Source organism: Pleurodeles waltl, unplaced genomic scaffold, assembly GCF_031143425.1.
Source record: "Pleurodeles waltl isolate 20211129_DDA unplaced genomic scaffold, aPleWal1.hap1.20221129 scaffold_37, whole genome shotgun sequence".
NCBI classification, from domain to species: domain Eukaryota; kingdom Metazoa; phylum Chordata; class Amphibia; order Caudata; family Salamandridae; genus Pleurodeles; species Pleurodeles waltl.
This window is the reverse complement of record NW_027150076.1, coordinates 10,065,261-10,353,618: the sequence shown is the minus strand read 5'-3', so window position 1 is coordinate 10,353,618 and position 288,358 is coordinate 10,065,261. Positions and strand designations below refer to the sequence as shown.

Below are 288,358 nucleotides of genomic sequence, written 5' to 3'. Positions count from 1 at the left end.
ACCTGGAACATCAGTAGTAAAAGGCCTCAACCACCACAGTTGAGCCACGGTTGAGACAGTAACTCATGCTTGCCCCATGGCCCTCTGAAAGGGGTTCTGACACCAACCATCCATTACACAACCGACCTCAAATAGCAAATACAAGCCACCAAGAGCACATAAAACCCAGAAAAGACGCAGAAGGAGCTGATGAACAGAGCTGCTGAATAAAACAAAAATGCTACATCAAAGTATAGAAGAGCTAAATAGAGAGACACATTTAGATCACTATTGGCAGGCAGCATTGTTAGATCTGTCAGCCTTATGGTGGTCTTTCTCCAAACTTTTTACCTTAAACCTCCATATTTTTGCTGATCTCTTTGTTGTTGGCTTTAGAACTCTGTGCACTTTACTGCTGCTCACCGGTGCTAAAGTGCTTGTGCTCACTCCCCAGAACATGGTAACATTGGCTTAAACCCAATTGGTGCATTTAATTTACATGTAAGTACCCAGTAACTTTGCACTGCCTGTACCCAGGGCCTGTAAATTAAATGCTACTAGTGGGCCTGCAGCACAGATTGTGCCACCCACTAAAGTAGCCTTTTAAAACATGTCTCAGGCCTGCCATTGCAGCCTGTGTATGCAGTTCTAAACTGCCATTTTGACCTGACATAACAAACCTTCTGCCAGGCCTAAATGTTTATTTTTAATACATATGTAACCCTTAGGGTAGGCCCTAAACAGCCCCTACGGCATGGTACCTGTATTATAATAGTTGAACATATACTTTCTACTTTTTCAATATCCAGGTAGTGAAAAACTCTTAAATTCATTTTCCACTACTGCAAGTCCTGTCTCTCCCAGAGGATGACATTGGGTTGCCTTATTACATTTAATAAATGATGACTTTCAATTAGGAGTAAGAATGAATATCAAGTTTGGTCTCCAAAGAATTGTAATTTAAAGCTCTTTTTAATTTAAAGTTAGACTTCAAATCACAAATCTGAAAATGCCAACTTTTGGTGCCTGGAGTTGGTATCCTGGGTCACATGACTAGTTGCAGCTGGAAGTTGGTCTTTGTGTATTGCTTCCAGATAGCGAGACAAAGGGGGGATAGCTGTTGGCAAGATGGGCCATCTCTGAATTGAAAAGGGAGAGGAGATGTCACCTACCACACTTACACGCCTCATCACAGTCACATAATATTTCACACTAGTCTTTTGTGCCCCCACAACCAGGGGCCAGGGCAGGGGGCCAAGAAATTCCAAACATGTCTGGGGTACAAAACTCAAGAACCTTCTCCTACTTCAAAGCTGGAACCAGGTATAAATATTGGACCCTCAGTCCCAACTCTTCAGTACACTTCTGGACCTGCAAAAGACTCAGAAGGCCTGCTGTGCAACTCTGCTGCAAGACTGACCGCTACTCTCTTGCTCTGCTTCTCTACTATACTGCTGTCTGCTGCCCTGCTGTCTGAGTGAAAAGGACTGGACCTGCATCTTGAACCCAGCACCCCCATAGTGACTCCAAGGGCTTGTTGGCTGGCCGTCTGATCAGAGTCTCAGGAACAGAAAAGGCTACAACCACATTGCACCCAGCACCTGGAGTCTGCCTGCTGTGAGCCTTGTCCCCAAGTGGTGCCACCCTAGTCCTGGACCTTTGGAAATGGACCTGAATGTGCTCTACCTGCCAAGCTGTGGTCTCATGGGCAGAATCGATGCAGTGCAACACATAACTTTGCAGCTCTGCAGCAGAACTGCCGCTGTGTGACGCATATCCGATGCAGCAACTTGCACTGCAGCACACAGCTCCACAGAACTGCTGCTGCATGATGCATTCCCGATGCAGGACTTTGCATTGCAAGCTTCGATCGACACCATCCTCAATGACGATGGCAGACCTCACAACACTGCCTGCATCTCATCAGATCTGCCATTGCGAGATGTATCCTTGATGCGGGATCTCACAATGCTCTGCAACCAGGAATTAAAGTACTTTAGGCCAGATGTAGGTATATTCCAATTTGCGAATTGCAAATTGCGAGTCAGAGCGACTCGCAATTTGCGAGTTCCAAATTGAAATGTAGGATGGTGTCCCTGACAGCATCTGCGACTCGCAGGGTGGTCCAAAGGCCCACCTCATTAATATTAATGAGGTGGGTCGCAATTTGTGACCCCCTTGAGACTCGGGGCACTCACAGGGATGGTGGCCTGCTGGAGACAGCAGACCACCATGTCTGTGACTGCTTTTAAATAAAGCAGTTTTTTTTTTTTTGTAATGCAGCCCGTTTTCCTCAAAGGAAAACGAGATGCATTACAAAACTAAAAAATGAAACATTCCAGAGGACCACTGCCTGCTCTGAGAAAATGTTTGCAGTTCCATTCACAAAGGGGAAGGGGTCCCATGGGGACCCCTTCCCTTTTGCCAATGGGTTACCACCCATTTCAAATGGGTGCAAACAGCGTTCGCGGTCACACAGCAATCTGGCATTGCACTGCGACTCCCAATTAGGAAGGGGACTCCCCTTCCTAATTGCGACTCGCAAACCTGCGATTCAGTAACCAGGTTACCGAATCGCAAAAGGGGTTTTGTGCATTGCAAACTGCAGTTTGCATGTCGCAAACAGCAAAATTCACAGTTTGCAACGTGCAAACTGTTTGCTACATCTGGCCCTTTGTTCAGCTGGCATAACTATGTCCCTCATTACAACCATCGCAGTCGGCGTTAAAGCGGCGGTAATACCACCAATAGGCCGGCGGTAAAACAAATGGGATTTGGACCCTAGAGGTTACCGCCACTTCAACACACCGACCACCAGGGTGGTAACGGCCACTGGGCTGGAGACTTCGGTCTCCAGCCCGGTGGCCATCACAATCCCATCCTTGGGATTACGACCCGGCCTACCGCCATGGTTTTCGTGCCAAACTTACCGCCATGAAAACCATGACGTTAGGCACTATCAGTACCAGGAAATCCCCCGCCCCCTCCCCAGAGTCCTCCCCCACCCTCCGCCTCCCTCTCCTGCCCCCGCACATATACACAACCACACGCGCTCCCATATCCACACATGCACACACGCATACCCACCACCACCCACGCATGCACGTACATACTCACACACCGCAACACGCTCCAACATAGTTTGTCACACACATGCATTCACAACACACAATACTCACAATCCCTCATTCATGCATGCATCCAACGTTACTCACACCCGCATGCACGCATACCAAAACATACACCCCCCCACATACACAGAACACCCCCAACCCCCTCTCCGGTCGGAGGACCCGACTTACCTGCTTGCAGGAGGTCCTCCAGCATCCGCCACCAAAACACTGCCAGGCAGTATCATTGCTCATGATACGGTCTGTGGTGTTTTGCTGGCGTGACGGTGCTGCTGTCAACAGCGCTGCCTTACCGCCATCCGCCGCCATGACCGTCGGCGGTGTTCCACCAGCATTCTGGCGGAATACCGATGGCTGTCATGATACGCGTAGACGGCTGGTAGCCACGGCGGCAGTATGTTGGCGGTCATCGCCGTGTCGGTAGGTGGTCAATACCGCCAATGTTGTAATGAGGCCCTATGTCTCTGTATATGGCCCATGCTCCTTCTCGGTTGGGCTGAGCTTGTGAATTTGTCCCGGTCTAGGCACTGTTTTCGCTTAAATCTTTAAAATTGCTTATCTCTGGTTCTATTGTTTGAATTCTTGTCATTTTGCTCTCAAATAATGTATTGCTTTAACTCCTTTTTTCTAAATTCTTCTGGGATTTTTCTTTTGGTGTGTTTTCACTTTATTACTGTTTGAAGTGCTCCATAAATACTTCACACATTGCCTCTAAGTTAAGCCTGACTGCTTTAGTGCAAAGCTACAAAAGTGTTAAGTACATGTTGATTTTGGGCTTGCTTGTGTTTCAGCCTGACAGTAATTGTAGTTGATGCTTGAGTAGGATTTCACCCCCTTGACCAGTAACCCAGTTTCCTACAAGCATGCAAACTAAGATCTCCTTGAAAGCCCTGCAACCATTTCATCATAGAAAGACACTAATAGAGAACTCTAATTGGTCTTGTCCCAAACACCGATCCACAGTCTGCTGTTATATGTCTGAAACCTCCATTGTTTACTACCTATCCATGAAACTGCAACTGGTGTAGCATAACAGCGTAAAGATATAGGCCCTCATTACAACCCTGGTGGTCAGTGATAAAGTGGCGGTAATACCGCCAACAGGCTGCGGTAATGACCGCCAAAATATGACCATGGCAGTGATATCTCCAATAGACAGCCAATGTAACACACCGACCGCCATGCCGGAAACAACATCCACCACAGCGGTATCCACCTACAGGCAGGGGTAAGTGAAAGTAACGCCCACCATATAATGACCAAGCAATCCGCCACCTTTTCCGGGGTGGTACCAACACCAACAAAAGCCTGGCAGTAATACTGCAAAGAAGTGACAGGACTCACCATTGGAGAACAGGTAAGAACCACGCCGCCATGGAACCAGAATTGCAAGTCTTCCCGATGATATTCTACGTTCTGCTCCACCACGAACACCAATGCCGGCGAAGACTACAACGGTGGGTACAGCTGCCTAGCACACAAGGGAGGGGGGAAACGAGAGTGACACACACACGCACAATACACACCCGACATACACACACCATACACACAACCCGCTGCATTACATAAACAATTTGACCCCGAAAATCTGCAGAATAATGCAAGGACTACAGGAATGGACTAAAATGATTGTAATGAGATCAACATCAATATCATTAATTCGATTCGGCAATGAAACAGTTATGTACATGTATACAAAAAAGGGACACTGTCCAGTCCTCAGTTCTCGTGGTCCACAGGGCAAAGTCCAAGGCCCCACTTGTCACCTGCATCAATACGGAGAGAACACTGCAGGGGCATCAGTTGGCAAATAGGCAGGCACCTGGAAGGAGGGGGGGCACCTCTGCCGGAAGCGGAAACAAGACCACAGGTTCTGGAGAGGGCAGCATGCCCTGTGCTTAGTCCTGGGGAGTGATAGGCCACAGTCTCACAAGTGGGTGTCTTCCCCACTGGTTCTGGAGGGGGCAACATGCCCCGTTCTTGGTCCTGGGGAGTGATAGGCCACAGTCTCACAAGTGGGTATCTTCCCCACTGGTTCTGGAGGGGGCAGCATGACCTGTGCTTGGTCCTGGGGAGTGCAAGGCCACAGTCTCTCGAGCGGGTGTGTCGTAGTTTGGACTCTTGCTCTGGGCAAGACTGCTGGTTAGAAAATGACAGTACTTTTTGTTTGTAGGCGACTATGCCTATCCTACAACAAGTCGCAACTGTGGTCCCAACCTTACCGGCTCACTAGCAGCACCTTACCAGAAACACAATAATAAAAAGAGGTTTCTGGTAGCCTTTACGCATGGACTCGAGAATAAGACATCTCTGGGAGTGTCGTGGTTAAACGGAGATGACCCCTTTCTCACAGATATATCATGCCTCATACAAACACAGAAAAATGACAAAGATGCAGTAAAGTTTCAATAGTTTTTATTCAACACAACCGCAATTTTGCGATATGTTGCATGGTCTGCAATGATCAGGATAATGAATAATGCAAGAAACAGAATTGTGAAGACGGGAGTCATTATTACAAAGACCCCCACCATTTTGCATTGCATGAAAAAGACATACAAGGTGTAATATGCCCTAATACCCTAATGTGACAGGCCTAACCTCCTACCTAAAGGAGAGCTGGGTTTTCTGAACCAAATCTGCCAATGCCATGGCCATGAGAGGAGCCCCCAACCCTTGTTACCTTGGAATGAGGTCTCTATCTCAGACTCCGCAGGGACACGAAGACTGGGTCAGCGTCAAGATGACGTGCAGCATCGATATCAGCGATGGTGGCAATGCCCTCTGGTCGCAATCCCTCTGATTATCTGTCTAAAGTGTGATGTATTTATACAGATCTACCAGGACCCCTGACGTAGGTGTGTTCCCAAACAATAGATAACAGACATGCTTGGGACGGCAATTAATATAAACAATCCCTCGAAAGTATAGAGAGGGAAAATCCCTAAGTGTGAATACCTACTGTTTGTTTGTCTTTGTTGCTTGATGTTGACGCCTTAGCGCAGTGGCACTGATAATGCAAAGCATAACAAGTGGCGTAACTATAAACAAGGCAGCCATCTTAGATGAATTAAATAATTAAATGGGCTAAGACAGAGCAAGCTAAGTAGGTTCAAAGTCACTAGGTGACGGGGGCACGAGTCTGCAAGCCAAAGGCTAAGCTGACTCCTGTTATCCCATTAAAACAAACTAGGATTAACTACACCCTTCCCATTGCCGTAACAGGTATGACAAAGGTACAGGAACCCAAATGCTAAAATTGCTCTGAACTAAAAAAGCTAAAAGTATAACAATTAGCTAAAAAAAAAATTAAAATGTGTTTAAAAAGTAATAAAAACAATTTAGCTAAAACACATACAGAGATGTTAATGTCAACCACAACAAGCACAGCGTGCCAAAGCAAGTTAATTTAAATGCATAATTTTAGTCGGGAATGGCAAGCCAATTCGTCAAATTATTTGCTGTACGCGTGATCTCGAAGAGTGTCATCGAAGTCATCAACCAAGTACCCCAAAAATGAGTCCACATCATCTGATGTTAAGTCGAGTGCTGGCGGACAAACGGATCCACAGAGCAGTAGTGAGCAGCACTTTCTGGTGTAAAGTCATCCGTTGCAGTGCCGTCGTCCATGGTAGATCTCAAAACGGAAGGCTCATAGGTGGTCTCGCGGAGCAATCTCAGTCTCAAGGGGCATGACCGTGTATGAACCCTCATCGGGGACATCAGCAGTTCGTGGTCCACAGGAGATGTTGGTGCAACAGCAAGACAGACCGTAGGCAGATGTTCAAAGAGTCACCATATGCAGCGGAAAACTGGTTGTATGCACCAGAGAAGGGGCCGAAATGACAACGACCAGTCATGCTCCAGTTCCACCAGCAAGGGTGCACGGAAGATCCGAACCATGCGTTCACGGCGGAGTTGGTGGGAGCGGCTCCATTGCTCTGTGTAGCTGGAAAGAAACAACTACTGAGAATCAGAAGAAATAGCAGTAGTAGTCCGCCAATCAAAGCCAAAATAATTGGAAAGCCACCAAACACACTTGAAAAGAGCGGATGGATGGCTGACGGGATGACACCAAAGACAGTCTGGAAGATGGATACGAAACCAGACCCGACAGCCTTAAAGACATGGACAATCCCAGTAGTGTTCGAAGCATTGAATATTCTGGATACCAGTTCTCCAAAGTGCTTGGGGAAGTTGGTATTTAATAGGGATTGTATCTTGGCTGATGATCTCGCAATCTGGTGAACATACGTCTCTTTTGCGGATGTCAAGGCGACCTGTTTTTGAAACAATAGCACCTTTAGCCTGATCAGCTTGTCATAGTTCACATTAATAGTGTCTATGTGAGGCCATGTAGGAAAGTACCATCTTGTCTGGCATGTTACCCCCAAATTTCACTGTATATATGTTGTTTTAGTGTATGTGTCACTGGGACCCTGCCAGCCAGGAACCCAGTGCTCATAAGTGTGCCCTGTATATGTTCCCTGTGTGATGACTAACTGTCTCACTGAGGCTCTGCTAACCAGAACCTCAGTGGTTATGCTCTCTCTGCTTTCTAAATTGTCACTAGCAGGCTAGTGACCAATTTCACCAATTCACATTGGCATACTGGAACACCCTTATAATTCCCTAGTATATGGTACTGAGGTACCCAGGGTATTGGGGTTCCAGGAGATCCCTATGGGCTGCACCATTTCTTTTGCCATCCATAGGGAGCTCTGACAATTCTTACACAGGCCTGCAACCGCAGTCTGAGTGAAATAACGTCCACGTTATTTCACAGCCATTTACCACTGCCCTTAAGTAACTTATAAGTCACCTATATGTCTAAGCTTCACCTGGTGATGGTTGGGTGCAAAGTTACTTAGTGTGTGGGCACCCTGGCACTAGCCAAGGTGCCCCCACATCGTTCAGGACAAATTCCCCGGACTTTGTGAGTGCGGGGACACCATTTCACGCGTGCACTATACATAGGTCACTACTTATGTATAGCGTCACAATGGTAACTCCGAACATGGCCATGTAACATGTCTAAAATCATGGAATTGTCACCCCAATGCCATTCTGGCATTGGGGAGACAATTCCATGATCCCCCGAGTCTTTAGCACAGACCCGGGTACTGCCAAACTGCCTTTCCCGGGGTTTCACTGCAGCTGCTGCCAACCCCTCAGACAGGTTTTTGCCCTCCTGGAGTCCAGCCAGGCCTGGCCCAGGAAGGCAGAACTAAGGACTTCCTCAGAGAGAGGGTTTTACACCCTCTCCCTTTGGAAAAAGGTGTCAGGGCTGGGGAGGAGTAGCCTCCCCCAGCCTCTGGAAATGCTTTGATGGGCACAGATGGTGCCCATCTCTCCATAAGCCAGTCTACACCGGTTCAGGGATCCCCCAGCCCTGCTCTGTCGCGAAACTGGACAATGGAAAGGGGAGTGACCACTCCCCTGACCTGCACCTCCCAGGGGAGGTGCCAAGAGCTCCTCCAGCGTGCCCCAGGCCTCTGCCATCTTGGATTCAGAGGTGTGCTGGCACACTGGACTGCTCTGAGTGGCCAGGGCCAGCAGGTGACGTCAGAGACTCCTTCTGATAGGCTCTTACCTGTGTTACTAGCCTATCCTCCTTCCTAGGTAGCCAAACCTCCTTTTCTGGCTATTTAGGGTCTCTGCTTTGGGGAACTCTTCAGATACCGAATGCAAGAGCTCGACCGCAAGGATCGACCGCTGACTGCTCAGGACGCCTGCAAAAACGCAACAAAGTAGCAAAGACGACTACTGCAACCTTGTATCGCTCATCCTGCCACCTTCTCGACTGTTTCCTGGTGGTGCATGCTCTGGGGGTAGCCTGCCTCCTTCTTGCACCAGGAGCTCTGAAGAAATCTCCTGTGGGTCGACGGAATCTTCCCCCTGCAACCCAGGCAACAAAAGACTGCATCACCGGTCCTCTGGGTCCCCTCTCAGCACGACGAGCGTGGTCCCTGGAACTCAGCAACTCTGTTCAAGTGACTCCCACAGTCCAGTGACTCTTCAGTCCAAGTTTGGTGGAGGGAAGTCCTTGCCTCCCCACGCTAGACTGCATTGCTGGTTACCGCGTGATTTGCAGCTGCTCCGGCTCCTGTGCACTCTTCCAGGATTTCCTTTGTGCACAGCCAAGCCTGGATCCCCGACACTCTAACCTGCAGTGCACAACCTTCTGAGTTGTCCTCCAGCATTGTGGGACTCCCTTTTGTGACTTCGCATGGACTCTGGTTCACTCCTCTTCTAAGGGCCTGTTCCGGTACTTCTGCGGGTGCTGCCTGCTTCTGTGAGAGTTCTCTGACTTGCTGGGCACCCCCTCTGTCTCCTCCTCCAAGTGGCGACATCCTGGTCCCTCTTGGGCCACAACAGCATCCAAAAACCCTAACCGCGACCCGTGCAGCTAGCAAGGCTTGTTTGCGGTCTTTCTGCGTGGGAACACCTCTGCAAGCTTCTTCACGACGTGGGACATCCATCCTCCAAAGGGGAAGTTCCTAGTTCTCTTCGTTCTTGCAGAAACCAAAGCTTCTTCCATCCAGTGGCAGCTTGTTTGCACCCTCAGCTGGCATTTCCAGGGCATCTGCCCACTCTCGACTTTGTCGCGACTTTTGGACTTGGTCCCCTTGTTTCACAGGTACTCAGGTCCGGAAATGCACTGTCTTTGCTTTGCTGGTGTTGGTCTTCCTTGCAGAAACCCCGTATCACGACTTCTGTGCTCTCTGGGGGTTATAGGTGCACTTTACACCTACTTTTCAGGGTCTTGGGGTGGGCTATTTTTCTAACCCTCACTGTTTTCTTACAGTCCCAGCGACCCTCTACAAGCTCACATAGGTTTGGGGTCCACTCGTGGCTCACATTCCTCTTTTGGAGTATATGGTTGGTGTTGCCCCTATACCTATGTGCTCCTATTGCAATCTACTGTAACTTTACATTGCTTGCATTACTTCCTTTTGCTATTGCTGCATATTTTTGGTATTGTGTACATATATCTTGTGTATATTTGCAGCCTCATACTGAGGGTACTCACTGAGATCCTTTTGTCATATTGTCATAAAAATAAAGTACCTTTATTTTTAGTATATCTGTGTATTGTGTTTTCTTATGATATTGTGCATATGACACCAGTGGTATAGTAGGAGCTTTGCATGTCTCCTAGTTCAGCCTAAGCTGCTCTGCTATAGCCACCTTCTATCAGCCTAAGCTGCTAGAAACACCTCTTCTACACTAATAAGGGATAACTGGACCTGGTTCAGAGTGTAAGTACCCCTTGGTACCCACTACAAGCCAGGCCAGCCTACTACATTGGTTGTGCAGCGGTGGGATAAGTACTTGCAACTACTTACCACTTTGTCATTGTGTACTTTTATAAGGGAATAATATACAAAACGAGTTCAGTGTATGTACACCTAACCAAAAAGTTTTGCTTTTCTTCTCTTACACTATCTGCTAAGTGCTGAAAAGTACTCCTAAACTTTCTAAAAGTTTCAAAAAGTTGAAAAAGTTTTTTTCCTGTTCTTTAAAAAGTCCTGACACTTTTTCTATCTTTGATCTGTCTCTAAACCTTTTTCTATCATGTCTGGTGTAGGAACTCCTCTTAATTTGGTCAGTACAACTTATGACAATCTTAACTTTAAGAGCCTAAGGAGTCTCTGCATTGATAGAGGTTTAGTGGTAGGAAAGAACCCTTCTAGAGAGTTACTGTCTAACATGCTCATTGAGAATGATAAGGCCTTAGCTGGCAGTTCAATTGAGAAGTTAGGAGATAGCTCACACTCTGACTCAGGGGAGCCCCTTGAGGGAGTGTTACAGGGTTCCCTTCCTAATCTGCCCCTTAGCAGAACACCTAGCATAACTGGTAGTAATAGAAGCTCCCATCATAGTAGGGATGGTTTTATTCCTGTAGGCCAGGTTGATAGGGTGCCAACTGTTAGGGACAGGTCTCCCTCTGCTCATTCAAATCTTTCTTCTGTGTCAAAACATTCCCAACCCACCCACCCTGATGACAAAATGTTAGAAAGGGAACTCAATAAGTTGAGAGTGGAAGAGACCAGGATGAAGCTTAAACAGCAACAGCTGGCTCTAGACAGGGAATCCCTAGACTTAGAAAAAGAGAGACAGAGGTTGGGGTTTGGACCCCATGGTGGCAGCAGCAGTATTCCTGATAGCAATCCTGTAAAAGTGCATTATTCTAGGAATCTGCACACGATAGTTCCCCCTTACAAGGAGGGGGATGACATTAACAAGTGGTTTGCTGCACTTGAGAGGGCCTGTATGGTACAGGGGGTCCCTCAAAGGCAGTGGGCTGCTATCCTATGGCTATCTTTCAGTGGAAAGGGTAGGGATAGGCTCCTTACTGTGAAAGAAAGTGATGCCAATAATTTTACAGTTTTGAAGAATGCACTCTTGGATGGATTTGGCTTAACCACTGAACAATACAGGACTAAGTTCAGAGAAACCAGAAAAGAGTCCTCACAAGACTGGGTAGACTTGGTTGACTATTCAGTGAAGGCCTTGGAGGGGTGGTTACATGGCAGTAAAGTTTCTGACTATGAAAGCCTGTACAATCTAATCATGAGAGAGCATATTCTGAATAACTGTGTGTCTGATTTGTTACACCAATATCTAGTCGACTCAGATCTGACCTCCCCCCAAGAATTGTGAAAGAAGGCAGACAAATGGGTCAAAACAAGAGTGAACAGAAAAGTTCATACAGGGGGTGACAAGGATGGCAAGAAGAAGGATGGTAAGTCTTCAGACAAGGGTGGGGACAAATCTAAAAATGAGTCTTCATCAGGCCCACAAAAACACTCTGGTGGGGGTGGTGGGTTCAAATCCTCTTCTAATCAAGTAAAGAAACCATGGTGCTATTTATGTAAAGTAAAAGGCCATTGGACAACTGATGCCAGTTGTCCAAAGAAAAGCACCAAGCCCCCCACTACCACAACCCCTGCTGCAACCTCTAGTGCTCCTAGTAATAGCAGTGGTGGTGGGAGCAAACCTATTAATAGCCAATCCAAGGGAGTAGCTGGGCTCACTTTTGGTAATTTAGTTGGGATTGGTCTTGTTAGGGAGACCACAGAGGCTGTGCTAGTCTCTGAAGGTGCCATTGATTTGGCCACCTTGGTTGCTTGTCCCCTTAATATGGATAAGTACAAGCAACTTCCCCTAATCAATGGCGTTGAGGTTCAGGCCTACAGGGACACAGGTGCCAGTGTTACCATGGTAATAGAGAAACTGGTACACCCTCAACAACACCTACTTGGTCACCAGTACCAAGTGACAGACGCTCATAACAACCCTCTTAGCCACCCCATGGTTGTTGTGAATCTCAACTGGGGGGGTTACTGGTCCAAAGAAAGTTGTGGTTGCTTCAGATTTACCTGTAGACTGTCTACTAGGAAATGATTTAGAAACATCAGCTTGGGCAGAAGTGAAGTTGGAGGCTCATGCAGCAATGCTGGGCATTCCTGGGCATATTCTTGCTTTGACAAGGGCTCAGGCCAAAAAGCAAAAAGGACAGGGTGACTTGAATCCTGGAACAATGGACCAAGAGGACCCTAAAGCTAGGGTTAGTAAGGGTAAATCCCTACCCACTATCCCTCCCTCTACAGATGATTCAACGTCTGAGGAAGAAGAATTTCCCCCCCTGTGCAGAACCTTCACCAGAGGAGCTGGCAGCAGACACTGCTGAGCTTTTGGGTGGAGGGGGGCCTGCCAGGGAGGAGCTGAGTGTAGCACAGCAAACCTGTCCCACATTAGAGGGTCTCAAACAGCAAGCTGTCAAACAGTAAAATGGGGATGTCAGTGACTCACATAGAGTTTACTGGGAGGACAACCTCTTGTACACAGAGGCAAGGGACCCAAAACCTGGAGCAGCCAGGAGATTGGTCATTCCCCTGCAGTACAGAGGGTTCCTCCTAACTCTGGCACACGACATTCCATTGGCTGGACATTTGGGTCAGATTAAAACATGGGAAAGGCTTGTCCCCCTGTTTTACTGGCCTAGGATGTCAGAGGACACAAAGGAATTTTGGAAGTCCTGTGAAACCTGTCAAGCCAGTGGCAAGACAGGTGGCACTCCAAAGGCTCCCCTTATTCCACTGCCTGTGGTTGGGGTTCCCTTTGAAAGGGTAGGGGTTGACATAGTTGGCCCCCTTGACCCTCCTACTGCTTCAGGCAATAGGTTTATCTTGGTGGTAGAGTACCATGCCACAAGATATCCTGAAGCTATTCCTCTAAGGACCACTACAGCTCCTGCAGTGGCAAAAGCACTCCTGGGAATCTTTTCCAGGGTGGGTTTCCCAAAGGAGGTGGTATCAGACAGGGGTAGCAACTTTATGTCTAAATACTTGAAGGCCATGTGGAAGGAATGTGGTGTAACATACAAATTCACCACACCTTATCATCCACAAACAAATGGACTGGTAGAGAGGTTTAACAAAACTCTCAAAGGAATGATAATGGGACTCCCTGAAAAACTCAGGAGGAGATGGGATGTCTTGTTACCTTGCCTCCTTTTTGCTTACAGGGAGGTACCCCAGAAAGGAGTGGGCTTCAGCCCCTTTGAACTCCTCTTTGGGCACCCTGTAAGAGGTCCCCTAACACTTGTGAAGGAGGGTTGGGAACAACCTTTAAAAGCTCCCAAGCAACACATAGTGGACTACGTACTCGGTCTAAGATCCAGAATGGCTGAGTACATGAAAAAGGCCAGTAAAAACCTTCAGGCCAGCCAAGAGCTCCAAAAGCAATGGCATGACCAGAAGGCTGTTCTGATTCAGTACCAACCAGGACAGAATGTGTGGGTATTGGAGCCTGTGGTCCCAAGAGCACTCCAAGACAAATGGAGTGGACCCCATCTCATTGTTGAAAAGAAGGGAGAGGTCACCTATTTGGTTGACCTGGACACTGTCAGGAGTCCCCTTAGGGTGCTCCATGTCAATCGCCTAAAACCCTACTATGACAGGGCTGATCTCACCCTGCTCATGGCAACAGATGAAGGACAGGAAGAAGAGAGTGACCCTCTCCCTGATCTCTTCTCTTCCACAGAACAAGATGCTCTAGTGGAAGGTGTAGTGTTGGCAGACTGTCTTACTGCTGAGCAGAAAGACAACTGCATAAATCTCCTAGATCAGTTTTCTGAACTCTTTTCTACTGTGCCAGGCACCACATCTTGGTGTGAGCACACTATAGATACTGGAGACAGCAAAAGTAAGATCTATAGGCAGCCTGACCATGTCAGGGACTGCATAAAATAAGAAGTTCAGAAAATGCTTGAACTAGGAATGGTTGAACATTCTGAAAGCCCATGGGCCTCTCCTGTGGTGCTTGTACCAAAGCTTCACTCAAAAGATGGGAAAAGAGAGATGAGGTTTTGTGTACATTACAGAGGTCTCAACCAGGTAACAAAAACTGATGCTCACCCTATACCCAGGGCAGATGAGCTCATAGATACACTGGCATCTGCCAAGTATCTAAGCACCTTTGATTTGACTGCAGGGTATTGGCAGATCAAGTTATCAGAGGATGCTAAAGCAAAAACTGCATTTTCGACTATTGGAGGGCACTACCAATTCACAGTAATGCCCTTTGGTTTGAAAAATGCACCTGACACTTTTCAGAGGTTGGTGAATACAGTCCTGGAAGGGTTGGAGGCTTTTAGTGCAGCATATGTGGACGACATAGCTGTCTTTAGCTCCACCTGGGATAATCACCTGGTCCACCTGTGGAAGGTTTTGGAGGCCCTGCAGAAGGCAGGCCTCACTATCAAGGCTTCAAAGTGCCAGATAGGGCAGGGGAAAGTGGTTTATCTGGGACACCTGGTAGGTGGAGAACAGATTGCACCACTTCAGGGGAAAATCCAAACTATCATAGATTGGGTCCCCCCTACAACACAGGCCCAGGTGAGAGCCTTCCTAGGCATCACTGGGTATTACAGGAGATTCATTAAAAACTATGGCTCCATTGCAGCCCCACTTAACGATCTCACTTACAAGAAAATGCCTAAAAAGGTATTGTGGACAGCTAGCTGTCAGAAAGCTTTTGAGGAGCTGAAACAGGCCATGTGCACAGCACCTGTCCTAAAATGCATCTAGATGCATCTGAATTAGGGTTAGGGGCAGTCTTATCACAACTCAATTCTGAGGGCCAGGATCAACCTGCTGCTTTTATCAGCAGGAGGTTGACCCCTAGAGAAAAGCGTTGGTCTGCCATAGAGAGGGAGGCCTTTGCTGTGGTCTGGGCACTGAAGAAGTTGAGGCCATACCTGTTTGGCACTCACTTCATTGTTCAGACAGACCACAAACCTCTACTTTGGCTAAAACAAATGAAAGGTGAAAACCCTAAATTGTTGAGGTGGTCCATATCTATACAGGGAATGGACTATACAGTGCAACATAGACCTGGGAGTACCCACTCCAATGCAGATGGACTCTCCAGATATTTCCACTTAGACAATGAAGACTCATCAGGTCATGGCTAGTCTTATTGTCCTTCGTTTGGGGGGGGGCGGGTGTTGTGTAGGAAAGTACTATCTTGCCTGTCATGTTACCCCCATATTTCACTGTATATATGTTGTTTTAGTGTATGTGTCACTGGGACCCTGCCATCCAGGGCCCCAGTGCTCATAAGTGTGCCCTGTATGTGTTCCCTGTGTGATGACTAACTGTCTCACTTAGGCTCTGCTAACCAGAACCTCAGTGGTTATGCTCTCTCTGCTTTCTAAATTGTCACTAACAGGCTAGTGACCAATTTCACCAATTCACATTGGTATACTGGAACACCATTATAATTCCCTAGTATATGGTACTGAGGTACCCAGGGTATTGGGTTTCCAGGATAACCCTATGGGCTGCACCATTTCTTTTGCCACCCATAGGGAGCTCTGACAATTCTTACACAGGCCTGCCAACGCAGCCTGAGTGAAATAACGTCCACGTTATTTCATAGCTACTTACCACTTCACTTAAGTAACTTATAAGTCACCTATATGTCTAACCTTCACCTGGTGAATGTTGAGTGCAAAGTTACTTAGTGTGTGGGCACCCTGGCACTAGCCAAGGTGCCCCCACATCGTTCAGGGCAAATTCCCCGGACTTTGTGAGTGCGGGGACACCATTTCACGCGTGCACTATACATAGGTCACTACCTATGTATAGCGTCACAATGGTAACTCCGAACATGGCCATGTAACATGTCTAAAATCATGGAATTGTCACCCTAATGCCATTCTGTCTTTGGGGAGAGAATTCCATGATCCCCTGAGTCTCTAGCACAGACCTGGGTACTGTCAAACTGCCTTTCCCGGGGTTTCACTGCAGCTGCGGCTGCTGCCAACCCCTCAGACAGGTTTCTGCCCTCCTGGGGTCCAGCCAGGCCTGGCCCAGGAAGGTAGAACAAAGGACTTCCTCAGAGAGAGGGTATTACACCCTCTCCCTTTGGAAAAAGGTGTCAGGGCTGGGGAGGACTAGCCTCCCCCAGCCTCTGGAAATGCTTTGATGGGCACAGATGGTGCCCATCTCTGCATAAGCCAGTCTACACCGGTTCAGGGATCCCTCAGCCCTGCTCTGGCGCGAAACTCGACAAAGGAAAGGGGAGTGACCACTCCCCTGACCTGCACCTCCCAGGGGAGGTGCCCAGAGTTCCTCCAGCGTGCCCCAGACCTCTGCCATCTTGGATTCAGAGGTGTGCTGGCCCCCTGGTCTGCTCTAAGTGGCCAGGGCCAGCAGGTGACGTCAGAGACTCCTTCTGATAGGCTCTTATCTGTGTTACTAGCCTATCCTCCTTCCTAGGTAGCCAAACCTCCTTTTCTGGCTATTTAGGGTCTCTGCTTTGGGGAACTCTTCAGATACCGAATGCAAGAGCTCACCAGAGTTCCTCTGCACTTCTCTCTTCACCTTCTGCCAAAGGATCGACTGCTGACTGCTCAGGACGCCTGCAAAACCGCAACAAAGTAGAAAAGACGACTACTGCAACCTTGTATCGCTCATCCTGCCGCCTTCTCGACTGTTTCCTGGTGGTGCATGTTCTGGGGGTAGCCTGCCTCCTTCTTGCACCAGGAGCTCTGAAGAAATCTCCTGTGGGTCGACAGAATCTTCTCCCTGCAACCGCAGGCAACAAAAGACAGCATCACCTGTCCTCTGGGTCCCCTCTCAGCATGACGAGCGAGGTCCCTGGAACTCAGCAACTCTGTCCAAGTGACTCCCACAGTCCAGTTACTCTTCAGTCCAAGTTTGGTGGAGGTAAGTCGTTGCCTCCCCACGCTAGACTGCATTGCTGGGTACCGCATGATTTGCAGCTGCTCCGGCTCCTGTGCACTCTTCCAGGATTTCCTTTGTGCACAGCCAAGCCTGGATCCCCAACACTCTAACCTGCAGTGCACAACCTTCTGAGTTGTCCTCCAGCGTCGTGGGACTCCCTTTTGTGACTTCGCATGGACTCACTTCACTCCTCTTCTAAGGGCCTGTTCCAGTACTTCTGCGGGTGCTGCCTGCTTCTGTGAGAGTTCTCTGACTTGCTGGGCACCCCCTCTGTCTCCTCCTCCAAGTGGCGACATCCTGGTCCCTCTTGGGCCACAACAGCATCCAAAAACCCTAAGCGCGACCCTTGCAGCTAGCAAGGCTTGTTTGCGGTCTTTCTGCGTGGGAACACCTCTGCAAGCTTCTTCACGACGTGGGACATCCATCCTCCAAAGGGGAAGTTCCTAGTTCTCTTCGTTCTTGCAGAAACCAAAGCTTCTTCCTTCCAGTGGCAGCTTCTTTGCACCCTCAGCTGGCATTTCCTGGGCATCTGCCCACTCTCGACTTTGTCGCGACTTTTGGACTTGGTCCCCTTGTTTCACAGGTACTTAGGTCCGGAAATGCACTGTCTTTGCTTTGCTGGTGTTGGTCTTCCTTGCAGAAACCCCGTATCACGACTTCTGTGCTCTCTGGGGGTTATAGGTGCACTTTACACCTACTTTTCAGGGTCTTGGGGTGGGCTATTTTTCTAACCCTCACTGTTTTCTTACAGTCCCAGCGACCGTCTACAAGCTCACATAGGTTTGGGGTCCATTTGTGGTTCGCATTCCACTTTTGGAGTATATGGTTTGTGTTGCCCCTATTCCTATGTGCTCCTATTGCAATCTATTGTAACTTTACACTGCTTGCATTACTTTCTTTTGCTATTACTGCATATTTTTGGTATTGTGTACATATATCTTGTGTATATTTGGCATCCTCATACTGAGGGTACTCACTGAGATACTTTTGGCATATTGTCATAAAAATAAAGTACCTTTATTTTTAGTATATCTGTGCATTGTGTTTTCTTATGATATTGTGCATATGACACCAGTGGTATAGTAGGATCTTTGCATGTCTCCAAGTTCAGCCTAAGCTGCTCTGCTATAGCTACCTTCTACCAGCCTAAGCTGCTAGAAACACCTCTTCTATACTAATAAGGGATAACTGGACCTGGTACAGAGTGTAAGTACCCCTTGGTAACCACTACAAGCCAGGCCAGCCTCCTACAGGCCACATGTCAGATACTTTTATCTCTCGTGTGGGGGGGAATAAAACATGTCCACAACACGTAATGACCTTCGAGACCGAGATTGCGGAAGCAATTCCAGGTTGCATGCTGCAACAACTTTGATCGTTCAGGCCCACATAACTTCCATTGGAAAGCACATGAAATACCTTGCGAACCAAAGGGACGGGAGTACCCTTCAGCAAACAGGCCAAGTTTGCGACCCCCGCATTGCAAAGACCGTGAAGGGACACCTGCTTACATACCATTGAATGACTAACAGCAGTCTCACATTTGCTTCTGCTAAGAAAGACCTCACCTTCGCCGTTCAGACATTTATATTCAAAGGGCAACTCCCACTCTCCCTTAATATAGCTATCTCCTAGTTGCTCGTACCTTCCCACTGCAAGATATTTCAGGCAGCTTGAGAAACGAAAGGTCGAAATGGGTAAATTAATTATGCCATGTAAGAGTCAAATAGTTGAAGGACTCTCTTCAACCGTGAAGGGCAACTTATCTAGTTTTCCTACGTGAAGCATGGTGAAACTAGCTTCCCTTTTTGCCATTGTCTGCTGTTCCCTGGAAAGATTAAAAGGAGTGAACAATTCACTACCGTGATATTAAGGAAATATTGCCAATCTTTAAACCTTGCAGGAGTGGGGATACTGGGCGTGTTCAAGTCTTTAATTTTTGCTAACCCCAGACAGGATGTCTGCTGAATAGTGTCATTTAAGAAAATCATTTGCACAGGAACCAGGCATGCTCGAAATAGAGCCTCCCTACCCTGTATCTGCCAATCTTGTGTTCCCCATACACTTTTCAAGTCAATAGTGCTCTTCCAGTATTCGTAACCTTCAACTGCGAGCCGGGAAACAAAAGGATCTGAATAAATCAGTTTTGTGTGAGTTAGCAAAATGTTCCTAATTTGTGCTGGAGGTATTTTCAAATAATAAAACTCTGCTTTTTTTGTATCATGCCCAGAGAAATATGTAAATTTTTCACTATAGTATTTTGGGCTCCCCACCAGTTGTGTAGAACAGTGTTCCCACTGTGTGTAGTTTAATACTGGTCTATATCTAATGGCACGGTGTAGGTAGTAATGTCCCCAATTGTTATAGCAGAACAGTTCCCCTTAATTCATTGTATGTTCATATACATCATCACTTTTAAAAGCGGAATAGTCCTTCATTTCAGTTAGCATGGAATCAACTGTGTGGACATCCCAATCATCAGAGACAACATCAAGTGTAATTACATCTGTCATAGAATTTATGAACACGTATGGTATTTGAATAATCTCTGTAGGTCCGTATATATCAAAGGGAGCTTTGTCCCACATAATCCCATCAGAAATCGGTATTGCTGTAACATTTACAGGGGACAAGTCTCTTCGGACCTTCTGTGAGGAATGATATGGAGTTAAAACTTCATCAACAGGCACTACAGAGGAGCGATCAGGAATATAGTGACCATTTATGAGAAAAAAGAAAACAGTCACAAAACCAATTCATGAAAATAATGCTGAAAATGTCAAACAGAACCATAAATAATTCCACGGGTATATCAAATAGTTCTTTTTAAACCATTGATACAGCTTACATCTTGTGGAAACATTGTCAATCACAGTAGTGGATGAGTCTGAAGAAAAGTCATCCATGTCAATGAAATAGCCAGAGGCAGTCTCTGCAAACACAGGAGCAGGTGCATTATATGTACTTTGGTCCACTTCACGTAGAGGCTCTTGGTAGATGGTGTCAACAGTCTGTGAGTTGTTTGTGTAAAAAACAGCCAAATCTTGGACAGGAGTGATCACTGAAGTGGTGACTGGAACTAGCAAGAGTTCATTTTCCCCCCTCCCCATGGTCGAGGAGGTATCTGGAACAGCATTGGACATTGTTGCATAGTCCGTAGTAGTGTTGTTCATTCTACAATGTGGATGTATATCCTGATGGGTAGTGAGAGGGGATCGGGAAACACCCAAGGGACCTCTTGGTCTACTGTAAAGGATCGGCCACATGGTGTAGTTTGATGTCATCAATGGAGATAAATCTGTTCGTTCGAGAGCCAGACAGTGGTGATAAGGTCCTGGTACCTTGATTTCCCATGACCGGTACAGGTGCCCTGTATGATGGGCCGAATTTCTTCTTCACAGTGATCTTCACAAACCAGATCCCCAACTTTAGGAATCCAGCCAGTCGAAGTTTTCGCTAAATCCCTTATTCCTAAAGTGGCAGCACTGGTGAATGATTAATCATCACAAAATTGTTGAAGCTCCTGTAAGACAGTGAGACATTCATTTATGTCAAATGGTGTTTCTGCTGCCACCCAACCAGAGGCATCAAGATCTGGGATATATATAGGTATCCCAAAGAGAACCTCATATGGAGTGCGTCCCCCCAAGGACCGCCTTGGCAGATTATTCAGTGGTCTCTGGACCCCATATAGGTGATATAATCAACTGCGGGCTGAACCTAATACTCAAGCTGTTAAGGACTGCTTTAGATTCCGATTCCGCCTCTCCATGACCGAATTTCCCTTGGGATGGTATGGTGAGGAGTAATGGAGTTCAACACCCATCGTCCCCATGGTGTCCCTGAATGCCTTAGAGTCAAATGCAGGGCCCTGATCCAAATGGAATGCTGCAACCGCATATGTACCGATAAAGATCAGCAAGTCTTTTATAACAGTCCGAGCGTCAGCCGACCGCTGTGGCCATACCCACAGGAATGTAGAACAAGAATCTACTGCGACTAGAAAATATTTGTATGCACCATCAGGCTGTAAGGGATCACAATGGTCAAGGTACACACACTGTAGTGGCCTGTTGGACACTAAGAGAGATGTCTGCTGTGGGCGTTTGATATTGGAGCCCTTTATCTGCTGGCAAATGTCACAGCAAAGGACATATTTCTTTGTTCTTCTGCATAGACCAGGCCACCAGAAGCATTTCTGTAAGAGTGTTATCGTGGCCGATATCCCAGCATGTACGGAAGCGACACCCTCATGCGCTGCTTTTACTAGATCTAATCTCTGGTCTTCGTTGGGGATCACTCGATCTCCAACCCCAGGAATTGTTGTGTAGGCAACATTCTGTGCACTGATATGGTAAGTATAGTTTGGAGGGTATCCCTATGGAAGGGGCTTGCCTGCAGCCGAAGCTTTCACGGCAGTCAATATTTCATTATCCAATCTTGTTTGTGAAAGAGTCACTGCAGCCACAGAAGCCGTAACTACTGCTGCTTTGGCTGCTTCATCAGCCAATGTATTGCCAGTAATGTGTACTCATACACATTGGTGACCCAATGTATGCACTACATGTACACACAGTAGCTTATCCTTAAGATCAGCCACCCTCCTCCACAACATTTTGGGGGTTATTACAACTTTGGAGGAGGTGTTAATCCGTCCCAAAAGTGACGGTAAAGTGACGGATATACCACCAGCCGTATTACGAGTCCATTATATCCTATGGAACTCGTAATACGGCTGGTGGTATATCCGTCACTTTACCGTCACTTTTGGGACAGATTAACACCTCCTCCAAAGTTGTAATAACCCCCTTTGTGTTTAATGGTGTTCCCTTTAGAATCTGTAACCCCGTTCAGCTTCCAATGATTAACATAATCGTTGTATGACTGAATGCAGTAGTCACAGACTCTTAAAGTCAGGCTTCCAGACTCAGTATGTTTGAGCGCTAGTATAAGAGCTTTAAGTTCAGCCAACTGGGCTGTGCAGTCCCCTAAGGTCTGCGTGCAGGTATTGTGAGGGTGGAAGACTCCATCTTCCATCACTCCGCTCACGACTGCGCAAGCTGCTGAGTATTGATGTTTAGTACCTACAGCCGATTGTGCTGAACTATCAGTGTATATGACAGTTTGGTACCTGTCTAGTGGTAAAATATTTAGAGGAGCGGGGTACTCTTGTTCGTACTGGAGAAACTCTTGTGTCTGAAGTTTTGGATCAAAAATGTAATCGACATCAGTGGCGTTCAGAGATTTTGCCCATTGAATCTAACGAGGATGTAATGCTTTAGCATTGGGAACGCTTGCTTTGGTAACAGCCTCTAAGGCCAGCACCGGTAAGACAACAATAATACGTTTCCCCTAGGCAAGTGGCCTCTCTTTTATGACAGCCATCTGGACTGCCATCAGAATCTTTTCTGTAGGTGCAAAATGCTGTTCTGCATTTGAGTATAAATGTGATTTATATGCTATGGGTACCGTGTCACCCTCGTTGAAGGTGACATAAGTAAATCCAATGGCACCAGCAATTATTCTGATAACCAAATTTGTTTTATTATCACGTGTGTGTAAGTGTTTAGCTTCTAGCATGTCCTGTTGCATTTCCCTAAGGATGCGTGTATGTTCAACTGTCCAGTGTCTAGTAGAAAAATTGGGCTGAACCAAGTCATAGAGTGGCTTGATACGTTGTGCATAATCTGGAATGTATGTTCTGCCAAAGTTGAAGAAACCTAGTAATGACTGTAGCTTCTTGAGAGTGTTAGGAAGGTGCAGTTGTGCCCATTTCTCCAGAAAGTCCGGGCCAGGCTCTTGCCCTTGTTCGATAGCTTGTATCCCAGGAACAATACATTGAGAAAGGCGATCTTACTTTTTTAAAAGTTGAATTTGTAACCGAGGTCTGCAAATCCCAAAATGATCCGGTCGACCCTTGCAAGATGAATGCCGAGGTCGTCGTCTGTGAGATATATGTCATCCACAAAGGATAACGGCTCGGAATCAATATCATGTAATATTGATGTTACACAGGTTGAGAACAGTCCTGGGCCATTCTTATAGCCTTGGGGCAAACGACAAAAGCGTTTCTGTGAGCCAAATGAGAATGCACTCAAGTTCCGACTTTCATGTGCTACGTTCTGGCAGAAAAAGCCATTAGATATGTTTAATGTTGTTTTATATTTTTTCCACACTATATGATTTATTAGTGCTGTGCTATGTGAGTTTTGTATAGCATATGTGCGTGTATGACTATTTAAAAGTCTATAATCAATGACTATTCTGTATTAATGGTCCGGCTTTGCAACAGGGAATAACAGGTTATTCATTGAAGATGTACAGGGCTCAATCACTCCCTGGTACTTAAGCCGGGTGAGGATCTCCCTCACTGGTGCTTTTGCTTCATGTTTAACAGGATATTGTGGCTGCGGTTGGGGTGTGGACCTAACGGGAATAATATGACAAGGAGACTCCTTGTCCCAACCTACATGATTGCGATACAACGGAGGTCCCTGCGCTAAAGCCCATTCAGTAGCATAGGCTTCTTTTTCTGCTTCCGTAACAAGATCAGAGAAAGAATGCAAAATGACATCTTCCCCATGCGGGAGCTTACGGACGTGTTCAGGATATCACTAGTAAGTTCATCTCAAAATATCACACTAATGATGCACTCCATGTCTCCCTCTATCTGAATCTTTTGATCATAAACCCTGTTGGGTGGGAGAACGCAGCCATCCGCAGATTCAACTGCGATAAAAATTGCTAGTTGCTATCGCATCCAGATGATCTTTCAGACTCTAGCGACATATCGTGACCTCTGCTGCGCTGTTAACAGAGTCACTGCCCACCTCTTGTTCCTCAACATTGTTCTCAAGTACACTAGCATTTTTAGCTGTCAGTGCTGCCACCTTTTTCTTTTTAAACTGTGGCTTTTGCTGAGGAGTCTTTTCATATTTTTTAATTGTAGACTGCGACAAGTCTTTCATTTGTTTCACTTATTCAAGACTCGCGCTACGTCTATCCGGTGCATCCTGAAAGGAACGAGAGGGACGTGAATCAGTATATCTGTCAGGAGTTTTTATACTTTCCCTATTTCTGAGATTGGATCTCCTTTCGGAGTTCTCCGGGTGTGGAGAATCAGCTCTCTTGTTTCTTCTATCTTTGAAATCTTTTTGTTTGTCCCAGCGCTCCTTAGGGCCCTCTTGTGCCTGCTTTGTACCCTCCTTATGGGTGGTACCTTGTAACTCCAATTCCTGTGGCTTGGCTCCCAAACTATCCCACTAGTATAGGTATCGGAAATAATTTTCAGTAGCTGTCTCTCTTGTTCCTGGTGTACTGTATTGCCAGTGCTACGGCTTCCCCTTTAACCCCTTCGCTGCCAGGCCTTTTCACCCTCCTGTGCCAAGCCTTTTTTTGGCTATTTGGGGCAGTTCGCGCTTAGGCCCTCATAACTTTTTGTTCACATAAGCTAACCACGCCAAATTTTCCAACATCCTAGGGATTCTAGAGGTACCCAGACTTTGTGGGTTCCCCAGAAGGAGGCCAAGAAATTAGCCAAAATACAGTGAAAATGACGTTTTTTAAAAAAAAAATGGGAGAAAGGGGCTGCAGAAGACAGCTTGTGGTTTTTTCCCTGAAAATGGCATCAACAAAGGGTTTGCGATGCTAAAATCACCAGCTTCCCAGCTTTCAGGAACAGGCAGACTTGAATCAGAAATCCCAATTTTTCAACACAATTTTGCCATTTTACTGGGACATACCCCATTTTTAAGGTTTTTTGTGCTTTCAGCCTCCTTCCAGTCAGTGACAGAAATGGGCACGAAACCAATGCTGGATCCCAGAAACCGAAACATTTCTGAAATGTAGACAACATTCTGAATTCAGCAAGGGGTAATTTGTGTAGACTACAGAAAATAACAACTGAAAAAGAAAAATATTGAAATTGAGTTGAAAAAATCTGAAATTTGTCTCTACGTTTTACTCTGTAACTTTTTTCTGCAATGTCAGATTTTTTAAAGAAATATACCGTTACGTCTGCTGGACTCTTCTGGTTGCGGGGATATGTAGGGCTTGTAGGTTCATCAAGTTATTTGCACATCTCTGAATTCCGGGGTGCCCATACTTGCATGTGAATTACAGGGCATTTCTCAAATAGACGTCTTTTTTACTCACTCTCTTATATTTGGAAGGAAAAAATGTATAGAAAGACAAGGGGCAGTAACACTTGTTTTGCTATTCTATGTTCCCCCAAGTCTCCTGATAAAAATGATACATCACTTGTGTGGGTAGGCCTAGCGCCCGCGACAGGAAGTGCCCCAAAACACAACGTGGACACATCCCATTTTTTGACAGAAAACAGAGGTGTTTTTTGCAAAGTGACTACCTGTAGATTTTGGCCTCTAGCTCACCTGGCACCTAGGGAAATCCACCAAACCTGTGAATTTTTTAAAACTAGGGACCTAGGGGAATCTAAGATGGGGTGACTTGTGGGGCTCTGACCAGGTTCTGTTACCCAGAATCCTTTGCAAACCTCAAAATTTGGCTAAAAAAACACGTTTTCCTCACATTTCGGTGACAGAAAGTTCTGGAATCTGAGAGGAGCCACAAATTTCCTTCCACCCAGCGTTCCCCCAAGTCTCCTGATAAAAATGGTACCTCACTTGTGTGGGTAGGCCTAGCGCCCACGAAAGGAAATGGCCCAAAACACAAAGTAGACACATCCCATTTTTTTACAAAAAACAGGTGTTTTTTGCAAAGTGCCTACCTGTAGATTTTGGCACCTAGCTCAGCCGGCACCTAGGGAAACCTACCAAACCAGCACATTTTTGAAAACTAGAGACATTGGGGAATCCAAGATGGGGTGACTTGTGGGGCTCTGACCAGGTTCTGTTACCCAGAATCCTTTGTAAACCTCACAATTTGGCTAACAAAACACATTTTCCTCACATTTCTGTGACAGAAAGTTCTGGAATCTGAGAGGAGCCACAAATGTCCTTCAACCCAGCGTTCCCCAAAGTCTCCCGATAAAAATGGTACCTCACTTGTGTGGGTAGGCCTAGCGCCCACGAAAGGAAATGGCCCAAAACACAATGTGGACACATCCCAATTGTTTTACAGAAAACAGAGGTGTTTTTTGCAAAGTGCCTACCTGTAGATTTTGGCCCCTAGCTCAGCCGGCACCTAAGGAAACCTACCAAACCTGTGCATTTTTTAAAACTAGAGACCATGGGGAATCCAAGATGGGGTGACTTGTGGGGCTCTGACCAGGTTCTGTTACCCAGAATCCTTTTCAAACCTCCCAATTTGGCTAAAAAACACATTTTCCTCATATTTCGGTGACAGAAAGTTCTGGAATCTGAGAGGAGCCACAAATTTCCTTCCACCCAGCGTTCCCCCAAGTCTCCCGATAAAAATTATACCTCACTTGTGTGGGTAGGCCTAGCGCCCACGACAGGAAATGCCCCAAAACACAACGTGGACACATCCCATTTTGTGAAAGAAAACAGAGGTGTTTTTTGCAAAGTGCCAACCTGTAGATTTTGGCCTCTAGCTCAGCCGGCATCTAGGGAAACCTACCAAACCTGTGCATTTTTGAAAACTAGAGACCTAGGGGAATCCAAGATGGGGTGACTTGTGGGGTTCTGACCAGGTTCTGTTACCCAGAATCCTTTGCAAACCTCAAAATTTGGCTAAAAAAACACATTTTCCTCACATTTCGGTGACAGAAAGTTCTGGAATCTGAGAGGAGCCACAAATTTCCTTCCACCCACCGTTCCCCCAAGTCTCCCGATAAAAATGGTACCTCACTTGTGTGGCTAGTCCTAGCGCACACGAAAGGAAATGGCCCAAAACACAACGTGGACACATCCCAGTTTTTTTACAGAAATCAGAGGTGTTTTTTGCAAAGTGCCTACCTGTAGATTTTGGCCCCTAGAGCAGCCGGCACCTAGAGAAACCTACCAAACCTGTGCATTTTTGAAAACTAGAGACCTAGGGGAATCCAAGATGGGGTGACTTGTGGGGCTCTGACCAGGTTCTGTTACCCAGAATCATTTGCAAACCTCAAAATTTGGCTAAAAAAACACATTTTCCTCACATTTCGGTGACAGAAAGTTCTGGAATCTGAGAGGAGCCACAAATTTCCTTCCACCCACCGTTCCCCCAAGTCTCCCGATAAAAATGGTACCTCACTTGTGTGGCTAGTCCTAGCGCACACGAAAGGAAATGGCCCAAAACACAACGTGGACACATCCCAGTTTTTTTACAGAAATCAGAGGTGTTTTTTGCAAAGTGCCTACCTGTAGATTTTGTCCCCTAGAGCAGCCGGCACCTAGAGAAACCTACCAAACCTGTGCATTTTTGAAAACTAGAGACCTAGGGGAATCCAAGATGGGGTGACTTGTGGGGCTCTGACCAGGTTCTGTTACCCAGAATCATTTGCAAACCTCAAACTTTGGCTAAAAAAACACATTTTCCTCACATTTCGGTGACAGAAAGTTCTGGAATCTGAGAGGAGCCACAAATTTTCTTCCACCCAGCGTTCCCCCAAGTCTCCTGATAAAAATGGTACCTCACTTGTGTGGGTAGGCCTAGCGCCCACGAAAGGAAATGGCCCAAAACACAACATGGACACATCACATTTTTTCACCGAAAACAGTGCCTACCTGTGGATTGTGGCCTCTAGCTCAGCTGGCACCTTGGGAAACCTAGCAAACCAGCACATTTCTGAAAACTGGACACCTAGGGGAATCCAAGATGGTGTGACTTGTGGGGGATCTGACTAGTTTCTGTTACCCAGAATCTTTTGCAAACCTCAATATGTGGCCAAAAAAACACCTTTTCCTCTCATTTCAGTGACAGAAAGTTCTGGAATCTGAGAGGAGCCACAAATGTCCTTCCACCCAGCGTTCCCCCAAGTCTCCCGATAAAAATTGTGCCTCACTTGTGTTGGTGGGACTAGCGCCCACGAAAGGAAATGGCCTAAAACACAACGTGGACACATCACATTTTTTCACAGAAAACAGAGGTGTTTTTTGCAAAGTGCCTCCATGTGGATTTTGGCCTCTAGCTCAGCCAGCCCCAGGGGGGGCAGAAATGGGCTAAAATAAATTTGCATACACATGTTACATGGCCATGTTCGGAGTTACCATTGTGACGCTACACATAGGTAGTTACCTATGTATAGTGCACGCGTGTAATGGTGTCCAGGCACTCACATAGTCCGGGGAATTTGCCCTGAACAATGTGGTGGCCCCTTGGCTAGTGCCAGGGTGCCCACACACTAAGTAACTTTGCACCCAACCTTCACCAGGTGAAGGTTAGACATATAGGTGACTTATAAGTTACTTATGTGCAGTGTAAAATGGCTGTGAAATAATGTGGGCATTATTTCACTCAGGCTGCAGTGGCAGGCCTGTGTAAGAATTGTCAGAGCTCCCTATGGGTGGCAAAAGAAATGCTGCAGCCCATAGAGATCTCCTGGAACCCCCATACCCTGGGTACCTCAGTACCATATACTGGGGAATTATAAGGGTGTTCCAGTATGCCAATGTGACTTGGTAAAATTGGTCACTAGCATGTTAGTGACAATTTGTAAAGAAGAGAGAGGATAACCACTGAGGTTCTGGTTAGCAGAGCCTCAGTGAGACAGTTAGTCATCACACAGGGAACACACACATATAGGCCACAAACTTATGAGCACTGGGGTCCTGGCTAACAGGGTCCCAGTGACACATAACAAACATACTGAAAACATAGGGTTTTCACTATGAGCACTGGGCCCTGGCCAGCAGGATCCCAGTGAGACAGTGAAAACACCCTGACATACACTCACAAACAGGCCAAAAGTGGGGGTAACAATCCTAGAAAGAGGCTACTTTCTCACACAACCCCCCCCCCAAACGAAGGACAATAAGGCTAACCTTGGCCAGTTGAGACTTTATTGTCTAAGTGGTGATAAGTAGAGAGTAGCTCCGCAATAGACTGGTTACTCCCTTTATCATCCACTATATGGTTACTTCCTTGTGGGGATGTAAACCACCCAGTTTGAACTTTTTTAGCTAAGCAACAATGTGAAGATATATTTTCAGAGTTTCTATCAGTAAGTTTGAGTTTAGAACAGTGGGGATTGTCCACTGGACCTATTTCTAGTGATGAGAATGCCAGACAAGGATGCTGTCTCAGTAAAGCCATAGCTGGGCAAAAACTTTGTCCATATGGCTGGAAGAGAGAACAGGGATGCTGTTTCTCTTGATTTGGAGCAGGGATGCTGTCCTATGAGCTCCACACTAGGGCAGGGTTGCTGTCCTAAGTGTTGTGAGGCAGTGCAGGGTTTCTGCACTAAAGTTTCTCTGGGAGGGTTGGAGGGATGCTCCATGTTAACTAAAATGGTGCTGTTTTTCTCACCAATATGAGTTATCCCACGGAGAGGTACTTCCACCTCAGGGAGTACAGCTATGCCAGCTGATGATTCCCTTGGAACAGGTGCCACCCTAGGAGAGGTTTCTCCCACCACAGGAATGGTATCCTGAATGGCAGGGTGGTTAGGGGATACTGTGATACCCTTTTTACCTGTTGTTGGAGAGGGATCCTGAGTTTTCAGGCCTTCTTCTCTCCTTTGCTTTTTCATTTCAGTAGAAATGAGAGGGAACAATTCCTCAGGGATACCCAGCATGGCTGCATGGGTATAAAACTCTACCTCAGCCCAACCTGAGGCCTCTAGGTCATTACCTAAGAGACAGTCTACAGGTAAGCTAGGTGACACTACCACCTGCTTAGGGACAGTAACTCCACCCCAACTAAGCTGAACTATAGGTAAGGGAATAAACGTAGTGGAGTTATGGACATCAATAATCTTGAACTGTTGTCCAATGATGTGTTGTTCAGGGGCCACCAGGTTTTCAGTCACCAAAGTGATACTGGCACCTGTGTTCCTGTAGGCCTGGGCCTCAACACCATTTATTGAAACTGACTGCCTGTACTTATCCATTGTAAGGGGACAAGCAGCCATTGTGGCAAGGCCAATGCCACTAGGTGTGACAGAAACTGTCTTGGGACTGACTACCCCAGTTTCTATGATGGACCCATAAGTGAACCCAACTACACCCTTAGCTTGACTGTTGCCAGCAGTCCCACCACTACTACCACTACTGCTAGGGGCACTAGAGCTTGATGTATTAGTGGTGGTAGGCTCAGGGGGTTTACCTGGACAGGACTTATCCCCTGGCCTATGGCCTTTATTTTTACACACAAAGCACCAAGGCTTTTTAATGTGTGGAGGTTGTGAAGAAGAGGAAGAATTTGTTTTATCCCCACCCCTTGAAGAGTGTTTAGGATTTGAAGAAGGATCTTTGGTTTTACCCTTATCCCCATGCTTATCCTGAGATTTCTCACCATCTTTCTTCTTGCCATCCTTGTCACCACCTGTATGAACTTTTCTTTTCACTCTTGTTCTGACCCATTTGTCTGCCCTCTTTCCCAATTCTTGGGGAGAGGTCAGATCTGAGTCCACTAGATATTGGTGTAACAAATCAGACACACAGGTATCAGAATATGCTCTCTCAGGATCAGATTATACAGGCTTTCATAGTCAGAAACTTTACTGCCATGTAACCACCCCTCCAGGGCCTTCACTGAATGGTCAACATAGTCTACCAGTCTTGTGAAGGCTCTTTTCTGGTTTCTCTGAACTTAATCCTGTATTGTTCAGTGGTTAAGCCAAATCCATCCAAGAGTGCATTCTTTAAAACTGTAAAATTATTGGCATCACTTTCCTTAACAGTAAGGAGCCTATCCCTACCCTTTCCACTGAAAGATAGCCATAGGATAGAGCCCACTGCCTTTGAGGGACCCCCGTACCATACAGGCCCTCTCAAGTGCAGCAAACCACTTGTTAATATGTAAGGGGGAACTATCTTATGCAGATTCCTAGAATCATGCTCTTTCACAGGATTACTATCAGGAATACTGCTGCTGCCACCATGGGGTCCAAACCCCAACCTCTGTCTCTCTTTTTCTAAGTCTAGAGATTCCCTGTCTAGAGCCAGCTGTTGCCGTTTACGCTTCAACCTGGACTCTTCCACTCTCAATCTATTGAGGTTCCTTTCTAACAGTCTGTCATCAGGGTGGGTGGGTTGGGAATGCTTTGACACAGAAGAATGATGTGAATGAACAGAGGGAGACCTGTCCCTAACAGTTGGCACTCTAGCAACCTGGCCTGCAGGAATAAAAATATCCCTACTGTGATGTGAACTTACATTACTACCAGCTATGCTAGGTGGTCTGCTAAGGGGCAGGTTAGGAAGGGCACCCTCTAACACTTTTACTGGGGGCTCCCCTGAGTCAGAGTGTGAGCTATCTCCTAACTTCTCAATGGAAGTGCCAGCTAAGGCCTTATCATTTTCAATAAGCATGTTAGATAATAATTCTCTAGAGGGATTCTTTCCCACCACTAAACCTCTATCAATGCAGAGACTCCTCAAACCCTTCCAGTTAAGGTGGTCATAAGCTGAGCTGACCAGATTAAGAGCAGTTCCTACATCAGACATGATAGAAAAGGTTTAGGGACAGATAAAAGAGAGAAAAAGTTTCAGGACTTTTTAAGGAAACAGAAAAAAAACCTTTTCAACTTTTTTGAAACTTTTAGAAAGTTTAGGAGTATTTTTTAGCACTTAGCAGATAGTGTAAGAGAAGAAAAGCAAAACTTTTTGGTTAGGTGTACATACACTGAACTTGTTTTGTATATTATTCTCTTATGAAAAGTACAAAATGAGTGGTAAGTAGTTACAAGTACTTATCCCACCGCTGCACAACCAAGCCTGGGTCCCCGACACTCTAACCTGCAGTGCACAACCTCCTGAGTTGTCCTCCGGCGTCGTGGGACTCCCTTTTGTGTCTTCGGGTGAGCTCCGGTTCACTCCTCTTCCAAGTGCCTGTTCCGGTACTTCTGCGGGTGCTGCCTGCTTCTGTGAGGGCTCCCTGACTTGCTGGGCGCCCCCTCTGTCTCCTCATCCAAGTGGCGACATCCTGGTCCCTCCTGGGCCGCAGTAGCATCCAAAAACCTTAACCGCGACCCTTGCAGATAGCAAGGCTTGTTTGCGGTCTTTCTGCATGGGAATACCTCTGCAAGCTTCTACACAACGTGGGAAATCCATCCTCCAAAGGGGAAGTTTCTAGCCCTCTTCGTTCTTGCAGAATCCACAGCTTCTACCATCCTGTGGCAGCTCCTTTGCAACCTCAGCTGGCATTTCCTGGGCATCTGCCCACTCTCGACTTTGTTGCGACTCTTGGACTTGGTCCCCTTGTTCCTTGCATTGCTGGTGTCGGTCTTCCTTGCAGAATTCCCCTATCACAACTTCTGTGCTCTCTGGGGAATATAGGTGCACTTTACACCTACTTTTCAGGGTCTTGGGCTGGGCTATTTTTCTAACCCTCACTGTTTTCTTACAGTCCTAGTGACCCTCTACAAGCTCACATAGGTTTGGGGTCCATTCGTGTTTCGCATTCCACTTTTGGAGTATATGGTTTGTGTTGCCCCTATACCTAAGTGCTCCTATTGCAATCTACTGTAACTTTACATTGCTTGCATTACTTCCTTTTGCTATTACTGCATATTTTTGGTATTGTGTACATATATCTTGTGTATATTTGGCATCCTCATACTGAGGGTACTCACTGAGATACTTTTGGCATATTGTCATAAAAATAAAGTACCTTTATTTTTAGTATATCTGTGTATTGTGTTTTCTTATGATATTGTGCATATGACACCAGTGGTATAGTAGGAGCTTTGCATGTCTCCTAGTTCAGCCTAAGCTGCTCTGCTATAGCTACCTTCTATCAGCCTAAGGTGCTAGAAACACCTCTTCTACACTAATAAGGGATAACTGGACCTGGCACATAGTGTAAGTACCCTTGGTACCCATTATAAGCCAGGCCAGCCTCCTACATGCGGTGGCCCCTGAGGTGCCATCCACTGAGCTTGAGGGGCACTCTTGTATATTGTTGTGGTCCCTATTGCATCTGCGGCGGCCTCACTATCTGTCTTTGCAAGGTAGGCCACCCCTGCATACATTCATCCATCCTCGTAATTCTGCATTCCGTTACAAAATGGCCCAACCTGCTGCAATAAAAACATGGCTGACCCCCTCGGAATCCGCCTTGCCTTCTCCCCTGCATTGCTTCTTTTTCTCCCACCGGACCTCCTTGTCTTCTCCCCATCTCACTTACTGCCTGGCCTCCTGGTGCTTGCCATTGCACTGGTGTTGCGACAGTCACTGATGGTGCTGTCACAAGTGCTCCTTCTGTGCTAGGTTTCTTACATTTTTTTTGCACTAACTTAGCAGTAGCTCTCTCTGTCTGTTCTGTTCTTTCTTTATCTTTCTCTTGCTTTCGTTTGAAATAATGTATTATGTTCCCCTTTGTTTCTGGCCATGATTTAGCCTCAATTCCCACCACTCCATCTAGCTTTACCTGTACCTCTGCAGGAAGGCCTCTCTTCAGCACAATATAAAATAAAAGTGCATTTCCTCCAGTGTTCTCCCAATTACATCCTACCTCCTGTATCCATCATTCTTTCATTCTCATAATAAACTCTGCAATGTCCTCAGATGGTTTAATACTTTCTGCCATAAGGGCTTCGATATCTGGCCTATCTGGATATGTCCGCCGCAGCACATCCCAAACATGCTGGCGGACATTATTAAAGGAAGATACATCAAACTGCGTATTTGTCACCGTAACTCGAGGAAGTCCTGCTCTCGTAAATATAGTATTTACCTCATCTCCTGCCAGAGAACTCAACAAACACTTGACATCACCCAGAGCGAGATTCACTCCAGCGGTGTGTTTTTCAAAACGCCCTATCCATTTTCCTGCACATTTAGACAGTGGGGGCAGTGCTCTTTATAAATTCTCTTTATCCATTTGTGGCCAAGGCACATATGTCGGTGCCTGCCCTCTCTTAAATATGAGAGGCAGTTGAGTGATAGGCAGGGAACCTGTTAACCTACGACCTAACCTTGGGTCTGGCCTGTTACTGAGTATCACTTCAGTCGGTTTATCTTCAGCATACATCTCCAAAACTGCAAGACACTCTTGCATGTATGGATAATCCGAACCCGGGGCACCCTGTCCCTGCCGTATACAGTCTTCTGCTATTGCTAAATCATAGGGCTGGAAAGAGCCCTGTTGGGGCCAAGGTTTTCTCCCTTTTTTTCAGTCCATTCTGCTAATTCATCTGAAAAGGCTTGGCAAAAATACCTGCCCTCTTCCCTTTTTATCGTCTCAATGGGTGACAACCTCAAGTTGGTTTTTTTAAAATTGACTTCCTCTTTATCTCTCCTGAGTCTTGCGCTATTAATTGTAACCTTCGTATAGGACGGGGTCGAAAGTTATACAGGCCTCTGCCTCTTCCTGCTGCGACCTAATTCGTATCAGAGTCGTCATCTCAGTCCTCAACTGCTGCCTCTGCTCCTGTTTCCCTCCTTGTTTCTTCTGAATATCTTATATATTGTGGCATTTCTACATCTTCTTCCTTTTCCCTTTCTTACAACATCCACTCTCCTGCTGCCTCCCTCAATGTACTCGCAGATGTATCTCCCAATTTGAGGACAACCTTCCCAGTATTCCATCGCCCTCGAAGAGAGTCAACATTCTCAACTCTTTCTGCCCGTTCTCCAGTACGTTGCACCCTAGATATTGCTCCTTCCTTTCTTCTCTGTTCATACTCTGCCCAAGGAGCTGTCGGGACTAGGCTATGCGTTCTCTCCGACTCCTTCACCTCTGTCTCACCTTCCTCAAATTCGACCAGTACTGGATCCTGATATCCGGCCGCTGGCCGAATAGGATAGAGACCATACGGTGAGGGTCCCTTGCGACCCCTTCTGTAGATATTTCTTATACTTGTGTTGCTGTCCTTTCTAACATTGTCGATTTTATTTTTGTCTTTGTATCACAGAAAACCCGCCATAACAACAAAATAGCTTCCCTCTTCTTTCTCTTTTTCTTTTGATATTTAGATCCAATGTAAGTCAATGTATGTTCAATTATGTCCTCATCAAATATCCCTTACTTAGGCGATGGCCAAAGTACCATCTTGCCTGGCATGTTACCCCCATTTTTCACTGTATATATGTTGTTTTAGTTGTATGTGTCACTGGGACCCTGTTCTCCAGGGCCCCAGTGCTCATAAGTGTGCCTGAATGTGTTACCTGTGTAGTGACTAACTGTCTCACTGGGGCTCTGCTAATCAGAACCTCAGTGGTTATGCTCTCTCATTTCTTTCCAAATTGTCACTAACAGGCTAGTGACCAATTTTACCAATTTACATTGGCTTACTGGAACACCCTTATAATTCCCTAGTATATGGTACTGAGGTACCCAGGGTATTGGGGTTCCAGGAGATCTCTATGGGCTGCAGCATTTCTTTTGCCACCCATAGGGAGCTCTAACAATTCTTACACAGGCCTGCCACTGCAGCCTGAGTGAAATAACGTCCACGTTATTTCACAGCCATTTTACACTGCAATTAAGTAACTTATAAGTCACCTATATGTCTAACCTTTACCTGGTAAAGGTTAGGTGCAAAGTTACTTAGTGTGAGGGCACCCTGGCACTAGCCAAGGTGCCCCCACATTGTTCAGGGCCAATTCCCCGGACTTTGTGAGTGCGGGGACACCATTACACGCGTGCACTACATATAGGTCACTACCTATATGTAGCTTCACAATGGTAACTCCGAATATGGCCATGTAACATGTCTATGATCATGGAATTGCCCCCTCTATGCCATCCTGGCATAGTTGGCACAATCCCATGATCCCCGTGGTCTGTAGCACAGACCCTGGTACTGCCAAACTGCCTTTCCTGGTGTTTCACTGCAGCTGCTGCTTCTGCCAACCCCTCAGACAGGTTTCTGCCCCCCTGGGGTCAAGCCAGGCTTGTCCCAGGATGGCAGAACAAAGGACTTCCTCTGAGAGAGGGTGCTACACCCTCTCCCTTTGGAAAATGGTGTGAAGGCAGGGGAGGGGTAGCCTCCCCCAGCCTCTGGAAATGCTTTCATGGGCACAGATGTGCCCAATTCTGCATAAGCCAGTCTACACCGGTTCAGGGGACCCCTTAGCCCTGCTGTGGTGCGAAACTGGACAAAGGAAAGGGGAGTGACCACTCCCCTGACCTGCACCTCCCCTGGGAGGTGTCCAGAGCTCCTCCAGTGTGCTCCAGACCTCTGCCATCTTGGAAACAGAGGTTCTGCTGGCACACTGGACTGCTCTGAGTGGCCAGTGCCACCAGGTGACATCAGAGACTCCTTCTGATAGGCTCCTTCAGGTGTTGCTAGCCTATCCTCTCTCCTAGGTAGCCAAACCCTCTTTTCTGGCTATTTAGGGTCTCTGTCTCTGGGGAAACTTTAGATAACGAATGCAAGAGCTCATCAGAGTTCCTCTGCATCTCTCTCTTCACCTTCTGCCAAGGAATCGACTGCTGACCGCGCTGGAAGCCTGCAAAACTGCAACATAGTAGCAAAGACGACTACTGCAACTCTGTAACGCTGATCCTGCCGCCTTCTCGACTGTTTTCCTGGTGGTGCATGCTGTGGGGGTAGTCTGCCTCCTCTCTGCACTAGAAGCTCCGAAGAAATCTCCCGTGGGTCGACGGAATCTTCCCCCTGCAACCGCAGGCACCAAAAAGCTGCATTACCGGTCCCTTGGGTCTCCTCTCAGCACGACGAGCGAGGTCCCTCGAATCCAGCAACTGTGTCCAAGTGACCCCCACAGTCCAGTGACTCTTCAGTCCAAGTTTGGTGGAGGTAAGTCCTTGCCTCCCCACGCCAGACTGCATTGCTGGGAACCGCGACTTTTGCAGCTACTCCGGCCACTGTGCACTTCCAGCAGAAATCCTTTGTGCACAGCCAAGCCTGGGTCCACGGCACTCTAACCTGCATTGCACGACTTTCTAAGTTGGTCTCCGGCGACGTGGGACTCCTGTGTGTAACTTCGGGTGAGCACTGTTTCATGCATCCTCGTAGTGCCTGTTTCTGGCACTTCTCCAGGTGCTACCAGCTGCTGAGAGGGCTCCTTGTCTTGCTCGACGTCCCCTCTCTCTCCTGACGCAATTTGCGACATCCTGGTCCCTCCTGGGCCATAGCAGCATCCAAAAACGCTTACCGCACAATTTGCAGCTAGCAAGGCTTGTTGGCAGTCTTTCGGCGGGAAAAGACGTCTGCGCGACTCTCCACGCCGAGAGGGATCCGTCCACCAAAGGAAAAGTCTCTAGCCCTTTTCGTTCCTGCAGAAACCTCAGCTTCTTCTGTCCAGTAGAAGCTTCTTTGCACCCACAGCTGGCATTTCCTGGGCATCTGCCCATCTCCGACTTGCTTGTGACTTTTGGACTTGGTCCCCTTGTTCCACAGGTACCCTAGATTGGAAATCCATCATTGTTGCATTGTTGGTTTGTGTCTTTCCTGCAGAATTCCCCTATCACAACTTCTATGTCCTTTGGGGAACTTTAGTGCACTTTGCACTCACTTTTCAGGGTCTTGGGGTGGGCTATTTTTCTAACCCTCACTATTTTCTAATAGTCCCAGCGACCCTCTACAAGGTCACATAGGTTTGGGGTCCATTCGTGGTTCGCATTCCACTTTTGGAGTATATGGTTTGTGTTGCCCCTATCCCTATGTGTCCCCATTTCATCCTATAGTAACTATACATTGTTTGCACTGTTTTCTAAGACTATACTGCATATTTTGGGGATTGTGTACATATATCTTGTGTATATTTCCTATCCTCTCACTGAGGGTACACTCTGAGATACTTTGGCATATTGTCATAAAATTAAAGTACCTTTATTTTTAGTATAACTGTGTATTGTGTTTTCTTATGATATTGTGCAAGTGACACTTGTGGTACTGTCGGAGCTTCACTCGTCTCCTAGTTCAGCCTAAGCTGCTCTGCTAAGCTACCATTATCTATCAGCCTATGCTGCTAGACACCCTATACACTAATAAGGGATAACTGGGCCTGGTGCAAGGTGCAAGTACCCCTTGGTACTCACTACAAGCCAGTCCAGCCTCCTACATTGGTTGTGCAGCGGTGGGATAAGTGTTTTGAGACTACTTACCACTCTTGTCATTGTACTTTTCATAAGAGAAAAATATACAAAACAAGTTCAGTGTGTGTACACATAGCCTCAAAAGTTTTGCATTTCCTCTTTTCACTCTTTTCTAAAGTGCTGAAAAGTACTTCTAAACTTTCAAAAAGTTCTTAAAAGTTTAAAAAGTTTTTTCTGTCTTTCTAAAAAGTTCTGAAAACTTTTTTTTCTCTTTTTCTATCACTTTAACTCTCTCTAAAAATGTCTGGCACAGGCCAAAATGTTGACCTGTCTAAGATTGCATATGATCACCTTAGCTGGAAAGGAGCAAGGAGTCTCTGCATAGAGAGAGGTTTGAGTGTAGGGAAGAATCCTTCCTTGGAATTGTTACTTAACATGCTTAGAGAACAAGATAAGGCTAAAAGTGCCCCATCTGTTGAAAAAGTAGCTAATGGTTCCCAATCTGATCCAGGGACTCCCCCAGGAAAAGATTCAGGAAAGAAACTTCTGAGCCTGCCCATTACTAGACAGTCTAGCATAGTTGTTACTGAGGTGGAGTCACATCATACAGATGATGTGCTCTCACATTACACTGTCAGCCAAGCTGTTAGGGTGCCCTCTGTAAGGGACAGGTCTCCATCTGTTCATTCCCATCATACCTCTGTATCTAGGAATGTCCCTCCCACCAACCCTGATGACAGATTGTTAGAAAGGGAACTCAATAAGTTGAGGGTGGAACAAACCAGACTGAAGCTTAAAAAGCAACAGCTGGATTTGGATAGACAGTCATTAGAACTAGAGAAGGAAAGACAGAAGTTGGGTTTAGAAACCCATGTTGGCAGCAGCAGTATTCCCCATAGTCATCCTGCAAAAGAGCATGATTCCAGGAATCTGCACAAGATAGTTCCCCCTTATAAGGAGGGGGATGAAATTAACAAGTGGTTTGCTGCACTTGAGAGGGCCTGTGTTGTACAGGATGTCCCTCAAAGGCAGTGGGTTGCTATCCTATGGCTATCATTCAGTGGAAAAGGTAGGGATAGGCTCCTTACTGTGAAAGAAAGTGATGCCAATAATTTTACAGTACTTAAGAATGCACTCCTGGATGGTTATGGCTTAACCACTGAACAATACAGGATAAAGTTCAGAGAAACCAAAAAGGAGTCTTCACAAGACTGGGTTGATTTCATTGACCATTCAGTGAAGGCCTTGGAGGGGTGGTTACATGGCAGTAAAGTTACTGATTATGACAGCCTGTATAACTTGATCCTGAGAGAGCATATTCTTAATAATTGTGTGTCTGATTTGTTGCACCAGTACCTTGTGGACTCTGATCTGACCTCTCCCCAAGAATTGGGAAAGAAGGCAGACAAATGGGTCAGAACAAGGGTGAACAGAAAAGTTCATACAGGGGGTGACAAAGATGGCAACAAAAAGATGGATGGTAAGTCTTCTGACAAGGGTGGGGACAAATCTAAAAATGAGTCTTCATCAGACCCACAAAAACACTCTGGTGGGGGTGGTGGGCCCAAATCCTCTTTTAATCAAAACAAAGAAAAGAAACCATGGTGCTATTTATGTAAAGTAAAAGGCCATTGGACAACAGATCCCAGTTGTCCAAAGAAAAGCGCCAAGCCTCCTACCACTACAACCCCTACTGCTACCCCTAGTGTCCCTACTAATAGCAGTGGTGGTGGGAGCAAACCTACTAATAGCCAATCCAAGGGAGTAGCTGGGCTCACTTTTGGTAACTTAGTTGGGGTTGGTCTTGTTACGGAGACCACAGAGGCTGTGTTAGTCTCTGAGGGGGCTATTGATTTAGCCACCTTAGTTGCTTGTCCCCTTAAAATGGATAAGTAAAAGCAGCTACCCCTAATAAATGGTGTTGAGGTTCAGGCCTACAGGGACACTGGTGCCAGTGTGACTATGGTCATAGAAAAACTGGTCCACCCTGAACAACACCTGCTTGGTCACCAGTACCAAGTAACCGATGCCTACAACAACACACTTAGCCACCCCATGGCTGTTGTAAATCTCAACTGCGGGGGCGTTACTGTTCCAAAGTAAGTTGTGGTAGCCTCAGATTTACCTGTAGACTGTCTACTAGGAAATGATTTGGAGACATCAGCTTGGTCAGATGTGGAGTTGGAGGCCCATGCAGCAATGCTGGGCATCCCAGGGCATATATTTGCTTTAACCAGGGCTCAGGCCATAAAGCAAAAAGGACAGGGAAGCTTGGATCCTGGAACAATGGACCAAGTGCTCCCTAAAGCTAGGGCTAGTAGAAGCAAACCACTTCCTACTATCCCTCCCTCTACAGTGGATTCAACTTCTGAGGAAGAAGAATTCCCTCCCTGTGCAGAACCTACACCAGAGGAGCTGGAAGCAGACACTGCTGAGCTTTTGGGTGAAGGGGGGCCTGCCAGGGAAGAGCTGAGTGTGGCACAGCAAACCTGTCCCACATTAGAGGGTCTAAGACAGCAAACTGTCAAACAGGCTAATGGGGATGTCAGTGACTCTCACAGAGTTTACTGGGAGGACAACCTCTTGTATACTGAGGCAAGGGATCCTAAACCTGGAGCTGCCAGGAGATTAGTGATTCCTCAGGAGTACAGAAAGTTCCTCCTAACTCTTGCCCACGACATTCCCCTAGCTGGACATCTGGGACAAATGAAAACTTGGGACAGACTTGTTCCCTTGTTTCATTGGCCTAGGATGTCTGAGGACACAAAAGAGTTTTGTAAGTCCTGTGAAACCTGTCAAGCCAGTGGCAAGACAGGTGGCACACCAAAGGCACCCCTTATTCCACTGCCTGTGGTTGGGGTTCCCTTTGAAAGGGTAGGGGTTGACATAGTTGGCCCCCTTGACCCTCCTACTGCTTCAGGCAATAGGTTTATCTTGGTGGTAGTGGACCATGCCACAAGATATCCTGAAGCTATTCCTTTAAGGACCACTACAGCTCCTGCAGTGGCAAAGGCCCTCATGGGAATATTTTTCATGGTGGGCTTCCCAAAGGAAGTAGTATCAGACAGGGGAAGCAATTTCATGTCTGCATACTTAAAGGCCATGTGGAAGGAGTGTGGTGTAACTTATAAATTCACTACACCCTATTATCCACAAACAAATGGACTGGTGGAGAGATTTAACAAAACTCTCAAAGGCATGATCATGGGTCTCCCTGAAAAACTCCGCAGGAAATGGGATATCCTTCTACCATGCCTCCTTTTTGCCTACAGGGAGGTACCCCAGAAAGGAGTGGGCTTCAGCCCCTTTGAACTTCTTTTTGGACACCCTGTTAGGGGTCCACTCACACTTGTCAAGGAGGGTTGGGAACAACCTTTAAAAGCTCCAAAACAAGATATTGTGGATTTTGTATTTGGCCTCAGATAAAGGATGGCTGAGTATATGAAAAAGGCCAGTAAAAACCTTCAGGCCAGCCAAGAGCTCCAGAAGCAATGGCATGACCAGAAGGCTGTTTTGGTTCAGTACCAACCAGGGCAGAAAGTGTGGGTCTTGGAGCCTGTGGCCCCAAGAGCACTCCAAGATAAATGGAGTGGTCCTCACACAATTGTTGAGAAAAAGGGAGAAGTCACCTATTTAGTTGACTTAGGCACTGCCAGGAGTCCCCTTAGGGTGCTCCATGTCAACCGCCTGAAACCCTACTATGACAGGGCTGATCTCACCCTGCTCATGGCAACTGATGAGGGACAGGAAGAAGACAGTGATCCTCTACCTGATCTCTTCTCTTCCACAGAACAAGATGCTCTTGTGGAAGGTGTAGTTTTGGCTGACTGTCTTACTGCTGAGCAGAAAGACCATTGCATAAATCTCCTAGATCAATTCTCTGAACTCTTCTCTACTGTGCCAGGTACCACTTCTTGGTGTGAGCACACTATAGATACTGGAGACAGCTTGCCTGTCAAAAGTAAGATCTATAGACAGCCTGACCATGTCAGGGACTGCATAAAAAAAGAGGTGCAGAAAATGTTAGAACTAGGAGTGGTTGAGCACTCTGAAAGTCCATGGGCTTCTCCTGTGGTACTTGTACCAAAACCCCATTCCATAGATGGAAAGAAGGAAATGCGGTTTTGTGTAGACTATAGAGGTCTCAACCTGGTAACCAAAACTGATGCTCACCCTATACCCAGGGCAGATGAGCTCATAGATACACTGGCATCTGCCAAGTATCTAAGCACTTTTGATTTGACTGCAGGGTATTGGCAGATCAAATTAACAGAAGATTCTAAACCTAAAACAGCATTTTCAACCATTGGAGGACATTACCAGTTCACTGTAATGCCTTTGGATTGAAGAATGCACCTGCCACTTTTCAGAGGTTGGTGAACACAGTCCTGCAAGGGCTGGAAGCTTTCAGTGCAGCATATTTGGACGATATAGCTGTCTTTAGCTCCAGCTGGGATGATCACCTGGTCCACCTATGGAAAGTTTTGGAGGCCCTGCAAAAGGCAGGCCTCACTATCAAGGCTTCAAAGTGCCAGATAGGGCAGGGTAAGGTGGTTTATCTGGGACACCTTGTTGGCGGGGAACAGATTGCACCACTACAGGGGAAAATCCAAACAATTATTGATTGGGTTCCCCCTACTACACAGACCCAGGTGAGAGCCTTCCTAGGCCTCACTGGGTATTACAGGATGTTCATTAAGAACTATGGCTCCATGACAGCCCCTCTTAATGACCTCACATCCAAGAAGATGCCTAAAAAGGTATTATGGACAACAAACTGTCAGAAAGCTTTTGAGGAGCTGAAGCAGGCCATGTGCTCTGCACCTGTCCTGAAAAGCCCTTGTTACTCTTAAAAATTCTATGTCCAAACTGATGCATCTGAATTAGGAGTAGGGGCAGTCCTATCACAACTTAATTCTGAGGGCCAGGATCAACCTGTTGCTTTTATTAGTAGGAGGTTGACCCCTAGAGAAAAGCGTTGGTCTGCCATTGAGAGGGAGGCCTTTGCTGTGGTCTGGGCACTGAAGAAGTTGAGGCCATACCTATTTGGCACTCACTTCATTGTTCAGACAGACCACAAACCTCTACTTTGGCTAAAACAAATGAAAGGTGAAAATCCTAAATTGTTGAGGTGGTCCATATCCCTACAGGGAATGGACTATACAGTGGAACATAGACCTGGGAGTAGCCACTCCAATGCAGATGGACTCTCCAGATATTTCCACTTAGACAATGAAGACCCATCAGGGAATGACTAGTCTTATTGTCCTTCGTTTGGGGGGGGGGGGGGGTGTAGGAAAGTACCATCTTGCCTGGCATGTTACCCCCATTTTTCACTGTATATATGTTGTTTTAGTTGTATGTGTCACTGAGACCCTGTTCTCCAGGGCCCCAGTGCTCATAAGTGTGCCTGAATGTATTACCTGTGTAGTGACTAACTGTCTCACTGAGGCTCTGCTAATCAGAACCTCAGTGGTTATGCTCTCTCATTTCTTTCAAATTGTCACTAACAGGCTAGTGACCAATTTTACCAATTTACATTGGCTTACTGGAACACCCTTATAATTCCCTAGTATATGGTACTGAGGTACCCAGGGTATTGGGGTTCCAGGAGATCCCTATGGGCTGCAGCATTTCTTTTGCCACCCATAGGGAGCTCTGACAATTCTTACACAGGCCTGCCACTGCAGCCTGAGTGACATAACGTCCACGTTATTTCACAGCCATTTTACACTGCACTTAAGTAACTTATAAGTGACCTATATGTCTAACCTTTACCTGGTAAAGGTTAGGTGCAAAGTTACTTAGTGTGAGGGCACCCTGGCACTAGCCAAGGTGCCCCCACATTGTTCAGGGCCAATTCCCCGGACTTTGTGAGTGCGGGGACACCATTTCACGCGTGCACTACATATAGGTCACTACCTATATGTAGCTTCACAATGGTAACTACGAATATGGCCATGTAACATGTCTATGATCATGGAATTGCCCCCTCTATGCCATCCTGGTATAGTTGGCACAATCCCATGATCCCCGTGGTCTGTAGCACAGACCCTGGTTCTGCCAAACTGCCTTTCCTGGTGTTTCACTGCAGCTGCTGCTTCTGCCAACCCCTCAGACAGGTTTCTGCCCACCTGGGGTCAAGCCAGGCTTGTCCCAGGATGGCAGAACAAAGGACTTCCTCTGAGAGAGGGTGTTACACCCTCTCCCTTTGGAAAATGGTGTGAAGGCAGGGGAGGGGTAGCCTCCCCCAGCCTCTGGAAGTGCTTTCATGGGCACAGATGTGCCCAATTCTGCATAAGCCAGTCTACACCGGTTCAGGGGACCCCTTAGCCCTGCTCTGGCGTGAAACTGGACAAAGGAAAGGGGAGTGACCACTCCCTTGACCTGCACCTCCCCTGGGAGGTGTCCAGAGCTCCTCCAATGTGCTCCAGACCTCTGCCATCTTGGAAACAGAGGTGTTGCTGGCACACTGGACTGCTTTGAGTGGCCAGTGCCACCAGGTGACGTCATAGACTCATTCTGATAGGCTCCTTCAGGTGTTGCTAGCCTATCCTCTCTCCTAGGTAGCCAAACCCTCTTTTCTGGCTATTTAGGGTCTCTGTCTCTGGGGAAACTTTAGATAACGAATGCAAGAGCTCATCAGAGTTCCTCTGCATCTCTCTCTTCACCTTCTGCCAAGGAATCGACTGCTGACCGCGCTGGAAGCCTGCAAAACTGCAACATAGTAGCAAAGACGACTACTGCAACTCTGTAACGCTGATCCTGCCGCCTTCTCGACTGTTTTCCTGGTGGTGCATGCTGTGGGGGTAGTCTGCCTCCTCTCTGCACTAGAAGCTCCGAAGAAATCTCCCGTGGGTCGACGGAATCTTCCCCCTGCAACCGCAGGGACCAAAAAGCTGCATTACCGGTCCCTTGGGTCTCCTCTCAGCACGACGAGCGAGGTCCCTCGAATCCAGCAACTGTGTCCAAGTGACCCCCACAGTCCAGTGACTCTTCAGTCCAAGTTTGGTGGAGGTAAGTCCTTGCCTCCCCACGCCAGACTGCATTACTGGGAACCGCAACTTTTGCAGCTACTCCGGCCCCTGTGCACTTCCGGCGGAAATCCTTTGTGCACAGCCAAGCCTGGGTCCACTGCACTCTAACCTGCATTGCACGACTTTCTAAGTTGGTCTCCGGCGACGTGGGACTCCTGTGTGTAACTTCGGGTGAGCACCGTTTCATGCATCCTTGTAGTGCCAATTTCTGGCACTTCTCTGGGGGCTACCTGCTGCTGAGAGAGCTCCTTGTCTTGCTCGACGTCCCCTCTCTCTCCTGACGCAATTTGCGATATCCTGGTCCCTCCTGGGCCATAGCAGCATCCAAAAACGCTTACCGCACGATTTGCAGCTAGCAAGGCTTGTTGGCGGTCTGTCGGCAGGAAAACAATTCTGCACAACTCTCCACGGAGAGAGGGAGCCGTCCACCAAAGGGGAAGTCTCTAGCCCTTTTCGTTCCTGCAGAAACCTCAGCTTCTTCTGTCCAGTAGAAGCTTCTTTGCACCCACAGCTGGCATTTCCTGGGCATCTGCCCATCTCCGACTTGCTTGTGACTTTTGGACTTGGTCCCCTTGTTCCACAGGTACCCTAGATTGGAAATCCATCATTGTTGCATTGTTGGTTTGTGTCTTTCCTGAATTATTCCTCTATCACGAATTCTATGTCCTTGGGGGAACTTTAGTGCACTTTGCAACCACTTTTCAGGGTCTTGGGGAGGGTTATGTTTCTAACTCTCACTATTTTCTAATAGTCCCAGCGACCCCCTACAAGGTCACATAGGTTTGGGGTCCATTCGTGGTTCGCATTCCACTTTTGGAGTATATGGTTTGTGTTGCCCCTATCCCTATGTGTCCCCATTGCATCCTATTGTAACTATACATTGTTTGCACTGTTTTCTAAGACTATACTGCATATTTTGGGTATTGTGTACATATATCTTGTGTATATTTCCTATCCTCTCACTGAGGGTACACTCTGAGATACTTTGGCATATTGTCATAAAAATAAAGTACCTTTATTTTTAGTATAACTGTGTATTGTGTTTTCTTATGATATTGTGCAAGTGACACTTGTGGTACTGTAGGAGCTTCACTCGTCTCCTAGTTCAGCCTAAGCTGCTCTGCTAAGCTACCATTATCTATCAGCCTATGCTGCTAGACACCCTATACACTAATAAGGGATAACTGGGCCTGGTGCAAGGTGCAAGTACCCCTTGGTACTCACTACAAGCCAGTCCAGCCTCCTACACAGGGATGCTGTCCTATGAGCTCCACACTAGGGCAGGGATGCTGTCCTAAGTGTTGTGAGGCAGTGCAGGGTTTCTGCACTAATGTTTCTCTGGGAGGGTTGGAGGGATTGTAGGAGGCTGGACTGCCTTGTAGTGAGTACCAAGGGGTACTTGCACCTTGCACCAGGCCCAGTTATCCCTTATTAGTGTATAGGGTGTCTAGCAGCTTAGGCTGATAGATAATGGTAGCTTAGCAGAGCAGCTCAGGCTGAACTAGGAGACGTGTGAAGCTACTACAGTACCACTTAGTGTCATATGCACAATATCATAAGAAAACACAATACGCAGTTATACTATAAATAAAGGTACTTTATTTTTATGACAATATGCCAAAGTATCTTAGAGTGTACCCTCAGTGAGAGGATAGGAAATATACACAAGATATATATACACAATAGCAAAAATATGCAGTATAGTCTTAGAAAACAGTGCAAACAATGTATAGTTACAATAGGATGCAATGGGGAAACATAGGGATAGGGGCAACACAAACCATATACTCCAGAAGTGGAATGAGAACCACGAATGGACCCCAAACCTATGTGACCTTGTAGAGGGTCGCTGGGACTATTAGAAAATAGTGAGAGTTAGCAAACTAACCCTCCCCAAGACCCTGAAAAGTGAGTGCAAAGTGCACTAAAGTTCCCCTAAGGACAAAAGAGTCGTGTTAGAGGAATAATGCAGGAAAGACACAAACCAGCAATGCAACAACTGTGGATTTCCAATCTAGGGTACCTGTGGAACAAGGGGACCAAGTCCAAAAGTCACAAGCAAGTCGGAGATGGGCAGATGCCCAGGAAATGCCAGCTGCGGGTGCAAAGAAGCTTCGACTGGACAGAAGAAGCTGAGGTTTCTGCAAGAACGAAAAGGGCTAGAGACTTCCCCTTTGGTGGACGGATCCCTCTCGCCTTGGAGAGTCGTGCAGAAGTGTTTTCCCGCCGGAAGGACGCCAACAAGCCTTGCTACACGCAAATCGTGCGTTTGGCATTTTTGGACACTGCTGGGGCCCAGGAGGGACCAGGAGATCGCGAATTGGACCTGCAGAGAGAGGGGACGTCGAGCAAGACAAAGAGCCCTCACTGAAGCAGGTAGCACCCGGAGAAGTGCCAGAAACAGGCACTACGAGGATGCGTGAAACGGTGCTTGCCGAAGTTGCACAAAGGAGTCCCACGTCGCCGGAGACCAACTTAGAAAGTCGTGCAATGCAGGTTAGAGTGCCGTGGACCCAGGCTTGGCTGTGCATGAAGGATTTCCGCCGGAAGTGCACAGGGGCCGGAGTAGCTGCAAAGTCGCGGTTCCCAGCAATGCAGCCCAGCGAGGTGAGGCAAGGACTTACCTCCACCAAACTTGGGCTGAAGAGTCACTGGACTGTGGGGGTCACTTGGACAGCGTCACTGGATTCGAGGGACCTCGCTCGTCGTGCTGAGAGGAGACCCAAGGGACCGGTAATGCAGCTTTTTGGTGCCTGCGGTTGCAGGGGGAAGATTCCGTCGACCCACGGGAGATTTCTTCGGAGCTTCTGGTGCAGAAAGGAGGCAGGCTACCCCCACAGCATGCACAAGCAGGAAAACAGTCGAGAAGGCGGCAGGATCAGCGTTACAGAGTTGCAGTAGTCGTCTTTGCTACTATGTTGCAGGTTTGCAGGCTTCCAGCGCGGTCAGCGGTCGTTTCCTTATCAGAAGGTGAAGAGAGAGATGCAGAGGAACTCGGCTGAGCTCATGCATTCGTTATCTAAAGTTTCCCCAGAGACAGAGACCCTAAATAGCCAGAAAAGAGGGTTTGGCTACCTAGGAGAGAGGAAAGGCTACTAACACCTGAAGGAGCCTATCACAAGGAGTCTCTGACGTCACCTGGTGGCACTGGCCACTCAGAGCAGTCCAGTGTGCCAGCAGCACCTCTGTTTCCAAGATGGCAGAGGTCTGGAGCACACTTGAGGAGCTCTGGACACCTCCCAGGGGAGGTGCAGGTCAGGGGAGTGGTCACTCCCCTTTCCTTTGTCCAGTTTCGCGCAAGAGCAGGGGCTAAGGGGTCCCTGAACCGGTGTAGACTGGCTTATGCAGAATTGGGCACCTCTGTGCCCAACAAAGCATTTCCAGAGGCTGGAGGAGGCTACTCCTCCCCTGCCTTCACACCATTTTCCAAAGGGAGAGGGTGTCACACCCTCTCTCAGAGGAAGTTCTTTGTTCTGCCATCCTGGGCCAGGCCTGGCTGGACCCCAGGAGGGCAGCTGCCTGTCTGAGGGGTTGGCAGCAGCAGCAGCTGCAGTGAAACCCCAGGAAGGGCAGTTTGGCAGTACCAGGGTCTGTGCTACAGACCACTGGGATCATGGGATTGTGCCAACTATGCCAGGATGGTATAGAGGGGGCAATTCCATGATCATAGACATGTTACATGGCCATATTCGGAGTTACCATGGTGAAGCTACATATAGGTAGTGACCTATATGTAGTGCACGCGTGTAATGGTGTCCCCGCACTCACAAAGTTCAGGGAATTGGCTCTGAACAATGTGGGGGCACCTTGGCTAGTGCCAGGGTGCCCTCACACTAAGTAACTTTGCACCTAACCTTTACCAGGTAAAGGTTAGACATATAGGTCACTTATAAGTTACTTAAGTGCAGTGTAAAATGGCTGTGAAATAACGTGGACGTTATTTCACTCAGGCTGCAGTGGCAGGCCTGTGTAAGAATTGTCAGAGCTCCCTATGGGTGGCAAAAGAAATGCTGCAGCCCATAGGGATCTCCTGGAACCCCAATACCCTGGGTACCTCAGTACCATATACTAGGGAATTATAAGGGTGTTCCAGTAAGCCAATGTAAATTGGTAAAATTGGTCACTAGCCTGTTAGTGACAATTTGAAAGTAATGAGAGAGCATAACCACTGAGGTTCTGGTTAGCAGAGCCTCAGTGAGACAGTTAGGCACCACACAGGGAACATATACATGCACACCTATGAGCACTGGGGCCCTGTGTGACAGGGTCCCAGTGACACATACATATAGGCCACAAACCTATGAGCACTGGGGTCCTGACCAGCAGGATCCCAGTGACACATAACAAACATACTGAAAACATAGTGTTTTCACTATGAGCACTGAGGCCTGGCTATCAGGATCTCAGTGAGACAGTGAAAACAGTGACAAACACCCTGACATACACTCACAAACAGGCCAAAAGTGGGGGTAACAAGGCTAGAAAGAGGCTACCTTCTCACACAACCCCCCCCCCAAACGAAGGACAATAAGGCTAACCTTGGCCAGTTGAGACTTTATTGTCTAAGTGGTGATAAGTAGAGAGTAGCTCTGCAATAGACTGGTTACTCCCTTTATCATCCACTATATGGTTACTTCCCTGTGGGGATGTAAACCACCCTGTTTGAATTTTTTTAGCTAAGCAACAATGTGAAGATGTATTTTCAGAGTTTCTATCAGTAAGTTTTAGTTTAGAGCAGTGGGAATTGTCCACTGAACCTATTTGTAGTGATGGAAATGCCAGACAGGGATGCTGTCTCAGAAAAGCCATAGCTGGGCAAAAACTTTGTCCATATGGCTGGAAGAGAGAACAGGGATGCTGTTTCTCTTGGGTTGGAGCAGGGCAGGGATGCTGTCCTATCAGCTCCACACTAGGGCAGGGATGCTGTCCTAAGTGTTGTGAGGCAGTGCAGAGTTTCTGCACTAAAGTTTCTCTGGGAGGGTTGGAGGGATGCTCCATGTTAACTAAAATGGTGCTCTTTTTCTCACCAATGTTAGTTATCCCACAGAGAGGTACTTCCACCTCAGGGAGTACAGTTTTGCCAACTGATGATTCCCTTGGAACAGGTGCCACCCCAGGAGAGGTTTCTCCCACCACAGGAATGGTATCCTGAATGGTAGGGTGGTTAGGGGATACTGTGATACCCTTTTTACCTGTTGATGGAGAGGGTTCCTGAGTTTTCAGGCCTTCTCTCCTTTGCTTTTTCATTTCAGTAGAAATGAGAGGGAACAATTCCTCAGGGATGCCCAGCATGGCTGCATGGGCATAAAACTCTACATCAGCCCAACCTGAGGCCTCTAGGTCATTACCTAAGAGACAGTCTACAGGTAAGCTAGGTGATACCACCACCTGCTTAGGGCCAGTAACTCCACCCCAACTAAACTGAATTATAGCTAAGGGAAGAAACTTAGTGGAGTTATGGACATCAATAATCTTATACTGTTGTCCAATGATGTGTTGTTCCGGAGGCACTAGGTTTTCAGTCACCAAAGTGAAACTGGCACCTGTGTCCCTGTAGGCCAAGGCCTCAACACCATTTATTGAAACTGTCTGCCTGTACTTATCCATTGTAAGGGGACAAGCAGCCAGTGTGGCAAGGCCAATGCCACTAGGTGTGACAGAAACTGTCTTGGGACTGATGACATCAGTTTCCACTATGGACCCATAAGTGAACCCAACTACACCCTTTGCTTGACTGTTGCCAGCAGTCCCACCACTAGTACCACTACTGCTAGGGGCACTAGAGCTTGATGTATTAGTGGTGGTAGGCTCAGGGGGTTTACCTGGACAGGACTTATCCCCTGGCCTATGGCCTCTATTTTTACACACAAAGCACCAAGGCTTTTTAATGTGTGCAGGTTGGGAAGAAGAGGAATAATTTGTTTTATCCCCACCCTCTGAAGAGTGTTTAAGATTTGAAGTGGGATCTTTGGTTTTACCCTTATCCCCATGCTTATCTTGAGATTTTTCACCATCTTTCTTCTTATTGCCATCTTTGTCACCCCCTGTATGAACTTTTCTGTTCACCCTTGTTCTGACCCATTTGTCTGCCTTCTTTCCCAATTCTTGGGGAGAGGTCAGATCAGAGTCTACCAGGTACTGGTGCAACAAATCAGACACACAATTATTAAGTATATGCTCTCTCAGGATTGTGTTATACAGGCTTTCATAATCAGTAACTTTACTGCCATGTAACCACCTCTCCAAGGCCTTCACTGAATGGTCAATGAAATCAACCCAGTCTTGTGAAGACTCCTTTTTGGTCTCTCTGAACTTTATCCTGTACTGTTCAGTGGTTAAGCCATAACCATCCAGGAGTGCATTCTTAAGAACTGTAAAATTATTGGCATCATTTTCTTTCACAGTAAGGAGCCTATCCCTACCTTTTCCACTAAATGATAGCCATAGGATAGCAGCCCACTGCTTTTGAGGGACATCCTGTACAGCACAGGCCCTCTCAAGTGCAGCAAACCACTTGTTAATGTCATCCCCCTCCTTATAAGGGGGAACTATCTTGTGCAGATTCCTGGAATCATGCTCTTTTGCAGGATGACTATGGGGAATACTGCTGCTGCCACCATCGGTATCTAAACCCAACTTCTGTCTTTCCCTCTCTATTTCTAAAGACTGTCTATCCAAATCCAGCTGTTGCTTCTTGAGCTTCAGTCTGGTTTGTTCCACTCTCAATCTATTGAGCTCCCTTTCTAACAATCTGTCATCAGGGTGGGTGGGAGGGACATTTCTAGATACAGAGGTATGATGGGAATGAACAGAAGGAGACCTGTCCCTTACAGAGGGCACCCTAACAGCTTGGCTACCAGCATAATGTGAGAGCACACCATCAGTATGGTGTGATTTAACCTCTGTACCAACTATGCTAGACTGTCTAGTAATGGGCAGGCTGAGAAGTTTCTTTCCTGAACCTTTTCCTGGGGGAGTCCCTGGATCAGATTGAGAACCATTAGCTACTTTTTCTACAGATTGGGCACTTATGGCCTTATCCTGTACTCTAAGCATATTAATTAACAGTTCTAAGAAGGATTCTTCCCTATACTCAAACCTCTCTCTATGCAGAGACTCCTTGCTCCTTTCCAGCTAAGGTGATCATATGCAATTTTGGACAGTTCAACATTTTGGCCTGTACCAGACATTTTTTAGAGAGAGTTAAAGTGATAGAAAAAGAGAAAAAAGTTTTCAGAACTTTTTGGAAAGACAGAAAAAAACTTTTTAAACTTTTAAGAACTTTTTGAAAGTTTAGGAGTACTTTTCAGCACTGAGAAAAGAGTGAAAAGAGGAAATGCAAAACTTTTTGGCTATGTGTATATACACTGACCTTGTTTTGTATATTTTTCTCTTATGAAAAGTACAATGACAAGAGTGGTAAGTAGTCTCAAGCACTTATCCCACCACTGCACAACCAATGTAGGAGGCTGGACTGGCTTGTAGTGAGTACCAAGGGGTACTTGCACCTTGCACCAGGCCCAGTTATCCCTTATTAGTGTATAGGGTGTCTAGCAGCTTAGGCTGATAGATAATGGTAGCTTAGCAGAGCAGCTCAGGCTGAACTAGGAGACGTGTGAAGCTACTACAGTACCACTTAGTGTCATATGCAAAATATCATAAGAAAACACAATACACAGTTATACTAAAAATAAAGGTACTTTATTTTTATGACAATATGCCAAAGTATCTTAGAGTGTACCCTCAGTGAGAGGATAGGAAATATACACAAGATATATATACACAATAGCAAAAATATGCAGTATAGTCTTAGAAAACAGTGCAAACAATGTATAGTTACAATAGGATGCAATGGGGAAACATAGGGATAGGGGCAACACAAACCATATACTCCAGAAGTGGAATGCGAACCACGAATGGACCCCAAACCTATGTGACCTTGTAGAGGGTCGCTGGGACTATTAGAAAATAGTGAGAGTTAGAAAAATAACCCTCCCCAAGACCCTGAAAAGTGAGTGCAAAGTGCACCAAAGTTCCCCTAAGGACAAAATAGTCGTGTTAGAGGGAGAATGCAAGGAAAACACAAATCAGCAATGCAACAACGATGGATTCCTGTCTGAAGGTACCTGTGGAACAAGGGGACCAAGTCCAAAAGTCACAAGCAGCTCGGAGATGGGCAGATGCCCAAGAAATGCCAGCGGTTGGTGCAAAGAAGCTCTTACTAGGCTGAAGAACTGTGAATACTGCAGGAACGACAAGGGCTAGAGACTTCCCCTTTGGAGGATGGATCCCCCACGCCTTGGAGAGTCGTGCAGAAGTGTTTTCCCGCCGGATGGACGCCAACAAGCCTTGCTACACGCAAATCGTGCGTTTGGCGTTTTTGGACGCTGCTGGGGCCCAGGAGGGACCAGGAGGTCGCAAATTGGACCTGCAGAGAGAGGGGACGTCGAGCAAGACAAAGAGCCCTCACTGAAGCAGGTAGCACCCGGAGAAGTGCCAGAAACAGGCACTACGAGGATGCGTGAAACGGTGCTCGCCGAAGTTGCACAAAGGAGTCCCACGTCGCCGGAGACCAACTTAGAAAGTCGTGCAATGCAGGTTAGAGTGCCGGGGACCCAGGCTTGGCTGTGCACACAGGATTTCCGCCGGAAGTGCACAGGGGCCGGAGAAGCTTGCAAAGTCGCGGTTCCCAGCAATGCAGCCCAGCGAGGTGAGGCAAGGACTTACCTCCACCAAACTTGGGCTGAAGAGTCACTGGACTGTGGGGGTCACTTGGACGGTGTCGCTGGATTCGAGGGACCTCGCTCGTCGTGCTGAGAGGAGACCCAAGGGACCGGAAATGCAGCTTTTTGGTGCCTGCGGTTGCAGGGGGAAGATTCCGTCGACCCACGGGAGATTTCTTCGGAGCTTCTGGTGCAGAGAGGAGGCAGACTACCCCCTCAGCATGCACAAGCAGGAAAACAGTCGAGAAGGCGGCAGGATCAGCGTTACAGAGTTGCAGTAGTCGTCTTTGCTACTATGTTGCAGGTTTGCAGGCTTCCAGCGCGGTCAGCGGTCGATTCCTTATCAGAAGGTGAAGAGGGAGATGCAGAAGAACTCGGCTGAGCTCATGCATTCGTTATCTAAAGTTTCCCCAGAGACAGAGACCCTAAATAGCCAGAAAAGAGGGTTTGGCTACCTAGGAGAGAGGAAAGGCTACTAACACCTGAAGGAGCCTATCACCAGGAGTCTCTGACGTCACCTGGTGGCACTGGCCACTCAGAGCAGTCCAGTGTGCCAGCAGCACCTCTGTTTCCAAGATGGCAGAGGTCTGGAGCACACTGGAGGAGCTCTGGACACCTCCCAGGGGAGGTGCAGGTCAGGGGAGTGGTCACTCCCCTTTCCTTTGTCCAGTTTCGCGCCAGAGCAGGGGCTAAGGGGTCCCTGAACCGGTGTAGACTGGCTTATGCAGAATTGGGCACATCTGTGCCCAACAAAGCATTTCCAGAGGCTGGGGGAGGCTACTCCTCCCCTGCCTTCACACCATTTTCCAAAGGGAGAGGGTGTCACACCCTCTCTCAGAGGAAGTTCTTTGTTCTGCCATCCTGGGCCAGGCCTGGCTGGACCCCAGGAGGGCAGATGCCTGTCTGAGGGGTTGGCAGCAGCAGCAGCTGCAGAGAAACCCCAGGAAGGGCAGTCTGGCAGTACCAGGGTCTGTGCTAGAGACCCGTGGGATCATGGGATTGTACCAACAATGCCAGGATGGCATAGAGGGGGCAATTCCATGATCATAGACATGTTACATGGCCATATTCGGAGTTACCATGGTGAAGCTACATATAGGTAGTGACCTATATGTAGTGCACGCATGTAATGGTGTCCCCGCACTCACAAAGTTCAGTGAATTGGCTCTGAACAATGTGGGGGCATCTTGGCTAGTGCCAGGGTGCCCTCACACTAAGTAACTTTGCACCTAACCTTTACCAGGTAAAGGTTAGACATATAGGTGACTTATAAGTTACTTAAGTGCAGTGTAAAATGGCTGTGAAATAACGTGGACGTTATTTCCCTCAGGCTGCAGTGGCAGGCCTGTGTAAGAATTGTCAGAGCTCCCTATGGGTGGCAAAAGAAATGCTGCAGCCCATAGGGATCTCCTGGAACCCCAATACCCTGGGTACCTCAGTACCATATACTAGGGGATTATAAGGGTGTTCCAGTAAGCCAATGTAAATTGGTAAAAATGGTCACTAGCCTGTCAGTGACAATTTGGAAAGCAATGAGAGAGCATAACCACTGAGGTTCTGATTAGCAGAGCCTCAGTGAGACAGTTAGTCACTACACAGGTAACACATACAGGCACACTTATGAGCACTGGGGCCCTGGGTTACCAGGGTCCCAGTGACACATACAACTCAAACAACGTATATACAGTAAAAAATGGGGGTAGCATGCCAGGCAAGATGGTACTTTCCTACACAACCCCCCCCCAAATGAAGGACAATAAGACTAGTCATTCCCTGATGGGTCTTCATTGTCTAAGTAGAAATATCTGGAGAGTCCATCTGCATTGGAGTGGCTACTCCCAGGTCTATGTTCCACTGTATAGTCCATTCCCTGTAGGGATATGGACCACCTCAACAATTTAGGATTTTCACCTTTCATTTGTTTTAGCCAAAGTAGAGGTTTGTGGTCTGTCTGAACAATGAAGTGAGTGCCAAACAGGTATGGCCTCAACTTCTTCAGTGCCCAGACCACAGCAAAGGCCTCCCTCTCTATGGCAGACCAACGCTTTTCTCTAGGGGTCAACCTCCTACTAATAAAAGCAACAGGTTGATCCTGGCCCTCAGAATTGAGTTGTGATAGGACTGCCCCTACTCCTAATTCAGATGCATCAGTTTGGACATAGAATTTTTTAGAGTAACAAGGGCTTTTCAGGACAGGTGCAGAGCACATGGCCTGCTTCAGCTCCTCAAAAGCTTTCTGACAGTTTGCTGTCCATAATACCTTTTTAGGCATTTTCTTGGATGTGAGGTCATTAAGAGGGGCTGCAATGGAGCCATAGTTCTTAATGAACCTCCTGTAATACCCAGTGAGGCCTAGGAAGGCTCTCACCTGAGTCTGAGTGGTAGGGGGAATCCAATCAATAATAGTTTGGATTTTCCCCTGAAGTGGTGCAATCTGTTCCCCACCAACAAGGTGTCCCAGATAAACCACCTTACCCTGCCCTATCTGGCACTTTGAAGCCTTGATAGTGAGGCCTGCCTTTTGCAGGGCCTCCAAAACTTTCCAAAGGTGGACCAGGTGATCATCCCAGCTGGAGCTAAAGACAGCTATATCATCCAAATATGCTGCACTGAAAGCTTCCAGCCCTTGCAGGACTGTGTTCACCAACCTCTGAAAAGTGGCAGGTGCATTTTTCAAACCAAAAGGCATTACAGTAAACTGGTAATGTCCTCCAATGGTAGAAAATGCAGTCTTAGGTTTAGCATCTTCTGACATTTTGATCTGCCAATACCCTGCAGTCAAATCAAAAGTGCTTAGATACTTGGCAGATGCCAGTGTATCTATTAGCTCATCTGCCCTGGGTATAGGGTGAGCATCTGTTTTGGTTACCAAGTTGAGACCTCTATAGTCTACACAAAACCTCATTTCCTTCTTTCCATCTTTAGAATTGGGTTTTGGTACCAGTACCACAGGAGAAGCCCATGGACTGTCAGAGTGCTCAACCACTCCTAGTTCCAACATCTTCTGAACTTCTTGCTTTATGCAGTCCCTGACATGGTCAGGCTGCCTATAGATCTTACTTTTGACAGGTAAACTGTCTCCAGTATCTATAGTGTGCTCACACCAAGAAGTGGTGCCTGGCACAATGGAGAAGAGTTCTGAAAATTGTCCTAGGAGATTTATGCAATTATCTTTCTGCTCAGCAGTAAGACAATCAGCCAAAACTACACCTTCCACAAGAGCATCTTGTTCTGTGGAAGAGAAGAGATCAGGTAGAGGATCACTGTCTTCTTCCTGTCCCTCATCTGTTGCCATGAGCAGGGTGAGATCAGCCCTGTCATAGTAGGGTTTCAGGCGGTTGACATGGAGCACCCTAAGGGGACTCCTGGCAGTGCCTAAGTCAACCAAGTAGGTGACTTCACCCTTCTTTTCAACAATTGTGTGTGGACCACTCCATTTATCTTGGAGTGCTCTTGGGGCCACAGGCTCCAAGACCCACACTTTCTGCCCTGGTTGGTACTGAACCAAAACAGCCTTCTGATCATGCCATTGCTTCTGGAGCTCTTGGCTGGCCTGAAGGTTTTTACTGGCCTTTTTCATGTACTCAGCCATCCTTGATCTGAGGCCAAGTACATAATCCACAATATCCTGCTTAGGAGCTTTTAAAGGTTGTTCCCAACCCTCCTTTACAAGTGTGAGTGGACCCCTAACAGGGTGTCCAAAAAGAAGTTCAAAGGGGCTGAAGCCCACTCCTTTCTGGGGTACCTCCCTGTAGGCAAAAAGGAGGCATGGTAGAAGGATATCCCATCTCCTGCGGAGTTTTTCAGGGAGTCCCATAATCATGCCTTTGAGAGTTTTATTAAATCTCTCCACCAGTCCATTTGTTTGTGGATGATAGGGTGTTGTGAACTTGTAAGTTACACCACACTCCTTCCACATGGCCTTTAAGTATGCAGACATGAAATTGCTTCCTCTGTCTGATACTACTTCCTTTGGGAAGCCCACCCTGGAAAATATTCCCAGGAGGGCCTTTGCCACTGCAGGAGCTGTAGTGGTCCTTAAAGGAATAGCTTCAGGATATCTTGTGGCATGGTCCACTACCACCAAGATAAACCTATTGCCTGAAGCAGTAGGAGGGTCAAGGGGGCCAACTATGTCAACCCCTACCCTTTCAAAGGGAACCCCAACCACAGGCAGTGGGATAAGGGGTGCCTTTGGAGTGCCACCTGTCTTGCCACTGGCTTGACAGGTTTCACAGGACTTACAAAATTCTTTTGTGTCCTCAGACATCCTAGGCCAATGAAACAGTGGTACCAATCTGTCCCAAGTTTTCATTTGACCCAGGTGCCCAGCTAAGGGAATGTCATGTGCCAGTGTTAGGAGGAACTTTCTGTACTCCTGAGGAATCACTAATCTCCTGGCAGCTCCAGGTTTAGGATCCCTTTGCTCAGTGTACAAGAGGTTGTCCTCCCAGTAAACTCTGTGTGAGTCACTGACATCCCCATTAGCCTGTTTGACAGCTTGCTGTCTGAGACCCTCTAATGTGGGACAGGTTTGCTGTGCCACACCCAGCTCCTCTCTGGCAGGCCCCCCTTCACCCAAAAGCTCAGCAGTGTCTGCTTCCAGCTCCTCTGGTGTAGGTTCTGCACAGGGAGGGAATTCTTCTTCCTCAGAAGTAGAATCCACTGTAGAGGGAGGGATAGTAGGAAGTGGTTTGCTTCTACTAGCCCTAGCTTTAGGGAGCACTTGGTCCATTGTTCCAGGATCCAAGCTTCCCTGTCCTTTTTGCTTTTTGGCCTGAGCCCTTGTCAAAGCAAAAATATGCCCTGGGATGCCCAGCATTGCTGCATGGGCCTCCAACTCCACATCTGACCAAGCTGATGTCTCCAAATCGTTCCCTAATAGACAGTCTACAGGTAAATCTGAAGCTACCACAACTTTCTTTGGACCAGATACCCCCCCCCAGTTGAGATTTACAACAGCCATGGGGTGGCTTTGTGTTATGTTGTGAGCATCGGTTACTTGGTACTGGTGTCCAAGTATGTGTTGTTCAGGGTGCACCAGTTTCTCAATCACCATTGTGACACTGGCACCTGTGTCCCTGTACGCCTGGACCTCAACACCATTTATTAGGGTTAGTTGCTTGTACTTCTCCAAGTTATGGGGGCAAGCAACCAAAGTGGCTAAGTCAATAGCCCCTTCAGAGACTAAAGTAGCCTCTGTGGTCTCCCTAATCAGACCAACCCCAACTAAATTACCAAAAGTGAGCCCAGCTACTCCCTTGGATTGGCTATTAGTAGGTTTGCTCCCACCACCACTGCTATTAGTAGGGACACTAGGTGTAGCAGTAGGGGTTGTAGTGGTAGGAGCTGTGGTGCCTTTCTTTGGACAACTGGGATCTGTTGTCCAATGGCCTTTTATCTTACATAAATAGCACCATGGTTTCTTTTCCTTGTTCTGATTAAAGGAGGATTTGGGCCCACCACCCCCACCAGAGTGTTTTTGTGGGCCTGATGAAGACTCATTTTTAGATTTGTCCCCACCCTTGTCAGAAGACTTACCATCCTTCTTCTTGTTGCCATCTTTGTCACCCCCTGTATGAACTTTTCTGTTCACTCTTGTTCTGACCCATTTGTCTGCCTTCTTTCCCAATTCTTGGGGAGAGGTCAGATCAGAGTCCACCAAGTACTGGTGCAACAAATCAGACACACAATTATTAAGAATATGCTCTCTCAGGATCAAGTTATACAGGCTGTCATAATCAGTAACTTTACTGCCATGTAACCACCCCTCCAAGGCCTTCACTGCCTGGTCAATGAAATCAACCCAGTCTTGTGAAGACTCCTTTTTGGTATCTCTGAACTTTATCCTGTACTGTTCAGTGGTTAAGCCATAACCATCCAGGAGTGCATTCTTAAGAACTTGGAAATTGTTAGCATCATTTTCTTTTACAGTAAGGAGCCTATCCCTACCTTTTCCAGTAAATGATAGCCATAGGATAGCAGCCCACTGCCTTTGAGGGACATCCTGTACAACACAGGCCCTCTCAAGTGCAGCAAACCACTTGTTAATGTCATCCCCCTCCTTATAAGGGGGAACTATCTTGTGCAGATTCCTAGAATCATGCTCTTTTGCAGGATGACTATGGGGAATACTGCTGCTGCCACCATGGGTTTCTAAACCCAATTTCTGTCTTTCTCTTTCCACTTCTAAGGACTGCCTATCCAAATCCAGCTGTTGCTTCTTGAGCTTCAGCCTGGTTTGTTCCACTCTCAATCTATTGAGCTCCCTTTCTAACAATCTGTCATCAGGGTGGGTGGGTGGGACATTCCTTGAAACAGAAGTATGGTGAGAATGAACAGAAGGAGACCCATCCCTTACTGAAGGCATCCTAACAGCTTGGTTAGCAGAAACATCACTTCTACTATAGTGAGAAGGAATACTCTTGCTATGATGTGAGACAACACTATCAGTATGGTGTGACTCTACATCAGTACCAACTATGCTAGGCTGTCTAGTAATGGGCAGGCTAGGAAGTTTCTTTCCTGAATCTTTTTCTAGGGGAGTCCCTGGATCAGATTGTGAACCATTAGCTATTTTTTCAACAGATGGGGCACCTCTGGCCTTATCCTGTTCTATAAGCATGTTAACCAACAGTTCTGTGGGGGGATTCTTCCCTACACTTAAACCTCTTTCTATGCAGAGACTCCTTGCTCCTTTCCAGCTAAGGTGATCATAAGCAATTTTGGACAGATCAACAGTTTGGCCTGTGCCAGATATTTTAGGAAGTGTTTAAGTGACCGAAAAAGTGAGAAAACGTTTTTCAGAACTTTTTAAAGAACAGGAAAAAAAACTTTTTTAACTTTTAAGAACTTTTTAGAAAGTTAGAAGTACTTTTCAGCACTTTAGAAAAGAAGTGAGAAAAGAAATGCAAAACTTTTTGGTTAGGTGTACATACACTGAACTTGTTTTGTATATTTTTCTCTTATGAAAAGTACAATGACAAAAGAGGTAAGTAGTTACAGAGCACTTATCCCACCGCTGCACAACCAATGTAGGAGGCTGGACTGGCTTGTAGTGAGTACCAAGGGGTACGTGCACCTTGCACCAGGCCCAGTTATCCCTTATTAGTGTATAGGGTGTCTAGCAGCTTAGGCTGATAGATAATGGTAGCTTAGCAGAGCAGCTTAGGCTGAACTAGGAGACGAGTGAAGCTCCTACAGTACCACTAGTGTCATATGCACAATATCATAAGAAAACACAATACACAGATATACTAAAAATAAAGGTACTTTATTTTGATGACAATATGCCAAAAGTATCTCAGTGAGTACCCTCAGTATGAGGATAGCAAATATACACAAGATATATGTACACAATACCAAAAATATGAGTATATTATTAGAAAACAGTGCAAACAATGTATAGTTACAATAGGATGCAATGGGGACTCATAGGGATAGGGGCAACACAAACCATATACTCCAAAAGTGGAATGCGAACCACGAATGGACCCCAAACCTATGTGACCTTGTAGAGGGTCGCTGGGACTGTAAGAAAACAGAGAGGGTTAGAAAAATAGCCCACCCCAAGACCCTGAAAAGTGAGTGCAAAGTGCACTAAAGTTCCCCAAAGGACATAGAAGTCGTGATAAGGGAATTCTGCAGGAAAGACACAAACCAGCAATGCAACAACGATGGATTTCCAGTCGAGGGTACCTGTGGAACAAGGGGACCAAGTCCAAAAGTCACAAGCAAGTCGGAGATGGGCAGATGCCCAGGAAATGCCAGCTGTGGGTGCAAAGAAGCTGCTACTGGACAGTAGAAGCTGAGGATTCTGCAAGAACGACAAGGGCTAGAGACTTCCCCTTTGGAGGATGGATCCCCCACGCCGTGGAGAGTTGTACAGAAGTGTTTTCCTGAAGAAAGACCGCCAACAAGCCTTGCTAGCTGCAAGTCGTGCGGTTAGCGTTTTTGGATGCTGCTGTGGCCCAGGAGGGACCAGGATGTCACCAATTGCGTCAGGGGACAGAGGGGGCGCCCAGCAAGACAAGGAGCCCTCTCAGAAGCAGGCAGCACCCGCAGATGTGCCGGAACTGGCACTACGAAGAGGAGTGAAACGGTGCTCACCCGAAGTCGCACAAAGGAGTCCCACGTCGCCGGAGGACAACTTAGAAAGTCGTGCAATGCAGGTTAGAGTGCCGTGGACCCAGGCTTGGCTGTGCACAAAGGATTTCCACCGGAAGTGCACAGAGGCCGGAGTAGCTGCAAAAGTCACGGTTCCCAGCAATGCAGTATGGCGTGGGAAGGCAAGGACTTACCTCCACCAAACTTGGACTGAAGAGTCACTGGACTGTGGGAGTCACTTGGACAGAGTTGCTGGATTCAAGGGACCTCGCTCGTCATGCTGAGAGGAGACCCAGGGGACCGGTGATGCAGTTCTTTGGTGCCTGCGGTAGCAGGGGGAAGATTCCGTCGACCCACGGGAGATTTCTTCGGAGCTTCTAGTGCAGAGAGGAGGCAGACTACCCCCACAGCATGCACCACCAGGAAAACAGTCGAGAGGTCGGCAGGATCAGCGTTACAGAGTTGCAGTAGTCATCTTCGCTACTTTGTTGCAGTTTTGCAGGCTTCCAGCGCGGTCAGCAGTCGATTCCTTGGCAGAAGGTGAAGAGAGAGATGCAGAGGAACTCTGATGAGCTCTTGCATTCGTTATCTAAGGAAATCCCCAAAGCAGAGACCCTAAATAGCCAGAAAAGAGGGTTTGGCTACTTAGGAGAGAAGATAGGCTAGCAACACCTGAAGGAGCCTATCAGAAGGAGTCTCTGACGTCACCTGCTGGCCTTGGCCACTCAGAGCAGTCCAGTGTGCCAGCAGCACCTCTGTTTCCAAGATGGCAGAGGTCTGGAGCACACTGGAGGAGCTCTGGGCACCTTCCAGGGGAGGTGCAGGTCACTCCCCTTTCCTTTTTCCAGTTTCGCGCCAGAGCAGGGCTGAGGGGTCCCTGAACCGGTGTAGACTGGCTTATGCAGAAATGGGCACCATCTGTGCCCATGAAAGCATTTCCAGAGGCTGGGGGAGGCTACTCCTCCCCTGCCTTAACACCTTTTTCCAAAGGGAGAGGGTGTAACACCCTCTCTCTGAGGAAGTCCTTTGTTCTGCCTTCCTGGGCCAAGCCTGGCTGGACCCCAGGAGGGCAGAAACCTGTCTGAGGGGTTGGCAGCAGCAGCAGCTGCAGTGAAACCCCTGAAGAGGCAGTTTGGCAGTACCCAGGTCTGTGCTAGAGAACCGTGGGATCATGGGATTGTACCAAGAATGCCAAGAATGCCAGGATGGCATAGAGGGGGCAATTCCATGATCTTAGACATGTTACATGGCCATATTCGGAGTTACCATTGTGAAGCTACACATAGGTAGTGACCTATGTGTAGTGCACGCGTGTAATGGTGTCCCCGCACTCACAAAGTCCGGGGAATTTGCCCTGAACTTTGTGGGAGCACCTTGGCTAGTGCCAGGGTGCCCACACACTAAGTAACTTAGCACCCAACCTTTACCAGGTAAAGGTTAGACATATAGGTGACTTATAAGTTACTTAAGTGCAGAGGTAAATGGCCGGGAGGCAGAGCCAGAAAATGACGCAAAGCCCGATGTGCGTCAAAATTTAACACCTGGGTCAGGGCAGGCGTTAAAATGGAGCAAACACACCTGTATTTAATCAGAACACACAGAACAAACAGCAGAGCAGCAACAGGGAGCCATGGAGGTGATTCTAATCCAGCATGCACGCAGACGCAGAGCCCTGCAGCAACAACAGCAGCTACAACAACACCAGCAGGGACCCCAAAGGCAGCGCAGAAGGCAGGAGAGGATATTCCGCCCAAGAACAACCCTTCAGGGCCTCAGGGAACACAATATCATACAGAGGTACCGGTTGAACTGGCAGGCCATTCAGCAGCTGCTGCGAAACATTGAACAGCAGTTGGCCCCCACTTTGGTGACACCCTGCACCATCCCAACAGAAACAAAGCAGCTTGCCGTACTTCACCTGCTGGCAAGTGGCTCTTTTCAAACAACTGGTGCCCTGGTTGGCGGAATATCACAACCATCATTCTCCGCCTTTTTGCCCAAAGTACTGGACGCCATCATTCGACTGACACCCGCCACATCTGCTTCCCTAACATACTGCAGAAGCAGCAGGAAACTAAACAGGGGTTCTACGCAATCAGTGGCTTCCCACACGTCCTTGGTGCAATCGACTGCACACATGTACGCCTTGTGCCACCTGCTGCAACTAAACACCTCTACCGCAACAGGAAGCACACACATTCCATCAACGTGCAGGCCATAGTCGATCACCAAGGATTGATCACCAACATCGTGGCTAAATATCCTGGGAGTGTACATGACTCATACATCTTCGGTCACTGCACCATCAATGAACACTTCCAGGATGGACTGTATGGCAATGGACTACTTGTTGGTAAGTACAGAAACCTACTTATATACACACTGCACAGCAACCGTCTAGGACACACAACACATACACCACAACAGCAACATGTCAACAGGAACACACTGAGGTCGTGACATCGCTAGCCATGTTTCTTAAGTCACCATTGAACCTGTCACACATCGGAATTTACTGTACAGCCTAATGTGAAGACGTCAATGAGTGTGGTTGCCTAAATGTCACCTTGCAAATTGTAAGTGTCCCAATGACCTTTACATTAATACATTGCCTAAGTCTAAAGGTATGGGATGTCCAGGGTACTTTGATATGAACGTGTTAACAACACTTTCAATTTTAACTGTGCATGGAACTATCATCTCACCCCCAGTGAAGACACACGGACACCTGTATCACAAGTCACAATGCTAGGGAGGGCACACTGTACTGAAAATCCCAAAACATACTGGTGACAAACGGTTAGCAGACAAACACTTGTTCAGCCAAGGAAACAACACAATGCAGATGGTATAGCCTACAAGCATAGGATGTCACATTAGTACACAAAAGAGTCACAGACAACACAAGACAACTACTGCCATTAAAGGTCTTTTCAATAGTGCCATCTACATCAACATGATCCCATTCATTTTCTCTTGCAGCTGATCAGGGGTAGGGCATCCAGCCATGGATTATGACACCATTTGGCAACCCGAGTACAGCTGCAGAGCGTGCATACAACGAGGCCCATAGGAGGACACGCAGCATTGTCGAGCGGACCTTCGGCATCTTCAAGTCAAGGTTCCGCTGCCTCGACATCACTGGTGGTAGCCTCCTATATTCCCCCGAGATGGTCTGTAGGATCATCCTCACATGTGCAATATTGCACAACATTTGTATCAGAAGAAACATCCCCCTCCTGGAACCAGAGCCACACATGCCTGAAGAGGAGGAAGAGGAGGATGCTGGCCTGCAACAGGAGGGGGAACTACAGAACACAGCTTCTGGTATACGCAGGCGGCAACAGAATGTAAATAATTTCTTCTGAATATGATCACCTTCACCACTTTTGTTAACTAATGTAAATAAACACCTATTATAATCACCATATCATGGTCTGGCTATTCCTTTTTACACACCTTCATCTCTACTTATCAGAATAAGAGTGTTGCCTCATGGAGCATTGCTGAGATACTGAGTAGGACACGGAACATCCCAGAGCTTATGTGATGCCTAACATACATGGTCACATACACACACACTCTTAATGACATATATCATGTACATATCTCCTTTGAAGGCCAATAGCAGACAGTAGGCACATTTCAGTTATCTACTGCACAGTTGATGTGTCACATTACCCAGAGACAGGTTTGTTGTGTAAGTGCTATTTATTGAAAAGTGCTGTAGTGCTATATGTACATTGTCCATGATTGTGAGTCCATTATAGTGATATCTTCCATTGTGATCCAACACAAGGGTTTACCTAAATGCTTTTGTCATGCTGTGGTTGCTGTTTCAGACAGTGCGGAGGGACAGACTTAGCCAATGAGTAGGAGAGAGACAATCACTGGGCTGGGTGACAAGTTATACAGTGGTTAGCAGAACAGTGCTTGAGTACAGTTGTTGTAAGACTGTCATGTTTCAAAACGCAGGACTTTGGTAATAGTTGGCCATGTGCAGGGACTAGTGCTTCCGGGTCATTTTCCTTGTGAATGTGATCTGTTCCATGTCTTCTTCTTCTGATGTGTGTGTTGCCTGCTTTGTCCTTGTTGTTGTTGGTTGTGAAGGGGCAACACACACCTCAGTGTTGGAAGACGTGGAGTCAGACATCCTGGTCGCTGCTCCCTGTGAAGGTCCTAAGGGCAGTACTGCTGCAAGGAGGGCCTGCTGGTTCTTGAGAATAGCAGCCACATCACGATGGTAGGCAGCCAGGTCGGCCCTGAGGGGTTCAATGTTGCATTTGTGCACGCGTTGACAGGATTGCTGTTGTAGGTGTTGGGTCAACTGTATTACAGCTGTGCTGATTTCCTTCTGGGTTTTCTGCAGTTCCTGCAAGATAGATGTTAGGGCTTGCATAGCTGCTGCCTGATCTGCAGATGACATCATGCACGAACGCACCCCCTCAAGGCTGGCTGCCATAGTTTGCATCCCCACCCGCACCTCCTTGGCCAGCTCCTGCTGTACTCAAACTACAGTTCTCTCAAAGCTGGTGCCAGTGTCGTCTGAGTCCTCAGCTGTATTGGAGCTGGCAGGTCTTACAATTGGGGTGGTGGGTGGATCCTCTGCGATGGCTGCTTGTTCTGTGCTCCTCCTTGTGACTGAAGGTGTCTGGAGAGTTTCAAGGACCTTCTGGATTGTCTCCTGGGGAATGTTTATCGGCTCGTCATCCATGTCATCAGGGAAATCTGGGACAGACACATCGGCATGAGATCCATCTTCATCTGCAATGAAACAGGGTACAATTAGTGTGTCTGTGTTGTGACAATTTTGACGTGACGTGCCTGCCTTTTGATGAATTCACTTTGTGATCTTGTTTTGTATTAATATCTGCAGTCCTTCAGATGGGCATTGTTTCAGGCCTATGGCCCACCTGTGTGTCACATGTATGTTATTGAGTTATCAGACTTGTCAGCCTCATCGCCTCTAGGTGTTGGTTTATGCCAAATAGGGAATTGCCACCTTCTTGTCCTACTCGACCCTCCGTGTATATCTATTCTTATGGTGAGACCTTTCACTGGCTGTGGGTGTTCTGATGGCCCTGGCAGCACACTTAACAATCTGGACCTGCCCCAATCCCTGATCGTTCACATCGACTTAAATGTAATTGACATGTTGCATATCCTATGCATGGCAATGTTATGATCGTATATGGATGTTGACATTGTTAATGTGTCCTGCTGATGTTGGGTAATGTGTGTTACATTGGATTGCCCTGATAGTCGTATCAGTGTCCTATTTCATCCTCTGACTGTGCAGGTGTATTTCAGTGACCAGTTACATGTGTCCCCTCTTCAATGCTGTTGTCTGAGCAGTATGACATTTGTGATGTTGCCTTGTTACCCAGGTACAGGATGGACCCTGACATATGCAGCATGGGTGTGTCCTTAGTGCTGTGTCACTCCTATTGTTGTTTACTTTGGCTGATGTTTGTGACAACTATGGGCATTGACATTTGAGTGTACTGGGGCCTTTGTCTTGTTTCAGGAGATTGTTGCAGATGTCATCTTCACCCCCTAATTTAGGTGTATATGTTCCATGGGGAGGTTACTGCCATTGGCTACTTAAGCTGCACACAGATCAGAGGTGGTAGTGGCAACTGTTGTCGCAGTTACATTGCAGTTGTCGGTTTGGCTAGAGGATTGCTAATAGGGCCCTAGTTAATGTAGGAGGTATGTTGGCTGACGAGTGCCAGGATGTCAGTCTGACGTAGTGGCCTTCCCTCCTGTCGTGGCTTTCCCTTTGCTCCGTCGTTGGCATGACAGCATGCACCCATGGGACTGTTGTTGGTGTTGTGTTATGGTGTGCCCCAGGTCTTCTCAGAACGGGCCATGCCCCCCTGCCGTGCCCCTTTACCCATGCCACTCCATGTATATGATGACTTACATGCAATGTGTAGTAGGTATTCCCCCCCCCCCGGTTGCAGTTGACAGTGCATTTCAATTCCCCATGCGACTTACCCTGCAGGTGTGTTGTCTCGTGGTAGTCTGCGCTGTCCTGTCCTTGAATCCCTGTGATGATCTCCTCAGGGATGACGGCTGCGACCATCTCCTCCATGTGTTCCAGGGCCTCCTGGTGTGCTGGACTCCCCCCTCCAGTCTGCAGTGCTGCCTTCCTGTTCCTGGCCATCTTTTCCTTGGTCCTGCGTTTGCAGTCATGCCAGCGTTTCTTGCACTCGATGACTGTTTGCGTACTTCATCCACACTGTTAATCTTGTATTGCCTCTAATATATTTGTGGTACTGTGTCACCCAAATAAACTGCCTTTATTTTTGGTAACACTGAGTATTGTCTTTACTTGTGTATAAGTACTGTGTAACTATGCGTGGTTTTGCATGATCTTTGCATGCCTCCTAGTTCAGCCTAAGCTGCTCTGCTATAGCTACCTCTATCAGCCTAAGCTGCTAGAACACCACTACATTCACTAATAAGGGATAACTGGACCTGGTATAAGGTGTAAGTTCCCAAGGTACCCACTACAAACCAGGCCAGCCTCCTACAACTTACACTTGTATTTGGTGAATATCACAATTTAGTAAGGCTACTCCAAGGTGTAATTTACCTTTGTACCTGAGACCCAATGCTGGCGGGAGGATGTCCGCTACATAGTGAGTTGGTGATTCCTGAGCAGGGTGCTAGTAAGAGGCTATTGGTTTCACTTGTGCACAGTAACTTCCTGCTGTCGCTAGTCCACAACGCGCCCTTGGATGGACACTTGGGCATCAGAAAGGCCCAGGATATCTCTGTTCTACGGCCTGGGATACGTAGGGACAAGAGAGATTCTGCAAATCATGAAGGTAAAACCACAGCACCACTGGTGCCTCCAGCACGTCTAGGCGTTTGATTTGAGTGGATGGAGAAGAAAATTGTTGGTCCAAATGAACCTCCCACCCTCAGCATCAGTACATTTGGATTGTGGTGGCTCATGCTCTAGGCGTCCAGAGGTGGCACCTTTGACAACTCCAAGGGTGATATCTAACGCTCTCCCAGGCACTCTTCTAGGGTTGGATTTCCTAAGACTCTGATTTCAGACCAGGGAACCAACTTCATCTCCTCTTATATGAGAGAGAAGAGGGAACAGGCTGGTGTGACATATTACTGTTCCACTACACACCATCCACAGACTAATGAGTTCAGTTCAGTTAACTGTAAAGTGCATACTTAATTAAAACCGTTGCACCAACAGAGAAAAACATATACAGCTTTTTTTTTTTTTTAAATAAAGGAAGAGAATTAAAAGTGAAAGCCTGAACAAAATGTCAGGTACTAAATAGAGGCGGCTGTAAACTGCACTGAGTTTTAGAGTTTTGAAAAAATTAAGCAACCACCACAGGGCAAAGTTTTTTCTCATGTGCAGCGGACCATCGTTAAGTTGCTGAGCAAGAAAATCAAGATCAAGCACTAGACCGACCCTCTGTGAGATTTCTCAGCACGGGTGGTCACAGCAGGGCGCTGCTGCTCGCGAGGAGAAAGCTGCTGCTTGAGTAGAAAATCTACTCCAGCGGCAGAAAGAAGCAACGCCTTCTGGGGCGCCGCATGGTGCCGTTCGCGCAACACAAGCTCCAGCACTAAAAATCAACGCAAGCAGCGTGATTTACTAAAACTCCGCTGCTCGTGGAACTCTGTGGAATGTCGCAGAGTTTTTACGTAACTCAGTGAAACTCTGCATCTTCCGCCCAAGCCTAGTGCTAAACATTTTCTTGTGCCTTTAATTTAGAAAGCTTTCAAATACATAGAATATTATTTTATAAAATGCAATATTAATGTAATTCATAACAGCCACTATTCCTTAAAATACTGGAGTATTCTTGGTATGCTGCAGGTGCCCCTCTTTCTATAGGATATTGAGATGTCGCCTTGGTGTTGTGGCCGAGCATCAATGCTCGCGCCAGGGCAAGGGATGCTGTAGGTGCCCCTCTTTCTATAGGTTATTGAGATGCCGCCTTGGTGTTGCGGCTGAGCATCAATGCTCGCGCCAGGGCAACGGATGCTGTAGGTGTCCCTCTTTCTATAGGATATTGAGATGTCGCCTTGGTGTTGTGGCCGAGCATCAATGCCCCCGCCAGGGCAACGGATGCTGTAGGTGCCCCTCTTTCTATAGGTTATTGAGATGCCGCCTTGGTGTTGCGGCCGAGCATCAATGCTCCAGCCAGGGCAAGGGATGCTCAGCTGAGGTGATCCCGGGTTTGCAGCTTCAGTTCTAGGTTTGCTAATGCATAGGTTCCGTTGCTGATTCAATACAGATTGAGTAGCAGCAAATACTCCTAAGCGACGGGTGTCCTGGAAGCTCTGTTGTTAGAATATCTTTGACTGGGCAAAGTGTATAAAGTGACGGTCCTCGTCATTACTATACTTTATCTCATTTTAAATCTGCTTTATCTGTCAATTCGCACAGCTATGGCGCTTGCGACTGACAGCATTTGGTATGTTGGGGGGACCCCAAAATTATAATATTTTTTAAATATAGTAAATAAAGGCAACATTTTCATTTTTGCTGCAGACAGAGGAAGAAGGCAAATGTAAGTGCTTTAGTTGTATGCAGGGTCACTGGAATTATGTGGCAGAGAGGACCAAATTATGAGGCAGGGTTGACCAATTTATGTGGCAAGAAGAATCCAGTTATGCATTTACAACGCCAATAACCCTAACTCAAGCAGATGCGAGACCCATTGCATTGCAAAAGCTTGTTTGCATTACTGCCGGCACTCTTGCCCTGAAGTGATTGTGGCTGGTAATCTTGCAAAGGGCGGCTACGAATGCAATCTATCCTGGCGGGTACAACACAAGTACCAAGGGTAGCTCTGCGTGATATTCATTCAATACCTGCACTCACTGCCCCACCGGCACTCACTGCCCACTCCAGACCCACCTGCACTCACTGCCCACTGCAGACTCACTGCCCACCCCAGACCCACCGGCACTCACTGCCCACTCCAGACCCACCTGCACTCACTGCCCACTCCAGACCCACCTGCACTCACTGTCCACTCCAGACCCACCGGCACTCACTGTCCCACCTGCACTCACTGCCCACTCCAGACCCACCGGCACTCTCTGCCCTACCTGCACTCACTGCCCACCCCAGACCCACTGGCACTCACTGCCCACTGCAGACCCACCTGCACTCACTGCCCACTCCAGACCCACCTTCACTCACTGCCCACTGCAGACTCACTGCCCACCCCAGACCCACCTGCACTCACTGCCCACTCCAGACCCACCTGCACTCACTGCCCACTGCAGACTCACTGCCCACCCCAGACCCACCGGCACTCACTGCCCACTCCAGACCCACCTGCACTCACTGCCCGCTCCAGACCCATCTCCACTCACTGCCCCACCTGCACTCACTGCCCCCGCCAGACCCACCGGCACTCACTGCCTACTCCAGACCCACCTGCAGTCACTGCCCACTCCAGACCCACCTGCACTCACTGCCCACTCCAGACTCACCTGCACTCACTGCCCACTCCAGACCCACCTGCACTCACTGCCCACTCCAGACCCACCTGAACTCACTGCCCACTCCAGACCCACCGGCACTCACTGCCTGCTCCAGACTCACCTGCACTCACTGCCTACTCCAGACCCACCTGAACTCACTGCCCCACCTGCACTCACTGCCCACCCCAGACCCACCGGCACTCACTGCCCACCTGCACTCACTGCCCACTCCAGACCCACCGGCACTCACTGCCCACTCCAGACCCATCTCCACTCACTGCCCCACCGGCACTCACTGCCCACTCCAGACTCACTGCCCACTCCAGACCCACCGGCACTCACTGTCCCACCTGCACTCACTGCCCGCTCCAGACCCACCGGCACTCACTGCCCACTCCAGACCCACCAGCACTCACTGCCCACTCCAGACCCACCGGCACTCACTGCCCCACCTGCACTCACTGCCCACTCCAGAGTCACCGGCACTCACTGCCCACTCCAGACCCACCTGCACTCACTGCCCCCTCCAGACCCACCTGCACTCCCTGCCCACTTCAGGGCCACCTCCACTCACTGCCGACTCCAGACCCGCCTGACCTCACTGCCCACTCCAGACCCACCTGCACTCACTGCCCCACCTGCACTCACTGCCCACTCCAGACCCCCACCCATGTACTCCGGAAACGCCCAAAAACACCAGTGCGTTCTGGCAGCGCTATGAATGTGAGAGAGAAACGCGGCGCTGCGTGAAGCATCAGTTAAACGGAAACTCTTAGCGCTAAGACGCACACAGAGTTATCACCAATGTGGATACCCATGAGACATACAGCTCCCTGCAGCAGCACAGCTCGCACACCTAACCAATAAAGCATCAAAGCAACACCCACCTATGGTGTTTAAAAGACTAGGCCACTAATGCGAGGGCAACTTTGAAATATCTGCATTTATGTCTATATTAGGAGTGTTCTTGAATATATAACCATAGGTATTTATTTCAGTATTAAACAAAAGTCTGTTTCCCCCTCTGGTCTTGAAGCGGAAGTGTCGCTCGCGGTGGCTTCTGGGTATGCAGATATTTGCCGCGGCACGCGCCCACAGTCCACCAATTGCGGGACAAGAGCTCTGATGACGTCCTCCGGGGGCGCGCGCCGTAGACCCCTCAGAGTGCAGTACCGCGGGCCGTCACTAGGCGTCGCTGGTGCAGTCCGGGCTGGAGGCCTCTCGGCGCTAGACTGACAGGGTTATCACCAGGCGGGCTTTATACCGGCAGCGGCGGGATTTACTTTCCCTCTCGGTGCAAAACTGGAAAAAACACCCTCAGCCGGTATTTGTTCTCGTCACGCGCACTTTATTTAAGCAGGAAGATGAGGGCGGATTCTCAGGCATCAGAAACAAGTCACAAAGCGCTACAGCGTGCGGCCTCTCGGCGCTAGGAACACACACAGCCTACCCAAAAAAGTGTTCATTACCCGGGGCAGTCCCTGGCCGCAACAAGACACAGGGGTGCAGCCCCAGTGAGGGGGGGTTGGTACCAGGAGAAGCAGGAAGTCAAACACCGGGGGTGGGGGGCCGTGTATCTCTCTCTGCCCTGTGATTGACCCCCCCGGGGGGGCTCAGTTACACCAGGCGCAGGTCTGCCCCTTCATCGACCCGGAAGTAGGGGTGCAGCCCCCCGGTGAAGGAGTCATTGAAGGTGCAGAGATGCTCCCAGGTGTCTGCGTTGTACACGGACAGCCGCCCCCCCTCATAGTCCAGGTACACCCCCAGCTTCAGGGGGCGCTGGCGGGGGCGCAGGGGGGTGCGAGGGGAGGTGAGAGCCAAGTACCGACCATCATACCGCCGCCACACAGCCCAGACCCCCCCCTCAGGGTACAGGATACTCCCCTCCCTTCTCACGGACTCTCGTACGACCCCCACTGCCCACCAGCCCTCCTGCAGCAGCTGCACCTCCCAGTAATGCCCCCCGAGGTGAACCCCTCCAGCCCCAGCACAGAGGGAAACCCAGTGAATCTCTTGGGGTTGACCGGCCGGGGCTGCGCGCTGTCTGTCCATCCCACGCGTCTCCCGTCCTCAGAGAGGGTCAGGCTTCTATGAGCTGTGTCTGGATCCAGAGTCACCAGCGCTGTAGAGAGAGGAGAGAGAAGTAATGACGCACTGTGTGACCTCAGGCATATCACTACCCAGAGACCCCAGCACTTCTGAGAGGAGAGAGAGGTAATGATGTACTCTGTGACCTCAGGCATATCACTACCCAGAGGCCCCAGCACTTCTGAGAGGAGAGAGAAGTAATGACGCACTGTGTGACCTCAGGCATATCACTACCCAGAGACCCCAGCGCTGCAGAGAGAGGAGAGAGAAGTAATGACGCACTGTGTGACCTCAGGCATATCACTACCCAGAGACCCCAGCACTGCAGAGAGAGGAGAGAGGTAATGACACGCTGTGTGACCTCAGGGATATCACTACCCAGAGATCCCCAGCGCTGCAGAGAGAGTAGAGAGAGGTAATGATGTACTCTGTGACCTCAGGCATATCACTACCCAGAGACCCCCACAACTACAGAGAGAGGGGAGAGAGGTAATGATGTACTGTGTGACCTCAGGCGTATCACTACCCAGAGACCGCAGCACAGCAGAGAGGAGAGAGAGGTAATGACACACTGTGTGACCTCAGGCATATCACTACCCACAGTCCCCAGCACTTCTGAGAGTAGAGAGAGGTAATGACGCACTGTGTGACCTCAGGCATATCACTACCCAGAGATCCCCTGCGCTGCAGAGAGAGGAGAGAGAGGTAATGATGTACTGTGTGACCTCAGGCATATCACTGTCCAGAGTCCCCAGCACTTCTGAGAGGAGAGAGAGGTAATGACGCACTGTGTGACCTCAGGCATATCAGAGACCAGAGACCCCAGCACTTCTGAGAGGAGAGAGAGGTAATGACATACTGTGTGACCTCAAGTATATCACTACCCAGAGACCCCCACAACTACAGAGAGAGGGGAGAGAGGTAATGATGTACTGTGTGACCTCAGGCATATCACTACCCAGAGACCCCCAGCACTGCAGAGAGAGAAGAGAGAGGTAATGACACACTGTGTGACCTCAGGCATATCAGTACCCAGAGACCTAAGCACGTCTGAGAGGAGAGAGAGGTAATGACGCACTGTGTGACCTCAGGCATATTACTACCCAGAGACCCCAGCGCTGCAGAGAGAGGAGAGAGAGGTAATGACGCACTGTGTGACCTCAGGCATATCACTACCCAGAGACCCCCAGCACTACAGAGAGAGGGGAGAGGTAATGATGTAGTGTGACCTCAGGCGTATTACTACCCAGAGACCGCAGCACAGCAGAGAGGAGAGAGAGCTAATGACACGCTATGTGACCTCAGGCATATCACTACCCAGAGACCCCCAGCACTACAGAGAGAGGGGAGAGAGGTAATGATGTACTGTGTGACGTCAGGCGTATCACTACCCAGAGACCGCAGCACAGCAGAGAGGAGAGAGAGGTAATGACACACTGTGTGACCTCAGGCATATCACTACCCAGAGACCACAGCACTTCTGAGAGGAGGGAGAGGTAATGACGCACTGTGTGACCTCAGGCATAACACTACCCAGAGAACCCCAGCACTACAGAGAGAGGGGAGAGAGGTAATGATGTACTGTGTGACCTCAGGAATATTTCTACCCAGAGACCCCCAGTGCTGCAGAGAGAGGAGAGAGGTAATGTCACGCTGTGTGACCTCAGGCATATCACTACCCAGAGACCCCCAGCGCTGCAGAGAGAGGAGAGAGAGGTAATGATGTACTGTGTGACCTCAGGCATATCACTGTCCAGAGACCCCAGCACTTCTGAGAGGAGAGAGAGAGGTAATGACATACTGTGTGACCTCAAGCATATCACTACCCAGAGACCCCCAGCACTACAGAGAGAGGGGAGAGGTAATGATGTACTGTGTGACCTCAGGTGTATCACTACCCAGAGACCGCAGCACAGCAGAGAGGAGAGAGAGGTAATGACACACTGTGTGACCTCAGGCATATCACTACCCAGAGACCCCAGCACTTCTGAGAGGAGAGAGAGGTAATGACGTATTGTGTGACCTCAAGCATATCACTACCCAGAGACCCCATCACTTCTGAGAGAAGAGAGAGGTAGTGACGCACTGTGTGACCTCAGGCATATCACTACCCAGAGACCCCAGCACTGCAGAGAGAGGAGAGAGAGTTAATGACACACTGTGGGGGTTATTCCAACTTTGGAGGAGTGTTAATCCGTCCCAAAAGTGACGGTAAAGTGACGGATATACCACCATCCGTATTACGAGGTCCATAGGATATAATGGACTCGTAATACAGCTGGTGGTAAATCCGTCACTTTTCCGTCACTTTTGGGACGGATTAACACCTCCTCCAAAGTTGGAATAACCCCCTGTGTGTCCTCAGGCATATCACTACCCAGAGATCCCCAGCGCTGCAGAGAGAGGAGAGAGAGGTAATGATGTACTGTGTGACCTCAGGCATATCACTACCCAGAGACCCCCAGCACTACAGAGAGAGGGGAGAGAGGTAATGATGTACTGTATGACCTCAGGCATATCACTAGCCAGAGACCCCAGCACTTCTGTGAGGAGAGAGAGGTAATGACATACTGTGTGACCTAAAGCATATCACTACCCAGAGACCCCCAGCACTACAAAGAGAGGGGAGAGAGGTAATGATGTACTGTGTGACCTCAGGCATATCACTACCCAGAGACCCCCAGCACTGCAGAGAGGAGAGAGAGGTAATGACACATTGTGTGACCTCAGGCATATCACTACCCAGAGACCCCAGTACTTGTGAGAGGAGAGAGAGGTAGTGACGCGCTGTGTGACCTCAGGCATATCACTACCCAGAGACCCCAGCACTTCTGAGAGGAGGGAGAGGTAATGACGCACTGTGTGACCTCAGGCATATCACTACCCAGAGACCCCAGCACTGCAGAGAGAGGAGGGAGAGGTAATGACACACTGTGTGACCTCAGGCTTATCACTACCCAGAGACTCCCAGCGCTGCAGAGAGAGGAGAGAGAGGTAATGATGTACTGTGTGACCTCAGGCATATCACTGTCCAGAGACCCCAGCTCTTCTGAGAGGAGAGAGAGGTAATGACATACTGTGTGACCTGAAACATATCACTACCCAGAGACCCCCAGCACTACAGAGAGAGGGGAGAGAGGTAATGATGTACTGTGTGACCTCAGGCGTATCACTTCCCAGAGACCGCAGCACAGCAGAGAGGAGAGAGAGATAATGACACACTGTGTGACCTCAGACATATCACTACCCAGACACCCCAGCACTTCTGAGAGGAGACAGAGGTAATGACACACTGTGTGACCTCAGGCATATCACTACCCAGAGACCCCCAGCACTACAGAGAGAGGGAGAGGTAATGATGTACTGTGTGACCTCAGGCGTATCACTACCCAGAGACCGCAGCACAGCAGAGAGGAGAGAGAGGTGATGACACACTGTGTGACCTCAGGCATATCACTACCCAGAGACCCCAGCACTTCCGAGAGGAGAGAGAGGTAATGACGCACTGTGTGACCTCAGGCATATCACTACCCAGAGACCCCAGCACTTCTGAGAGGAGAGAGAGGTAATGACGCACTGTGTGACCTCAGGCATATCACTACCTAGAGACCCCAGCACTGCATAGAGAGGAGAGAGAGGTAATGACACACTGTGTTGTAGGAAAGTACCATCTTGCCTGGCATGTTACCCCCATTTTCACTGTATATATGTTGTTTTAGTTGTATGTGTCACTGGGACCCTGGTAACCCAGGGCCCCAGTGCTCATAAGTGTACCTGAATGTGTTACCTGTGTAGTGACTAACTGTCTCACTGAGGCTCTGCTAATCAGAGCCTCAGTGGTTATGCTCTCTCATTTCTTTCCAAATTGTCACTAACAGGCTAGTGACCATTTTTACCAATTTACATTGGCTTACTGGAACACCCTTATAATTCCCTAGTATATGGTACTGAGGTACCCAGGGTATTGGGGTTCCAGGAGATCCCTATGGGCTGCAGCATTTCTTTTGCCACCCATAGGGAGCTCTGACAATTCTTACACAGGCCTGCCACTGCAGCCTGAGTGAAATAACGTCCACGTTATTTCACAGCCATGTTACACTGCACTTAAGTAACTTATAAGTCACCTATATGTCTAACCTTTACCTGGTAAAGGTTAGGTGCAAAGTTACTTAGTGTGAGGGCACCCTGGCACTAGCCAAGGTGCCCCCACATTGTTCAGGGCCAATTCCCTGAACTTTGTGAGTGCGGGGACACCATTACACGCGTGCACTACATATAGGTCACTACCTATATGTAGCTTCACAATGGTAACTCCGAATATGGCCATGTAACATGTCTATGATCATGGAATTGCCCCCTCTATGCCATCCTGGCATAGTTGGCACAATCCCATGATCCCAGTTGTCTGTAGCACAGACCCTGGTACTGCCAAACTGCCCTTCCTGGGGTTTCACTGCAGCTGCTGCTGCTGCCAACCCCTCAGACAGGCATCTGCCCTCCTGGGGTCCAGCCAGGCCTGGCCCAGGATGGCAGAACAAAGGACTTCCTCTGAGAGAGGGTGTTACACCCTCTCCCTTTGGAAAATGGTGTGAAGGCAGGGGAGGAGTAGCCTCCCCCAGCCTCTGGAAATGCTTTCTTGGGCACAGATGTGCCCAATTCTGCATAAGCCAGTCTACACCGGTTCAGGGACCCCTTAGCCCTGCTCTGGCGCGAAACTGGACAAAGGAAAGGGGAGTGACCACTCCCCTGACCTGCACCTCCCTTGGGAGGTGTCCAGAGCTCCTCCAGTGTGCTCCAGACCTCTGCCATCTTGGAAACAGAGGTGCTGCTGGCACACTGGACTGCTCTGAGTGGCCAGTGCCACCGGGTGACGTCAGAGACTCCTTGTGATAGGCTCCTTCAGGTGTTGCTAGCCTATCCTCTCTCCTAGGTAGCCAAACCCTCTTTTCTGGCTATTTAGGGTCTCTGTCTCTGGGGAAACTTTAGATAACGAATGCAAGAGCTCATCCGAGTTCCTCTGCATCTCTCTCTTCACCTTCTGCCAAGGAATCGACTGCTGACCGCGCTGGAAGCCTGCAAACCTGCAACATAGTAGCAAAGACGACTACTGCAACTCTGTAACGCTGATCCTGCCGCCTTCTCGACTGTTTTCCTGCTTGTGCATGCTGTGGGGGTAGTCTGCCTCCTCTCTGCACCAGAAGCTCCGAAGAAATCTCCCGTGGGTCGACGGAATCTTCCCCCTGCAACCGCAGGCACCAAAAAGCTGCATTACCGGTCCCTTGGGTCTCCTCTCAGCACGACGAGCGAGGTCCCTCGAATCCAGCGACTCTGTCCAAGTGACCCCCACAGTCCAGTGACTCTTCAGTCCAAGTTTGGTGGAGGTAAGTCCTTGCCTCACCTCGCTGGGTTGCATCGCTGGGAACCGCGACTTTTGCAGCTACTCCGGCCCCTGTGCACTTCCGGCGGAAATCCTTTGTGCACAGCCAAGCCTGGGTCCACGGCACTCTAACCTGCATTGCACGACTTTCTAAGTTGGTCTCCGGCGACTCCTTTGTGCAACTTCGGGTGAGCACCGTTTCACGCATCCTCGTAGTGCCTGTTTCTGGCACTTCTCCGGGTGCTACCTGCTGCTGAGAGGGCTCCTTGTCTTGCTCGACGTCCCTTCTCTCTCCTGGTCCAATTTGCGACCTCCTGGTCCCTCCAGGGCCACAGCAGCGTCCAAAAACGCTAAGCGCACGATTTGCAGCTAGCAAGGCTTGTTGGCGTTCTTTCGGCGGGAAAACACTTCTGCACGACTGTCCACGGCGAGAGGGATCCGTCCACCAAAGGGTAAGTCTCTAGCCAAGCTTCTTTGCATCCACAGCTGGCATTTCCTGGGCATATGCCCATCTCCGACTTGCTTGTGACTTTTGGACTTGGTCCCCTTGTTCCACAGGTACCCTAGATTGGAAATCCACAGTTGTTGCATTGTTGGTTTGTGTCTTTCCTGCATTATTCCTCTAACACGACTTCTTTGTCCTTAGGGGAACTTTAGTGCACTTTGCACTCACTTTTCAGGGTCTTGGGGAGGGTTATTTTTCTAACTCTCACTATTTTCTAATAGTCCCAGCGACCCTCTACAAGGTCACATAGGTTTGGGGTCCATTCGTGGTTCGCATTCCACTTTTGGAGTATATGGTTTGTGTTGCCTCTATCCCTATGTTTCCCCATTGCATCCTATTGTAACTATACATTGTTTGCACTGTTTTCTAAGACTATACTGCATATTTTTGCTATTGTGTATATATATCTTGTGTATATTTGCTATCCTCTCACTGAGGGTACACTCTAAGATACTTTGGCATATTGTCATAAAAATAAAGTACCTTTATTTTTAGTATAACTGTGTATTGTGTTTTCTTATGATATTGTGCATATGACACTAAGTGGTACTGTAGTAGCTTCACACGTCTCCTAGTTCAGCCTAAGCTGCTCTGCTAAGCTACCATTATCTATCAGCCTAAGCTGCTAGACACCCTATACACTAATAAGGGATAACTGGGCCTGGTGCAAGGTGCAAGTACCCCTTGGTACTCACTACAAGCCAGTCCAGCCTCCTACATTGGTTGTGCAGTGGTGGGATAAGTGCTTTGAGACTACTTACCACTCTTGTCATTGTACTTTTCATAAGAGAAAAATATACAAAACAAGGTCAGTGTATATACACATAACCAAAAAGTTTTGCATTTCCTCTTTTCACTCTTTTCTAAGTGCTGAAAAGTACTTCTAACTTTCTAAAAAGTTCTAAAAAGTTTAAAAAGTTTTTTTCTCTGTCTTTCTAAAAGCTCTGACAAACTTTTTATCTTTTTCTATCACTTTAACTCTCTCTAAAAATGTCTGGCACAGGCCAAAATGTTGATCTGTCCAAACTTGCATATGATCACCTTAGCTGGAAAGGAGCAAGGAGTCTCTGCATAGAGAGAGGTTTGAGTGTAGGGAAGAATCCTTCCTTAGAACTGTTAATTAACATGCTTAGAGAACAGGATAAGGCTAAAAGTGCCCCATCTGTTGAAAAAGTAGCTAATGGTTCTCAATCTGATCCAGGGACTCCCCCAGGAAAAGATTCAGGAAAGAAACTTCCTAGCCTGCCCATTACTAGACAGTCTAGCATAGTTGGTAATGATGATGAGCCACACCATACAAATAGTGTTGTCTCACATCATAGCAAAAGCATTTATTCTCACCATACTGGTAGTGATGTTTCTGTTAGCCAAGCTGTTAGGGTGGCTTCTGTAAGGGACAGGTCTCCTTCTGTCCATTCTCACCATACTTCTGTTTCAAGGCATGTCCCTCCCACCCACCCTGATGACAGATTGTTAGAAAGGGAGCTCAATAGATTGAGAGTGGAACAAACCAGACTGAAGCTCAAGAAGCAACAGCTGGATTTGGATAGACAGACTTTAGAAGTAGAGAAGGAGAGATAGAAACTGGGTTTAGAAACCCATGGTGGCAGCAGCAGTATTTCCCATAGTCATCCTGCAAAAGAGCATGATTCCAGGAATCTGCACAAGATAGTTCCCCCTTATAAGGAGGGGGATGACATTAACAAGTGGTTTGCTGCACTTGAGAGGGCCTGTGTTGTACAGGATGTCCCTCAAAGGCAGTGGGCTGCTATCCTATGGCTATCATTTAGTGGAAAAGGTAGGGATAGGCTCCTTACTGTGAAAGAAAATGATGCTAATAATTTCCAAGTTCTTAAGAATGCACTCCTGGATGGTTATGGCTTAACCACTGAACAATACAGGATAAAGTTCAGAGAGACCAAAAAGGAGTCTTCACAAGACTGGGTTGATTTCATTGACCATTCAGTGAAGGCCTTGGAGGGGTGGTTACATGGCAGTAAAGTTACTGATTATGACAGCCTGTATAACTTGATCCTGAGAGAGCATATTCTTAATAATTGTGTGTCTGATTTGTTGCACCAGTACTTGGTGGACTCTGATCTGACCTCTCCCCAAGAATTGGGAAAGAAGGCAGACAAATGGGTCAGAACAAGGGTGAACAGAAAAGTTCATACAGGGGGTGACAAAGATGGCAACAAAAAGAAGGATGGTAAGTCTTCTGACAAGGGTGGGGACAAATCTAAAAATGAGTCTTCATCAGGCCCACAAAAACACTCTGGTGGGGGTGGTGGGCCCAAATCCTCTTTTAATCAGAACAAGGAAAAGAAACCATGGTGCTATTTATGTAAAGTAAAAGGCCATTGGACAACAGATCCCAGTTGTCCAAAGAAAGGCACCAAGCCTCCTACCACTACAACCCCTACTGCTACACCTATTGTCCCTACTAATAGCAGTGGTGGTGGGAGCAAACCTACTAATAGCCAATCCAAGGGAGTAGCTGGGCTCACTATTGGTAACTTAGTTGGGGTTGGCCTTGTTAGGGAGGCCACAGAGGCTGTGTTAGTCTCTGAGGGGGCTATTCATTTAGCCACCTTAGTTGCTTGTCCCCTTAATATGGATAAGTACAAGCAGTTACCCCTAATAAATGGTGTTGAGGTTCAGGCCTACAGAGACACTGGTGCCAGTGTGACTATGGTCATAGAGAAAATAGTCCACCCTGAACAACACCTACTTGGTCACCAGTACCAAGTAACCGATGCTCACAACAACACACTTAGCCACCCCATGGCTGTTGTAAATCTCAACTGGGGGGGGGGTTACTGGTCCAAAGAAAGTTGTGGTAGCTTCAGATTTACCTGTAGACTGTCTATTAGGGAATGATTTGGAGACATAAGCTTGGTCAGATGTGGAGTTGGAGGCCCATGCAGCAATGCTGGGCATCCCAGGGCATATTTTTGCTTTGACAAGGGCTCAGGCCAAAAAGCAAAAAGGACAGGGAAGCTTGGATCCTGGAACAATGGACCAAGTGCTCCCTAAAGCTAGGGCTAGTAGAAGCAAACCACTTCCTACTATCCCTCCCTCTACAGTGGATTCAACTTCTGAGGAAGAAGAATTCCCTCCCTGTGCAGAACCTACACCAGAGGAGCTGGAAGCAGACACTGCTTAGCTTTTGGGTGAAGGGGGGCCTGCCAGAGAGGAGCTGAGTGTGGCACAGCAAACCTGTCCCACATTAGAGGGTCTTAGACAGCAAGCTGTCAAACAGGCTAATGGGGATGTCAGTGACTCTCACAGAGTTTACTGGGAGGACAACCTCTTGTACACTGAGCATAGGGATCCTAAACCTGGAGCTGCCAGGAGATTAGTGATTCCTCAGGAGTACAGAAAGTTCCTCCTAACCCTGGCACATGACATTCCCCTAGCTGGGCACCTGGGTCAAATGAAAACTTGGGACAGACTGGTTCCATTGTTTCATTGGCCTAGGATGTTTGAGGACACAAAGGAATTTTGTAAGTCCTGTGAAACCTGTCAAGCCAGTGGCAAGACAGGTGGCACCCCAAAGGCACCCCTTATTCCACTGCCTGTGGTTGGGGTTCCCTTTGAAAGGGTAGGGGTTGACATAGTTGGCCCCCTTGACCCTCCTACTGCTTCAGGCAATAGATTTATCTTGGTGGTAGTGGACCATGCCACAAGATATTCTGAAGCTATTCCTTTAAGGACCACTACAGCACCTGCAGTGGCAAAGGCCCTCCTGGGAATATTTTCCAGGGTGGGCTTCCCAAAGGAAGTAGTATCAGACAGGGGAAGCAATTTCATGTCTGCATACTTAAAGGTTATGTGGAAGGAGTGTGGTGTAACGTACAAGTTCACAACACCCTATCATCCACAAACAAATGGACTGGTGGAGAGATTTAATAAAACTCTCAAAGGCATGATTATGGGTCTCCCTGAAAAACTCCGCAGGAGATGGGATATCCTTCTACCATGCCTCCTTTTTGCCTACAGGGAGGTACCCCAGAAAGGAGTGGGCTTCAGCCCCTTTGAACTTCTTTTTGGACACCCTGTTAGGGGTCCACTCACACTTGTAAAGGAGGGTTGGGAACAACCTTTAAAAGCTCCTAAGCAGGATATTGTGGATTATGTACTTGGCCTCAGATCAAGGATGGCTGAGTACATGAAAAAGGCCAGTACAAACCTTCAGGCCAGCCAAGAGCTCCAGAAGCAATGGCATGATCAGAAGGCTGTTTTGGTTCAGTACCAACCAGGGCAGAAAGTGTGGGTCTTGGAGCCTGTGGCCCCAAGAGCACTCCAAGATAAATGGAGTGGACCCCACACAATTGTTGAAAAGAAGGGAGAAGTCACCTATTTAGTTGACTTAGGCACTGCCAGGAGTCCCCTTAGGGTGCTCCATGTCAACCGCCTGAATCTCTACTATGACAGGGCTGATCTCACCCTGCTCATGGCAACAGATGAGGGACAGGAAGAAGACAGTGATCCTCTACCTGATCTCTTCTCTTCCACAGAACAAGATGCTCTGGTGGAAGGTGTAGTTTTGGCTGATTGCCTTACTGCTGAGCAGAAAGACAATTGCATAAATCTCCTAGATCAATTCTCTGAACTCTTCTCTACTGTGCCAGGTACCACTTCTTGGTGTGAGCACACTATAGATACTGGAGACAGCTTGCCTGTCAAAAGTAAGATCTATAGGCAGCCTGACCATGTCAGGGACTGCATAAAGCAAGAGGTCCAGAAAATGTTAGAACTAGGAGTGGTTGAGCACTCTGACAGTCCATGGGCTTCTCCTGTGGTACTGGTACCAAAACCCCATTCCAAAGATGGAAAGAAGGAAATGCGGTTTTGTGTAGACTATAGAGGTCTCAACTTGGTAACCAAAACTGATGCTCACCCTATACCCAGGGCAGATGAGCTCATAGATACACTGGCATCTGCCAAGTATCTAAGCACTTTTGATTTGACTGCAGGGTATTGGCAGATCAAATTGTCAGAAGATGCTAAACCTAAGACTGCATTTTCAACCATTGGAGGACATTACCAGTTTACTGTAATGCCTTTTGGTTTGGAAAATGCACCTGGCACTTTTCAGAGGTTGGTGAACACAGTCCTGCAAGGGCTGGAAGCTTTCAGTGCAGCATATTTGGACGATATAGCTGTCTTTAGCTCCAGCTGGGATGATCACCTGGTCCACCTATGGAAAGTTTTAGAGGCCCTGCAAAAGGCAGGCCTCACTATCAAGGCTTCAAAGTGCCAGATAGGGCAGGGTAAGGTGGTTTATCTGGGACACCTTGTTGGTGGGGAACAGATTGCACCACTACAGGGGAAAATCCAAACAATTATTGATTGGGTTCCCCCTACCACTCAGACTCAGGTGAGAGCCTTCCTAGGCCTCACTGGGTATTACAGGAGGTTCATTAAGAACTATGGCTCCATTGCAGCCCCTCTTAATGACCTCACATCCAAGAAAATGCCTAAAAAGGTATTATGGACAGCAAACTGTCAGAAAGCTTTTGAGGAGCTGAAGCAGGCCATGTGCTCTGCACCTGTCCTGAAAAGCCCTTGTTACTCTAAAAAATTCTATGTCCAAACTGATGCATTTGAATTAGGAGTAGGGGCAGTCCTATCACAACTTAATTCTGAGGGCCAGGATCAACCTGTTGCTTTTATTAGGAGGAGGTTGACCCCTAGAGAAAAGCGTTGGTCTGCCATTGAGAGGGAGGCCTTTGCTGTGGTCTGGGCACTGAAGAAGTTGAGGCCATACCTGTTTGGCACTCACTTCATTGTTTAGACAGACCACAAACCTCTACTTTGGCTAAAACAAATGAAAGGTGAAAATCCTAAATTGTTGAGGTGGTCCATATCCCTACAGGGAAAGGACTATACAGTGGAACATAGACCTGGGAGTAGCCACTCCAATGCAGATGGACTCTCCAGATATTTCCACTTAGACAATGAAGACTCATCAGGTCATGGCTAGTCTTATTGTCCTTCGTTTGGGGCGGGGTTGTGTAGGAAAGTACCATCTTGCCTGGCATGTTACCCCCATTTTTCACTGTATATATGTTGTTTTAGTTGTATGTGTCACTGGGACCCTGGTAACCCAGGGCCCCAGTGCTCATAAGTGTGCCTGAATGTGTTACCTGTGTAGTGACTAACTGTCTCACTGAGGCTCTGCTAATCAGAACCTCAGTGGTTATGCTCTCTCATTTCTTTCCAAATTGTCACTAACAGGCTAGTGACCATTTTTACCAATTTACATTGGCTTACTGGAACACCCTTATAATTCCCTAGTATATGGTACTGAGGTACCCAGGGTATTGGGGTTCCAGGAGATCCCTATGGGCTGCAGCATTTCTTTTGCCACCCATAGGGAGCTCTGACAATTCTTACACAGGCCTGCCACTGCAGCCTGAGTGAAATAACGTCCACGTTATTTCACAGCCATTTTACACTGCACTTAAGTAACTTATAAGTCACCTATATGTCTAACCTTTACCTGGTAAAGGTTAGGTGCAAAGTTACTTAGTGTGAGGGCACCCTGGCACTAGCCAAGGTGCCCCCACATTGTTCAGAGCCAATTCCCTGAACTTTGTGAGTGCGGGGACACCATTACACACGTGCACTACATATAGGTCACTACCTATATGTAGCTTCACAATGGTAACTCCGAATATGGCCATGTAACATGGCTATGATCATGGAATTGCCCCCTCTATGCCATCCTGGCATAGTTGGCACAATCCCATGATCCCAGTGGTCTGTAGCACAGACCCTGGTACTGCCAAACTGCCCTTCCTGGGGTTTCACTGCAGCTGCTGCTGCTGCCAACCCCTGAGACAGGCATCTGCCCTCCTGGGGTCCAGCCAGGCCTGGCCCAGGATGGCAGAACAAAGGACTTCCTCTGAGAGAGGGTGTTACACCCTCTCCCTTTGGAAAATGGTGTGAAGGCAGGGGAGGAGTAGCCTCCCCCAGCCTCTGGAAATGCTTTCTTGGGCACAGATGTGCCCAATTCTGCATAAGCCAGTCTACACCGGTTCAGGGACCCCTTAGCCCTGCTCTGGCGCGAAACTGGACAAAGGAAAGGGGAGTGACCACTCCCCTGACCTGCACCTCCCCTGGGAGGTGTCCAGAGCTCCTCCAGTGTGCTCCAGACCTCTGCCATCTTGGAAACAGAGGTGCTGCTGGCACACTGGACTGCTCTGAGTGGCCAGTGCCACCAGGTGACGTCAGAGACTCCTTCTGATAGGCTCCTTCAGGTGTTGCTAGCCTATCCTCTCTCCTAGGTAGCCAAACCCTCTTTTCTGGCTATTTAGGGTCTCTGTCTCTGGGGAAACTTTAGATAACGAATGCAAGAGCTCATCCGAGTTCCTCTGCATCTCTCTCTTCACCTTCTGCCAAGGAATCGACTGCTGACCACGCTGGAAGCCTGCAAACCTGCAACATAGTAGCAAAGACGACTACTGCAACTCTGTAACGCTGATCCTGCCGCCTTCTCGACTGTTTTCCTGCTTGTGCATGCTGTGGGGGTAGTCTGCCTCCTCTCTGCACCAGAAGCTCCGAAGAAATCTCCCGTGGGTCGACGGAATCTTCCCCCTGCAACCGCAGGCACCAAAAAGCTGCATTACCGGTCCCTTGGGTCTCCTCTCAGCACGACGAGCGAGGTCCCTCGAATCCAGCGACTCTGTCCGAGTGACCCCCACAGTCCAGTGACTCTTCAGTCCAAGTTTGGTGGAGGTAAGTCCTTGCCTCACCTCGCTGGGCTGCATTGCTGGGAACCGCGACTTTTGCAGCTACTCCGGTCCCTGTGCACTTCCGGCGGAAATCCTTTGTGCACAGCCAAGCCTGCGTCCACGGCACTCTAACCTGCATTGCACGACTTTCTAAGTTGGTCTCCGGCGACGTGGGACTCCTTTGTGCGACTTCGGGTGAGCACTGTTTCACGCATCCTTTTAGTGCCTGTTTCTGGCACTTCTCCGGGTGCTACCTGCTGCTGAGAGGGCTCCTTGTCTTGCTCGACGTCCCCTCTCTCTCCTGGTCCAATTTGCGACCTCCTGGTCCCTGCAGGGCCACAGCAGCGTCCAAAAACGCTAACTGCACGATTTGCAGCTAGCAAGGCTTGTTGGCATTCTTTTGGCGGGAAAACACTTCTGCACGACTCTCCATGGCGAGTGGGATCCGTCCACCAAAGGGGAAGTCTCTAGCCCTTTTCGTTCCTGCAGAAACCTCAGCTTCTTCTGTCCAGTAGAAGCTTCTTTGCATCCACAGCTGGCATTTCCTGGGCATATGCCCATCTCCGACTTGCTTGTGACTTTTGGACTTGGTCCCCTTGTTCCACAGGTACCCTAGATTGGAAATCCACAGTTGTTGCATTGTTGGTTTTTGTCTTTCCTGCATTATTCCTCTAACACGACTTCTTTGTCCTTAGGGGAACTTTAGTGCACTTTGCACTCACTTTTCAGGGTCTTGGGAAGGGTTATTTTTCTAACTCTCACTATTTTCTAATAGTCCCAGCGACCCTCTACAAGGTCACATAGGTTTGGGGTCCATTCGTGGTTCGCATTCCACTTTTGGAGTATATGGTTTGTGTTGCCCCTATCCCTATGTTTCCCCATTGCATCCTATTGTAACTATACATTGTTTGCACTGTTTTCTAAGACTATACTGCATATTTTTGCTATTGTGTATATATATCTTGTGTATATTTGCTATCCTCTCACTGAGGGTACACTCTAAGATACTTTGGCATATTGTCATAAAAATAAAGTACCTTTATTTTTAGTATAACTGTGTATTGTGTTTTCTTATGATATTGTGCATATGACACTAAGTGGTACTGTAGTAGCTTCACACGTCTCCTAGTTCAGCCTAAGCTGCTCTGCTAAGCTACCATTATCTATCAGCCTAAGCTGCTAGACACCCTATACACTAATAAGGGATAACTGGGCCTGGTGCAAGGTGCAAGTACCCCTTGGTACTCACTACAAGCCAGTCCAGCCTCCTACATTGGTTGTGCAGTGGTGGGATAAGTGCTTTGAGACTACTTACCACTCTTGTCATTGTACTTTTCATAAGAGAAAAATATACAAAACAAGGTCAGTGTATATACACATAGCCAAAAAGTTTTGCATTTCCTCTTTTCACTCTTTTCTAAGTGCTGAAAAGTACTTCTAACTTTCTAAAAAGTTCTAAAAAGTTTTAAAAGTTTTTTTTCTCTGTCTTTCTAAAAGCTCTGACAAACTTTTTATCTTTTTCTATCACTTTAACTCTCTCTAAAAATGTCTGGCACAGGCCAAAATGTTGATCTGTCCAAACTTGCATATGATCACCTTAGCTGGAAAGGAGCAAGGAGTCTCTGCATAGAGAGAGGTTTGAGTGTAGGGAAGAATCCTTCCTTAGAACTGTTAATTAACATGCTTAGAGAACAGGATAAGGCTAAAAGTGCCCCATCTGTTGAAAAAGTAGCTAATGGTTCTCAATCTGATCCAGGGACTCCCCCAGGAAAAGATTCAGGAAATAAACTTCCTAGCCTGCCCATTACTAGACAGTCTAGCATAGTTGGTAATGATGATGAGCCACACCATACAAATAGTGTTGTCTCACATCATAGCAAAAGCATTTATTCTCACCATACTGGTAGTGATGTTTGTGTTAGCCAAGCTGTTAGGGTGGCTTCTGTAAGGGACGGGTCTCCTTCTGTCCATTCTCACCATACTTCTGTTTCAAGGCATGTCCCTCCCACCCACCCTGATGACAGATTGTTAGAAAGGGAGCTCAATAGATTGAGAGTGGAACAAACCAGACTGAAGCTCAAGAAGCAACAGCTGGATTTGGATAGACAGACTTTAGAAGTAGAGAAGGAGAGACAGAAACTGGGTTTAGAAACCCATGGTGGCAGCAGCAGTATTTCCCATAGTCATCCTGCAAAAGAGCATGATTCCAGGAATCTGCACAAGATAGTTCCCCCTTATAAGGAGGGGGATGACATTAACAAGTGGTTTGCTGCACTTGAGAGGGCCTGTGTTGTACAGGATGTCCCTCAAAGGCAGTGGGCTGCTATCCTATGGCTATCATTTAGTGGAAAAGGTAGGGATAGGCTCCTTACTGTGAAAGAAAATGATGCTAATAATTTCCAAGTTCTTAAGAATGCACTCCTGGATGGTTATGGCTTAACCACTGAACAATACAGGATAAAGTTCAGAGAGACCAAAAAGGAGTCTTCACAAGACTGGGTTGATTTCATTGACCATTCAGTGAAGGCCTTGGAGGGGTGGTTACATGGCAGTAAAGTTACTGATTATGACAGCCTGTATAACTTGATCCTGAGAGAGCATATTCTTAATAATTGTGTGTCTGATTTGTTGCACCAGTACTTGGTGGACTCTGATCTGACCTCTCCCCAAGAATTGGGAAAGAAGGCAGACAAATGGGTCAGAACAAGGGTGAACAGAAAAGTTCATACAGGGGGTGACAAAGATGGCAACAAAAAGAAGGATGGTAAGTCTTCTGACAAGGGTGGGGACAAATCTAAAAATGAGTCTTCATCAGGCCCACAAAAACACTCTGGTGGGGGTGGTGGGCCCAAATCCTCTTTTAATCAGAACAAGGAAAAGAAACCATGGTGCTATTTATGTAAATTAAAAGGCCATTGGACAACAGATCCCAGTTGTCCAAAGAAAGGCACCAAGCCTCCTACCACTACAACCCCTACTGCTACACCTAGTGTCCCTACTAATAGCAGTGGTGGTGGGAGCAAACCTACTAATAGCCAATCCAAGGGAGTAGCTGGGCTCACTATTGGTAACTTAGTTGGGGTTGGCCTTGTTAGGGAGGCCACAGAGGCTGTGTTAGTCTCTGAGGGGGCTATTCATTTAGCCACCTTAGTTGCTTGTCCCCTTAATATGGATAAGTACAAGCAGCTACCCCTAATAAATGGTGTTGAGGTTCAGGCCTACAGAGACACTGGTGCCAGTGTGACTATGGTCATAGAGAAAATAGTCCACCCTGAACAACACCTACTTGGTCACCAGTACCAAGTAACCGATGCTCACAACAACACACTTAGCCACCCCATGGCTGTTGTAAATCTCAACTGGGGGGGGGGTTACTGGTCCAAAGAAAGTTGTGGTAGCTTCAGATTTACCTGTAGACTGTCTATTAGGGAATGATTTGGAGACATCAGCTTGGTCAGATGTGGAGTTGGAGGCCCATGCAGCAATGCTGGGCATCCCAGGGCATATTTTTGCTTTGACAAGGGCTCAGGCCAAAAAGCAAAAAGGACAGGGAAGCTTGGATCCTGGAACAATGGACCAAGTGCTCCCTAAAGCTAGGGCTAGTAGAAGCAAACCACTTCCTACTATCCCTCCCTCTACAGTGGATTCAACTTCTGAGGAAGAAGAATTCCCTCCCTGTGCAGAACCTACACCAGAGGAGCTGGAAGCAGACACTGCTGAGCTTTTGGGTGAAGGGGGGCCTGCCAGAGAGGAGCTGAGTGTGGCACAGCAAACCTGTCCCACATTAGAGGGTCTTAGACAGCAAGCTGTCAAACAGGCTAATGGGGATGTCAGTGACTCTCACAGAGTTTACTGGGAGGACAACCTCTTGTACACTGAGCATAGGGATCCTAAACCTGGAGCTGCCAGGAGATTAGTGATTCCTCAGGAGTACAGAAAGTTCCTCCTAACCCTGGCACATGACATTCCCCTAGCTGGGCACCTGGGTCAAATGAAAACTTGGGACAGACTGGTTCCATTGTTTCATTGGCCTAGGATGTCTGAGGACACAAAGGAATTTTGTAAGTCCTGTGAAACCTGTCAAGCCAGTGGCAAGACAGGTGGCACCCCAAAGGCACCCCTTATTCCACTGCCTGTGGTTGGGGTTCCCTTTGAAAGGGTAGGGGTTGGCATAGTTGGCCCCCTTGACCCTCCTACTGCTTCAGGCAATAGATTTATCTTGGTGGTAGTGGACCATGCCACAAGATATCCTGAAGCTATTCCTTTAAGGACCACTACAGCACCTGCAGTGGCAAAGGCCCTCCTGGGAATATTTTCCAGGGTGGGCTTCCCAAAGGAAGTAGTATCAGACAGGGGAAGCAATTTCATGTCTGCATACTTAAAGGTTATGTGGAAGGAGTGTGGTGTAACGTACAAGTTCACAACACCCTATCATCCACAAACAAATGGACTGGTGGAGAGATTTAATAAAACTCTCAAAGGCATGATTATGGGTCTCCCTGAAAAACTCCGCAGGAGATGGGATATCCTTCTACCATGCCTCCTTTTTGCCTACAGGGAGGTACCCCAGAAAGGAGTGGGCTTCAGCCCCTTTGAACTTCTTTTTGGACACCCTGTTAGGGGTCCACTCACACTTGTAAAGGAGGGTTGGGAACAACCTTTAAAAGCTCCTAAGCAGGATATTGTGGATTATGTACTTGGCCTCAGATCAAGGATGGCTGAGTACATGAAAAAGGCCAGTACAAACCTTCAGGCCAGCCAAGAGCTCCAGAAGCAATGGCATGATCAGAAGGCTGTTTTGGTTCAGTACCAACCAGGGCAGAAAGTGTGGGTCTTGGAGCCTGTGGCCCCAAGAGCACTCCAAGATAAATGGAGTGGACCCCACACAATTGTTGAAAAGAAGGGAGAAGTCACCTATTTAGTTGACTTAGGCACTGCCAGGAGTCCCCTTAGGGTGCTCCATGTCAACCGCCTGAAACTCTACTATGACAGGGCTGATCTCACCCTGCTCATGGCAACAGATGAGGGACAGGAAGAAGACAGTGATCCTCTACCTGATCTCTTCTCTTCCACAGAACAAGATGCTCTGGTGGAAGGTGTAGTTTTGGCTGATTGCCTTACTGCTGAGCAGAAAGACAATTGCATAAATCTCCTAGATCAATTCTCTGAACTCTTCTCTACTGTGCCAGGTACCACTTCTTGGTGTGAGCACACTATAGATACTGGAGACAGCTTGCCTGTCAAAAGTAAGATCTATAGGCAGCCTGACCATGTCAGGGACTGCATAAAGCAAGAGGTCCAGAAAATGTTAGAACTAGGAGTGGTTGAGCACTCTGACAGTCCATGGGCTTCTCCTGTGGTACTGGTACCAAAACCCCATTCCAAAGATGGAAAGAAGGAAATGCGGTTTTGTGTAGACTATAGAGGTCTCAACTTGGTAACCAAAACTGATGCTCACCCTATACCCAGGGCAGATGAACTCATAGATACACTGGCATCTGCCAAGTATCTAAGCACTTTTGATTTGACTGCAGGGTATTGGCAGATCAAATTGTCAGAAGATGCTAAACCTAAGACTGCATTTTCAACCATTGGAGGACATTACCAGTTTACTGTAATGCCTTTTGGTTTGGAAAATGCACCTGCCACTTTTCAGAGGTTGGTGAACACAGTCCTGCAAGGGCTGGAAGCTTTCAGTGCAGCATATTTGGACGATATAGCTGTCTTTAGCTCCAGCTGGGATGATCACCTGGTCCACCTATGGAAAGTTTTAGAGGCCCTGCAAAAGGCAGGCCTCACTATCAAGGCTTCAAAGTGCCAGATAGGGCAGGGTAAGGTGGTTTATCTGGGACACCTTGTTGGTGGGGAACAGATTGCACCACTACAGGGGAAAATCCAAACAATTATTGATTGGGTTCCCCCTACCACTCAGACTCAGGTGAGAGCCTTCCTAGGCCTCACTGGGTATTACAGGAGGTTCATTAAGAACTATGGCTCCATTGCAGCCCCTCTTAATGACCTCACATCCAAGAAAATGCCTAAAAAGGTATTATGGACAGCAAACTGTCAGAAAGCTTTTGAGGAGCTGAAGCAGGCCATGTGCTCTGCACCTGTCCTGAAAAGCCCTTGTTACTCTAAAAAATTCTATGTCCAAACTGATGCATTTGAATTAGGAGTAGGGGCAGTCCTATCACAACTTAATTCTGAGGGCCAGGATCAACCTGTTGCTTTTATTAGTAGGAGGTTGACCCCTAGAGAAAAGCGTTGGTCTGCCATTGAGAGGGAGGCCTTTGCTGTGGTCTGGGCACTGAAGAAGTTGAGGCCATACCTGTTTGGCACTCACTTCATTGTTTAGACAGACCACAAACCTCTACTTTGGCTAAAACAAATGAAAGGTGAAAATCCTAAATTGTTGAGGTGGTCCATATCCCTACAGGGAAAGGACTATACAGTGGAACATAGACCTGGGAGTAGCCACTCCAATGCAGATGGACTCTCCAGATATTTCCACTTAGACAATGAAGACTCATCAGGTCATGGCTAGTCTTATTGTCCTTCGTTTGGGGCGGGGTTGTGTAGGAAAGTACCATCTTGCCTGGCATGTTACCCCCATTTTTCACTGTATATATGTTGTTTTAGTTGTATGTGTCACTGGGACCCTGGTAACCCAGGGCCCCAGTGCTCATAAGTGTGCCTGAATGTGTTACCTGTGTAGTGACTAACTGTCTCACTGAGGCTCTGCTAATCAGAACCTCAGTGGTTATGCTCTCTCATTTCTTTCCAAATTGTCACTAACAGGCTAGTGACCATTTTTACCAATTTACATTGGCTTACTGGAACACCCTTATAATTCCCTAGTATATGGTACTGAGGTACCCAGGGTATTGGGGTTCCAGGAGATCCCTATGGGCTGCAGCATTTCTTTTGCCACCCATAGGGAGCTCTGACAATTCTTACACAGGCCTGCCACTGCAGCCTGAGTGAAATAACGTCCACGTTATTTCACAGCCATTTTACACTGCACTTAAGTAACTTATAAGTCACCTATATGTCTAACCTTTACCTGGTAAAGGTTAGGTGCAAAGTTACTTAGTGTGAGGGCACCCTGGCACTAGCCAAGGTGCCCCCACATTGTTCAGAGCCAATTCCCTGAACTTTGTGAGTGCGGGGACACCATTACACACGTGCACTACATATAGGTCACTACCTATATGTAGCTTCACAATGGTAACTCCGAATATGGCCATGTAACATGGCTATGATCATGGAATTGCCCCCTCTATGCCATCCTGGCATAGTTGGCACAATCCCATGATCCCAGTGGTCTGTAGCACAGACCCTGGTACTGCCAAACTGCCCTTCCTGGGGTTTCACTGCAGCTGCTGCTGCTGCCAACCCCTGAGACAGGCATCTGCCCTCCTGGGGTCCAGCCAGGCCTGGCCCAGGATGGCAGAACAAAGGACTTCCTCTGAGAGAGGGTGTTACACCCTCTCCCTTTGGAAAATGGTGTGAAGGCAGGGGAGGAGTAGCCTCCCCCAGCCTCTGGAAATGCTTTCTTGGGCACAGATGTGCCCAATTCTGCATAAGCCAGTCTACACCGGTTCAGGGACCCCTTAGCCCTGCTCTGGCGCGAAACTGGACAAAGGAAAGGGGAGTGACCACTCCCCTGACCTGCACCTCCCCTGGGAGGTGTCCAGAGCTCCTCCAGTGTGCTCCAGACCTCTGCCATCTTGGAAACAGAGGTGCTGCTGGCACACTGGACTGCTCTGAGTGGCCAGTGCCACCAGGTGACGTCAGAGACTCCTTCTGATAGGCTCCTTCAGGTGTTGCTAGCCTATCCTCTCTCCTAGGTAGCCAAACCCTCTTTTCTGGCTATTTAGGGTCTCTGTCTCTGGGGAAACTTTAGATAACGAATGCAAGAGCTCATCCGAGTTCCTCTGCATCTCTCTCTTCACCTTCTGCCAAGGAATCGACTGCTGACCACGCTGGAAGCCTGCAAACCTGCAACATAGTAGCAAAGACGACTACTGCAACTCTGTAACGCTGATCCTGCCGCCTTCTTGACTGTTTTCCTGCTTGTGCATGCTGTGGGGGTAGTCTGCCTCCTCTCTGCACCAGAAGCTCCGAAGAAATCTCCCGTGGGTCGACGGAATCTTCCCCCTGCAACCGCAGGCACCAAAAAGCTGCATTACCGGTCCCTTGGGTCTCCTCTCAGCACGACGAGCGAGGTCCCTCGAATCCAGCGACTCTGTCCGAGTGACCCCCACAGTCCAGTGACTCTTCAGTCCAAGTTTGGTGGAGGTAAGTCCTTGCCTCACCTCGCTGGGCTGCATTGCTGGGAACCGCGACTTTTGCAGCTACTCCGGTCCCTGTGCACTTCCGGCGGAAATCCTTTGTGCACAGCCAAGCCTGCGTCCACGGCACTCTAACCTGCATTGCACGACTTTCTAAGTTGGTCTCCGGCGACGTGGGACTCCTTTGTGCGACTTCGGGTGAGCACTGTTTCACGCATCCTTTTAGTGCCTGTTTCTGGCACTTCTCCGGGTGCTACCTGCTGCTGAGAGGGCTCCTTGTCTTGCTCGACGTCCCCTCTCTCTCCTGGTCCAATTTGCGACCTCCTGGTCCCTGCAGGGCCACAGCAGCGTCCAAAAACGCTAACTGCACGATTTGCAGCTAGCAAGGCTTGTTGGCATTCTTTTGGCGGGAAAACACTTCTGCACGACTCTCCATGGCGAGTGGGATCCGTCCACCAAAGGGGAAGTCTCTAGCCCTTTTCGTTCCTGCAGAAACCTCAGCTTCTTCTGTCCAGTAGAAGCTTCTTTGCATCCACAGCTGGCATTTCCTGGGCATATGCCCATCTCCGACTTGCTTGTGACTTTTGGACTTGGTCCCCTTGTTCCACAGGTACCCTAGATTGGAAATCCACAGTTGTTGCATTGTTGGTTTTTGTCTTTCCTGCATTATTCCTCTAACACGACTTCTTTGTCCTTAGGGGAACTTTAGTGCACTTTGCACTCACTTTTCAGGGTCTTGGGAAGGGTTATTTTTCTAACTCTCACTATTTTCTAATAGTCCCAGCGACCCTCTACAAGGTCACATAGGTTTGGGGTCCATTCGTGGTTCGCATTCCACTTTTGGAGTATATGGTTTGTGTTGCCCCTATCCCTATGTTTCCCCATTGCATCCTATTGTAACTATACATTGTTTGCACTGTTTTCTAAGACTATACTGCATATTTTTGCTATTGTGTATATATATCTTGTGTATATTTGCTATCCTCTCACTGAGGGTACACTCTAAGATACTTTGGCATATTGTCATAAAAATAAAGTACCTTTATTTTTAGTATAACTGTGTATTGTGTTTTCTTATGATATTGTGCATATGACACTAAGTGGTACTGTAGTAGCTTCACACGTCTCCTAGTTCAGCCTAAGCTGCTCTGCTAAGCTACCATTATCTATCAGCCTAAGCTGCTAGACACCCTATACACTAATAAGGGATAACTGGGCCTGGTGCAAGGTGCAAGTACCCCTTGGTACTCACTACAAGCCAGTCCAGCCTCCTACATTGGTTGTGCAGTGGTGGGATAAGTGCTTTGAGACTACTTACCACTCTTGTCATTGTACTTTTCATAAGAGAAAAATATACAAAACAAGGTCAGTGTATATACACATAGCCAAAAAGTTTTGCATTTCCTCTTTTCACTCTTTTCTAAGTGCTGAAAAGTACTTCTAACTTTCTAAAAAGTTCTAAAAAGTTTTAAAAGTTTTTTTTCTCTGTCTTTCTAAAAGCTCTGACAAACTTTTTATCTTTTTCTATCACTTTAACTCTCTCTAAAAATGTCTGGCACAGGCCAAAATGTTGATCTGTCCAAACTTGCATATGATCACCTTAGCTGGAAAGGAGCAAGGAGTCTCTGCATAGAGAGAGGTTTGAGTGTAGGGAAGAATCCTTCCTTAGAACTGTTAATTAACATGCTTAGAGAACAGGATAAGGCTAAAAGTGCCCCATCTGTTGAAAAAGTAGCTAATGGTTCTCAATCTGATCCAGGGACTCCCCCAGGAAAAGATTCAGGAAATAAACTTCCTAGCCTGCCCATTACTAGACAGTCTAGCATAGTTGGTAATGATGATGAGCCACACCATACAAATAGTGTTGTCTCACATCATAGCAAAAGCATTTATTCTCACCATACTGGTAGTGATGTTTGTGTTAGCCAAGCTGTTAGGGTGGCTTCTGTAAGGGACGGGTCTCCTTCTGTCCATTCTCACCATACTTCTGTTTCAAGGCATGTCCCTCCCACCCACCCTGATGACAGATTGTTAGAAAGGGAGCTCAATAGATTGAGAGTGGAACAAACCAGACTGAAGCTCAAGAAGCAACAGCTGGATTTGGATAGACAGACTTTAGAAGTAGAGAAGGAGAGACAGAAACTGGGTTTAGAAACCCATGGTGGCAGCAGCAGTATTTCCCATAGTCATCCTGCAAAAGAGCATGATTCCAGGAATCTGCACAAGATAGTTCCCCCTTATAAGGAGGGGGATGACATTAACAAGTGGTTTGCTGCACTTGAGAGGGCCTGTGTTGTACAGGATGTCCCTCAAAGGCAGTGGGCTGCTATCCTATGGCTATCATTTAGTGGAAAAGGTAGGGATAGGCTCCTTACTGTGAAAGAAAATGATGCTAATAATTTCCAAGTTCTTAAGAATGCACTCCTGGATGGTTATGGCTTAACCACTGAACAATACAGGATAAAGTTCAGAGAGACCAAAAAGGAGTCTTCACAAGACTGGGTTGATTTCATTGACCATTCAGTGAAGGCCTTGGAGGGGTGGTTACATGGCAGTAAAGTTACTGATTATGACAGCCTGTATAACTTGATCCTGAGAGAGCATATTCTTAATAATTGTGTGTCTGATTTGTTGCACCAGTACTTGGTGGACTCTGATCTGACCTCTCCCCAAGAATTGGGAAAGAAGGCAGACAAATGGGTCAGAACAAGGGTGAACAGAAAAGTTCATACAGGGGGTGACAAAGATGGCAACAAAAAGAAGGATGGTAAGTCTTCTGACAAGGGTGGGGACAAATCTAAAAATGAGTCTTCATCAGGCCCACAAAAACACTCTGGTGGGGGTGGTGGGCCCAAATCCTCTTTTAATCAGAACAAGGAAAAGAAACCATGGTGCTATTTATGTAAAGTAAAAGGCCATTGGACAACAGATCCCAGTTGTCCAAAGAAAGGCACCAAGCCTCCTACCACTACAACCCCTACTGCTACACCTAGTGTCCCTACTAATAGCAGTGGTGGTGGGAGCAAACCTACTAATAGCCAATCCAAGGGAGTAGCTGGGCTCACTATTGGTAACTTAGTTGGGGTTGGCCTTGTTAGGGAGGCCACAGAGGCTGTGTTAGTCTCTGAGGGGGCTATTCATTTAGCCACCTTAGTTGCTTGTCCCCTTAATATGGATAAGTACAAGCAGCTACCCCTAATAAATGGTGTTGAGGTTCAGGCCTACAGAGACACTGGTGCCAGTGTGACTATGGTCATAGAGAAAATAGTCCACCCTGAACAACACCTACTTGGTCACCAGTACCAAGTAACCGATGCTCACAACAACACACTTAGCCACCCCATGGCTGTTGTAAACCTCAACTGGGGGGGGGGTTACTGGTCCAAAGAAAGTTGTGGTAGCTTCAGATTTACCTGTAGACTGTCTATTAGGGAATGATTTGGAGACATCAGCTTGGTCAGATGTGGAGTTGGAGGCCCATGCAGCAATGCTGGGCATCCCAGGGCATATTTTTGCTTTGACAAGGGCTCAGGCCAAAAAGCAAAAAGGACAGGGAAGCTTGGATCCTGGAACAATGGACCAAGTGCTCCCTAAAGCTAGGGCTAGTAGAAGCAAACCACTTCCTACTATCCCTCCCTCTACAGTGGATTCAACTTCTGAGGAAGAAGAATTCCCTCCCTGTGCAGAACCTACACCAGAGGAGCTGGAAGCAGACACTGCTGAGCTTTTGGGTGAAGGGGGGCCTGCCAGAGAGGAGCTGAGTGTGGCACAGCAAACCTGTCCCACATTAGAGGGTCTTAGACAGCAAGCTGTCAAACAGGCTAATGGGGATGTCAGTGACTCTCACAGAGTTTACTGGGAGGACAACCTCTTGTACACTGAGCATAGGGATCCTAAACCTGGAGCTGCCAGGAGATTAGTGATTCCTCAGGAGTACAGAAAGTTCCTCCTAACCCTGGCACATGACATTCCCCTAGCTGGGCACCTGGGTCAAATGAAAACTTGGGACAGACTGGTTCCATTGTTTCATTGGCCTAGGATGTCTGAGGACACAAAGGAATTTTGTAAGTCCTGTGAAACCTGTCAAGCCAGTGGCAAGACAGGTGGCACCCCAAAGGCACCCCTTATTCCACTGCCTGTGGTTCCCTTTGAAAGGGTAGGGGTTGACATAGTTGGCCCCCTTGACCCTCCTACTGCTTCAGGCAATAGATTTATCTTGGTGGTAGTGGACCATGCCACAAGATATCCTGAAGCTATTCCTTTAAGGACCACTACAGCACCTGCAGTGGCAAAGGCCCTCCTGGGAATATTTTCCAGGGTGGGCTTCCCAAAGGAAGTAGTATCAGACAGGGGAAGCAATTTCATGTCTGCATACTTAAAGGCCATGTGGAAGGAGTGTGGTGTAACGTACAAGTTCACAACACCCTATCATCCACAAACAAATAGACTGGTGGAGAGATTTAATAAAACTCTCAAAGGCATGATTATGGGTCTCCCTGAAAAACTCCGCAGGAGATGGGATATCCTTCTACCATGCCTCCTTTTTGCCTACAGGGAGGTACCCCAGAAAGGAGTGGGCTTCAGCCCCTTTGAACTTCTTTTTGGACACCCTGTTAGGGGTCCACTCACACTTGTAAAGGAGGGTTGGGAACAACCTTTAAAAGCTCCTAAGCAGGATATTGTGGATTATGTACTTGGCCTCAGATCAAGGATGGCTGAGTACATGAAAAAGGCCAGTAAAAACCTTCAGGCCAGCCAAGAGCTCCAGAAGCAATGGCATGATCAGAAGGCTGTTTTGGTTCAGTACCAACCAGGGCAGAAAGTGTGGGTCTTGGAGCCTGTGGCCCCAAGAGCACTCCAAGATAAATGGAGTGGACCCCACACAATTGTTGAAAAGAAGGGAGAAGTCACCTATTTAGTTGACTTAGGCACTGCCAGGAGTCCCCTTAGGGTGCTCCATGTCAACCGCCTGAAACCCTACTATGACAGGGCTGATCTCACCCTGCTCATGGCAACAGATGAGGGACAGGAAGAAGACAGTGATCCTCTACCTGATCTCTTCTCTTCCACAGAACAAGATGCTCTGGTGGAAGGTGTAGTTTTGGCTGATTGCCTTACTGCTGAGCAGAAAGACAATTGCATAAATCTCCTAGATCAATTCTCTGAACTCTTCTCTACTGTGCCAGGTACCACTTCTTGGTGTGAGCACACTATAGATATTGGAGACAGCGTGCCTGTCAAAAGTAAGATCTATAGGCAGCCTGACCATGTCAGGGACTGCATAAAGCAAGAGGTCCAGAAAATGTTAGAACTAGGAGTGGTTGAGCACTCTGACAGTCCATGGGCTTCTCCTGTGGTACTGGTACCAAAACCCCATTCCAAAGATGGAAAGAAGGAAATGCGGTTTTGTGTAGACTATAGAGGTCTCAACTTGGTAACCAAAACTGATGCTCACCCTATACCCAGGGCAGATGAGCTCATAGATACACTGGCATCTGCCAAGTATCTAAGCACTTTTGATTTGACTGCAGGGTATTGGCAGATCAAATTGTCAGAAGATGCTAAACCTAAGACTGCATTTTCAACCATTGGAGGACATTACCAGTTTACTGTAATGCCTTTTGGTTTGAAAAATGCACCTGCCACTTTTCAGAGGTTGGTGAACACAGTCCTGCAAGGGCTGGAAGCTTTCAGTGCAGCATATTTGGACGATATAGCTGTCTTTAGCTCCAGCTGGGATGATCACCTGGTCCACCTATGGAAAGTTTTAGAGGCCCTGCAAAAGGCAGGCCTCACTATCAAGGCTTCAAAGTGCCAGATAGGGCAGGGTAAGGTGGTTTATCTAGGACACCTTGTTGGTGGGGAACAGATTGCACCACTACAGGGGAAAATCCAAACAATTATTGATTGGGTTCCCCCTACCACTCAGACTCAGGTGAGAGCCTTCCTAGGCCTCACTGGGTATTACAGGAGGTTCATTAAGAACTATGGCTCCATTGCAGCCCCTCTTAATGACCTCACATCCAAGAAAATGCCTAAAAAGGTATTATGGACAGCAAACTGTCAGAAAGCTTTTGAGGAGCTGAAGCAGGCCATGTGCTCTGCACCTGTCCTGAAAAGCCCTTGTTACTCTAAAAAATTCTATGTCCAAACTGATGCATCTGAATTAGGAGTAGGGGCAGTCCTATCACAACTTAATTCTGAGGGCCAGGATCAACCTGTTGCTTTTATCAGCAGGAGGTTGACCCCTAGAGAAAAGCGTTGGTCTGCCATAGAGAGGGAGGCCTTTGCTGTGGTCTGGGCACTGAAGAAGTTGAGGCCATACCTGTTTGGCACTCACTTCATTGTTCAGACAGACCACAAACCTCTACTTTGGCTAAAACAAATGAAAGGTGAAAATCCTAAATTGTTGAGGTGGTCCATATCCCTACAGGGAATGGACTATACAGTGGAACATAGACCTGGGAGTAGCCACTCCAATGCAGATGGACTCTCCAGATATTTCCACTTAGACAATGAAGACTCATCAGGTCATGGCTAGTCTTATTGTCCTTCGTTTGGGGCGGGGTTGTGTAGGAAAGTACCATCTTGCCTGGCATGTTACCCCCATTTTTCACTGTATATATGTTGTTTTAGTTGTATGTGTCACTGGGACCCTGGTAACCCAGGGCCCCAGTGCTCATAAGTGTGCCTGAATGTGTTACCTGTGTAGTGACTAACTGTCTCACTGAGGCTCTGCTAATCAGAACCTCAGTGGTTATGCTCTCTCATTTCTTTCCAAATTGTCACTAACAGGCTAGTGACCATTTTTACCAATTTACATTGGCTTACTGGAACACCCTTATAATTCCCTAGTATATGGTACTGAGGTACCCAGGGTATTGGGGTTCCAGGAGATCCCTATGGGCTGCAGCATTTCTTTTGCCACCCATAGGGAGCTCTGACAATTCTTACACAGGCCTGCCACTGCAGCCTGAGTGAAATAACGTCCACGTTATTTCACAGCCATGTTACACTGCACTTAAGTAACTTATAAGTCACCTATATGTCTAACCTTTACCTGGTAAAGGTTAGGTGCAAAGTTACTTAGTGTGAGGGCACCCTGGCACTAGCCAAGGTGCCCCCACATTGTTCAGAGCCAATTCCCTGAACTTTGTGAGTGTGGGGACACCATTACACACGTGCACTACATATAGGTCACTACCTATATGTAGCTTCACAATGGTAACTCCGAATATGGCCATGTAACATGGCTATGATCATGGAATTGCCCCCTCTATGCCATCCTGGCATAGTTGGCACAATCCCATGATCCCAGTGGTCTGTAGCACAGACCCTGGTACTGCCAAACTGCCCTTCCTGGGGTTTCACTGCAGCTGCTGCTGCTGCCAACCCCTGAGACAGGCATCTGCGCTCCTGGGGTCCAGCCAGGCCTGGCCCAGGATGGCAGAACAAAGGACTTCCTCTGAGAGAGGGTGTTACACCCTCTCCCTTTGGAAAATGGTGTGAAGGCAGGGGAGGAGTAGCCTCCCCCAGCCTCTGGAAATGCTTTCTTGGGCACAGATGTGCCCAATTCTGCATAAGCCAGTCTACACCGGTTCAGGGACCCCTTAGCCCTGTTCTGGCGCGAAACTGGACAAAGGAAAGGGGAGTGACCACTCCCCTGACCTGCACCTCCCCTGGGAGGTGTCCAGAGCTCCTCCAGTGTGCTCCAGACATCTGCCATCTTGGAAACAGAGGTGCTGCTGGCACACTGGACTGCTCTGAGTGGCCAGTGCCACCAGGTGACGTCAGAGACTCCTTCTGATAGGCTCCTTCAGGTGTTGCTAGCCTATCCTCTCTCCTAGGTAGCCAAACCCTCTTTTCTGGCTATTTAGGGTCTCTGTCTCTGGGGAAACTTTAGATAACGAATGCAAGAGCTCATCCGAGTTCCTCTGCATCTCTCTCTTCACCTTCTGCCAAGGAATCGACTGCTGACCGCGCTGGAAGCCTGCAAACCTGCAACATAGTAGCAAAGACGACTACTGCAACTCTGTAACGCTGATCCTGCCGCCTTCTCGACTGTTTTCCTGCTTGTGCATGCTGTGGGGGTAGTCTGCCTCCTCTCTGCACCAGAAGCTCCGAAGAAATCTCCCGTGGGTCGACGGAATCTTCCCCCTGCAACCGCAGGCACCAAAAAGCTGCATTACCGGTCCCTTGGGTCTCCTCTCAGCACGACGAGCGAGGTCCCTCGAATCCAGCGACTCTGTCCAAGTGACCCCCACAGTCCAGTGACTCTTCAGTCCAAGTTTGGTGGAGGTAAGTCCTTGCCTCACCTTGCTGGGCTGCATTGCTGGGAACCGCGACTTTTGCAGCTACTCCGGCCCCTGTGCACTTCCGGCGGAAATCCTTTGTGCACAGCCAAGCCTGGGTCCACGGCACTCTAACCTGCATTGCACGACTTTCTAAGTTGGTCTCCGGCGATGTGTGACTCCTTTGTGCGACTTCGGGTGAGCACCGTTTCACGCATCCTCGTAGTGCCTGTTTCTGGCACTTCTCCGGGTGCTACCTGCTGCTGAGAGGTCTCCTTGTCTTGCTCAACGTCCCCTCTCTCTCCTGGTCCAATTTGCGACCTCCTGGTCCCTCCAGGGCCACAGCAGCGTCCAAAAACGCTAACTGCACGATTTGCAGCTAGCAAGGCTTGTTGGCGTTCTTTTGGTGGGAAAACACTTCTGCACGACTCTCCATGGTGAGAGGGATCCGTCCACCAAAGGGGAAGTCTCTAGCCCTTTTCGTTCCTGCAGAAACCTCAGCTTCTTCTGTCCAGTAGAAGCTTCTTTGCATCCACATCTGGCATTTCCTGGGCATATGCCCATCTCCGACTTGCTTGTGACTTTTGGACTTGGTCCCCTTGTTCCACAGATACCCTAGATTGGAAATCCACAGTTGTTGCATTGTTGGTTTTTGTCTTTCCTGCATTATTCCTCTAACACGACTTCTTTGTCCTTAGGGGAACTTTAGTGCACTTTGCACTCACTTTTCAGGGTGTTGGGGAGGGTTATTTTTCTAACTCTCACTATTTTCTAATAGTCCCAGCTACCCTCTACAAGGTCACATAGGTTTGGGGTCCATTCGTGGTTCGCATTCCACTTTTGGAGTATATGGTTTGTGTTGCCCCTATCCCTATGTTTCCCCATTGCATCCTATTGTAACTATACATTGTTTGCACTGTTTTCTAAGACTATACTGCATATTTTTGCTATTGTGTATATATATCTTGTGTATATTTGCTATCCTCTCACTGAGGGTACACTCTAAGATACTTTGGCATATTGTCATAAAAATAAAGTACCTTTATTTTTAGTATAACTGTGTATTGTGTTTTCTTATGATATTGTGCATATGACACTAAGTGGTACTGTAGTAGCTTCACACGTCTCCTAGTTCAGCCTAAGCTGCTCTGCTAAGCTACCATTATCTATCAGCCTAAGCTGCTAGACACCCTATACACTAATAAGGGATAACTGGGCCTGGTGCAAGGTGCAAGTACCCCTTGGTACTCACTACAAGCCAGTCCAGCCTCCTACATTGGTTGTGCAGTGGTGGGATAAGTGCTTTGAGACTACTTACCACTCTTGTCATTGTACTTTTCATAAGAGAAAAATATACAAAACAAGGTCAGTGTATATACACATAGCCAAAAAGTTTTGCATTTCCTCTTTTCACTCTTTTCTAAGTGCTGAAAAGTACTTCTAACTTTCTAAAAAGTTCTAAAAAGTTTTAAAAGTTTTTTTTCTCTGTCTTTCTAAAAGCTCTGACAAACTTTTTATCTTTTTCTATCACTTTAACTCTCTCTAAAAATGTCTGGCACAGGCCAAAATGTTGATCTGTCCAAACTTGCATATGATCACCTTAGCTGGAAAGGAGCAAGGAGTCTCTGCATAGAGAGAGGTTTGAGTGTAGGGAAGAATCCTTCCTCAGAACTGTTAATTAACATGCTTAGAGAACAGGATAAGGCTAAAAGTGCCCCATCTGTTGAAAAAGTAGCTAATGGTTCTCAATCTGATCCAGGGACTCCCCCAGGAAAAGATTCAGGAAAGAAACTTCCTAGCCTGCCCATTACTAGACAGTCTAGCATAGTTGGTAATGATGATGAGCCACACCATACAAATAGTGTTGTCTCACATCATAGCAAAAGCATTTATTCTCACCATACTGGTAGTGATGTTTCTGTTAGCCAAGCTGTTAGGGTGGCTTCTGTAAGGGACAGGTCTCCTTCTGTCCATTCTCACCATACTTCTGTTTCAAGGCATGTCCCTCCCACCCACCCTGATGACAGATTGTTAGAAAGGGAGCTCAATAGATTGAGAGTGGAACAAACCAGACTGAAGCTCAAGAAGCAACAGCTGGATTTGGATAGACAGACTTTAGAAGTAGAGAAGGAGAGACAGAAACTGGGTTTAGAAACCCATGGTGGCAGCAGCAGTATTCCCCATAGTCATCCTGCAAAAGAGCATGATTCCAGGAATCTGCACAAGATAGTTCCCCCTTATAAGGAGGGGGATGACATTAACAAGTGGTTTGCTGCACTTGAGAGGGCCTGTGTTGTACAGGATGTCCCTCAAAGGCAGTGGGCTGCTATCCGATGGCTATCATTTAGTGGAAAAGGTAGGGATAGGCTCCTTACTGTGAAAGAAAATTATGCTAATAATTTCCAAGTTCTTAAGAATGCACTCCTGGATGGTTATGGTTTAACCACTGAACAATACAGGATAAAGTTCAGAGAGACCAAAAAGGAGTCTTCACAAGACTGGGTTGATTTCATTGACCATTCAGTGAAGGCCTTGGAGGGGTGGTTACATGGCAGTAAAGTTACTGATTATGACAGCCTGTATAACTTGATCCTGAGAGAGCATATTCTTAATAATTGTGTGTCTGATTTGTTGCACCAGTACTTGGTGGACTCTGATCTGACCTCTCCCCAAGAATTGGGAAAGAAGGCAGACAAATGGGTCAGAACAAGGGTGAACAGAAAAGTTCATACAGGGGGTGACAAAGATGGCAACAAAAAGAAGGATGGTAAGTCTTCTGACAAGGGTGGGGACAAATCTAAAAATGAGTCTTCATCAGGCCCACAAAAACACTCTGGTGGGGGTGGTGGGCCCAAATCCTCTTTTAATCAGAACAAAGAAAAGAAACCATGGTGCTATTTATGTAAAGTAAAAGGCCATTGGACAACAGATCCCAGTTGTCCAAAGAAAGGCACCAAGCCTCCTACCACTACAACCCCTACTGCTACACCTAGTGTCCCTACTAATAGCAGTGGTGGTGGGAGCAAACCTACTAATAGCCAATCCAAGGGAGTAGCTGGGCTCACTATTGGTAACTTAGTTGGGGCTGGCCTTGTTAGGGAGGCCACAGAGGCTGTGTTAGTCTCTGAGGGGGCTATTGATTTAGCCACCTTAGTTGCTTGTCCCCTTAATATGGATAAGTACAAGCAGCTACCCCTAATAAATGGTGTTGAGGTTCAGGCCTACAGGGACACTGGTGCCAGTGTGACTATGGTCATAGAGAAACTGGTCCACCCTGAACAACACCTACTTGGTCACCAGTACCAAGTAACCGATGCTCACAACAACTGTAGGAGGCTGGACTGGCTTGTAGTGAGTACCAAGGGGTACTTGCACCTTGCACCAGGCCCAGTTATCCCTTATTAGTGTATAGGGTGTCTAGCAGCTTAGGCTGATAGATAATGGTAGCTTAGCAGAGCAGCTTAGGCTGAACTAGGAGACGTGTGAAGCTACTACAGTACCACTTAGTGTCATATGCACAATATCATAAGAAAACACAATACACAGTTATACTAAAAATAAAGGTACTTTATTTTTATGACAATATGCCAAAGTATCTTAGAGTGTACCCTCAGTGAGAGGATAGCAAATATACACAAGATATATATACACAATAGCAAAAATATGCAGTATAGTCTTAGAAAACAGTGCAAACAATGTATAGTTACAATAGGATGCAATGGGGAAACATAGGGATAGGGGCAACACAAACCATATACTCCAAAAGTGGAATGCGAACCACGAATGGACCCCAAACCTATGTGACCTTGTAGAGGGTCGCTGGGACTATTAGAAAATAGTGAGAGTTAGGAAAATAACCCTCCCCAAGACCCTGAAAAGTGAGTGCAAAGTGCACCAAAGTTCCCCTAAGGACAAAATAGTCGTGTTAGAGGGAAAATGCAAGGAAAACACAAATCAGCAATGCAACAACGATGGATTCCTGACTGAGGGTACCTGTGGAACAAGGGGACCAAGTCCAAAAGTCACAAGCAGCTCGGAGATGGGCAGATGCCCAAGAAATGCCAGCGGTTGGTGCAAAGAAGCTCTTACTAGGCTGAAGAACTGTGAATACTGCAGGAACGACAAGGGCTAGAGACTTCCCCTTTGGAGGATGGATCCCCCATGCCTTGGAGAGTCGTGCAGAAGGGTTTTCCCGCCGGATGGACGCCAACAAGCCTTGCTACACGCAAATCGTGCGTTTGGCGTTTTTGGACGCTGCTGGGGCCCAGGAGGGACCAGGAGGTCGCAAATTAGACCTGCGGAGAGAGGGGGACGTCGAGCAAGACAAAGAGCCCTCACTGAAGCAGGTAGCACCCGGAGAAGTGCCAGAAACAGGCACTACGAGGATGCGTGAAACGGTGCTCGCCGAAGTTGCACAAAGGAGTCCCACGTCGCCGGAGACCAACTTAGAAAGTCGTGCAATGCAGGTTAGAGTGCCGTGGACCCAGGCTTGGCTGTGCACGAAGGATTTCTGCCGGAAGTGCACAGGGGCCGGAGTAGCTTGCAAAGTCGCGGTTCCCAGCAATGCAGCCCAGCGAGGTGAGGCAAGGACTTACCTCCACCAAACTTGGGCTGAAGAGTCACTGGACTGTGGGGGTCACTTGGATGGTGTCGCTGGATTCGAGGGACCTCGCTCGTCGTGCTGAGAGGAGACCCAAGGGACCGGTAATGCAGCTTTTTGGTGCCTGCGGTTGCAGGGGGAAGATTCCGTCGACCCACGGAAGATTTCTTCGGAGCTTCTGGTGCAGAGAGGAGGCAGACTACCCCCACAGCATGCACAAGCAGGAAAACAGTCGAGAAGGCGGCAGGATCAGCGTTACAGAGTTGCAGTAGTCGTCTTTGCTACTATGTTGCAGGTTTGCAGGCTTCCAGCGCGGTCAGCGGTCGATTCCTTATCAGAAGGTGAAGAGGGAGATGCAGAGGAACTCGGCTGAGCTCATGCATTCGTTATCTAAAGTTTCCCCAGAGACAGAGACCCTAAATAGCCAGAAAAGAGGGTTTGGCTACCTAGGAGAGAGGATAGGCTAGCAACACCTGAAGGAGCCTATCAAAAGGAGTCTCTGACGTCACCTGGTGGCACTGGCCACTCAGAGCAGTCTAGTGTGCCAGCAGCACCTCTGTTTCCAAGATGGCAGAGGTCTGGAGCACACTGGAGGAGCTCTGGACACCTCCCAGGGGAGGTGCAGGTCAGGGGAGTGGTCACTCCCCTTTCCTTTGTCCAGTTTCGCGCCAGAGCAGGGCTAAGGGGTCCCTGAACCGGTGTAGACTGGCTTATGCAGAATTGGGCACATCTGTGCCCAAGAAAGCATTTCCAGAGGCTGGGGGAGGCTACTCCTCCCCTGCCTTCACACCATTTTCCAAAGGGAGAGGGTGTCACACCCTCTCTCAGAGGAAGTTCTTTGTTCTGCCATCCTGGGCCAGGCCTGGCTGGACCCCAGGAGGGCAGATGCCTGTCTGAGGGGTTGGCAGCAGCAGCAGCTGCAGTGAAACCGCAGGAAGGGCAGTTTGGCAGTACCAGGGTCTGTGCTACAGACCACTGGGATCATGGGATTGTGCCAACTATGCCAGGATGGCATAGAGGGGGCAATTCCATGATCATAGACATGTTACATGGCCATATTCGGAGTTACCATTGTGAAGCTACATATAGGTAGTGACCTATATGTAGTGCACGCGTGTAATGGTGTCCCCACACTCACAAAGTTCAGGGAATTGGCTCTGAACAATGTGGGGGCACCTTGGCTAGTGTCAGGGTGCCCTCACACTAAGTAACTTTGCACCTAACCTTTACCAGGTAAAGGTTAGACATATAGGTGACTTATAAGTTACTTAAGTGCAGTGTAAAATGGCTGTGAAATAACGTGGACGTTATTTCACTCAGGCTGCAGTGGCAGGCCTGTGTAAGAATTGTCAGAGCTCCCTATGGGTGGCAAAAGAAATGCTGCAGCCCATAGGGATCTCCTGGAACCCCAATACCCTGGGTACCTCAGTACCATATACTAGGGAATTATAAGGGTGTTCCAGTAAGCCAATGTAAATTGGTAAAATTGGTCACTAGCCTGTTAGTGACAATTTGAATGAAATGAGAGAGCATAACCACTGAGGTTCTGGTTAGCAGAGCCTCAGTGAGACAGTTAGGCACCACACAGGGAACACATACATATAGGCCACAACCTTATGAGCACTGGGGTCCTGACTAGCAGGGTCCCAGTGACACATAACAAACATACTGAAAACATAGGGTTTTCACTATGAGCACTGGGCCCTGGCTAGCAGGATCCCAGTGAGACAGTGAAAACACCCTGACATACACTCACAAACAGGCCAAAAGTGGGGGTAACAAGGCTAGAAAGAGGCTACTTTCTCACACAACCCCCCCCCCCCAAACGAAGGACAATAAGGCTAACCTTGGCCAGTTGAGACTTTATTGTCTAAGTGGTGATAAGTAGAGAGTAGCTCTGCAATAGACTGGTTACTCCCTTTATCATCCACTATATGGTTACTTCCCTGTGGGGATGTAAACCACCCTGTTTGAAGTTTTTTAGCTAAGGAACAATGTGAAGATGTATTTTCAGAGTTTCTATCAGTAAGTTTTAGTTTAGAGCAGTGGGAATTGTCCACTGAACCTATTTGTAGTGATGGAAATGCCAGACAGGGATGCTGTCTCAGAAAAGCCATAGCTGGGCAAAAACTTTGTCCATATGGCTGGAAGAGAGAACAGGGATGCTGTTTCTCTTGGGTTGGAGCAGGGCAGGGATGCTGTCCTATGAGCTCCACACTAGGGCAGGGATGCTGTCCTAAGTGTTGTGAGGCAGTGCAGAGTTTCTGCACTAAAGTTTCTCTGGGAGGGTTGGCGGGATGCTCCATGTTAACTAAAATGGTGCTCTTTTTCTCACCAATGTTAGTTATCCCACAGAGAGGTACTTCTACCTCAGGGAGTACAGCTTTGCCAGCTGATGTTTCCCTTGGAACAGGTGCCACCCCGGGAGAGGTTTCTCCCACCACAGGAATGCTATCCTGAATGGTAGGGTGGTTAGGGGATACTGTGATACCCTTTTTATCTGTTGATAGAGAGGGATCCTGAGTTTTCAGGCCTTCTCTCCTTTGCTTTTTCATTTCAGTAGAAATGAGAGGGAACAATTCCTCAGGGATGCCCAGCATGGCTGCATGGGCATAAAACTCTACATCAGCCCAACCTGAGGCCTCTAGGTCATTACCTAAGGGACAGTCTACAGGTAAGCTAGGTGATACCACCACCTGCTTAGGGTCAGTAACTCCACCCCAACTAAACTGAATTATAGCTAAGGGAAGAAACTTAGTGGAGTTATGGACATCAATAATCTTATACTGTTGTCCAATGATGTGTTGATCAGGGTGCACTAGGTTTTCAGTCACCAAAGTGATACTGGCACCTGTGTCCCTGTAGGCCAAGGCCTCAACACCATTTATTGAAACTGTCTGCCTGTACTTATCCATTGTAAGGGGACAAGCAGCCAGTGTGGCAAGGCCAATGCCACTAGGTGTGACAGAAACTGTCTTGGGACTGACTACCCCAGTTTCTATGATGGACCCATAAGTGAACCCAACTACACCCTTTGCTTGACTGTTGCCAGCAGTCCCACCACTAGTACCACTACTGCTAGGCTAGGGGCACTAGAGCTTGATGTATTAGTGGTGTTAGGCTCAGGGGGTTTACCTGGACAGGACTTATCCCCTGGCCTATGGCCTCTATTTTTACACACAAAGCACCAAGGCTTTTTAAATTGTGTAGGTTGAGAAGAAGAGGAAGAATTTGTTTTATCCCCACCCTCTGAAGAGTGTTTAAGATTTGAAGTGGGATCTTTGGTTTTACCCTTATCCCCATGCTTATCTTGAGATTTTTCACCATCTTTCTTCTTATTGCCATCTTTGTCACCCCCTGTATGAACTTTTCTGTTCACCCTTGTTCTGACCCATTTGTCTGCCTTCTTTCCCAATTCTTGGGGAGAGGTCAGATCAGAGTCTACCAGGTACTGGTGCAACAAATCAGACACACAATTATTAAGAATATGCTCTCTCAGGATCAAGTTATACAGGCTGTCATAATCAGTAACTTTACTGCCATGTAACCACCCCTCCAAGGCCTTCACTGAATGGTCAATGTAATCAACCCAGTCTTGTGAAGACTCCTTTTTGGTCTCTCTGAACTTTATCCTGTATTGTTCAGTGGTTAAGCCATAACCATCCAGGAGTGCATTCTTAAGAACTGTAAAATTATTGCCATCACTTTCTTTCACAGTAAGGAGCCTATCCCTACCTTTTCCACTAAATGTTAGCCATAGGATAGCAGCCCACTGCCTTTGAGGGACATCCTGTACAACACAGGCCCTCTCAAGTGCAGCAAACCACTTGTTAATGTCATCCCCCTCCTTATAAGGGGGAACTATCTTGTGCAGATTCCTGGAATCATGCTCTTTTGCAGGATGACTATGGGGAATACTGCTGCTGCCACCATGGGTTTCTAAACCCAGTTTCTGTCTCTCCTTCTCTACTTCTAAAGTCTGTCTATCCAAATCCAGCTGTTGCTTCTTGAGCTTCAGTCTGGTTTGTTCCACTCTCAATCTATTGAGCTCCCTTTCTAACAATCTGTCATCAGGGTGGGTGGGAGGGACATGCCTTGAAACAGAAGTATGGTGAGAATGGACAGAAGGAGACCTGTCCCTTACAGAAGCCACCCTAACAGCTTGGCTAACAGAAACATCACTACCAGTATGGTGAGAATAAATGCTTTTGCTATGATGTGAGACAACACTATTTATATGGTGTGGCTCATCATCATTACCAACTATGCTAGACTGTCTAGTAATGGGCAGGCTAGGAACTTTCTTTCCTGAATCTTTTCCTGGGGGAGTCCCTGGATCAGATTGAGAACCATTAGCTACTTTTTCTACAGATGGGGCACTTATGGCCTTATCCTGTACTCTAAGCATGTTAATTAACAGTTCCAAAGAAGGATTCTTCCCTACACTCAAACCTCTCTCTATGCAGAGATTCCTTGCTCCTTTCCAGCTAAGGTGATCATATGCAAGTTTGGACAGATCAACATTTTGGCCTGTGCCAGACATTTTTAGAGAGAGTTAAAGTGATAGTAAAAGATAAAAAGTTTGTCAGAGCTTTTAGAAAGACAGAGAAAAAAAACTTTTTAAACTTTTTAGAACTTTTTAGAAAGTTAGAAGTACTTTTCAGCACTTAGAAAAGAGTGAAAAGAGGAAATGCAAAACTTTTTGGCTATGTGTATATACACTGACCTTGTTTTGTATATTTTTCTCTTATGAAAAGTACAATGACAAGAGTGGTAAGTAGTCTCAAAGCACTTATCCCACCGCTGCACAACCAATGTAGGAGGCTGGACTGGCTTGTAGTGAGTACCAAGGGGTACTTGCACCTTGCACCAGGCCCAGTTATCCCTTATTAGTGTATAGGGTGTCTAGCAGCTTAGGCTGATAGATAATGGTAGCTTAGCAGAGCAGCTTAGGCTGAACTAGGAGACGTGTGAAGCTACTACAGTACCACTTAGTGTCATATGCACAATATCATAAGAAAACACAATACACAGTTATACTAAAAATAAAGGTACTTTATTTTTATGACAATATGCCAAAGTATCTTAGAGTGTACCCTCAGTGAGAGGATAGGAAATATACACAAGATATATATACACAATAGCAAAAATATGCAGTATAGTCTTAGAAAACAGTGCAAACAATGTATAGTTACAATAGGATGCAATGGGGAAACATAGGGATAGGGGCAACACAAACCATATACTCCAAAAGTGGAATGCGAACCACGAATGGACCCCAAACCTATGTGACCTTGTAGAGGGTCGCTGGGACTATTAGAAAATAGTGAGAGTTAGGAAAATAACCCTCCCCAAGACCCTGAAAAGTGAGTGCAAAGTGCACCAAAGTTCCCCTAAGGACAAAATAGTCGTGTTAGAGGGAAAATGCAAGGAAAACACAAATCAGCAATGCAACAACGATGGATTCCTGACTGAGGGTACCTGTGGAACAAGGGGACCAAGTCCAAAAGTCACAAGCAGCTCGGAGATGGGCAGATGCCCAAGAAATGCCAGCGGTTGGTGCAAAGAAGCTCTTACTAGGCTGAAGAACTGTGAATACTGCAGGAACGACAAGGGCTAGAGACTTCCCCTTTGGAGGATGGATCCCCCACGCCTTGGAGAGTCGTGCAGAAGTGTTTTCCCGCCGGATGAACGCCAACAAGCCTTGCTACACGCAAATCGTGCGTTTGGCGTTTTTGGACGCTGCTGGGGCCCAGGAGGGACCAGGAGGTCGCAAATTGGACCTGCGGAGAGAGGGGACGTCGAGCAAGACAAAAAGCCCTCACTGAAGCAGGTAGCACCCGGAGAAGTGCCAGAAACAGGCACTACGAGGATGCGTGAAACGGTGCTCGCCGAAGTTGCACAAAGGAGTCCCACGTCGCCGGAGACCAACTTAGAAAGTCGTGCAATGCAGGTTAGAGTGCCGTGGACCCAGGCTTGGCTGTGCACGAAGGATTTCCGCCGGAAGTGCACAGGGGCCGGAGTAGCTTGCAAAGTCGCGGTTCCCAGCAATGCAGCCCAGCGAGGTGAGGCAAGGACTTACCTCCACCAAACTTGGGCTGAAGAGTCACTGGACTGTGGGGGTCACTTGGACGGTGTCGCTGGATTCGAGGGACCTCGCTCGTCGTGCTGAGAGGAGACCCAAGGGACCGGTAATGCAGCTTTTAGGTGCCTGCGGTTGCAGGGGGAAGATTCCGTCGACCCACGGGAGATTTCTTCGGAGCTTCTGGTGCAGAGAGGAGGCAGACTACCCCCACAGCATGCACAAGCAGGAAAACAGTCGAGAAGGCGGCAGGATCAGCGTTACAGAGTTGCAGTAGTCGTCTTTGCTACTATGTTGCAGGTTTGCAGGCTTCCAGCGCGGTCAGCGGGCGATTCCTTATCAGAAGGTGAAGAGGGAGATGCAGAGGAACTCGGCTGAGCTCATGCATTCGTTATCTAAAGTTTCCCCAGAGACAGAGACCCTAAATAGCCAGAAAAGAGGGTTTGGCTACCTAGGAGAGAGGATAGGCTAGCAACACCTGAAGGAGCCTATCAAAAGGAGTCTCTGACGTCACCTGGTGGCACTGGCCACTCAGAGCAGTCTAGTGTGCCAGCAGCACCTCTGTTTCCAAGATGGCAGAGGTCTGGAGCACACTGGAGGAGCTCTGGACACCTCCCAGGGGAGGTGCAGGTCAGGGGAGTGGTCACTCCCCTTTCCTTTGTCCAGTTTCGTGCCAGAGCAGGGCTAAGGGGTCCCCTGAACCGGTGTAGACTGGCTTATGCAGAATTGGGCACATCTGTGCCCAACAAAGCATTTCCAGAGGCTGGGGGAGGCTACTCCTCCCCTGCCTTCACACCATTTTCCAAAGGGAGAGGGTGTCACACCCTCTCTCAGAGGAAGTTCTTTGTTCTGCCATCCTGGGCCAGGCCTGGCTGGACCCCAGGAGGGCAGATGCCTGTCTGAGGGGTTGGCAGCAGCAGCAGCTGCAGTGAAACCCCAGGAAGGGCAGTTTGGCAGTACCAGGGTCTGTGCTACAGACCACTGGGATCATGGGATTGTGCCAACTATGCCAGGATGGCATAGAGGGGGCAATTCCATGATCATAGACATGTTACATGGCCATATTCGGAGTTACCATTGTGAAGCTACATATAGGTAGTGACCTATATGTAGTGCACGCGTGTAATGGTGTCCCCACACTCACAAAGTTCAGGGAATTGGCTCTGAACAATGTGGGGGCACCTTGGCTAGTGTCAGGGTGCCCTCACACTAAGTAACTTTGCACCTAACCTTTACCAGGTAAAGGTTAGACATATAGGTGACTTATAAGTTACTTAAGTGCAGTGTAAAATGGCTGTGAAATAACGTGGACGTTATTTCACTCAGGCTGCAGTGGCAGGCCTGTGTAAGAATTGTCAGAGCTCCCTATGGGTGGCAAAAGAAATGCTGCAGCCCATAGGGATCTCCTGGAACCCCAATACCCTGGGTACCTCAGTACCATATACTAGGGAATTATAAGGGTGTTCCAGTAAGCCAATGTAAATTGGTAAAATTGGTCACTAGCCTGTTAGTGACAATTTGAATGAAATGAGAGAGCATAACCACTGAGGTTCTGGTTAGCAGAGCCTCAGTGAGACAGTTAGGCACCACACAGGGAACACATACATATCGGCCACAACCTTATGAGCACTGGGGTCCTGACTAGCAGGGTCCCAGTGACACATAACAAACATACTGAAAACATAGGGTTTTCACTATGAGCACTGGGCCCTGGCTAGCAGGATCCCAGTGAGACAGTGAAAACACCCTGACATACACTCACAAACAGGCCAAAAGTGGGGGTAACAAGGCTAGAAAGAGGCTACTTTCTCACAACAACACACTTAGCCACCCCATGGCTGTTGTAAATCTCAACTGGGGGGGGTTACTGGTCCAAAGAAAGTTGTGGTAGCTTCAGATTTACCTGTAGACTGTCTATTAGGGAATGATTTGGAGACATCAGCTTGGTCAGATGTGGAGTTGGAGGCCCATGCAGCAATGCTGGGCATCCCAGGGCATATTTTTGCTTTGACAAGGGCTCAGGCCAAAAAGCAAAAAGGACAGGGAAGCTTGGATCCTGGAACAATGGACCAAGTGCTCCCTAAAGCTAGGGCTAGTAGAAGCAAACCACTTCCTACTATCCCTCCCTCTACAGTGGATTCAACTTCTGAGGAAGAAGAATTCCCTCCCTGTGCAGAACCTACACCAGAGGAGCTGGAAGCAGACACTGCTGAGCTTTTGGGTGAAGGGGGGCCTGCCAGAGAGGAGCTGAGTGTGGCACAGCAAACCTGTCCCACATTAGAGGGACTCAGACAGCAAGCTGTCATACAGGCTAATGGGGATGTCAGTGACTTTCACAGAGTTTACTGGGAGGACAACCTCTTGTACACTGAGCATAGGGATCCTAAACCTGGAGCTGCCAGGAGATTAGTGATTCCTCAGGAGTACAGAAAGTTCCTCCTAACCCTGGCACATGACATTCCCCTAGCTGGGCACCTGGGTCAAATGAAAACTTGGGACAGACTGGTTCCATTGTTTCATTGGCCTAGGATGTTTGAGGACACAAAGGAATTTTGTAAGTCCTGTGAAACCTGTCAAGCCAGTGGCAAGACAGGTGGCACCCCAAAGGCACCCCTTATTCCACTGCCTGTGGTTGGGGTTCCCTTTGAAAGGGTAGGGGTTGACATAGTTGGCCCCCTTGACCCTCCTACTGCTTCAGGCAATAGATTTATCTTGGTGGTAGTGGACCATGCCACAAGATATCCTGAAGCTATTCCTTTAAGGACCACTACAGCACCTGCAGTGGCAAAGGCCCTCCTGGGAATATTTTCCAGGGTGGGCTTCCCAAAGGAAGTAGTATCAGACAGGGGAAGCAATTTCATGTCTGCATACTTAAAGGCCATGTGGAAGGAGTGTGGTGTAACGTACAAGTTCACAACACCCTATCATCCACAAACAAATAGACTGGTGGAGAGATTTAATAAAACTCTCAAAGGCATGATTATGGGTCTCCCTGAAAAACTCCGCAGGAGATGGGATATCCTTCTACCATGCCTCCTTTTTGCCTACAGGGAGGTACCCCAGAAAGGAGTGGGCTTCAGCCCCTTTGAACTTCTTTTTGGACACCCTGTTAGGGGTCCACTCACACTTGTAAAGGAGGGTTGGGAACAACCTTTAAAAGCTCCTAAGCAGGATATTGTGGATTATGTACTTGGCCTCAGATCAAGGATGGCTGAGTACATGAAAAAGGCCAGTAAAAACCTTCAGGCCAGCCAAGAGCTCCAGAAGCAATGGCATGATCAGAAGGCTGTTTTGGTTCAGTACCAACCAGGGCAGAAAGTGTGGGTCTTGGAGCCTGTGGCCCCAAGAGCACTCCAAGATAAATGGAGTGGACCCCACACAATTGTTGAAAAGAAGGGAGAAGTCACCTATTTAGTTGACTTAGGCACTGCCAGGAGTCCCCTTAGGGTGCTCCATGTCAACCGCCTGAAACCCTACTATGACAGGGCTGATCTCACCCTGCTCATGGCAACAGATGAGGGACAGGAAGAAGACAGTGATCCTCTACCTGATCTCTTCTCTTCCACAGAACAAGATGCTCTGGTGGAAGGTGTAGTTTTGGCTGATTGCCTTACTGCTGAGCAGAAAGACAATTGCATAAATCTCCTAGATCAATTCTCTGAACTCTTCTCTACTGTGCCAGGTACCACTTCTTGGTGTGAGCACACTATAGATACTGGAGACAGCTTGCCTGTCAAAAGTAAGATCTATAGGCAGCCTGACCATGTCAGGGACTGCATAAAGCAAGAGGTCCAGAAAATGTTAGAACTAGGAGTGGTTGAGCACTCTGACAGTCCATGGGCTTCTCCTGTGGTACTGGTACCAAAACCCCATTCCAAAGATGGAAAGAAGGAAATGCGGTTTTGTGTAGACTATAGAGGTCTCAACTTGGTAACCAAAACTGATGCTCACCCTATACCCAGGGCAGATGAGCTCATAGATACACTGGCATCTGCCAAGTATCTAAGCACTTTTGATTTGACTGCAGGGTATTGGCAGATCAAATTGTCAGAAGATGCTAAACCTAAGACTGCATTTTCAACCATTGGAGGACATTACCAGTTTACTGTAATGCCTTTTGGTTTGAAAAATGCACCTGCCACTTTTCAGAGGTTGGTGAACACAGTCCTGCAAGGGCTGGAAGCTTTCAGTGCAGCATATTTGGACGATATAGCTGTCTTTAGCTCCAGCTGGGATGATCACCTGGTCCACCTATGGAAAGTTTTAGAGGCCCTGCAAAAGGCAGGCCTCACTATCAAGGCTTCAAAGTGCCAGATAGGGCAGGGTAAGGTGGTTTATCTGGGACACCTTGTTGGTGGGGAACAGATTGCACCACTACAGGGGAAAATCCAAACAATTATTGATTGGGTTCCCCCTACCACTCAGACTCAGGTGAGAGTCTTCCTAGGCCTCACTGGGTATTACAGGAGGTTCATTAAGAACTATGGCTCCATTGCAGCCCCTCTTAATGACCTCACATCCAAGAAAATGCCTAAAAAGGTATTATGGACAGCAAACTGTCAGAATGCTTTTGAGGAGCTGAAGCAGGCCATGTGCTCTGCACCTGTCCTGAAAAGCCCTTGTTACTCTAAAAAATTCTATGTCCAAACTGATGCATCTGAATTAGGAGTAGGGGCAGTCCTATCACAACTTAATTCTGAGGGCCAGGATCAACCTGTTGCTTTTATCAGCAGGAGGTTGACCCCTAGAGAAAAGCGTTGGTCTGCCATAGAGAGGGAGGCCTTTGCTGTGGTCTGGGCACTGAAGATGTTGAGGCCATACCTGTTTGGCACTCACTTCATTGTTCAGACAGACCACAAACCTCTACTTTGGCTAAAACAAATGAAAGGTGAAAATCCTAAATTGTTGAGGTGGTTCATATCCCTACAGGGAATGGACTATACAGTGGAACATAGCCCTGGGAGTAGCCACTCCAATGCAGATGGACTCTCCAGATATTTCCACTTAGACAATGAAGACTCATCAGGTCATGGCTAGTCTTATTGTCCTTCGTTTGGGGGGGGGGGGGTTGTGTAGGAAAGTACCATCTTGCCTGGCATGTTACCCCCATTTTTCACTGTATATATGTTGTTTTAGTTGTATGTGTCACTGGGACCCTGGTAACCCAGGGCCCCAGTGCTCATAAGTGTGCCTGAATGTGCTACCTGTGTAGTGACTAACTGTCTCACTGAGGCTCTGCTAATCAGAACCTCAGTGGTTATGCTCTCTCATTTCTTTCCAAATTGTCACTAACAGGCTAGTGACCATTTTTACCAATTTACATTGGCTTACTGGAACGCCCTTATAATTCCCTAGTATATGGTACTGAGGTACCCAGGGTATTGGGGTTCCAGGAGATCCCTATGGGCTGCAGCATTTCTTTTGCCACCCATAGGGAGCTCTGACAATTCTTACACAGGCCTGCCACTGCAGCCTGAGTGAAATAACGTCCACGTTATTTCACAGCCATGTTACACTGCACTTAAGTAACTTATAAGTCACCTATATGTCTAACCTTTACCTGGTAAAGGTTAGGTGCAAAGTTACTTAGTGTGAGGGCACCCTGGCACTAGCCAAGGTGCCACCATATTGTTCAGAGCCAATTCCCTGAACTTTGTGAGTGCGGGGACACCATTACACGCGTGCACTACATATAGGTCACTACCTATATGTAGCTTCACAATGGTAACTCCGAATATGGCCATGTAACATGTCTATGATCATGGAATTGCCCCCTCTATGCCATCCTGGCATAGTTGGCACAATCCCATGATCCCAGTGGTCTGTAGCACAGACCCTGGTACTGCCAAACTGCCCTTCCTGGGGTTTCACTGCAGCTGCTGCTGCTGCCAACCCCTGAGACAGGCATCTGCCCTCCTGGGGTCCAGCCAGGCCTGGCCCAGGATGGCAGAACAAAGGACTTCCTCTGAGAGAGGGTGTTACTCCCTCTCCCTTTGGAACATGGTGTGAAGGCAGGGGAGGAGTAGCCTCCCCCAGCCTCTGGAAATGCTTTCTTGGGCACAGATGTGCCCAATTCTGCATAAGCCAGTCTACACCGGTTCAGGGACCCCTTAGCCCTGCTCTGGCGCGAAACTGGACAAAGGAAAGGGGAGTGACCACTCCCCTGACCTGCACCTCCCCTGGGAGGTGTCCAGAGCTCCTCCAGTGTGCTCCAGACCTCTGCCATCTTGGAAACAGAGGTGCTGCTGGCACACTGGACTGCTCTGAGTGGCCAGTGCCACCAGGTGACGTCAGAGACTCCTTGTGATAGGCTCCTTCAGGTGTTGCTAGCCTATCCTCTCTCCTAGGTAGCCAAACCCTCTTTTCTGGCTATTTAGGGTCTCTGTCTCTGGGGAAACTTTAGATAACGAATGCAAGAGCTCATCCGAGTTCCTCTGCATCTCTCTCTTCACCTTCTGCCAAGGAATCGACTGCTGACCGCGCTGGAAGCCTGCAAACCTGCAACATAGTAGCAAAGACGACTACTGCAACTCTGTAACGCTGATCCTGCCGCCTTCTCGACTGTTTTCCTGCTTGTGCATGCTGTGGGGGTAGTCTGCCTCCTCTCTGCACCAGAAGCTCCGAAGAAATCTCCCGTGGGTCGACGGAATCTTCCCCCTGCAACCACAGGCACCAAAAAGCTGCATTACCGGTCCCTTGGGTCTCCTCTCAGCACAACGAGCGAGGTCCCTCGAATCCAGCGACTCTGTCCAAGTGACCCCCACAGTCCAGTGAGTCTTCAGTCCAAGTTTGGTGGAGGTAAGTCCTTGCCTCACCTCGCTGGGCTGCATTGCTGGGAACCGCGACTTTTGCAGCTACTCCGGCCCCTGTGCACTTCCGGTGGAGATCCTTTGTGCACAGCCAAGCCTGGGTCCACGGCACTCTAACCTGCATTGCACGACTTTCTAAGTTGGTCTCCGGCGACGTGGGACTCCTTTGTGTGACTTCGGGTGAGCACCGTTTCACGCATCCTCATAGTGCCTGTTTCTGGCACTTCTCTGGGTGCTACCTGCTGCTGAGAGGGCTCCTTGTCTTGCTCGACGTCCCCTCTCTCTCCTGGTCCAATTTGCGACCTCCTGGTCCCTCCAGGGCCACAGCAGCGTCCAAAAACGCTAACCGTACGATTTGCAGCTAGCAAGGCTTGTTGGCGTTCTTTCGGCGGGAAAACACTTCTGCACGACTCTCCACGGCGAGGGGGATCCGTCCACCAAAGGGGAAGTCTCTAGCCCTTTTCGTTCCTGCAGAAACCTCAGCTTCTTCTGTCCAGTAGAAGCTTCTTTGCATCCACAGCTGGCATTTCCTGGGCATATGCCCATTTCTGACTTGCTTGTGACTTTTGGACTTGGTCCCCTTGTTCCACAGGTACCCTAGATTGGAAATCCACAGTTGTTGCATTGTTGGTTTGTGTCTTTCCTGCATTATTCCTCTAACACGACTTCTTTGTTCTTAGGGGAACTTTAGTGCACTTTGCACTCACTTTTCAGGGTCTTGGGGAGGGTTATTTTTCTAACTCTCACTATTTTCTAATAGTCCCAGCGACCCTCTACAAGGTCACATAGGTTTGGGGTCCATTCGTGGTTCGCATTCCACTTTTGGAGTATATGGTTTGTGTTGCCCCTATCCCTATGTTTCCCCATTGCATCCTATTGTAACTATACATTGTTTGCACTGTTTTCTAAGACTATACTGCATATTTTTGCTATTGTGTATATATATCTTGTGTATATTTGCTATCCTCTCACTGAGGGTACACTCTAAGATACTTTGGCATATTGTCATAAAAATAAAGTACCTTTATTTTTAGTATAACTGTGTATTGTGTTTTCTTATGATATTGTGCATATGACACTAAGTGGTACTGTAGTAGCTTCACACGTCTCCTAGTTCAGCCTAAGCTGCTCTGCTAAGCTACCATTATCTATCAGCCTAAGCTGCTAGACACCCTATACACTAATAAGGGATAACTGGGCCTGGTGCAAGGTGCAAGTACCCTTTGGTACTCACTACAAGCCAGTCCAGCCTCCTACATGTGTGACCTCAGGCATATCACTACCCAGAGATCCCCAGCGTGCAGAGAGAGGAGAGAGAGGTAATGATGTACTGTGTGACCTCAGGCATATCACTGTCAAGGGACCCCAGCACTTCTGAGAGGAGAGAGAGGTAATGACATACTGTGTGACCTCAAGCATATCACTACCCAGAGACCCCAGCACTTCTGAGAGGAGAGAGAGGTAATGACATACTGTGTGACCTCAGGCATATCACTACCCAGAGACCCCTAGCACTACAGAGAGAGGGGAGAGAGGTAATGATGTACTGTGTGACCTCAGGCATATCACTACCCAGAGACCCCCAGCACTGCAGAGAGAGAAGAGAGAGGTAATGACACACTGTGTGACCTCAGGCATATCACTACCCAGAGACCCCCAGCGCTGCAGATAGAGGAGAGAGAGAGATAATGATGTACTGTGTGACCTCAGTCATATCACTGTCCACAGACGCCAGCACTTCTGAGAGGAGAGAGAGGTAATGACATACTGTGTGACCTCAAGCATATCACTACCCAGAGACCCCCAGCACTAGAGAGAGAGGGGAGAGAGGTAATGATGTACTGTGTGACCTCAGGCATATCACTACCCAGAGACCCCAGCAGTGCAGAGAGAGGAGAGAGAGGTAATGACACACTGTGTGACCTCAGGCATATCACTACCCAGAGACCCCCAGCGCTGCAGAGAGAGGAGAGAGATTTAATGATCTACTCTGTGACCTCAGGCATATCACTGTCCAGAGACCCCAGCACTTCTGAGAGGAGATTGAGGTAATGACGCACTGTGTGACCTCAGGCATATCACTACCCAGAGACCCCAGCACTTCTGAGAGGAGAGAGAGGTAATGACGCACGGTGTGACCTCAGGCATATCACCACCCAGAGACCCCAGCACTGCAGAGAGAGGAGAGAGAGGTAATGACACACTGTGTGACCTCAGGCATATCACTACCCAGAGATCCCCAGCGCTGCAGAGAGAGGAGAGAGAGGTAATGATGTACTGTGTGACCTCAGGCATATCACTGTCAAGGGACCCCAGCACTTCTGAGAGGAGAGAGAGGTAATGACATACTGTGTGACCTCAAGCATATCACTACCCAGAGACCCCCAGCACTACAGAGAGAGGGGAGAGAGGTAGTGATGTACTGTGTGACTTCAGGCATATCACTACCCAGAGACCCCAGCACTGCAGAGAGAGGAGAGAGAGGTAATGACACACTGTGTGACCTCAGGCATATCACTACCCAGAGACCCCCAGCACTGCAGAGAGAGGAGAGAGAGGTAATGATGTACTCTGTGACCTCAGGCATATCACTGTCCAGAGACCCCAGCACTTCTGAGAGGAGAGAGAGGTAATGACACGCTGTGTGACCTCAGGCATATCACTACCCAGAGACCCCCACCACTACAGAGAGAGGGGAGTGAGGTAATGATGTATTGTGTGACCTCAGGCATATCACTACCCAGAGACCCCCAGCACTGCAGAGAGAGAAGAGAGAGGTAATGACACACTGTGTGACCTTAGGCATATCACTACCCAGAGACCCCCAGCGCTGCAGAGAGAGGAGAGAGAGAGATAATGATGTACTGTGTGACCTCAGGCATCTCACTGTCCACAGACCCCAGCACTTCTGAGAGGAGAGAGAGGTAATGACGTACTGTGTGACCTCAAGCATATCACTACCCAGAGAGCCCCAGCACTACAGAGAAAGGGAGAGGTAATGATGTACTGTATGACCTCAGGCGTATCACTACCCAGGGACCGCAGCACAGCAGAGAGGAGAGAGAGGTAATGACACGCTGTGTGACCTCAGGCATATCACTACCCAGAGACCCCAGCACTTCTGAGAGGAGAGAGAGGTAATGACACACTGTGTGACCTCAGGCATATCACTACCCAGAGACTCCAGCACTTCTGAGAGGAGAGAGAGGTAATTACGCACTGTGTGACCTCAGGCATATCACTACCCAGAGACCCCAGCACTGCAGAGAGAGGAGAGAGAGGTAATGACACACTGTGTGACCTCAGGCATATCACTACCCAGAGATCCCCAGCGCTGCAGAGAGAGGAGAGAGAGGTAATGATGTACTGTGTGACCTCAGGCATATCACTGTCCAGGGACCCCAGCACTTCTGAGAGGAGAGAGAGGTAATGACATACTGTGTGACCTCAAGCATATCACTACCTAGAGACCCCCAGCACTACAGAGAGAGGAGAGAGAGGTAATGATGTACTGTGTGACCTCAGGCATATCACTACCCAGAGACCCCCAGCACTGCAGAGCAGAGAGAGAGGTAATGACACATTGTGTGACCTCAGGCATAGTACCCAGAGACCCAAGCACTTCTGAGAGGAGACAGAGGTAATGACGCACTGTGTGACCTCAGGCATATCACTACTCAGAGACCCCAGCACTTCTGAGAGGAGGGAGAGGTAATGACGCACTGTGTGACCTCAGGCATATCACTACCCAGAGACCCCAGCACTGCACAGAGAGGAGAGAGAGGTAATGACACACTGTGTATCCTCAGGCATATCACTACCCAGAGACCCCCAGCGCTGCAGAGAGAGGAGAGAGAGGTAATGGTGTACTCTGTGACCTCAGGCATATCACTGTCCAGAGACCCCAGCACTTCTGAGAGGAGAGAAAGGTAATGACATACTGTGTGACCTCAAGCATATCACTACCCAGAAACCCCGACCACTACAGAGAGAGGGGAGAGAGGTAATGATGTACTGTATGACCTCAGGCATATCACTTCCCAGAGACCCCCAGCACTACAGAGAGAGAAGAGAGAGACAATGACACACTGTGTGACCTCAGGAATATCACTACCCAGAGACTCCCAGCACTGTAGAGAGAGGAGAGAGAGAGATAATGATGTACTGTGTGACCTCAAACATATCACTACCCAGAGATCCCCTGCACTACAGAGAGAGGGGAGAGAGGTAATGATGTACTGTGTGACCTCAGGCGTATCACTACCCAAAGACCACAGCACAGCAGAGAGGAGAGAGAGGTAATGACACACTGTGTGACCTCAGGCATATCACTACCTAGAGACCCCAGCACTTCTGAGAGGAGAGAGAAGTAATGACGCACTGTGTGACCTCAGGCATATCACTACCCAGAGACCCCCAGCACTACAGAGAGAGGGGAGAGAGGTAATGATGTACTGTGTGACTTCAGGCATATCACTACCCAGAGACCCCAGCACTGCAGAGAGAGGAGAGAGAGGTAATGACACACTGTGTGACCTCAGGCATATCACTACCCAGAGACCCCCAGCACTGCAGAGAGAGGAGAGAGAGGTAATGATGTACTCTGTGACCTCAGGCATATCACTGTCCAGAGACCCCAGCACTTCTGAGAGGAGAGAGAGGTAATGACACGCTGTGTGACCTCAGGCATATCACTACCCAGAGACCCCCACCACTACAGAGAGAGGGGAGTGAGGTAATGATGTATTGTGTGACCTCAGGCATATCACTACCCAGAGACCCCCAGCACTGCAGAGAGAGAAGAGAGAGGTAATGACACACTGTGTGACCTTAGGCATATCACTACCCAGAGACCCCCAGCGCTGCAGAGAGAGGAGAGAGAGAGATAATGATGTACTGTTTGACCTCAGGCATCTCACTGTCCACAGACCCCAGCACTTCTGAGAGGAGAGAGAGGTAATGACGTACTGTGTGACCTCAAGCATATCACTACCCAGAGAGCCCCAGCACTACAGAGAAAGGGAGAGGTAATGATGTACTGTATGACCTCAGGCGTATCACTACCCAGAGACCGCAGCACAGCAGAGAGGAGAGAGAGGTAATGACACGCTGTGTGACCTCAGGCATATCACTACCCAGAGACCCCAGCACTTCTGAGAGGAGAGAGAGGTAATGACACACTGTGTGACCTCAGGCATATCACTACCCAGAGACTCCAGCACTTCTGAGAGGAGAGAGAGGTAATTACGCACTGTGTGACCTCAGGCATATCACTACCCAGAGACCCCAGCACTGCAGAGAGAGGAGAGAGAGGTAATGACACACTGTGTGACCTCAGGCATATCACTACCCAGAGATCCCCAGCGCTGCAGAGAGAGGAGAGAGAGGTAATGATGTACTGTGTGACCTCAGGCATATCACTGTCCAGGGACCCCAGCACTTCTGAGAGGAGAGAGAGGTAATGACATACTGTGTGACCTCAAGCATATCACTACCTAGAGACCCCCAGCACTACAGAGAGAGGAGAGAGAGGTAATGATGTACTGTGTGACCTCAGGCATATCACTACCCAGAGACCCCCAGCACTGCAGAGCAGAGAGAGAGGTAATGACACATTGTGTGACCTCAGGCATAGTACCCAGAGACCCAAGCACTTCTGAGAGGAGAGAGAGGTAATGACGCACTGTGTGACCTCAGGCATATCACTACTCAGAGACCCCAGCACTTCTGAGAGGAGGGAGAGGTAATGACGCACTGTGTGACCTCAGGCATATCACTACCCAGAGACCCCAGCACTGCACAGAGAGGAGAGAGAGGTAATGACACACTGTGTATCCTCAGGCATATCACTACCCAGAGACCCCCAGCGCTGCAGAGAGAGGAGAGAGAGGTAATGGTGTACTCTGTGACCTCAGGCATATCACTGTCCAGAGACCCCAGCACTTCTGAGAGGAGAGAAAGGTAATGACATACTGTGTGACCTCAAGCATATCACTACCCAGAAACCCCGACCACTACAGAGAGAGGGGAGAGAGGTAATGATGTACTGTATGACCTCAGGCATATCACTTCCCAGAGACCCCCAGCACTACAGAGAGAGAAGAGAGAGACAATGACACACTGTGTGACCTCAGGAATATCACTACCAAGAGACCCCCAGCACTGTAGAGAGAGGAGAGAGAGAGATAATGATGTACTGTGTGACCTCAAACATATCACTACCCAGAGATCCCCTGCACTACAGAGAGAGGGGAGAGAGGTAATGATGTACTGTGTGACCTCAGGCGTATCACTACCCAAAGACCACAGCACAGCAGAGAGGAGAGAGAGGTAATGACACACTGTGTGACCTCAGGCATATCACTACCTAGAGACCCCAGCACTTCTGAGAGGAGAGAGAAGTAATGACGCACTGTGTGACCTCAGGCATATCACTACCCAGAGACCCCCAGCACTACAGAGAGAGGGGAGAGAGGTAATGATGTACTGTGTGACCTCAGGCATATCACTACCCAGAGACCCCCAGCGCTACAGAGAGAGAAGAGAGAGGCAATGACACACTGTGTGACCTCAGGAATATCACTACCCAGAGACCCCCAGCGCTGTAGAGAGAGGAGAGAGAGAGATAATGATGTACTGTGTGACCTCAAGCATATCACTACCCAGAGACCCCCGGCACTACAGAGAGAGGGGAGAGAGGTAATGATGTACTGTGTGACGTCAGGCGTATCACTACCCAAAGACCACAGCACAGCAGAGAGGAGAGAGAGGTAATGACACACTGTGTGACCTCAGGCATATCACTACCTAGAGACCCCAGCACTTCTGAGAGGAGAGAGAGGTAATGACGCACTGTGTGACCTCAGGCATAACACTACCCAGAGAACCCCAGCACTACAGAGAGAGGGGAGAGAGGTAATGATGTACTGTGTGACCTCAGGCATATCACTACCCAGAGACCCCCAGTGCTGCAGAGAGAGGAGAGAGGTAATGACACGCTGTGTTACCTCAGGCATATCACTACCCAGAGACCCCCAGCGCTGCAGAGAGAGGAGAGAGAGGTAATGATGTACTGTGTGACCTCAGGCATATCACTGTCCAGAGACCCCAGCACTTCTGAGAGGAGAGAGAGAGGTAATGACATACTGTGTGACCTCAAGCATATCACTACCCAGAGACCCCCAGCACTACAGAGAGAGGGGAGAGGTAATGATGTACTGTGTGACCTCAGGCGTATCACTACCCGGAGACCGCAGCACAGCAGAGAGGAGAGAGAGGTAATGACACACTGTGTGACCTCAGGCATATCACTACCCAGAGACCCCAGCACTTCTGAGAGGAGAGAGAGGTAATGACATATTGTGTGACCTCAAGCATATCACTACCCAGAGACCCCATCACTTCTGAGAGAAGAGAGAAGAGAGAGGTAGTGACGCACTGTGTGACCTCAGGAATCTCACTACCCAGACACCCCAGCACTGCAGAGAGAGGAGAGAGAGTTAATGACACACTGTGGAGGTTATTCCAACTTTGGAGGAGTGTTAATCCGTCCCAAAAGTGACGGTAAAGTGACGGATATACCACCATCCGTATTACGAGTTCCATAGGATATAATGGACTCGTAATACAGCTGGTGGTAAATCCGTCACTTTTCCGTCACTTTTGGGACGGATTAACACCTCCTCCAAAGTTGGAATAACCCACTGTGTGTCCTCAGGCATATCACTACCCAGAGATCCCCAGCGCTGCAGAGAGAGGAGAGAGAGGTAATGATGTACTGTGTGACCTCAGGCATATCACTACCCAGAGACCCCCAGCACTACAAAGAGAGGGGAGAGAGGTAATGATGTACTGTGTGACCTCAGGCATATCACTACCCAGAGACCCCCAGCACTGCAGAGAGGAGAGAGAGGTAATGACACATTGTGTGACCTCAGGCATATCACTACCCAGAGACCCCAGCACTTCTGAGAGGAGAGAGAGGTAGTGACGCGCTGTGTGACCTCAGGCATATCACTACCCAGAGACCCCAGCACTTCTGAGAGGAGGGAGAGGTAATGACGCACTGTGTGACCTCAGGCATATCACTACCCAGAGACCCCAGCACTGCAGAGAGAGGAGAGAGAGGTAATGACACACTGTGTGACCTCAGGCTTATCACTACCCAGAGACTCCCAGCGCTGCAGAGAGAGGAGAGAGAGGTAATGATGTACTCTGTGACCTCAGGTATATCACTGTCCAGAGACCCTAGCACTTCTGAGAGGAGAGAAAGGTAATGGCATACTGTGTGACCTGAAGCATATCACTACCCAGAGACCCCCAGCACTACAGAGAGAGGGGGGAGAGGTAATGATATACTGTGTGACCTCAGGTGTATCACTACCCAGAGACCCCCAGCACTGCACAGAGAGAGTTAATGACACCCTGTGTGATGTCAGGCATATCACTACCCAGAGACCCCAGCACTGCAGAGAGAGGAGAGAGGGGTAATGACACACTGTGTGACCTTAGGCATATCACTGTCCAGAGACCCCAGCACTTCTGAGAGGAGAGAGAGGTAATGACATACTGTGTGCCCTCAAGCATATCACTACCCAGAGACCCCCAGCACTACAGAGAGAAGGGAGAGAGGTAATGATGTACTGTGTGACCTCAGGCATATCACTACCCAGAGACCCCCAGCACTGCAGAGAGAGAAAAGAGAGGTAATGACACACTGTGTGACCTCAGGTATATCACTACCCAGAGACCCCCAGCTCTGCAGAGAGAGGAGAGAGACGTAATGATGTACTGTGTGACCTCAGGCATATCACTGTCCAGAGCCCCAGCACTTCTGAGAGGAGACAGAGGTAATGACATACTGTGTGACCTCAAGCATATCACTACCCACAGACCCCCAGCACTACAGAGAGAGTGGAAAGAGGTAATGATGTACTGTGTGACCTCAAGCGTATCACTACCCAGAGACCGCAGCACAGCAGAGAGGAGAGAGAGGTAATGACACACTGTGTGACCTCTGGCATATCACTACCCAGAGACCCCAGCACTTCTGAGTGGAGAGAGAGGTAATGACGCACTGTGTGACCTCAGGCATATCAGTACCCAGAGACCCCCAGCACTACAGAGAGAGGGGAGAGAGGTAATGATGTACTGTGTGACCTCAGGCACATCACTACCCAGAGACCCCCAGCGCTGCAGAGACAGGAGAGAGGTAATGACACGCTTTGTGACCTCAGGCATCTCACTACCCAGAGACCCCCAGCGCTGCAGAGAGAGGAGAGAGAGGTAATGATGTACTGTGTGACCTCAGGCATATCACTGTCCAGAGACCCCAGCACTAATGAGAGGAGAGAGAGGTAATGACATACTGTGTGACCTAAAGCATATCACTACCCAGAGACCCCCAGCACTACAGAGAGAGGGGAGAGGTAATGATGTACTGTGTGACCTCAGGCGTATCAATACCCAGAGACCGCAGCACATCAGAGAGGAGAGAGAGGTAATGACACACTGTGTGACCTCAGGCATATCACTACCCAGAGACCCCAGCACTTCTGAGAGGAGAGAGAAGTAATGACGCACTGTGTGACCTCAGGCATATCACTACCCAGAGACCCCAGCACTGCAGAGAGAGGAGAGAGAGGTAATGACACACTGTGTGACCTCAGGCATATCACTACCCAGAGACCCCCAGCGCTGCAGAGAGAGGAGAGAGAGGTAATGATGTACTGTGTGACCTCAGGCATATCACTGTCCAGAGACCCCAGCACTTCTGAGAGGATAGAGAGGTAATGACACACTGTGTGACCTCAAGCATATCACTACCCAGAGACCCGAACACTACAGAGAGAGGGCAGAGAGGTAATGATGTACTGTGTGACCTCAGGCATATCACTACCCAGAGTCCCCAGCAATTCTGAGAGAATAGAGAGGTAATGACGCACTCTGTGACCTCAGGCATATCACTACCCAGAGACCCCAGCACTGCAGAGAGAGAAGAGAGAGGTAATGACACACTGTGTGACCTCAGGCATATCACTACCCAGAGACCCCCAGCGCTGCACAGAGAGGAGAGAGAGGTAATGATGTACTGTGTGACCTCAGGCATATCACTGTCCAGAGACCCCAGCACTTCTGAGAGGAGAGAGAGATAATGACATACTGTGTGGCCTCATGCATATCACTACTCAGAGACCCCCAGCTCTACAGAGAGAGGGGAGAGAGGTAATGATGTACTGTGTGACCTCAGGCATATCACTACCCAGAGACCCCCAGCGCTGCATAGAGAGGAGAGAGAGATAAAAAAGCTTCAGTCTGGTCTCTTCCAACCTCAGCTTTCTGAGTTCCCTTTCCATTAAGTTATGCTCAGGGTGGTGGGCTTGGGAATTGTGAGACACAGAAGAAATTTGGGAATTGGCAGAGTTGGACCTGTCCCTAACTGACTGGACTCTAGTAACCTGGCATTTAGGAGTGAAAGGTGCCCTACTAATGTGTGACCCCCCTCCCACTACCAGTGTCACTAGATGGCCTGCTAGCTCACAGGTCATTGGAAGAACCCTCCCCAGCAACCTCAGGAGACTCCTCTGAGTCTGCCTGGGTACCCCCCTCCTCTACCTCCTGATCCTGGGATGGGCCAGAGTGGTTCTGGTCACTTTCTAGGAGAAGGCTGAGGAGAAAATCTTTGATAGGATTCTTACCAATTGCTGCACCTCTTTCTATGCAGAGACCCCTCAAACTTTTAAAGTTTAGATTCCCATATGTTGCCTGGACAACTGTGGAAGTAAGCTCTACTGCAGACACGATAGAAAAGGTTTAGGACAGAGAGAGAAAAACGTTTTTGGAACTTTCAAAAGAACAGAGAAAAACGTTTTCAAACTTTTGAAAACTTTTTAAAATTTTCAGAAAAGTTTAGAAAGTTTTAGAGAACGAAAGTTAAACTGTTTAGGTTACTGTGTATATCTTGAAGTATTTGGTATATGTTTTTCTCATGAAAAGCACCAATGACAAAGTGGTAAAGCAGTTACAAGTACTTATCCCAACGCTGCCACCAATGTAGGAGCCTGGCCTGGCTTATAGTGGGTACCTAGTGGTACTTACACTTTGTGCCAGGTCCACTTATCCCTTATTAGTAGATTAGAGGTGTTCTAGCAGCTTAGGCTGATAGAGGTAGCTATAGCAGAGCAGCTTAGGCTGAACTAGGAGACATGCAAAGCTCCTACTATATCACTTATATCACTTAGCACTACATCATAAGAAACCACAATACTCAGAGTTACTAAAAATAAAGGTACTATATTTGAGTGACAATATGCCAAAAGTATCTCAGAGAATATACTCCCTTAGGAGGTAAGTAATATATACAAAATATACACACACAAACCAAAATCAGGTAAGTAAACAGATAGAAAATTAGTGCAAACACTGTAGAACACAATAGAATGCAATAAGGATAAATAGTCCCTAGGGGCAACACAAACCATATACTCCAAAAGTGGAATGCGAACCACGAGTGGACCCCAGGCCTAGTGTAGTGTGTAGAGGGTCGCTGGGAGTATAAGAAAACACTAAGGGTGTCCAAGATACCCCACCCCAAGACCCTGAAAAGTAGGAGTAAAGTTACCCTACTACCCCAGAAAGACAGTAAAGTCGAGATAGGGGACTCTGCAAGGACAACAACTGACTGCAAAACACTGAAGACGAATTCCTGGACCTGAGGATCTGTAAAAGAAGGGGACCAAGTCCAAGAGTCACGCAAGTGTCCAGGGGGGGCAGGAGCCCACTAAACCCCGGATGAAGGTGCAAAAGGGCTGCCTCCAGGTGGAAGAAGCCAAAGATTCTGCAACAACGGAAGGTGCCAGGAACTTCTCCTTTGGTCAGAAGATGTCCCACAGAGCGCTGGAGGATGCAGAGTTGTTTCCACGCAGAAAGACTGCAAACAAGCCTTGCTAGCTGCAAGAGTCGCAGTTGAAGGCTTTGGGTGCTGCCAGGGCCCAGGAAGGACCAGGAGGTCGCCCCTTGGAGGAGGAGACAGAGGGGGCACTCAGCAACACAAAGAGCCCATGCAGAAGCAGGCAGCACCCACAGAAGCACCTGTACAGACACTTAGAAGATCTGAGGACGACGGTCGACTCAGAACAACAAAAGAGGGTCCCACGACGTCGGAGTCCAACTCAGCAAGTTGGGCAATGCAGGACAGAGTGCTGGGGACCTGGGCTAGGCTGTGCACAAAGGAAGTCTTGCAAAAGTGCACAGAGGCCCCAGTAGCTGCAGTTCACACAGTACACAGGATTACTGTCTGGCGTGGGGAGGCAAGGACTTACCTCCACCAAATTTGGACAGAAGGGCCACTGGACTGTCGAAGACACTTGGACCCAGCTCCTGTGTTCCAGGGACCACGCTCGTCAGGATGAGAGGGGACCCAGAGGACCGGTGTAGGAAGGTAGCCTCTTTCTAGCCTTGTTATTCCCACTTTTGGCCTGTTTGTGAGTATATGTCAGGGTGTTTTCACTGTCTCACTGGGATCCTGCTTGCCAGGCCCAGTGCTCATAGTGAAAACCCTATTTTGTCAGTGTGTTTGTTATGTGTCACTGGGATCCTGCTAGCCAGGACCCCAGTGCTCATAAGTTTGTGGCCTATATGTGTTCCCTGTGTGGTGCCTAACTGTATCACTGAGGCTCTGCTAACCAGAACCTCAGTGTTTATGCTCTCTCTGCTTTCCAAATTTGTCACTGCAGGCTAGTGACTAAATTTACCAATTCTCATTGGCACATTGGTACACCCATATAATTTCCTTGTATATGGTACCTAGGGTTCCCGGAGATCCCTATGGGCTGCAGCATTTCTTTTGCCACCCATAGGGAGCTCAGGCAATTCTTACAAAGGCCTGCCACTGCAGCCTGAGTGAAATAACGTCCACGTTATTTCACAGCCCTTTTTCACTGCACATAAGTAACTTATAAGTCACCTATATGTCTAACCTTCACATAGTGAAGGTTGGGTGCCAAGTTACTTAGGCCCTCATTTCAACATTGGCAGTAAAAGCCGCTTACCGCCGTGCAGAAGACCGCCAACCGCCAACCGGAATCCCACCACAGCCATTATGACCCACAGCACTGAACCCGCCAAAATACAGACACCCACAGAAGTCCGCCACACCAAAGGTCAGTGATAAACTGGCGAAAACAAAACTGACACCATCACCCCAACACAAATACGCCCACACTATCACGACCCACGAATCCAGGGGGTGTCTTTCAACCGCGGTATTCCATTGGCGGTACACACTGCCGCGCTCATAATACACACACATATACAAAACATAGCCACATTGGACAATTCGAAATACACACACCACTCCCACACACCCAATACAATATAAAACACACACCCACATCACCCACAAACCCCTACGACCAAAACTGAGAACGAAGCACAGAGAGAGAGACACCACCATCAACAAACTAGCATCCACAAGCACACAATACCATCACCCACATTACTTCCACGCACCTTACACAACACACGACTAAATATCACCCCACACATCACCCACACCACCCCATGGCACCGCAAAGACACCCCAGGTTCTCGGAGGAGGAACTCAGGGTTATGGTGGAGGAAATCGTCCAGGCAGAGCCACAGCTGTTCGGATCACAGGTGCAGCAGACCTCCATTGCTAGGAAGATGGAGCTATGGTGAAGAATAGTCGACAGTGGGACAGCACCCAAGAACAAGGGATGACATCAGGAAGAGGTGGAATGACCTACGGGGGAAGGTGCGTTCCGTGGTCTCAAGACACCACGTAGCGGTACAGAGGACTGGCGGCAGACCCCCACCTCCTCCCCCACAACTTACAACATGGGAGGAGCGGGTCTTGGCGATTCTGCATCCAGAGGGCCTTGCAGGAGTAGATGGAGGAATGGACTCTGGTAAGTCAGATCTTAACTACTTTATCCCCCCTACCCCCCTCATGCCATCACATACCCCCACCCTCACCCTCACCTCCATCACTCCTACTCCTCACAAATGTCCCACTATCAGAACCCACCCATCCCAACACCAAGCCCTGCATGCAACTACAAAGCATGGACACCCATCACCAAAGCATGGCCACTGCACATACCCATACACCCCCCAAACCACCATCACTCAAGCTCCCACACAGGAATGTAAGCACTGGGGTACACGGTCACCCACCCATTGCACACCATGGCACACACAGATGCAATAATCATGCTTTCATACCCCTGCAAGACCCCTAACCAACGTCACCGCACAGGAGGGTCCAGACATGTCCACACCACCAACAGAAGAGGCCCACAGTGATGACAGCAGCTCTGTCCAACTGGATATAGATGACCAGCCCGGCCCATCGGGGACCTCGGGACAGTCGGTTCCCCTCACACTGCCACAGGCCACTGCAGACCTTCCCCCCTCTGGAAACACCAGCACAGCACCCACCCAGCGGGCCCATACCTCTGTCCCCAGGACACGTCAATCAGCAGTGTGTCCACCACTACAGGGAACCAAGGCTAACCCACCACCCCAACAACAACAGGGACCTGGGAGCAGTGGCAGTGGGCACACGGTCCAGGGGACAGAGGCCCAGGGAAACAGGGGAACTGGGAGGGCTGCTGTGCGACAGGGGGAGGACAGGCCCAGGGAACCCACTCTCCATGAGGCCCTCTCCAACATCATGGGAGCATACCACCACTCCCAGGAGACGATGGCAACAGTACTGGCCAAGTTTCAGGAGACCCAGTGCCTGCAGGAGGAACGGTATTTGGGCTTCAGGGAGGAACTCAGAGCCATCAATTCCACCCTGGGCACCATCGTAGGGGTGCTGAATAAAGTAGTCACCACCTTGAGGGACACTGTGGCACTACAAAGGGCCCCTGACACTAGCATGGACGATGAACTGCCCACCACCCCCGCCGGCACTAGTGGACAGGAGGCTCCGCCACAGGACCACCACACCAGCACCCCACCCCCTGCAGAGGTAGAACCTCCCCGCAAATGGTCTCTGAGATCCAGGACAAAGACAGAGAAAAATGCCAAGACCCCCGCCAAGAAATGAGACCACCCTGAATGTCATCCTACTGTCCCACTTTGTCACCCTGTCCATCCTCAAACTGCCCCAGCTCCACTTCCCAGACCCATTTGGACAATGCACCTGTGAGACTAATAGACTGGACTCTGCCATGGACATTCCTCCACCATCACCCCTCACCAATTTACAACCCCCTCCAATAATTAGCACTTAAATAAACACCATTAAAGCACAAAACAATCAGGAGTCTGTCTGTGATTTCGAAATACTGTATTAGTAATTACAGTGCCAAAATGCTTTTACAATTGTAATGTCAACATACCAATGTCACACAGCTGTAGTCCATGGGGAAACAAAGCAGATGTCACACTGTGGGACACACATCTGTGAAAACGTAAGGGAAAGTGAAAACTCAGTTTCTGTACACTGGGATGAAAAGGACAGACAGTAGAGAGTTAGTAGTGTTTAAGTACATGTAGTAGGCCGGTTTGTATTCTTACATGTGTCTCACTGGAAATATTGCTGGATCACCGTGTTCCTGTTGTCTATGTTCTCTTCTTGTGCTTCCTCGCCTTCACTCTCCACAGGCTCCACAGCTGCAACAACACCACCATCTGGACCATCCTCCGGCAGAAAAGGCCCCTGTCATCGCAAAGCCAGGTTGTGAAGCATACAGCAGGCCACGATGATCTGGCACACCTTCTTTGGTGAGTAGAAAAGGGATCCACCTGTCATATGGAGGCAGCGGAACGTGGCCATCAGGAGGCCGAAGGTCCGCTCAATTATCCGCCGAGTTTGCCCATGCGCCTCATTGTAGCGTTCCTCTGCCCTTGTCCTGGGATTCCTCAGTGGGGTCAGTAGCCATGACAGGTTGGGGTAACCAGAGTCACCAATTAGCCACACACAGTGCCTCTGGAGTTACCCCATCACATAAGGGATGCTGCTATTCCGCAGGATGTAGGCGTCATGCACTGAGCCAGGGAACTTGGCATTAACATGGGAGATGTACTGGTCTGCCAAACACACCATCTGTACATTCATCGAATGATAACTCTTCCGGTTTCTGTACACCTGTTCACTCCTGCGGGGGGTACCAAAGCCACATGGGTCCCATCAATGGCACCTATGATGCTGGGGATATGTTCCAGGGCATAGAAGTCTCCTTTCACTGTTGCCAAATCCTCCACCTGAGGGAAAACGATGTAGCTCCGCATGTGTTTCAGCAGGGCAGACAACACTCTGGACAGCACGTTGGAAAACATAGGCTGGGACATCCCTGATGATATGGACACTGTTGTTTGAAATGACCCACTTGCTAGGAAATGGAGCACTGACAGCACCTGCACTTGAGGGGGAATTCCTGTGGGATGGCGGATAGCTGACATCAGGTCAGGCTCCAGCTGGGCACACAGTTCCTGGATTGTGGCACGGTCAAGCCTGTATGTGAGGATCACATGTCTCTCCTCTATTGTCGACAGGTCCACCAGCGGTCTGTACACCGGAGGATGCCGCCATCTCCTCACATGTCCCAGCGGACGGTGCCTATGAAGGACAACAGCGAGCACAGAGCCAAACAACTCAGAGGTACGTACCCACAGCTTACACAGATCACAAATCATAATCCACATAATGGCTTGTATGAGTGTTGAGGCAAGGCCTAGGTATGTGTGACGCAGTTAGAAATTAAGCCATGTGGGCCCCTGAAATGGCGGCTGCCTGACCTGTAAAGTGTGTCAATGGGATGTGAGGTAACTGCGCTGGCGTTGTACACCGTTGCGGTAGACGGTCGAAGACCGCGGCGCAATGCTGCATTGGTTAACATTGGACTCTATGGGTCTCAGGAGCCAATGATGATGTACGCCGCCGGTGGCGGTACGCACCGTCGTGGATGTGACCACCATTTTCTATCTGTACAATCACTCGAAACCTGATCTTTGACACGAGAGGACCTACACTGCAAGTGCTGCTGTTGCCTCGGTTTGGAAGAGACAATGGCACGTGCGTCTGGGGAAAGGGCCCCTGCCTTCACATCGGAGGAATTGGAGAAACTTGTGGATGGGGTCCTCCCCCAGTACGCGCTACTCCACGGTCCTCCAGACAAACAGGTAAATACACTGGGAGCATGCTGTATGGGCTATGCCTGTGTGGAGAGGGGTGGATGAAAGATGGGGGGTGGGGAGGATTGAGGCGTGCATGAAACGATGGTGAGTGCATGTGCATCATGGCAAGGGTAGGGATGGGGGCCAATGACTGTGATGGTGCATTTGGTTATAACTTTTCTTTTCCCCCTGTACAATTCATGTAGGTCAGCGCCCACCAGAAAAAAGATATTTGGCGTGCCATCACCAAGGACGTCCGGACCCTGGGGGTCTACCACAGACGGAGCACCCACTGACGCAAGAGATGGGAGGACATTCGCCGCTGGAGCAAGAAGATGGCGGAGGCCCAGCTGGGGATGGCATCCCAACGTGGGAGGGGTGCCATCGCACCTTGACCCCCTTGATGTTCAGGATCCTGGCGGTGGGGTACCCGGAGTTGGATGGGCGCTTGAGGGCATCACAGCATCTTCAAGGGGGTGAGTACACTCTCATTCTGCTGATTTTGCACGCAGTGGAGGTGTCTGGGTGGGGGACGTGGGCTGTGGGTTTCCCTAGGCCAGGGCGAGTTAAGTAGGCAAGTTCCCCTTCTTATGGCAGACCCAGTGGCACCCCAACCCACCTGTGTACAGTGCCAAACACACCTAGTCAGGCCCCTGTGTCATCCATGTGTGCTGATGTCGTCCATAGCCTTGTATGCCATTTGCCAGGTAGTGAACAGTGGAGGCCAAGTGCACGGCGTAGTGCAGGGGGCTTGTGTGTCTGTCGTGTCCGCCATCGGTAGCGGTAATGCATGTACTCAACATGTCTTTCTTCTGTCGTCCCCCCCTTTTTGTGGTCTCCCTGTTCTTGTGTGCATTAGCATAATCAGGCGGAGGAACAGTGGCACCGGAGCAGGAGGGAGCTGCATCCCACATGGCCCTGGAGGGCGAGACAACCGACTCAGAGGTCACCAGTGGGACGGAGGGCGAGGGGAGCTCCACGGCGGGGACAGGAGCTGACTCCAGTGACACTGACTCGTCCTCTGATGGGAGCTCCCTTGTGGTGGCGGCAACATCTGTGCCCCCCCTCATCTACAGGTACAGCGACCACCCCCCCTACCAGCACCGCCCTCCCAGCAGCCCCTCAGCCTTTGCCCCGTGTCCGCTCACCCAGGAGGGTGGGCATCACCTTCGCCCCAGGCACCTCAGGCCCTGCCCCAGTCACCCCTGCTGCCCTCGGTGAGGAGGCCATTGACCTCCTCAGGTCCCTCACTGTTTTGAATGCCATCCAGGGTATAGAAAGGCAGTTGCAGCAATCAAATGCATTCCTGGAGGGCATTCATTCTGGCCAGGCGGCCCTTCAGCGGGCTTTTCAGACTCTGGCCTCAGCACTGATGGCAGCCATTGTCCCTGTGTCTAGCCTCCCCCCTCCAACTTCCTCCACCCAGACCCAATCCCCTGTACCTCAGCCTATCCCAAGCACACAGGCAGACCAGCATACACACACGTCAACACACAAGGGAAGCTCAGGCAAGCATAAGCACCACACATCCCACAGGCACTCATGCAAGCATTACACACATGCAGACACACCAACATCCACTGCCTCCACTGTGTCCCCCTCCTCCTTGTCTCCCTCCTCCCTCCCAGTCTCGTCTCCACTCACACCTGCATGCACTACATCTACAGCCACTATGTCCATCACCAGCACACACACCAACACAGCCCGCTCACGTGCAGTCACCACCCCCACTGCCATTCACACGTCCCCTGTGTCCTCTCCCAGTGTGTCTGTGACGCCACCTCCCAAGATACACAAACGCAGGCACACGCCCACCCAACAGCCATCCACCTCACAACAGCCTCCAGCGCATGCACCTTCACCCACAGTCACCAAACTAACACCTCCTACAACCACAACCTCTTCCTCCACTCCCAAACCCCCTCCAGCTACCCATCCCACTGCTCCCAAAAAACTTTTCCTAGCCAAACTTGACCTCTTTCCCACACCTCCCCCACCCCGTCTGTCTCCTAGGGCCCGACTCTCCAGGTCCCTACCTAGCACCTCAGCCACAACCTCTCCGGGACCAGTGGTGCCTGTTGTCACCGGTATCTGGAGTGCACCGGCCACCAGGGCAGCCAGTGTGGCATGGAGCCACAACACGGACAGTCCCCCACCTGTCAAGCATCAGAAGTTGGCCAGTGCCCGGCGGGAGAGGGGGAAGACTCCAGTCACCAAAGCCGCTCCCAGGGATACAGGTGGGAGTGTGGAGTCAGCTGCAACACCTTCCAAGGTGGGGAAGGGACACAGGAAGGTCAGCAGGTCTGGGAAGACCAGCACGGCGGAGAAGACCGCCATCATCCCCGCCGCCCAGGAGTCCACAGCCAGCACCTGCCCTGCTGCCCAGGAGGCCACTGCCACCAGCCCTGCTGGGCCAGAGAGGACCGCCAGCACCAGCCCCGCTGGGCCTGAGAGGACTGCCAGCACCAGCCCCACTCTGCCAGACAGGACTGCCAGCAGCTGAGTCACATGCAAAGGACCCCGCTGCCACAAGCACCGCTGTACAGGGCACCGCCACAAGAAGCACCGCTGAACAGTACACCGCCACAAGAGGCACCGCTGAACAGGGCACCGCCACAAGAAGCACCACTGAACAGGGCACCGCCACAGGAGGCACCGCTGAACAGGGCACCGCCACAAGAGGCACCGCTGGCCATGAGCTCCAAGGGCACTGACGCTACTGAGTCCGTCATGTGCAGGATGAAGCACTCTGGCCTGCAGTGACAGTTTTAAAAACAGAGAGAGCATAAACACTGAGGTTCTGGTTAGCAGAACCTCAGTCGTACAGTTAGGCACCACACAGGGAACACATGTAGGCCACAAACCTATGAGCACTGGGGTCCTGGCTAGCAGGATCCCAGTGTTACAGAAAAAACACCCTGACATATACTCACAAACATGCCAAAAGTGGTGGTAACAAGGATAGAAAGAGGCTACCTTCCTACACTGGGGCACTCAGTGGTTACTGGGCACTGTCCGGACTGAGTCATTGGGCAGTCAGTTGTTACTAGGCACTGTCCTGTCTGAGTCCTTGGGCACTCAGTGGTTATTAGGCAGTGTCCTTGGGCACTCATTGGTTACTGGGCAGTGCCCTGTATGGGTCCTAAGGCACTCGGTGTTTACTCCGCAGTTTCCTGTACGGATCCTGGGGCACTCATTGGTTACTGGGCAGTTTCCTGGGGCACTCAGTGGCTACTGGGCAGTGTCCTGTCTGAGTCCTCGGGCACTCATTGGTAACTGGGCCGTGTCCTGTCTGGGTCCTGCGGCACTCAGTGGTTACAGGGCAGTGTCTTGTCTGAGTCTTCGGGCACTCACTGGTTACTGGGCAGGTTCCTTGGGCACTCATTGGTTACTGGGCAGTGACCTGTATAGGTCCTAGGCCTACGGCACTCAATGGTTACTGGGCAGTGTCCTGTCTGAGTCTTCTGGCACTCAGTGGTTATTGGGCAGTGTCCTGTCTGGGTCCTGTGGCACTCAGTGGTTACTGGGCAGTTCCCAGGGGCACGCATTGGTTACAGGGCAGTGTTCTTGGGCACTTAGTGGTTAGTGGGCAGTGACCACTATAGGTCCTGAAGCAGTCAGTGGTTCTTGTGCAATGTCCTGTCTGGGTCTTGGGGCACTCAGTGGTTACTGTGCAGGACCCGGTCTGAGTTCTCGGGCGTTCAGTGGTTTCTGGGCAGTTCCCTGGGGCACTCAGTGATTATTGGGCTGTGCCCTTGGGCACTCCGCTACTGGGCAGTGATCTCTATGGGTCTTTGGGCAGTCAGTAGTTGCTGAGCAGGGGTCACTTTGGGTCCTGGGGCAGTCAGTGGTTACTGGGCAGTGACCACTATAGGTCTGAGGCACCCAGTGATTACTGAGAAGTGTCCTATCCAAGTCCTTGGGTCCTCAGTGGTTTCTGGGCAGTGTCCTGGGGCACTCAGTGGTTACTGGGCAGTATTCTGGGCACTCACTGGTTATGGGGGAGTGTCCTGTCAGAGTCCTCGGGCACTCAGTGGTTCATGGACAGTGCCCTGTCTGAGTCCTTGGGCAATCAGTGGTTACTGGGCAGTGTCCTGTCTGACTTCTCGGGCACTGCCCTGTCTAGGTCCTGGGCAGTGTCCTGTCTGGGTCCTGGGGCACTCAGTGGTTACTGGGCAGTGTCCTGGAGCACTAAGTGGTTACTGGGCAGTGTCATGTCTGAGTCTTCGGGCACTCAGTGGTTACTGGGCAGTCTCCTGTCTGAGGTATCGGTCACTGAGTGGATACTGGGCTGTGTCCTGTTCAGGTCCTTGGGCACTCAGTGGTTACTGGGAAGTGTCCTAGGGCATTCAGTGTTTACTGGGCAGTGCCCTGTCCAAGTCCTCAGGCACTCAGTGGTTACTGGGCCAAACCCTGGGGCACTCAGTATTTACTGGGAAGTGTCCTTGGGCACTCAGTGGTTACTGGGCCGTGTCCTGTCTGTGTCCTGGGGCACTCAGTAGCTACTGGGGTTCTGGGGCACTCAGTGGTTACTGGGCACTTCCGTGTGGCACTCAATGCTTACTGGGCGGTGTCTTCGGGCACTTAGTGGTTACTAGGCAGTGTCCTTGGGCGCTCATTGGTTACTGGGCAGTGACCTGTATGGGTCCTAGGGCACTCAGTGTTTACTCCGCAGTGTCCTGTGCGGATCCTGGGGCACTCATTGGTTACTGGGCAGTTTCCTGGGGCACTCAGTGGCTACTGGGCAGTGTCCTGTCTGAGTCCTCGGGCACTCAGTGGTAACTGGGCAGTGTCCTGTCGGTCCTGCTGCACTTAGTGGTTACAGGGCAGTGGCCTGTCTGAGTCTTCGGGCACTCGCTGGTTACTGGGCAGGTTCCTTGGGCACTCATTGGTTACTGGGCAGTGACCTGTATAGGTCCTAGGGCAGTGGTTCCCAACCTGTGGTCCGGGTGACCCCTGGGGGTCCGCAAAGCCTTCTCAGGGGGTCCACAAGAGCCTAGAAAATTAAAACATATTAACAAATATTAGGTCCCCAGCTTCCAGTAATGACTCAGGCGGGGGTACCCAGATTCTAAATATGATTCAGTGGGGGTCCCTGGGTTCCATTAATATTAAAGTGGGGGTCCACAGAAATCAAAAGGTTGGGAACAACTATTTTAATCCTTTCTGCAGGGTCTCTTGTCCAGGCCTTCCAAATTTGATGTCAATATTTTAATATATAACGTCTTTTCAAGCTTGTCCTCATTGGTGCTGTAGAGTTGGGGGCCCGAGGCCCTCATACTAGAGAATAACGTGACGCAGACACAGTGGCATGGTGCTAATAACTGGCCTCGGTCACGTGCTTCCGACCCTTTTTATTGGCAGGATCACCTGACCGGTGACGCCTGTGTTAGGTGGGTGTGGGGTGTAGATGTAAGGCCAGCCCTCACCCGAGTGGCTGGCAAAACACCACAACGTGTCCAGCAGGACACTACAGGTGCATTCCCTTTCTCTAAACTCCTATAAAAGGAAAAGCATTTCTCTGTCCTCTGGAACTGTCTAACTCCCATTTTTGGAGGCGAATCTATGACGGATTTTATATAGAACTTTACTTACTTATTAATTATGCACTTTAGCTGTTAACTTATTGATGGTCTATTCCATGTATTTTACATATAATCTCCTCATTTAAACTTTCAAATCATAACCGGTGTCTGTCATTCTCATCAAAATGCCTCAGAGCTGAATACTGAACTTGATCTCAAATATACCATTGACAGGTTTCATTGGGGGGCACCAAAGTCCGTACCACTCCCGGTCCCAGCCATTGGCATGCTTTGGTATGATCATTTGAGATACGTTGGCACTGACTGCACCAGGTCTGCAGCAAAACAGCATCAGTGGTCTCCAATCCACACACGCCGTACATAATGTTTCACATAAAGGTGACACTATGAAGATACATCATCCCCATCACACAATCCAGGCAGGGCACTAACTCACGTGACCGATCGCCCTCACACCCTTCTTTATGAATGACCGACATGCCGAGGCGGAGCACCAAGTGCGCAGCAAAACAGCATCAGTGGTCCCCAATCCACGCACGCCGTACACAATGTTTCACATAAAGATGACACTATGAAGATACATCATCCCCATCACACAAACCAGGCAGAGCACTAACTAACATGACCGACCGTCCTCACACCCTTCTCTATGAATGACCAACATGCCGAGGCGGAGCATCAAGTGCGCAGCAAAACAGCATCAGTGGTCCCCTATCCACGCACACCGTTCACAATGTTTCATAAAGGAGACACTATGAATATACATCATCCCCATCACACAAACCAGGCAGGGCACTAACTAACATGACCAATCGTCCTCACACCCTTCTCTATGAATGACCGACATGCCGAGGCGGAGCACCATGTGCACAGAAAAACAGCATCAGTGGCCCCCAATCCACGCAGGCCGTACACAATGTTTCACATAAAGGTGACACTATGAAGATACATCATCCCCATCACACAAACCAGGCAGGGCACTAGCTCATGTGACCGATCGTCCTCACACCCTTCTCTATGAATGACCGACATGCCAAGGCGGAGCACCAAGTGTGCAGCAAAAAGACTGGAGCACATCCGCGTCCATCATGCATGACAGCCAATGCTTACCACACATGTGGCGCTATAAACACTGTCATCCATCATAAATAGCTGTGGTGGTAACCTCATGCCCAGTCTGCACCACAGAGTACCTGGTGTCACATCACTGGATATATATGTGTATGGAGACCTTTAAATCCATAAGCCCTTGAATGCACCCACTGCTCCGCTCTAAACTAAACCTTGTCCAGAACGGACTATTTCCTGATAAAACCTTTGTATAAAATATGGAGGAAGATATGATAGAGTTTATAACTCTGAATCTGGATAGTGTTTCAGACTTCAGCTTGGTACAATAGGCCAAAAAGCAACCATTATGTGCCCTGCAATCTCATCTCACGCACAAACATGCATACACACACAATCTCACAAACGCACACACACACACACATACACACACAATCTCACACACACACACACACACACACACACTGACACACAATTCAATTTGGAAAAGAAATTAAAATACATGTAAGCATTAAATTAAAATTTTAACACACACCTCCTCCTGTCCAGGAACATGGGGCCAGATTTATCAAGTAGTTGTGTCACCCTTGCACCACACAACGGGGCACAAGAGCAATGCAACTCTTAAGCTAGAGTTATCAAGGCACACAAGGCCACCTGAGGGGCTTGATAAATCTAGAGTAATGCGACGCAGCGTACATTGCTGGATTGTGTTGCTCTGCTCCAGGAAGGTGTTCCATGGGTGGAGCGTTGGAGTTCCTACGCATCCACAAATTAATTTTGGCGCATTTCTTGATTTACCATTACTGGTAGACCTGGGAATGTGTCAAAATGCTGTGACTCCCTCGGAGGAAGGGGAGTAACGAGGAGAGATATATTTTTTCTCCTTGTTTTTCCTCTTTCTATGTGTGATGCATTTTGCAGCACGCATAGAAAGAGGAAAATGCCTCAGGAGATTGTTTTTGTGCAGGAAACAAACTTTCCTGCACAAAAATAACGCAGGCACACTTGCACCATTGAGCAGGGGTACCTATGTTGGCGCTGGGCAGCAGATTGTGCGCCAGCGCAGGGAAAGATAGGAATGCGCCATATATTGTTGAATACGGTACATTCCTACCCTTTCACTATCCCGCAGCGCAGTGCAGCAAGGTGACCCGCTGTGCCGCATGAGCTTTTGATAAATATGTTATTGGTGTAGAGATAGGCCTCCCTTGAGAATACAAAGAGCCGCAACCCAAATCTCTTTGTCTTTTGGGCTAAAGGGAAGCCCATGTGTCAGAAGCACAGAAACAGGACTGTGCGCAGAGGCCTCAGTAGGGATGAGTGATTAAGAGGGAGTGCAGCCGTGAGGGAGGGGCAGGAGCAGCAGGTAAGACTGCTGCACATTTATATACCCACCCGGGCCTCATACGTGGCCTCTCATTCGGTGTTATTTCTATACCCACCCGGGCCTCATACGCAGCCTCTCATTGCAAATTATATATATACCCACTGGGGCCTCATACGTGGCCTCTCATTAGGTGTTATTTTTATATCCTCCCAAGCCTCCTACCTGGCCTCTCATTGGGTGTTATATATATATACCCACCCAGGCCTCATACATGGCCTCTCATTGGGTGTTATATATATATATATATATATATATATATATATGTATACCCCCCGGGCCTCCCTCATACGTGGCCTGTCATTGAGTATTATTTATATACCCACCTGGGCCTACATGGCCTCTCATTGGGTGTTATACGTATACCCACCCAGGCCTCATATGTGGCCTCTCATTCTGTGCTATTTATATAACCACCCGGGCCTCATACGTGGCCTTTCATTGGGTGTTATTTATATATCCACCCGGACCTCATACGTTGCCTCTCATTAGGTGTTATTTATATACCCACCAGGGCCTCATACGTGCCCTTTTATTTGGTGTTATTTATATACCCACCCAGGCCTCATACGTGGCCTCTCATTGAGTATTATTTATATACCCACCCGGGCCTCATATATGGCATTTCATTGGGTGTTATTTATATACCCATCCGGGCCTCATACGTGGCCTCTCATTCAGTGTTATTTATATATCCACCCGGACCTCATATGTGGTCTCTCAACTGGTGTTATAAATGTACCCAACTGGGCATCATACGTGGCCTCTCATTGGGTGTTATATAAATACCCACCCAGGCCTGATACGTGGCCTCTCATTGGGTGTTATTTATATACCCACCCGGGCCTCATACGTGGCCTTTCATTGGGTGTTATTTATATATCCACCCGGGCCTCATACGTGGTCTCTCAACGGGTGTTATAAATGTACCCACCTGGGCCTCATACTTGGACTCTCATTGGGTGTTATATAAATACCCACCCAGGCCTGATACATTGCCTCTCATTGGGTGTTACTTATATACCCACCTGGCCCTCATACATTGCCTCTCATTGGGTGTTATATATGTACCCCGCCAGGCCTCATACGTGGCCCCTCACTGGATATTATTTAAATACCCACCTAGGCCTCATACATGGCCTCTCATTGGGTGGCATATATTGTAGGAAAGTACCGCCAGCCTCCTAGATATATATATATATATATATATATATATATATATAAAATTAAAAAAAATATTAAAAAAAAATATATATATACACCCACCCGAGCCTCATACGTGGTCTCTCATTGAGTATTATTCATATACCCACCTGGGCCTCATACATGGCCTCTCATTGGGTGTTATTTACATACCAACCCAGGCCTCATATGTTGCCTCTCATTGGATGTTATTTCTATACCCACCCAGCCTCATACACGGGCTCTCATTGGGTGTTACTTATATACCAACCCAGGCCTCATATTTGGCCTCTCATTGGGTGTTATATATATACCAACCCAAGCCTCATACGTGGCCTCTCATTGGGTGTTATTTATATACCCACCCTGGCTTTATTCGTAGCCTCTCATTGGGTGTCTTTGGAGTATGCCTGTTGTGTTTGTGTGTCTGTGTATCCCTGTGTTTGCATGGCTGTATGCATTTCTTTGTGTAAGTGTGTGTGTGTGTGTGTATGTATGTGTGTTTGTGTGTATATGTGTATGTACACACATGTACAAACATATGTTTCATGCTGGGGGCAGTGTTCCTCCATTTCTCTCTCCCTCCCTCTCTCTCTGTCTTTCTGACTAGTCCTTTCTTCTTCTCTAAACCCAAACACCAAACATGTATGATTTGCTGAATCTAACTGACCAACTGGAGTCAAAGCACCGGGTAAATCCACCCGCTCTCTCCACTGCCTCTCTCAGTCCCTCCCCTGACCCTTCCTCCATCTTTCATGGTCTTCTTGAACTCATAAGTGGCTGTTTTCACAAACAGACACTGGAACCAAGCTGTAACCGGCTGATGAGCTCATCACTAGGGTGAAATCGGTCCTGGGTTGCTTGTGTTCTGGTTCAGGGAGGAACTGGCCGGGCTAAACTGTTCCTATTGGAGCAGGGCCAAGACTGATTTGCATATGGCTGGTTCAAACTGAGGTGGCCTCGTGTGCAGGATTACAATGGATTGCCATGCGGCCCGAGTAATTACCAGTGGCTGACATTAATTCAAGCATCCATCCATCACTGTTGTGCATATTCACAAAAGGCGTAGGTGCTTTTCAACCTTATTTTCAGAATTCTTATTTTAGACTGTCCAAAAGGAAAGATGTTTTAAAAAATATATGAAAGGCACTAACCTTCAAAAAAGCACATTCAATTCAAATATTGTTCTGTGTAAGTTATGTATATTTCTGAAACAATATTTGTTTTATTTATAAATCAAATGTGGGTGTGGAAAGCTAAAAAGTAAAATATTCTCACCTTTGTGCAGACACAGAGTCTCTCTCAGATGAGGCTGTAAATCTCTCCATGAAGAGGAATCTTCTGTTCCAGGCTCATTTCTCACCCAGGGGCAGCTCTGTCCAGGGAGACTTCCTTGTCTGTCATGAAGGTTGCACTGGGAAACTGGTACAGAGGAGGGAGAGACTGGTACAGAGAGATGGAGGGAGAGACAGGTACAGAGAGATGGAGGGAGGAGGGAGAGACAGGTACAGAGAGATGGAAGGAGCAAGGAGAGACAGGTACAGAGAGATGGAGGGAGGAGGGAGAGACATGGACAGAGAGATGGAGGGAGCAAGGAGAGACAGGTACAGAGAGAGGGAGAGACAGGTACAGATAGATGGAGGGAGGGAGAGACAGGTACAGAGAGAGGGAGGGACAGGTACAGAGAGATGTAGGGAAGAGGGAGCGACAAGTACAGAGAGATGGAGGGAGGAGGGAGAGACAGGTACAGAGAGATGGAGGGAGGGAGAGACAGGTACAGAGAGATAGAGGGAGACAGAGACAGGTACAGAGAGATGGAGGGAGGAGGGAGAGACAGGTACAGGAAGATAGAGGGAGGGAGAGACAGGTATAGAGAGATGAAGGGAGGAGGGAGAGATAGGTACAGGGAGATAGAGAGAGGAGAGACAAGTAAGGAGAGATAGAGGGAGGGAGAGACAGGTACAGAGAGATGGAGGGAGGAGGGAGAGACAGGTACAGAGAGAGGGAGGGAGGAGGGAGAGACATGTACAGAGAGATGGAGGGAGGGAGAGACATGTACAGAGAGAGAGAGGTAGGAGGGAGAGACAGGTACAGAGAGACAGAGGGAGAGACAGGTACAGAGAGATGGAGGGAGGAGGGAGAGACAAGTAGAGAGAGAGAGATATGAGGGAGAGACATGTACAGAGAGAGAGAGGGAGGAGGGAGAGACATGTACAGAGAGATGGAGAGAGGGAGAGACATGTACAGAGAGATAGAGGGAGGAGGGAGAGACAGGTACAGAGAGACAGAGGGAGAGACAGGTACAAAGAGATGGAGGGAGGAGGGAGAGACAGGTACAAAGAGATAGAGGGAGAGACAGGTACAGAGAGATAGAAGGAGGCGGAAGAGACAGGTACAGAGAGATAGAGAGAGGTAGAGACAGGTACAAGGAGATGGAGGGAGGAGGAAGAGACAGGTACAGAGAGATAGAGAGAGGAGAGAGACAGGTACAGAGAGATGGAGGGAGGAGGGAGAGACAGGTACAGAGAGATAGAGAGAGGTAGAGACAGGTACAAGGAGATGGAGGGAGGAGGGAGAGACAGGTACAGAGAGATAGAGGGAGGAGGAAGAGACAGGTACAGAGAGGGAGGGAGGAGGGAGGGACAGGTACAGAGAGATAGAGAGAGGTAGAGACAGGTACAGAGAGATGGAGGGAGGAGGGAGAAACAGGTACAGAGAGATAGAGAGAGGAGAGAGACAGGTACAGAGAGATATAGAGAGGGAGGAGGGAGAGACAGGTACAGAGAGATAGAGGAAGGGAGGAGAGAGAGACGGGTACAGAGAGATGGAGGGAGGAGGGGAGGGACAGGTACAGAGAGATATAGAGAGGGAGGAGTGAGAGATAGGTACAGAGAGATATAGAGAGGGAGGAGTGAGAGATAGGTACAGGAAGATAGAGAGAGGAGAGACAAGTAAGGAGAGATAGAGGGAGGGAGAGACAGGTACAGAGAGATGGAGGGTGGAGGGAAAGACCGGTACAGAGAGAGGGAGGGAGGAGGGAGAGACAGGTACAGAGAGATGGAGGGAGGAGGGAGAGACAGGTACAGAGAGATGGAGGGAGAGGCAAGTACAGAGAGATGGAGGGAGGGAGAGACATGTACAGAGAGAGAGAGGGAGGAGGGAGAGACATGTACAGAGAGATGGAGGGAGGAGAGACATGTACAGAGAGATAGAGGTAGGAGGGAGAGACAGGTACAGAGAGACAGAGGGAGAGACAGGTACAGAGAGATGGAGGGAGGAGGGAGAGACAAGTAGAGAGAGAGAGAGATGAGGGAGAGACATGTACAGATCGATGGAGGGAGGGAGAGACATGTACAGAGAGAGAGAGGGAGGAGGGAGAGACAGGTACAGAGAGACAGAGGGAGAGACAGGTACAAAGAGATGGAGGGAGGAGGGAGAGACAGATACAAAGAGATAGAGGGAGAGACAGGTACAGAGAGATAGAAGGAGGCGGAAGAGACAGATACAGAGAGATAGAGAGAGGTAGAGACAGGTACAAGGAGATGGAGGGAGGAGGAAGAGACAGGTACAGAGAGATAGAGAGAGGAGAGAGACAGGTACAAAGAGATGGAGGGAGGAGGGAGAGACAGGTACAGAGAGATAGAGAGAGGTAGAGACAGGTACAAGGAGATGGAGGGAGGAGGGAGAGACAGGTACAGAGAGATAGAGGGAGGAGGAAGAGACAGGTACAGAGAGGGAGGGAGAAGGGAGGGACAGGTACAGAGAGATAGAGAGAGGTAGAGACAGGTACAGAGAGATGGAGGGAGGAGGGAGAAACAGGTACAGAGAGATAGAGAGAGGAGAGAGACAGGTACAGAGAGATATAGAGAGGGAGGAGAGAGAGACGGGACAGAGAGATGGAGGGAGGAGGGGAGGGACAGGTACAGAGAGATATAGAGAGGGAGGAGTGAGAGATAGGTACAGAGAGATATAGAGAGGGAGGAGTGAGAGATAGGTACAGAGAGATATAGAGAGGGAGGAGTGAGAGATAGGTACAGAGAGATGGAGGGAGGAGGAGAGACAGGTACAGAGAGATGGAGGGAGGAGGGAGAGACGGGTACAGAGAGATGGAGGGAGGAGGGAGAGACGGGTACAGAGAGATAGAGGAAGGGAAGAAAGAGAGACGGGTACAGAGAGATGGAGGGAGGAGGGGAGAGACAGGTACAGAGAGATGGAGGGAGGAGGGGAGAGACAGGTACAGAGAGATGGAGGGAGGAGGGAGAGACGGGTACAGAGAGATGGAGGGAGGAGGGAGAGACGGGTACAGAGAGTTACAGGAAGGGAGGAAGAGGAAGCGGAAGACAAAGAGGGAGAGAAACAGTTACAGGGAAAGAGAGAGGAGAAAAAGAGGAGTTCAGATCAATCTGATATATTGTCTGAGAAAATATTGGGCCAAATATATGAAGGGCCTAGCGCCACCTAGGGGCACATTAGCGCCATTTTTTTCCACTAATGTGGCGTTAGGTTGGCAAAAACACAGCGCCAAATTTACAAAGTGGTGCAATGCACTCATTGTGCCACTTTGTAAACCTTTGCGTCACAGCATTTTAAACGCCTGCTCAGTGCAGGCGTTAAAGTGAGGCACACCTTTGTTTATATTGGGCCTCTGTGTACTTTACAGGATTAGCAACAACATTTTTGGTGTTAGTCCTGCAAAGTATCACAATAGCGTCAGAAATTGTGACACTATTGATCCTAACGTGAGCCATAGGGCGCCGAATCATTGATAGGAAGCACACATGGTGGCGTTAGGGGGGGCGCAATGGGGTGCAAGAAAAGAGGCGCTTCATGTAATGAACAAATCATGTAATGAATGAATCATGTAATAACGAATCATGTAATGAATTAATCATTTAATGAACAAATAACGTAATGAGTAAATCATATAATGAATGAATCGTGTAATGAATCATGTAATGAAGCGCCACTTTTCTTAAATCTGGGCCATTGTGTCATAAATGTCCATCATCGTCCCTTTGGAGTTAATAGAAAATCAACCGCCAAAGAGAGAGCTGTTTTGTAAATGACATTTAAGTCACAATATTAAAGTCAGACATTAATTTTGTTGATGATTCTCTGACACTCAACCCTCTTTGTGTTTGTGTTTCTTTGCACAGCTGTAGACAGAAGTGCTGTGCACAGTCACACAAGAGCATCGGCAGTGTGGAGGTATCACAGACCAGGTCACGGAGGACTGTGAGGGGTGTGAGCTCAAACAGCCTAGTACAATACAACATGACATGTTAGGAACATACTTACATGTGAGAGTGTGAGGTGGGAGGGGTGTGAGGCAGGGGCGTACCCACCAAGCATGCAGCAGGCGTAGTGGCACTGGGGCCCACAGGGTTGTAAGGGGTGTGAGGCAGGGACATACTTACGAAGCGTGCAGCAGGTGTAGTGGCACTGGGGAACAGGGCTGTGAGGGGTGTGAGCTCAAACAGTCTAATACAATACAACATAACAAGTTAGGAACATACTTACATGTGAGAGTTTGAGGTGGGAGGGGTGTGAGGCAGGGGCGTACCCACCAAGTGTGCAGCAGGTGTAGTGGCACTGGGGTACAGGGCTGTGAGGGGTGTGAGCTCAAACAGCCTAGTACAATATAACGTGACATGTTAGGAACATACTTACATGTGAGAGTGTGAGGTGGAAGGGGAGTCAGGCCGGGCCGTACCTACTAAGCGTGCAGCAGGTGTAGTGGCACTGGGGCCCAGGGCTGCAAGGGGTGTGAGCTCAAACAGCCTAGTACAATATAACATGACATGTTAGGGACATACTTAAATGTGAGAGTGTGAGGTGAAAGGGGTGTCAGGTAGGGGCGTACCTACCAAGAGTGCAGCAGGTGTAGTGGCACTGGGGCCAGGGCTGTGAGGGGCCCAGGGCTGTGAGGGGCCCACTGCACTCCAGTTGTATCTCGTTTAGAGCTCTTGGCATCCCTGCTGCACCACTGGTACAAGACAGATATGTTGAACGAGCTGCACACGGTAAAAGTAAGAAGGGTACATTTACCAATACTACCCACGTCTACCTCACCCATGTGTCTACAACCACCGCCCTCACTTTCAGCATCTACTCTCCCACAGTGATGCTCACTAACATGGCTGAACCCAAACCTACATGAAGGCCAGGCCGTGCCATAGGGGCACTGTGCACATCTGACATGATGTCATGCACCACAACATGTTGGAACAGAGCAGGAAACAATCTTTACCTGGAGAGAGACACAGAGACATAGCATATTGACTCAAAGTAAGAGAAGCTTTTTACCTGGCCAGTGACAGAGACATAACATGTCGACTCAAAGTAAGAGAAGCTTTTCTCCTGGCCAGAGACACAGAGACATAACATGTCAACTCAAACTAAGAGAAGCTTTTTACCTGGCCAGTGACACAGAGACATAACATGTCGACTCAAAGTAAGAGAAGCTTTTCTCCTGGCCAGAGACACAGAGACATAACATGTCAACTCAAACTAAGAGAAGCTTTTTACCTGGCCAGAGACACAGAGACATAACATGTTGACCCAAAGTAAGGGTGTAGGAGGCTGGCCCTCTATGTAGTGTGCAAAGCTAGGCACACTGTGCAGGGGGTCCGGCAACCACATGCTGGTTTACAAATGTAAAAACTAGATCACCTGATGCTCTAATTTTTATGATAGCTTGGTCGAGCAGTTAGGCTAATCTTGGAGAACTGCAAAGCATTTTTTCACAGTATCAATCATGCAACTCAAGCATTCAAAGGAATAACTCGAGACCAATTTATAAAAATACTTCAGAGTTTTATATAATTTTTAAGACCACGTTTTTCAAAATTGGTTAAGTACTTTTTGATATATGGATTTTTGAAGATTAAAAAAAAATTGTAGTTTAGTGCGTAATTACGCACCATGGGAATCAATGGAAAGTCACCTTTAAAAATACATATAAAATCACAGTTGCTTTACCAAGTTCTTCTTTTGCAGGTTGGTCGAGGTTGTTGGTGGACACACTGTGCCAGCTGGAGAAGTTCAGGCGGCTCCTGGTTTTGGCGGGAGCAGCAGTTAAAAGTATCTGGAGCTGATGCAGGGCCACTGCGGGCCACTGCATGTGGAAAAGGTCTGTGCAGGTAAGTTTAGGTGGGGTGGCCTTGGAATCCAAGATGGCAAAATCCAGGGACACTCTGGGGTGGTGATGGACAGGGGAGTGATCACTCCCCTTTCTTTTGCCCAGTTTCGCGCCAGAGCAGGGACTGGGGGTCCCTGAACTGGTGTAGACTGGATTATGCAAGAAGGGCACCATCAGTGGCCTTCAAAGCATTTCCAGAGGCTCTGGGAGGATACTCCTCCCATGCCTGTAACACCTATTTCCAAAGGGAGAGGGTGTAACACCCTGCTCCTAAAGGAAATGCATTGTTCTGCCTTCCTGGGATTGAGCTGCTCAAGCCCCAGGAGGGCAGAAGCCTGTCTGTGAGGTGGCAGCAGCTGGGGCAACCACGGAAGGCTGGTATGGCAGTACTGTGGAGCACCCTGAGTGCATGGAATTGTGCAACCAATACTGCAATCAGTATTGGGGTACAATTCCCAGTTGGTAAACACCTTACTTGGCCATATTCCGAGTTACCACTGTGAAGCTGTACATAGGTATTGACCTATGTCCAGTGCACACTTAAAATGGCATCCCCGACCTCACAAAGTCTGGGAAAATGAGCCTGGACGATGTGGTGGCACCTCTGCTAGTGCAGGGGGTGCACTCACACACAGGTACTTTGCACCCAGCCTTCAGCGTCTGAAGGCCTGACATATATGTGACTTATGTGACTTATAAGTGACCTGGTACATTGAAAATGGCTGTGAAATAGTGCATGCACTATTTCACACAGGCTGCAATGGCAGTCCTGTAGGAGCCTTTGCATGGGCTCCCTATGGGTGGCAAAAGTAATGCTGCAGCCCATAGGGATCCCCTGGAACCCCAATGTCCTGGGTACCTGAGTACCATGTACTAGGGACATATAAGAGGGTCTAGCAAGATCCCAGTGACACAGTCAAGACACACTGACAAACAGGCCAAAAATGGGGGTAACCATGCTGAGGCTACTTTCCCATATTCTGGTTCTTGCAACATCTTTTATCACGTGTTCTTGTGTGTTCTAGGAAACTTACTGTAATTTACTCCTGCTTTCATGGGCTCTGGGGTAGGTTCTATAACTTACCATTGGTGTTTTCTTACACTCCCATCAAGTCTCCTTTGCACACTACACTTGCCTTGGTGGGAAAACGACTTTCGCATTCTACTATTTTAGTATATGGTTTGTGTTCCGCCTAGGCCCATTTCTAACTATTGTGTTTTTCACTATGTGTACTGTTTTCTAACAGTTTTTACAGCTAATTCTGCATTCTAGTGTATATAATTTGTGTACATTCCTTACCTCCTAAGGGAGTATAGCCTCTAAGGTATTTTTGGCATTTGTTTCACCAAAATAAAGTACCTTTATTTTTGTAACACTGAGGCCCATATTTATACTTTTTTAGGGCTGCATTTGCGCTGCTTTTTTACTCAAAAATGGTGCAAACTTACAAATTACAATTGTATAGTACTTTTGCGTCAAAATGCGGCGCTAAAAAAGTATAAATATGGGCCTGAGTATTTTCTTTCATGTGTGTAAATACGGTGTGTCTACAGTGGTATTGCATGAGTTTTGCATGACTCCTAGTTAGGCCTTGGCTGCTCGCCTATACTACCCCTAGAGAGCCTGGCTTCTAGACACTGACTACATTTCACTAACAAGGGATAACTGGACCTGGTATAAGGAGTAAGTACCTTTGGTACCCACTACGAACCAGGCAAGCTCCTACACTTACCCATAGTAAATGCAGTTGATGGAGGACAGGGCACACAGGCAGTGTGCCATGTTGAGTTTGTGTTTTAGGTTTGCACCAGGACTTTCAGCCTGTGATGGCAGTGCTGGGTACATCTGGATGCATGGCCCTAGAGGGTGGCACTATCAGTGCTGCTGCCCTCAGGGGCCTACCCATAGTACCTCATGCCCTGGGTACCTATGTACTCTCTTACTGGGGACTCATAGTGGTAGTTAAGAGTGTATCCCATTGTGCCAATGCATCACAACAGTTTTAGGGAAAGAGCTCAGGCCCAGGGAACCTGGTTAGCAGGGGCCCTGGGCACAATACTTTCTAGGCTACATTATACATCAGGCACAAAGTAGGGGATAACATTGTAAAAAATAGGCCTTTTCTCACAAAGAGAAGCTTTTTACCTGGGTAGAGACACAGAGACATAACATGTTGACCCAAAGTAGGAGAAGCTTTTTACCTGGGTGGAGACACAGAGAGATAACATGTTGACTCAAAGTAAGAGAAGTGTTTTACCTGTACGGAGGCACAGAGAGGTTTTCAGAAGAGAGAGCGGAGGATTCTGGGAAGACCCTTGACCATCTCCAGCCTGGCCTTGGAGACCAGCACAGCTCTGCACCCTGGGGCGGTAGAACACTTCTCTCTCCACTGCAGGGTGGTAGAACCCAAAGAGAGGAGAGGTGGAGATGAGAGAGAGAAAACAAATACAAGAGATTAAGTGAGGAAAGAAGGTGTGATTTTTTTCCACTCCAAACTGCAGGGCCCTAATTAACTTTCACTGACAATAACCAAGAAAGTCTTCAGCACTTTGCACCCTCTAGTAGCGCAGTAACAGGGTGTTAGACATGTTTAACTTCAATGCGCTATTATTCTTGTTCATCACAAGATACAAAATTGTGTGCTTGTGAATGAGCCTGATTCACAAAGGTAAACGTACACTTTTGTCTACGTTTACAATTGTTTGTTATTCCACGCTCATGGCACGTCAGTAACTCACATTGGTTTGTGGGCTTGCCTTTTAAAACCGCTTGCTTTCATTTGTGAAAGGCGTGCATACGTCATGCCTTTTCTGGTGTTTAGCCCACCTACACAGCACCAGTAAACTACTAAAAACATCTGAGGCTAGATGTTTTCAGCCTGGGGTTCGGACTACCTTATCTGTTTATTTTTCACACAGCGTGATCGCGCTGCATTTTACATAGTGCGATCGCGCTGCGTTTTCTTTTCTCTAATCGTCTCGCTTATGTCAACTGTTTTACTTTATATTTTCATTTTGTGTGGCAAAAAAAGTCCAGTTAGTAATTTTCAATGCAAATAGCTCTAACTCGCACAAACGCGAGAACTTTTGCATTGCAAATGCTTGTAAATATATTGTAACCCACATCACCGACTGTATCCCAGTATCCTCTGCCTTTGAAAAACAATGTATTTTGTTTCTACCCAAAACGCGCTCACCCAATAGGGGCTTTATTGTAAAATCGGATTTCTATTTACCTTTAGTTACTGTTCAGCATGCACGGGTGATTTCACCTATCCTCTGTTGGTTTTAGCACAAGGTTTTGGCAGGGTATGTAAACATAAATGACGCTCTTATGCTGCTGTCCCAAGTATGATTGTTTCCCGAAAACAAGCCTACCGTCCAACAGTTTAACATTACCATCTAACGTCTATTAACTATCTTTGCAGAGATGGTAACTTACAGCCTTTAACACTTGCTGAAGCGTCAGTTCTCTCATAAGTGTTTTCAACAGTCTCTGCCTTTTGTGCTCGACTGTAACAAAATTTGGTCAAGTGCCTTTGAAGTGAATAAAACTTACGAAGTCTGCCCTGCATTATCGGCTCATCTGAAGCTCTATTCTTTGTACAATGTGTTAGGTTTGCCCTTGTTTACCGGCACTTGTGAGACGTTGCATATATTACATATAAATTACCCTACCTCAGCATTACCAAATGCAAGAAAATGCCTGCTAGGCACGAAGTAGACAGGGTATTAGCAATTGCATTTGGTGTAAAGGGGGTGGAGTAGCAAGTCGCAGTCTACCTTTCTGTGGCAGCAGGAACCTTTTGTTTATTTTAAGCACACTTTACCATGAAGCATGTACATGCTCCCTTGGTGCTCTAGGATGGAGCCAGCCCTGCGGGGACACGGCTGAGTAATCAAAGGCGGTGTCTGGTTAGTAGTCTGGATTGCCATACAGGTCAGTAATTACGATTTTAGCAAGTAAAAAGTAGAGAGGGAAAAAAGCAACCAAGAAAGTCCCCACAATCTGGAGGTTCATGTGTTTACGATAAAAAAAAAACACAAAAAACATTTGTTTAACTTTAACAAGCATCCAAGCTATTCTATTTACTAGTAACATAATATTTTTGCAGCGCATGCCAACATTTTCCCAAAATGAATACATATGGCTATGTTATATGGAGTTGTGTTTAAATAATCTTTTTTTATTTGTTTGATTGGTATATACGGCATGCACATTTCACCTTTAATATCATTTAAAGGATCTTATGAAATAACCCATGAGACATCACTGCAGTTGCATTTCGTCTGATTTTTAGGTCGAGCGTTAGCGTTTGGCCTGCTGTATACTTTTAAGTATACTATGCAGTGAGTTCCAGCGTTTTCATTTGTTAGTTGCAGTGTCCTTCAAAAATCCTTGCTTGCTAGTGGTCAGTTCTGCCTCTTTGTCCTGCCTTTTTTCACTTTGGGAGCAGCACAAAGTACTGTGTAATTACGCTATGTCCTGTTTATCTCTTCTGAGTGGGACTTTTTTTTTCAGTATTGGCCTGTTTGTTTTACACTGTGGGTGTATAATCAGCCCCTCCTCCCCACCACCTCCCTCTGTAAACATAAACCAACAGCAGTGGGGGGCTTTTCCAGGGTCAGCTCGCTCTCTTCCTCTTGTTATTTTTAGTCTGTGTGGCAAGAAAAGTCCAGTCAGTAATTTACAACGCTAAGAGCTCTAACTCGAGCAAACACAAGACGATTGCATTCCAAATGCTTGTTTATTTTGCTTTGGAAATTTCCCCAGTCTTGTTATCGACAGGCCTTGCACTGGTTGAGGGCGGTTTGGTCTAGCAGACCTAATTGAAATGCAAACAAGGGCCTTCTTGGGTGGGGACATGAGCTGCTCAACACATTCTCGTCAGCGGTTAACACCATCATTGAGCACTGTTTAAGCCATTGTCAGAGTCGTTTTCAGTATAACTTGCCACCACATGACCCTTTTTCAAAGGGCAGCGGCACGCTGACTGATTTTTCCATAGGGCATTACTTAAAGAAGGATAGGGAACTCCAAAGGTGAATTTGTTTATTTGTTTCTATGTATTTTATTGTGAAAGATAACTGCTTGAAAGACGAGCATTACGTACAAGGGGCGGATCTAATTATACTTTTGATGCGGTGTGAAGCGACTTGCGCCTATATGATGTGTTTGTTTCCATCTTTTTTATTTGCTTTCAAATTGGAAGCATATTAAAGCAAATGTTTTTTTTTTAAAAACCCTCGACATCAGCATTACTTCTCATTAAAAGTCACCTCAAACGGTCAGCTGTATCCTTCTCAGTGAAGGGTTTTAAATGCTATGCAAGTATAACGCTTGATAGGCGTGAGTGATGGACTTGTTAAAGCTAAACACAGTTTGTCTTTTAGTTACCAAACCAGCCTCCTTTAGGCAACTCAATTTCAAACCTCTAGAGTTTAGCTAATTTTAACGATATTTGCTGCCCTGTCAAAATAACCCATGCCATGCCAGACATAACTTTATTTTGCCTGAAACCTTCCTCTTTGCAGCCTTGTGTGTCTCCAATCCTCTTTCTCGAACCCGATCTATCATGTTTCTCTGTCTCATTCCCCTTCCATGCCTCTCGAAGTGTTTGTGGGAAGTGATCTCATTAAACTTAACGGAGGCGAATAGGTGTTTTTTTTGTGGGATGTTGGGAGTGAAGAAAAATCAAGAGTTGATGAACCAGATAGCGCTCATGGGCAGGCGAGAATGATTTGTAGGCAGGTGACGTTCTACAAAGGCTGATAGGTGCATCAAGAGTTATGCTGTTTTAAGGCTCAGGCACCCCCACCTTCCTCCCCCACACAGTGATGGGACTGGTGCAGAGGCAGTTGGTACGGTTAGTTTGCAAAAAATAAAAACACAGCTTTTTTTTTTCTTTTCTTAAAGGTTCTTCTGAATTGGGACATGATTTTTGTCTGCTGAAATGGCTGCGTTAAGGTTATGCCAATGTTTGACAGCAAAGAAAGAAAACGCTCACCCATCCACAACCCGAACATCATAGACAGAACCAGATGGCAACACTACTTTAAACACAAACTACGTATAGTGGGTGTAGCATTTAAAATGCTTTTGGAAGAACACAGGGCCAGCACAGTGATAGACACTCAAGGCAACAAGTAGCCAGTGCACATGCCTGAAATAGAGAATGGGAATACAAGGCATTCCCGTTGCCTAGGTCAGAGGAGAAAATGGCCTGAACAACATTTCTCAGAAAAAGCTTGGGTGGAACAGAGATAATTTTCCTAAGAGTTTTGAGTTGGGGGGGGGGGCAAGAGGCTGCTAATTTGTTGACCTGGGGTGCAAGTGAAAGAGTGGATTCAAAGGTGACCTTAGGATTGCAAACCCTACTAACCGGGTTTGAGAAGGGCAGAGAATCAGGCCACTATTCCGCAGACCTAGTGGGTGGGCAACTCTCCACAAACAGAAATTTCATTTTGCCATATTTCAGTGTCAGAGAGTTGGACCTCGTCCAATGCCAATAGAATGACATACACTCTTGGAAGTGAGCCATATCCAAAGCCTCTTTTTCTACCAATCGAATGTTAATTTGAATTTAAATGCTATAGGAAAATAAGAAGTCAGAAGATTAACTAAGAGTGGCTAAAGGTTCAGTGTGGAAGTTTTAAAATGTAGAACCCAAGGAAGAACCTTGTGGCAGAAATCAAAAGATGGCGCAGAACAGTGGCTAAGAGATTCTCCATGGAGCAGTCAGGTTGGAAATTAAAAAAAAAGTTAGGCTCTAGAATCTGACCCAGGTTTGACAGAGGCAGTCAAGGAGTTGGTATGAAAGTGCAGCCACACTACCATCCTAAAGGATTAAATTGAGGTCATCAAGTATTGTACTGCATTGGTCTTTGGATCATCTTCTTACCACAGAACTTTCTGGTGTGTGTTATTTTGTATTATTCATATAGGGCTTAATACCCCTTGTGAAGACATGAACTGCTCCGCATTGCATTGGGTTGCAGTGCACCTTTTGGAATGCATGGTTGCAAGGATAGCCAACATGGGTGGTTTGACAACGTGGTTTAGATGCAACGCGTCAAACACTGCTGCACATAAACATAGAGTGTAGCACAAAGGATGGGGGCGTTCACAGTCACGCATGCAGGACCCTATCATTTGGTAGACAGCATCAAACGTTAATGGGCATCGCTATGGATCAGTTTATGGAGTCCACCAACACAACTGGAAAGACCAAAGCTGTTGGTACCACTGCTAAACCACCAAGGGAGTACTGTATGATGCCCACCCAGGGGCAATATGGAAACCAACTTTAGGGCAGGAACTGTTAAGCCTATATGGAGTATTACAAGAAGTCAAACCAGGCAAATCCATGTCCCAGTTCTTTAGAAGGACTGTTAACACACCAAGAGTGCACTACATGGAGTTCACCCTCGGACGATCGAGGAACCAACTGTACTGCAGGCACCATTGTTATAGTGTAGGTGACCCAGATCTGATACTGATACTAGTAGCCTCTACAAATAGCCCTAATAAGGAGGTTACTTTTACAGATGGCTTGGGTAAAGTATTTTTCTGTGGTCCGCACTAGCTCCCAAACAGGCTGACTCTTAGCCAGATATTACCTACGTAGCCAGAAGAGGTTCAAAGGATAAACAGAATACCCTCTCAAGTGACAGGAAGTTTGCTCAGAGTTTTGTAATGCTGTGAATTCGCTTATTGATATATATTGTGAATGATCTTTGCAAGAGACCAAAGGCAAATGGTAAATATCATAGGAAATCAGTTTTAAGGTTGTCGGATGAAATCCTCACCAAGTACAAATCGAGACTAAGTGCAAAAACACGTTATTTCTTTGGGGCCCCATACTGAGCCCTTCATTCAGGAGACAGTTCAATTAGGTGGACTAGTTCTCATGCAGAGCTATCAGCGCTTTGCAAAATTTAAGGTAAAGTTAGACCACTTGCCCAATGGCCAGAGAGCGAAAATCCTAATTTACCAACCAAACTGGTTCGCCTTTAGCTTCACCTTTGAGGACAAGGAACCCAATGGTTCTTTACCATTCCATCAACGTGGTCCAAGCAACAGCTGCGGCTGACAGTGATATCCCAAGTTTCCCCAGTCTAGCCTCGCTACTAAACCCTTGGTCCTTTTAGTGTTTAGCTTAACTTCTCTTTACAAGTGTGACCATCAACTACCTCCTTCCTGACTCCATGCACAAACCGCAGAGGACATTAGCAGGATGGAAAGAAACCTTCACACATGAAAATGGTATAACTGATTTCTGTCAGATTGGTCATGGTTCATGCTTGATGTTTCTTTGCAGTGGACAGGGAAACAACAATGTATCATTCTGGATTTCTTCCACTTACATTATTCCTTTCCTCTCAAGCAGTTAAAGATAGTCACGCTAGCTCAGATCTTTACTGCATATTTCTGTTTTTTTGTTTATTTGTATTTTATTTAATCAGCTAACCCATGTGATTTAGGATGGGGAACACTGAGAAATACTAACTATCACTGTTGCTTCTTAAATAAACATCTGCTCAATATTTAACAAGGTGATGGCAACAATTGTAGCTCATATGCGAGGTCTGAGACTCCAGATTTAAAAATTCACCTCAATGGCTGGTTCAATCGAACTCCTTTCCTTTAGTATTCTCGTAAACACCGCTTACATTATCCACATAACCTTTCTCTGCCCGGTCTGCTGAACAAGAGGATGAGACTGTTAAGTGCACTTTTTAACCAGCGCGGAATTAGCTCGTGCAGTCAATCTGTGATCACATGCTTAAGGCAATGAACACCCTTTTGAACTTTAATTTTACCAAATTTTTAAAGTTTGCTGCAAAAAACTGGAAGGCTATGTGATCATGCTGCTTTGAACCTCCTAATGTTTTTTGCTAAATCCTAATTTTAAATGTGGATTACTATTATCACAATGTCTTGACTTTTTAACATTGTTTTGGTACCTTTTTAGGGTCGAGCCTGCGTAGCATGCGCTTGTGCGTGCGTATCGCTTGTGAGACGCTGTACTAGTTAGAAAAGGGCTCAGAGCCCCGTCCATGTAACGTCAGTGTCTTTCATTGGTTCGTGGACTTGCCTTTTAAAATATGCTTGCTTTCATTAGTGGAAGCCATGCATACGTCATGCCTTTTCCGGTGGTTGGCCCTCCTCGAGCGCAGCGACCAAGTACTGAAAACACACGAGGCTCGCTGTTTTCCGTCTGGTTTGTGGACTACTTTTCCTCTTATTTCGCAGTGCGATCTCGCATGGTTAGCAGCGCGATCACACTTGTTTTTTTCCCATTTAATGAGGCAAGAAAAGTCCAGTTGGGACTTTACAAATCCTAATAGCTCTAACTCAGAGAAATGCGAGACCCGTTGCATTGCAAATGCTTTTTGCATTTTACGGTGGCCGAACGGAGACAGAAAATAGCTGCTTCTGAGTGAGAACCTAGTTGGTTTATTTTCCATTGTGTTGTTGCAATTTAAGATAAACAGTGCCAGTAAATTACTTTGTATATCCCACCTTGCTATCATTATAAGGAGAAGCTCACGAAATAAACAAAGTATTTGCATTAACGCTGCATTTCCTCTGTGTTTCACATTACCTGACAGGCGGAGACGTACAATAGCTGCTTAGAAGAGCGGACCCAAATCTTTGGTTTTGCTGTGTGTTTTGTGTACCAAAAGAATGTTCATGTTTTTTTTAATTATGCAGAGTGGTCAAATCTTTATGACATGGCACAGAACGATTTCAGAATTTGAAGACTGCATAAATGAAAACATGAACTGTATGGTGTCTATTTTGTGACGGTATTAAAAACTTGGAGCACACACACGTTTTATGCAATCTTTCTGTTATAATTACATTTGTTGCATGCATGCTTTCATATGCTGACCCTTTAATTCATAACACTAGTTCTCTTTGACTTTTCCTCTTCAATCTTTATGAAGTCATAACAAAATCTCACCATCATCTTCATTGTCTCTCCACACTGTCATCAATATTATCTATATCTATCCATCTTATCAACTCTCACGCACACTTTTCTTTTACACATATCTATGGATCTGTGGCCAACCTTCCCCTTCTTTTTCTCTTTCTCACATACTGTAGGAGGCTGGACTGGCTTGTAGTGAGTACCAGGGGGTACTTACACCTTGCACCAGGCCCAGGTATCCCTTATTAGTGTATAGGGTGTCTAGCAGCTTAGGCTGATAGATTATGGTAGCTTAGCAGAGCAGCTTAGGCTGAACTAGGAGACGAGTGAAGCTCCTACAGTACCACTAGTGTCACTTGCACAATATCATAAGAAAACACAATACACAGATATACTAAAAATAAAGGTACTTTATTTATATGACAATATGCCAAAGTATCTCAGTGAGTACCCTCAGTATGAGGATAGCAAATATACACAAGATATATGTACACAATACCAAAAATATGCAGTATAGTCTTAGAAAACAGTGCAAACAATGTATAGTTACAATAGGATGCAATGGGGACACATAGGGATAGGGGCAACACAAACCATATACTCCAAAAGTGGAATGCGAACCACGAATGGACCCCAAACCTATGTGACCTTGTAGAGGGTCCCTGGGACTGTAAGAAAACAGTGAGGGTTAGAAAAATAGCCCACCCCAAGACCCTGAAAAGTGAGTGCAAATTGCACTAAAGTTCCCCAAAGAGCACAGAAGTCGTGATAGGGGAATTCTGCAGGAAAGACACAAACCAGCAATGCAACAACGATGAATTTCCAGTCGAGGGTACCTGTGGAACAAGGGGACCAAGTCCAAAAGCCACAAGCAAGTCGGAGATGGGCAGATGCCCAGGAAATGCCAGCTGTGGGTGCAAAGAAGCTGCTACTGGACAGTAGAAGCTGAGGATTCTGCAGGAACGACAAGGGCTAGAGACTTCCCCTTAGGAGGATGGATCCCCCACGCCGTGAAGAGTTGTGCAGAAGTGTTTTCCTGAAGAAAGACCGCCAACAAGCCTTGCTAGCTGCAAATCGTGCGGTTAGGATTTTTGGATGCTGCTGTGGCCCAGGAGGGACCAGGATGTCGCCAATTGCGTCTGGGGACAGAGGGGGCATTGAGCAAGACAAGGAGCCCTCTCAGAAGCAGGCAGCACCTGCAGAAATGCCGGAACAGGCACTACGAAGAGGAGTGAAACAGTGCTCACCTGAAGTTGCACAAAGGAGTCCCACGCCGCCGGAGGACAACTTAGGAAGTCGTGCAATGCAGGTTAGAGTGCCGTGGACCCAGGCTTGGCTGTGCACAAAGGATTTCCACCGGAAGTGCACAGAGGCCGGAGTAGCTGCAAAAGACGCGGTTCCCAGCAATGCAGTCTGGCGTGGGGAGACAAGGACTTACCTCCACCAAACGTGGACTGAAGAGTCACTGGACTGTGGGGGTCACTTGGACACAGTTGCTGGATTCAAGAGACCTCGCTTGTCATGCTGAGAGGAGACCCAGGGGACTGGTGATGCAGTTCTTTGGTGCCTGCGGTAGCAGGGGGAAGATTCCGTCGACCCACGGGAGATTTCTTCGGAGCTTCTAGTGCAGAGAGGAGGCAGACTACCCCCACAGCATGCACCACCAGGAAAACAGTTGAGAAGGCGGCAGGATCAGCGTTACAGAGTTGCAGTAGTCATCTTCGCTACTTTGTTGCAGTTTTGCAGGCTTGAAGTGCAGTCGCCAAGCAGCTGTAGGTGCGTAGGTAGAAAGCTTGTGTCACTACACGATCTCGCGACTACTGTAAGCTCACCGCTACTCTTCTTCCTGGTTATGGTTACAGGCTTATCAGGGCCTCCTCTATCTGCATTATCACACAAGCTTTCTACCTACGCACCTACAGCTGCTTGGCGCAGCCGTACTAATTACAGCTTTACAACTATACTAAGCCCACTCAACTGATCACTGAGCAACTTCGCTACTTAGCATCACCACTTACCCACATTGGCCAGCTACCCCAGCCTTGATGAAGTCACCTGTGTGACGAAACACGTGTTGGCTGTATCTCCATGATGACTCAATGATTTCTAACACCTACAAATAAAGACACCATCTGCAAACAGGATTTGAGACTCGTTTCAACTTCATACTTCTCCCAACCTACAGAACGACATCAGGAATATCTATTCTTGCTTTACTGTTGGACATTACTTTCTGTGTGCTGTGGCCATCTTGTCCCATTTTGTTCTAGGGTACTCCTAGTACCCGTTTTGGTGCCTACCGGGTAGTAAGGCACTGGGCCGTTTTGCACCGGTCTTTGCTCGTACTTCTTCACTTTGTAAAAACTATTTGTTTACTGCCTAGAGGTGCGGCGCCTCTCACCCTTACTACCCTCATTACTTAGGAGAGAGGATAGGCTAGCAACACCTGAAGGAGCCTATCAGAAGGAGTCTCTGACATCACCTGCTGGCCCTGGCCACTCAGAGCAGTCCAGTGTGCCAGCAGCACCTCTGTTTCCAAGATGGCAGAGGTCTGGAGCACACTGGAGGAGCTCTGGGCACCTCCCAGGGGAGGTGCAGGTCAGGGGGGTCGGCACTCCCCTTCCCTTTGTCCAGTTTCGCGCCAGAGCAGGGCTGAGGGGGTCCCTGAACCGGTGTAGACTGGCTTATGCAGAAATGGGCACCATCTGTGCCCATGAAAGCATTTCCAGAGGCTGGGGGAGGCTACTCCTCCCCTGCCTTAACACCTTTTTCCAAAGGGAGAGGGTGTAACACCCTCTCTCTGAGGAAGTCCTTTGTTCTGCCATCCTGGGCCAAGCCTGGCTGGACCCCAGGAGGGCAGAAACCTGTCTGAGGGGTTGGCAGCAGCAGCAGCTGCAGTGAAACCCCTGAAAAGGCAGTTTGGCAGTACCCGGGTCTGAGCTACAGACCCGTGGGATCATGGGATTGTGCCAATAATGCCAGGATGGCATAGAGGTGGCAATTCCATGATCTTAGACATGTTACATGGCCATATTCGGAGTTACCATGGTGAAGCTACACATAGGTATTGACCTATGTGTAGTGCACGCGTGTAATGGTGTCCCCGCACTCACAAAGTCCGGGGAATTTGCCCTGAACTATGTGGGAGCACCTTGGCTAGTGCCAGGGTGCCCACACACTAAGTAACTTTGCACCTAACCTTTACCAGGTAAAGGTTAGACATATAGGTGACTTATAAGTTACTTAAGTGCAGTGGTAAATGGCTGTGAAATAACGTGGACGTTATTTCACTCAGGCTGCAGTGGCAGGCCTGTGTAAGAATTGTCAGAGCTCCCTATGGGTGGCAAAAGAAATGCTGCAGCCTATAGGGATCTCCTGGAACCCCAATACCCTGGGTACCTCAGTTCCATATACTAGGGAATTATAAGGGTGTTTTAGTATGCCAATGTGAATTGGTAAAATTGGTCACTAGCCTGTTAGTGACAATTTGGAAAGAAATGAGAGAGCATAACCACTGAGGTTCTGGATAGCAGAGCCTCAGTGAGACAGTTAGTCATAACACAGGTAACACATACAGGGCACACTTATGAGCACTGGGGCCCTGGGTTACCAGGGTCCCAGTGACACATACAACTAAAACAACATATATACAGTGAAAAATGGGGGTAACATGCCAGGCAAGATGGTACTTTCCTACACATACTCGCTCTGCTCCTCTATCTAGAGCTCAGTCACCACTGCGTACACAAACTACCTATCTCTCTCTATTTCCTTTATATTTATTCTGTGCAGTTGTTACCCCTATCTATTCACCACATCACATAATTCCACTACACAAGGATACTACATACCACACAATTCCACCCAACACAATTCCACAACTAACAATTCAATTCAACACATAACTCCTCAACAAACCACATACAGCCATTTCACTATAAACAAAAACACGTAGCTAAAAAAAAAAGTCAACAGCTCCCACTCTCGCAAATGCATTGTAAATGTTTGGTATTGGTGCATTTTGTGAAATGTCCCTTGTTTGTGTGCTGAGTTCCCTCCCCAGGTGATTTAACTAAGTGAATATTTCTGTTGCCATCACGCTTCCTCCTGTTACAGTTGTGATGGCCCCTCCTCCGGTTTCGGTTTGCCTTTCATCCCAGCCGGGATCCTATCTAGACATTCACACATGGAGCCAATAACTCTCGCACTCGTGGCAGCCATGGCACTTTGAACTGACTTGCTTATGTAGACTGTTTTACTTTTCATTTTCAATTTATGTGGCAAGAAAAGTCCAGTTAGGAATTTACAACGCTAATCGCTCTAACTTGAGCAAGCACGAGACCCATTGCATTGCAAATGCTTGTTATATGTGGAGGCTCCTCTGTCATAAAGAAACTACTCATAAAATACCGTTGTGAATAGCAAACAATTGTAAACTTACACAAACGTGTAAGCTTATCTTTGTGAATAAGTCCCGCTGTAGCTCCTTTCCCTGATTCTAAATAAGGTGTGAAACATTTGTTGACGATGACCACAAAAAGCTAAGTCAGGCTGCAACAGTACAGTTGCTCAAATATACACAGAGGGCCTGATTTAGAGTACCCTGTCTCCCAAACTCTTGGTCTGCTTGCCTCATTATTAGAAGGCGGGACTATAAGGTTTCTGTGGACATTGACTCTGTTGACATAAAGCTACCTATGATGGAGGAGGGGCTGCCAAATGAAGAGTAATACGCTGCCTGAACTATTAAGGGTGGACAGAGTAAGGACCCCACAACCTGGAAGAGAACTCCCAAGTTGTGGGAGTCATTGTTTTTTGTTTTTCAAAAACAGACTCTCACTTTGTTTAAAGTTTGGTGAACAGCCGTCAGAACCGCCTGTCTACTAAGCTTCTTGGCTGCACAGTAAGCGTCCTCCTGATATCTCCTTTGCCTCTGCAACCATGTCTATAATATGGCACAGAGATAAAGGGGGTCATTCTGACTCCGGCGGTCTAAGACCGCCGGGGCCAGGGTCGGCGGGAGCACCGCCGACAGGCCGGCGGTGCCCCGCAGGGCATTCTGACCGCGGCGGTTCGGCCGCGGTCAGAAGAGGCAAACCGGCGGTCTCCCGCCGGTTTCCTGCTGCCCTTAGAATCCCCCATGGCGGCGCAGCTTGCTGCGCCGCCATGGGGGATTCTGACACCCCCTACCGCCATCCTGTTCCTGGCGGTTCGCCCGCCAGGAACAGGATGGCGGTAGGGGGTGCCGCGGGGCCCCTGGGGGCCCCTGCCGTGCCCATGCCAATGGCATGGGCACGGCAGGGGCTCCCGTAAGAGGGCCCCGAAAAGTATTTCAGTGTCTGCTAAGCAGACACTGAAATACGCGACGGGTGCAACTGCACCCGTCGCACCCCTGCAACTACGCCAGCTCAATTCTGAGCCGGCGTCCTCGTTGCAGGGGCATTTCCTCTGGGCCGGCGGGCGCTCTTTTGGAGAGCGCCCGCCGGCCCAGAGGAAATGTCTGAATGGCCGCCGCGGTCTTTTGACCGCGGTGCGGTCATTCAGCGGCGGTACCCTGGCGGACGGCCTCCGCCGTCGGCCAGGGTCAGAATGAGGCCCAAAGTGTTCTTTCATGTGCGTTGGGCCCCATATACATGCAAAAGAGGGAAAGCCCCATTGTGCTCCTGCTGGTGGTAAAGAGGCACCAATGTGATCCGTATTATACAAGTTGCCGCACAAGCATCATTGGCCTCTTCTATAATACCAACGTGACGCAGGTATGCGCACAGGGAGCTCATATACAAATAGCGCCCATAGGACACTTCCTGTAATATGTCCCCTGGTAAACATCTAAGTGGTAGAAAAGAGGCATCAATGTGATCTGCATTGTACAAGTTGCCACACAAGCATCATTGGCCTCTTCTATAATACCAATGTGACGCAGGTATGCGCACAGGGAGCTCATATACAAAAAGCGCCCATAGGACACTTCCTGTAATATGTTCCCCGGGTAAACATCCAAGTGGTGGAAAAAAGGGCTCTCATGGACACAGTGAAAACAACTAATCACCAGCAGGACAGGTTCAGACTCCCAAGCCTTGAACCATCCACAATCCACTGATGTGCCACACAATGAAGGTGCCACATGTGGTTGTCCACGCAAATCTCCTTTCTTAAAACATCAATCTATAAGAGAAGAATGGTTTATGCCTTTTTAGCAGCTCGCAGGTTGAATAGGTGAGCCCATCTTTAAGACGCCGCACGAATTGCCATTGCACAGTCACATGTTTACTTTGCTGTTGTAGGATTTACAGCTTTTTAGTTCACAAAGTAAAAACGCATGCCCATGTAGACTTTCCTAAACATTCAATAAAAATAACCAATTAAACATACTAGCCCTGGGTCAAGGGTCTCAACTGTAGAAAATGTTGCTGTGCGTGCCTTGTACAGGGCAGCGGTCACCTTCTCACTCCCTCCATAACACTCTTCTTTGTGGACACAACTTCAGCTCCACACTGTGTAACTGTTTGACAAGACCTCATGCCACCACTACACGCTACAGGCTACACATCGTAGAAAAAACACAACACATACAAGACAACATATCATCTTCAGAAAGGTACTTTGGGTCAAGCTTCTTTAGCCATTGGCTTGTTTGCCATTTGTAATCTACCACACGTAACCAACCACACCTTACATAGCCATATAACGTACCTGACTAGTATTACTTCAATAGCTAACCTCCTTACCTATCAAACCTATTATACCTAAACTTTCTAGTACCAACCATACCTACCCCACACCTAATTTACCTGACCTATTCACCTACTATACCTACTGTACCTAACCTTCACTATCTATCTACCTTAACTACATATCTACCTCACATACCTAATCTACCTTACCTACTCTGATTCCCATGCCCAACCTAACATACATAATGTATAATACTTACCAAATATATCACGCCTACCGATCATACTTAACTTACCAGACGAGCTTAGGCTGATAGAAGGTAGCTATGGAAAAGCAGCTTAGCCTGAACTAGGAGACATGCAAAGCTCCTACTATACCACTTGTATCATATGCACAATATCATAAGAAAACACAATATACAGAGTTACTAAAAATAAAAGTACTTTATTTTTATGACAATATGCCACAAGTATCTCAGTGTGGTATCCACGAATGGTCCCCAGTCCTATATGAGCTTGTAGAGGGTCACTGGGACTGTAAGAAAACAGTGAGAGTTAGAAAAATACCCCACCCCAAGACCCTGAAAAGTAGGAGTAAAGTACACCTACTACCCCCAGAGAGCACAGAAGTCGTGATAGGGGGATTCTGCAGGAAGAACAAACACAAGCAATGCAACAACAATGGATTTCCGGACCTGAGTACCTGTAAGACAAGGGGAACAAGTCCAATAGTCGCGATCCTCCTAACTTGGTAGCCAAACCTCCTTTTCTGGCTATTTAGGGTCTTTGCTTAGGGGAATTCTTCAGATAGCGAATGCAAGAGCTCATCAGAGTTCCTCTGCATCTCCCTCTTCACCTTCTACCAAAGGATCGACCGCTGACTGCTCAGGACGCCTGCAAAACTGCAACAAAGTAGCAAAACGACTACCAGCAACATTGTAGCACTTCATCCTGCAGGCTTTCGCAACTGTTTCCAGGTGGTGCATGCTCTCGGGGTAGCCTGCCTTCACCCTGCACCAGAAGCTCCGAAGAAATCTCCAGTGGACCAAGTCCAAGAGTCGTGACAGTGTCGAGAGTGGGCAGATGCCCAGGAAATGCCAGCTGAGGGTGCAAGGAAGCTGCCACCGGATGGAAGAAGCTTTGTGTTCTGCAAGAACGAAGAGGACTAGGAACTTCCCCTTTGGAGGATGGATGTCCCACGTCGTGGAGAAGCTTGCAGAGGTGTTCCCATGCAGAAAGACCGCAAACAAGCCTTGCTAGCTGCAAGGGCCGCGGTTAGGGTTTTTGGATGCTGCTGTGGCCCAGGAGGGACCAGGATGTCGCCAATTGGAAGAGGAGACAGAGGGGGCACCCAGCAAGTCAGGGATCCCTCACAGAAGCAGGCAGCACCCGGAGAAGTACCAGATCAGGCACTTAGAAGAGGAGTGAACCGGAGTCCACCCGAAGTCAAAAAAGGGAGTCCCACGACGCCGGAGGACAACTCAGAAGGTTGTGCACTGCAGGTTAGAGTGTCGGGGACCCAGGCTTAGCTGTGCATGAAGGAAATCCTGGAAGAGTGCACAGGAGCCGGAGCAGCTGCAAATCACGCGGTACCCAGCAATGCAGTCTAGCATGGGGAGGCAAGGACTTATCTCCACCAAACTAGGACTGAAGAGTCACTGGACTGTGGGAGTCACTTGGACAGAGTTGCTGATTTCCAGGGACTACGCTCGTCGTGCTGAGAGGGGACCCAGAGGACCGGTAATGCAGTCTTTTGTTGCCTGCGGTTGCAGGGAGAAGATTCCCTCGACCCATGGGAGATTTCTTGAGAGCTCCTGGTGCAAGAAGGAGGCAGGCTACCCCCAGAGCATGCACCACCTGGAAACAGGCGAGAAAGCTGTCAGGATGAAGCGATACAAGGTTGCAGTAGTCGTCTTTGCTACTTTGTTGCGGTTTTGCACGCGTCCGGAGCAGTCAGCGGTCGATCCTTTGGCAGAAGGTGAAGAGGGAGATGCAGAGGAACTCTGGTGAGCTCTTGCATTCGGTATCTGAAAAATTCCCCAAAGCAGAGACCCTAAATAGCCAGAAAAGGAGGTTTGGCTACCTAGGAAGGAGGATAGGCTAGTAAGAAAGGCAAGAGCCTATCAGAAGGAGTCTCTGACGTCACCTGCTGGCCCTGGCCACTCAGAGCAGTCCAGTGTGCCAGCAAACCTCTGAATCCAAGATGGCAGAGGTCTGGGGCACGCTGGAGGAGCTCTGGGCACCTCCCCTGGGAGGTGCAGCTCAGGGGAGTGGTCACTCCCCTTTCCTTTATCCAGTTTCACGCCAGAGCAGGGCTGGGGGATCCCTGAACCGGTGTAGACTGGCTTATGCAGAGATGGGCACCATCTGTGCCCAGCAAAGCATTTCCAGAGGCTGGGGGAGGCTACTCCTCCCCATCCCTGACACCTATTTCCAAAGGGAGAGGGTGTAACACCCTCTTTCTGAGGAAGTCCTTTGTTCTGCCTTCCTGGGCCAGACCTGGCTTGACTCCAGGAGGGCAGAAACCTGTCTGAGGGGTTGGCAGCAGCAGCAGCTGCAGTGAAACCCCGGGAAAGGCAGTTTGGCAGTACCCGGGTTCTGTGCTAGAGACCCGGGGGATCATGGAATTGTCTCCCCAATGCCAGAATGGCATTGGGGTGACATTTCCATGATCTTAGACATGTTACATGGCCATGTTCGGAGTTACCATTGTGAGGCTATACATAGGTAGTGACCCATGTATAGTGCACGCTTGAAATGGTGTCCCCGCACTCACAAAGTCCGGGGAATTTTCCCTGAACGATGTGGGGGCACCTTGGCTAGTGCCAGGGTGCCCACACACTAAGTAACTTTGCACCCAACCTTCACCAGGTGAAGGTTAGACATATAGCCCCTCATTCCAACCTTGGCGGTCATTGACCGCCAGGGTGGCTGTCCACGGAAGCACCGCCAACAGGCTGGCGGTGCTTCATACAGCCGCGGTCGCCCAGCCGGGTCCGGCGGCTTCCCGCCGGATTTCCCCCGGCTGGGAGAATCCTTCATGGCGGCACTGCATGCAGTGCCGCCATGGGGATTCCGACCCCCTTCCTGCCAGCCTGTTTCTGGCGGTTTTCACCGCCAGCAACAGGATGGCAGGAACGGGTGTCGTGGGGCCCCTGGGGGCCCCTGCACTGCCTATGCCACTGGCATTGGCAGTGCAGGGGCCCCCTAACAGGGCCCCAGCATGATTTTCACTGTCTGCATAGCAGACAGTGAAAATCGCGACGGATGCAACTGCACCCGTCGCACCCCTGCAACACCGCCGGCTCCATTCGGAGCCGGCTCCTGTGTTGCAGGGCCTTTCCCGCTGGGCCGTCGGGCGCTCCCTTGGCGGGCGCCCGCCGGCCCAGCGGGAAAGTCGAAATGGCTCCCGCGGTCTTCTGACCGCGGAGCGGTCTTTTGACGGGGGAAGTTTGGCGGGCGGCTACTGCCGCCCGCCAAACTTGGAATGACCCCCATAGTTGACTTATAAGTTACTTAAGTGCAGTGGTAAATGGCTGTGAAGTAACGTGGACGTTATTTCACTCAGGCTGCACTGGCAGGCCTGTTTAAGAATTGTCAGATCTCCCTATGGGTGGCAAAAGAAATGCTGCAGCCCATAGGGATCTACTGGAACCCCAATACCCTGGGTACCTCAGTACCATATACTTGGGAATTATAAGGGTGTTCCAGTATGCCAATGTGAATTGGTAAAATTGGTCACTAGCCTGTTAGTGACAATTTGTAAAACAGAGAGAGCATAACCACTGAGGTGAGACAGTTACGCATCACACAGGGAACACATACATATAGGCCACAAACGTATGAGCACTGGGGTCCTGGCTAGCAGGGTCCCAGTGACACATAACAAACATACTGACAACATAGGGTTTTCACTATGAACACTGGTCCCTGGCTAGCAGGATCCCAGTGAGACAGTGAAAACACCCTGACATACTCACAAACAGGCCAAAAGTGGGGGCAAGGCTAGAAAGAGGCTACTTTCTCACACACCGTATTGTATCAATACCTGTGGCACTCAACAGGTGATGGGATCTTCTCTGACCTGGAGCTGTCCATGGGAACAAGCTGGTGTTGATGCATGTGGAACTCCTCATGGGATCTTTCGGGACCTGGAGGTGTTAATTGTGAACACGTTGGTGTCAATCTCCGTGGGACTTCGCAGGTGATAGGATCTTCTGGGACCTGAAGGTGTCGATGTGAACAAACTGGGGTTGATTGAAAAGGTAGGAGGAGCACCAGTGAAGGGCACTGACAGTGAAGCCTGGTTCAAGTCTCCATGGTATGGCTCAAGGTATAGATTAGTTGGTATGCATGTATGTTCCACACTCTTCTGTCCAATTGTTTTGTAATTACTGCTGCTCTTTAATAAGTATATGTTTCAGACTCCGCCTTAGGCAGAGTTCTGAAAAGTGGCACTGCAGCTAGTGCAGCGCCTCTTTTCTTGCGCCCCTTAATGCCCCCCTTAACGCCACCATGTGTGCGCCGTATTCAAAATACAACGCACCATGGCAGAAGTCAGGGGTACTAGCATCATAATTTCGGACGGTAGTCTGGCACTTTACAGGTTTAGCGCCAAAAATGTTGATGCTAATCCTGCAAAGCACCCAGAGGCCCATTGAAATCTCTTATCAGGTATTAAAAATGCTGATAAAAATGACGCAAAGAAATCTCTTAGATTTCTTTGCCCTACTTCTTCAGCCCCCCTAGCGCCGGGTCGCCCCCCTTGGATACATTATGCCTGGCACAGGCATAATGTGGCACAAGGGGTTTCAAAATGGTGCAATGCACGCACTTTGCACTTTATAAATATGGTGCAGTGTTTTTGGCCTTCCAATGCCACATTAGGGTTATTAAAATGATGCGGATGTGGCATTGGAATGGCGCTAGGCCCTCTTAAATTTGGGCCAGAGTGTTTTCTTCTGCACGTTTCAGCTAACTCTGAGCTCTGTTGCTTCCCCCTAAGTCCACATTTCATGAATGCCACCACATACACAGGTATGTGACAGCAGGTTTTTGCATTTTATTTATTTTAATAGCTCATGTGGCACCATCACTCCTCCTTAGGGTGCGCCAGATGCAAGTTCATGTTAATACATTTTTACTGAATCATAATAACTAAGAAGTCAGACTAAAGCTCCTCGAGTCGGACATAAACCGCTTGTTTCTATTCACTGTCTTAGAACTGTGATTTCATCTTAGTACAAAACGCAGCTGTTATCCCAGGAGGGGATGTGAAGGGTCTCCAGGGCAGGATCAGTGCAGCTTCCTGAGGGACTGAGGGATGGAGAGAGAGGGGCACAAACTGAGGGACATAAAAGATAAGGAAAAGGACTCAGGACCAAGGGAAGCAGCGAGGGAGAAAGTAGAGGGGAGGTGATATAGAGTGAGAGGATTGAAAGGAGGAGAAAGAAGGTGGGTGTAGGATGGAGAGCGTAAAAGGAGACCCCACGGGTGGAGCTGTCCCTGAGGGAGTGAAGGGAGCAAATAATATTTAATGTCCTGGCACTGTTCGGCGAGAGGGGTTGTAGGAAAGTACCATCTTGCCTGGCATGTTACCCCCATTTTTCACTGTATATATGTTGTTTTAGTTGTATGTGTCACTGGGACCCTGGTAACCCAGGGCCCCAGTGCTCATAAGTGTGCCTGTATGTGTTACCTGTGTAGTGACTAACTGTCTCACTGAGGCTCTGCTAATCAGAACCTCAGTGGTTATGCTCTCTCATTTCTTTCCAAATTGTCACTGACAGGCTAGTGACCATTTTTACCAATTTACATTGGCTTACTGGAACACCCTTATAATCCCCTAGTATATGGTACTGAGGTACCCAGGGTATTGGGGTTCCAGGAGATCCCTATGGGCTGCAGCATTTCTTTTGCCACCCATAGGGAGCTCTGACAATTCTTACACAGGCCTGCCACTGCAGCCTGAGTGAAATAACGTCCACGTTATTTCACAGCCATTTTACACTGCACTTAAGTAACTTATAAGTCACCTATATGTCTAACCTTTACCTGGTAAAGGTTAGGTGCAAAGTTACTTAGTGTGAGGGCACCCTGGCACTAGCCAAGGTGCCCCCACATTGTTCAGAGCCAATTCACTGAACTTTGTGAGTGCGGGGACACCATTACACGCGTGCACTACATATAGGTCACTACCTATATGTAGCTTCACCATGGTAACTCCGAATATGGCCATGTAACATGTCTATGATCATGGAATTGCCCCCTCTATGCCATCCTGGCATTGTTGGTACAATTCCATGATCCCAGTGGTCTGTAGCACAGACCCTGGTACTGCCAGACTGCCCTTCCTGGGGTTTCTCTGCAGCTGCTGCTGCTGCCAACCCCTCAGACAGGCATCTGCCCTCCTGGGGTCCAGCCAGGCCTGGCCCAGGATGGCAGAACAAAGAACTTCCTCTGAGAGAGGGTGTGACACCCTCTCCCTTTGGAAAATGGTGTGAAGGCAGGGGAGGAGTAGCCTCCCCCAGCCTCTGGAAATGCTTTGTTGGGCACAGAGGTGCCCAATTCTGCATAAGCCAGTCTACACCGGTTCAGGGACCCCTTAGCCCCTGCTCTGGCGCGAAACTGGACAAAGGAAAGGGGAGTGACCACTCCCCTGACCTGCACCTCCCCTGGGAGGTGTCCAGAGCTCCTCCAGTGTGCTCCAGACCTCTGCCATCTTGGAAACAGAGGTGCTGCTGGCACACTGGACTGCTCTGAGTGGCCAGTGCCACCAGGTGACGTCAGAGACTCCTTGTGATAGGCTCCTTCAGGTGTTAGTAGCCTTTCCTCTCTCCTAGGTAGCCAAACCCTCTTTTCTGGCTATTTAGGGTCTCTGTCTCTGGGGAAACTTTAGATAACGAATGCATGAGCTCAGCCGAGTTCCTCTGCATCTCCCTCTTCACCTTCTGATAAGGAATCGACCGCTGACCGCGCTGGAAGCCTGCAAACCTGCAACATAGTAGCAAAGACGACTACTGCAACTCTGTAACGCTGATCCTGCCGCCTTCTCGACTGTTTTCCTGCTTGTGCATGCTGTGGGGGTAGTCTGCCTCCTCTCTGCACCAGAAGCTCCGAAGAAATCTCCCGTGGGTCGACGGAATCTTCCCCCTGCAACCGCAGGCACCAAAAAGCTGCATCTCCGGTCCCTTGGGTCTCCTCTCAGCACGACGAGCGAGGTCCCTCGAATCCAGCGACACCGTCCAAGTGACCCCCACAGTCCAGTGACTCTTCAGCCCGAGTTTGGTGGAGGTAAGTCCTTGCCTCACCTCGCTGGGCTGCATTGCTGGGAACCGCGACTTTGCAAGCTACTCCGGCCCCTGTGCACTTCCGGCGGAAATCCTTCATGCACAGCCAAGCCTGGGTCCACGGCACTCTAACCTGCATTGCACGACTTTCTAAGTTGGTCTCCGGCGACGTGGGACTCCTTTGTGCAACTTCGGCGAGCACCGTTTCACGCATCCTCGTAGTGCCTGTTTCTGGCACTTCTCCGGGTGCTACCTGCTTCAGTAAGGGCTCTTTGTCTTGCTCGACGTCCCCTCTCTCTGCAGGTCCAATTTGCGACCTCCTGGTCCCTCCTGGGCCCCAGCAGCGTCCAAATACGCCAAACGCACGACTTGCGTGTAGCAAGGCTTGTTGGCGTCCATCCGGCGGGAAAACACTTCTGCACGACTCTCCAAGGCGTGGGGGATCCATCCTCCAAAGGGGAAGTCTCTAGCCCTTGTCGTTCCTGCAGTATTCACAGTTCTTCAGCCTAGTAAGAGCTTCTTTGCACCAACCGCTGGCATTTCTTGGGCATCTGCCCATCTCCGAGCTGCTTGTGACTTTTGGACTTGGTCCCCTTGTTCCACAGGTACCCTCAGTCAGGAATCCATCGTTGTTGCATTGCTGATTTGTGTTTTCCTTGCATTCTCCCTCTAACACGACTATTTTGTCCTTAGGGGAACTTTGGTGCACTTTGCACTCACTTTTCAGGGTCTTGGGGTGGGTTATTTTGCTAACTCTCACTATTTTCTAATAGTCCCAGCGACCCTCTACAAGGTCACATAGGTTTGGGGTCCATTCGTGGTTCGCATTCCACTTCTGGAGTATATGGTTTGTGTTGCCCCTATCCCTATGTTTCCCCATTGCATCCTATTGTAACTATACATTGTTTGCACTGTTTTCTAAGACTATACTGCATATTTTTGCTATTGTGTATATATATCTTGTGTATATTTCCTATCCTCTCACTGAGGGTACACTCTAAGATACTTTGGCATATTGTCATAAAAATAAAGTACCTTTATTTTTAGTATAACTGTGTATTGTGTTTTCTTATGATATTGTGCATATGACACTAAGTGGTACTGTAGTAGCTTCACACGTCTCCTAGTTCAGCCTGAGCTGCTTTGCTAAGCTACCATTATCTATCAGCCTAAGCTGCTAGACACCCTATACACTAATAAGGGATAACTGGGCCTGGTGCAAGGTGCAAGTACCCCTTGGTACTCACTACAAGCCAGTCCAGCCTCCTACATTGGTTGTGCAGTGGTGGGATAAGTGCTTGAGACTACTTACCACTCTTGTCATTGTACTTTTCATAAGAGAAAAATATACAAAACAAGGTCAGTGTATATACACATAGCCAAAAAGTTTTGCATTTCCTCTTTTCACTCTTTTCTAAGTGCCGAAAAGTACTTCTAAAACTTTCAAAAAGTTCTTAAAAGTTTAAAAAGTTTTTTTTTCTGTCTTTCCAAAAAGTTCTGAAAACTTTTTTCTCTTTGTCTATCACTTTAACTCTCTCTAAAAAATGTCTGGCACAGGCCAAAAAGTTGAACTGTCCAAACTTGCATATGATCACCTTAGCTGGAAAGGAGCAAGGAGTCTCTGCATAGAGAGAGGTTTGAGTGTAGGGAAGAATCCTTCCTTAGAACTGTTAATTAATATGCTTAGAGTACAGGATAAGGCCATAAGTGCCCAATCTGTGGAAAAAGTAGCTAATGGTTCTCAATCTGATCCAGGGACTCCCCCAGGAAAAGGTTCAGGAAAGAAACTTCTTAGCCTGCCCATTACTAGACAGTCTAGCATAGTTGGTACAGAGGTTGAATCACATCATACTGATGATGTGCTCTCACATTATACTGGTAGCCAAGCTGTTAGGGTGCCCTCTGTAAGGGACAGGTCTCCTTCTGTTCATTCCCATCATACCTCTGTATCTAGAAATGTCCCTCCCACCCACCCTGATGACAGATTGTTAGAAAGGGAGCTCAATAGATTGAGAGTGGAGCAAACCAGACTGAAGCTCAAGAAGCAACAGCTGGATTTGGATAGACAGTCTTTAGAAATAGAGAGGGAAAGACAGAAAATGGGTTTAGATACCCATGGTGGCAGCAGCAGTATTCCCCATAGTCATCCTGCAAAAGAGCATGATTCCAGGAATCTGCATAAGATAGTTCCCCCTTACAAGGAGGGGGATGACATTAACAAGTGGTTTGCTGCACTTGAGAGGGCCTGTGCTGTACAGGATGTCCCTCAAAAGCAGTGGGCTGCTATCCTATGGCTATCATTTACTGGAAAAGGTAGGGATAGGCTCCTTACTGTAAAAGAAAATGATGCTAACAATTTCCAAGTTCTTAAGAATGCACTCCTGGATGGTTATGGCTTAACCACTGAACAGTACAGGATAAAGTTCAGAGATACCAAAAAGGAGTCTTCACAAGACTGGGTTGATTTCATTGACCAGGCAGTGAAGGCCTTGGAGGGGTGGTTACATGGCAGTAAAGTTACTGATTATGACAGCCTGTATAACTTAATCCTGAGAGAGCATATTCTTAATAATTGTGTGTCTGATTTGTTGCACCAGTACTTGGTGGACTCTGATCTGACCTCTCCCCAAGAATTGGGAAAGAAGGCAGACAAATGGGTCAGAACAAGAGTGAACAGAAAAGTTCATACAGGGGGTGACAAAGATGGCAACAAAAAGAAGGATGGTAAGTCTTCTGACAAGGGTGGGGACAAATCTAAAAATGAGTCTTCATCAGGCCCACAAAAACACTCTGGTGGGGGTGGTGGGCCCAAATCCTCCTTTAATCAGAACAAGGAAAAGAAACCATGGTGCTATTTATGTAAGATAAAAGGCCATTGGACAACAGATCCCAGTTGTCCAAAGAAAGGCACCACAGCTCCTACCACCACAACCCCTACTGCTACACCTAGTGTCCCTACTAATAGCAGTGGTGGTGGGAGCAAACCTACTAATAGCCAATCCAAGGGAGTAGCTGGGCTCACTTTTGGTAATTTAGTTGGGGTTGGTCTGATTAGGGAGACCACAGAGGCTACTTTAGTCTCTGAAGGGGCTATTGACTTAGCCACTTTGGTTGCTTGCCCCCATAACTTGGAGAAGTACAAGCAACTAACCCTAATAAATGGTGTTGAGGTCCAGGCCTACAGGGACACAGGTGCCAGTGTCACAATGGTGATTGAGAAACTGGTGCACCCTGAACAACACATACTTGGACACCAGTACCAAGTAACCGATGCTCACAACATAACACAAAGCCACCCCATGGCTGTTGTAAATCTCAACTGGGGGGGGGTATCTGGTCCAAAGAAAGTTGTGGTAGCTTCAGATTTACCTGTAGACTGTCTATTAGGGAACGATTTGGAGACATCAGCTTGGTCAGATGTGGAGTTGGAGGCCCATGCAGCAATGCTGGGCATCCCAGGGCATATTTTTGCTTTGACAAGGGCTCAGGCCAAAAAGCAAAAAGGACAGGGAAGCTTGGATCCTGGAACAATGGACCAAGTGCTCCCTAAAGCTAGGGCTAGTAGAGGCAAACCACTTCCTACTATCCCTCCCTCTACAGTGGATTCTACTTCTGAGGAAGAAGAATTCCCTCCCTGTGCAGAACCTACACCAGAGGAGCTGGAAGCAGACACTGCTGAGCTTTTGGGTGAAGGGGGGCCTGCCAGAGAGGAGCTGAGTGTGGCACAGCAAACCTGTCCCACATTAGAGGGTCTCAGACAGCAAGCTGTCAAACAGGCTAATGGGGATGTCAGTGACTCACACAGAGTTTACTGGGAGGACAACCTCTTGTACACTGAGAATAGGGATCCTAAACCTGGGGCTGCCAGGAGATTAGTGATTCCTCAGGAGTACAGAAAGTTCCTCCTAACACTGGCACATGACATTCCCTTAGCTGGGCACCTGGGTCAAATGAAAACTTGGGACAGATTGGTACCACTGTTTCATTGGCCTAGGATGTCTGAGGACACAAAAGAATTTTGTAAGTCCTGTGAAACCTGTCAAGCCAGTGGCAAGACAGGTGGCACTCCAAAGGCACCCCTTATCCCACTGCCTGTGGTTGGGGTTCCCTTTGAAAGGGTAGGGGTTGACATAGTTGGCCCCCTTGACCCTCCTACTGCTTCAGGCAATAGGTTTATCTTGGTGGTAGTGGACCATGCCACAAGATATCCTGAAGCTATTCCTTTAAGGACCACTACAGCTCCTGCAGTGGCAAAGGCCCTCCTGGGAATATTTTCCAGGGTGGGCTTCCCAAAGGAAGTAGTATCAGACAGAGGAAGCAATTTCATGTCTGCATACTTAAAGGCCATGTGGAAGGAGTGTGGTGTAACTTACAAGTTCACAACACCCTATCATCCACAAACAAATGGACTGGTGGAGAGATTTAATAAAACTCTCAAAGGCATGATTATGGGACTCCCTGACAAACTCCGCAGGAGATGGGATATCCTTCTACCATGCCTCCTTTTTGCCTACAGGGAGGTACCCCAGAAAGGAGTGGGCTTCAGCCCCTTTGAACTTCTTTTTGGACACCCTGTTAGGGGTCCACTCACACTTGTAAAGGAGGGTTGGGAACAACCTTTAAAAGCTCCTAAGCAGGATATTGTGGATTATGTACTTGGCCTCAGATCAAGGATGGCTGAGTACATGAAAAAGGCCAGTAAAAACCTTCAGGCCAGCCAAGAGCTCCAGAAGCAATGGCATGATCAGAAGGCTGTTTTGGTTCAGTACCAACCAGGGCAGAAAGTGTGGGTCTTGGAGCCTGTGGCCCCAAGAGCACTCCAAGATAAATGGAGTGGTCCACACACAATTGTTGAAAAGAAGGGTGAAGTCACCTACTTGGTTGACTTAGGCACTGCCAGGAGTCCCCTTAAGGTGCTCCATGTCAACCGCCTGAAACCCTACTATGACAGGGCTGATCTCACCCTGCTCATGGCAACAGATGAGGGACAGGAAGAAGACAGTGATCCTCTACCTGATCTCTTCTCTTCCACAGAACAAGATGCTCTTGTGGAAGGGGTAGTTTTGGCTGATTGTCTTACTGCTGAGCAGAAAGATAATTGCATAAATCTCCTAGGACAATTTTCAGAACTCTTCTCCATTGTGCCAGGCACCACTTCTTGGTGTGAGCACACTATAGATACTGGAGACAGTTTACCTGTCAAAAGTAAGATCTATAGGCAGCCTGACCATGTCAGGGACTGCATAAAGCAAGAAGTTCAGAAGATGTTGGAACTAGGAGTGGTTGAGCACTCTGACAGTCCATGGGCTTCTCCTGTGGTACTGGTACCAAAACCCAATTCTAAAGATGGAAAGAAGGAAATGAGGTTTTGTGTAGACTATAGAGGTCTCAACTTGGTAACCAAAACAGATGCTCACCCTATACCCAGGGCAGATGAGCTAATAGATACACTGGCATCTGCCAAGTATCTAAGCACTTTTGATTTGACTGCAGGGTATTGGCAGATCAAAATGTCAGAAGATGCTAAACCTAAGACTGCATTTTCTACCATTGGAGGACATTACCAGTTTACTGTAATGCCTTTTGGTTTGAAAAATGCACCTGCCACTTTTCAGAGGTTGGTGAACACAGTCCTGCAAGGGCTGGAAGCTTTCAGTGCAGCATATTTGGATGATATAGCTGTCTTTAGCTCCAGCTGGGATGATCACCTGGTCCACCTTTGGAAAGTTTTGGAGGCCCTGCAAAAGGCAGGCCTCACTATCAAGGCTTCAAAGTGCCAGATAGGGCAGGGTAAGGTGGTTTATCTGGGACACCTTGTTGGTGGGGAACAGATTGCACCACTTCAGGGGAAAATCCAAACTATTATTGATTGGATTCCCCCTACCACTCAGACTCAGGTGAGAGCCTTCCTAGGCCTCACTGGGTATTACAGGAGGTTCATTAAGAACTATGGCTCCATTGCAGCCCCTCTTAATGACCTCACATCCAAGAAAATGCCTAAAAAGGTATTATGGACAGCAAACTGTCAGAAAGCTTTTGAGGAGCTGAAGCAGGCCATGTGCTCTGCACCTGTCCTGAAAAGCCCTTGTTACTCTAAAAAATTCTATGTCCAAACTGATGCATCTGAATTAGGAGTAGGGGCAGTCCTATCACAACTTAATTCTGAGGGCCAGGATCAACCTGTTGCTTTTATTAGTAGAAGGTTGACCCCTAGAGAAAAGCGTTGGTCTGCCATTGAGAGGGAGGCCTTTGCTGTGGTCTGGGCTCTGAAGAAGTTGAGGCCATACCTGTTTGGCACTCACTTCATTGTTCACACAGACCACAAACCTCTACTTTGGCTAAAACAAATGAAAGGTGAAAATCCTAAATTGTTGAGGTGGTCCATATCCCTACAGGGAATGGACTATACAGTGGAACATAGACCTGGGAGTAGCCACTCCAATGCAGATGGACTCTCCAGATATTTCCACTTAGACAATGAAGACTCATCAGGTAATGGCTAGTCTTATTGTCCTTCGTTTGGGGGGGGGTTGTGTAGGAAAGTACCATCTTGCCTGGCATGTTACCCCCATTTTTCACTGTATATATGTTGTTTTAGTTGTATGTGTCACTGGGACCCTGGTAACCCAGGGCCCCAGTGCTCATAAGTGTGCCTGTATGTGTTACCTGTGTAGTGACTAACTGTCTCACTGAGGCTCTGCTAATCAGAACCTCAGTGGTTATGCTCTCTCATTTCTTTCCAAATTGTCACTGACAGGCTAGTGACCATTTTTACCAATTTACATTGGCTTACTGGAACACCCTTATAATCCCCTAGTATATGGTACTGAGGTACCCAGGGTATTGGGGTTCCAGGAGATCCCTATGGGCTGCAGCATTTCTTTTGCCACCCATAGGGAGCTCTGACAATTCTTACACAGGCCTGCCACTGCAGCCTGAGTGAAATAACGTCCACGTTATTTCACAGCCATTTTACACTGCACTTAAGTAACTTATAAGTCACCTATATGTCTAACCTTTACCTGGTAAAGGTTAGGTGCAAAGTTACTTAGTGTGAGGGCACCCTGGCACTAGCCAAGGTGCCCCCACATTGTTCAGAGCCAATTCACTGAACTTTGTGAGTGCGGGGACACCATTACACGCGTGCACTACATATAGGTCACTACCTATATGTAGCTTCACCATGGTAACTCCGAATATGGCCATGTAACATGTCTATGATCATGGAATTGCCCCCTCTATGCCATCCTGGCATTGTTGGTACAATTCCATGATCCCAGTGGTCTGTAGCACAGACCCTGGTACTGCCAGACTGCCCTTCCTGGGGTTTCTCTGCAGCTGCTGCTGCTGCCAACCCCTCAGACAGGCATCTGCCCTCCTGGGGTCCAGCCAGGCCTGGCCCAGGATGGCAGAACAAAGAACTTCCTCTGAGAGAGGGTGTGACACCCTCTCCCTTTGGAAAATGGTGTGAAGGCAGGGGAGGAGTAGCCTCCCCCAGCCTCTGGAAATGCTTTGTTGGGCACAGAGGTGCCCAATTCTGCATAAGCCAGTCTACACCGGTTCAGGGACCCCTTAGCCCCTGCTCTGGCGCGAAACTGGACAAAGGAAAGGGGAGTGACCACTCCCCTGACCTGCACCTCCCCTGGGAGGTGTCCAGAGCTCCTCCAGTGTGCTCCAGACCTCTGCCATCTTGGAAACAGAGGTGCTGCTGGCACACTGGACTGCTCTGAGTGGCCAGTGCCACCAGGTGACGTCAGAGACTCCTTGTGATAGGCTCCTTCAGGTGTTAGTAGCCTTTCCTCTCTCCTAGGTAGCCAAACCCTCTTTTCTGGCTATTTAGGGTCTCTGTCTCTGGGGAAACTTTAGATAACGAATGCATGAGCTCAGCCGAGTTCCTCTGCATCTCCCTCTTCACCTTCTGATAAGGAATCGACCGCTGACCGCGCTGGAAGCCTGCAAACCTGCAACATAGAAGCAAAGACGACTACTGCAACTCTGTAACGCTGATCCTGCCGCCTTCTCGACTGTTTTCCTGCTTGTGCATGCTGTGGGGGTAGTCTGCCTCCTCTCTGCACCAGAAGCTCCGAAGAAATCTCCCGTGGGTCGACGGAATCTTCCCCCTGCAACCGCAGGCACCAAAAAGCTGCATCTCCGGTCCCTTGGGTCTCCTCTCAGCACGACGAGCGAGGTCCCTCGAATCCAGCGACACCGTCCAAGTGACCCCCACAGTCCAGTGACTCTTCAGCCCGAGTTTGGTGGAGGTAAGTCCTTGCCTCACCTCGCTGGGCTGCATTGCTGGGAACCGCGACTTTGCAAGCTACTCCGGCCCCTGTGCACTTCCGGCGGAAATCCTTCGTGCACAGCCAAGCCTGGGTCCACGGCACTCTAACCTGCATTGCACGACTTTCTAAGTTGGTCTCCGGCGACGTGGGACTCCTTTGTGCAACTTCGGCGAGCACCGTTTCACGCATCCTCGTAGTGCCTGTTTCTGGCACTTCTCCGGGTGCTACCTGCTTCAGTAAGGGCTCTTTGTCTTGCTCGACGTCCCCTCTCTCTGCAGGTCCAATTTGCGACCTCCTGGTCCCTCCTGGGCCCCAGCAGCGTCCAAATACGCCAAACGCACGACTTGCGTGTAGCAAGGCTTGTTGGCGTCCATCCGGCGGGAAAACACTTCTGCACGACTCTCCAAGGCGTGGGGGATCCATCCTCCAAAGGGGAAGTCTCTAGCCCTTGTCGTTCCTGCAGTATTCACAGTTCTTCAGCCTAGTAAGAGCTTCTTTGCACCAACCGCTGGCATTTCTTGGGCATCTGCCCATCTCCGAGCTGCTTGTGACTTTTGGACTTGGTCCCCTTGTTCCACAGGTACCCTCAGTCAGGAATCCATCGTTGTTGCATTGCTGATTTGTGTTTTCCTTGCATTCTCCCTCTAACACGACTATTTTGTCCTTAGGGGAACTTTGGTGCACTTTGCACTCACTTTTCAGGGTCTTGGGGTGGGTTATTTTGCTAACTCTCACTATTTTCTAATAGTCCCAGCGACCCTCTACAAGGTCACATAGGTTTGGGGTCCATTCGTGGTTCGCATTCCACTTCTGGAGTATATGGTTTGTGTTGCCCCTATCCCTATGTTTCCCCATTGCATCCTATTGTAACTATACATTGTTTGCACTGTTTTCTAAGACTATACTGCATATTTTTGCTATTGTGTATATATATCTTGTGTATATTTCCTATCCTCTCACTGAGGGTACACTCTAAGATACTTTGGCATATTGTCATAAAAATAAAGTACCTTTATTTTTAGTATAACTGTGTATTGTGTTTTCTTATGATATTGTGCATATGACACTAAGTGGTACTGTAGTAGCTTCACACGTCTCCTAGTTCAGCCTGAGCTGCTTTGCTAAGCTACCATTATCTATCAGCCTAAGCTGCTAGACACCCTATACACTAATAAGGGATAACTGGGCCTGGTGCAAGGTGCAAGTACCCCTTGGTACTCACTACAAGCCAGTCCAGCCTCCTACATTGGTTGTGCAGTGGTGGGATAAGTGCTTGAGACTACTTACCACTCTTGTCATTGTACTTTTCATAAGAGAAAAATATACAAAACAAGGTCAGTGTATATACACATAGCCAAAAAGTTTTGCATTTCCTCTTTTCACTCTTTTCTAAGTGCTGAAAAGTACTTCTAAAACTTTCAAAAAGTTCTTAAAAGTTTAAAAAGTTTTTTTTTCTGTCTTTCCAAAAAGTTCTGAAAACTTTTTTCTCTTTGTCTATCACTTTAACTCTCTCTAAAAAATGTCTGGCACAGGCCAAAAAGTTGAACTGTCCAAACTTGCATATGATCACCTTAGCTGGAAAGGAGCAAGGAGTCTCTGCATAGAGAGAGGTTTGAGTGTAGGGAAGAATCCTTCCTTAGAACTGTTAATTAATATGCTTAGAGTACAGGATAAGGCCATAAGTGCCCAATCTGTGGAAAAAGTAGCTAATGGTTCTCAATCTGATCCAGGGACTCCCCCAGGAAAAGGTTCAGGAAAGAAACTTCTTAGCCTGCCCATTACTAGACAGTCTAGCATAGTTGGTACAGAGGTTGAATCACATCATACTGATGATGTGCTCTCACATTATACTGGTAGCCAAGCTGTTAGGGTGCCCTCTGTAAGGGACAGGTCTCCTTCTGTTCATTCCCATCATACCTCTGTATCTAGAAATGTCCCTCCCACCCACCCTGATGACAGATTGTTAGAAAGGGAGCTCAATAGATTGAGAGTGGAGCAAACCAGACTGAAGCTCAAGAAGCAACAGCTGGATTTGGATAGACAGTCTTTAGAAATAGAGAGGGAAAGACAGAAAATGGGTTTAGATACCCATGGTGGCAGCAGCAGTATTCCCCATAGTCATCCTGCAAAAGAGCATGATTCCAGGAATCTGCATAAGATAGTTCCCCCTTACAAGGAGGGGGATGACATTAACAAGTGGTTTGCTGCACTTGAGAGGGCCTGTGCTGTACAGGATGTCCCTCAAAAGCAGTGGGCTGCTATCCTATGGCTATCATTTACTGGAAAAGGTAGGGATAGGCTCCTTACTGTAAAAGAAAATGATGCTAACAATTTCCAAGTTCTTAAGAATGCACTCCTGGATGGTTATGGCTTAACCACTGAACAGTACAGGATAAAGTTCAGAGATACCAAAAAGGAGTCTTCACAAGACTGGGTTGATTTCATTGACCAGGCAGTGAAGGCCTTGGAGGGGTGGTTACATGGCAGTAAAGTTACTGATTATGACAGCCTGTATAACTTAATCCTGAGAGAGCATATTCTTAATAATTGTGTGTCTGATTTGTTGCACCAGTACTTGGTGGACTCTGATCTGACCTCTCCCCAAGAATTGGGAAAGAAGGCAGACAAATGGGTCAGAACAAGAGTGAACAGAAAAGTTCATACAGGGGGTGACAAAGATGGCAACAAAAAGAAGGATGGTAAGTCTTCTGACAAGGGTGGGGACAAATCTAAAAATGAGTCTTCATCAGGCCCACAAAAACACTCTGGTGGGGGTGGTGGGCCCAAATCCTCCTTTAATCAGAACAAGGAAAAGAAACCATGGTGCTATTTATGTAAGATAAAAGGCCATTGGACAACAGATCCCAGTTGTCCAAAGAAAGGCACCACAGCTCCTACCACCACAACCCCTACTGCTACACCTAGTGTCCCTACTAATAGCAGTGGTGGTGGGAGCAAACCTACTAATAGCCAATCCAAGGGAGTAGCTGGGCTCACTTTTGGTAATTTAGTTGGGGTTGGTCTGATTAGGGAGACCACAGAGGCTACTTTAGTCTCTGAAGGGGCTATTGACTTAGCCACTTTGGTTGCTTGCCCCCATAACTTGGAGAAGTACAAGCAACTAACCCTAATAAATGGTGTTGAGGTCCAGGCCTACAGGGACACAGGTGCCAGTGTCACAATGGTGATTGAGAAACTGGTGCACCCTGAACAACACATACTTGGACACCAGTACCAAGTAACCGATGCTCACAACATAACACAAAGCCACCCCATGGCTGTTGTAAATCTCAACTGGGGGGGGGTATCTGGTCCAAAGAAAGTTGTGGTAGCTTCAGATTTACCTGTAGACTGTCTATTAGGGAACGATTTGGAGACATCAGCTTGGTCAGATGTGGAGTTGGAGGCCCATGCAGCAATGCTGGGCATCCCAGGGCATATTTTTGCTTTGACAAGGGCTCAGGCCAAAAAGCAAAAAGGACAGGGAAGCTTGGATCCTGGAACAATGGACCAAGTGCTCCCTAAAGCTAGGGCTAGTAGAGGCAAACCACTTCCTACTATCCCTCCCTCTACAGTGGATTCTACTTCTGAGGAAGAAGAATTCCCTCCCTGTGCAGAACCTACACCAGAGGAGCTGGAAGCAGACACTGCTGAGCTTTTGGGTGAAGGGGGGCCTGCCAGAGAGGAGCTGAGTGTGGCACAGCAAACCTGTCCCACATTAGAGGGTCTCAGACAGCAAGCTGTCAAACAGGCTAATGGGGATGTCAGTGACTCACACAGAGTTTACTGGGAGGACAACCTCTTGTACACTGAGAATAGGGATCCTAAACCTGGGGCTGCCAGGAGATTAGTGATTCCTCAGGAGTACAGAAAGTTCCTCCTAACACTGGCACATGACATTCCCTTAGCTGGGCACCTGGGTCAAATGAAAACTTGGGACAGATTGGTACCACTGTTTCATTGGCCTAGGATGTCTGAGGACACAAAAGAATTTTGTAAGTCCTGTGAAACCTGTCAAGCCAGTGGCAAGACAGGTGGCACTCCAAAGGCACCCCTGATCCCACTGCCTGTGGTTGGGGTTCCCTTTGAAAGGGTAGGGGTTGACATAGTTGGCCCCCTTGACCCTCCTACTGCTTCAGGCAATAGGTTTATCTTGGTGGTAGTGGACCATGCCACAAGATATCCTGAAGCTATTCCTTTAAGGACCACTACAGCTCCTGCAGTGGCAAAGGCCCTCCTGGGAATATTTTCCAGGGTGGGCTTCCCAAAGGAAGTAGTATCAGACAGAGGAAGCAATTTCATGTCTGCATACTTAAAGGCCATGTGGAAGGAGTGTGGTGTAACTTACAAGTTCACAACACCCTATCATCCACAAACAAATGGACTGGTGGAGAGATTTAATAAAACTCTCAAAGGCATGATTATGGGACTCCCTGACAAACTCCGCAGGAGATGGGATATCCTTCTACCATGCCTCCTTTTTGCCTACAGGGAGGTACCCCAGAAAGGAGTGGGCTTCAGCCCCTTTGAACTTCTTTTTGGACACCCTGTTAGGGGTCCACTCACACTTGTAAAGGAGGGTTGGGAACAACCTTTAAAAGCTCCTAAGCAGGATATTGTGGATTATGTACTTGGCCTCAGATCAAGGATGGCTGAGTACATGAAAAAGGCCAGTAAAAACCTTCAGGCCAGCCAAGAGCTCCAGAAGCAATGGCATGATCAGAAGGCTGTTTTGGTTCAGTACCAACCAGGGCAGAAAGTGTGGGTCTTGGAGCCTGTGGCCCCAAGAGCACTCCAAGATAAATGGAGTGGTCCACACACAATTGTTGAAAAGAAGGGTGAAGTCACCTACTTGGTTGACTTAGGCACTGCCAGGAGTCCCCTTAAGGTGCTCCATGTCAACCGCCTGAAACCCTACTATGACAGGGCTGATCTCACCCTGCTCATGGCAACAGATGAGGGACAGGAAGAAGACAGTGATCCTCTACCTGATCTCTTCTCTTCCACAGAACAAGATGCTCTTGTGGAAGGGGTAGTTTTGGCTGATTGTCTTACTGCTGAGCAGAAAGATAATTGCATAAATCTCCTAGGACAATTTTCAGAACTCTTCTCCATTGTGCCAGGCACCACTTCTTGGTGTGAGCACACTATAGATACTGGAGACAGTTTACCTGTCAAAAGTAAGATCTATAGGCAGCCTGACCATGTCAGGGACTGCATAAAGCAAGAAGTTCAGAAGATGTTGGAACTAGGAGTGGTTGAGCACTCTGACAGTCCATGGGCTTCTCCTGTGGTACTGGTACCAAAACCCAATTCTAAAGATGGAAAGAAGGAAATGAGGTTTTGTGTAGACTATAGAGGTCTCAACTTGGTAACCAAAACAGATGCTCACCCTATACCCAGGGCAGATGAGCTAATAGATACACTGGCATCTGCCAAGTATCTAAGCACTTTTGATTTGACTGCAGGGTATTGGCAGATCAAAATGTCAGAAGATGCTAAACCTAAGACTGCATTTTCTACCATTGGAGGACATTACCAGTTTACTGTAATGCCTTTTGGTTTGAAAAATGCACCTGCCACTTTTCAGAGGTTGGTGAACACAGTCCTGCAAGGGCTGGAAGCTTTCAGTGCAGCATATTTGGATGATATAGCTGTCTTTAGCTCCAGCTGGGATGATCACCTGGTCCACCTTTGGAAAGTTTTGGAGGCCCTGCAAAAGGCAGGCCTCACTATCAAGGCTTCAAAGTGCCAGATAGGGCAGGGTAAGGTGGTTTATCTGGGACACCTTGTTGGTGGGGAACAGATTGCACCACTTCAGGGGAAAATCCAAACTATTATTGATTGGATTCCCCCTACCACTCAGACTCAGGTGAGAGCCTTCCTAGGCCTCACTGGGTATTACAGGAGGTTCATTAAGAACTATGGCTCCATTGCAGCCCCTCTTAATGACCTCACATCCAAGAAAATGCCTAAAAAGGTATTATGGACAGCAAACTGTCAGAAAGCTTTTGAGGAGCTGAAGCAGGCCATGTGCTCTGCACCTGTCCTGAAAAGCCCTTGTTACTCTAAAAAATTCTATGTCCAAACTGATGCATCTGAATTAGGAGTAGGGGCAGTCCTATCACAACTTAATTCTGAGGGCCAGGATCAACCTGTTGCTTTTATTAGTAGAAGGTTGACCCCTAGAGAAAAGCGTTGGTCTGCCATTGAGAGGGAGGCCTTTGCTGTGGTCTGGGCTCTGAAGAAGTTGAGGCCATACCTGTTTGGCACTCACTTCATTGTTCACACAGACCACAAACCTCTACTTTGGCTAAAACAAATGAAAGGTGAAAATCCTAAATTGTTGAGGTGGTCCATATCCCTACAGGGAATGGACTATACAGTGGAACATAGACCTGGGAGTAGCCACTCCAATGCAGATGGACTCTCCAGATATTTCCACTTAGACAATGAAGACTCATCAGGTAATGGCTAGTCTTATTGTCCTTCGTTTGGGGGGGGGTTGTGTAGGAAAGTACCATCTTGCCTGGCATGTTACCCCCATTTTTCACTGTATATATGTTGTTTTAGTTGTATGTGTCACTGGGACCCTGGTAACCCAGGGCCCCAGTGCTCATAAGTGTGCCTGTATGTGTTACCTGTGTAGTGACTAACTGTCTCACTGAGGCTCTGCTAATCAGAACCTCAGTGGTTATGCTCTCTCATTTCTTTCCAAATTGTCACTGACAGGCTAGTGACCATTTTTACCAATTTACATTGGCTTACTGGAACACCCTTATAATCCCCTAGTATATGGTACTGAGGTACCCAGGGTATTGGGGTTCCAGGAGATCCCTATGGGCTGCAGCATTTCTTTTGCCACCCATAGGGAGCTCTGACAATTCTTACACAGGCCTGCCACTGCAGCCTGAGTGAAATAACGTCCACGTTATTTCACAGCCATTTTACACTGCACTTAAGTAACTTATAAGTCACCTATATGTCTAACCTTTACCTGGTAAAGGTTAGGTGCAAAGTTACTTAGTGTGAGGGCACCCTGGCACTAGCCAAGGTGCCCCCACATTGTTCAGAGCCAATTCACTGAACTTTGTGAGTGCGGGGACACCATTACACGCGTGCACTACATATAGGTCACTACCTATATGTAGCTTCACCATGGTAACTCCGAATATGGCCATGTAACATGTCTATGATCATGGAATTGCCCCCTCTATGCCATCCTGGCATTGTTGGTACAATTCCATGATCCCAGTGGTCTGTAGCACAGACCCTGGTACTGCCAGACTGCCCTTCCTGGGGTTTCTCTGCAGCTGCTGCTGCTGCCAACCCCTCAGACAGGCATCTGCCCTCCTGGGGTCCAGCCAGGCCTGGCCCAGGATGGCAGAACAAAGAACTTCCTCTGAGAGAGGGTGTGACACCCTCTCCCTTTGGAAAATGGTGTGAAGGCAGGGGAGGAGTAGCCTCCCCCAGCCTCTGGAAATGCTTTGTTGGGCACAGAGGTGCCCAATTCTGCATAAGCCAGTCTACACCGGTTCAGGGACCCCTTAGCCCCTGCTCTGGCGCGAAACTGGACAAAGGAAAGGGGAGTGACCACTCCCCTGACCTGCACCTCCCCTGGGAGGTGTCCAGAGCTCCTCCAGTGTGCTCCAGACCTCTGCCATCTTGGAAACAGAGGTGCTGCTGGCACACTGGACTGCTCTGAGTGGCCAGTGCCACCAGGTGACGTCAGAGACTCCTTGTGATAGGCTCCTTCAGGTGTTAGTAGCCTTTCCTCTCTCCTAGGTAGCCAAACCCTCTTTTCTGGCTATTTAGGGTCTCTGTCTCTGGGGAAACTTTAGATAACGAATGCATGAGCTCAGCCGAGTTCCTCTGCATCTCCCTCTTCACCTTCTGATAAGGAATCGACCGCTGACCGCGCTGGAAGCCTGCAAACCTGCAACATAGTAGCAAAGACGACTACTGCAACTCTGTAACGCTGATCCTGCCGCCTTCTCGACTGTTTTCCTGCTTGTGCATGCTGTGGGGGTAGTCTGCCTCCTCTCTGCACCAGAAGCTCCGAAGAAATCTCCTGTGGGTCGACGGAATCTTCCCCCTGCAACCGCAGGCACCAAAAAGCTGCATCTCCGGTCCCTTGGGTCTCCTCTCAGCACGACGAGCGAGGTCCCTCGAATCCAGCGACACCGTCCAAGTGACCCCCACAGTCCAGTGACTCTTCAGCCCGAGTTTGGTGGAGGTAAGTCCTTGCCTCACCTCGCTGGGCTGCATTGCTTGGAACCGCGACTTTGCAAGCTACTCCGGCCCCTGTGCACTTCCGGCGGAAATCCTTCGTGCACAGCCAAGCCTGGGTCCACGGCACTCTAACCTGCATTGCACGACTTTCTAAGTTGGTCTCCGGCGACGTGGGACTCCTTTGTGCAACTTCGGCGAGCACCGTTTCACGCATCCTCGTAGTGCCTGTTTCTGGCACTTCTCCGGGTGCTACCTGCTTCAGTAAGGGCTCTTTGTCTTGCTCGACGTCCCCTCTCTCTGCAGGTCCAATTTGCGACCTCCTGGTCCCTCCTGGGCCCCAGCAGCGTCCAAATACGCCAAACGCACGACTTGCGTGTAGCAAGGCTTGTTGGCGTCCATCCGGCGGGAAAACACTTCTGCACGACTCTCCAAGGCGTGGGGGATCCATCCTCCAAAGGGGAAGTCTCTAGCCCTTGTCGTTCCTGCAGTATTCACAGTTCTTCAGCCTAGTAAGAGCTTCTTTGCACCAACCGCTGGCATTTCTTGGGCATCTGCCCATCTCCGAGCTGCTTGTGACTTTTGGACTTGGTCCCCTTGTTCCACAGGTACCCTCAGTCAGGAATCCATCGTTGTTGCATTGCTGATTTGTGTTTTCCTTGCAGTCTCCCTCTAACACGACTATTTTGTCCTTAGGGGAACTTTGGTGCACTTTGCACTCACTTTTCAGGGTCTTGGGGTGGGTTATTTTGCTAACTCTCACTATTTTCTAATAGTCCCAGCGACCCTCTACAAGGTCACATAGGTTTGGGGTCCATTCGTGGTTCGCATTCCACTTCTGGAGTATATGGTTTGTGTTGCCCCTATCCCTATGTTTCCCCATTGCATCCTATTGTAACTATACATTGTTTGCACTGTTTTCTAAGACTATACTGCATATTTTTGCTATTGTGTATATATATCTTGTGTATATTTCCTATCCTCTCACTGAGGGTACACTCTAAGATACTTTGGCATATTGTCATAAAAATAAAGTACCTTTATTTTTAGTATAACTGTGTATTGTGTTTTCTTATGATATTGTGCATATGACACTAAGTGGTACTGTAGTAGCTTCACACGTCTCCTAGTTCAGCCTGAGCTGCTTTGCTAAGCTACCATTATCTATCAGCCTAAGCTGCTAGACACCCTATACACTAATAAGGGATAACTGGGCCTGGTGCAAGGTGCAAGTACCCCTTGGTACTCACTACAAGCCAGTCCAGCCTCCTACAGGGGTCCTGAATGGCTGTTTGGGAGGACTTGGTGGAAAACGTTGTGAAAAGTGGAGTGTTTATAACCAGATTACATGGGTTCATGTGCTCACTGTGAGCCTTGCCTTCAAACCTGGGGCTGATGTGACAACTTACCTTAAAAACTACGTTCAAAGATGAACTATTTCCCCCAGACCGGCTGAACGTGTGTGCCCTTATTTCAGTCAGTCAGAGTCAGGGCAAGGATTTAAAGCACATTCACATTTCATCAGCGACCGCTCTTCACTCAGCCCTTTCTGACGTGTCATCGTCACCATCATCATCATCACTGGCCACAGCACACCCTTCAGGAGCCTTCCACAGCTCTCGGGACTCAGAACATTTAATAATCATCATCATCACCATCATCATCATCACTGGCCACGGTGCCCTCTTCAGGAGCCTTCCACAGCTCTCGGGACTCAGAACATTTAATAATCATCATCATCACAATCATCATCAATATCATCACCATCTTCACTATCGTCATAACCATTGTCGCCATCATCATCATCACTGGCCACAGCAGCCCTTTCAGGAGCCTTCAGCAGCTCTCGGGACTCAGAACATTTAATAATCATCATCATCATCACCATCATCATCATCACTGGCCACAGCAGCCCTTTCAGGAGCCTTCAGCAGCTCTCGAGACGCAGAACACTTAATAATCACCATCATCATCACCAATAATGACCAGGGCACCTCCTTCATGAGCCATCTGTAGCTCTCAACCCTGACACGATTTAATAATCACCATCATCATCATCACTGAGAGGGGCCCCCCTTCAGGAGCTTTCTGCAACTGTCAACACTTAGGGCCCGATTTGCAAAGGTAAAGTTAGACCAAAAGTCTAACTTTACACCTGAAGCCTACCTTTTCACCTGTAGTGGAACTTCACACCTGAATTCGACATTATACCTGAAGTCCAAATTTACACCTGAAGTGCAACTTCACACCAGAACTCTAACTTTACACCTGAAGCGGAACTTTACACCCAAAGTCCAACATTACACCTGACGTGTATCTTTACACCTGCAATGTAACTTTATACTTGATGTCTAACTTTACACCTGAAGCCTAACTTTACACCTGAAGTGCAACATTACACATGAAGTCTAACTTTCCATCTGAAGTGTAAGTTAAGACCTAAACTCTAACTTAGAGCAAACGTCTAACTTTACAACTTTTCGATATTCACAAAGGTAAGTTCCTACTAGCAAGTTTACTGCTAGTAAACTTATTAGTAGTAAAATCCCTAGTAGTAAAGTTATCAGCAGTACTTTACCTTTGTGAATATTGAAAAGTAGTAAAGTTAGACTTTCGGTCTAACTTTACCTTTGAGAATCGGGCCCTTAATCTTCATCATCATCACCATCCTCATCATCACCATCCAGCGGAATGTACAATATTAAACAATGTTTAGGACAAAACTGTGATTCAGGCGTTACTGCTGGGGCCGACGAACAACTACAAACTGCACCTCTCTGATTAAAATGTAGAATTAGGAGCCTCCATTTCTTTTCATCTGCAGTTCTTCTAATCATGTCTGAAGCAGAGAAGCTCTTTCACGTGCCACTGGGGGTCTCAGGGTTTAAAAATCAACTCCACACTTCTTACCCAGACGGTAAAGCACGATGTTTATGAATGTAGTCACTGCAACCATCACTCCCAGGGCTATCGCCTGCTTCCTTACACGAGGGATCTGCGGGCCACCTGGAGGAAATCACAGAATCCGGCATTTAACTTTACATGTGGGAGAGGATCACCTGCTTGTACCTGGAGAACAAAACCATAGGAGGACTTGTAATAGACTCAGTTAGTGTGTGTCAGGTCATTCCAATAAATATCAGTGTGTGCGAAGACTGGTCACTGAGTGTGTGTATGAAGACTGGTCACTGAGTCTCAGTGTGTGTCAAGACTGGTCCCTGAGTCTCAGTGTGTGTCTAGATTGGTCACTGAGTCTCAGTGTGTATGAAGACTGGTCACTGAATCTCAATGTGTGTCAAGACTGGTCACTGAGTCTCAATGTGTGTTCCATGACTGGTCACTGAGCCTCAGTGTGTGTCAAGATTGGTCCCTGAGTCTCAGTGTGTGCCAAGACTGGTCATTGAGTCTCAGTGTGTATGAAGACTGGTCATTGAGTCTCAGTGTGTGCCAAAACTGGTCACTGACTCTTATTGTGTATGAAGACTGGTCACTCAGTCTTGGTGTGTGCCAAGACTGGTCACTGAGTCTCAGTGTGTGTCAAAACTGGTCACTGAGTCTACGTTTGTATGAAGAGTGGTCACTGAGCCTGAGTGTATATGAAGATTCTTCACTGAGTCTCAATGTTTGTGCCAGGACAGGTCACTGAGTCTCACTGTGTATGAAGACTGGTCACTGAATCTCAGTGTGTGTCAAGAGTGGTCACTGAGTCTCGGTGTGTGCCAAGACTGGTCACTGAGTCTCAGTACGTGCCAAGACTGAAACAGAGAACTCTGCATATAAAATGATAGAATCAATCATAACACATGTATAGCGTGCTACTCACCCGGAAGGGTCTCAAGGCGCTTGGGGAGGGGGGCCGCTACTGCTCGAACAGCCAGGTCTTGAGTTGTCTCCTGAAGGCGAGGTGGTCCTGGGTCAGCCGAAGGTGGATGGGGAGGGAGTTCCAAGTCTTGGCCGCCAGGTAGGAGAAGGATCTGCCTCCGGCGGTGGCTCTTCGGATGCGTGGTACGGTGGCGAGGGCGAGGCTAGCGGACCGTAGCTGGCGGGTGGGTGTGTGGAAGGTCAGGCGGTCGTTGAGGTACTTGGGGCCCAGGTTGTGGAGAGACTTGTGTGCGTGGGTGAGGAGCCTGAACGTGATCCTCTTGTTGACGGGGAGCCAGTGCAGGTTCCTCAGGGGGCCGGAGATGTGGCTGTGTCGAGGGATGTCCAGGATGAGTCGGGCGGAGGCGTTCTGGATGCGTTGTAGTCTTTTCTGTAGCTTGGCTGTGGTTCCGGCGTAGAGGGCGTTTCCGTAGTCCAGCCGGCTGGTGATGAGGGCCTGGGTGACCGTCTTCCTGGTTTCGATAGGGATCCATCGGAAGATCTTGCGGAGCATGCGGAGGGTGTGAAAGCATGAAGAGGAGACGGCGTTGACTGAATCCCAGGTTGCGTGCGTGGTCTGTCGGCTTGGGGGCGGTGCCCAGGGCTGGGGGCCACCAGGAGTCATCCCAGGCGGAGGGTGATGGTCCAAGGATGAGGACTTCCGTCTTGTCTGAGTTCAGTTTCAAGCGGCTGTTCTTCATCCACTCGGCGACGTCTTTCATCCCTTCGTGGAGGCTGGTTCTGGCGATGTCGAGGATCAGTTGGGTGTCATCGGCGTAGGAGATGATGTTGAGGTTGTGTTGGCGTGCGATGGCTGCGAGAGGTCTCATGTAGACGTTGAAGAGGGTGTGGCTGAGTGATGATCCTTGCGGGACGCTGCAGATGACTTCGGTGGCCTCGGAACGAAACGGGGGGAGGCGGACACTCTGTGTTCTTCCAGTGAGGAACGAGATGATCCACTTCAATGCCTTCTCTTGGATGCCGGTGTTGCTGAGGCGTTGGACTAGGGTGCGGTGGCAGACAGTGTCGAACGTGGCGGAGAGGTCCAGGAGGATGAGTGCCGCTGTTTCCCCGTCGTCGAGGAGGGCTCGGATGTCGTCGGTGGCTGCGATGAGGGCGGTCTCGGTGCTGTGGTTGGCTCTGAAACCGGACTGCGAGGGGTCGAGGGATCCGTTCGTCTCGAGGAAGGCGGCAAGCTGTCTGTTGGCGATCTTCTCGATGACTTTGGCAGGAAAAGAGAGGAGCGAGATGGGGCGGAAGTTTTTGAGGTCGGTGGGGTCCGCTGTTGGTTTCTTCAGTAGGGCGCTGAGCTCGGCATGCTTCCAGCTCTCCGGGAAGGTGGCGGTGTCGAAGGAGGTGTTGATGACGTCTCGGAGTTGGGGTGCGATGGTGGAGTCGGCCTTGTTGAAGACGTGGTGGGGGCAGGGGTCAGTCGGAGATCCGGAGTGGATGGTGTTCATCGTGCGGGCTGTGTCTTCGGTGGTCACTGCGGTCCAGGTGCGGAGGGTCGTGGTGGGGTGCGTTGGTTCGACGGTTGAGTGCGAGGATGGTGTGCCAAAGCTGATGTGGATGTCGGCAATCTTGCGGTGGAAGAACGAGGCGAGGGAGTCGCAGAGATCTTGTGAAGGGGTGATGTCGTTGTTGCCGGTGCTGGGGTTGGAGAACTCCTTGACGATGCTGAAGAGTTCCTTGCTGTCGTGGGCGTTGTTGTCCAGTCGGTCCTTAAGTGATTTCTTCTTGGTGGTGCGGATGAGCTGGTGGTGCTTGCGGGTCGCGTGTTTGAGGGCGGTCATGTTGTCAGTGGTCCGGTCGAGGAGCCAGGCTTTCTCGAGGGTGCGGCAGGTCTTCTTGGAGTCCTTGAGTTCGTCGGTGAACCAGGGGGCCTTCTTGCTTCCGGGTTTGCTGGGAGGGTTCTTCAGTGGTGCGAGGTCGTCGGCGCAGGCTGTCAGCCATTGCGTGAAGTTGGGGGCTGCTTCGTTGGGGTCCGGAGTGCTGGCAGGTGGGTTCTGGCTGAGGGAGGTGGTGAGCTGGTCGGTGGTGATCTTGCTCCAGCTTCTGTGAGGAACCTGTTGCGGGTGGTGGTGGGTAGTGGTTTTTCTGAAGCTGAAGTGGACGCAGCTGTGGTCTGTCCAGTGAAGTCCGGTGGAGTGGCTGAAGGTGATGTGCTTTCTGGATGAGAGGACGGGGTCAAGCGTGTGGCCGGCGTAGTGGGTGGGGGTGATGACCAGTTGCTTGAGTCCGAGGTTGGCGAGGTTATCCAGCAGGGTGACGGTGTTGTGATCCTTGTTGTTCTCCAGGTGGAAGTTGAGGATGAAGTCGGCGGAAGGGAGGGCGTGTGGGCTGATGAAGTCCGTGATGTCTTCGCTGAATTGTGTGCGTGGTCCTGGGGGTCTGTAGATGAGGGTGCCTCTGAGGGTCGTCTTTGGGTCGGTGTGAATCTGGAAGTGGAGGTGTTCGGCGGCGGCTTAGGTGTCGTCGGCGTCGGTCGTGATGCGGATGGTGTTTTTGTGGACGATGGCGATGCCTCCTCCGGTCTGGTCGACGCGGTCCCTCCTGATGATCTTGTATCCATCCGGGATGGCGATGGCGATGTCGGGGGCTGAGGAGGCGTTCATCCATGTTTCAGTGAGGAACGCGACATCTGGTGATGCTGTGTCGAGCAGGTTCCAGAGTTCGACGGCGTGTCTGTGGACGGAGCGGGTGTTGAGCAGGATGCACTTGAGGTCGCAGCTGGGGTTTGGCGTTGCGGGCGTGGTGCATGGTCGGAGGCAGGTGAACTTGCAGGTTGTGCAGGTGAAGGGTCCGTGGAAGCGTTTCGGGGTGGCTCGGCAGCAGGCGGGGTTCCGGCTGGCGTTGAGTGCGTGGAGGGCGGCGTCGTCGTAGGTCTGTCGGGTCGTCTTGCATCGTCGGTGGGGGCCAGGGGTCCTGGCACTGGGCGCGGTCCAGGCGCGGACGGGCGGAGATGGGCTTACCTTTGGCACGCCATTGGCGCGCAATCGGCACGCCCGCTGCGCGTCAATGCTGCGCGTCCGCGCGGTTGCCATTTATGGCCAAGTGGGAGGGAGGGAGGAGCAGCTGGGAGGCGGGGAGGGCACAAAACAAAAGGGGGCGTGTCCGCTTGGACGGCAGCGGGACGCGGGGAGCGGGGCGGGCAGGCACAGGGGGCTTGGTGACAGAAACAAACCTAATACAGCAGGGTGCAAGGGGACAACAGGGACAACAGTACAGAGGCAATAACTACAATACAATAAATACAAACGGAAGAAAAAAACTGATTATTCAGGCACACGTAACACGCAAATACGGCGGAGGGGCGAGGCAGGCACAACGAGGCTGCGGGCAGCAGCGAGGCGGGGGCACACACACAGCTGGTGGCCGTGCGGCGCGGGGGTGTCCTGCGAACAGGTCACACTCACCTGCGCCGCGCGGTCGCCATTTATGGCCAAGTGGGAGGGAGGGAGGAACAGCTGGGAGGCGGGAGCGGGGAGGGCACAAAACAAAAGGGGGCGTGTCCGCTTGGATGGCAGCGGGACGCGGGGAGCGGGGCGGGCAGGCACAGGGGGCTTGGTGACAGAAACAAACCTAATACCGCAGCGTGCAAGGGGACAACATGGACAACAGTACAGAGGCAATAACTACAATAAATAAAAACGGAAGAAAAAAACAGATTATTCAGGCACACGTAACACGCAAATACGGCGGAGGGGCGAGGCAGGCACAACGAGGCTGCGGGCAGCAGCGAGGCGGGGGCACACACACAGCTGGTGGCCGTGCGGCGCGGGGGTGTCCTGCGAACAGGCCTATCTTTTTATATGCGGAGTCTCTTCTATGAGTGTGAAGTCTCCATAGTTGTAAAATTATTATTAGTAAAACAAAACTCATAGTTTGTGAATACTAAAAAATAGTAACCATACACAAAACTTTAAGTTTGCCTTAGTGAAAAAGGTTAAAGGGTGCCAATGTTCACCACAACCTCTCAATGTGTACTAGTGTCTGATATTTCTTTTTAGTGAGCACCAAGAATGAGTCATTATTTCATTGGGTTCAACATTTGCTCGTGATGTGTGCTGATGCTGACCATTGCCTCTTGGTGTGTGTCAATGCCGACTATTGCATCTCAGTTTGTGGCAATAATGACCATTGCCTCTAAGTGTGTGCTGATGCTGGCCAGTGCCTCTCACTGTGTGCCAATGCTGACCATTGCCTTTCAGTGTGTGCCAATGCTGACCATTGCCGCTCAGTGTGTGCCGATGCTGACCATTGCCTTTCAGTGTGTGCCAATGCTGACCATTGCCGCTCAGTGTGTGCCAATGCTGACCATTACCGCTCAGTGTGTGCCGATGCTGACCATTGCCTCTCAGTGTGTGCCAAGCAGACCGTTGACTCTTAATATGTGTCAATGCTGACCATTGCCTTTCAGTGTGCCAATGCTGACCATTGTCTCTCAGTGTGTGCCAATGCTGGTCATTGCCTCTCAGTGGTTGTGAAGAATAACCCACTGTCTTGTTGTGTGTCCAGTCTGATCACTGATTGTCAGTGGTTTTATATCAAATTGACTTGCACATGTATCTTTCCAAATCATCATCGACCAATATATCACCAAGGTAAACATACACAGGGAAGTATAGGTTTACTACTCTAACCCCACAGCTGCATACCTTCACAATATGATGCTAACCAGTATTGTGGAGTTGATACGTTTGCAGACTAATATTAAAAACTATATTTTGTGTTAGCACGCCAGTGTCAGCCAGTGCAGTTACAAGTCATTACCTCCCAGTGTGCACGAACACTGGCCAGTTACTCCTGTGTGTGTCACAATAACTCAGTAATGTCACAGGACACCAGCTCAGGACTGTGACTGCCAAAACTGGGACCATGCCAATGTCAGCTGGTACCAAGATAGGATAGTTACACTCAAGTCCAGATGTACTTACACTTTCTCCCTGACCAACATGGTGCAAAGTGATACTTTGGGATTGAGTTTCCACTGGAAAAGGTACTTTGTGCTGGAAAGAGCTTCCTCCCTCAGTTAAAAATCTCCTAGTGCAGCTTTGCTTCACTTTGCATCACTTTGTACTTGGGACATTCTTGGGGTGTTAGTGGGATGGATCAGCACAAACACCCATATTTTGGATGAAAAGCTGAATCTACTAAGATATCCAGACCAGGCTTTGCATCTTAGCTAATGCTTCCTTGAAGCAAGTGTTAACAAGGGGAAATGTTTTTATTCCTAGTGTGCTGCAGGGTGCAGCACACGTCCTAATAATAGGGATCCTTTTGAGCTTGTCTAAGTATAGGACTTTACACTGGAAGGATATGCCTTAAGTACAAATCCTAAGCTACACAGCACACACTCACTTTTGCACCATAGTGCAAGGCCGTCCATTGGGCGATGGCAGCAGGCCAGTCTTAGCAGAAATGTCCCTGCAAGGTTCTTCCCTTCTCTCCTGCGCAGCACAGTGCAGCAAATCTGTCTGCTGCGTTGCGTGTTCTGCCTTTATGTGTGATTTCTTCACTTGCCCTGCACTGACCGTGTACATTTACTATGGCCAGACTACATCAGACACACTATTAGATAAAAGAGGGGTTTCTTCAGTCCCCCGTCCAGACCATATAACACTAACCATATGAGGTTTACTCACCTCTGTCCTGCAAAACTGCATCAGAAGTACCTGGTGATGAGGTCTAATCACCTCTGTCATGTGAGACTGCATCAGAAGTACCTGTGGATAAGATCTACTCACCTCTCTCCTGTGAGGCTGCATCAGAAGTACCCGTAGTTTGATTAATTCTCTGAGCTCTCCTCGATGCCATTGGATCCTCCACAGATGCTCAGGATACTGAGAGGTGCAGGAAGCAGTGAGAGGTGCCTTAGTATGAACTGCATCTCTTGTGCCGCGAGGGAGGGGTCTATATAACAGATACAGGAAACTCCACTTAGAAAGTGCTGATGGCAGCATTGTGCAATCTGTGTGTGAGGTTTGGAGGATGGGGGTGCAGATAAGAGTCTATAATGATCTCCATGTCTCACTCCTATAGAGTGTGTGCATGTGGTGGGACTCTAGACAACTCCCTAACATAACCCATGTATCAATGTGCACTCTGTCTCAGTGTGTGTCTGTGTGTGTGTGTGTAAGAGAGAGAGAGAGCATGCAAGTGTGTGTGTCTGTACATGTGTGTGTGTGTGTGTGGGCATGCGTTTTTGAGTGTGTAGTAGACAGTTTGCATGTGTGAGAATGTGTGTGTCAGCAAGAGCATGCATGTGAGTACGTGTGTGTGTGAGAGATCATGCATAGGTGTGAGTGTGTGACAGAGAGCATGCATGTGTGAGATTGTGTGTGTGTGTGTGTGCGAGAGCATGCATGTGTGTGAATTTGGTTTGAGTGTCTGTGTGTGTGTGTGAGAGCATGCATGAGTGTGTCTGTGTGGTAGAGCATGCATGTATGTGAGTCTGTGTGTGTGTGTGTATGTGAGATCATGCATGTGTGTGAATGTGTGACAGACAGCATGTCTGTGTGAGAGTGTGTGTGTGTGCGAGAGCATGCATGTGTGTGAGTTTGGTTTGAGTGTGGGTGTGTGTGTGAGAGAGCATGCATGAGTGTGTGTGTGTGTGTGTGGGAGAGCATGCATGCATGTGAGTCTGTGGGTGTGTGGGTGTGTGTGTGTGAGAGTGAGCTCATGGGTGTGTGTGAGTGTGTGACAGAGAGCATGCCTGTGTGAGAGTGTGTGTGGGCGAGAGAGAGAGGGGAGAAGATGGCAAGACTGGTGATCATTGAAACTCTTTGTGCCACTGCTACCAAGCTGCTCTGATGAGCTCCAACTTGGGTGAAAAACGTCTGGGGTTGCTTGTGCCACGGTTCAGAGGTGACCCATCTGGTGGTTTGGTCTAGACTGTTCCTGTGGGATCAAGGATGATTTGCATATACCTGGTCCCTATATATAGACTAATATGCACACGTCCTCTGGTATAAAAATTGATTCAAGAAATCAGGTCCCAATATATTGCTCAGACATTCTTCTTCATTACATTTTTTATGAGCATCACTTCAGCCAAAGCCAACACGTGTTTCATCTGGGGTACGTTGCCCCACGACTTCCTGAGGGCTTTTACAGGCTGTAAACAATATATAACATATGATATTTTGTATGTAGTGTCCAATAAAACAAAATAATTTGAATCCAAAAATGTAAATATTTTAAAGTTTGAAATTTAAGAATTTTCTAGTTATAACCAACGTGTAATAAAGTGCTATGGAACTAGTAATATTATAATTGTTGGTGACAGTCATTTACAATAGTTATTAGAGTAATACAAATACTTGTTTATACTGTTTAGATGAACTCAATTTGTTAAGATATTATGTATTCATTAGATTAGATTAAACTAAATCACCTCAGTGTCATCTTTACCCCATTAAATGTGCATTCAATGTGTATATTTGCATGCAGAATCCATGCAGTGCACCCTACTAATTCATTGGTGTATTCTATAATTACCTCTCTACTATTTCACTTGAATATTAGTTTATCTTCTGATCTGTATCTCGTTCTGCTTTATGGTATAATGTGTAGTTCGTGAAAAGCTGTTACTTAGTTTGCAGTGGCTTCAAGCTTCACCTATACCAAACCAGTCAATACAATATGGATTACAATGTATAATTTTGTAGAGTAAGCCCTCTTAGTAATTAAATAATCAGAGCGTTTTTTATTAAACTCGCTCACCTCTCTATTAATCCAATTGTTCCGTATACGGAACATAAGTTTCATCCCATTTGTAATATTAACCTAAATAAAAGAGGCAACATATTCCTGGATTTAATTCCAATTCGAGAAAGCGCTTTTACAAAAACCCTGATATCGGAACGAGTTTTCCATTTGCTCACCTGAGTAAAAGAGTAGATTGTCCTCCGGATCCCGAGTACGCAAACGGGGGACTAATCATTACACGTCGTATAAATACGTGTATGTGGACATCCAAATAGAAAAAGGACTAACCAATTGTCACTCTGCACCATATTGGAAGTGCTAAGTATCAGTTATACAAAATAAAGAAAAGACTGGATCTATCCCTATTCAACACCATGTTGAAAACATTTGTGTCTTGATACGAGGCTTACCCAAATCTTTAATATACATTTGGATATATGGTATAGTATTTAATCATTTCACATCGTATAAATATGTGTATGTGGACATCCAACTAGAGAAAGGACAAAACCAATAGTCTCTCGTTGCCATATTTGAAGTACTGTCCCACCATTTAGACATTTCATTCTTTTTAGGCATATTTGAAGTACTGTCCCACCATTTAGACATTTCATTCTTTTTAAGCATATTTGAAGTACTGTCCCACCATTTAGACATTTCATTCTTTTTAAGCTATTCTAGTCTCATGATTTTTTCTTGTAAGCCTTCTTTTCTTGGCTTTGCTCCACCGCTCTCGCTTGTCTAACTGTATACCCACTGTTCAAACTCTTAAATAATTCTTCAGCTAGCTTTTCTCTATCTTGTTTACCGTTCATTGTATATTTTTATGTTTAAGTGGATTCTAAAGTTTCTGATAAGAAGGGGCAGCCTATCCTATTTAAATTAGTAAAGTAACTTTGGGGGGATAATAAGGAGATAAGACACTCTCCTATTGAGAAAGTTGGGTTAACACAGTAATTAGAATACCCCGACTACAAACTTTGAAAACAAAAGTTAAGACTAACAATAAAAAAGAGAAAATAAGAATAATTTTGGACTACACTGAACGTTCAGCCATTCTAATGAGAAGTATGAGAAAACACTGGAATATCCTACTACAGGACGAGACTCTTAGGTGTTATATTAAGCTCAAACCTGAAGTATCCTACCGCAGAGGGAAAACGTTGAGCAATATTGTATGCCCCAGTTATCCTGTGAGAAAACGGGAGACAAATTGGTTAGATACCCACAACAAAGGTTTTTATAAATGTGGTAGTTGTGGTATGAGTAAGTGGACATGGCATGCTAAGAAATAATTTTATGGGGTTGCAAATCGAAAATATAATATTCAAACACACATTAATTGCAATACAACATGTGTGATATATAAGCTGGTCTGTAAATGTAATCGAATATATGTTGGTAGTACTATTTGTCCACTAAAAATTAGAATTGCAGAACACTGGAGGGCGGTCAGACAAGAGATGATCGATATCCCATTGCACTACACATGTGAGATTGTATTGCACAAAAAGAGCATAAAGGATTTAAATTTTTTGGCTTTGAACACATAAAGATGAGCCCCCCGGGTGGAAACAGAGAGCTGACACTAAGAAGGAAAGAATCCATCTGGATCATGCGCCTGAGGGCGGTGGAAAGTGGTTTGAATTCGGACTATGAATTGGAATACTTTCTGGGAGAGAGTTAGTCACTTAGATGGTAATATATACTATAAAAATGTATACATTAATTATTATAGTGCAAGATTATTGGTTCAATGAAAATTATATCATATTATCACACAATACATACCAATTTGTATACTTAATGTTTAATACATGTGTGTGTTTAGGTGGAGAATCCATGCACCATGGATTGAATTTAAGAGCATTAAAATCATAGGGTTTATAATTTCGATATACACCTTGATGCATATAACAGAGATACACAGTATTATTGCTTTTGATTAAATTCATTTAATTTTAACCAGGTTAGAATGTAAGGACTATCAAACTCAGAAAACACTCTCTGTAGTAGGTATTTGATCAGTATACCTCATAGCATTTATTTTTTCACCGATTAACAGAGTGGCCCATAATGAAAACTACATCATAACTCCTATTCAGCATCAGTTGATAGAATAAGCCCCATAACGTTTAACAAGGTTTTCCAATATGGTGATCTTATAGAGGCTTCTGTGTTAAGTAATAGTCAACATATAAAATAATGTAGAGATAATAGATATTGGGTCAATATAATATATATTGGTTATATTTGGTAATGAGTTTAGTGATCTTTAGTAAATACTATACCATATATCCGAATTTATATTAAAGATTTGGGTAAGCCTCATATCAAGACACAAATGTTTTAAACATGGTGTTGAATAGAGATAGTTCCAGTCCTTTCTCTATTTTGTATAACTGATACTTAGTACTTCAACTATGGCGACAATCGACTATTGGTTTAGTCTTTTCTCTCTTTGGATGTGCACATACACATATTTATACAACGTGAAATGATTAAATACTATACCATATATCCAAATTTATATTAAAGATTTGGGTAAGCCTTGTATCAAGACACGAATGTTTTCAACAATGTGTTGAATAGAGATAGATCCAGGCTTTTCTGTATTTTGTATAACTGATAATTAGCACTTCCAATATGGCGTTGAGTGATGATTGGTTAGTCCTTTTTCTATTTGGATGTCCACATACACGTATTTATACGACGTGTAATAATTAGTCCCCCGTTTCCGTACTCGGGATCCGGAGGACAATCTACTCTGTTACAAAGGTGAGCAAATGGAAAACTCGTTCCGATATTAGGGTTTTTGTAAAAGCGCTTTCTCGAATTGGAATTGTATCCAGTAATAATATGTTGCCTCTTTTATTTAGGTTAATATTACAAATGGAATGAAACTTATGTTCCATATATGGAACAATTGGATTAATAGAGAGGTGAGCGAGTTTAATAAAAAAAACTCTGATTATTTCATTACTAAGAGGGCTTACTCTACAAAATTATACATTGTAATCCATATTGTATTGACTGGTTTGGTATAGGGGAAGCTGGAAGCCATTACAAACTAAGTAACAGCTTTTCAAGAACTACACATTATACCATAAAACAGAACGAGATACAGATCAGAAGATAAACCAATATTCAAGTGGAATAGTGGAGAGGTAATTATAGAATACACCAATGAATTAGTAGGGTGCACTGCATGGATTCTGCATGCAAATATACACATTGAATGCACATTTAATGGGGTAAAGATGACACTGAGGTGATTTAGTTTAATCTAATCTAATGAATACATAAAATCTTAACAAATTGAGTTAATCTAAACAGTATAAATAAGTATTTGTATTACTCTAATAACTACTGTAAATGACTGTCACCACCAATTGTAATATTATTAGATCCATAGCACTTTATTACACGTTGGTTATAACTGGAAAATTCTTAAATTTCAAACTTTAAAATATTTAACCTTTTTGATTAAAATAATTTTGTTTTATTGGACACTACATACAAAATATCATATGTTACATATTGTTTACAGCCTGTAAAAGCCCTGAGGAAGTTGTGGGGCAACGTACCCCAGATGAAACACGTGTTGGCTTTGGCTGAAGGGATGCTCATAAAAACTGAAATAAAGAAGAATGTCTGAGCAATATATTGGGACCTGATTTCTTTAATCAATTGATATACAAGAGTAGTGTGCATATTTGTTTATATATAATGTAACAATCATTTGATTGTTTCTTTAAGGTTTAATAGGGAGGGTACCTTATATGTGCACTGTCTGTAGATACAGGGATCTTGTTACTGTGTTAACCTAACATTATCAGTAGGAGAGCGCCTTATCTTCTTATTATCCCCCCAAAGTTACTTTACTAATACACCTGGTCCCTGTCTGAGATGGCACGCTGGGCAAAATAACGATGGGCTGGGATTAATGTGGGGTGGAGCTCTCGGAGTTTTACTATCTAAAAACTCCATGAAATTCCGTGGAGTTCTTCGTGCGGAGTTATGCTGTTGTGAAAACCGTCAATACAGAAAAGAGTGGCAAGTAGAGACAAATTAAATCTTAATTTATAGGAACAGTCCTATATACTGTTACCTCTGAATTTATTTCTTTTTAACATTTATTTCAACTTAATCAATTAAATAGCCAAAAAGGACTTAAAGTGATCTAACATTTGTAACTGAAAACACAGTAACAATACACCAAAAGACATTTAACAAAACATACAAAAAAGCAAACCTTACAGAATTACCATAAAATCATCTTAAAATGATGCCCTATCTATTTGCATGGTGGTCACTTGTTATCACTCCACATGTGATCCACTTTTATATGCTAAGGTATTAGGTTTTTTAACATCATCAAAATGTTGTGTATTTCTTTTCAACAAGTATAATACAATGCGTCTTAAATTTTTCAAATTAGTTCATTATATACCCAACCCAATACACTTGCAAAAACAAAAAGGTTGACGCGTTTCGGCCTGCTGATTTATGGCCTCATCAGGACTGAAACAAGGGCAATCATAGCTCTAGAAAAGACAAAAAAGAAAACATCGAAAGGACTTACGACTATATATTCATATATATAATAAAATTAATCAATTTAAAGGTGTATAATACATGCCTCCAGAATATATGATTACATCAAACTGAAATATATTTGGCACCTCTATTCTCTAAATTTTGTAGTATGAAAATCTATGTCAATCAGCAAAGACCAATTTGATTACTCGCTGTAAGTGACTACTACACTACTTCTAAAATAGGTTAAGTTATTTAGCCAAATATATTTAATTTTAGATATGCCTGATTAGATCAGCTGATATATTTACCTTAAATCCAACCCAAGAGAAACGTGGCTCAGATCTTGTTTTTCGTAAGCATAAGCGCTGAGCCCAGCTGCTTATGTGTGTTGATCGGGAAAGACTCAACAAAGTGCTGCTACCATCGGCACCCTGACACGGAACATAGAGGCTTCAATCAACTTTCAAAGTCTTATTTCAAACTAGCTCCTTAAAATTAACTTTCATGCCGTTGTTATCCCTACCGTGTTCGGCGCGTTAGTCACTGTGTTTGGCTCTCCGGCGTATAGCCTGGACAATGCCGGTCTTCCGTATTCAGACCGTTACTAGGATACTCAACGTGCTCGCGGCATGCGGCGTCTCTAAAAGAGAGAGCCGGTCAAAGCCTCATGGGTATTCTTGAAGACAAGGTGGCTCGCGTAAGCAAAGGCGGCGGCCATCTTAAAACTAGCGAGACGAATTCTCTCTACCCCTATTGGAGCCAGTCTTTCCGAAATTCTTAAATCTGGCTTTGTTGTTAAAGTAGATCATTATTCAAAGATATACTGTATGTACCTTTGCCTCGTGACAGCACAAGTTCCTAACACTTGGCGAACATAACCAAAAGCCAATTTTCATCTGCCCAATTGTATTTAAGAATTTTGCACTAGGGCTTAAATTGTTGCCACTATTAGCATCTTAAAGGCCTTTGTATATAGCTATTTTCTTAAAGAGATTTGTTAAGAACTTGTTTCTTTTTAGTACTTAATCATTTAAAAAAAAAAAAAAAAAACTGAGCCAAAGGGTATAAACAAGTGAACATGCCTTGTCTTCGCAGTAAAATACTGCAAAAAATATTTTTTTCTACAGCTCAATTATAACTCAAGTAATATAACATATTACGCAAGATGCATTAACATTCTGTACATATTGACAGGGTATCATAGTTTCTTGAGACACATAGCTGATCTTATTGAATTAATGCCCACATTTCGTCAACGTCATTTAACCCGGTTCTCGCTGTTTGAAATCTCAGCTGGTGTTATACATACAGTGCTATTAATACCTTTTACTTGAGTCATGCTGGTGAATCGGTGTCTGTTGGGAAAACCCCTGCACTGTTGTGGGTACCGGAGAGCGTTGTCGCCCACATGCAGTTACTCAACCACTTGGATGCCCATCTCAGCAACGGAGAGGACTCACCGCACATTAGAGGCATGCGAGGAGAAGGCAGGATCAGTTGATGCCCTGCAAGGTGGACTTAACCCAAGCTGAAGACACATGGGAAGCCACAGCACCGGTGGTGCTCGACACCCAAACGCACCACAAAATATCATGCTCTGGGGGGAACCTGCTGGCAGACAGAACAAGCACACAGGCATAGTTGGATTCTGCTTTTCCCACAGTCAATCAGCAAGTGAAAAGTAGGTTCCCAGTACAGACTGAAAGGCATGTCCATGATGTTTGAGCTCCTCTCCCACCAAGCTTGAGGAAACCGTGGCTGGCCCCACCGTACACCGATCAGGCTCTGACGGGACTGCCACACAGCCAATGGTCACATCACAGGATGAGGAGGTTTGGTGGGCTCAGCTCTGGCTTATTTAACCCTTCTCTCTAGCTCAGTCCCAATGAGGAAAGAGTGACGGATGACAGGGACTGTAGTTTCAAAGTAGTTTCAAAGCAGGCCTCCTTCACATCTCTCTTGATCCTGTCCCCTGGCAGCTGCTGTTGGCCACCTTCTGGGATCTAATCAAGAGAACTGCCGGTTGGCAGGGAACTGACTGAGCTCAGCACACAGCCGTCCCTGACTCTGGGTTTCAGTGGTGGGTGAGTGGTGCGCCGGTGGACTCCGCTCTGCCGCCGGTTGACAGAGTTTTTTTTGCCTGCGCGGAGTGAGAAACCTCTGTGAACTCTGCCAGAGGAACAGAGTTCCTGCCCACCCCTAGCTTGGATGCGGCCCAGAGTAATTACCAGTGGCTAACATTAATTCAAGCATTCCATCCATCACTGTTTTGTGTTGTTGAAGGTTCTATCCATCCTGCGTCTAACATGTTCATCAAACATCAGAAATGAATAGACACATTATGGCCCTCATTATGACATTGGCGGTAAATGCCACTTACCGACACAGTGATGGCCGCCAACATACCGCCGTGGTGGCGGTAATCCGCTCACCATATTATGACACATACACACCAATCCGACAGAATTGCGCCACATACACAAATCCACTAGCCCAAAGGTCAGTGTTAAAGTGTCAGTACCAAAACCTATAACGTTAAGCCAACAAAACATCGCTCACCACATTATGACCCACCAATCAACATGGAAAACATTCAATGTCGCTTAACCATTGGCGGTACATACTGGTGCGCTCAAAATACCCACCCACATACAAAACAACACGACATTGGCCAATTCAAAATCCACACACCTGACACCCATACACACACCACACCCACACACCCACACCACTATAAAACACTCACCCACTTTACCTATGCCCCTTTACCAACAACTATTGCCACCACAAGACTGAGAAGAACTGCACAGAGAGAACTAGACAGACACACTACTCACACCTATACACCAATCATGCACTCCACATCACACACCCAAACACATTACCCAAAAACACCCTCACCATCACAACTCACAGCACATCCATGGCAGCACAAAGACACCCCCGTTTCACTGAGGAAGAGTTAAGGGTCATGGTGGAGAAAATTGTGTGTGTAGAGCCACAGCTGTTTGGAGCACAGGTCCAGTAAATATCAATAGCCGGAAGATGGAGCTATGGCGGAGAATCGTGGACAGGTGAACGCTGTGGGACAGCACTCAAGAACAAGGGACGACATCACCTCCTCCCCCACAACTCACAGCATGGGAGGAGCAAGTTTTGGCATTACTGCATCCTGAGGGACTCACAGGAGTAGCTGGAGGAATGGACGGTGGTAAGTCAATTTATGCTACTAATCACCCCATACCTGCATGCCATCACACCCCCTTACCCTCACTCCCATCACTCCATCCCCCACACTGCACCTGCACATCTGACTAACCCCAATGCCAAGCCCTGCATGCCATGCCAATGCATGGACACCCCTCACAGCCCTGCATAGACACTCATCACTAAAGCATGCACAGCATAGAGAACTAACAATCCCACCATACACAAACATACAAAAGTGAATGCTTGCAGGGCAAATCCAACCATAGAGGGGAAGCCAGGGATGTACAATATGGCATACACATCCACCACAACACATCTATTACATCCCCACAGGTACCCCAGCCAATGTAATCGCAGAGGAGGTGCCACCACCATCCAGTCCCCCAACAGAAGATGTCCCCAGTGATGACAGTAACTCTGGACTTCAAGATCTAGATGGCCTACCTGGTCCATCAGGGACCACTGGACAGTCGGCTACCCCAGCCCACACTCAGTCCACCACAGAGCCTCCCCCATCAGGATCCAACACCACAGCACCTACCCGCCATCCCCACACCTCTGACCCCAGGACACGTCAATCAGGAATATGCCCACCTGTACAGGGACCCCAGTCCACACCTCGTCCCCAAGACAATCAGGGACCTGGGGTCAGTGGCAGTGGGCACACCTTTCAGGGACAGGGGCACAGGCCAACAGGGACACTGGGAGGACTCCTGTGCACCAGAGGGAGGACAGGAGCAGGGAACTGACTCTCCAGGAGGCACTCTCCGAGATCCTAGGAGCATACCAACATTCCCAGGACACGATGGGCCAGATCCTAGACAACATGTGGGAGAACAGGCGGCTGCAGGAGGGACAGAATCAGGGGATCAGGAAGGACTTGCAGGCCCTGCAGAAGGTGAACCACCCCGCAAACGTTCGCTGCAACCCAGACACAAGCCAGAGACACTTGCCAAGACCACAGCCAGTAAATGAGACTCTCCTGATGGTCACCCTTGTGTCCCACCCTGTCACCTTGTCCACTTTGAACGGCCATTGCTCCCCTTCCTATGTCCCCATTGACATTGCACCTGTGCTACAAACAGACTGGACCAATACCCTGGACTTTCCTCCATCATCACCCCATTCCATTGCACTTTCCCCTCTATATTTTAGCACAACCATAACCACCCTTGGTTAACACTCGTCTACTAGTATTTAATATATTTTTAATTTGTATTGATTGAAAGAGCTACATCCATTGAAAATGAACTGTAAATTGCATGAGCATAGAATACATGACCTGTAGCTGGCTGTTGTGTGCACATCAGGAGAATGTTGTCAAATCACCAACATCTGTAAAATGAGTATCCATAGGTAACAGTAAGTAGGGGAAAGAAGTGAGTAATGCCAGCATGCCAATGCCACACAGAATACAACAATAGTCATAGAAATGTGAAGTTGCAATGTCTCACCTGTGTGTCATTGGAAGTACTGAAGGATCACCAATGTTCTGTTGTCCACATTCTCATCCTCTGCCTCCTCACTGTCCACAGGGTCCACTGCTGCCACAGGGGCATCCCCAGTCGCCTCCTTCTGCAGATAAGGTACATGGCGTCTGAGGGCCAGGTTGTGCAATATGCAGCATCCCACTACTATCTGGCACACCTTCTCGGTGAGTAGCACAGGGATCCACCTGTCTGATGGAGGCACCTGCACTTGGCCTTCAGGAGGCCAAAAGTTATCTCTATTATCCTTCTGGTTCACCCATGTGCCTCAATATAAAGTTCTTCTGCCCTAGTCCTGGCATTCCTCAAAGGGGTCAGCAGCCATGATAGGTTTTGGCTAACCAGAGTCACCTGCAAATATTGAGGGACAACATTTAGCCACACACTATCCTATATGGCCAACACCATGGGCATACACCAACATATACTTGGTGGGAACGACAGCTCACCTATTAGCCACACCCTGTGCATCTGTAGTTGGCCCATTACATTTAGGATGCTGCTATTCATTAGAACAAAGGCATCATGCACCGACCCGGGATACTTAGCATTGACGTGGGAGATGTACTGGTTCACCAAGTACACCATCTGAGCATTCATGGAGTGGTAACTCTTACGATTCCTGAACACCTGTTCATTCTGGCGGGGGAGGGACAAATGCATTATGTGTACCATCTATCGCTCCAATTATGTTGGGGATATGTCCCATTGCATAAAAGTCAGCCTTCACTGTGGCCAAATCCTCAACCTGTGGGAAAGCAATGTAGCTGCACATGTGTTTTAGCAGGGCAGACAACACTCTTGTCAGCACTATTGAGAACATTGGCTGTGACAATCCTGCTGCCAAGTACACTGTCACTTGGGAAGAACCAGTTGCCAGGAAATGGAGGACAGATAGCACTTGCACAAGAGGGGGGATCCCAGTGGGATGACGGATAGCAGATATCAGGTCAGGCTCCAATTGAGCACACAGCTCTGTGATTGTGGCCCTGTCAAGTCTATAGGTGAGGGGAATGTGCCTGTCCTCCAGTGTAGCCAAGTCCAGAAGGGGTCTGTACACAGGGGTATGTCTCCATCTCCTATTCATCCACAGTGGTAGATATCTAAGGGACAAAAGAGTGAGGAGGCTGTCACAAACTGAACATTGGAGCTGCAACAGTACTTTGCATTCTGTACACAATTAATGGGTCGGTGTAATTTGTCCAGTATTTCCCTATTTCACCTGTGACGCAGCATGATTCCATAGGGCTGCCCCCATGGCGTCCGCCTGTCCTGTGTGGAGGGACAGGTGGAAGTGAGGTAACTCTGCTGATGTTGTACGCCGTGGCGGGAGGCAGTCGAGAACCGCCATGGAATTCCTTATTGGACTGGGTTGGGCCCTATGGGGTACAGTGACCAATAGGGATGTACTCTGGCGGTGACGGTATGCACAGCTGTGGACATGACCGCCATTTTCTATCTGATTCCTCACTTGCTACCTCACCTTCAACAGGAGAGGACCTACACTGCATGTGCTGCTGTGACCTGTGTCTGGAACCTACCATGGCCCGTGTGACCAGGGAAAGGGCCCCAGCCTTCACTTTGGAGGAGTTGGAGAGACTGTTGGATGGGGTCCTACCCCAGTATGGACTGCTGTATGGGCCTCCAGACCAACAGGTGAGTACACTGTGGGCATAATGCATGTGGCATGCACATATGGGGGTGTGTGTGACGGCTTCGTGTAAGGGGGGAGAGCTGTCTTCCTGGCTGGGTAAAAATTTGGTGCTGGGCTATGTGTGTCCCAATAGTGCTATAAACGGATATGGTGGGCCACATGTGTAACTGGCTGGACTAGTTGTGTAATGGTGTTTTCCTGTGTGTATTTCCTCTGCATGGTCAGCGCCGATCAAAAGAAGGGTATATGGCATGCCATCGCCAAGGACGTACGGACCCTGGGGGTCTATGGCAGGCGGAGCACCCACTGTCGGAAACAGTGGGAGAATCTGAGATGCTGGGCAGGGAAGATGGCAGAGGCCCAGCTGGGGACTGCCTCCCAACGAGGAAGGGGTGCCTGTCAGACCCTGCCCCCCCATGATGGCCCGCATACTGGGGTGGCCTATCCAGAGCTGGATGGACGCTTGAGGGCTTCACAGCAGCCACAAGGGGGTGAGTACAGTGGCTATCATTACAACGTACGGCTGGTGGGGTGGTATCCGGGTGGTAGTTGTGTGTTAGTTGGTGCCCCTAGGCCAGGCCTGACATAGCAGCGTAGGTCCTCTGGTGGCTATGGGTCTTATAGGTTAATCCTGCCTACCTAGCTTGTTAGAATCAACTTCTGGGCAGGGCTGCGTGGGTCCCAGGTGTGCAGCAGTTGGCAGTGTGTGCCCCTCCTCATTCCTTAGTGACTAGCAATTTCACTGGTAGTGCAATGCATAGTGCATAGGCATGTTCCCTGTGTGTAAGGGTGCTGTGTATGCCAACTGTGGTGTTGGTGCAGCCATTGACCCAGTGTATCCTTTGTCTCTCTCCCCCTTTCTTGTTTTGTCATCCTGTCCTTATGTGCATTAGCATCATCTGGCGGAGGAGCAGAGGCACCGCCGATGGAGGGAGCTGCATCCCACAGGACCCTGGAGGCAGAGTCCACCGACGCCGAGGGAACCAGTGGGACGGAGGGTGAGGGGAGCACCACGGCGGAGACTAGAGGGGACAATTCTGACTCAGATGCCTGCTCCGGTTGGAGCTCCCTGGTGGTGTAATAGGCCTTAAGAAAACTACAGAGGGCCCACTCTGGTCAACACACGATTTAGAAAACAACTGTGCAAAAGTCTATATTATACAAGAAAAGTACAAGCCCCAGTTTGGATACTATGGTCAAGTGGGGACACAGGGACAGAAAGGACGATGAGGAGAGAGGTCAGTTTTAGGGTAAAACCAGTCACAGTCCGACTTCGGATACCACAGATAATTTAGAAGGACGCATACACAGGGGAGGGTCTGAGGCACTTTCTGATACCAGGGTTAGGAAGAAGGGGTAAATCATGACAGACCTGAAAGGGAGACACAGCACTAGATGATTGTGTTTCAAGGCTGGCAGAGAGTGGGAGACAGACCATAAAACTTCAAAGTCTGGCAGAAGTGTAGGGAGGACATAGTGATAGAGTACACAGGGCAGGATTGAAGGACACTGTGTATGTTAGATAATACATACGTAATATATCTGTTATAGCTGTATTTTTGTAATAAGCAGTCAGATAGCTTTTAAGAATTATAGCTTTTGTTAATTGTAAATGCTATGAAGGAGGTGGAACTTAGGCGTCCACCTCGGCTATAATAATCACTGTTTGTAAGAACTGAGTTGAGTGTGGCTTCAGTTGCAGAACTGTGCTGTACTCCCGGCTGTATTTTATTTACTTATAAAAATACTCAATTATTATTAGAATTGTGGCACTTCTTTATTTAGTCCCTGGACCCGCAGCTGAAGGAAACATCACCTGTGACGATTGAATAGAACACTACGTGCAAACCAGGTGAGGATTACACCTGTCTGTTCGAGCGGACGGGCGACGTTCCAGAGGCTGCTGTCCTAAAGGGTGGAAGGGGTTGCGCTTCGAACTCTAATAGTTAAAAGTGCATACTTCTGTGGTAATTGTAGTATTGGGAAGTAAGTGCATGCTGGATTTGTGTGTTTTAAAAAAAATATAATGTTGATGTAGAAATGAAATATGGTATCCCGGCTAGGCGGGAGGACTAGCTAGTGGGGATTCCCTTTTGTGATAGAAAGAAGATAATGAATATTAGCGGATAACCTAGGAGAATAGATCCTGGAAGACACACTGGGTGTATTAGCAGATAACCTAGGAGAATAGCTCCTGGAAGACACTCTAGGTGTATTATCAGATAACCTAGGAGAATAGCTCCTGGAAGACACACTAGGTGTATGAGCGGATAACCTAGGACAATAGCTCCTGGAAGACACATTTGGTGTTTTAGCAGATAACTGTAGGAAAGTACCACCTTGCCTGGCATGTTACCCCCATATTTCACTGTATATATGTTGTTTTAGTTGTATGTGTCACTGGGACCCTGCCAGCTAGGGCCCCAGTGCTCATAAGTGTGCCCTGTATGTGTTACCTGTGTGATGACTAACTGTCTCACTGAGGCTCTGCTAACCTGAACCTCAGTGGTTATGCTCTCTCATTTCTTTCCAAATTGTCACTAACAGGCTAGTGACCAATTTCACCAATTTACATTGGCATACGGGAACACCCTTATAATTCCCTAGTATATGGTACTGAGGTACCCAGGGTATTGGGGTTCCAGGAGATCCCTATGGGCTGCAGCATTTCTTTTGCCACCCATAGGGAGCTCTGACAATTCTTACACAGGCCGGCCATTGCAGCCTGAGTGAAATAACGTCCACGTTATTTCACAGCCATTTACCACTGCACTTAAGTAATTTATAAGTCACCTATATGTCTAACCTTTACATGGTAAAGGTTGGGTGCTAAGTTACTTAGTGTGTGGGCACCCTGGCACTAGCCAAGGTGCCCCCACATTGTTCAGGGCAAATTCCCCGGACTTTGTGAGTGCGGGGACACCATTACCCGTGTGCACTATACATATGTCACGACATATGTATAGCGTCACAATGGTAACTCCGAACATGGCCATGTAACATGTCTAAGATCATGGAATTGTCACCCCAATGCCATTCTGGCAATGGGGAGACAATTCCATGATCCCCCGAGTCTCTAGCACAGACCCGGGTACTGCCAAACTACCTTTCCCGGGGTTTCATTGCAGCTGCTGCTGCTGCCAACCCCTCAGACAGGTTTCTGCCCTCCTGGGGTCCAGCCATGCTTGGCCCAGGAAGGCAGAACAAAGGACTTCCTCAGAGAGAGGGTGTTACACCCTCTCCCTTTGGAAAAAGGTGACAGGGCTGGGGAGGAGTAGCCTCCCCCAGCCTCTGGAAATGCTTTGATGGGCACAGATGGTGCCCATCTCTGCATAAGCCAGTCTACACCGGTTCAGGGATCCCCCAGCCCTGCTTTGGCGCGAAACTGGACAAAGGAAAGGGGAGTGACCACTCCCCTGACCTGCACCTCCCATGGGTGGTGCCGAGAGCTCCTCCAGTGTGCTCCAGACCTCTGCCATCTTGGAAACAGAGGTGCTGCTGGCACACTGGACTGCTCTGAGTGGCCAGGGCCAGCAGGTGACATCAGAGACTCCTTCTGATAGGCTCTTACCTGTGTTGCTAGCCTATCCTCCTTCCTAAGTAGCCAAACCTCCTTTTCTGGCTATTTAGGGTCTCTGCTTTGCAGAATTCTTTAGATAACAAATGCAAGAGCTCATCAGAGTTCCTCTGCATCTCTCTCTTCACCTTCTGCCAAAGAATCGACCGCTGACTGCTCTGGACGCCTGCAAAACTGCAACAAAGTAGCAAAGACGACTACTGCGACCTTGTAACGCTGATCCAGCCACCTTCTCGACTGTTTTCCTGGTGGTGCATGCTGTGGGGGTAGTCTGCCTCCTCTCTGCATTAGAAGCTCCGAAGAAATCTCCCGTGGGTCGACGGAATCTTCCCCCTGCAACCGCAGGCACCAAAAAACTGCATCACCGGTCCTCTGGGTCCCCTCTCAGCATGACGAGTGTGGTCCCTGGAACTCAGCAACTCTGTCCAAGTGACTCCCACAGTCCAGTGACTCTTCAGTCCAAGTTTGGTGGAGGTAAGTCCTTGCCTCCCTGTGAGAAAGTAGCCTCTTTCTAGCCTTGTTACCCCCACTTTAGGCCTGTTTGTGAGTGTATGTCAGGGTGTTTTCACTGTCTCACTGGGATCCTGCCAGCCAGGGCCCAGTGCTCATAGTGAAAACCCTATGTTTTCAGTATGTTTGTTATGTGTCACTGGGACCCTGCTAGTCAGGACCCCAGTGCTCATAAGTTTGTGGCCTATATGTATGTGTTCCCTGTGTGGTGCATAACTGTCTCACTGAGGCTCTGCTAACCAGAACCTCAGTGGTTATGCTCTCTCATTTCTTTCAAATTGTCACTAACAGGCTAGTGACCAATTTTACCAATTTACATTGGCTTACTGGAACACCCCTATAATTCCCTAGTATATGATACTGAGGTACCCAGGGTATTGGGGTTCCAGGAGATCCCTATGGGCTGCAGCATTTCTTTTGCCACCCATAGGGAGCTCTGACAATTCTTACACAGGCCTGTCACTGCAGCCTGAGTGAAATAACGTCCACGTTATTTCACAGCCATTTTACACTGCACTTAAGTAACTTATAAGTCACCTATATGTCTAACCTTTACCTGGTAAAGGTTAGGTGCAAAGTTACTTAGTGTGAGGGCACCCTGGCACTAGCCAAGGTGCCCCCACATTGTTCAGGGCCAATTCCCCGGACTTTGTGAGTGCGGTTACACCATTACACGTGTGCACTACATATAGGTCACTACCTATATGTAGCTTCACAATGGTAACTCCGAATATGGCCATGTAACATGTCTATGATCATGGAATTGCCCCCTCTATGCCATCCTGGCATAGTTGGCACAATCCCATGACCCCAGTGGTCTGTAGCACGGACCCTGGTACTGCCAAACTGCCTTTCCTGGGGTTTCACTGCAGCTGCTGCCAACCCCTCAGACAGGTTTCTGCCCTCCTGGGGTCAAGCCAGGCTTGTCCCAGGATGGCAGAACAAAGTACTTCCTCTGAGAGAGGGTGTTACACCCTCTCCCTTTGGAAAATGGTGTGAAGGCAGGGGAGGGGTAGCCTTCCCCAGCCTCTGGAAATGCATTCTTGGGCACAGATGTGCCCAATTCTGCATAAGCCACTCTACACCGGTTCAGGGGACTCCTTAGCACTGCTCTGGCGCAAAACTGGACAAAGGAAAGGGGAGTGACCACTCCCCTGACCTGCACCTCCCCTGGGAGGTGCCCAGAGCTCCTCCAGTGTGCTCCGGACCTCTGCCATCTTGGAAACAGAGGTGCTGCTGGCACACTGGACTGCTCTGAGTGGCCAGTGCCACCAGGTGACGTCAGAGACTCCTTCTGATAGGCTCCTCCAGGTGCTGCTAGCCTATCCTCTCTCCTAGGTAGCCAAACCCTCTTTTCTGGCTATTTAGGGTCTCTGTCTCTGGGGAAACTTTAGATAACGAATGCAAGAGCTCATCAGAGTTCCTCTGCATCTCTCTCTTCACCTTCTGCCAAGGAATCGACTGCTGACCGCGCTGGAAGCCTGCAAAACTGCAAAAAAGTAGCTAAGACGACTACTGCAACTCTGTAACGCTGATCCTGCCGCCTTCTCGACTTTTTTCCTGGTGGTGCATGCTGTGGAGGTAGTCTGCCTCCTCTCTGCACTAGAAGCTCCGAAGAAATCTCCCGTGGGTCGAAGGAATCTTCCCCCTGCAACCGCAGGCACCAAAAAGCTGCATTACCGGTCCCTTGGGTGTCCTCTCAGCACGACGAGCGAGGTCCCTCGAATCCAGCAACTGTGTCCAAGTGACCCCCACAGTCCAGTGACTCTTCAGTCCAAGTTTGGTGGAGGTAAGTCCTTGCCTCACCACGCCAGACTACATTGCTGGGAACCACGACTTTTGCAGCTACTCCGGCCACTGTGCACTTCCAGCAGAAATCCTTTGTGCACAGCCAAGCCTGGGTCCACGGCACTCTAACCTGCATTGCACGACTTTCTAAGTTGGTCTCCGGCGACGTGGGACTCCTTTGTGCAACTTCGGGTGAGCACCATTTCATGCATCCTCGTAGTGCCTGTTTATGGCATTTCTCCGGGTGCTACCTGCTGCTGAGAGGGCTCTTTGTCTTGCACGACGTCCCTTCTGTCTCCTGGCGCAATTTGCGACATCCTGGTCCCTCCTGGGCCACAGCAGCATCCACAAACACTAACCGCACGATTTGCAGCTAGCAAGGCTTGTTGGTGGTCTTTCGGCAGGAAAACACTTCTGCACGACTCTCCACGGCGTGAGGGATCCGTCCTCCAAAGGAGAAGTCTCTAGCCCTTGTCGTTCCTGCAGAAACCAAAGCTTCTCCTGTCCAGTAGAAGCTTCTTTGCACCAACAGCTGGCATTTCCTGGGCATCTGCCCATCTCCGACTTGCTTCTGACTTTTGGACTTGGTCCCCTTGTTCCACAGGTACCCTCGACTGGAAATCCATTGTTGTTGCATTGCTGGTTTGTGTCTTTCCTGCACAATTCCCCTATCACGACTTCTATGTCCTTTGGGGAACTTTAGTGCACTTTGCACTCACTTTTCAGGGTCTTGGGGTGGGCTATTTTTCTAACCCTCACTATTTTCTAATAGTCCCAGCGACCCTCTACAAGGTCACATAGGTTTGGGGTCCATTCGTGGTTCGCATTCCACTTTTGGAGTATATGGTTTGTGTTGCCCCTATCCCTATGTGTCCCCATTGCATCCTATTGTAACTATACATTGTTTGCACTGTTTTCTAAGACTATACTGCCTATTTTTGGTATTGTGTACATATATCTTGTGTATATTTCCTATCCTCTCACTGAGGGTACACTCTGAGATACTTTGGCATATTGTCATAAAAATAAAGTACCTTTATTTTTAGTATAACTGTGTATTGTGTTTTCTTATGATATTGTGCAAGTGACACTTGTGGTACTGTAGGAGCTTCACTCGTCTCCTAGTTCAGCCTAAGCTGCTCTGCTAAGCTACCATTATCTATCAGCCTAAGCTGCTAGACACCCTATACCCTAATAAGGGATACCTGGGCCTGGTGCAAGGTGTAAGTACCCCTTGGTACTCACTACAAGCCAGTCCAGCCTCCTACATTGGTTGTGCAGCGGTGGGATGAGTGCTTTGAGACTACTTACCACTCTTGTCATTGTACTTTTCATAAGAGAAAAATATACAAAACAAGTTCAGTGTGTGTACACATAACTAAAAAGTTTTTGCATTTCCTCTTTTCACTCTTTTCTAAGTGTTGAAAAGTACTTCTAAACTTTCAAAAAGTTCTTAAAAGTTTAAAAAGTTTTTTTTTCTCTTCTTTCTAAAAAGCTCTGACAAACTTTTTTCTCTTTTTCTATCACTTTAACTCTCTCTAAAAATGTCTGGCACAGGCCAAAATGTTGATCTGTCCAAAATTGCATATGATCACCTTAGCTGGAAAGGAGCAAGGAGTCTCTGCATAGAGAGAGGTTTGAGTGTAGGGAAGAATCCTTCCTTGGAATTGTTACTTAACATGCTTAGAGAACAGGATAAGGCTAAAAGTGCCCCATCTGTTGAAAAAGTAGCTAATGGTTCCCAATCTGATCCAGGGACTCCCCCAGGAAAAGATTCAGGAAAGAAACTTCTTAGCCTGCCCATTACTAGACAGTCTAGCATAGTTGGTACTGAGGTGGAGTCACATCATACAGATGGTGTTCTCTCACATTACACTGTCAGCCAAGCTGTTAGGGTGCCCTCTGTAAGGGACAGGTCTCCTTCTGTTCATTCCCATCATACTTCTGTGTCTAGGAATCTCCCTCCCACCAACCCTGATGACAGATTGTTAGAAAGGGAACTCAATAAGTTGAGGGTGGAACAAAGCAGACTGAAGCTTAAAAAGCAACAGCTGGATTTAGATAGACAGTCTTTAGAACTAGAGAAGGAAAGACAGAAGTTGGGTTTTGAAACCCATGGTGGCAGCAGCAGTATTCCCCATAGTCATCCTGCAAAAGAGCATGATTCCAGGAATCTGAATAAGATAGTTCCCCCTTATAAGGAGGGGGATGACATTAACAAGTGGTTTGCTGCACTTGAGAGGGCCTGTGTTGTACATGATGTCCCTCAAAGGCAGTGGGCTGCTATCCTATGGCTATCATTTAGTGGAAAAGGTAGGGATAGGCTCCTTACTGTGAAAGAAAGTGATGCCAATAATTTTACAGTTCTTAAGAATGCACTCCTGGATGGTTATGGCTTAACCACTGAACAATACAGGATAAAGTTCAGAGAGACCAAAAAGGAGTCTTCACAAGACTGGGTTGATTTCATTGACCATTCAGTGAAGGCCTTGGAGGGGTGGTTACATGGCAGTAAAGTTACTGATTATGACAGCCTGTATAACTTGATCCTGAGAGAGCATATTCTTAATAATTGTGTGTCTGATTTGTTGCACCAGTACTTGGTGGACTCTGATCTGACCTCTCCCCAAGAATTGGGAAAGAAGGCAGACAAATGGGTCAGAACAAGAGTGAACAGAAAAGTTCATACAGGGGGTGACAAAGAGAACAATAAGAAGAAAGATGGTGAAAAATCTCAAGATAAGCATGGGGACAAGGGTAAAACCAAATATCCCACTTCAAATCTTAAACACTCTTCAGGGAGTGGGGATAAAACAAATTCTTCCTCTTCTTCTCAACCTACACAATTTAAAAAGCCTTGGTGCTTTGTGTGTAAAAATAGAGGCCATACGCCAGGGGATAAGTCCTGTCCAGGTAAACCCCCTGAGCCTACCACCACTAATACATCAAGCTCTAGTGCCCCTAGCAGTAGTGGTACTAGTGGTGGGACTGCTGGCAACAGTCAAGTTAAGGGTGTAGTTGGGTTCACTTATGGGTCCATAGTAGAAACTGGGGTAGTCAGTCCCAAGACAGTTTCTGTCACACCAAGTGGCATTGGCCTTGCCACACTGGCTGCTTGTCCCCTTACAATGGATAAGTACAGGCAGACAATTTCAATAAATGGTGTTGAGGCCTTGGCCTACAGGGACACAGGTGCCAGTATCACTTTGGTGACTGAACACCTAGTGCATCCTGAACAACACATCATTGGACAACAGTATAAGATTATTGATGTCCATAACTCCACTAAGTTTCTTCCCTTAACTATAATTCAGTTTAGTTGGGGTGGAGTTACTGGCCCTAAGCAGGTGGTGGTATCACCTAGCTTACCTGTAGACTGTCTCTTAGGTAATGACCTAGAGGCCTCGGGTTGGGCTGATGTAGAGTTTTATGCCCATGCAACCATGCTGGGCATCCCTGAGGAATTGTTACCTCTCATTTCTACTGAAATGAAAAAGCAAAGGAGAGAAGGCCTGAAAACTCAGGATCCCTCTCCATCAACAGGTAAAAAGGTTATCACAGTATCCCCTAACCACCCTACCATTCAGGATACCATTCTTGTGGTGGGAGAAACCTCTCCTGGGGTGGCACCTGTTCCAAGGGAATCATCAGCTGGCAAAGCTGGACTCCCTGAGGTAGAAGTACCTCTCTGTGGGATAACTAACATTGGTGACAAAAAGAGCACCATTTTAGTGAACATGGAGCATCCCTGTGAGAAGGTAGCCTCTTTCTAGCCTTGTTACCCCCACTTTTGGCCTGTTTGTGAGTGTATGTCAGGGTGTTTGTCACTGTTTTCACTGTCTCACTGAGATCCTGATAGCCAGGCCTCAGTGCTCATAGTGAAAACACTATGTTTTCAGGATGTTTGTTATGTGTCACTGGGATCCTGCTGGTCAGGACCCCAGTGCTCATAGGTTTGTGGCCTATATGTATGTGTCACTGGGACCCTGTCACACAGGGCCCCAGTGCTCATAGGTGTGCATGTATATGTTCCCTGTGTGGTGCCTAACTGTCTCACTGAGGCTCTGCTAACCAGAACCTCAGTGGTTATGCTCTCTCATTACTTTCAAATTGTCACTAACAGGCTAGTGACCAATTTTACCAATTTACATTGGCTTACTGGAACACCCTTATAATTCCCTAGTATATGGTACTGAGGTACCCAGGGTATTGGGGTTCCAGGAGATCCCTATGGGCTGCAGCATTTCTTTTGCCACCCATAGGGAGCTCTGACAATTCTTACACAGGCCTGCCACTGCAGCCTGAGTGAAATAACGTCCACGTTATTTCACAGCCATTTTACACTGCACTTAAGTAACTTATAAGTCACCTATATGTCTAACCTTTACCTGGTAAAGGTTAGGTGCAAAGTTACTTAGTGTGAGGGCACCCTGGCACTAGCCAAGGTGCCCCCACATTGTTCAGAGCCAATTCACTGAACTTTGTGAGTGCGGGGACACCATTACACGCGTGCACTACATATAGGTCACTACCTATATGTAGCTTCACCATGGTAACTCCGAATATGGCCATGTAACATGTCTATGATCATGGAATTGCCCCCTCTATACCATCCTGGCATAGTTGGCACAATCCCATGATCCCAGTGGTCTGTAGCACAGACCCTGGTACTGCCAAACTGCCCTTCCTGGGGTTTCACTGCAGCTGCTGCTGCTGCCAACCCCTCAGACAGGCAGCTGCCCTCCTGGGGTCCAGCCAGGCCTGGCCCAGGATGGCAGAACAAAGAACTTCCTCTGAGAGAGGGTGTGACACCCTCTCCCTTTGGAAAATGGTGTGAAGGCAGGGGAGGAGTAGCCTCCCCCAGCCTCTGGAAATGCTTTGTTGGGCACAGAGGTGCCCAATTCTGCATAAGCCAGTCTACACCGGTTCAGGGACCCCTTAGCCCCTGCTCTGGCGCGAAACTGGACAAAGGAAAGGGGAGTGACCACTCCCCTGACCTGCACCTCCCCTGGGAGGTGTCCAGAGCTCCTCCAGTGTGCTCCAGACCTCTGCCATCTTGGAAACAGAGGTGCTGCTGGCACACTGGACTGCTCTGAGTGGCCAGTGCCACCAGGTGACGTCAGAGACTCCTTGTGATAGGCTCCTTCAGGTGTTAGTAGCCTTTCCTCTCTCCTAGGTAGCCAAACCCTCTTTTCTGGCTATTTAGGGTCTCTGTCTCTGGGGAAACTTTAGATAACGAATGCATGAGCTCAGCCGAGTTCCTCTGCATCTCTCTCTTCACCTTCTGATAAGGAAACGACCGCTGACCGCGCTGGAAGCCTGCAAACCTGCAACATAGTAGCAAAGACGACTACTGCAACTCTGTAACGCTGATCCTGCCGCCTTCTCGACTGTTTTCCTGCTTGTGCATGCTGTGGGGGTAGCCTGCCTCCTCTCTGCACCAGAAGCTCCGAAGAAATCTCCCGTGGGTCGACGGAATCTTCCCCCTGCAACCGCAGGCACCAAAAAGCTGCATTACCGGTCCCTTGGGTCTCCTCTCAGCACGACGAGCGAGGTCCCTCGAATCCAGTGACACTGTCCAAGTGACCCCCACAGTCCAGTGACTCTTCAGCCCAAGTTTGGTGGAGGTAAGTCCTTGCCTCACCTCGCTGGGCTGCATTGCTGGGAACCGCAACTTTGCAGCTACTCCGGCCCCTGTGCACTTCCGGCGGAAATCCTTCATGCACAGCCAAGCCTGGGTCCACGGCACTCTAACCTGCATTGCACGACTTTCTAAGTTGGTCTCCGGCGACGTGGGACTCCTTTGTGCAACTTCGGCGAGCACCGTTTCACGCATCCTAGTAGTGCCTGTTTCTGGCACTTCTCCGGGTGCTACCTGCTTCAGTGAGGGCTCTTTGTCTTGCTCGACGTCCCCTCTCTCTGCAGGTCCAATTTGCGACCTCCTGGTCCCTCCTGGGCCCCAGCAGCGTCCAAAAACGCCAAACGCACGATTTGCGTGTAGCAAGGCTTGTTGGCGTCCTTCCGGCGGGAAAACACTTCTGCACGACTCTCCAAGGGGAGAGGGATCCGTCCACCAAAGGGGAAGTCTCTAGCCCTTTTCGTTCTTGCAGAAACCTCAGCTTCTTCTGTCCAGTCGAAGCTTCTTTGCACCCGCAGCTGGCATCTCCTGGGCATCTGCCCATCTCCGACTTGCTTGTGACTTTTGGACTTGGTCCCCTTGTTCCACAGGTACCCTAGATTGGAAATCCACAGTTGTTGCATTGCTGGTTTGTGTCTTTCCTGCATTATTCCTCTAACACGACTCTTTTGTCCTTAGGGGAACTTAGTAGGTGGGTGCTCCTGGCTTGTCTCTCTCTCTTTGGCAATCTTTTTTTTTCGTTTAAAGGGTTGTGGGTAATGTGGGTGAGTGTTTTATATTGGATTGGGTGTGTGGGTATGGTGTGTGTATGTGTGTCAGGTGTGTGTAGTTTGAATTGTTCAATGTGGTGTAGTTTTGTAAGTGTGTGTTTATTTTGAGCGCGGCGGTGTGTACCGCCAATGGGGTCTGTATAGTGGCGGATTTCTTTGAGTGGGTCATAATACCTGTAGCAGTATACTGTCGCGGTCACAGTATGTTGGCGGCTGTCAGCACGGCGGTAGGTGGCATTTACCGCCAAGGTTGTAATGAGGGCCACAGTGCGTAATAGCTCGCCGTTGATGCTGAAAGACCCGAATACACCCAGGTCTCCATTAATGCCTTCGGATACGTTTCCGTTACAAGCATTAAAGATGCTGTGTTGTAGCGCATCCTGTATATGGCCAACAAAGCTATTAAAAGAACGAGAAAAATGGCATGACCATTAAGGTACAGAACCAAACCTTCATTAAACAAGCAATTAGCACTGTAAGGGCCAGATGTAGGAAAAAAGCAATTTGCGACTTGCAAGTTGCGAGTCCCTGCGACTCGCAATTTGCAAGTCGCAAATTGCTATGCAGTACGGTGTCTCAGACACCGACTGCAACTCGCAATGGGGTCGCAATGACCCACCTAATGAATATTCATGAGGTGGGTCGCAAATTGCGGCCCCATTGCGAGTATAGGCACTCGCTAACATGGAGGCCTGCTGACGTCAGCAGACCTCCATGTTAGCGACCTGCTTTTAAATAAAGCAGTTTTTTTTTTTTTGAAGTGTAGCCCGTTTTCCCTAAGGGAAAACGAGCTGCACTTTAAAAAAAAACGAAACCTTTAGTTTCGGTTTTTTTCAGGGCAGGGAGTGGTCCCTTGGACCACTCCCTGCCCTGAAAAAATATTTTGGGCTCCAGTCACAAACTGGAAGGGGTCCCATGGGGACCCCTTCCAATTTGCGATTGGGTTACCATCCACATGAAGTGGATGGTAACTGCGATGCCATTTGCGACCGCATATGCGGTCGCAAATGGTATTGCATCCCAATGTGACTCGCAAATAGGAAGGGAACACCCCTTCCTATTTGCGAGTCTGAAATGCATTTTGCGAGTCGGTAACGACTCGCAAAATGCATTTCTGCATTGGGATACGCGTTTTGCGACTCGCAAACGGCAACTTTTGCCGTTTGCGAGTCGCAAAACGTTTGCTACCTCTGGCCATAAATTCCTAACCGGACTTTTCTTGCCACATGAATTGAAAATAAAAGTAAAACAGTTTCACGTAACTAACTGGACTTTTCTTGCCATATAAACTGAAAAGTAAAAGTTTCACATAAGCGAGCTGACAGCCACCGTCAGTGCAAAGCAGACACACAAAGGGAAATAAAAGTTCACTCGCAGTGAAACCTATCGGCAAAAGTGCAATTATCTACATAACCGGCAAAAGTGCAATTAACTATGTAACAGGCAAAAGTGCAATTAACTATGTAACAGGGTTGATGTCATGCCAAGTGCTCGACTTCTGCCAAGCGAGAACGCACTGCGAAAAAAGAGAAAAAGTAGTCCACAAACCGGACGGAAAACGTGGAGCCTTGTATCTTTTCAGTACTTCGTTGCTGCACCCAAGGAGGGCTAACCACCAGAAAAGGCATGACGTATGTGTGCCTTCCACTAATGAAAGCAAGCAGATTTTAAAAGGCAAGCCCACGACCAATAAAAGACACTGACGTGACATGGGCGGGGCTCCGAGCCCTTTTCTAAGTACTACAGCATCTCGCAAGCGATACCCATGCGCTAGCGCATGCTACGCAGGCTCAACCCTAAAAAAGGCCCAAAATGCATCAGAGTTCTTTCAAAATGGCGGCTTTGTACGTGATAACAAGGAGAATGACGATTTTGGCTCAGCTGAGAAGGTGGAGGAGGCACGAGAGGATATACAAAGTCAGGGTGACCATCTTTGACCAGACCAGTGCTTAATTTGTGCTTGTTGTTTCCATTGCTGAGCACAGGCACTTATTTTTGAGGGCCGGCGCTTAGTTTTATGCCTCAAGCATTTGCTGCGAGCAAAAGACACGTTTGGGAAAGACGGAGGAAGAAAAAAAAAAAAAGCGTCACAATGAGAGAAAGCAGAAAGCTGCAGTTGTGAGCTGAAGGGGCACGGAGTAGCTTTATATGGGTTGAAGAGGTCTGAGATGGCTTCGGGATTACACTACCTCAGTATTCCATGTTTGCACATTTAATTGCAGCAGCGGCGTGTTTAAGAGGAGGGCTTTGGGCACCGGCACCTTTTTATTTACAAATTAAGCACTGAACCAGACAGAGCAGCGCTACAATGTGGCACAGAAACACACAAGAGGGATAATTGAGCAGACATTTGGGCTGTTGAAAAACAGATTTCAGTGTTTGCACAAAAGTGGGGGTGCACTGCAGTATGCACCAGAAACAGCTCGCAAAATCATAGCTACTTGTGCAGTGCTGCACAACATTGCCACCAGGAGAGGACCACACATCACAGCATCGGACTCTGAATCTGAAGATGACGATATCGCACCTCCAAGGCAGCAACGCACAGAGGAAAGGAGGGCAGTGGAGGGATGATTGCAACTGGCCCCTAATGCCAGCAATTATTTTGGAAGGTAACTCCCAATTTCTCCATGCATTTGATCATGTGACCAAAAAACAGACAGTTAATGATGCTTGGAAACATCTGACATTGTTGACTGGGATCAATATGTTAAGTGCATCATTAATAAAATCAACAATAGTGAGGTATGCAATGCTGGTTAATTCACCAGAAATGTTGATTGCAACTTATGAGTAACACTTATTTAACATCATCGTTACTTTCTGCCCCTGCGGATTGATGGTGTTCCTTGCTCATGTGCCTCAGTACGTAAGCGGATGCTGCGTCTTTGTGTTGAGGTATCAATGGTAGACACGCTGCTAATCCTAGAGTGGTCCTCCCTACCCTGACCGTCACCAGCTACGCCGCCTGCAATGCGCTCACTTTGCATGTCTCCACGGCTGATGTCAGGAGCTGTAATCCTCTTGTAACATCACCACTGAAGTGGCCCAATCCTACTTGGACATTAACACTCCCTGCATAGGTTAGTCATGGCATCAGCCAATCTGCCAACTGAGTGACTTAGGGCCTGATTTATGCTTTTTTAGCACCGCATTTGCATAATTTTTTTACGCAAAAGCGGCGCAAACTTACAAAATATAATTAACTTTTGTAAGTTTGCGCCGCTTTTGCATCAAAAAATGACGCAAATGTGGTGCTGAAAAGTATAAATCAGACCCTTAGTGTGTCCAGTTTGGTGGCAAGGTGCCTCTCCTCGCGCTTCTGGTTGGTGTCACATGTAGCACGTTGGACACACAACTGTTCAATTGCAGCTGTCGTGCTGTCCATCTTCGTGTCCATGTGATCCTGATTTTCTGCCAACTGCCTGGAGACATTGGCCAGTCCTATTGACATTGTTGCATAGTCTGCAACGTTCTATTCATGATTTCTATCTGTTTTTGTTGCAGGCATTGAACATGTAACATGGATCCTTCTAGGCCTCCAAACACCTCAGTGTCCACAGTTTGTGGACTGGAGGGGATTGCCTGCGCAAAGGGTCTTGGCCTGCACAACGGGTCTTGGCCTGCGCAACGGGTCTTGGCCTGCGTCGTGGTCCGCCGCGACCCAGAATGCGCTGCTGGCGTCGTCTCACCACCAGAGCTGTGCCGATGCTTGCCTGTGTTTGGGCCATGAACGCCTCTTCGGATGTATGCTGCGGTGCATGCAGCACTACTGGTGTGCCCTCGTGACGGTGGAGATGCACAGTATGTGTGCTGTTGATTGTCCTCCTCATCCATATGAGTGGTCCCACCATCATCTGGGTCAGCCCCCTCTGTGTGCTGTGCAGAGCTGTCTGTGGTGCAGAAGAAAGTGACAATTATTGCCTGTAGTGGATTTTGATTTGTCTCTGCAGGGCATTTGTTTGCTGTTAATACAAATTAAAATGTAAGGCACATTGCATTGTGTCCAATGTACTACATATCCCAGTATGCACTAGTATGGCTGTAGTGAAGGTTAGCTATAGATGTGTCTGTATACATATTACATTGTTAGGAGAACGGTCTGCACTTACCTGGGCTAGGACCTGCTGTTGAGGTGTCTATGTGCTGGTGAGCTGTTGACTGAAGGCCTTATCAAGTACTTTGCAGAGACATGGGTTGGTCGTTTTTGAGTTCTCTGGGTTTGGCAGAGGGTTTCTTTAGGAGGGGTCTGATTTCCAAGTGCTTCCATTTGTCTGTAAAAACGGCCGAGGTGATGGAGGTGTTAAGGATGATGGGGAAGTTCCATGTTTGACTATTCTGAATAGTTCTTTCATATGCTTGGTAGCTAGGGAAATGCGGGCGGTGATGGGTGCTCTCTTGGCTTCCTTGATTTTCCAGTGGTAGCTGCTGAGGGCTGCTTTGTAGGTGGCTCTGTAGGAGGGGATCCTGGTGGATCCCCATAGTTTCTCAAGTCTGTAGCAGCTGCACTTGGTGGCTCTGAGCTCTGGGATGTACTGGCTGGCTTGTCCCTAGGTTTTATTGGTTCTGACCGGTTTCAGCAGGGCGACTGTCTGCGCATTCGAAGATCCAGGTGGAGAAATTTAGGATAGTCTGGTCAAGGTTGCATGATGCCTTGAGTTTGCAATTGTCAAGGGCCTGCATCCCTGTCACTTTGTGTTTTTCTGTAACTTTGCCCCAGCTTCTTTAGTTGCATCTATGGTGCTTGGGGGTAGTGTGTTGAACGCCGGAAATGCTGAAGTGGACGATGCTGTGGTCGGACCAGGTGAGTTCTATGGCGTGGCTGTATCTGACTGTCACTGGAGGTCAGATACAGACAAGTGTGTGTCCGACTTTGTGTGTGGGTATGGTGACTAGTTGGGTGAGGCCAATGCTGCTCATGTTCCCAAGCACAGTGGTGGAGTTGGCACTGTAGATGTGGAAATTGAGGTCTCTGAGTAGGATGTAGTGGTTGGAGTCGATGGCTAGTGGTGCAATGATGTTGGGGATCGCTTCACAGAAGGGCGGTTGAAGTCCTAGGGGTCGGTAGACGAGGGTGCCTCTTTATTAGCATCGGATTGCAGCTGGAAATTGAGGTGTGCCATGAGTGGGTAGGGTTGTCTCTGGTGGCGATGCATCGGATGGTGTTATTGAAGATGATGGTGAAGCTCCTGCCGTGTTTGTTGGTGCAGTGTCAGTGTATCATTTTGTAGCCGTCGGGTGTTGCGGTGGCGATGTGATGGCTCAAAGTGAGGTTGAGCCAGGTTTCGGTGATGAAGGCCACGTTGGAGGATAGGGAGGTGATGGTGTCCTAGATTTCTGTGGCATGTTTGCAGAGTGATCGGGTTCTGAGCAGGATGCAATGGTGTGGTTCCGGGTTGTTCGTGGTCTTCAGGATACGAGTGTCCCTGGGTCACTCCATCAATCCGAGAGTGCAGCAAGGCTTCGTAGCATTGGCATGCAAGTAGCATTTGGTGCCTTGGAAGTTACATAAGATGTGGCATGCACATGCACCAGAGCCTTCAAGCCTCGCACACCACGACTGACAATCACATATTTAGAGTTTGTGCTGAAGTCTCACTCACACCTGGCTGAATCTTATAAACAGGGGAAGGGGGAGCTAGAACAAGAACTCCACATGTGACTGTGTTCAGAGTTCTACTGTGTGCAGAGTAGCACCTTACACCTGAAGAGGGAGTAACAATCCTCTTCAGAGTATAGTAACTTTTCAGCAGACCCAATATCCCACTTTTTGTACTTTTCCATATTTCACCTTGACTTTTGTACATATGATCAGACCTGCCAACGAAACCAAAAATCACAGCGTGTGAGAAGAGGTTTTGGGGCGGGTGCCTCATTCTGAGAAGGACCTAAGAGGCACTTGTGTCCTCAGCCCACTCTCAAACCCTCTCCTAAAAACACATACGCTTGCTGAGTCTGCTGGTGGTGACTTGGGATGTTTACACACCCATTAATGGATGTAAGCAGTTCAAGGCCTCTAGAAACCGGGCTGAAACTCCACTGGTTATGGTTGTTTTCAGCTCGTCTTCTCTGCCATCATGGAATATCAGCTCCGCACTGGATGAATGTGTGAAGGGAGTTGATATTGTGTCACACAGTGGCATTGTGCGAGTTGTCAGGTCTGTAATACTAATTTGTTTGTTTCAGTGACTTAGCAGTATCATTTTACATGTGTAACCATCATTTCTACAGTTTCACTAATGTTTCTTTCTCTGACGGCATCAAAGTCTAATGTTATGTGACATCACTTCCTGTGTGGTCATTGATATATTCATTAGTTTTGGCTCCTAAGAAAAGCTTGAGCGCTCCGGAGCACTGAACAGGGTTCACATCAGAGGCAAGCTTGAGTGCTCCGGAGCACTGAACAGGGTTCACATCAGAGACAAGGGGACGGCCCTAGAGGTCAGAGGCAAGGGGACGACCCTAGAGGTCAGAGGCAGGGGGACGGCCCTAGAGGTCAGAGGCAAGGGGACGGCCTTGGAGGTCAGAGGCAAGGGGACGGCCCTGGAGGTCAGAGGCAAGGGGACGACCCTAGAGGTCAGAGGCAAGGGGACGGCCCTAGAGGTCAGAGGCAGGGGGACGGCCCTAGAGGTCAGAGGCAAGGGGACGGCCTTGGAGGTCAGATGCAAGGGGACGGCCCTAGAGGTCAGAGGCAGGGGGACGGCCCTAGAGGTCAGAAGCAAGGGGACGGCCCTGGAGGTCAGAGGCAAGGGGACGACCCTAGAGGTCAGAGGCAAGGGGACGGCCTTGGAGGTCAGAGGCAAGGGGACGGCCCTGGAGGTCAGAGGCAAGGGGACGGCCCTAGAGGTCAGAGGCATGGGGACGACCCTAGAGGTCTGAGGCAAGGGGACGGCCCTAGAGGTCAGAGGCAAGGGGACGGCACAAGGTCTTCGCTCAGAGTTGAAAATGGCAGGAAGCAGTGCAGACACTACTCTGACAAGTTCCTGCCAAGCTCCGCTCAGCGTTAAGACCAGAAAAAAATGTATAAAATTTTTTTTTTTTGTTCAACTGCGCTTCATGTCAATGTTGTTGATCTTTATAATGGTAACAAAGTGTTCCTCACATGTGTTCCTAGGCGTACTGTCAGTGTCCTGAATTACATACTGTGTTAATCCACTCAGCAAAGTTAGGTCTTCTCAGTGAGGTATAGCTTGCGTCCTGTGGAATAGTGAGCATGGGACTCACATCTGGGCATACCAGTCACACTTTGAGAGTCCACAGCAACATAGAATTTGATGGAGGAAATTTTTGAATAAATCTCAGCCGTCTTCGAGAATGGTCTGCACAAGCCGCACCCTGTCGACAAGGCATGAATAGGCTGAAAGTACTCAGGTTGCTATTGCTCGCATTCAGAGCGGATTGGGCTTGGCAGTTCAGCCGTCACTGTCCTTTTTGAAGGTCTGATTTGCATATGTCTGTGGTGGGACGGTGGGCAAACAAGCAATGGACTGGACTGGGATCCGTGCCCGAGTAATTACCAGTGGCAGATAATTTAAACATAATCACTTTTTTGTTTTCCTTGGTGTAGGAGGGATGTTTATTGCAGAAGAGCATCCCTGCCCTGCGTTCCAGCCGGCATGCCCAGTAGCACAGGATGAGAAGGGTAGAATTTGTGCCATCGCCGCGGACCCAACACTTCCTGCTGTTGTTGAACTCAGTGATTTATAACAGAGAAGGGAGCTTGAGAGAGTAAAAAAGACGAACAGGTGCTGAGACCTTCACAAACTAAATCATTTCACAACGTCCATAGCCAGCTTGTCCAACACCAGTCTGCGCTCTTACTGAGAGGGTCCTACCTAATAATTCTGAAATCACTGAGCAAACGAGAAATCAGAGAGGGTCATAGACAGACTGTGGAGACTAAGGGGCAGATTTATGAAAAGAAGTGCTGCAACTAGTGCAGCAACACTGTTTTTGCGCCCTGTTTGCCGTAATTATTATACGGCACACCATGGCAGTAGTTAGGGAATTTCTGAGGCTAGTTTGGCACTTTGCTGGATTAACGTCAAACTTTTTAAGCTAATCCTGCAAAGTGCCCAGAGGCCCATTGTAACCAATGGGAACCTCCTTTTTAACACATGCTCAGAGCAGGCGTTAAAAGTGCCTTAAGAAATCTCTTCGATTTCTTTGCATAATTTCCCCCCCACCAATGGGGGATTGACCCCTTTGCATACATTATGCCTGACGCAGACATGATGTAGCGCAAAGGGTTACAATGTGGCACAATGCATGCATTGTGCAACTTTGTAAATATAGTGCATTGTTTTTGTCCATCTAGTACCAAATTAGCATTAAAAAATGACGCTAATGTGTTGTTAGAATGATGCTAGAGCTCTTAAATCCTGGCCTGAGAGACTGATTTGCCAGAAAGTGGGCTTCCGTTTTTTGACCAACTCATAGAAGAAATGTTTTGTGGGTGACATATACTGTATGTCAAAGCTTGAGTAAAGACAGTACACATGTGCCTCCCCAAGGGCCCCCTCGATTTACTGATATTGTGAATGTAGGTAATTCTGGAGGCAGAATTACCCGGCAATTACAAGTGGAATCCTTGGAAATGATAATTAACCGAACAAATCGATAATTCTGCACTTGGTTCCCCCTGTAAATCCTCATTTCTCCTGGTTTTCGACCAGAGCTTTCACCTGCCTAGAGCTGATGACATCTCCATGAAGAAAGCACCAGGACTGTGGTAAATCAGATGACCTTGTAATTGGATGGGCCACAGATTGTTAAATGAAGTTGCCGACCATCAGTATTAAAAGGGTAAATCACTGGTATTTGGGCGTCTCCGTGTGTGGCATATCACTCTGTCTGAGTGTGTTATATTGTCTTTAAACACTTGGTAATGAAGCATATCACTCAGCACATATACCCAGCCTGACTGTATTATATTGTCTTTAAACACCTGGTAATGCAGCATATCACTGCACCGCATGAACTGTCCTACTCTCAAGGCCTGTAATAACCCTTTTACCACCAGTCTCTCAACTCCCTGCCTCCCAGGTGGTGTGAGGTGCTAGTGGTTACTTTTCCCCTTAGGTCTGGAGTTGATAAGTCAGGGGCTGCCACTCCTCTTCATGTGACCCACCCAGTGCCAGACCCGGCAGGAAGTGCCCTCAGCAGAATGCCGGCTATCACGTCCCAATCAGGCATCCCCCCAAATTCTAAGGTGGCGCAAGGCGACACTGACACTCTCCCCTCCTGGGCCCTGTAATAGTTTGTTCTTCTGTGACGTGTCCTATCCAGTCTGCCTTCCACACACAGCATTTGTGTAGAGTGATGCTCTTCACAGCAGGGTCATTTCCAGTTTCGACTGCCAACAACAGTGGAACAAATAGCTGTTAGCTTTCTGCACCTGGCTATCAACATGTTCTACTTTCCTGCTCTTATCTCATAACCGAGCTTACAGAACCTCTCTGGAATGCACTTCTGAGTTTAAAGAAGGCATTTATTGTTATTATTACTTCACCACGAGGTTCCTGAGAGACGCAATTAGTAGGTTGGAAGCACACGTTCAAAAGTAGTTGCAGCAATGAAAGCAAAATATATCAAATTACTTCTCAGTTGCAATGTACACAGCAAATATATGTGATTATATTATAGCATAACTTCAAAGCAAAGCATAAAAGTCAAAATTCATCACCGTACAGCCTATAGCTCAGCTTCATCTTTCTGGGGTCTGCAAGTTGATGACTCCGGTCAACTGCGAGAAAGAGATTTTCTACCAAAACGGGAGACAGGCAACTGACGTCTACGTTCCTGTCTGAAGTCAAGCAGATTTAGGGGGTCATTCTGACTTCGGCGGGCGGCGGAGGCCGCCCGCCAAAGTTCCCCCGCCAGAATACCGCGGCGCGGTCAAAAGACCGCAGCGGTAATTCTGAGTTTCCCGCTGGGTGGGCGGGCGACCGCCAGAAGGCCGCCCGCCCGCCCAGTGGGAAACCCCCTTCCACGAGGATGCCGGCTCCGAATGGAGCCGGCGGAGTGGAAAGGGTGCGACGGGTGCAGTTGCACCCGTTGCGATTTTCAGTGTCTGCTATGCAGACACTGAAAATCTTTGTGGGGCCCTGTTAGGGGGCCCCTGCAGTGCCCATGCCATTGGGATGGGCACTGCAGGGGCCCCCAGGGGCCCCACGACACCCGTTCCCGCAGCCAGGTTCTGGCGGTCAAAACCGCCAGAACCAGGCTGGCGGGAAGGGGGTCGGAATCCCCATGGCGGCTCTGCCTGCAGCGCCGCCATGGAGGATTCTTCAGGCCAGGGGAAAACCGGCGGGAAACCGCCGGTTTCCCTTTTCTGACCGCAGCTTTACCGCCGCGGTCAGAATTGGCCTGGATGCACCGCCAGCCTGTTGGCGGTGCATCCGCGGTCCCCGGCCCTGGCGGTCTATGACCGCCAGGGTCGGAATGACCCCCTTAATCTACCTCTGCTTTAGTCCAGAGTCATCCTTAAAAGCAAACTCAGTGTGAGAACCAAAGAAACTTGGAGAGTGGCCAGTTCTCCCGAGCTCCCTCGCTCTCAGACTGGATTGCGAGGTAAACACAAAATCTACGTGCTCTTATCAGCTAAGGTCTGGTGTGAACAACACTGCTAGGTCTACCATATGGAAAAACACAGCTTGGAAAAAACACAGCTCATCTTCAATGTCTCAACTGCAATGTCTAACCCCACGTTAAAGCCAATAGGCAGCTAACCTAAATAGCAAATGTAATGTCTAATGCCCTGTTAAAGCCAATAGGCAGCTAAACTGAACACAACATGTAATGTGCTACTGGTAAACATTGAGCAACTAATATGCGCAGTGGTGAAACACAAAGTCATTGGTCAAACACAATTAATAGCATCACATTCCACCCTATGACCAATTAATTTTTGTTTACATACCTCTTGTTTCAAACAAAAACAAAAAACAAAAAACATCAACAGCAAAAAAAACATTATAAGCAAATCAGATTTGAAGGATAAAAGCAATCACTGTAAAGCAATGGAAGTGGATTTACATATTGATCTCATAACCTTTCACATCAGATACATCTACACAGAAGAGTGTCTCTAAAATAGCAATTTGATGTAGCATGAGTTCTACTCATGTAAGGGTGCACGGTCCACCTGAAAGGTTTGCTGAAATGTAAGCAAAAGTCAGAGTTCCATACGAAAAAACACAGACAGTTAATTGGTATGGTTGTTTAGTTCCAGTGGAAGAACGTAATCAAACAAGTTGAACTTGAACTGAAGACGCCATTTGCGCAAAATGGATCAATGGGGTCTGTACTTTACTCAATCAGGTTCAGGTTGGGAGTTCGGTCCCTTCCCCGACCCCACACGCACACACCCGAAGGGAGACCACACAGCACACTCATGGTCAGTGGCGAAACGTGGTAGGATCTGCGAAAGAAAAAAGTATGACTTTTCTTGCAAATAACATTTGTCATCTGAAAGGTGCCCTTCCTCTTCCTTTCCTTGTTTTATAATCAGCAGGACTTTTTTGGGGCCCTTTGTTATAATTTCAGCAGGTTCTGGAGGGTCACTTGGGGCTTCAACCCACACCTCAGCACTGAGGTTTTTATCTGCTGCACCACAGCTTCCCTTTCCTTGCACTGTCAGAAGGGCTGGGGCAGACTCATTCTTTACCAAACCTCCATTCACTGCACTTTTGACAAGTTGGGCCAATCTGTCTCCAATTTGTATGCATGAATCAGATTATTTTCTAGTTATCAGCATAATTTTGATTTCTCCTTGGTAATCTGCAGCAATCACTGTAGGAAAGTACCATCTTGCCTGGCATGTTACCCCCATTTTTCACTGTATATATGTTGTTTTAGTTGTATGTGTCACTGGGACCCTGGTAACCCAGGGCCCCAGTGCTCATAAGTGTGCCTGAATGTGTTACCTGTGTAGTGACTAACTGTCTCACTGAGGCTCTGCTAATCAGAACCTCAGTGGTTATGCTCTCTCATTTCTTTCCAAATTGTCACTGACAGGCTAGTGACCACTTTTACCAATTTACATTGGCTTACTGGAACACCCTTATAATTCCCTAGTATATGGTACTGAGGTACCCAGGGTATTGGGGTTCCAGGAGATCCCTATGGGCTGCAGCATTTCTTTTGCCACCCATAGGGAGCTCTGACAATTCTTACACAGGCCTGCCACTGCAGCCTGAGTGAAATAACGTCCACGTTATTTCACAGCCATTTTACACTGCACTTAAGTAACTTATAAGTCACCTATATGTCTAACCTTTACCTGGTAAAGGTTAAGTGCAAAGTTACTTAGTGTGAGGGCACCCTGGCACTAGCCAAGGTGCCCCCACATTGTTCAGAGCCAATTCCCTGAACTTTGTGAGTGCGGGGACACCATTACACGCGTGCACTACATATAGGTCACTACCTATATGTTGCTTCACAATGGTAACTCCGAATATGGCCATGTAACATGTCTATGATCATGGAATTGCCCCCTCTATGCCATCCTGGCATAGTTGGCACAATCCCATGATCCCAGTGGTCTGTAGCACAGACCCTGGTACTGCCAAACTGCCCTTCCTGGGGTTTCACTGCAGCTGCTGCTGCTGCCAACCCCTCAGACAGGCATCTGCCCTCCTGGGGTCCAGCCAGGCCTGGCCCAGGATGGCAGAACAAAGAACTTCCTCTGAGAGAGGGTGTGACACCCTCTCCCTTTGGAAAATGGTGTGAAGGCAGGGGAGGAGTAGCCTCCCCCAGCCTCTGGAAATGCTTTGTTGGGCACAGATGTGCCCAATTCTGCATAAGCCAGTCTACACCGGTTCAGGGGACCCCTTAGCCCTGCTCTGGCGCGAAACTGGACAAAGGAAAGGGGAGTGACCACTCCCCTGACCTGCACCTCCCCTGGGAGGTGTCCAGAGCTCCTCCAGTGTGCTCCAGACCTCTGCCATCTTGGAAACAGAGGTGCTGCTGGCACACTGGACTGCTCTGAGAGGCCAGTGCCACAAGGTGACGTCAGAGACTCCTTGTGATAGGCTCCTTCAGGTGTTGCTAGCCTATCCTCTCTCCTAGGTAGCCAAACCCTCTTTTCTGGCTATTTAGGGTCTCTGTCTCAGGGGAAACTTTAGATAACGAATGCAAGAGCTCATCCGAGTTCCTCTGCATCTCTCTCTTCACCTTCTTATAAGGAATCGACTGCTGACCGCGCTGGAAGCCTGCAAACCTGCAACATAGTAGCAAAGACGACTACTGCAACTCTGTAACGCTGATCCTGCCGCCTTCTTGACTGTTTTCCTGCTTGTGCATGCTGTGGGGGTAGTCTGCCTCCTCTCTGCACCAGAAGCTCCGAAGAAATCTCCAATGGGTCGACGGAATCTTCCCCCTGCAACCGCAGGCACCAAAAAGCTGCATTACCGGTCCCTTGGGTCTCCTCTCAGCACGACGAGCGAGATCCCTCGAATCCAGCAACTCTGTCCAAGTGACCCACACAGTCCAGTGACTCTTCAGTCCAAGTTTGGTGGAGGTAAGTCCTTGCCTCACCTCGCTGGGCTGCATTGCTGGGAACCGCGACTTTGCAGCTACTCCGGCCCCTGTGCACTTCCGGCGGAAATCCTTTGTGCACAGCCAAGCCTGGGTCCACGGCACTTGAACCTGCATTGCACGACTTTCTAAGTTGGTCTCTGGCGACGTGGGACTCCTTTGTGCAACTTCGGTGAGCACCATTTCACGCATCCTCGTAGTGCCTGTTTCTGGCACTTCTCCGGGTGCTACCGGCTTCAGAGAGGGCTCCTTGTCTTCCTCGACGTCCCCTCTCTCTGCTGGTCCAATTTGCGACCTCCTGGTCCCTCCTGGGCCTCAGCAGCGTCCAAAAACGCTAACCCCACGATTTGCCGCTAGCAAGGCTTGTTGGCGTTCTTTCGGCGGGAAAACACTTCTGCACGACTCTCCACGGCAAGAGGGATCCGTCCACCAAAGGGAAAGTCTCTAGCCATTTTCGTTCCTGCAGAAACCTCAGCTTCTTCTGTCCAGTAGAAGCTTCTTTGCACCCGCAGCTGGCATTTCCTGGGCATCTGCCCATCTCCGACTTGCTTGTGACTTTTGGACTTGGTCCCCTTGTTCCACAGGTACTCTAGATTGGAAATCCACAGTTGTTGTATTGCTGGTTTGTGTCTTTCCTGCAGTATTCCTCTAACACGACTTCTTTGTCCTTAGGGGAACTTTAGTGCACTTTGCACTCACTTTTCAGGGTCTTGGGGAGGGTTATTTTTCTAACTCTCACTATTTTCTAATAGTCCCAGCGACCCTCTACAAGGTCACATAGGTTTGGGGTCCATTCGTGGTTCGCATTCCACTTTTGGAGTATATGGTTTGTGTTGCCCCTATCCCTATGTTTCCCCATTGCATCCTATTGTAACTATACAATGTTTGAACTGTTTTCTAAGACTATACTGCATATTTTTGCTATTGTGTATATATATCTTGTGTATAATTCCTATCCTCTCACTGAGGGTACACTCTAAGATACTTTGGCATATTGTCATAAAAATAAAGTACCTTTATTTTTAGTATAACTGTGTATTGTGTTTTCTTATGATATTGTGCATATGACACTAAGTGGTACTGTAGTAGCTTCACACGTCTCCTAGTTCAGCCTAAGCTGCTCTGCTAAGCTACCATTATCTATCAGCCTAAGCTGCTAGACACCCTATACACTAATAAGGGATAACTGGGCCTGGTGCAAGGTGCAAGTACCCCTTGGTACTCACTACAAGCCAGTCCAGCCTCCTACATTGGTTGTGCAGCGGTGGGATAAGTGCTTTGAGACTACTTACCACTCTTGTCATTGTACTTTTCATGAGAGAAAAATATACAAAACAAGATCAGTGTATATACACATAGCCAAAAAGTTTTGCATTTCCTCTTTTCACTCTTTTCTAAGTGCTGAAAAGTACTTCTAACTTTCTAAAAAGTTCTAAAAAGTTTAAAAAGTTTTTCTCTGTCTTTCTAAAAGCTCAGACAAACTTTTTCTCTTTTTCTATCACTTTAACTCTCTCTAAAAATGTCTGGCACAGGCCAAAATGTTGATCTGTCCAAACTTGCATATGATCACCTTAGCTGGAAAGGAGCAAGGAATCTCTGCATAGAGAGAGGTTTGAGTGTAGGGAAGAATCCTTCCTTAGAACTGTTAATTAACATGCTTAGAGTACAGGATAAGGCCATAAGTGCCCAATCTGGTGAAAAAGTAGCTAATGGTTCTCAATCTGATCCAGGGACTCCCCCAGGAAAAGATTCAGGAAAGAAACTCCCTAGCCTGCCCATTACTAGACAGTCTAGCATAGTTGGTAATGATGATGAGCCACACCATATAAATAGTGTTGTCTCACATCATAGCAAAAGCATTTATTCTCACCATACTGGTAGTGATGTTTCTGTTAGCCAAGCTGTTAGGGTGGCTTCTGTAAGGGACAGGTCTCCTTCTGTCCATTCTCACCATACTTCTGTTTCAAGGCATGTCCCTCCCACCCACCCTGATGACAGATTGTTAGAAAGGGAGCTCAATAGATTGAGAGTGGAACAAACCAGACTGAAGGCCAAGAAGCAACAGCTGGATTTGGATAGACAGACTTTAGAAGTAGAGAAGGAGAGACAGAAACTGGGTTTAGAAACCCATGGTGGCAGCAGCAGTATTCCCCATAGTCATCCTGCAAAAGAGCATGATTCCAGGAATCTGCACAAGATAGTTCCCCCTTACAAGTAGGGGGATGACATTAACAAGTGGTTTGCTGCACTTGAGAAGGCCTGTGTTGTACAGGATGTCCCTCAAAGGCAGTGGGCTGCTATCCTATGGCTATCATTTAGTGGAAAAGGTAGGGATAGGCTCCTTACTGTGAAAGAAAATGATGCTAATAATTTCCAAGTTCTTAAGAATGCACTCCTGGATGGTTATGGCTTAACCACTGAACAATACAGGATAAAGTTCAGAGAGACCAAAAAGGAGTCTTCACAAGACTGGGTTGATTTCATTGACCATTCAGTGAAGGCCTTGGAGGGGTGGTTACATGGCAGTAAAGTTACTGATTATGACAGCCTGTATAACTTGATCCTGAGAGAGCATATTCTTAATAATTGTGTGTCTGATTTGTTGCACCAGTACTTGGTGGACTCAGATCTGACCTCTCCCCAAGAATTGGGAAAGAAGGCAGACAAATGGGTCAGAACAAGGGTGAACAGAAAAGTTCATACAGGGGGTGACAAAGATGGCAACAAAAAGAAGGATGGTAAGTCTTCTGACAAGGGTGGGGACAAATCTAAAAATTAGTCTTCATCAGGCCCACAAAAACACTCTGGTGGGGGTGGTGGGCCCAAATCCTCTTTTAATCAGAACAAGGAAAAGAAACCATGGTGCTATTTATGTAAAATAAAAGGCCATTGGACAACAGATCCCAGTTGTCCAAAGAAAAGCACCAATGCTCCTACCACTACAACCCCTACTGCTACACCTAGTGTCCCTACTAATAGCAGTGGTGGTGGGAGCAAACCTACTAATAGCCAATCCAAGGGAGTAGCTGGGCTCACTATTGGTAACTTAGTTGGGGTTGGCCTTGTTAGGGAGGCCACAGAGGCTGTGTTAGTCTCTGAGGAGGCTATTGATTTGGCCACCTTAGTTGCTTGTCCCCTTAATATGGATAAGTACAAGCAGCTACCCCTAATAAATATTGTTGAGGTTCAGGCCTACAGGGACACTGGTGCCAGTGTGACTATGGTCATAGAGAAACTGGTCCACCCTGAACAACACCTACTTGGTCACCAGTACCAAGTAACCGATGCTCACAACAACACACTTAGCCACCCCATGGCTGTTGTAAATCTCAACTGGGGGGGGGGTTACTGGTCCAAAGAAAGTTGTGGTAGCTTCAGATTTACCTGTAGACTGTCTATTAGGGAATGACTTGGAGACATCAGCTTGGTCAGATGTGGAGTTGGAGGCCCATGCAGCAATGCTAGGCATCCCAGGGCATATTTTTGCTTTGACAAGGGCTCAGGCCAAAAAGCAAAAAGGACAGGGAAGCTTGGATCCTGGAACAATGGACCAAGTGCTCCCTAAAGCTAGGGCTAGTAGAAGCAAACCACTTCCTACTATCCCTCCCTCTACAGTGGATTCTACTTCTGAGGAAGAAGAATTCCCTCCCTGTGCAGAACCTACACCAGAGGAGCTGGAAGCAGACACTGCTGAGCTTTTGGATGAAGGGGGGCCTGCCAGGGAGGAGCTGAGTGTGGCACAGCAAACCTGTCCCACATTAGAGGGTCTCAGACAGCAAGCTGTCAAACAGGCTAATGGGGATGTCAGTGACTCTCACAGAGTTTACTGGGAGGACAACCTCTTGTACACTGAGCATAGGGATCCTAAACCTGGAGCTGCCAGGAGATTAGTGATTCCTCAGGAGTACAGAAAGTTCCTCCTAACACTGGCACATGACATTCCCTTAGCTGGGCATCTAGGACAAAACAAAACTTGGGACAGGCTTGTTCCCCTGTTTCATTGGCCTAGAATGTCTGAGGACACAAAGGAATTTTGTAAGTCCTGTGAAACCTGTCAAGCCAGTGGCAAGACAGGTGGCACCCCAAAGGCACCCCTTATTCCACTGCCTGTGGTTGGGGTTCCCTTTGAAAGGGTAGGGGTTGACATAGTTGGCCCCCTTGACCCTCCTACTGCTTCAGGCAATAGATTTATATTGGTGGTAGTGGACCATGCCACAAGATATCCTGAAGCTATTCCTTTAAGGACCACTACAGCACCTGCAGTGGCAAAGGCCCTCCTGGGAATATTTTCCAGGGTGGGCTTCCCAAAGGAAGTGGTATCAGACAGGGGAAGCAATTTCATGTCTGCATACTTAAAGGCCATGTGGAAGGAGTGTGGTGTAACGTACAAGTTCACAACACCCTATCATCCACAAACAAATGGACTGGTGGAGAGATTTAATAAAACTCTCAAAGGCATGATTATGGGTCTCCCTGAAAAACTCCGCAGGAGATGGGATATCCTTCTACCATGCCTCCTTTTTGCCTACAGGGAGGTACCCCAGAAAGGAGTGGGCTTCAGCCCCTTTGAACTTCTTTTTGGACACCCTGTTAGGGGTCCACTCACACTTGTAAAAGAGGGTTGGGAACAACCTTTAAAAGCTCCTAAGCAGGATATTGTGGATTATGTACTTGGCCTCAGATCAAGGATGGCTGAGTACATGAAAAATGGCAGTAAAAACCTTCAGGCCAGCCAAGAGCTCCAGAAGCAATGGCATGATCAGAAGGCTGTTTTGGTTCAGTACCAACCAGGGCAGAAAGTGTGGGTCTTGGAGCCTGTGGCCCCAAGAGCACTCCAAGATAAATGGAGTGGTCCCCACACAATTGTTGAAAAGAAGGGAGAAGTCACCTATTTAGTTGACTTAGGCACTGCCAGGAGTCCCCTTAGGGTGCTCCATGTCAACCGCCTGAAACCCTACTATGACAGGGCTGATCTCACCCTGCTCATGGCAACTGATGAGGGACAGGAAGAAGACAGTGATCCTCTACCTGATCTCTTCTCTTCCACACAACAAGATGCTCTTGTGGAAGGTGTAGTTTTGGCTGATTGTCTTACTGCTGAGCAGAAAGATAATTGCATAAATCTCCTAGATCAATTCTCTGAACTCTTCTCTACTGTGCCAGGTACCACTTCTTGGTGTGAGCACACTATAGATACTGGAGACAGTTTACCTGTCAAAAGTAAGATCTATAGGCAGCCTGACCATGTCAGGGACTGCATAAAGCAAGAGGTCCAGAAAATGTTAGAACTTGGAGTGGTTGAGCACTCTGACAGTCCATGGGCTTCTCCTGTGGTACTGGTACCAAAACCCCATTCCAAAGATGGAAAGAAGGAAATGCGGTTTTGTGTAGACTATAGAGGTGTCAACTTGGTAACCAAAACTGATGCTCACCCTATACCCAGGGCAGATGAGCTCATAGATACACTGGCATCTGCCAAGTATCTAAGCACTTTTGACTTGACTGCAGGGTATTGGCAGATCAAATTGTCAGAAGATGCTAAACCTAAGACTGCATTTTCAACCATTGGAGGACATTACCAGTTTAATGTAATGCCTTTTGGTTTGAAAAATGCACCTGCCACTTTTCAGAGGTTGGTGAACACAGTCCTGCAAGGGCTGGAAGCTTTCAGTGCAGCATATTTGGACGATATAGCTGTCTTTAGCTCCAGCTGGGATGATCACCTGGTCCACCTATGGAAAGTTTTGGAGGCCCTGCAAAAGGCAGGCCTCACTATCAAGGCTTCAAAGTGCCAGATAGGGCAGGGGAAGGTGGTTTATCTGGGACACCTTGTTGGTGGGGAACAGATTGCACCACTTCAGGGGAAAATCCAAACAATTATTGATTGGGTTCCCCCTACCACTCAGACTCAGGTGAGAGCCTTCCTAGGCCTCACTGGGTATTACAGGAGGTTCATTAAGAACTATGGCTCCATTGCAGCCCCTCTTAATGACCTCACATCCAAGAAAATGCCTAAAAAGGTATTATGGACAGCAAACTGTCAGAAAGCTTTTGAGGAGCTGAAGCAGGCCATGTGCTCTGCACCTGTCCTGAAAAGCCCTTGTTACTCTAAAAAATTCTATGTCCAAACTGATGCATCTGAATTAGGAGTAGGGGCAGTCCTATCACAACTTAATTCTGAGGGCCAGGATCAACCTGTTGCTTTTATTAGTAGGAGGTTGACCCCTAGAGAAAAGCGTTGGTCTGCCATTGAGAGGGAGGCCTTTGCTGTGGTCTGGGCTCTGAAGAAGTTGAGGCCATACCTGTTTGGCACTCACTTCATTGTTCAGACAGACCACAAACCTCTACTTTGGCTAAAACAAATGAAAGGTGAAAATCCTAAATTGTTGAGGTGGTCCATATCCCTACAGGGAATGGACTATACAGTGGAACATAGACCTGGGAGTAGCCACTCCAATGCAGATGGACTCTCCAGATATTTCCACTTAGACAATGAAGACTCATCAGGTCATGGCTAGTCTTATTGTCCTTCGTTTGGGGGGGGGGGGTTGTGTAGGAAAGTACCATCTTGCCTGGCATGTTACCCCCATTTTTCACTGTATATATGTTGTTTTAGTTGTATGTGTCACTGGGACCCTGGTAACCCAGGGCCCCAGTGCTCATAAGTGTGCCTGAATGTGTTACCTGTGTAGTGACTAACTGTCTCACTGAGGCTCTGCTAATCAGAACCTCAGTGGTTATGCTCTCTCATTTCTTTCCAAATTGTCACTGACAGGCTAGTGACCACTTTTACCAATTTACATTGGCTTACTGGAACACCCTTATAATTCCCTAGTATATGGTACTGAGGTACCCAGGGTATTGGGGTTCCAGGAGATCCCTATGGGCTGCAGCATTTCTTTTGCCACCCATAGGGAGCTCTGACAATTCTTACACAGGCCTGCCACTGCAGCCTGAGTGAAATAACGTCCACGTTATTTCACAGCCATTTTACACTGCACTTAAGTAACTTATAAGTCACCTATATGTCTAACCTTTACCTGGTAAAGGTTAGGGGCAAAGTTACTTAGTGTGAGGGCACCCTGGCACTAGCCAAGGTGCCCCCACATTGTTCAGAGCCAATTCCCTGAACTTTGTGAGTGCGGGGACACCATTACACGCGTGCACTACATATAGGTCACTACCTATATGTAGCTTCACAATGGTAACTCCGAATATGGCCATGTAACATGTCTATGATCATGGAATTGCCCCCTCTATGCCATCCTGGCATAGTTGGCACAATCCCATGATCCCAGTGGTCTGTAGCACAGACCCTGGTACTGCCAAACTGCCCTTCCTGGGGTTTCACTGCAGCTGCTGCTGCTGCCAACCCCTCAGACAGGCATCTGCCCTCCTGGGGTCCAGCCAGGCCTGGCCCAGGATGGCAGAACAAAGAACTTCCTCTGAGAGTGGGTGTGACACCCTCTCCCTTTGGAAAATGGTGTGAAGGCAGGGGAGGAGTAGCCTCCCCCAGCCTCTGGAAATGCTTTGTTGGGCACAGATGTGCCCAATTCTGCATAAGCCAGTCTACACCGGTTCAGGGGACCCCTTAGCCCTGCTCTGGCGCGAAACTGGACAAAGGAAAGGGGAGTGATCACTCCCCTGACCTGCACCTCCCCTGGGAGGTGTCCAGAGCTCCTCCAGTGTGCTCCAGACCTCTGCCATCTTGGAAACAGAGGTGCTGCTGGCACACTGGACTGCTCTGAGTGGCCAGTGCCACCAGGTGACGTCAGAGACTCCTTGTGATAGGCTCCTTCAGGTGTTGCTAGCCTATCCTCTCTCCTAGGTAGCCAAACCCTCTTTTCTGGCTATTTAGGGTCTCTGTCTCTGGGGAAACTTTAGCTAACGAATGCAAGAGCTCATCCGAGTTCCTCTGCATCTCTCTCTTCACCTTCTGATAAGGAATCGACTGCTGACCGCGCTGGAAGCCTGCAAACCTGCAACATAGTAGCAAAGACGACTACTGCAACTCTGTAACGCTGATCCTGCCGCCTCCTCAACTGTTTTCCTGCTTGTGCATGCTGTGGGGGTAGTCTGCCTCCTCTCTGCACCAGAAGCTCCGAAGAAATCTCCCGTGGGTCGACGGAATCTTCCCCCTGCAACCGCAGGCACCAAAAAGCTGCATTAACGGTCCCTTGGGTCTCCTCTCAGCACGACGAGCGAGGTCCCTCGAATCCAGCAACTCTGTCCAAGTGACCCCCACAGTCCAGTGACTCTTCAGTCCAAGTTTGGTGGAGGTAAGTCCTTGCCTCACCTCGCTGGGCTGCATTGCTGGGAACCGCGGCTTTGCAGCTACTCCGGCCCCTGTGCACTTCCGGCGGAAATCCTTTGTGCACAGCCAAGCCTGGGTCCACGGCACTCTAACCTGCATTGCACGACTTTCTAAGTTGGTCTCCGGCGACGTGGGACTCCTTTGTGCAACTTCGGTGAGCACCGTTTCACGCATCCTAGTAGTGCCTGTTTCTGGCACTTCTCTGGGTGCTACCGGCTTCAAAGAGGGCTCCTTGTCTTGCTCGATGTCCCCTCTCTCTGCTGGTCCAATTTGCGACCTCCTGGTCCCTCCTGGGCCTCAGCAGCGTCCAAAAATGTTAACCGCACAATTTGCAGCTAGCAAGGCTTTTTGGCGTTCTTTCGGCGGGAAAACACTTCTGCACGACTCTCCACGGCGAGGGGGATCCGTCCACCAAAGGAGAAGTCTCTAGCTCTTTTCGTTCCTGCAGAAACCTCAGCTTCTTCTGTCCAGTAGAAGCTTCTTTGCACCCGCAGCTGGCATTTCCTGGGCATCTGCCCATCTCCGACTTGCTTGTGACTTTTGGACTTGGTCCCCTTGTTCCACAGGTACTCTAGATTGGAAATCCACAGTTGTTGCATTGCTGGTTTGTGTCTTTCCTGCAGTATTCCTCTAACACGACTTCTTTGTCCTTAGGGGAACTTTAGTGCTCTTTGCACTCACTTTTCAGGGTCTTGGGGAGGGTTATTTTTCTAACTCTCACTATTTTCTAATAGTCCCAGCGACCCTCTACAAGGTCACATAGGTTTGGGGTCCATTCGTGGTTCGCATTCCACTTTTGGAGTATATGGTTTGTGTTGCCCCTATCCCTATGTTTCCCCATTGCATCCTATTGTAACTATACATTGTTTGCACTGTTTTCTAAGACTATACTGCATATTTTTGCTATTGTGTATATATATCTTGTGTATATTTCCTATCCTCTCACTGAGGGTACACTCTAAGATACTTTGGCATATTGTCATAAAAATAAAGTACCTTTATTTTTAGTATAACTGTGTATTGTGTTTTCTTATGATATTGTGCATATGACACTAAGTGGTACTGTAGTAGCTTCACACGTCTCCTAGTTCAGCCTAAGCTGCTCTGCTAAGCTACCATTATCTATCAGCCTAAGCTGCTAGACACCCTATACACTAATAAGGGATAACTGGGCCTGGTGCAAGGTGCAAGTACCCCTTGGTACTCACTACAAGCCAGTCCAGCCTCCTACAATCACTCCCCCTAAATCCTGATCAATTTGCCATATCTGTCCTGGTAACTTTCCTCTCTCCAATTGATTTTTGACTGTTTGTGGGACAGATTACTGTTGTGCGTGCTGACAAATAGGCACAATCACAGTTTTTATCAAATCTAGGGGAATGTGCATCTCTCTAATCTCTGCCCACCTGTAAGTGGCTTTTTCTCCCCAGCTATCCACATTTCTAGTTCACCCACTTAGCCATCCCCACTAAGTCAGAATTCTGGGTGGACACTTCTCTCTCTGAATTTTTCTCTTTAACATCTGCAAGTGAATTGAACCAGTTAGGTACAAGCCATGTGGAAAACCAAACGGCTAAACCATTGGCAGTGAACCAAGAATCAGTGTAAAAATGACACATTTCAAGCAGCTCTTGCTTTAAAGTCTGACACACATTGTACAACGCTGTTCCTTCTCCTGAGCTAGAAAACCACTTTTCAGTCAATTAATTATTAGTCAAACAAACATGCTTTTTATCATCAAGGGACACAAATTCAAATGGTGCACTCAATTTCACTGGTGACTCTTTTACCTGTGGTACTCCCTGCACCCTCTCCACATCCTGAAAAGATGGCTTGTGACACCTGTTCATGTAGGGCTGCAGTGACTCTAGCCCTGTCTTGCATGTACCAGATCCAGTGTATGATACTAGCTTACTGTGCCTGTCCTAAACTGTGAGATTTAGGTGAATTCATCACCCACTGCATGCTTGATATTTCAGGTTTCATAATCCAAAGTTCCGGGGACACTCTTGGCCTCCCCTGTTCCTGATTTACATGTAAATCAGTGTTTCCCTCTTGCACTGCGCAGAAACCTAAAGTCTGAATTATTTCATATGCCAAATCAGAAGCGTGCAGCTGCCCATGTTTTTTTTTAGTTACTTTATACCAAAGTTTTAGGATTTCACTCAGATGAGGGCTATACTGGTTCCAAAAATCAAACAAGCTCACGAAACTCAGTGTCTTTTGCTAAGTGCAAATAGTAAGAAACTCTAACATCTTTTGTTTTACTTGTGCCAGTAACTACACATTTTGCGATGGTACTTTTGCCATGTCTGAATTAATTTTTCTTTGCAGAAGCGGTCTGTAAATAACATTCTGAGCTCTGTTCTCAGTGTTATCAGTTAAGGAATGCGGGGTGTTTTGCTCTATGCTCTGCTCACACGGAGGCTCAGACTGGCTCACAGCTGTCTTAACCCTCTCATTACTAGAATGGGAAAAGCCAGATTCTTCTAAAACAGCAGTTTTATAGATTTCAGCATTATCTTGCATTAATGTGTTCTGGCTAATTTGCTCACGTAACTTCTTATTTTCATGTTCTAACTGCCTACATCTCTCCTGCATTTTTCTGTAAGCAGACAAAAGTATCCAAACCCTTCTGTCAAGAACAAAAGGACCATCATTTCTTTCAAAAGGCACATTTTCTAAATCTGCTTTATCACAGCACTCATCCCAAGACTCACACAGTCCTGATAAACAAGAAAACATGTTTCTCACAGCACCATAAGGCAGTTTAACTTCACATGCATTTTCAAACATGGACTGCCGTGCTTCTTTAATTCTCTAAAGAACAAAAAACAATTACACTTTTAAATCGTGCACTTCCAATCTCCAATTTGACTCCCAGACTGACGACTAATGAAAAAATGTTCTGCTTTCCTGCTCTTTTCTCATAACTGAGCTTACAGAACCTCTCTGGAATGCACTTCTGAGTTTAAAGAAGACATTTATTGTTATTATTAGTTCACTGCAAGGTTCTTGAGAGACGAAATTAGTAGATTGGAAGCACACGTTCAAAAGTAGTCGCAGCAATGAAAGCAAAATATATCAAAGTACTTCTCAGTTGCAATGTACACAGCAAATATATGTGATTATATTATAGCATAACCTGAAAGCAAAGCATAAAAGTCAAAATTCATCACCGTAGGGCCTATAGCTCAGCTTCATCTTTCTGGGGTCTGCAAGTTGATGACTCTGGTCAACTGCGAGACAGAGATTTTCTACCCAAACGGGAGACAGGCAACTGACGTCTACGCTCCTGTCTGAAGTCAAGCAGATTCAATCTACCCCTGCTGTAGTCCAGAGTCATCCTTAAAAGCAAACTCAGTGTGAGAACCGAAGAAACTTGGAGAGTGGCCAATTCTCCCGAGCTCCCTCGCTCTCAGACTGGATGTGCTCTTATCAGCTAAGGTCTGGTGTGAACAACACTGCTTGGTCTACCATGTGGAAAAACACAGCTTGGAAAAAACACAGCTCATCTGCAATGTCTCAACTGCAATGTCTAACCCCACGTTAAAGCCAATAGGCAGCTAACCTAAATAGCAAATGTAATGTCTAATGTCATGTCAAAGCCAATAGGCAGCTAAACTGAATACAGAATGTAATGGCTAATGCCATGTCAAAGCCAATAGACAGCCAAACTGAATACAGACTGTAATGGATGATGCCATGTTAAAGCCAATAGGCAGCTAAACTGAACACAACATGTAATGTGCTACTGGTGAACATTGAGCAACTAATATGCACAGTGGTGAAACACAAAGTCATTGGTCAAACACAATTAATAGCATCAGACAACAGTCACACACAACAATGATCAAGAAACACACAAAAGACTGGCCTCAGCTAAAGGACCCTTCACACCCTAAACAACAGAGACTGCAGTTCCACTCTTCACCCCCACCAGCTACCAAATGGCAGTGCTCCCGAAGACAAATCACGCTCACAGCAAAAGGAGCCACTCAAATTTCAAAAGGGAGCCCTGTTTCCCCTTTCCTTACTTCAGTGCCCAGGCCTATTCCCTCCAGCTTCAGGAATGTCATGAAAACTCGCCAACTTTCTAGGAAAAAACGCAACTCCATCTTGTACCCTTGGCCAGGTCCAGGACTTCTAAAATGAAACCCACGGGTCTCCAATTCTCTGGTTCATTTGTACACACAATGACTGTCTCATACAGGTAACACACAAATGCACACACATACCATGCATAGGATGTTAGCACTAGGACATGGGTTAGTGCATAGAAGCAGAACTTTACACGAGTGGGCAATAGGCCTCCATTCACGTGAAGCAGATAAAAAGGTCTGTTTACAAGTATTGATTCACAAAAGTCTGAGCCATCACCGCTCTACATGATGAAACCATGACTGGGATTTTAGGCCACTGTCCAACTTATGAGGGCATGCTTTGGTTGCCCCTTCAGGTCCAGGTCAAGGGACAAGTCTAAACACACACACACACACACACACACACAGACACACACACAGACAGACAGACAGACAAACACACACAGGCAGACACTCACACACAAATACACCAGATAATTGTGGGAAAAATGAAAAACCATTACGCCAGATGGTCACAGTTAGTCACTCAGGACAGTGGAACACAAACGGACACCATGCACGGGACATTCCCACCCCAACACCTTCATGACTCTATGAAGCACCCTATAAATTTAGGGTTACTTACACAGAGAGGAACCCAAATCCCAGTCATGGAATGCTGCAGAGATTTACAAGGAAGAGCCAGCAGCCAGTCTCCCCTCTGCGGGTCAGGTATAAAGACTTATCACAAACTAGTTTAATCAGTTACCACCAACCACTAGTAGTATCAAGACTTAGGCCTCATTACAACCCTGGCGGTTGGTGTTAAAGTGGCGGTAACACCGCCAAAAGGCCGGCAGTAAAAAAAAAAATTAAATTACGACCACAGTGGAAACCGCCAACATAGACAGCCACTTTAACACTCCAGGACGCCATGGAGCCCAGACTGCAGGTCAACCCCATGTTGGTGTATCTACTAATACACCAGGAAGTAGAAAGAAGGCGATGACGACGGTGAGTGCTGCACCTAGCACACAGGGGAGGTAAAAGAGAGTTACACACACATGCGGCATGCAACACCCCCACCCCCCACCCTCACCCACAACACCATACACACTAACACATCCAACAACATTACAGATACACCCCATTTCCCCCTGGAAGAACGCAAGGACAAAAGGAATTGAGTTTAACCAGTGATATTTTGTACAATCAGATATAGCAATCAAATATAAATAAATCAGTATATACAAATATTCACATTATGTACAGAAGGCCGTACACTGTCCCTTGTAAATGTCCGTGGACCAGTGGACCCAAAAATCAGGGGCGAAGCCCACACATGACACCTGCCTCAAAACAGAGAGAACACTGCAGGGGCATCAGGTAAAAAAAACACAGGCACCTCAGGGGGAAGGGGATGGGGGGGCACCTCAGCTGGAAGATGGTACTAGGCCACTGCTCCTCAAGGGGGCTCCAAGCCCACAGCTTGGTCCTGGGGAGTGCAAAGCCACAGTCTCTCAAGTCTCTCCAGTGGGTGGTTTGCCCACTGCTTGGTCCTGGGGAGTACAAAGCCAGTCTCTCAAGTGAGTGGTTTGCCCACTGCTTGGTCCTGGGGAGTGCAAAGCCACAGTCTCCCCACTGGGTGGTTTGCCCACTGCTTGGTCCTGGGGAGTTCCAAGCCACATTCTCTAAAGTGGATGTTTTGTTCCACTGGTTCTGGAGGGGGCAATGTGCCCAGTCTGCTTCATCCTGCCAAGGATAGGGGAGTGGATGCATCTCTCCACTGGTTCTGGAGGGGGCATTGTGCCCAGTCTGCTTCATCCTGCCAAAGATTGGGGGATTGGATGCATCTCTCCACTGGTTTTAGAGGGGGCATTTTGCCCAGTCTGCTTCATCCTCCCAAGGATTGGGGGAGTGGATGCATCTCTCCACTGGTTCTGGTGGGGGCATTGTGCCCAGTGATGCTGCACCTGGGTTGTGGCAGTTCCCATTCTCTCACCTGGGTGTCTGAGCCACGAGATGTGCAGGAAACAGGTAGCATGATGCTCCATGGAGGCATAGCCACACTCCATCCTGCGGCGACTTAGGCTGTTAATTGCTGGTAGTGCCAGTGCTGCCAGTGGTACCTCATGTGGTGTGTGCAGGGTCCAGGACATCACCTGCAGCCTCGGACGGCTACCCACTGGGGATGCTGGTGATGTCCGATGTGGTGGCACCGGCTGGGCATGTGGCGGTGCAGATGGCGGTGCAGGTGGCTGCGGCGGTGTCCTCGGCAGAGATGCTGCCGGTGCTGCCTGTGGTGCAGATGTCTGTAGTAGTGAAGGGAGACACCAGACAGTCTCCGGCAGCCTCGGACGGCTGATCACTGGGGAGGATGCTGGTGACTGACGTTGTGGCAGCGGTGGTGCAGGTGGCGGTTCAGGTGGCGGTGCAGGTGGCGGTCGTTGCAGCGGTTCTGATCGTGGTACAGGTTGCTGGCCTGTCTGGGTAAATTGTGGTCACCAGCCCCTCGCCAGGAGGCTTCGTGCCCTGAGGTGACTTGCCCTTGCACTTGTGTCCCTTCCCCACCTTGGTAGTTGCTGCTGGGACCTTGGCACTGTCCTCTTTGGGTTTGGATGAGGCCTTGCTGGGTGGGTGGCGCGACTTTCCCCTTCTACATGCCGGCCGCTTCTTAACCTTCGCAGGTGGTGGAATCAGATGGTCCTTCTCATCTGTAGGTGGCACACTGGCAGCCCTGATGGGTGCCCCCTCCGATCCTACCAGACTTGCAGGGACCGCAGCGAATGCCGATTTGGTGGCTGAGGTGCTGGCCTGGGATCTAGACATCCTGGCTCTAGGGGAAGGACTGGGAGGTAGTGTAGGAGGCTGGACTGGTTTGTAGTGAGTACCAAGGGGTACTTACACCTTGCACCAGGCCCAGGTATCCCTTATTAGTGTAGAGGGTGTCTAGCAGCTTAGGCTGATAGATAATGGTAGCTTAGCAGAGCAGCTTAGGCTGAACTAGGAGACGTGTGAAGCTACTACAGTACCACTTAGTGTCATATGCACAATATCATAAGAAAACACAATACACAGTTATACTAAAAATAAAGGTACTTTATTTTTATGACAATATGCCAAAGTATCTTATAGTGTACCCTCAGTGAGAGGATAGGAAATATACACAAGATATATATACACAATAGCAAAAATATGCAGTATAGACTTAGAAAACAGTGCAAACAATGTATAGTTACAATAGGATGCAATGGGGAAACATAGGGATAGGGGCAACACAAACCATATACTCCAAAAGTGGAATGCGAACCACGAATGGACCCCAAACCTATGTGACCTTGTACAGGGTCGCTGGGACTATTAGAAAATAGTGAGAGTTAGAAAAATAACCCTCCCCAAGACCCTGAAAAGTGAGTGCAAAGTGCACTAAAGTTCCCCTAAGGACAAAGAAGTCGTGTTAGAGGAATAATGCAGGAAAGACACAAACCAGCAATGCAACAACTGTGGATTTCCAATCTAGGGTACCTGTGGAACAAGGGGACCAAGTCCAAAAGTCACAAGCAAGTCGGAGATGGGCAGATGCCCAGGAAATGCCAGCTGCGGGTGCAAAGAAGCTTCTACTGGACAGAAGAAGCTGAGGTTTCTGCAGGAACGAAAAGGGCTAGAGACTTCCCCTTTGGTGGACGGATCCCAATCGCCTTGGAGAGTCGTACAGAAGTGTTTTCCCGCCAAAAGGACGCCAACAAGCCTTGCTAGGCGCAAATCGTGCGTTTGGCGTTTTTGGACGCTGCTGGGGCTCAGGAGGGACCAGGAGGTCGCAAATTGGACCTGAAGAGAGAGGGGACGTCGAGCAAGACAAAGAGCCCTCACTGAAGCAGGTAGCACCCGGAGAAGTGCCAGAAACAGGCACTACGAGGATGCGTGAAACGGTGCTCACCGAAGTTGCACAAAGGAGTCCCACGTCGCCGGAGACCAACTTAGAAAGTCGTGCAATGCAGCTTAGAGTGCCGTGGACCCAGGCTTGGCTGTGCACAAAGGATTTCCACCGGAAGTGCACAGGGGCCGGAGTAGCTGCAAAAGTCGCAGTTCCCAGCAATGCAGCCCAGCGAGGTGAGGCAAGGACTTACTTCCACCAAACTTGGACTGAAGAGTCACTGGACTGTGGGGGTGACTTGGACAGAGTCGCTGGATTCGAGGGACCTCGCTCGTCGTGCTGAGAGGAGACCCAAGGGACCGGTAATGCAGCTTTTTGGTGCCTGCGGTTGCAGGGGGAAGATTCCGTCGACCCACAGGAGATTTCTTCGGAGCTTCTGGTGCAGAGAGGAGGCAGACTACCCCCACAGCATGCACAAGCAGGAAAACAGTCGAGAAGGCGGCAGGATCAGCGTTACAGAGTTGCAGTAGTCGTCTTTGCTACTATGTTGCAGGTTTGCAGGCTTCCAGCGCGGTCAGCGGTCGATTCCTTATCAGAAGGTGAAGAGAAAGATGCAGAGGAACTCGGCTGAGCTCATGCATTCGTTATCTAAAGTTTCCCCAGAGACAGAGACCCTAAATAGCCAGAAAAGAGGGTTTGGCTACCTAGGAGAGAGGATAGGCTACTAACACCTGAAGGAGCCTATCAGCAGGAGTCTCTGACGTCACCTGGTGGCACTGGCCACTCAGAGCAGTCCAGTGTGCCAGCAGCACCTCTGTTTCCAAGATGGCAGAGGTCTGGAGCACACTGGAGGAGCTCTGGACACCTCCCAGGGGAGGTGCAGGTCAGGGGAGTGGTCACTCCCCTTTCCTTTGTCCAGTTTCGCGCCAGAGCAGGGGCTAAGGGGTCCCTGAACCGGTGTAGACTGGCTTATGCAGAATTGGGCACATCTGTGCCCAAGAAAGCATTTCCAGAGGCTGGGGGAGGCTACTCCTCCCCTGCCTTCACACCATTTTCCAAAGGGACAGGGTGTCACACCCTCTCTCAGAGGAAGTTCTTTGTTCTGCCATCCTGGGCCAGGCCTGGCTGGACCCCAGGAGGGCAGCTGCCTGTCTGAGGGGTTGGCAGCAGCAGCAGCTGCAGTGAAACCCCAGGAAGGGCAGTTTGGCAGTACCAGGGTCTGTGCTACAGACCACTGGGATCATGGGATTGTGCCAACTATGCCAGGATGGCATAGAGGGGGCGATTCCATGATCATAGACATGTTACATGGCCATATTCGGAGTTACCATTGTGAAGCTACATATAGGTAGTGACCTATATGTAGTGCACGCGTGTAATGGTGTCCCCGCACTCACAAAGTTCAGGGAATTGGCTCTGAACAATGTGGGGGCACCTTGGCTAGTGCCAGGGTGCCCTCACACTAAGTAACTTTGCACCTAACCTTTACCAGGTAAAGGTTAGACATATAGGTGACTTATAAGTTACTTAAGTGCAGTGTAAAATGGCTGTGAAATAACGTGGACGTTATTTCACTCAGGCTGCAGTGGCAGGCCTGTGTAAGAATTGTCAGAGCTCCCTATGGGTGGCAAAAGAAATGCTGCAGCCCATAGGGATCTCCTGGAACCCCAATACCCTGGGTACCTCAGTACCATATACTAGGGAATTGTAAGGGTGTTCCAGTAAGCCAATGTAAATTGGTAAAAATGGTCACTAGCCTGTCAGTGACAATTTGGAAAGAAATGAGAGAGCATAACCACTGAGGTTCTGATTAGCAGAGCCTCAGTGAGACAGTTAGTCACTACACAGGTAACACATTCAGGCACACTTATGAGCACTGGGGCCCTGGGTTACCAGGGTCCCAGTGACACATACAACTAAAACAACATATATACAGTGAAAAATGGGGGTAACATGCCAGGCAAGATGGTACTTTCCTACACACCCCCCCCCCAAACGAAGGACAAGAAGACTAGCCATGACCTGATGAGTCTTCATTGTCTAAGTGGAAATATCTGGAGAGTCCATCTACATTGGAGTGGCTACTCCCAGGTCTATGTTCCACTGTATAGTCCATTCCCTGTAGGGATATGGACCACCTCAACAATTTAGGATTTTCACCTTTCATTTGTTTTAGCCAAAGTAGAGGTTTGTGGTCTGTCTGAACAATGAAGTGAGTGCCAAACAGGTATGGCCTCAACTTCTTCAGAGCCCAGACCACAGCAAAGGCCTCCCTCTCTATGGCAGACCAACGCTTTTCTCTAGGGGTCAACCTCCTACTAATAAAAGCAAAAGGTTGATCCTGGCCCTCAGAATTAAGTTGTGAAAGGACTGCCCCTACTCCTAATTCAGATGCATCAGTTTGGACATATAATTTTTTAGAGTAACAAGGGCTTTTCAGGACAGGTGCAGAGCACATGGCCTGCTTCAGCTCCTCAAAAGCTTTCTGACAGTTTGCTGTCCATAATACCTTTTTAGGCATTTTCTTGGATGTGAGGTCATTAAGAGGGGCTGCAATGGAGCCATAGTTCTTAATGAACCTCCTGTAATACCCAGTGAGGCCTAGGAAGGCTCTCACCTGAGTCTGAGTGGTAGGGGGAACCCAATCAATAATTGTTTGGATTTTCCCCTGAAGTGGTGCAATCTGTTCCCCACCAACAAGGTGTCCTAGATAAACCACCTTACCCTGCCCTATCTGGCACTTTGAAGCCTTGATAGTGAGGCCTGCCTTTTGCAGGGCCTCCAAAACATTCCATAGGTGGACCAGGTGATCATCCCAGATGGAGCTAAAGACAGCTATATCGTCCAAATATGCTGCACTGAAAGCTTCCAGCCCTTGTAGGACTGTGTTCACCAACCTCTGAAAAGTGGCAGGTGCATTTTTCAAACCAAAAGGCATTACAGTAAACTGGTAATGTCCTCCAATGGTTGAAAATGCAGTCTTAGGTTTAGCATCTTCTGACAATTTGATCTGCCAATACCCTGCAGTCAAGTCAAAAGTGCTTAGATACTTGGCAGATGCCAGTGTATCTATGAGCTCATCTGCCCTGGGTATAGGGTGAGCATCAGTTTTGGTTACCAAGTTGAGACCTCTATAGTCTACACAAAACCGCATTTCCTTCTTTCCATCTTTGGAATGGGGTTTTGGTACCAGTACCACAGGAGAAGCCCATGGACTGTCAGAGTGCTCAACCACTCCTAGTTCTAACATTTTCTGGACCTCTTGCTTTATGCAGTCCCTGACATGGTCAGGCTGCCTATAGATCTTACTTTTGACAGGCAAGCTGTCTCCAGTATCTATAGTGTGCTCACACCAAGAAGTGGTACCTGGCACAGTAGAGAAGAGTTCAGAGAATTGATCTAGGAGGTTTATGCAATTGTCTTTCTGCTCAGCAGTAAGACAATCAGCCAAAACTACACCTTCCACCAGAGCATCTTGTTCTGTGGAAGAGAAGAGATCAGGTAGAGGATCACTGTCTTCTTCCTGTCCCTCATCAGTTGCCATGAGCAGGGTGAGATCAGCCCTGTCATAGTAGGGTTTCAGGCGGTTGACATGGAGCACCCTAAGGGGACTCCTGGCAGTGCCTAAGTCAACTAAATAGGTGACTTCTCCCTTCTTTTCAACAATTGTGTGGGGACCACTCCATTTATCTTGGAGTGCTCTTGGGGCCACAGGCTCCAAGACCCACACTTTCTGCCCTGGTTGGTACTGAACCAAAACAGCATTCTGATCATGCCATTGCTTCTGGAGCTCTTGGCTGGCCTGAAGGTTTTTACTGGCCTTTTTCATGTACTCAGCCATCCTTGATCTGAGGCCAAGTACATAATCCACAATATCCTGCTTAGGAGCTTTTAAAGGTTGTTCCCAACCCTCCTTTACAAGTGTGAGTGGACCCCTAACAGGGTGTCCAAAAAGAAGTTCAAAGGGGCTGAAGCCCACTCCTTTCTGGGGTACCTCCCTGTAGGCAAAAAGGAGGCATGGTAGAAGGATATCCCATCTCCTGCTGAGTTTTTCAGGGAGACCCATAATCATGCCTTTGAGAGTTTTATTAAATCTCTCCACCAGTCCATTTGTTTGTGGATGATAGGGTGTTGTGAACTTGTAAGTTACACCACACTCCTTCCACATGGCCTTTAAGTATGCAGACATGAAATTGCTTCCCCTGTCTGATACTACTTCCTTTGGGAAGCCCACCCTGGAAAATATTCCCAGGAGGGCCTTTGCCACTGCAGGTGCTGTAGTGGTCCTTAAAGGAATAGCTTCAGGATGTCTTGTGGCATGGTCCACTACCACCAAGATAAATCTATTGCCCGAAGCAGTAGGAGGGTCAAGGGGGCCAACTATGTCAACCCCTACCCTTTCAAAGGGAACCCCAACCACAGGCAGTGGAATAAGGGGTGCCTTTGGGGTGCCACCTGTCTTGCCACTGGCTTGACAGGTTTCACAGGACTTACTAAATTCCTTTGTGTCCTCAGACATCCTAGGCCAATGAAACAATGGAACCAGTCTGTCCCAAGTTTTCATTTGACTCAGGTGTCCAGCTAGGGGAATGTCATGTGCCAGGGTTAGGAGGAACTTTCTGTACTCCTGAGGAATCACTAATCTCCTGGCAGCTCCAGGTTTAGGATCCCTATGCTCAGTGTACAAGAGGTTGTCCTCCCAGTAAACTCTGTGAGAGTCACTGACATCCCCATTAGCCTGTTTGACAGCTTGCTGTCTGAGACCCTCTAATGTGGGACAGGTTTGCTGTGCCACACTCAGCTCCTCTCTGTCAGGCCCCCCTTCACCCAAAAGCTCAGCAGTGTCTGCTTCCAGCTCCTCTGGTGTAGGTTCTGCACAGGGAGGGAATTCTTCTTCCTCAGAAGTAGAATCCACTGTAGAGGGAGGGATAGTAGGAAGTGGTTTGCTTCTACTAGCCCTAGCTTTAGGGAGCACTTGGTCCATTGTTCCAGGATCCAAGCTTCCCTGTCCTTTTTGCTTTTTGGCCTGAGCCCTTGTCAAAGCAAAAATATGTAATATAAGTAACTTATAAGGGATCTCCTGGAACCCCAATACCCTGGGTACCTAGGTACCATATACAAGGGACTTATAAGGGTGTTCCAGTGTGCCAATGAGAATTGGTAAAATTAGTCACTAGCCTGCAGTGACAATTTTAAAAGCAGAGAGAGCATAAACACAGAGGTTCTGGTTAGCAGATCCTCAGTGGTACAGTTAGGCACCACACAGGGAACACATATAGGCCACAAACCTATGAGCACTGGGGTCCTGGCTAGCAGGATCCCAGTGACACATATCACACACAATGACAACATGGGGTTTTCACTATGATCACTGGGCCCTGGCTAGCAGGATCCCAGTGAGACAGTAAAAACAGCCTGTCATATACTCACAAACAGGCCAAAAGTGGGGGTAACAAGGCTAGAAAGAGGCTACCTTCCTACAACTTATTTTCTAAATAATAATAAATCTGTCTGTCTATAATGCACCTGGTGCTCATGTAAAGTGCATCATCTATGTGCAGTTAAAAATTCAAATGTGCACGAGCATCCTTTGCCAAACAGTACCTGCGTTTCCACTATCGCAATATAACGGTAATCCATGGCCAAAGCTGCTGCTTCTCTGCTCAGAATGATTGAGGAAACTGATTTAAAATTTCCCATTCATTTAATTCCTAGATCTAGAGCTGGTGCAGCTTTCCACTCGTTTGTACTCTCCTAAGTACATCCGGTAGTACCGCCAATGAGGGTCTGCCATGCGTAGTTGTGTAGATAGTTCCCCAGGTGTTGAACTCCTCTGATGGAAGCACCATTCCAAGGGACGTCACATAGTCAAAATGCTGCTTGTCTGGCAGGTGCTACAAGCGATCCAGAAGACAGTTTTGTCGCTAGGTACTTTGTCCATAATAGCGTTTATAGTCTGTGGCGTCTAGGTAGAGTACATTACAGTAATCCAGCCTTGAAGTGATCAGAGCCTGAACCACAGTTTCCCTGGCAGCTGCTGGCAGGCGTTGTATGATGCAATCATGCATGCCTGAACCACGCATCCCTTAAGAATGTGGTCTCAACAATGACTCAATTTTTACCATGCATGCCGTAACATTGAATTTTGTTGTAAAAGCATGTTTGGTAAAGGAACATGTGTGGTCAATTGTCCCCCACCCTGCCCCCCTTACACCTCATACCATATTCTACAATCCAGCCCACCCCAGCCCCTAAAACGGACCCTTCTGCCATTGAGCCCTTCACCCTCCTAAGCCCTAAAAGCAACCCAGCCCTTAAAATTACCCCTCCCCAGCCCTAAACCTAAAAAACCTACCCCTCCCTGTCCTAAAAACTACCCTAACCCCCCTGAACCCTAAAACCTACCCCCAGTGCTTGAAATGTAAAAAATAAAGTGCTGGTACTCTGTGCCAGAGTACCTGCTTGTTTCTGAGAAGTGCTGGTACTCTCCAATTAAAAGTATTACGTTTTTCCTGAGATGTGCCTGTACTCACCCTCTCAAAATAAAAAAGTGCCGGTACTCAGTACCGGACAGTACCGGCCCATTTAAAGCACTGCCTACCCCCATCCTAAAAACTATCCCATGCCCCCACCGCAGCCCTGAAATCTAAAACCGACCCTGCCATGTCCTTAAAACTACCCCGACACCCTGCCATGAACCCTAAAACCTACCCCACCCTGTCCTAAAAACTACCCCGAACCCCTGCCCTAGACCCTAAAAGGCCCCCCGACCCGCCCCCACCCAGAACCCTAAAACCTACCCCACCCTGTCCTAAAAACTACCCCGATCCCTGCCCTAAAACCTACTCCACCCTATCCTAAAAACTACCTCAACCCCACCCTGAATCCTAAAACCTGCCCGCCCTGTCCTAAAAACTACCACAAAAGCCCACCCCACCCTGAATCCTAAAACCTACCTGCCCTGTCCTAAAAACTACCCCGGCCTCCCTCCACCCTCCACCCTGAGCCCTAACACCAACCCCTTTAACAAAAAAAACTGCCCTGACCCCTCCCCCCCAAAACTGCCCTTCCCCCAAGCCCTCCGACCCCACCTTGTCCGTAAAAATTACCCCCCAAACCTCCAACCTGCCCCAGGCCTACTTACCCTCCAGCACGTTCCTCTCCAGGCTGTTCCCGCTGTGTGCCTGAACCACGTATATGCATGGTGCCTTATCCACGCATTTGCATGGTTCAGTCACATGCGTGGGTCTGGTAAGTGTGGTAACGATTGCGTGGTTAAGGTCTGCATGTCTCTGGCCGTGAAGGAAAGGCTGTTTCCCACCGCCAGGAAACCTATGATTTTCCGTAACATTTTTAGGATGCCAAAGCAGGTGCCTGCCAGGCTGGAAATCTGTTTTTTAAAGTTAAGGTTGGCATCAAACTAGCTGAGGTAACTAGATGCTGAGGGTTTTCACTGATTGCTTTGGAACCAGCACTGATCCTGGAGCATCTGCCCACCAAGCTGAGACCCAGATTGAGGGCTGATTCCCTATCACCACTACTTCAGTTTTCTCTGCATTCAATTTGAGGCACCTCTGTTCCATCCACCTGGCCAAGCTAGCCAGGCACTATCTAAGGCGCTTGGCGGATGAACCCTGGTCCTGGCGCGCACTACTTCTCTGGAACTAGATGATGGGCAATAATAGATCCCATATTAAATCATCACAGAACCACAGCGTGGAATATTGATTGCAGATCGCACTGCATACATCCCCAATACAGGCAGTGGTCCAAGGCGGCAACCACAGGCAATATTAGCTCTCACATTGAATCACAGCAGGCAATATTATTTGCATATTGCAGTAAATGTAAACCCCAAAACAGGAGAGGTCAGGGCTTTACCGGACACAGTGGAATTCACAACAGGGCCACCATTCAGGGGTCTCTGCAAACCACTGGGCTTTGCCTGAGTAACCCTGAGGTAGGCGAGGGATCGCTTCGGGTGCAGGCACTAGAGCACGCTCCACCGGGATTCTGACAGTTTCCAAGCATCTGGCAATGTTGTGGAAGAGGCGGAAGCATTACAAACGGGTGTGGGCGTGGCACTTATGGGTTGCGGTGCTCTGGAGTAGGTGTGTTGTGGGCAAGGGGTCCGATGGGGCCCCTGACAGAATGAACTTCATGGTATTGGTTGCTTCTTCTGGGGTGATGACGGGCCAGCATTGGTTCTTTGGATAAGAATGAGAGGTGTTTGACTAGGTCTGTCTCTGCAGATGTCTGATGGAAATTCCTCTGATGTCACTTCTTGTGCAGATGGATGAAGGGAAATGAGTGTTCTTGCTTGGCTCCTTTTGACAGTTTTAGCAGAAAACTGGACGTCCACTGTGGCCTGTCATCTGTTTCCAGCTTTGTATGCATCCCAGGCATCGCTGCTTGAGGTATCCCTTGTGTGAGTAGAAAGCGAGCGCCAGGCCATGACCTCCGCAGTTGTCCATTTGAGTAGCTACCTCAACCACAACAGTATGTTGGGATGTTGCTTTCTATGCAGATGGATACACTTGTGAATGAAATCTATAAAAGAATGTGTACATTAATAAAATGCTGTTCACAAAAACGGGACAGAGACAAAGCACTTCACAGCATCCTAAAAATGCCTTTGTGTTTGAGTGTTTGGATTTTGCCTGGTCACTGCAGACGTGGCACTTGGAGTCTTATGAGTAACCTTCTCCAGCCGAGATCCTCGCACAGTTCATGGAAGCCTTGTTCAATGTGTGTGGCCAGCACATTGCCTCCCGCACTATCTAAATAAACTCATTGCCACCTCTTAACAAAGGCTCCAAGAACAGAATTCTAGGAAATAAGTTGCTGTCTCAAGTCCCCTCATATAATAAAGTTGTCCACTCTCAAAAAAGCCCTTTGTTGCCAAAGCCCGGAGGCTTTTGGACCCACTACCAGTATTGACATATTGACCCTGTAATGTCGTGTTATACTGGTGATGGTGAGTAGGTACCTCAACCGCGACAGTATGTCGGGGGCATCCGCTGTCTTCGAGGCCATCTCTGTGTGCCTTTTAACTAGTATAAAAGCTAGGTCAATACATTTCAACACATATTTGTTTTTGCATGTACGTGCAAGAACTCCTGATATGCACTCTGGAGGGGTGGGGGTCATGGAGTCCAGGGAGCCCATCCCATGATCTCTGTTAACAGTGATAGCGCCTTTGCCTCAAATCACCCTGTGACAGGGCAGATCCACGCTATGTGTTAAAATTCCACCATAAGGCACATGCAAAGGGGAGAATTGGGGCGGATTCCAGGGAAAATGTGGTGTAAATGCAGAGGTGTGAGATACTTCTGGTGTAGGTAGTGGAACTGAGTGTATTTTAGGCAGGGGTTCCTGGAGACCTTACAGACATATCCCACTGTTGTGGACCATTGTTTGTCTGGGATGTCTTGATCCTCATTGCCGGCCCATTTCTCTTTCTGTGCAGGAATGTTCATAGTGCTGGAGTCTGTGATCGCTCATCTGTCATTCCCAAGTGCTAATAGTTCCTTCAAGGGAGGGTGAGCCTCTGGTTCAGTTCAACCGGGTCTCCATAGCATACCTATTGTGTTAACCAGTACATTACAAGTCAGAATTCACCCCCAATCTATATCGTATTGTTCTCTAAGTTCCTAGAAGTCTTGTGTGTACAGGTCTCCCAGGTAGCCCAACTTGCTTCAGTCCGCAGGCCAACCTTATGATGTTCCATTAGGGTGTGAAGATCCTAGAGTGTCCACAGGGGTAGAGCAAGTGAGTACATCATATGAGCATGCTTAAGTTGGATGTATGTCCGCCAGTAGAACTTGGCTGTTTTGGCCTTGCAGCCAATGCAGGAGTGGTCCAGGAGCCAGTCCACTATAAGGCAGCCCTTAAGGTACGGAAAAGGGCTGACCGCTAAGAGGTGGGGGATCCGGCAGATTGTGTGTCGCCCACTGCAATATGGCTGCGGCGCAGTAGAGTTCGAAGTTGGAGGCACCCAGTCCCCCCGGTCCCCCGGAGTATATAGTTTGTGCTGTCTTCTGCTCTGATCCCCAAATCAGACTGATGAGGGTAGAATTAAGGTTTTGATAGAGGCATTTTGGTAACTGGAATAGCAGTGCTGAAAAATGGTATAATAGCTTGAGTAATACTAGCTGTTTCGCTATTGTCATTCTGCCCATGAGAGAGAGAGGGGCAATGATCCCCAGAATGTCGAGGAGTTGTGCGTGCCAGCCAGCACTCCACCAGGTACCCTTGTACTAGATCTGCCTGAGATTGATATGTATATAGCCTCAAATATCAGAATATGTTGCACTACCATCCCAGAGCCAGGAGATGCAGCCCAGCTCTCTTGTGTAAGACTACGCAACGAGAACAAGCAGGATTTAGTCCAATTCAGTTTTAAGCCCGGCATGGTTCTGAAATCTTCAAGCTTTTCCTTTGCCTGTGGGAATGTTCCTTGGAGTTCATGGAGGTGCACCAGGCAAACATCTGCATCCAGCAAAATAGCCTCCTAGGTGCCACCGCTTAGTTTCCCCCCACTGTGGACCCTGTAAACGCAGGGCAGATATGATCGGTAATGATAGAAATCCTTGCCTGGTGCCTTGGTGTATACTGAACACGTCAGAAATCTCACCTCATGTATGGACCTGAGCTACTGGGTTGGTATATAATACGCCTATCTAAAGTAGTATTTCTGGGCCAAAGCCCATTTTCTCTAGCACTGCAGTCTGTTAGGGCCATCCTAAGGTGTCAAAAGCCTTCTCTATATCAAGAGATGAGGCTGTAGGGAACAGACCTGTGCACTCAGATTCTTCCATGTTTGGAAGAGATGCAGTAGGTTTAAGAAAGTATTCCTTTTTGGTATGAAGGCGTTTTGATCGGTGTGTACCAACATGGGAAGCAGTGGCAATAATCTTTTAGCTATAACCTTCCCCCAAAATTTTGCAGTCTGTTTGAGGAGAGCAGTCTGTAAGAACGCACCTCTAAAGGGTCTCCGCCAGGTCTGGGGTGGACGGTGATCAATGCTATGCACATAGTCGCTAGTAGGGTGTCCAATTGCCTCACCTGGTCCTACAGTTGTAAGAGTTTTGGGTTGAGTGTAGCTACCTAGAACGTTGCAGTGGGTCAAGCTGTGGTACATGGATGCCATCTGAGTAATCTTGTAGGGGAGGATGGTCCCCGCATGTCCCTTTGGTGTAGCACTCTACAGTAATCCCAAAGGATTTATTATTGTTGTCTTGTGCGTTCAGTAGTACCTCTGTTGGGGACTTCACAGTCACTAGGGGGATTCAGAGAGCAGTGCATTTGACCGTGATCTGGCCTGGCTTGAAAGGCCTGTGCAGTCTTCCCTGCTGTATTGCCATGTAGTGGGGAGATGACCTTTTCAAATGTGGTGTTGTGGACTGCATTGAAGTCCCTGTTCCAAATACTTGGCACTTGTAGGTCCTGGACTAATGTAGGGGGGAGATTGATCAGTGTGAGAGGAGGCCGCTTTTTGCATGGTTAGCCCCCACTTTTTGCCTGATGTTGATGTGCCCTAGAAGTTGTAGTGCCCAGGGCCCCTGCTAACCAGGTTCCCTGGACCAGAGCTATTTCCCTAAATCTGTTGTGATGCTTGGCACAATTGGATACCCTCTTGCATATCACTGTAAGACCCTAGTAAATGGAAACCCCAGTACCCAGGGCTAGGGATAGTATGAGTAGGCCCATGAAGGCAGCAGCACTGATTGTGCCACCCTTTAGGGCCCTGCACCCAGATGCACGCAGCATTGCCAGTACAGGCTGAGTGTACTGGGGCAAACCTAAAAAGGCAAACTCAACATGACACACTCCCTGTGTGCCATATCCACCCTACACTGCATATGATATGGGTAAGTCACCCCCCTCTGGTAGGCCTTACAGCCCTAAGGCAGGGTGCACCATACTATCTGTGAGGGCATAATTGTATGAGCAAAAAGCCCCTGCTGTGTCCTTGCCAAACATGGGACATAGTGAGTGAACAGAGCAGCCATTGTTAAGTGCATGTACTGGACACTGGTCAAACACAAGTTCCCCAGCTACATGATGGCCACTCTGCACCCTGGGTTGTTTGGTATCAAACAGCTCAGGATGATACATTCAAACTGGTATCATTATTGGATTTAACCCAAAAAGTACCCAGGAGTCACCTTTGAGGTGCCCCCTGCAAAAGCTAATCTAACTGGCATAGATGCAGACTGGTTCCATCCAGCCTGCCACTTCCAGACAGCCAATATAGAAACCTGGGGGAGAGCCATGGCTCTCTAGTTTGTAAAACAATGCCCTTCCTGTGTGAAGGAGCTAACACCCCCTCCCTCAGGAATGTGCACTTTCCTGGCATTGAGCTTTAAAGGGCTACTGCCCTTGAAACCCGACCCTCCCGGCCTGCTGCTAGCAGGAGATGGCCTCCCCCTTGGAAACCTCCACTTTTGGCAGGAGCAAAGGTGGGAAACCACACAAAGGGTAGAAGGAGTGGACTCCTAGGGGCTTGCAGGCAAAGAGGACCCCCCATTTCATTTTCCTCCATGTTGGATGGCAGGAAAATATCCAATGAGGTTTAGGGAAGTGACCCTTCCCACAGGACACTACCAGGTTCCCCCTAAAACACCCACTAAATTCAATATTTAGTGGGCTCCCCTAGACCAAGAACTTAGATTCATCTGGAAGAAAAGAAGACAGCGCCAAAGAACCCGACAGCACGAGAACAGAGGATCTGCTGCAGCAGAAGATGCTCCAAGACCCCTGCTTGCTGCACCAGAGTACTGACAATCGCCGCTGTGGAGGAGCTGACCACTGGACCAACCTCAAAAGACCCAGATGACCTCTAGGCTTCTCAAATAGCCCAAGAACTCCCTCCTGAGTAGAGGCACCACTCAGGAAACCAAAGGCACTGCAAAGAACCAGCAAACCGGTGAGGGTCACTTCACCGATCGGGTGAAATCTTGGTAAGTGAAAGTCGCAGTCAGACCTCACGATACACCAACGACAGCCCAGACGAGACCTGCAAGTGTGCCAACTTTGGTGGCACAGCGCCCTGCCTTGGCCGAGTTGTGCAAATACCCCAGGTACTGGTTGTTGGAAAATGGGTTATTGGTAAGGGCAGGTAGGTACCTACACTTAGCAATAGGCCACTAACTTCCACTAAGGTCCAGTTAGGTCTCAGTAAATTAAACCCAGCTCAACCCTTGGTAGTTTGGCAAAGAGCGTCATGGCTTAACTTAGGAGACAGAGTGTAAAGCATTCAAATATCACAAAACAGTAATCAAATAAAACACAGGAAACAGTTTAAAAATCCACAACCAATTTATAAAAATAGATTATATTTTTATCTTTAAAATGACACCAAAACGAATAAAATCGGATACGGGGAACTGGAGATATGAATTTTTTAAAGAATTTTTTTTTTTAGCACCTAGAAACAAAAAGCGCCAATCGGGTCATCTGGTTGCACCTCGACCGGTGCAAAGTCAAAGTTTAAGGCCGACTGCGATGGAGCCCTGCTCGGCTACCGGCCGCGGGAGGCCTCGGTTAAAAGTTTACCTTCACACTTAGGGGGTCATTCTGAGTTTGGCTGGCGGCGGGCGCCGCCAGCCAAGCGGGAACCGCCAGAATACCGCTGCGTGGTCAAAAGACCGCCGCGGTTATTCTGAGTTTCCCGCTGGGCGGGCGGGCGACTGCCAGAAGGCCGCCCGCCCGCCCAGCGGGAAACCCCTTCCCACGAGGAAGCCGGCTCCGAATGGAGCCGGCGGAGTGGGAAGGGTGCGACGGGTGCAGTTGCACCCGTCGCGATTTTCAGTGTCTGCTATGCAGACACTGAAAATCTTAGTGGGGCCCTGTTAGGGGGCCCCTGCAGTGCCCATGCCATTGGCATGGGCACTGCAGGGGCCCCCAGGGGCCCCACGACACCCGTTACCGCCAGCTAGGTTCTGGCGGTCAAAACCGCCAGAACCAGGCTGGCGGTAAGCGGGTCGGAATCCCCATGGCGGCGCTGCCTGCAGCGCCGCCATGGAGGATTCCCCAGGGCAGCGGAAAACCAGCGGGACACCACCGGTTTTCCGTTTCTGACCGCGGCTGTACCGCCGCGGTCAGGATGCCCATGGGAGCACCGCCAGCCTGTTGGCGGTGCTCCCGCGGTCGTTGGCCCTGGCGGTCCATGACCGCCAGGGTCAGAATGACCCCCTTAGTCTTTTTTTCGAAGACTTTCTTCAGCGGGACGAACCTGACAGTCCAATCCGACCTCCTGGAGCCCTTCTCCGGATATGTGATGCTGGAATCCTCTGTGGAGATTTTTACCTTCGGACTTAGTCGTTTTTTCGAGGTGAAAATCCTGCGACCAGGGTAAACCTGGATCTTGATCCGACATCCATTGGGCCCTCCTCGGATACGCTGGCTGGGAGGTCCCTGTCAACTTTTTACCTTCGGACTTAGGCCCTCATTCCAACCCTGGCGGTCGGTGTTAAAGCCGCGACCATACCGCCGACAGGCTGGCGGTCCAAAAAATGGAATTCTGACCCTGGCGGTTACCGCCAACAGAGACCGCCGCTTCAACACTCCGACCGCCACGGCGGTACAAACAAACAGCCTGGCGGTCACCGCCAACAGCCCGGCGGGAGACAATGTACCGCCTACCCGATAACGACCCACCAATCCGCCACCTTTTCCGGGGTGGGAGCCCCGCCGATAAAAACACGGCGGAAACAGACTACGAACGGGAAAACGCTCACCTCCACATACTCCACGCGAGATTCCGGCAGTATGGAACCCGAGTTACAGGTCATCCCCGCACTCCTATACCTGCTCCTGTACCAGGAGCACGCCCGGCGGCGCGGAAGACATCGGTGAGTACTGCACCTACGACACAGGGGAGGGAAAAGATTACCGGCACACACCCACCCACGCACACCCACTACAACACACACATCAATGCATTCCCACAGATCACTGTCACAACCCACAAACCCCCCCCTCCGAAATAATGCAAAGACCAAAAGAAGAGATCTTAAACGGGCAGATATATTGAAAAATGGACAGCAGTAATCCAAATAAATAAATAAACTATGTACAAAATATATACATCTACTATATGTAGTCCAACCACTGTCCGTGGACCACAGGGGTCCTGAGCAAAGGGGCAAGGCCCAGTCCCACGACAAGAACTCCACGGAGAGAACACTGCAGGGGCATCAGAAAGAAAAAAGGACAGGCACCTCAGGGGGAAGGGAAGGGGGGGCACCTCAGCCACTTGAGTACACGACGCCAGATCCACGAGGGGACTCCATGACCACTGGCCCATCCTGGGGAGAGCAAAGCCACAGTCCGTACAGTCCATACAGTGGGTGGCCTGCCCACTGGGCCATCCTGGGGAGTGCAAAGCCACAGTCCATACAGTCCATACAGTGGGTGGCCTGCCCACTGGGCCATCCTGGGGAGAGCAAAGCCACAGTCCATACAGTCCATACAGTGGGTGGCCTGCCCACTGGGCCATCCTGGGGAGAGCAAAGCCACAGTCCATACAGTCCATACAGTGGGTGGCCTGCCCACTGGGCCATCCTGGGGAGAGCAAAGCCACAGTCTATACAGTGGGTGGCCTGCCCACTGGGCCATCCTGAGGAGAGCAAAGCCACAGTCCATACAGTCCATACAGTGGGTGGCCTGCCCACTGGGCCATCCTGGGGAGAGCAAAGCCACAGTCCATACAGTCCATACAGTGGGTGGCCTGCCCACTGGGCCATCCTGGGGAGTGCAAAGCCACAGTCCAAACAGTCCATAACAGACTCCACTGCCACTGGAGGAGGCATGTTGGCCAGAGGACATCCTGCAGCCCTGCCCGAGACAGATCTTGCCCTGCCACATCTGCCAAAGGGCCAGCGGTTCTTGCCTGGAAGGGCCCAGTTCAGCGGTTCTTGCCTTGAAGGGCCCAGTTCAGCGGTTCTTGCCTTGAAGGGCCCAGTTCAGCGGTTCTTGCCTTGAAGGGCCCAGTTCAGCGGTTCTTGAGACGGCGGTCCCCAGCGGAGCGGTGCTGGAGACGGCGGCCATTCTATGGCCAACTGCTCATTGCCTGGTGGTGCCCTCCTGGGCAGCGGGGATGGTGCTCCTTCAATGCCCACCTGGGCTGTGGGTGGTGGGGCCCTCCTGGCCAGCTGGGCTGGGTCCTCCCTGGGCAGCGGCTATGGGGGTGGTGGGCTCTCCCTGGGCAGCTGTGACGGTTCCTCCCTGGGCAGCGGCTATGGGGGTGGTGGGCTCTCCCTGGGCAGCTGTGACGGTTCCTCCCTGGGCAGCGGCTATGGGGGTTGTGGGCTCCTCCTGGGCAGCTGTGACGGGTCCTCCATTGGCAGCGGCTATGGGGGTTGTGGGCTCCTCCTGGGCAGCTGTGACGGGTCCTCCATGGGCAGCAGGCCTGCTGCCTGACTTCTCCGCCTTGCTGCCCTTGCCCTCCTTAGTCAGGAGTCTGTGGCCCTTTCCTCCCTTTGGAGCTGTGGCTGTTGACGGTGGCTGGCTAGTGTCCTGGGGGGATATAGAACCCGGGCTCCTGCGGCGGCCCTTCCGCCTTCTGCTCCTCTTCCCAGGGGGTGGGCTGCCTGTCCCCTTGCTGCTGGGCGAAGATCCAGACATGCGGGCTGGTGGGCTCCAATACCCCTGCACCCTTGTCAAGGGGGCTGCAGGGCTGGTGGTGGCTGAGGTGCTCTTCTTACCCCGACGAGAAGGAGGGGGGGGGCTCAGGGTCAGGAAAGAAGTTAGCAGTAGCGAGAAAGATTTTCTTGGGACAATGGAGAGTGGTAGGTACAGTGGGAATGGGAGTGGAGGGAGAGGATGTGGTTGTAGGTGAGTCACGTTTGCTGTCTTTGGGTGCAGGTGCAGGAGGGATAGGCTGTCGTGAGGTGGATGGCTGTTGGGTGGGTGGGTGGCTGCGTTTGTGTGGTGTGGAAGAGGGGGTGACAGACACAGTGGGAGAGGACACAGGGGACGTGTAAATGGCAGTGGGGGTGGTGACTGCACGTGTGCGGACTGTACTGGAGGGTGTGCTGGTGATGGAAACACGGGCTGATGGTGAGGTGAATGAAGGTGTGAGTGTAGACGTCACAGGGAGGGAGGAGGGAGACGAGGAGGTGGGGGTCACAGAGGTGGTAGTGACTGTTGGCATGTCTGCATCGGAATGTTGCTTGTGTGAATGTCTGCGTGATCTGTGGTGCTTATGTTTGGATGAGCTGCTCTTGGGTGTTGAGGTGTGTGCAGGCTGGTCTGATGGTGTGGGTGGGACAGGCAGAGGAACAGGAGACTGGGAGGAGGGAGTTAGTAGAGGGAGGCAGGAGACAGGGACAATGGCTGCCGTCAGTGCTGAGGCCAGAGCCTGGAACGATCGCTGATGGGCAGCCTGACCCGAATGAATGCCCTCCAGGTACGCATTGCTGCGATGAACCTCCCTCTCCACCCCCTGGATGGCATTCAAAAGGGTAGACTGTCCAACAATGAGCGTTCGGAGGAGGTCAATGACCTCCTCACTGAGGGCAGCGGGGGTAACAGGGGCAGGGCCTGAGGTGCCTGGGGCGAAGGAGATGCCCGGCTTCCTGGCAGAGCGGGCACGGGGTGAACGCTGAGGGGCTGCTGGGAGGGCGGAGATGGTGCGCTGGGTGGCGGCTGTACCTGTAATGGCGGGGGGCACGGATGTTGCCGCCACCACAAGGGAGCTCCCTTCCGAGGACGTGTCCGTGTCGCTGCAGGCTCCAGTCGTCCCCGTTGTGGAGCTCCCCTCGCCCTCCGTCTCACTGGTCCAGTCAGACTCTGTGGCATGGCCCTCCTGGGCCATGTGAGATGCAGCTCCCTCCTGCCCCGATGCCACTTCTCCTCCGCGTGATGATGCTGATGCACACAAGCACAGAAAGACAAACAAAAAGGGGGGGGGGAGAGAGAAATAAAGAGATTTTGAGTACATGGATCACCGGTACAGTTAGCGGACATGACAGACACAGATGCCCCCTGCACTAAGTTGCGCACTTGGGGTCCGCTACGCATTCGTTGGAACATGCCCTACACGCCTAGAGTTGACAACTGCACCCATGGATGACACGGCCCAGGGATGGCTGTACTGGCACACTACTGAGGGTGGTGGCTGGGGACACAGGGGCTTACGGGGGTGCCCAGCCTACAGATATCGCCCTGGCCTAGGGGGACCCACAGCCCTCCTCCCCCACCCAGACACCTCCACTGCGCGACAACAGAGTAGATTATGCTTGTACTCACCCCCTTGTGTCTGCTGTGCTGCCCTCACGCGCCCATCCAAATCAGGGTAGGCCACCGCCAGGATCCGGAACATCAGGGGGGTCAGTTGACGGCAGGCACCCCGCCTACGTTGGGAGGCCATCCCCAGCAGAGACTCGGCGGTCTTCTTGGTCCCGCGGCGGATGTCCTCCCACCTCTTGCGGCAGTGGGTGCCCCGTCGATGGTGGACCCCCAGGGTCCGGACTTCCTTGGCGATGGCACGCCAAATCCCGATCTTCTCATGGGCGCGGACCTATGTGACACGTACAGGGAGGGAGAAATACCACGTTCAAGTTTGTCTGCATTTTCGTTGCCAGTGGCCCAACGCCCCCCATCCCCGCCAGGCCCCCCGCCAGGCCCCCCGCCAGGCCCAACATGCCCCCCATCCCCGCCAGGCCCCCCGCCATGCCCCCCCGCCAGGCCCAACATGCCCCCCATCCCCGCCATGCCCCCCGCCAGGCCCAACATGCCCCCCATCCCCGCCATGCCCCCCGCCAGGCCCCCCGCCAGGCCCAACATGCCCCCCATCCCCGCCAGGCCCAACATGCCCCCCATCCCCGCCATGCCCCCCCGCCAGGCCCCCCGCCAGGCCCAACATGCCCCCATCCCCGCCAGGCCCAACATGCCTCCCATCCCCGCCAGGCCCCCCGCCAGGCCCAACATGCCCCCCATCCCCGCCAGGCCCCCCACCATGCCCCCCCGCCAGGCCCAACATGCCCCCCATCCCCGCCAGGCCCCCCGCCATGCCCCCCGCCAGGCCCAACATGCCCCCCATTCCCGCCATGTCCCCCGCCAGGCCCCCCGCCAGGCCCAACATGCCCCCCATCCCCGCCAGGCCCCCCGCCAGGCCCCCCGCCAGGCCCAACATGCCCCCCATCCCCGTCAGGCCCCCCGCCAGGCCCAACATGCCCCCCATCCCCGCCAGGCCCCCCGCCATGCCCCCCGCCAGGCCCAACATGCCCCCCATCCCCGCCATGCCCCCGCCAGGCCCAACATGCCCCCCATCCCAGCCATGCCCCCCGCCAGGCCCCCCGCCAGGCCCAACATGCCCCCCATCCCCGCCAGGCCCCCCGCCAGGCCCAACATGCCCCCCGCCAGGCCCCCAAGCCAGCCAGTGGCCCCAAATCCATATTGAATTAAACTCACTTGTTGGTCTGGAGGACCGTAGAGTAGCGCATACTGGGGGAGGACCCCATCCACAAGTTTCTCCAACTCTTCTCCAGTGAAGGCAGGGGCCCTTTCCCCAGTCGCAGCAGCCATTGTCCCTTCCAGACCGAGGTCACAGCAACACTTGCAGTATAGGTCCTCTCCTGTGAAAGTTCAAGTCGCGAGTGAATAAGTAGATAGAAAATGGCGGTCACGCCCGCGGCGGTGCGTACCGCGGCGGGGCGTACCGCCACCGCCGGCGCACTTCGCCATTGGCTCCTGATACCCAAAGGCTTCAATGTTATCCAATGCGGCTTCGCGCCGCGGTCTTCGACCGGCACGGTGTGCCACGCCAGCGCATTGACCTCACATCCCATTGTCACACTTCACAGGTCAGGCAGCCGCCATTTCGAGGGTCCACATGGCTCAATTTCAACTGCGTCACACAGGCCTAGGCCTTGCATAGCCACTCATACACGCCATTCACTGCATAGAGAATCGTTTACTGTGCAAGCTGTGAGTACGTACCTGTGGGTTGCTTGACTGTGTGCTCCATGTTGTCCTTCCTAGGCACCGTCCGCTGGGTTTGGCGAGGAGAAGGAGGAATCCTCCCGTGTACAGACCGCTGGTGGACCTGTCGACAATGGAAGCACGCCACATTATCCTGACCTACCGGCTTGACCGTGCCACTATACATGAACTGATGTCCCCCATCCGCCAACCCACAGGGATTCCCCCTCTGGTGCAGGTCCTGTCAGTACTCCATTTCTTGGCAAGTGGGTCATTTCAGACAACAGTGGGAATTGCTTCTGGGATGTCTCATCCCATGTTTTCGAAGGTGTTATCCAGAGTGTTGTCTGCCCTGATGAAATGCATGAGGAGCTACATCCTTTTCCCTGAGGTGGGCGAATTGGCTACAGTGAAGGGTGATTTCTATGCCCTTGGACATATTCCCCGCGTCATTGGTGCCATTGATGGGACCCATGTGGCTTTGGTTCCCCCCCAAGAAAGTGAGCAGGTGTACAGGAACAGGAAAAGTTACCATTCTATGAACATCCAGGTGGTGTGTTTGGCTGACCAGTACATCTCCCATGTCAATGCCAAATTCCCTGGGTCAGTGCATGACGCCTACATCCTAAGGAATAACAGCATCCCTTACGTGATGGAACAGCTAGAGAGACACCGTGTATGGCTATTGGGGGACTCTGGGTACCCCAACCTGTCGTGGCTACTGACCCCAGTAAGGAATCCCCGGACCAGGGCAGAGGAACGGTACAATGAGGCCCATGGGCGTACTAGGAGGGTGATCGAACGCACCTTCGGCCTCCTAAAGGCCAGGTTTCGGTGCCTGCATATGACAGGTGGATCCCTAATGTACTCACCTAAGAAGGTGTGTCACATCATCGTGGCCTGCTGCATGCTTCACAACCTGGCTTTGCGCCGCCAGGTGCCTTTCCTGCAGGAGGATGGTCGAGACGGTGGTGTTGTGGCAGCTGTGGAACCTGTGGAGAGTGACGAGGAGGAAGACGACGGGGCTGAAACAGACAACAGGGACAGAATCATTGCACAGTACTTCCAATAGGACACAGGTAACAATTCAAACATAATTTAGTAAATGTAAACTACTCTCCTGCATCTCTGCTGCCTGTCTATTTGCCGGAGTGTATGATGACTGAGTTGTGGCTTTTCCCTCCCTATTTCAGATCTGGGGTCCCCACTACGAGTCCTGTGCTTCGTTTCCCCATGGACTACAGCTTTGTGGCAGCGGTTTGTTGACTTCACTATGTACAAGGACATATTTGCACTGTCATGTCAATTACAATATTTTGAAATCACAGCCAGACTCCAGATAGTTTTGTGCAAAATAGGTGTTTATTTCAGTGCTCAAAATGGGATGGGTGGTTTCAAGTGGGTGGGGGCTATGGTGAAGGAATGTCCATGGCAGAGTCCAGAGTAACAGTCACACAGGTGCATTGTCCATAGGCCTGTGGAGAGATGGAGCATGGGTAGTTCAAGGATGGACAGGGTGACAATGTGGGACAGTGGGATGACATCAGGTGGTATCCTTTGCTGGTGGGGGTCTTGACATCCTACTCTGTCTTCTTGCGAGATCTCAGGGCCCTCTTGCGGGGTGGTTCTTCTCCTGCAGGAGGTGGGGGTCTGGTGGGCTGCTGTTGTGCGGGGGCCTCCTGTCCACTAGCGCCGGCGGAGGTGGTTGGCTGTTCTTGGTCCAGGCTAGTGGCAGGGGCCCTTTGTTGTTGTTGAGTGTCCGTCCTGGTGTTGATGAGTTCCTGCAGCAGCCCTACCATGGTAACCAGGGTGGAGGTGAGGGCTCTGATGTCCTCCCTGTACCCCTGATAGTGTTCCTCCTGCAGTACCTGGATCTCCTGGAACCTGGCCAGTACCGTCGCCATCGTCTCCTGGGAGCGGTTGTATGCTCCCATGATGGTGGTGAGGGCCTCGTGGAGAGTGGGTTCCCTGGGCCCGTCCCCCCCCTGTCGCACAGCTGCCCTCCCAGTTCCCCTGTTTCCCTGGGCCTCTGCCTCCTGGCCGGTGTGCCCACTACCACTGCCCCCAGGTCCCTGTTGTTGTTGGGGTGGTGGGTTATCCTGGGTGCCCTGTAGTGGTAGACACACCGCTGATTGACGCGCCCTGGAGACAGAGGCATGGGCCCGCTGGGTGGGAGCTGTGCTGGTGTTCCCAGAGGGGTTTGGGTCTGTAGTGGCCTGTGGCTGTCTGAGGGGAACCGACTGTCCAGAGGTCCCTGATGGTCCGGGCTGGTCATCAGTGTCCAGGTCGACAGAGCTGCTGTCATCGCTGACGGCCTCTTGGGTGGGGGGTGTGGAGAATTCTGGGCCCTCCGTGGCGGTGTGTTGGCGGTCGGGTCCTGCAGGGGTATAGAGGTATGGTTATAGTTTCAATGTGTGCCATATGGGTGTATCTGTGGGTTCCCGTGTCCCCAAGTGCTGGCATTCGTGTGTGGGGGCTTTGGTGAGGGTGGCTTGTGGGGGGGATGTGTATATGCATTGGGCATGCTTTGGTGATGGGTGTCCATGCTTAGTGGACGCATGCAGGCCTAGGTTTTGGGATGTGTGGGTTGTGATGGTGAGACATTGGCAGGGAATAGGTGTGCTGGGGGTGGGGGTGAGGATGGTGGTGGGGGTGAGGATGGTGGTGGGGGTGAGGGTGGGGGTGAGGATGGGGGTGGGGGTGAGGGTGGGGTTCGAGGATGGGGGTGAGGGTTGGGGTATGATTTGGCATGCAGGTGGGGGGGAAGCAGTATTGAAGCTTCAACTTACCAGAATCCATTCCTCCGCCGACTCCTGCGAGGCCGTCAGGATGCAGGATGTTCAAGACTTCCTCCTCCCATGTTGTAAATTGTGGGGGTTGAGGTGGGGGTCCTCCGCCAGTCTTCTGCACGGCGATGTTGTGCCTGGATACCATGGAATGCACCTTCCCCCGTAGGTCGTTCCATCACTTCCTGATGTCTTCCCGATTTCTGGGGTGCTGTCCCACAGCGTTGACCCTGTCAACAATCCTCTGCCATAGCTCCGTCCTCCGGGCAATGCTGGTGTATTGGACCTGTGTGCCGAAGAGCTGGGGCTCTACCCGAACGATTTCCTCCACCATGACCCTGAGTTCTTCGTCTGAGAAGCGGGGGTGTCTTTGGGGTGCCATGGAGTGGTGTGTATGATGTGTGGGGTGGAGTATGTGTAGTTAAGTGTGTTGAGTGTGGTGGTGTGTGTTGTTTTGTGTGTGGATATTGTGTGGGTGATGGTGTAGTGTGCCTCTGTGTGATGGTGTTCTATGATCGCTGCTGTGTCTCTCAGTGCTTCTTTTTGGATTTTGGTCGAAGGGGTTTGTGGGTGATGTGGGTGTGTGTTTTATATTGTATTGTGTGTGTGGGAGTGGTGTGTGTATGTGTATCAGGTGTGTGGAATTCAAATCGTCCAATGTTGCTGAGTTTTGTTCGTTTGTGTGTATTCTGACCGCGGCGGTGTGTACCGCCAATGGAAAACCGCGTTTGAAAGACCGGCGCGTGGATTCGTGGGTCAGAATGGCATGGGCGTATTTCTGTTGGCGTGACGGTGGAGATTGGTCACCTCCACTTTTCCGCCGACCGCTGGTCTGGCGGTCTGTTGTGGCTGTCGGATTTTCGGCGGTTTGGCTGCTGTGGGTCAGAATGACCGTGGCGGATTACCGCGACCGCAGCGGAATTATGGAGGATTTCTGACCGGCGGTAAGCGCCTTTTACCGCCGAGGTCAGAATGACCACCTTAGTCTCTTTTTCAGAGATTTTCTTTACCGGGACGAACTAGCAAATCAGGCCGGGTCGCGGTTGAGGCAAGCCGGCTAGAGTTGCCGTGGCGGGTCGGTCCCTCTATGGAGCTTTTTTACAAAAGTTGTCCAAACTTCTGGGGCTTCTCCCAGATGTCCTTTTAAGGTTCTTTTGGGGTCCACAGCTCACCCCAAGGGTCCAGAAGTTCTGAGATGGTCCTTGGGGGGTGCAGACTACAACTCCCAGAATGCACCTGGCGCAAACTCCTTTTTGGCCACTGGACAGTGGTCAGCTGGTCGCTTTCTACAGGAGATGGTGCAGGGGACTCTGGTTAGCAAAGTTAGGGGGCCTGTGCAATCAGCCCTGTTTTCTCACACTGGTCAGTGCACGTCGGACAACCCCAAAAACGTCTCACCCAGACCTGCAACTGGACCAGGAGGAATCCCCAGTCGAGGGACTTCAGTGACACCCTGGACCTCCCACCAGAGTGCCCACGATGTCCTGCAGGACCCACAGAAGAAGACTTACCTCCAGCTCTAGAGGGTCCCTTTAGCACAGCATCCAAGTCCTTTAAATCGCCCTCCACCCGGCCTCCCTGCGCCTTACATCACGGGATCTGCTGTGTTACCCAGGTCCCCAACCCCTTGCGACCTCCACAGCCCAAGGTGACCCCAAGGCACCAACTTTAAATTTGCAAACCATCTCCTTTTCCAAGTGGCCCCTCCACGTGGCCATGTGCCTGTGCCAAGATGGTTTCCAATGCTGCTCCCGCCGGAACCAGGAGTCACCCTAGGCTGGCCCAGTGTGCCCACCAACTACTTCAACCACCCTGCAAAAGACGCAACTGGTAACGTAACTGTATGATTTTTAATGCATTTCTAAAGGTGACTGCGTAGTGTGGCTTTTGGTGTGTGATTACGCACAGAAAGACTAACTTTATTAAAACTTCGAAAAGTTATATCTCTAAAAGTACTCAATGTCTATTAAAGATCTTGGTCTTAAGAGTTATATAAAAGTCTGAAGTATTTTTTTAAATTCTGGTCATGAGATATTCATTGAGTGTGTGTGATGCATGCTTGGATTTGTGAGTACAACAAATGCTTAGCACATCTCCTGGATTAGCCTAACTGCTCGGAAAGCTACCTTAAAAATTGGAGCATTAGGTGGTCTAAATTGTACCTCTGGAAACCAAAGTGTGGTTTTCTGGACCCCCTGCACAGTGTGCCTAGTTTTGCCTCCTACAATCAGGAATTGTGGTTGGTTGCAATTGGGCGCTTATATCATGATCAGGGTGATTAGTGCCCCATCCAGTCACCTCTCCCACCATATATCATCCTTTGGGGTCTCTCAGTGTGCGGGCTATCACCAGGGGCACCATAGGGGCCAACCAGATGTTCACCTTCCTGGCATAAGCCTCCAGGAGCACCATCTCCCCTTCCCAGGAACTCTGCAACATCCTGGCTGACTACTTCCACAACAAGGTATCTACCATCTACAGCAACTTCAAACCCCATCCCACCAACCTCTGCAGCCTCTGCACACCAACTGATGCCACCCACAACCATCCACTCACCACATGGAAACCACTCACCAGACACCATAGCCATCATGAACTCCATCCACTGTGGAGCACCCATGGACCCCTGCTCCACCACTTCTTCAATCATGGGAGCAAGAAAATCAGTTGTGCACCTCAATAGTCAATGCATCCATCACCACAGCCACCTTTCCAGATCAATGAAAACAAGCATAGGTCAGACTCCTCCTCAAGAAACCCTCCACCGACCCCAGTGATCTTAAGAACTATCACCACCCTATCTCTCTGCTCCCCTTCCCCACCTAAGTCCCCGAGAAGGCCATCAACTACCAACTCACCAAACAACTGGAGAGCAACTATCTGCTGGACACCTCCCAAACAGGCTTGCATGCCAACCACAGCACCGAGACTGCCCTGATCACTGCCACTGACGACATCAGGTCCTTCCTTAACCATGGAACTGATCCCCCTTGACCTCTCAGCAGTGTTCAACACTGTATCACACCAGACCCTCATCCAAATATTTTGCCACATCGGGATACAGGGAGACATCCGTAAATGGATTGCATCCTTCCTCACAGGACGAGCCCAAAAGATCTGCCTGCCACCCTTCGCTCCAGAGCCTAAGGACATCATTTACGGCATTCATCAAAGGCTCATCCCTTCAACCCCACCCTGTTCAACACGTACATTACACCCCCAGATGACATCATCAAAGCCCATGGCCTTAACATCATATCCTCTAAGTGCATCCTCTCGTTCTCAGAAGACCCGCTACCACTAGGACCAACTTCCACAGCCGCAGGACCAACATCACTGACTGGATGAAGACCAACTACCTGAAGCTCAACACGGACAAGTTGGAAGTGTTTATTTTTGGGAACACCTCACTGTGTAATGACACCTGATAGCCCTCAGAACTCGGACCCACACCGACAGATCACACCCGCAACCTCAGAATCATACTGGACAGCAAACTCCCCTTAAAATGAAGGATCATCGCAGTCTCTTTGGCCTGCTTCCACACCCTTCACATGCCTAAAAGATCTTCAGAATGTCCCTGTCAACAACAGGAAAGCCGTCACTCAAGCCCTAGTCACCAGCTGGATGGCCTACAGCAGTGTCCTCTATGCAGGACTCACCTCCCAACTCCTGAAGAGACTCCAGACGATACTGAACTCAGCCCCCAGACTCACTCTGAACCTACCCAAACAGACCCAATTCACCCCCCACCTCAGTAACCTTCAGTGGCTCCACATCCAGAATTCAAGATGTTGACACATGCCTACAAGGCCCTCTGTGATCAAGGACCAGCATACATCAACCACTGTCTGATCTTTGAGCAACCCTCTAGATACCTGCGCTCCGCCTCCCTCGCTACGATATCCACATCCTATGAAGAAACAGTGTTGCCAGGTCCTGGAACAATCTCCCCCTACACCTCCGAACACCATTCTCTCTCCCTGAATTCAGAAAAGAACTCAAGACTTGGCTCTTTGGGTGATTCCAGCAAGAACACAGTGCTTAGATATCCCTGGAAATCTGAGTTGACTGATTGATAGGCCAAATGAGTTTGCCCCTAGTTGGCCCCTCACTGTCTTTGCAGTTTAAGGAGTTCCCTAGCTGTCAGATTTGTTTCCTTCTTCAAAAGTACGAATACATTAAGTAACTGCATCCATGCTTGGCCATTGCCCAGATATTTCAAGTCACCATGTATTATGTGGGCGTAAATGTAGTGTGACGCATCAGCATGTCATTGCCTAGGTTGATCTTCTGCCCTCCTCCAGGCTCGTAATTCTACAGGCTGTGAACTCAGCCTTTCCCTGACCTGTGTGTATAGAGTAATGCAATATGTCCACGAACAAAAACATAAAACAATGATCCTTACTCCCAGTCTCTGGTTGTGTCTCAAATGTGGCCATGACCAAAGGAAAACTAAAAAGGAAATCAGACAAGAGGAACATGTTCGATCTGGATCCAGAAGATTACAGTCTTTTGGGTTGCCAAAGGAAGAGATGTGCAATCCGTAATTTAATGGTGGTGCCCATTTTTCATCTCCCTACGCCCCAGCTGTGACCAGGAGGAATATGGCCTTCTCAAAATGCGCCCTGAGAGGCCCCTCCACTCCAAAACAGGACACAGTTTGTGGTGTCATGTAACTTGGTCAGACATAATTGGTATTAATTACCAGCCCTGTACATAATTCCGCCAAAATGAGGTCCAAATTATAGATCATCGCTGGGTCGGGTGGTGGAAGGGGACCTACGGAAGGCCATTGTTTGACTGTGGCACAATTCAATCTCTGCCACAACCATGGCACGTTCTTGCTGCACCTGCTTGCTGGAGGGCTTGCTCCTGGGTAACCAGTGCCTGTGCCGTTGTGATCTGGAAGGTTTCCAGTCTGTATCCCGTTGAACATCGTGGGGCAATGGCGACACCCCCCTTGTCTCCAGCCCGCCTCGGGCATCTGTCAATGTTGTGAAAAATAGTGTGGCTTGAGAGTCCACCAATGCAATTTGGCTGTGTACATAAGAGAATATTTGGCCGAGTTGCTTGGGCTTCTGTTTGATCAGCAAGAATGAGTACTGTAGTCTGGATACATGTTCATTGAGGCCTTGAAGATTCGTCAGGGATCCTTGGACCCAACAACTTGCAGTATGTGGCTGTGGTCCCAGTAGTTAAAGAGACACATCACCCCTCGCTGGGGTGTAACAAGTCCCTGTGGACTCGTTCCAGTGAGAAGATATGGTACGTTTAACACCAAGGACTGTATGAAATAGCCAGTCCTCGAGTAAAAGTTTCTTATTGGGGCCTTCTCTGCCTTTCGGAAGGCCCACCACTCTTGTATTGTTCAGGCGAGATTGGCCTTCGACATGCTCTGCCTTGGCGCATAGTTGTGATACCTCTATCTGGAGAGCCTTGATGTGGGACTGCATCTCCATCAGCGAAGAGTGCATTCCAGCCACCACCTATTTGTTCACATCTTTTGTCCCTGAGGATGGCTTAATCTGCTCGTAGGAGCCCCATATCAATCACTTTGAAGTCCAGTTTAGTTTCCTGAGTAGTTTTCTCATTCCCTTGTGGCCGGTATACACAAGGTAAAGACAGGAGTTGGCACCTGAGCTGATCCAATGTGAACAGG

General features: G+C 48.5%; 1 protein-coding gene across 1 annotated transcript; it reads right to left on the bottom strand.

Annotated features, from left to right (window-relative positions):
* Nucleotides 1-73,639: 73,639 nt before the first annotated feature.
* LOC138276140 (uncharacterized) lies at nt 73,640-205,167 on the bottom strand. The gene is made up of 5 exons (XM_069219178.1): nt 205,031-205,167; nt 198,333-198,428; nt 157,266-157,397; nt 149,145-149,309; nt 73,640-73,869 (listed from the first exon to the last, which is right to left on the bottom strand). The coding sequence occupies exons 1-5, from the start codon at nt 205,098-205,100 to the stop codon at nt 73,640-73,642; spliced, it is 693 nt and encodes a 230-aa protein (XP_069075279.1). The 5' UTR covers nt 205,101-205,167.
* Between the last annotated feature and the right edge of the window lie 83,191 nt (nt 205,168-288,358).

Excerpts from the sequence above, each read along its gene's own strand:
- LOC138276140 (XM_069219178.1), bottom strand. The coding sequence starts at position 205,100 with ATGGCATCGAGGAGAGCTCAGAGAATTAATCAAACTACGGGTACTTCT. Across the intron at positions 157,398-198,332 it reads CATCGTGCTTTACCGTCTGG|TGGAGAGAGAAGTGTTCTAC; the intron begins GTAAGAAGTGTG and ends ACCACCCTGCAG. Across the intron at positions 149,310-157,265 it reads CTCTCTGTGCCTCCGTACAG|TCTCTCCCTCCTCTGTACCA; the intron begins GTAAAACACTTC and ends TCTCTGTACCAG.